The sequence below is a fragment of the Macaca mulatta genome, chromosome 1 (assembly GCF_049350105.2).
Source record: "Macaca mulatta isolate MMU2019108-1 chromosome 1, T2T-MMU8v2.0, whole genome shotgun sequence".
NCBI classification, from domain to species: Eukaryota; Metazoa; Chordata; class Mammalia; order Primates; family Cercopithecidae; genus Macaca; species Macaca mulatta.
In genome coordinates, this window is record NC_133406.1 from 61,913,404 (window position 1) to 62,149,980 (window position 236,577).

Genomic DNA, 236,577 nt, shown 5'->3' on the forward strand with positions numbered 1-236,577 from the left:
TGATGAGAAGTCAGAGACACCTCATTATACCCTCTCCCTTTTGTGGTTTAGATACAACAACTAATCAACACGAATGTTAAAATAGAGGTTATAAGACTGACATAACTGAAATTTTGTGGCAATAAAATACCAAATTATAAACAGGACCTGAGGCCATGCCAGGCAAGAGTTAAGTCATGCATCACTACACTTAAAGAATAAATTATATTCTCAACGACACAAGGTTTCTCTTTTTCTCTAGCAGCCAAGCAAGCACTGGCCTTAAGACAAACAATATTAAAACAATTGCAACTCATCCAGTTCATACATGCTGACTAACTGAACCCCAGTTCCACCAGCCAAACTATAGCTTTGATTAAACGAAAGACTGATTTCACTAATTTTCTCCTGATAAGAAGACTGCTGGCCATGAACTGGTTCTGGCTGGTTATAGAGATTGTGCATTTTCATGCCTTTGTGTTCTGATTTGATGTACAGGGCCTAATTGTAGTACATTTAAATGTTATGTTTTCACCTCAAGGCAAATATGGGTCATATGTAACATGCATGTTTGTACAATATGCATGTGTCAGGATCACCTTCATAAATATTTGTAGCTTCTCCTGTAACATACATACATTGAATATGTATGCTTAGCCAACTGCTGTCATAGTCCCAGGAGCCCTGGGTAAAACTGACAGTGGGGAACAGACTTACTGACTTTCTTATTGATACAGGGGCCACATATGCTGTAGTTAATACCCGCCTACCTTAATTCAAAGAAGACTGTCTATGATGGCTACAGGAGGGGGTGTTGTGACTTGTCTCTTCCTGAAACCTTTAGATTATCATCTTGGAGACTACAATCCATGGGAAAAACAGAAAAGATGAACCATACTCTAAAAAGAAGCATTGCCAAAATATATCAAGAAATGTTTGACTTGGGATAAGATGTGGCTGTTTGCTGTTGTGGATTTGAGTGGCTCCCTCAAGTTGGTTCAAATTGAGCCCTTTTGAAATATTATCTGGTAGCCCATTCTAGGTTTCCGTCATGGTGGGAGAACCAACTGATGTTTTAAGAGATTTGGCAATTACCAAATGTTAAGACTCTAGGCATTATACTAACTTCTGTTCGTGAGTTTGCTTCTAGCAGGACCACTCATCCAACAGATGTGGTCCTACATCCTTTTCAACTGGGAAATTGGGTCCTCCCAAATACCTGGAAAGAACAAGGACCTGAACACCAATTTACTGCCAAGTGGACAAGGGTTTTTGAGCTGCTCGTGAACACACATTCCTCAGTTAAACTTGCTGGAGTAAAGCCATGTGCACATTATACTCAGGTCAAGGCAGCACCACCAGAAGACACCCCACTAACCCAGAAACCAGAAAACAGTGGGCTTGTGAGCACTTAAAAGACCGAAAGCTACTCTTTCACCAAAAGATAAGTAAAATGAAAATGTACCTTCTATGTGTCTTGCATGTCCTTTAGGGATTTTTGTTTCCTTGGCAAGACAACTTTTCAGTTAGGATTTCTCAGTCTATTGCCTCTTTCACTAGCATATCACACTGCCGGATGTGTCATCTTAAACCTTGCTCAGTACGTGACCACTCTGATCCTATAGTTGTTCCTGTACACATGATTTTAGTCATGTAGCCTCTTGGGCATTAGATTTATGGAATCTGGTTTTTCAAATCACACATAGGATCCAATTCATAACTCCATACCCAGAGGCCCCATGATTCTTTCTTATGCAGCCCCTCATTAGACACTACATGCAAAGCAATAAGAAGAACCCACAAGCCTGCAAGCCTACTTTCTACTTACCAAATGGCATCCCTAGCCACCTGCTGCTAGCTTAATTCCTCCTCTATAGCCCCATATTGATACAATTAGACAACAGGCTACCTGGACACCAAAGCAGGCTTAATCTGGGGGCACTTACAGAGACTGCTTTATAGACCTATTCTCCTGGATTCCTAGTGTAATTCTATTAATCTTGGGAGGCATTCTTAAATTCAGCCTTGATGTTCTTCTTTTAGTCATGGTGGCCTACATTCTAGTAAAACTTATTATCTACTGTGTAAACAAAGATTGTGCAAGTCTCACTAAAACTATCAAAGCAAAAAGGGAAATGCCCATGATCATTGTTCCTAAAAATGGCACTATGAAATATTTCCTTAGCCAGGTCAAATGGTTTCATTCCATAGTCACCCCTTGTAGACCCTGTTTGACAGGAAGTAGCCAGGTGAGATGATGTCCCATTGTCCCCAGTCCCACAAGACTGTGGGATGAACCTTTAACAATGGGGAAATTGAAATAGTGGAGGGAGGCTTAGCATGACTGACTCCATTTTGCCTCTGAACTCCAGGGGTAATATCCTTTAAGTTAAAAGCTTCTGCTTAGCTCTGTACATAGACCAGCTAATTATAGGAGATTAGCTTGCAGTTCAACTTAAAGAAATGATAACAGTTCTTTTCCCCAAACTAACCCACAAGGAGATAAGGAAGAATACAGACAAATAACAATGTTATTTTAAAGATTTATAGGAATATTGTGACCTGACCTAGGAAAAAGAACTTTTACAACCTTCTCAGACCCTTGCTGGCATCCAGATGTCTGTGGTCATCAAACACCTCTTGATCCCAACCCCTTCCTCTTCCCCTCCCCTTAATGTAAAAAGGAGCCTAAAACTCATGCCGACTTCAGATGGTTCTTTATGATGCTAGTCCACTATCTTCTTGGTTTTCTGAATAGGGTTGCTTTCTTTGCCTTTGCTGTTGTGCGGTGAGTGGTGTGAGCTTGGACTTGGTTACATAATCCTCTGGAAGCAGGGAGCTGGGGGAGGAGGGGTTGTCTATCCTCTGTTGACCTACTAATGGTGGGAGAGAAGGGCAGTCTTCCGGGTTTTGGAAAGCTTCTGCCAAATAGAGGTAGGGCAGCTGATCTTCCAGCTTATTCTCCTCTTTCTGCTTGGCTCTAACTTCCTTTTAGGTCCTGATTCTCTGCCCCATTTCTGTTTCCCCGTAGCTTTACAAGCAGTCAAGGACAGCTCCCCAAACAGACATCTGGTCCCCAAATCCCAGGATGGGTGCTATTTATTCAGGCTAAGATGCTTATCCTGGCTTTTCCCTGATTATTTTTTAGGGTCCACTTCAAACATTACCCCCTCCTCCATGAAGCAGGCCCTGACTCAGCCTGGAATTGACTGCTTTCTGCTGTAGGCTTCCACAGCATGGCTACAAGCCCTTCTATGAGAGCACCAACTTAGCTGCTTTTGCAGCAGAGTTCTTTATGTATGTATGAATATGATTTTTGCCCACAGTGGTGCTTAATATTTATTAAATGCATGAACTAGTGAACTGCAATGGGCAGTGCAAAGAGCCCTGGGTTGGTGGTCAGGGACTTGGATCCTAGTCTTCATTCTACCATGAATTTGCTGTGTGAAATTGAATCCCTCCCTTCCCCTCTTTGGACCTCAGTTTCCAAATCTGTAAAGTGAAACAGATGGCTGGATGGCCCCAAGGGTGTCTTCATGTTCTGATACTCTAATATTCTAATGTTCTGTGCCTCCAGGGTGTTGCCCTCTACACCAGCTGTGGGCAGTACAGGAAATGAGAGGAGCTCATCTCTGTGGCTAATGTTTTAGATAATTAATGTGTTTTGACCTCAGAGATAATAAGGCCCTTTCCAAACGATGGACCCTAGTGGTGATTTTTCAGGAACTGTGGTTGGGAGTGGGGGAATTACTTGGGGACAGGGGAATACTTTTAGATCCTTCATGGTAGGGGTACCTTGTCAGATTAAATGAACATTTACGAAGCACCCCTAAACTGCTCTTTCAATCTTCTTTCATTTACTAGCAAATATTCATGAAGCCTTTATTATAATGTGAGGCACTCTGCTAGATGCTGGAGTTACAAAGCTCACAAAAATAAACACAATTTCTGCTCTTGTTTATGGATCCCATAGTCTTGTGGAAGAGAGAGATTATTATCATCATACATAAATATAAAATAGCGCTGATGACTAGTGCCAGTCAGGGAACTCCAGGAAGCTCCCCCTCAACCCCAAAATTATACTTGCATTGTGATCTGAAGGCTGCATTGGCAATGAATAGCTGAAGACAAATAAATAGAGTCCCAGCAGGAACAGAACATGCAAAGGCCCTGTGGAGAGAGGAAGCATGGTGTCAATAAAAACAAAAAAGCCAGCATGTCTAGAACAGAGAGATGAGAGAGAGTGGGGTGAGAGATGTGGCCAGAGGCAGGAACTGAAAGAGCTAACACTCATCAAATACTTACTATGTGCAAGATACCACTCTAGGTGTTTAATGCACTTAATTCTCACATAACCATATGAGGTAGTAGCGTTATATCACTATTTTTCAGATGAGGACATTGAGGCACAAGAGGATTCAGAAGGTAACTTGCCCAGGGTCCCACTGGCAATAAGGGCCAGAGTCAGACTGTAAGTTTAGGCTGTGTGGCCCAGAACCCAGTACATAGATGAGCTGAGTGTCAAACCATAAATGTTCTTGCATCCCATGTTAGGAAGTTCTATGTTTACCATAAGAGCCACAGGAAGCTGTTGACCCCTTAAGAAGGGAATGATGTAATTAGATGTTTTGCAGACAGGTTAAGAAAGGAATGATGGGCCAGGCGTGGTGGCTCACGCCTGTAATCCCAGCACTTTGGGAGGCCAAGGTGGGCGGATCACCTGACATCTGGAGTTCGAGACCAGCCTGGCCAACATGGTGAAACCCTGTCTCTACTAAAAATACAAAAATTAGCCGGGCATGGTGGCAGGCACCTGTAATCCCAGCTACTCGGGAGGCTGAGGCAAGAGAATTGCTTGAACCCAGGAGGTGGAGGTTCCAGTGAGCCAAGATTGTGCCATTGCACTCCAGCCTGGGGAACAAGAGCAAGATTTTGTCTCCAAAAAAAAAAGAAGAAGAAGAAGAAGAAGAAGAAGAAGAAGAAGAAGAAGAAGAAGAAGAAGAAGAAGGGAATGATGTAATTAGATGTGTTTTGCATGTGTTTCAGCTGCAGTGTGGACTAGCAAGGAGTTGGGGTGGGTCCAGAGTAGCATGGCATATACCAGTTAGGAGGTCATGGTGCTAGAACTAGCTTGGACTAGCGTACGTGGGCATGGTGAAGATGAGAAAGATTGGATGGATTTGAGAGAAATTTAGGAAATAGAATCTGCAGGACTTGGTGACAGATTGGATATAGAGTGAGGAAGAGATTGGTTTTTGGAGGCACTCTGGGTACATAGAGTGAATGGAAGAGAACCAGGATTTCAGAAGGGGAAGAGGGTTGGAGAGACCATGAGTTTGAGGAACTGTTGAGTATGGATCTCCTTTGAGATGTCTCAGGGGTGATATCAAATGGCAGGTGCATAAATAAACCTGGGTGAAAGTTTTATATGTTATTTGCAATTGGTGATTAATGCGACAGGTAAGAATGAAATTAACCAGGAAGAAGGTGGGCAGCAAGAAAGTCCTGGACTCTAAGCTTTAATGGACAAGGAGCAGAGGAGAAATTTGCAGAGGAGACCCCAAAGGAGTGGCCACAGGGGAAGGAGAAGAGCAGCAGGTGTCTCTGAAGTTGCAGGGAGAGACTGGTTAAGGAGAGATGATGAGCACGGTAGGTGCTGCTGCAGGGTGAGGTGAGACTTGGGTTAAAATGGAGACATGCAGGCCACTGGTGCTGTCAGTGGGAGCTGTTTTGGTGATTCAGAGGTGTGGGAGTCCACACAGGGACGGGATGGGTTGATGAATGATGGGAAGTGCTATGATGTGAATATTTGTGTCCCCCAAAATTCATAGGTTGAAATTATAACCCTCAATATAATAGTATTAGGAGGATGAGCCTTTGGAGAGGTGATTAAGTCCTGATGGGATTAATGCCTTTAAAAAAGGGGCCCAGGGGAGCTCTTTTTTCTCCTTCCACCATGTAAACCACAGCAAGAAGATGCCATTCATGAACCAGGACAAGGGCCCTAACCAGACACCAAATCTGCCAATATTGATCTTGAACATCTTAGACTTCGGAACTGTGAGAGATAAGTTTCTGTGGTTTATAAGCTACCCAGTTTATGATATTTTTTCATAGCAGCCTGAACAGACTAGGATAGAAAGTAAGAAGATGAAGACAGCATAGTGTAGGCAGCTATTTTGAAATGTGGAGGAGTAAAAAAGGGGAAAGAGGGTGATAGCTGGAGGAGAATGAGGACCAGGTGAGAAGTTTTTCTCTTTTTTCCTCCTCCTTCCCTCCCTCCCTCTCCTCCTCCTCTCCCTGCCGAAATACTTAAAAGGTAGCTTGACTCTTTGTTTGGGGCTCAGTCCTTTAGATGTTAATCCAACTGGGTCAGTGCACCTAAATAATTAAGTAATTCCCCCTCAATTCCTCGGTCTCTCCGATTCGTTAATTATCCCGCTGCACTGCCACTCTTTTCTAATGATGGGAGGGAGTTGAGTATATCTAAATGCATAGAAAGCACTCAGTTGAGAGGAAGAGTTAATTAACACAGTAGGATTCCTGGGAGGGAAGGAGTACACAGGGTGGGAAAGCGCAGGATGGAGCAGCCTCTCCACTGCAGCAGGAGGAAGGAAGGCAAGGCGTGTGCAGGTGTTGGTGGTTGATTTGCTTGGCGTTGGAAGCTGAGGGACTGCCTGTCTGTTGACTGTTATCTTCTCTGACAAGTAGGAAGCAAGGACCTCTGCTGAGAGTTGGGGATGGGAGGGGGTTCGGAGGCATGAGAAAAATGGAGAAGCTCTGGAATCATTATGGAAGGTGGGAAGAAGCTAGCCAGGGAAGCCAAGGAGATTTCTGTGAGGAATAAAGACATTTAATGACTGGCGACCATGACTTTATAGGAAACCAGTTGTCCCGGTTCTCTGACTCCCCCTACCAATACCACAGTGCTAAGCTTCTTGGATACAGATGCAGAGAAAGTACATAGCTGGCTTCATCCAGGGCTAGGGTGATCAAAGATGAGGGACAAAGGAATTTAGGGTCTTAGCAAAAATGTTATTGGACCAGGAGCGGTGGCTTATGCCTATAATCCCAGCACTTTGGAAGGCTGAGACAGTAGGATTGCTTGAGCCTGGGAGGTTGAGACCAGCCTGGGCAACATAGTGAGACCTTGTCTCTACAAAAAAGTACAAAAATTAACTGGGGTATGGTGGTGCCCACCTGTAGTCCCACCTACTTGGGAGGCTGAGGTGGAGGATTGCTTGAGCCCAAGAGGTTGAAGCTGCAGTGAGCTCTGATTGTTGCCACTGTGCTCCAGCCTGGGTGATGGAGTGAGATCTTGTCTCAAACAAACAAACAAACAAACAAAACAAACAACAACAACAAAAAAACTATTATCGAATGAAAAACTGTGGAATGTAAGGTGGCTAGAGGAGAGAAGTCAAGACAGGACAGAATGGGCAATCTGGAAGAAAGCAGAGGACCATGGCAATTGAGAAGAGTGAGCAGGGCTGGTGGGAACGGTTGAATCACAAAGCTGGAGGATGAGCTGGCTGAGCGTGGGATGCTTGAGATAGTCTGGAGGGGGAGCGGTTATAAGTGATAAGTCCCAAGCAGGATGTGGCTGTGGATAACCGAAGTAGAGGAGGGGTGAGGTCGTTGGAAATGGGGCCCCAAGGATCTGAGAGGCCAGAGTATGGCCAGGTCACCATCTGCGTGGTTGGTGATGTCATCCAGGAGGTTGCAGAGGACAAGGGGTGGAGGAAGTCTGTAAACCAGGAGCCAAAGTCTTTGATAAATGACAGGGCAGGACCTGCAAGTCCAGTAATGACAGCAGGGAGTGCGTGGAGGGTCCGAGGCAAAAAAGCAGAGCCTGAAGGGAAGAGGGTCTTCTCTCAGTGTCCACATCAGCCTGGGAGGTGAGTGGATCGGTTTCGCCATAATACAGGAGGAAGCCAAGACCTAGGAGGGTAGGCAGTGTGTCATGATTTGCAGATGGTAAGTGGCAGAGTGGAGACTTGCATCTCTCCTACACCATATCCTGTGTTGCTCATGAGTACAGTTGCTGGGCTTGAACTTGGGTGGGTGCCCTGCCCCAGAATCTCACTTCTCTCCACCTCGAGCTCGAGGGCCCCTGCATTGCTGGAGGAGGGTCCATCATGAATCTCAAGAGAGTGCTTAACAGTAATGCTGTCTCCTTTCCCACCATGACTGCAACCTGTCATAGCCAGCAAGGGTGACTGACCATCCACCCTTTCTCTCCCTCTGCTCTCAGCAAACCCTAGAGGAAAGGGAGCAAGGAGCAGGGAGAGAACAAGTTGGGGGACTGTCAGAGATGGGGTCAGCCTAGGGGCTGCAGCAGAATATGAGTAACACCAGCCAACTTTCTTGAGCATCTATAATGTGCTATGAGGTGCTTTTAATACTGGATTTTGTTCTCTAGGCAGCCCTGTGAAGTGGCAGCTATCATCTGCACCGTTCAGATGAGGCCACTGAGGCTGCCGAGAGCTGAGAGAAGGACAAGCTGAGGGCTTCACTTTGTGACTTCTTCTCTGTGGCTGTAGGTGTCGGGAACAACCGGCAGAGCCAATGAGATTCAAAAGAAGAATCTGTAGAGAGTGATCCAACCCCATAGAGCTTTTTTATGGGGAAAGGGGAGCTTTCCTAAGCCCCACGTCTAGTATAGTTTAGACACACAGTACAGTGTAGCAGAACCCTCACACCTATTTTTGGTTAAGATTCAGGACTCTTCAACAGCAAAGACAGAGCCAGGAGGTCCAGAGCAGGCAATGTGAAGCCCTGAGCTGCCAGCAGATCTAGGCCCCCTGGAGACCCAGCACTCTCCAACCAAACATGTCCTCACTCCCACATCTATCCCCTGCTTCCCGCCATGTATGCAGCACCATGACCGCCATGTGGTCCTGAGCCCAGCAGTGCATACAAGTGAGAATACGAAGCATGAATAACCTCACCAGGAGAGAGAGGTGGAACAATGACTCTGCTAATTCACCGTGAGGCTGCAGGCAAGTTGCAGACAAGATTTGCAGAGACCACAGGGCAGGCAAGGAAATCAACTTCTAAGAGGGTAACAGGGTCCAAAATAACAGCCTCTGTCTTATTTCTCCTGGTTTCCACCCCAGCGCACAGCCTGGGAGGGGAACAGCTGGAGCGGAGATCCTGAGATCAGAAAATGGGCAACACAGCTAAGCACAACTGTGCATGGTCTGGAGCCTGGACAGGCAAGGGGCCTGCAACCATGTCCTGAAGGTTGGCCAAGGGCCCTGGAGAAGCTTAGTTGGAAGAGAGAAGTCACCATATGTGGCCCTTGAAGGAATCAGAACCAGCCCTATTTTCTGTGCCCACAATGCAGATCTGAGGCCTGTGAGAAGTGGTGGGATGGGGAGAATCTGAGTTCCATTCTAAGGAGGAACTATCCAGCGGTTCACACTGTCCAACAAGGCAAGTGTCCTCTGAGGCAGTGAACTCCCCTACCTGGGGATAGTCCTGCCCAGGTGCTCAACTGTCAGGGAGCTCCCTGCCATGGACAGGGCCGGGCTGACTCTGTGCCTGTCCTGCTCTGGTGTGTCCTGACTGCCAGGTGGCCTGATCTGTCACTCTCCCATTTCTGCTGCACGGGTAGGGGAAAATGCAGAAGGGAAGGTGGAGCTGCCAGGAGAGCCTCTCCTTCCCTCTGAACTTGGGCCTTCCAGTGTCCCAGGCTGGGGATAGAAAAGAGAGAGTATGAGGACACTTATCAGGTCATCTTTTGACCCCCTTCTGCTCGGGGTCCAGTTCTTCTCACAAAGACTCGCCAGGATGCTATACACAGAAGCCCTGGGCTGCGTCACCTCTCGCTCAGGGAAGTGGAGCGGGTGGGGGCAGAGGGAAGGGTCATATTGCCCCAGCCCTTTCCCAGCAGGGCAGAGCTGGGACGTGAGAACCGGGCAGGGGAAGCATAAATCCAGTCAGATCCCAGCCCTCTCATCTTTCTTCAGATCCCACAACCTCTGGAAATCTCTCAGGACATAAGTGGTGCTCAGGGTTTTTTCTTAAAAACCCCAAATCCTACTCTCCTCCATGATAATGAGCCCAGGGAGATTCAGGTGTTGAGATCAAGGCTAGAGTGGTCAGGGGAGGTCAAGGGTGGAGGGAGGGAGGACTGGGTAGCATGAAGAGTCTGGTTTGTGCTGCTGTGAAAACGCAATGGATTTATTCTTGGTATCAGCAGTTTAGTAGAAAAACTAACTTATGAGTTTTTCTACTAAAAACTAAATTATTTTTTGAGACAGCAAGACCTTGTCTCAAAAAAAAACTATAATTATGGCCCCTGCCCAGGGGGTGGTGATAAAGAGGTAGAAATTGGACTCACTGAGGCTTAGTGTTTGGGAACTAATCATCTCTTGGCCAGTCCTGCTTCTATTCATTAACAAGCAAAGGGGGCTGGGTATGGTGGCTCAGGCCTGCAATCTCAGTTACTCAGGAAGCCAAGGTGGGAGAATTGCGTGAGGCCAGTTCAAGGCCACCTTGGGTGACATAGAGAGCCCCTGTGTCTAAAAATATTTTTAAAAAATTATCCTGGCATGTGGACACACACTTGTAGTCCCAGCTACTTAGGAGGCTGAGGAGGGAAGATGGCTTGAGCCCGAGAGTTCGAGGTGGCAGTGAGTTGTGGCTGGGCCTCTGCATTCCAACTGGGTGACACAGCAAGACCTTGTCTCAAAACTAAAAAAAGCAAATGAGCAAGCAGGTGGTGAGATCAACCATGGCGATGTCTCTCTTCCACCTGTCCTCCTCCCACATCACGCTTCACTCCTCATCTCTGGAGAACCCCAGCTGGCTCTGGAGAAATTTTCCGATCAGATGGGGCACTGAACTCCACTAGTAGAGATGAGCAGCTGGGGCCTTGAGAAGAAAGAAAGACCTAGAATGGAGTTTTGTAACCATCCAGGGCTGCCTTGTGTGGGCGGACTCTCCGGAAGGGATAATTACTCAGAGAGCTCTGGGCAAGGGATGGGCAGGAACAGAAGAACCTTGGGATGGAGGTGGGGTAGGGGTACAGGTGAGGAGAACCAAGCATCCTTAGTTGTTTGTTCTGGGAACCTTAAAGGAACAGGTATTCAGCCACGGGGTTGGATGATCCCAACCTGAGGCCTGTTTAAGTGGTGACCCAGGAAAATTGAAGGCAGGTTACACAGGTCTTGGGATCTGCAGGGGCCTGGGGCAGGAGAGGATTGGTAAGGGGGCTGGGGCTTGGTGGGATAGCCTGAGCGAAGGGTGTTCCTAAAATGAGATGCACCCAGTGTGGTGGAACCAGATATCAACACCCTGAGGCATGAAAGCTAGAAACATAGAAACTGCTTTTCCTTGGTGGCACCAGGAGTCTGTTTTGTTATCAAACAAGGTTAAGCTGGAAGGTTCCTTTTCCAGAGGAGGGTTTGGCAGTACAGCAGTGGAGTGTGTGTGTGTGTGTGTAGGGGTGACGGAGGGGTAGTAATTCTGATAGGATAGCGCTAGGGGTTCTTGTGCTGGGTGTCACCAGCAGAAGCATAGCTGGGATGTAGGATGGCTGTTAGGGACAGGGGTTGTACTATTAAAGCAAAATTATCCAGTGCGACTTATTAAAGCACAGTAAGGCAGACTTTACTCAGGACTTTTGAGATAGGTACAGGTACCACTGAAACAGGGTCTTGCAGTTGGGGAGAGAAGTTGGGCTCATCTCCAAATACAGCATGGGCGAGTGAAAATGTAAAGCCAAGGAGCAGGATGGGGTCAGTGGATGAAAATTACTAAGATGAAACATCAGGGGCATGGGGGCATTCTGGCTAAACCCATCTAACAGGATTCCTGCTGCAGACAGGCCAGGGTGATCAGACATAACCTGGGCCATGGTGCAGGCTGAGGAACCTGGTCAGATATCCAGGGTGATCAGATATTGAGGATGGGGATTATTTGCTAAATTGACTTAGCAGGGCTCTTGGCTAAAACTGGATTTTACAAGGAAGTGCCCAGATAAACCTAGCAGAAGATTTGAAAGGCATAACTAAAGTTTGGGCAAGCAAAACTTCTTTGTCAGCACCTCAAGAATACATTTCCCAGAAAATAGACCTCTCTCTTACTCCCTCCCTGCCTGCCCACCTGCCTCTCCCATCCTTCCTTCCCCCCTTTCTCCTCCTTCCTTCCTCTTTTGTCTCCTCCTCCTCCTCGTCCTCCTCCTTCTCCTTCTCCTTCTCCTTCTCCTTCTCCTTCTCCTTTTCCTTCTCCTTCTTCTTCTTCATCTTCTTCAGACAGAATCTCACTCTGTCACCCAGGCTGGAGTGCAGTGGTGTGATCTCAGCTCTGCAACCTCCACCTCCTGGGTTCAAATGATTCTCCTGCCTCAGCCTCTGGAGTAGCTGTGATTACAGGCACAAGCCACCATGCCCAGCTAATTTTTATATTTTTTAGTAGAGGCAGAGTTTCACCATGTTGGCCAGGCTGAACTTAATATTTTTTAATCAGAAAAAAATATGCTGTGGTTTTAAAAATGAGTACAACTGAAAGGCTTATAATGAAAACCAGCAATCTCCAATCCCATCCCCTCCCCAAGCCCCCAGCCTGGCTCCTCCAAGGTAAGACTGTTAACTCTGTGGACTATTCTGCTATAGTTGGTCATTCATATTCCTTTTGTTTTTTTTTTTTTGGGGACGGAGTCTCACTCTGTCACCCAGGCTGCAGTGCAGTGGCCGGATCTCAGCTCACTGCAAGCTCCACCTCCCAGGTTTACGCCATTCTCCTGCCTCAGCCTCCCGAGCAGCTGGGACTACAGGCGCCCGCCACCACGCCCGGCTAGATTTTTTGTATTTTTTTTTAAGTAGAGACGGGGTTGCACCATGTTAGCCAGGACGGTCTCGATTTCCTGACCTCGTGATCCTCCCGTCTCAGCCTCCCAAAGTGCTGGGATTACAGGCTTGAGCCACCGCGCCCGGCTGGTCATTCATATTCCTAAAGGTGATGCATATACTTTTATTTTTATTATTTATTTATTTTTCTTGAGATGGAGTCTCGCTCTGTTGGAGTGCAGTGGCACGATCTTGGCTCACTGCAACCTCTGCCTTCCGGGTTCAAGTGATTCTCCTGCCTCAGCCTCTGGAGTAGCGAGGATTACAGGTACCCACTACCACACCCAGCTAATTTTTGTATTTTTAGTAGAGACAGGGTTTCACCATGTTGACCAGGCTGGTCTTGAACTCCTGACCTCAGGTGATCCGCCCACCTCGGCCTCCCAAAGTGCTGGGAACTACAGGCGTGAGCCACCATGCCTGGCCAAAATTTTACACATTTTTATTATTCTTCTTTTGTGATCGATGATAATTTCTCTCCTATTCCGCCCCTTGGTTTTTGACAAAATCAAAACTCAGGTCTTTCCTGCCTCCGGGCCTGGGTGTGCAGGAGGCATAGAGGTCACCACAGGCCCCAGGCCAGCTCAAGCTCTGTGTTGTCCACCCAGGACGGCTACAGAGGGAGTCTTGGTGCCTAAGGAGTGGCTGACAGTAGGGAACAACAGCCGAGGAGGTATATCAGACAGGTTGTTCATCGACTCCCAGCCTGATTCTAGAAAGAACTCCACTCTCCAACCAGTCCAGATACAGAGGAGTCCGTTAGTGGACCAAGGACAGACCTGTCTCCCACAGATGGCCCAGGCACATGAAAAGCTGAGAAAATAAATGACGGGTTCACCACCTGGTTGCTTCAATTTTGAAAATATTGATGGTTTGCTTAGAAAAGTCATACAAATGGATGTGGCCTTGTTTGAGATGAACCAGTCGGATTCAAAAGTGGACAGTTCAGAATCTGAGGCTGAAGATGACAGCATCCCTTGTGAAGTCACCATTGATAACATTCAGCTTCCTAATTCTGAAGGTGGAAAAGGCAAGACTCAAGTTTTGGACAGTCTGGTAAGTAAAAACAAAAACAAAAACAAAAACAACCTCAGTATTTACAATAAATAATTATTGTTCACTGTGTATTATGGCTTAATTTCCTTTCTTGTGTATTTTTTATTTTCATTGTTTAGCATTGCCTTTCCTCTCCTATTTCTTGTTTTTCTATGAACTTTTTTATTTATTTGTTTTTACGACAGGGTCTCACCCTGTTGCCCAGGCTGGACAGCAGTGGTGCAATAGTGGCTCACTGCAACCTCAGTCACCCCGGGCTCAAGCAATCCTCCCACCTCAGCCTCCTGAGTAGCTGGAACTACAGGTGTGCAGCACCATGCCCAGCTTTTTTTTTTTTTTTTTTTTTTTTTTCTCCGTAGAGACAGGGTTTCACTATGTCGCCCAGGCTGGTCTCAAACTCCTGGGTTCAAGCAGTCTGCCCGCCTTGGCCTCCCAAAGTGCTAGGATTACAGGCGTGAGCCACTGCGCCCAGCCTGACCTTATGTATTCGGCTCAGATGCTCCAAACCCCTTCCCACTTGGTCCAACACCCAATTTATGGCCCAGTGGAATTTTTTCCAGGGAGCTCTGCTTTGTTGCTTGGGGACCTCTCTCTGCTACATCGCTGTGTGCTGGTGCCTGGGAATTCCTCTTTCTCAGTTTACATGTTTGTTTAAATAGAGTTTCCAAAGCTCCCTGAGAAAGAGTGCATGAGAGTAAACACTTCTAGTCCTGACATGTCTAAAATGTTCCCCATTTGGACCTTATTCTTGATAGTTCAATGTGAAAAGAATTCCAAGTTGGAACTCTGATATTGGAAGTTGTTTTTCCACTGCAACCTCTGCCTCCCAGGTTCAAATGATTCTCCTGCCTCAGCCTCCAGAGTAGCTGGGATTACAGGCACCCACCATGCCCGGCTGATTTTTTGTATTTTTAGTAGAGATAGTTTCACCATGTTGGCCAGGCTGGTCTTGAACTCTTGACCTCAAGTGATCCGCCCGCCTTAGCCTCCCAAAGTGCTGGGATTAGAGGCGTGAGCCACTGTGCCTGACCATATCTTCTTATCTGAATGAGTCTGATGCAGTTCTGATTCTCAGCTCCTTCCATGGTTTCATCCCAAGGGGCTTCCACTGCCTTTTCCTTATGCCTGGCCTGGCTCTTTTTTTTTTTTTTTTTTCATGAGCTGGGCACTCAGTGAGCCCTTTCAATTTGGAAATTCATGTCCTTCCATTCTGGCAAATCATCCTGCATTAATTGATCATTTCTTCCCTTCCATTTTTCTCTTTTCTTGAAACTCATATAAGTAGGATGTTGCAACTTTGTTTGTTTTTCTACTTTTCTTATGTTTTATCTCTTGATTTTTTTTTCTTTTTCTTTCTTTCTTTTTTTTTTTTTTTTTTTTTTGAGAAAGAGTCTCATTCTGTCACCCAGGCTGGAGTGCAGTAGTGTGATCATGGCTCACTGCAGCCTCAAACTCCTGGGCTCACGTGATCCTCCTGCCTCAGTCTCTTGAGTAGCTGGGACTAAAAGAGCCTACCACCACGTCTGCTTGATTTCTTTTTGTTCTACTTTCTAGGAGATTTCCTTAAATTTGTGTTTCAATTCTTTTATTTCTTTTAAAAAATTTTGATCTCATATTTTTAACTTCCAAAGGCCTTTCTGATTCTCTGATAAATTCTGTTTTTATTGCATCCATTACTTGTCTTATGGATGCAAAATTTTCTTTTATACCTTCAGGGATCTTATAGTTTTGTTTTGTTTTGTTTGTTTTTCTTTTCTTTTCTTTTCTTTTTTTTTTTTTTTTTTTTTTTTTGAGACAGAGTCTTGCTCTGTTGCTCAGGCTGGAGTGCAGTGGCGTGATCTCGGCTCACTTCAACCTCCGCCTCCCAGGTTCAAGCAATTCTCCTGCGTCCTGAGTAGCTGAGACTACAGGTGTGCCCCAACACGCCGGGCTAATTTTCGTATTTTTTAGTAGAGACACGCTTTCATCGTATTGGTCAGGCTGGTCTTGAACTCCAACCTCAGATGCATCCGCCTCGGCCTCCCAAAGTGCAGGGATTAGGCGTGAGCCACCATGACCAGCCCATTTTGTTTAAGAAACGAGGTCTCCTTATGTTGCCTAGGCTGGTCTCAAACTCCTGAGCTCAAGAGATTCCCCCTGCCTCAGCCTTCCAAAGTGCTGGGATTACAGATGTGAGTCACCACACCTGGCCTTTTTTTTCCTTCGAGACAGGGTCTTCTTTGTCACCTGGGATGCAGTGCAGTGGTGTGATCATGGCTCACCACAGCCTTGACCTCCCAGGCTCAAGTGATCCTCCCACCTCAGCCTTCTGAGTAGCTGGGATTATAGGGTGCTCGCCTAACTGATTTATTTTATTTTTTGTAGAGACGGGGGTCTCTCTATGTTGCTCAGACTGGTCTTGAACTCCTAATTTCAAGGTATCCTTCCTCTTTGGCCTCCCAAATTGCTGGGATTACAGGTGTAAAGCACCACACTTGGAAATATGGGAAGATTTTTTTTTTTTTAACCACACAGAAAAAATTGTATCTGTTTTCTGCAGAAAGTCTGTTTCCTCTGTATTGTGTGTTTGGTCTACTCTTCCAACTTAAAGTTTTATTCAAACTCCTGTGACTCCTTGACTTCATTCATGGTTAAGATGGAAGCAGTTGGAGGGGCCTAGAAACTCAGGGTACATAGGCAGAACTCATGGGCAGGTGCACCCTACTCTAGATGGAGGCTCCAAGCTGGCTTTTTTCTAGAGCACCCTCCAATGTCAGCATCTGAAGGTCTTTTCTTTGGGGTCTTTGGTCTCCCACCTTGGGAATATATACCTTGCTGTCTGCATTCCCGGCACAAAGTGAGGGAGGGGGCTTACCCAGAGAGACTGTCACACAGTCCGGCTTTTCAACCACTCTCTCTTTTTTTTTTTGAGACAGAGTCTTACTCTGTTACCCAGCCTAGACTGCAGTGGTACAATCTTGGTTCACTGCAGCTTCCGCCTCCCAGGTTCAAGCAATTCTTATGCCTCAGCTTCCTGAGTAACTGGGATTACAGGAGCACACCACCATACCCAGTTAATTTTTGTATTTTTAGTAGAGACTGCGTATCACCATGTTGGCCAGGCTGGTCTCAAACTCCTGACCTCAAGCGATCCACTCACCTCGGCCTCCCAAAGTGTTGGGATTACAGGCATGAGCCACTGCGCCTAACCTTCAGCCACTCTTTATCCTCATCCTGATTGTGCTTGCTCTCCCCGTGACTGGAGCGTCTCCACTGCAGTCCTTGAGAGAGGAAGCGTCTGGCCTCTTCCTGGCGGAGTAGCCTGGTTGTGTTGGCTGCGGGAAGGGACTCGGGAAATCTAACTCCTCCATGTGCAGATTTTTAACCAATCTCCCTGTTTTCAGTCCAGGTATCATCCCTACCAAACACTTCCACATGCTGAGGCTTGGCCTTGGGCAGAAATCAGTCATGTCCTCTCGGTAACCCCCTTTGCTGGCTTCAGGTTGTAGCTTCCTTTGCTCTCTGCCAAGCCCTCCGTACAATTTCCATCTTCAAAATCTTGTTGACATTTCTCATCTGCTCTGGTTTCCTCTCCCTTCTCTTTGCCCTTGAGAGTTTATACCGTTCTTCTTCCTTTGCTGTCTTTTAAGGGGCTTAGGGAGTGAGCAAACACAGATGTGTCCAAAGTGGTACTCAAAAACATTTTATGAAGATAATATGCTGCAGGGTTAATTGTAAAGATTATTGGGTAGATATTAGAAGAATCATAAGAAAGCAAAACCTGAGAAGGTGATGAAAGTGGGGAGCTGTTTGCTGTGTCTCGGCTTCCCCAGTAACCAAAGGCAAGCCCTGTCCCCAGGCTCCCCACTCTGCACCAAGCAAGAAACCATGATGGGTTCTGATGTCTTTTAAAATGGAAGATGGAAAAATGGAAGAAGGCACAGAAGGTGAGGAAGGGCACACTCTTTGGAACTGACATCCCTCCCCTCCCTGTGACCAATTCTAGACCGGGGAAGCTGCTGGCAGAGAGAGAAGGCAGGCAGGGGCAAAAGTAGATGCCTGACCCCTGGCATGAGGTCTGAGAAGAGGAGACCTGCCGGGGGAACTGGTGACTTGTCTGTATTGTCACTAGTGTTGTAGAGAGGGCGCTGCAGATGGGTTGGCTAGAGTGACATTGCCTGCCAGACCGCTTCCCAAGACATATCATTCAGAAAAAGAGTTGGGTCTGCTACCTGGCAGTGCTTTCTTAAGTGGGGTGGGGTCTACAGAAGAAGGAAAGGCTGCACTGTGTAGGAAGCTTATGGTGTTTGCAATGAGAATGTGGGAGTCTGACTCTTGGCTCTATGACTTTACAACTACTTGAGCACAGCACTTAACCTCTTCAAGCCTCAGTTTTCTCTTCTATACAATGGGGATAGTACTCCCACCTCGTGCAGTTGTGAGGATGAAATGAGGTAGGCCTGTGCTTGGCATGCTGCAGGTACTCAAAAATGGCTTGTGAATGTGATAAGAACGATACTAGAGGCAGAAATCTCCCTGCATCCCTCTCACTCCTGCCCCCTAATTCCTAGCCCACATCTATTGTAAATGACTTACAAAAGGGGTGGAGCCTGGGAAGTGATCCTCCCACTTCCACTCACAAGGGATGCCCGGGCCCTGCTGATTTCTCCCCTTTGGGCACTGTCCAGAGACCCCAGGAAGAAGTAGGTTTGAGTGCCTGTAGGCAGCCCTACCTCCAAGTGTTTGGGCTCTGGTGCCCCACTCTCTGAGCCCACCCAGAAAGGCCGGAGGGAGGGAAGGGAATCCCTGGGGCTCTTCACAGCCTCCAATCTTCCCCTCTCCTTCCCTTCCATCTGGAGAGCAGGCTCATGGGAGCCACGGGAAATCAGAAATCCCTTTTGTTCCACAGAGACTCACCATCTTTTCCCAAGACACAAGGCCAAGAACTGCAAAGCCCAGAGTCTCAAAGGTAGCAGTTAAGGCTGCTAGAAGCATGGGACGGGCATTCAACTCCCTTCCAGCTGTCTGCTGAAACGGGGCCTCTGGTCATCTAGACGAGAGATCTTGGGGGATCCTTGGGTTACAGCAGTGCTGATGAGGACTGGAAGATGGTTAGAGGAACCCACACCATACACAAGGTCACACAGGCATGTGCATATGAACATGCGTGCAATTTCTCATATTGAACCCCCTCATACATGCCCTCTTACACACAGGCCAGCTTCTCATGCCAGAGAACACATCTCACTCGCCTGCATTTGAAGTGGCACAGGCACCCCTCCCATCTGCCCGAGCTTAAGCTTGTGAGGAAGGGTAAATGGGGTCACAGGAAGTTTTGTAAAAATTAGGCTGGCTAAGAGCAGCCTGATTTCTGGGAAACCATCAGCTTCTTCCTACCCGTCATCAGATAAAGGATTGTTTCCAGGGGTTAGGTGAACAACATGCTTAATAGAATAGGTGCTGAGTTGATGATTCCTCTCCTAGAGGTACAGAGACACACCCTGGAGTGTTTGGGTATAAAAAGCCCTTCTAAATATCAACATCATGCTGTCATGATGTGTGATGATTTAGCTCACAGCAGTGTCGATAATTTGAGAGATCCTGGAGAGCTGTTTCAAGGATAGAGATGGGGGAGCAGGTTGTCATGTTCCCATGACAGCCTATCTCATTGCCATAGCAACACAACTCTGCCTCCATCCTGTGGAGTCGCAGTTTCCGTAATGGGTGGAACACGGTGGCACTTCACTGTATGGGGATGGGTCCTATGATCTCTCTGGGAAAGAACGTTTTCATCCTAGACAGTGCAGGATAGGGGTACCCCGAGGCTGTTAAGCAGTGCTGTGTTTTCTTGTCAGCAGGAGGGTGGATTTCCTGGGGTTTTCCCACTGACGAGCTCTACTTCTTCCGACCACAATTTCTACTCCCCAGCGATTGCACCCCCAAGTAAGTCCCCATGAGGCAGGCTACCCTTTCTTGATCGGCACCTGGCTGACTCAGATGGAAACCCTGCCATGGCAGAGAGGCATGACATGTCAGTGGGGAAAACGGGCTCTGGCATCAGGAGACCTATTAGGCTTGGAGCTCATTGCTGATGTGCCTGGAGTGAGTGGTTTATCCTTCTTTACTTCAGGGTTCTACCTGTAAAGATTGGGCTAATACATGCCCATCACCCTGGGTAGTTATGAGGGTGAAGAAAAGCAATATGTGTAAAGACCCAACCTGGCTCCCTGGAGGGGAGGGGGAGAGTGAGTGGCTGGTCCACTGTGGATGCCCCTCGCATCCAAGACCCCAGCAGAGGTCTGACTGTGGGGCTTGGGTAATATTTAAGTTTTAATGGACAGGGCAGTGATTGGCATCATCTTCCAAATCAAGCTGCCCAGCTTCCATGGGAAAGGGAAAGGTACTTAATCAGTCCATCTCCTCCATGCCACCCTTATCCCCCAGTACTACTCAAAGTGTGGGCAGTGAGCCATGCCCCTCTGCAAAATGTTACCCATCCTCAGGAAGGTAAGTCTAGGCATTCTGAGGACATCTCCAGAAATTTTTATAGAAATTTGATATCGCTGACACATTCCAGCAGCATCCAATTTGGTCTTCTTTTGTTGTTTTTAAATTTTTCAGGGTGTCAGTGATCCATTTAAATTTTTTTTAAAGTACCAATCTGCAATGGATTGGAGAACTAACCGCCTGTTCCTTCATTACATCTAGTATTAGAAGCACTGACCTTAATGACACCAGAGGCCTCTTGAAACCAGCTAACCATCCAATGAGGACAGAAGGGGAACAGCCTCATCAGAGCGCTTTTGCAAAAATGAGCCACAGATCACACGTCGGTGAGTTATGCATTTCTTTTATTGCCTCGGGTTGGAAGGTCCAGTGCCCCCTCCCTTCGCCCTGCGTCCTCCCCGCCCCGCATGCTCTGACTCCTCTGGGGTCTGAAGTTCACTGCCCAGCACCTGCGCCCTCAGCCCCGCCCAGCGCCTCTGCCTTGGCTCCCGGGGGTACCGCCTCCCGCTTGCCGAAGCGCAGGCCGAAGGAGTTCCAGTTGTAGTTCGGCAGGTCCTTCTCCCGCTGCACCAGCACCGCGCCCTGGGGTGCGGGGATCTGGCGGCTGCTGGGGGCGGACAGGCCGCGCCGCTGGGGGCTCCCGGAGCTCTCAGCGGGCGAGGACAGCGAAGCCCCCCGACGGCTCAGCCTGGCAGTAGCAGCCGGCTTCCTCTCGGTGCACGGCAGGCTCTGCTCCCACGGGGCCGAGAGGTCCAGGGATTCCAGCTGCTGGCCTAGGACAGAGAGCACAGAAAGATGAGGCCAGGGTCCGGGAAAGAAGGCTTTGCAACACCTCCTCACATCCCATCCTATCCTTCTTTTCCTTCCTTGACCTTTTGACCTTTTGGAAGGCTAAATGCCATGCGGAGCCAGCACGATCATCTTAGCTGGGATAATTAGGCCCTAGGTGCCTCCCTCTTCCAACACAGCTTTGATTTAGAATGTTTGCCAGAATTATCTTAAATAACTTTCATATTACGTTACTTCCTTTTAGGAAACAAACAGGGTAGGGCATTGAAATAAAGAAAACCAAAGTATTTGCTGAACATCCAGCTCTGGGCCCCTTCCTGGCTGTGAGCAGCCTGGGCAGTGGGGCCATGTTAATTCATCTCTGTATCTCTCATAGTGCTTGAAACAGTGGCTTGCTCATAGTAGGGTCTCGATAAATGCTTGTTAAATACGTAAAAGCTAAAAATGTGTAGTAACAGAAATCAAGAAAGTGGAACTAAGTCATTGTGGTCCCACACACCTGTGTTCCAACAATGGTCTTTGATGAGAATTGTGACCCCCCCCCCACCTCCACAATAAGCTACACAAGGACTCAATGAGAGACAAAAATTATCTAGGTCACCTTAACTGGCTCTCTTCCTCCATCCTGGATATAACTTCTCTCCTTCATTCTGAGGATTAACAAGGCTAATTTGGAAGGCACTTCACATGCAAGGCTCATTAAGTTCACTGTACTTTTTGGCTGTAAAATAGGGCAACTAGCTCTGAGTAGACAATAACCCCAGCCCACTGCAGCAAGAGATTAGTGGAAACGAGGTCTGGTGTGTGAATGGGTGTGAATGGATGTGCTAGGGCGGGAGTTGGCTTTGAGTCCCGCTCCTCCATGCCCTGGCACACTCTGGAAAAGAGGAGTGTGGACCTGGTCCAGAGTTAATGGCTGTCGCCTGTGAGGTCCCTCCGCCCTTGCTCGGGGCCTGGCTGAGATAGGAGGAGGATGGCTTCCTCCCCAGTTGCACACACTAGACCAGCAGTAAATCACTGTTCAGGCTGCTGTTGGTGACCTCACCTAAAGCCTTTTGCCAAAAAGAGCCAACAACTCTATGTCCCTGGGCAGTGTGGGGTTATTGTCTGGGGAAGCCTCCTTCAACCAGAAAAATGCCTGATCCCAAGACAGGAGACACACTTGGCAAACAACACCCAGGGCCGTGTCTTCTGTGCTCTGGGAGGTCTTATGGGCATATACGATGACATCAAATGTATAGAGGGCATGCCCCAAGTTTTATAGCTGGAGGAACTGAGGTCCAGAGAAGCTAAGTCATGGGTTCTCGTTTGCACAGAAAGCTGACACCAGGAAGTGTGCCAAGCCACAGCTCCTGACTTAGGGACTAGTATTATTCTAGCTTGTGCCACTCACCAGACACACTCCTGGGGAGCTCTGACACCTGCTGGGTTTCCACGGTGTTTGAGTGACTCTGGGGAAGTCTACCTCTGTGGGTCTCAAATTTTCTAGCTCATCATTCCCCAATGAACTGAAAACAGTTCATTGTCCCCAAAAGTTAATAGGTATCAAATATCTGTCCTTTCGTTTAGTTGTTGTTTTGTTTTTTTTTTTTTTCAAATTCTTCACAAAGAATCTGAGGTCACTGATAAAGGAAGGTTGCATATGAAGTTCCTTCTTAACGTCGGCACAGAGAGGTTGCTGACGTAGAGCAGAGAACACAGTGTGAGGAAACCATGAAGGAGCTCAGGGGTTAACAAGCCCTGGAACCTAGGTGGGTGGACTGAGGCCATCACAGAGGCAAGTCATCCCTCACTTGCAGGGTTAACGGGAGCCCTCAATGAGTTGCACATGTGCCAGGCTTAGATTTCCACCAAATGCAATGTTAAACTCACACCAGTCGACTAGCTGGAAAATACGGGAAAGCTCATTTTGCAACAACCCACTTGCTCCCTCCCACTTCTTTCCCCAGAGGATACATACCTGTGGGTCTAGAATTCTCCACAGAGGCCACCTTTTCTAATGGCTCCCCAAAGTGGGTGGCACAGAGGAAAAGCAGTAGCTGCCAAGAAACCAGTGAGTTCATCTTGGTGAGAAGAGGCAGGTCCTAGAAATGTCTTGAGGCTGAGACAGAGAGAGGGAACAAAGACTAGGTCAGGCACGGGATCTGGGCTGGGTGCTGAGGGTAGAGCCCAGTGCAAAAGGGACAGTCCTCCAAGAGAGGGGAAAGTTCTTGCCTTGGGAGGCTCCCGGTAGAGGGATGAGTCTAAACAAATATATCAGTGAAATGGGATTGAGACTCTTTGCACAGTGGAGTTAAAGCTGAATTCATGCTAGGTGAGGGTCATCAGGGAGGGCTTCCTGGAGGAGATGAGGCCAGTAAAGTAAGGAAAAAAGGAAAGACCCAGTTTGGTGGAAGGGGCAGGACTGCTCAGGTCAGAGAATGGCCAGGATTCTGAATCTCAGGGTTGCTTGAGAGGAACGTTGGAGAAAGGTGGGGTGAGATGCTGTGTATAGGAGTGACTGGGGAGGGGTGAAGTAGGGCAAGGACTTCAGGGCACTGAGTGGGGGACTTTGAGGTTCCAACATTCTCTCTGGAGCCTGGCAGCAGGCACTTCTTCCTTCCGTGGTGGGTTCTGCACAAATCCACAACTTTCTGTGTTCCACTCTCCCCATCCATATGCCTGAATCTGACCTCGTTCTCTCCTGCTGTAAGAGAAACTTAATTCTTTTTCTTTTCTAAAGAAAAAGAAAGAAAGAGGCAATCATCTTGCTCTCTCTCATAGCCCTTCACAGCTTTGAAGAGGGTCATTAAATTGTCTTATTGCCCTATCATTCAGGGAAAAGAAAAACCTTTCCTTGATTTATCAGGTCAATTATCTCCAAAGTCTATTCTTCGTGAACTCCGAGAGGCTATGAATTGAATTGGCCTCATCGTTTTGGCTGCTGAGATGGGAGCCATGTGCCCTGATCCTCACACCATTTCCCATCACCCTGCCTTGCTCTGCCCCACTGACCCCCCACACGTCCTGCCCCACCTCTTCCAGCTCCCAAGTCTAATTTCTTTTTGAAAAAGTCACCAGACACTTTGAGACTGTCCAACAAACATGATTAAAGACAAAAGGCTGGGGAGGCAAGAGCACTGCCAGCTGAGCAAAAAGATTGTCCTGGCCCCACTCACAGCCTGGAGCCACTCTCCCAGGGGAAGGGGGACTGGGGGATGAGAACCATTTGTGCCCATCAGCTTCTAATGGTGGCTCAGGCCCATGCATCTCTCTGCTCTTGCACCCCCACCTCCACCCCCCATTCCTCACCATGCAGGACTCAGGCATGGAGTAAAGAGTAAGAACCCTGAAATGGAATCAGGAGTACTTGAATCTTGCCCCAGCTCTGCTTTCATTCCCTGTGAAATGTGAGCAAGTCACCCCCATCTCCAGACCTCATTGGTCCATCTATAAAATAAGAACCCTGGATCAGATTGGCCACCAGCTGCCTGCTCAGAAGTTTACTTATCCTTGCAGATTTTGATTCTGTGACAAGTTGAAACCCAGACCACAGCTTTCTGCATTTGCCTTAAGGCCCAGAGCTGGGGCATGGATTATTTAATTGGAGAGAATAGTGTAAAAGCATTTCAGACCGTGGATGCACAGGGTCTGGGTTGATTTGAAAATCACTCCTTGAGCACTGACTAGGTGCTGGTGCTGTGCTAGGTGCTAGGGGTGCACAGGTGTGCTAAGACGGAGTTCCTGCCCCCAGGATCTCAAGTCTAGTATGAGAAATTGACTCATCAGCAGACCGTTTCAAAATAACACTGTAAATGACACACTGGATGCATGTGAATCCACAAGGGGATATGGGAGTCCAGGGGAACCTGACCTAGGGGGTCCAGGCAGATTTTTGGCAGGGGGTGGCACCTGAGCTGTTTCTGAGCATGAATCGCTGAAAGGTTTATAGAAAGTGTTCCAGGCACGGTGCTAAGGTGCTGGAGCAGGGGCAGGGGCTGGGTGGAAAGGGAACTTCAGGCCCTCTAGCTAGACAAGAGGGTGGAGCTTTGCATGGAGAGAAAGCAAGTGACAAGGTTGGGGAAGGGGCCCTGCGGGGGCTTCATCCTGGAGGGATCTGAGCCAGACAGGAATGTGTGTAGATGTACATTTCAGATGGAGCATTCTGGTTATCTGTGCAGAAGCAGGATGGTGGGCGAGGAAGGAGGGCAGTGGGCTTGTGTGGTTGGAGGGTGGTGCTCTTTCTTCCTGCTCCCCTTTCCCCCCCGGAGTGCCTCCTTCCCATCGTGGATGCACTTACCATGTGCGCCATGGGAGAACTCTGCCTGACCCTGGCACACATACACATACACACACACACACACCACACACACACACACCACACACATACAGCACACACACCACACACCACACACACCACACACCACACACACCACACACACATACATGCATATACCCATACACACAAATCATACACACACACCCCACACACATATACACGCATACACCCATACTCACATCATACACACACACCACACACACCACACATGCACACACACCACATACATATACATGCATACACCCATATACACACATCATACACACACTACACACACACACGCCACACACATATACGCGCATACACCCATACTCACATCATACACACACACCACACACACCACACTTGTACACACACCACATACATATACATGCATACACCCATATACACACATACACACACTACACACACACACCACACACATATACACACATACATCCATACTCACATCATACACACACACCACATACATATACATGCATACACCCATACACACACATCATACACACACATACACCACGCACACCACACATGCACACATACACCACACACATATACACACATATACCCATACACACACATCATACACACACACCACACACACCACACACGTGCACACACATCACACACATTTACATGCATACACCCATATACACACATCATAGACACACATACACCACACACACCACACACATATACACACCTATACCCAAACACACACACACCACACACACCACACACGCACACACACCACACACATATACACATACACCTATACACACACATCACACACACACATACACACATACATCCATACACACACATTATACACACTACACACGTGCACGCACACCACACAATATACACACATACACCCATACACACATCATACACACACGTATATACACACATACATCCATACATACACATCATACACACACACCCCACACATACTGCACATGCACATACACAATACACAGATATACACCCATACACACACATCATACACACACATACACCACACACACCACACATGCGCACACACACATCACACACATATACACATACACCCATACACACACATCATACACACACACACACACACACACACATACACACAGATTCCCTCAACTCTTCGTTCACTGCCCAGCCCATCAGGGCACTTGATATATATGGTAGAAATGAATTATCTGGAAAGGGGCCATGAGTGGCCAACCTGCTGTAGACAATTTTCGTGATTCCCTCCACCCTGGGGGGCTTGTATCCAGTGAGTAACAGAGAAATTCCAGGCATGGTTGGAAAGCTTTTGGAATGAGGTGGCCCCTAGTTCTTAGTGGGTAGGTAGGTAGGTGCCCTTGGTGAGGCTTGTGTTTGCCATCCGTAATTTAGGGGAGCTGCTCAGAGGAGCCCCATTGCTCTCGGGAGACCTGAGGGGTTCCCCAGGTCCATCCGAGTGTCTGTGGTCTCTAATTCCAGCCACAGCAAGAGAGAGCCCTCGGGATCCCCAGAGTGCTAGCTTCACAAATAAAGTGCAACTCATTGTATTCACCCAGGCATCCCAGGATAATCTGGCCAGGCCGGTAAACAAGAAAGATCAGTGTCTCCCTCCCCTGCCTTTGCCTGCCCGGAAGCATCTGTCCGTCTTAGAACAGATTCCCTGCTCCCCTCTGGAGCATCCCCAGGTCAGGGCAGACCCCCTTCCCGAGGGTGGACGCCGCAGTGTGCCTACCTTACCTCAGTCCTGGCCTGGGCGGGAGTCTGGCGGAGCCTCTGAGGTGATGAGACCACCTGGCTGGGTGAACGTCCAGAGGGTGGGTAGCTGGGCTCCCAGGCTCACTCTCCCCAGCTCCCTGATCACATTCCTTTTATAAAGCCCAGGGTGACGTCTCTAAGTACAGGCCCACTCTGCCGCCCCTCCCTCCTCGTCAGACCCTCCTGGAGAGCACAGCACCTTGGCAGGCCTCTGCCTCCGGGCTCTGTGACTGGAGGCAGCCTCTCCTCCCACCCCACCCCCGAGCCCTCCGAGGCGGGACTTTCTCCTTCTCACAGGCTCTTTCCATCCTCCACACCCTCTTCCCACCCAGAGGACCCATCCTGCCCCCAAACAACATGGAAATGGGCTATTTGAGGAGGGCAGGGAGAGGTGTCAGTGTGAAATGTCTTGTTTCCTCTCTGACAAGAGCCACCGTCACACCTAGTCTGAATTAGACGTAGAAAAGGACAGGAAGAGGGGAGGAGAAGGGCACAGGCTGACCCAGGGACTCCTCAAAGCCGGGTCAGCGTGGGTCTCCAGGCGGCTCCTAGACTGGGCCCTGTGACTGGCGCAGGGTGGAGGTGGCAGAGATTCTCTCCTTTTTTCTTCCTTCCTGCTTCCCTTCTTTCCTTGGTTACTAAGCACTTCCTCGGCACAGGGTTTTGAGGTGAATACGCTATGGCATGGTCAGAGACCTTAGGTAAGCAGCCAGCTATGAGCAAGGAGGATGAAATGGGAGCTCTAGAAGGTGGATGCACCTGGGAAGTGCCAGGGCTACAGAGAGGGGACTTCCAGGTGGCAGTACATCCAGCCAGCCTGCTTGGGGGCCCCACTTCTTTGTCTCATGGCACTCACCACCATACCATTTTGTGACTGCTCAGGTACAGCACTTTGAGGACAGGGACAGGCTCCCTTCCCCCTGTACCCTCAGCACCCACTCTATTGCTGGGCACATACAGAGAGGGCCCTCAATAGATATTTGCTAACTGTATGCATCGCAAGTGACTTTTGTCTCTTTCTTGAGCCTGCAGGAACTCTCTATACCCTTGGACAAGGGGCTCTCCAGGGCAGGGACTGTTTCTTCTCTCAGGCTGGGAGTCTCTGAAGGCAGGGGTTGTGTCTCTACCCTCAGACAGAACGCTCTCCCAGCACAAGCTCGACCCGGTGCTCCCCTAATGCTGGAGAAGCATGCTGGCAGTCTGCAGGTTAGCACTCCTCACTTGTCTGGTGCTTACTGTTAACAGGGCTTGCAAACATATTATTATCACACCCATTAGGGCTGTTAAACACCAGGACAGAAATGATAGCCTATGAGGACAGCACTGACCCTCATAGACCAAAACTTCACTATGGGGATGAAGTACGTTGGCCTGCCCTGAAGCAGGAGGTGGACTTAATGGGCTGAAGACGCTAACTTTTTTTTGAGATGGAGTCTGGCTCTGTTGCCCAGGCTGGAACGCAGTGGTGCGATCTCAGCTCACTTCAACCTCCACCTCCCCAGTTCAAGCAATCCTCCTGCCTCAGCCTTTTGAGTAGCTGGAACTACAGGCACCTGCCACCACGCCCGGCTAATTTTTGTATTTTTAGTAGAGATGGGGTTTCACCATGTTGGCCAGGCTGGTCTCGAAGTCCTGACCTCAGGTGATCTGCCCACCTCAGCCTCCCAAAGGTCTGGGATTATAGGTGTGAGCCACCGTGCCCGGCCAAAGACGCCAACTTTGAGCCCTAGACACACGCACAGCTTGGGAATTTAATCTTCACTTTTCCTTCTGTAAATATATAGTGAGGGTGTGATGCCAGCCCCAGCCCAATCTCCTTGGGGCTCTGCGTCTCTGCTTCCTGGCAGCCTCTTGAGTCGACTTGGGGATTTGACGTCAGTTGCTCAGCTCCATCCTTCCTTCTGGACTTGGGGAGGTCCAGATATGACCGGGAGTGAGTCAGTGCGGGGGACTGAGGGGGTGGTTCCCATTCTCTCTCCAGCCCCCTCAACCAATGATCCAAGTTCAAGGAGCTCATCTCTGTTGTTCAGACCATTGAGCTAGTGCCTTGAAGTCTCCGGAACAGCTGTGGGAGCCAAGAATCATTACTCCAGACAAAGGGTAGAGAGCAGATGCAATATCTAGTTATTACAGAGCTGGCCTTGAGAGCCAGGAGCTGTGCCAGGCACAGATATGAGAGGGGCTGCAGGGGCTGTGTCCAGCTGGCGGTTGTAGTGGGGTGCTGGCTGTAGGGTCTCCCTGGGCTCCTCAGAGAGCTCACATTCTGCCAGGTGCTTCAGAGAAAGGGATGAGGAGGGGCAGGGGCTGGTTACCACTGGCTGTGTCTATCCCCAAGAGAGGACAAAATCTGTCACCTACAGGACAGCTTTTCCTGCTGTCATCAGCTGTCACACATTCTCTCCATGCCTGGGGCCCACACTTAGCCAGATCCCCAGAAATCTCAGGCATGTCCCCACTGAGTCACCTAGAGTCTCCGCATCTTCATTTCTTTGGCTGTAAACAGGAAGCTATTCATAGCCACCTTCCTCTACAGCCACACTCAGCTACAACTGCATCTGGATCCCCTCCCCTCTTGGGCTCTTGTCAAATGGAGAAGGTGTAGGGGGAAGAGGAGCCTAAAGCACCAAACCTGGGCTAGGGAGTCTGAGGGGAGACAGGGGAGGGGCCACTGCCCCTGGGACAGCAGTTTTACCAGCTCCCCTCCGTGTGCTCCCCCTCACTCCCCAGGGCATGCCGGCATCATCTGCTTACCGCACCCAGGAAGGGGATGTTGCAGACATTGCCCAGGAAGCCGAAGGCAACAGGGAAAAAGCCCCTAGGAGCAGAGGGGAGAAGGGAGGAGTCAGTGATGGCCCAGGAAGGGAGGATAGAGGGCAGGAGGCTGAGGTCCACCAAAAGGTTCAAGCTGTGGCTTCCGTGCACCAGGGGCAGGCTTGGTTCTGCGCTCCTGTGTTCCGAGAGGCAGTCGAGTGACATGATTAAGAATGAAGGCCCTAGGGTCACACTCTGTGGGTTCACATCTTGGCTCTACCACTTACTGGAACCATATATACTTGGGCAAATTCCTGAACTTCTCTGAATCTCAGTTTCCAACCATAAAATGTGGCTAACAATAACAGTGCCTACATCATAAGGCCATGTACAAAGAAAAGGTCAGGAAGTGCTTATTTTTATTATTGTTACTGTCATGATTATTACTCTTCTGGCCGAAAGTTTTCTTACCTTCCTGAGATCCACCTGACCCGGGTGTCCTGGGCCCTCAGCATGGGCGGCTGTTGGAAGCCGTGCTCACCGTTATACTCACTGGTGCCCTGGCTCCCCCAGGCATACAGCCACCCCTGCCTTTGACAATCCTGCTCTCATCAAAGATACCCTGCCAAGGCCTGACTGTGGACACATGCGTGACCCCTCACAGGACTTGGAGGTGCTGAGGCTGGCATGAGAAGGGATCCCAGTGTGTGGCGGATGGGAAGGGAGATTTGAAATATGGATTCTGGCTGAGCCACTTCCTTACGGTGGGCCTCAATTTCCCAAGGTTTCACTGCACTCTGAGGTCCCTGATAGCTGTAATTTGTTTGCCCCTTCTGTGTTACTGCACAGTGTCTTTGTCAAGGCTGACTTTCAGTTTCAACTATCAAATCTGCTGCTGTCCTACTCCACTTTCTAAGCCCTCCATAAATGCTAACTGTTGTCAGAATTTATTTATGGATCTTCCTACTAAACTGTAAATTCTGTAGGAACTTTCTCCTCATTCAGTGCCACATCCTCACACCTGGCCCGTATTTGGCATGCAGTAGGTGCTTATTATATATTTGACAATTTGAATAAGTGACTGTTTGAAAATGACATACATATATATACACACACACACACACACACACACACACACACACATATATATATATATATATTTTTTTTTTTTTGAGACAGAATCTCGCTCTGCCACCCAGGCTGGAGGCAATGGTGCGATCTTCTCTCACTGCAACCTCTGCCCCCTGTGTTTAAGCGATTCTTGTGTCTCAGCCTCCTGAGTAGCTGGGATTACAGGCGCTTGCCACCAAGGCCAGCTAATTTTTTTTTTGTATTTTTAGTAGAAACAGGGTTTCACCATGTTGACTAGTCTGGTCTTGAATTCCTGACCTCAAGTGATCTGCCTGCCTCGGCCTCCCAAAGTGCTGGGATCACAGGCGTGAGCCACTGCGCCCAGGCATAAAATGACATATTTGAATGTGGAATAAATAGATGGCAGGTATGCATGAGAAAATTTAAAGCCACACTTCCTGAAGTCTCTGAGGCCTAGGCCATTCAGGCTAATCGGGGGGTTTCAGGGCTACATTCAGCAAACGGGGGCTCCTATGAGAACCCAGGGATTCCTGAGCCCCACTCCTTTCCATGATTGCAGAAGCCATCATTCTTCCAGTCTCCACTGTCCCCATCCCACCCCGATTCTCTCCACACTACCCTGTAGACATATGAAGCCTTCCTTCCCAACCCCACTTTCTCTGAGACCCCTTCCTTCCTTTTCCTTCAGTACCCTCCAGTCTTCTCTTAGACTCTACCCATCCCTCAAGGCTTCTCTCAAGTCCTGCTTCCTCTACGACACTACCCTGGGCTCCCCTCTGAGTGCCTACAGGCCTGACAGTGGCCACACATCATGACTGGGTTCCACCCTGCCTTTTCCCAAGCCCAGGGCTGACACAGGTCAGGCCAGGGGATGACACAGGGGTCAGGAGCCAGAGCCCCCTGGGTCAAGGGCGACCTTTTTCACATACTAGTTTCAGACCTCGGGGTGGGGGCAACTTCTCTGAGCGTTGGTTTCCTTATCTGTGAAGTAGAGGATAATCCTAGAGTGGGTTGTTGTGATAAAATAAGATGATGATCATGAGCGTGCCTGGAACATGTTAGCTCACTGCCCTTCCTCTCCGGCTAGATTTGAGGGCAGGCCTCGTGTCTGCTCCCTGCTCACAGGCACAGTGCTGGAAACACAGTCAGCACTCTATCAATATTTGTTGATGGATGGGCTAATCCCTCCAAAGTACCCTTCAGCCTACTTTAGGGGGCCTTTCCGAAGTGTCCATGGTTCCCATCTCTTGCAGGATAAAGTCCCAGCTTCCGCACTGCCTGCTGGGGTGATCTCAGCCACTCAGATGCTTTGGTGGGTCTGTCCAGGGTTAGAGGGATTTGCACTCACTTGAACAGGCTGAAGAATCCGTAGGTTTCCAGGAACATACCCAGGAGGGGCCAGCGTAGGAGCACGACAACCACACCCCCCAGGAAGAAGCTGGTTCCCTTGAGTTTGTGCCGTTGGAAGAAGAACTGAAAGGTCTTCCTCAAGCCGATGATGAAGGAGAGGCCCGTCAGGAACAGCAGCTGGAGGGAAGGGAGGAGAGCATGAAGCAAACCCACCAGCCCCCTGAGGAGCTGGGGGCACAGGCCTGGAGCCAGGTGGCGGGCAGGGGCAGGACGTGCTAACTCTTTAAGACCATCTGAGCGAGGGCCGTCTAGCAATGTGGCAGAATCCCAGAGCCTTGATAAGTCTTGCTGGCTGGGAACAGGACTGCACAGAGGCAGGGGGATGGATGAGAAACTTTTGATGGTTTCTAGTTGCCCACCCAATTCCCTGGAGCCCAAGCACTTTTTCATATGGGACTTGGTTTCTCACCATACCATCTAGGGAAGATGGAATCAGGTGGGATTTTTATTCCAGAGAACTGAAGATTGAGGCCTAAGTAGGTTAGGCAGCCATACTGAAAGTCACACAGAACCTTCAGAGGCTCCACCGCCTACAGAATAACCCTCCAGGCCCTCCCCTGGATACCCTATCACTGTCTTCAGCTTGGCTCCTAATGATCCCTGAAGAGTGCCCAGGCTGTCGTCAAATTGAACTCTCTGGTTTTCTTCCAGCATATCCCATGCTTCCCCGCTCCTCCCCCACACCTTCTCTCCTGCTGTTCCAACCCCCCTGGAAGTGCTTTATTCACCTCCACATCCATTTCCTTTCCAAATTCCTCTCCACCCTTCTCCAATTTAGTGTGCCCTCTTTCCACTAAGCCCCTTGTTTCATATTAAATGTGTTTACTGTGGCCCCTGCCTTCCTCCCAGCCATGTATGTCATGTTATATCTCTAGCCCTAGAGTGGGATTCAGGTGGCAGGGACAGTGTCTGAGTCCCCTCAGAACCCCCAGGGTCTCCCGCAGAGCTCGGTGTGAGAATCCAGGTCCTCAGATTCTTGGTGCCGCAGGCTCTGTGTCCATTTCCTGTGCCCTCCTCCGCCCAGGCTTGATGATGTCTGACCCCTGGATAAGCATGGTCTGAATAAACTTGGGATTTATTTAAGGGATTTATTTAAAGACTTAAATAAACTTTAAGTCTTTATTGCCAGGACTATCCTGGCAATAGAGACTTCAGAAAGGTTGGGGCAGGGGAGTGGGGACACAGGGCTGGGGGACTCACGTTTCCAAAGGCCAGGAGCACGGAATCAAAGTACAGGAGTGTTCCAAAGAGGATGAAGAAGATGCCGAAACCGGTGATCCCCACACCAATCTCTGCAATGGGCAAGGAGGTGGTGGAGCAAAGGGCTTTGGGGAGCAGGTGGGGACCCTGAAACTTCCCCCATTGCCACAGGACAGGTGCCCTCTGTGGGGGTGACTCCACTTCCATCCAGGAATCTCAGCTTTCGTGCTCTCAGGGGATGGTGGGATGGGAAGGGGAAGGTAGGATGGTCTGAAGCTTTGTCTAGCACCTGGGAACTGTGCTGTCACTTCTGTACACAGTGGCATTCTGTCCTCACCGCAGCCCTGTGTGGAGGCTGGTGCTGCCGTCACCACTTTATACTCTCAGCCTCCTCTCGTCCTCAAAAGCCACATTATCCACATCAGTATCAGGGCTGAGCATAGCATCTGCCTCCTCTGCTCCTGCCTTGTGCAACTGAGAACCACTGGAGCCCAGTCCACACTGCGCAGAAGGGAGCCACTGAAAACTCAGGACCACCAGCCCCAAAGAGCCTCAGAACCACCCAGCTCTCCTGGTCTTTTCTCAAGAGGCTGGCCCGCCTGAGCAACTCTCCACACCATCTCCTTTCTCCTCAGAATTGCCCTGTCTCCACTCTCAGGTGGTGACGTTTCCCACTGGATTGGGAAAACAGAAGTCATAAGTTAGGAATGCATTCCTCTTCCCAGCTGGGGCCTACACCCAAGACCCAAGCCTGCACCTGCTCCCATTGTCCTCCCTCCCTCCTGCAGCAGGCACCTTGTGGGCCCTGCCACACACTCTTTGGCCAACTCTCATTTCAACCCAGTGGCTTCGGGCAGTTCTGCCGAGGTTGGACCCACACTGACAATGAGCCTCCATTCCCAAGGTTTGATAGTGAGCCTCCATTCCCAAGGTTTGACAGTGAGCCTCCATTCCCAAGGTTTGTAAGCATCTCAGGGCGTTTTTTGAAGCTGAGTTCGCTCAGAGCCAGCAAACATAGCCCAGAAGTTCAGGACATGAAGGCCCCCTCGTTTGGTCAAGGGCTACATTTTTTGACATTTTGATAAACATATTTCAGATCGCTCCCCTCAAGACGAGTTATACAATAACCAGATATATAGTTCCTTTTTTCCTTAACCCTATCCATCACTCAGAATTGTTAATTTTACTTATCTTTGCCACGATGATAGTCAATAAATGGAAACTCATTCTGTTGCTTCGTTTTTAAATTGTTACCTTTTAAAGTTTTAAATTGTGGCAAAATGCACATAAAACGAAACTTACCATCTAACCGTTTAAAAATATACAGTTCAATGGTATTAAGCGCATCTCCCGAATTCTTCATCTTGCAAAGTTGAAACTCTACACTCATTAAACAGTAGCTCCCCATTCCCCTCCCACCAGCCTCCAACAACCACCATTTTACTTTCTCTATGAATTTTTGACTACTCTGGGAACCTCCTATAAGTGGAATCATACAATATTTGTCTTTTTGTGATTGTCTTATTTCACGTATCATAACGTTCTTAAGGTTCCTTCATGTTGTAGCATGTGTCTGAATTTTCTTCCTTTTTAAGACAGAATAAATAGTCCATTGCTATCTGTATCCTGCATTTTGTTGATCCATTCATCTGTTGATGGACATCTGGGTGGCTTCCATCCATCTCTTACCTATTGTAAATAGTGTTACTCATAAATATGAGTGTAAGAAAATATCTCTTCAAGACCCTGCTTCCAATCCTTTCGGGTATATACCCCGCAAAGTGGGATTATGGAATTATACTGGATCACATGGTAATTCTATTTTTAATTTTTTTTTTTTTTTTTTTTGAGACGGAGTCTCGCTCTGTCGCCCAGGCTGGAGTGCAGTGGCGCGATCTCGGCTCACTGCAAGCTCCGCCTCCCAGGTTCCCGCCATTCTCCTGCCTCAGCCTCCTGAGTAGCTGGGACTACAGGCGCCCGCCACCGCGCCCGGCTAATTTTTTGTATTTTTAGTAGAGACGGGGTTTCACTGTGGTCTCCATCTCCTGACCTTGTGATCCACCCGCCTCGGCCTCCCAAAGTGCTGGGATTACAGGCTTGAGCCACCGCGCCCGGCCCTATTTTTAATTTTTTGAGGAATTGCCATTTTGTTTTCCATTGTGACTGCACCATTTAACATTCCCACCAACAGTACACAAGAGTTCTAATTTCTCCACATCTTGCCAATACTTTTTCTGTTTTGTTTTGTTTTGATAGCAGCCATGCTAATGGGTATAAGGTAGTATCACATCGTGATTTTGACTTACATTTCCCTAATGATTAATGATTAGTGATCTTTTCATGTGCTTGTTAGCTGCATGTATATCTTCTTTGGAGAACTGTCTAGTTAATTTTTAAACGGGTTGTTCCTTTTGTTGTTGAGTTGTAGGAGTTCTTTATATATTTTGGATATTAACTATCAGGTATATGATTTGCAAATATTTTCTCCCCCTCTGTAGGTCACTTTTTCACTCTGTTGACTGTGTCCTTTGACACACTGAAATTTTTAATTTTGATGTAGTCTGATTGATGTCTTCTTTTTCTTTTGTTGCCTGTGTTTTTCAAGTCATATCTTAGAAATCATTATCAAAGTGTTGTAATGTTTTCCCCTATGTTTTCTTCTAAGAGTTTTATAGTTTTAGCTCTTATTTTTAGGCCTTTGATCTGTTTTGAGTTACTTTATGCAGCTAGTATAAGGTAAGGGTCCACCTGCATCTTTTGCATGTGGATATCCAGTTTTCCCAGCACTATCTGTTGGAAAGACTGTTCTTTCCCCATTTCACGGTCTTAATACCCTGGTCAAAAATTTTGCTGGACTTGTTAGAATTGGTTCTCATAACCTCTATGAAACTGGTATTATTAATATGCTTTTGCAAATAATTGTTAAAAGTGGGGGGAAATTATTCTGTTGTTTAGAGGCAGAACTGTAAAAACAAAAACAAAATTATCGAGACTAAATTTACTGGCTGAGTTATATTTACACCTGAAAGAAAATGAAACAACACAATCATCTTCTGGGTAGTTAATCCCTCATCTGTTGCTAGGCAGATTTTAAGAGGATTAGGATCAATTCCAATACAGAAAGAAGGCCAAAGAGCTTCTTTAAAAGAATCATCAAAAATACAGCGATGAAACCAGGTGCTCAGTGGCTCACACCTGTAATCCCAGCACTTTGGGAGACTGAGGTGGATGGATCACGTGAGGTCAGGAGCTCAAGGCCAGCCTGGCCAACATGCTGAAACCTCGTCTCAACTAAAAATACAAAAATTAGCTGGGCATGGTGGCACGCATTACTAGTCCCAGCTACTTGGGAGGCTGAGGCAGGAGAACTGCTTGACCCCGGGAGGTGGAGGTTGCAGTGAGCCGAGATTATACCACTGCACTCCAGACTGGGCAACAAGAGCAAAACTCCATCTCAAAACAAACAAACAAACAAAAACCAAAACAATGATGAGATCTAACATTCCAATTATAGACTGAAACCTTGCTCAACTCATAGTCTGGTATCATGCCAGTCTTACTGGATCTCACTTTTGGCAGAAGCTGGATTTTGTTGGGACCCAGTGTAACATAATTTCTCTCAACATATCACCCAGCTGCCCAGAATCTATTTTCTACTGAAAGCTGATTCCTTGTGTTCCTGACAAGCCTTCGTGATTGATTTGGGCTTGTTTCCTACTTCTACCTCCTCCGGCTGGCCTGAGTTAAATCTCTTAGAAGCTGGGACAGCTCAGCAGAGTATCACCCCATGGGTCACGATGAAGGTTGTGTTTTGTCAACATTTCCTTCCTCAGAGACAACACATTGAGAATCTAGAGTTACATCTATCTGAATTACCATGATAATTTCGTGTAGGTCAGAATATTGTGGAGGAAGACCACAGTCATCTTTCTTTAATCCAAATGATAAAAGTGTTTTAGGTTTTTATGCTTGTTATAAAATATCTGTTGTTGGCTTATGCCTGCCATAAAAATATCTGTCATTGGTTTCAGCTCTGACTCTACACCCTTTCCTCCCCCTCAGTAGGTGTATTTGTGTGGAAACACGATGTGCACATTTTATGGGGTTTTCATTTTGTTTTGCAAAACTATCTATATGTTCATCCTGCACACACTTAAGAACAGCCTCATACTCATTTTGTAGAAACAGCATAAGTTTCTCACATTCACACGTGATGTCCATTCTATTTATTCCTTCTTCTGCAGCAGCGATTTGCTGGCTGGCATAGTCATCACTTCTCCACCTGTTCTACACTCTTCTTTAAGGGCAGGTGCAATTCCAGGACTTTCCTGTGATAGGGGCAGCCTTCTTTATGGGCCACACTTAGTGCTCTCAGCGCTCAGTGGGACACAAAACTCCACAGAAAAGGGTCAGAAACTGGGTTTCTCACACACAAGCTTCAGACCTGCCTTTGCCTCTTGCTTCTGGAGTAGCTTAGCGATTTCAGTCAAGTTACCCAGTCAGAGGTTGCTCCTAAAGTTCTTTTCAGGCAGCAACCATGGCAGAAAGAGCGGAGGAGTGGGGATGTCATACAGATGTCCCCAGGAGTGACGGGCGTGCCTGCCGGGCACGGTCCCCGAGATCCAGACAGATTGAGCAGCGCGCCCTCTGCTGGAGGCGGCCAGGGCTGTCACGCCTACAGCCAGCGGAAAAACCTGGGAGGCCAAGGTAACTTCAGGGAGGCGTGGCTCTCCAGGAGCCACCTGGGAGAAGTGGAGACCTCCCCAGACCTCAGAGATCAGCTTTAGGTCTCCCTGGCAAGGCACACTGATGGCTGCACTGGTGCTCCTTGTTTAGCCCCTCGCTCTGCAACTCCCAAGCTGCTGCCAAGAAGAGCCCACAGCCACCTGATCCAGACAAGCCAGGCTTCCCCGACTCCCCATTTCATAGCTAGCTTGAAGAAAAGCCAGATTCAATGTCTTTTTTTTTTTTTTTTTTTTGAGGCGGAGTCTTCACTCTGTCGCCCAGGCTGGAGTGCAGTGGCACCATCTCGGCTCACTGCAAGCTCCGCCTCCCAGGTTCGCGCCATTCTCCTGCCTCAGCCTCCCGAGTAGCTGGGACTACAGGCGCCCGCCACCGCGCCCGGCTAATTTTTTGTATTTTGGTAGAGACGGGGTTTCACCGTGTTAGCCAGGATGGTCTCGATCTCCTGACCTCGTGATCCGCCCGCCTCGGCCTCCCAAAGTGCAGGGATTACAGGCGTGAGCCACCGCGCCCGGCCCAATGTCTTTCTTGCTCCAGAAAGCAGCTACAGCTCCAAGGAAACAATAGCTCATGGAGCAGGCGGATGAGTCCTTCTGGCCTCAGGCTGCGCAGCGAGTCTCAGAACATCATTGGTTTTTTCCCCCCTTTTCCTTTTCCTTTTTTTAAAGCAATCACAAATGTGCAGGAAAGTTGCAGGTACAGTACAAAGAATATTTTTCTCGAACCATTTGAAAGTAATTGCCACCTCATACCTCATCACCCCTGAAGGCTTTGGTGTGATTTTTAAAACCTCTCCTGGACACTAAGGACATGAATAGACAATTCTCAAAAGAAGATATACAAACAGCCAACAAACATATGACAAAATGCCCAACATCACTAATGATCAAGGAAGTGCAAATCAAAACCACAATGTGATACCACCTTACTCCTGCAAGAATGGCCATAATCAAAAAATCAAAAAATAATAAATGTTGGCGTGGATGTGGTGAACAGGGAACACTTCTACACTGCTGGTGGGAATGTAAACTAGAATAACCACCATGGAAAACAGTGTGGAGATTCCTTAAAGAACTAAAAGTAGAACTACCATTTCATCCAGCAATCCCACTACTAGGTATCTACCCAGAGGAAAATAAATCATTATACGAAAAAGATACTTGCACATGCCTGTTTATAGCAGCACAGTTCAGAATTGCAAAAATATGAAACCATATATATACATATATATACACACATATATATATACACATATATGTGTGTGTGCATCTATCTATCTAATCTATCTATCTATCTAATGAACTACTACTCAGCCACAAAAAGGAATGAAATAATGGCATTCGCAGCAACCTGGATGGAATTGGAAATCATTATTCTAAGTGGAGTGACTCAGGAATGGAAAAGCAAACATCATATGTTTTCACTCATAAGTGGGAGCTAAGCTATGAGGATGCAAAGGCATAAGAATGATACAATAGACTTTGGGGACTCATGGGAAAGGGTAGGAGGGGGCTGAGGGATAAAAGACTACACATTGGGTACAGTGTACACTGCTTGGGTGATGGGTGCACCAAAATCTCAGAAATCACCACTAAATAACTTTTTCATGTAACCAACCACCTGTTCCCCCCAAAACCTATTGAAATAAACAAACAAAAAGTTCTCCTAGACAGCCAACATACAGCCATCAAAATTGGGAAATTAATATTGATATGTGACTATCCTCTAACCCTCGGACTCCATTCAAGTTTCATCATTCACCCAGTAGTATCATTTATAGCAAAAGATTCCAGTTCATCATTCTGTGTGGCATTTAATGATCATGTCTCTTTAAACTCTTCTGTCTGGAACAGCTCCTTGGTCTTTCCTTGGCATGAACTTGATACTTCTGAAGATTCAGGCCACTTATTCTGTAGCCATCCCTCCATTTGGGTTTGTCGGATGTTTCCTCACAACTAGACTCAGGTTATGCATCTTAGGCAGAAATAGCACAAGATGTGATGCTGTGTTTTTCTCACTGCATCCTGGTAGGTGGTGCACGATGTCAATTTGCCCCATCGCTGATAATGTTTCTTTACTCTTAGGGCAGTGTCTGCCAGGCCTTCACCACCCCATCCCTGACCCTGCAGGGGATGCCCATCACTCTACTTTGCCTATGACACTTTGCACCAGGCCACCCCTAGTGTGAATACCCTTCTCACCCTGCTGGGGTTCTAACACCCCACTCTGAGCACCCCCTTCTCTGTGTTAAACCTAATGGCTTTAAGACTGAATTGTCCAGGAAGAGGAAGGAAGGAAATAAGGAGAGAAAGAGCCTCATTCGCTTTTCAAAATTAACAATAGTGATTGATCGTATAATGAACATGCTGTGCCAGGCACAGTCTAGGCACATATATGCTTTAAGTATATTAACACATTCAATTTTCATAACTACCTGTGACATAGGTACTACTATTAGTGCCATTTCACAAACAAAACTGAAACACAGAGGTTAAGTCACTTGCCCAGGAATACACAGCAGCTGGCAGAAGCAGGATTTGAACTCAGTCTCGAGCTCCAAAAAGTGGCTTTTGGGTGGGCACGGTGGTTTACACCTATAATCCCAACACTTTGGGACGCCGAGGTGGGTGGATCACCTGAGGTCAGGAGTTCGGGACCAGCCTGGCCAACATGGTTAAACCCCGTCTCTACTAAAAATACAAAAAATTAGCCAGTGAGTTGGCGGGCACCTACAATCTCAGCTACTTGGGAGGTTGAGGCAGGAGAATCGCTTGATTAGATTCAGGAGGCAGAGGTTGCAATGAGCCAAGATCATGCCATTGCACTCTAGCCTGGGCAACAAGAGCAAAACTCCAACTCAAAAAACAAAAACAAAACAAAACAAAAATTAAAAGTGCCTTTAACCAACCCAGTCCAGTCCACTTCCACAGGTAATGTTCTTGCCTTGGCCATTAATGACCTCCATGTTATCCAATGGGCAGGTGTGAGCCGTCATCTGTTAGAGCTGACCACTCCCGTGTTGAAACAGCCTTTCTCTTGGTTTGTGCACATCACGTTCTTGATTTTCTTCTTACTGCTCTAACTGCCCTTTCTCTGTCTCCTCTGCCAGCTCCTACTTCTCTCTCTTCCTCTTGGGATTTGAATTGCACAGGGCTTGTGCCCAAGCTCACTTCTCTTCTCATTCTATTTCCACATGTATCCCCGTGTGTTTATTTTTGTTTTTAATTTTGTCTTAAAGCTGGGATCTCGCTCTGTTGCCCAGGCTGGAGTGCAATGGCACGATCATAGCTCACTGCAGCCTTGAACTCCTGGGTTCAAGGGATCCTTGTACCTCAGCCTCCTGAGTAGCTGGGACTACAGGCACTGGCCACCATGCCCAGCTAATTTTTAAAAATTGGTTTAAATTTTTTTGTTGTTGAGACAGGGGTTTTGCAGTGTGCCCAGGCTGGTCTTGAACTCCTGGCCTCAAGCGATCCTCCCACTTTAGCCTCCCAAAGTGCTGAGATTACAGGCATGAGCCACCACACCCAGCCTCTGAACGTCTTTAAACATCCCTTGTATGCTGATGGCATTGATGTCTCTCTTTCTAGTCCATGCCTCTCTTTGGGCTTTGAAACTCATATCTAGCTGCTTACTTGGCATATCTGCCTGGTTTTCTCTCAGCCATCTTGAACTGGGCTAATCTTGAATCCCAGACTGGGTTATTTATCTTCCTTCCTTCAACTTATGCCTCCCTTGGTTGTCCTCAAATGAGTAAACATGTCACCACCGCCCACTCCACCACTTAAGGCAAAAGCCCACCCTTCCCCCATGAAATTCGCAGCTAAGTTCTTTTCTTCTCCCAAGATACATGTTGAAAGCTGTCCATTTCTTTCCATTCTTACCACCTAATTCCCAGCCACGATCATCTCTTTCCTGGACTCCTGCAGCAGCCCCCATTTGGCCTCCTGCTTTATTCCTGCGCCCTCCCAGTTGTTCTCCACACAGCGCTCAAGGGTCTTGCAAAACATACAACCTGATCATGTTAGCATACTGCCTAGACTCCTGCGTGGCTGCCCACTAAGATGAAACTGCAGCAGAGCTCTCTCATCCACACCGCGGCTCACAGGCCTTGCCTGGTGGGGCCCAGGCCTGCCTGTCCACCTTATCTCCTGCCATTGTCACTCTTGCCTGCCATGCTCCAACCACACTGTTCTCCATGGCTTCCATGTGAGCTCTTTTGGCTCAGGGCCTTGGTACATGCAGTTTCCTGGTCTGCAACACTCTGCCTTTCACTTGTTACTTGACAATGCATCCTCATCGTTCAGGTCTCAACTGAAATGTCAGTTGCTCAGGGAAAGCCGGTCCACTCTGTTCCCTGACCTAAATCTGGTTCCCTCATTTCTCTCTCTCACAGGACTTGCTTATCGTATTTGGCAAGAGTACATTTACTTGCAGGCTAATTGGTTTAACAAAGTGTCAGCGTGCCACTGGGCTGAGGACCCAACCCACCTCTCTCTATATTTTTATTCACGAGGTCCATGGTTCTCTTTTTTTTTTTTTTTTTTTTTTTTTTTTTTTTGAGACGGAGTCTGGCTCTGTCGCCCAGGCTGGAGTACAGTGGCGCGATCTCGGCTCACTGCAAGCTCCGCCTCCCGGGTTCACGCCATTCTCCTGCCTCAGCCTCCCGAGTAGCTGGGACTACAGGCGCCCACAACCGCGCCCGGCTAATTTTTTGTATTTTTAGTAGAGACGGGGTTTCACCGTGGTCTCGATCTCCTGACCTTGTGATCCGCCCGCCTCGGCCTCCCAAAGTGCTGGGATTACAGGCGTGAGCCACCGCGCCCGGCCGTCCATGGTTCTCAACTGGGGTGAGGGGATTGTGGAGGGGGAGTGGGGGGCAGGATGGGGATTTGTCTCCCAGGGGACATTTTGCAATGTTTGAAGACATTTTTTATTGTCACAGCTTGGAGTGGGGGTGCTACTGGCATGTAGTGGGTAGAGGCCAGGGATGCTGCTAATATCCTATAATGTACAGGACAGGCTCCCACAACAAAGAATTATCCTGCCCCAAAATGTCAGTAGTGGGGAGGTGAGAAACTGTGCCTGCCCTTGGTGATCTCTTGGATGCTCATGGTCGTAAAGACTATGAATATGCAGATTATTCCCACATTTCTGTCTCCAGCCCAGGCCTCTACCTGGAACTCCAGACTCACATACCCAACCACCTACCTGACATCTCACCTGGATGTCTAACAGCACAAACCAACTCAACACATCTAAAGCCCAATTCCTGCTTTCCCCCCACTCAACCCTTCCCATTGCACAGGCTAAAAAATATACAAGGCATTCTTGACTTCTCTTTCTCTCACACCCTACATCCAATCCATCAGCAAATCCTCAACACTTTCCTCAAGGCAGATCCAGCATGGAACACACCCCACTAATCCCCTGCTAACACCTTGGTCTCCTCCACCTTCACACACTCAGGACTGGCTTTCCTGGCTGGGCACGGTGGCTCATGCCTGTAATCCCAGCACTTTGGGAGGCCAAGGCGGGTGGATCACTTGAGAGGTCAGGAGTTCGAGACCAGCCTGGACAAAGTGGTGAAACTCCATCTCTACTAAAAATACAAAACTTAGCTGGGTGTGATGGTGGGCGCCTGTAACCCCAGCTACTTGGGAGGCTGAGGCAGGAGAATCGTTTGAACCCAGGAGGTGGAGGTTGCGGTGAGCAGAGATCCTGCTACTGCACTCCAGCTCTGAGCGACAGAGTAAGACTCTGTCTCAAAAACAAAACAAAACAAAACAAAACAAAACAAAACAAAAAAAACAACTGGCTTCCCTGCTGCTACCTTCATACTTTCACAGCCTATTCTCAACCCAGCACCCAGAGTGATCTTTTAAACGTAAAAACAGAACGCATCACACCACAGCACGAAACCCTCCGATAGTTTCTTATGTAAATAAAACCAAGGTCATTACCATGGTCTATAAGTATCCAGTGTCCTGACCCCTCAGTGACCTCCCTGACCTAAACTGTTAGGATTCTCCCTACACCTCACTTTGCTCCAGGTACACCCGCCTCCTTGTTGTTCTTCAAACACGCCAAGTATGCTAATGCCTCAGGGCCTTTGCACTGCCTGTCCCTGCTTCCTGAACATTTCCCCTCCAGGGAGCTGCATGGCTTTGCTTCCGCGCTTCCTACAGATCTCTGTACAAAGGGCACCTTCTCAGTGAAGCCTTCCCCGACCACTCTGTATAAAATAGCGACCCCTCCTACCTCAAACTCCATAGCCTCCTCTTATTTTATTTTCGTCTGGAGGACTTAACATCTTCTGATATACTACATACTTCTTTCTGTTAATTACCTGTCTCCCCTCTCTAGAATGTAAGCAGGGAGTTGGTTTCATTTAATGTTGGACACTCTGTGTCCAACACAGTGCTGGGCACACAGCAGAGACAAATCTGTTGAGTGAACAAAAGAATGTTGTCACCAGTTCTCACATGAAAAACCAAGGCTTAGAGGCTTTAAGTAACTCACCCAAATGAAGGCCACAGAGTCACGGTTCTTCCCATGGCCCCAGACCTGTTCCAAGACCTCCTCCCTACCTCTTCCCCCAAAAGAAGGGGAAGGATGTTTAGGAGTGAGGGTATGGTGGTTTGGGCAGGGGAGTGGAGTTCAGTTTTTTATAAGAAGCCCCCAGGGCCACAGCAGACCTTGATAGTGTGGGGAAAGATGTCTGAATGGGCAGAGGCCTCCTGAGTCCACCTTTGTGGCAACCCGGGATGGGAAAGGGGTCAGTGTGACTGGGGAACCTACCAGGTCCCCTGGGCACCAAACTCTGGCTACCTGTGGGCCCTGAGCAACTCCCACCCTCTGGAGAGCAGGGAGCCACACCCCGCCCTGCCTGCTGCCCCGGGTGCCAGCACGGCAGCTCCCAGCCCCTGGCTCCAGAGGTCACGCTTGTAGGTTTCCCAGTGACAGTTGCCCGGCTGGGAGAGAGAGAACTGGCACGGAGCCTGGCCTGGGTAGCCCATTGCAGCCCCGCTCCCTCCACTCACTCTGCCATTCGGTGATGGAGATCATGCCGCACACAGCCTGGGGGGCCTTCCGGTTGGAAGTGGACAAGTGGAGCGTGGCTCGGAGGACTCAACTGGTACATGGTCACGGGAAGCTGACTCTTGGTTAAGTTGCGAAATGAGCCTATGGCAAATCATTAACTCCCCCTCCAACCCCCGCCCCACCCGCGCACACCATGCAGGTGCTTCTAGTCGCCTACTCCCTCCTCCCGTCTTCCGGTAGGGCAATGCCCCTCCACCTGCCGTGCTCGCCGGGGAAGGCACCGTCCTCCTGACCCTTTCCTCACACCACCCGGTGTTCTGCGGGCTCTCGTCTGCCCCGCGAAACTTAGATTGTATATGGAAGCATTGGGATCTAGGAGGTGCTCAGGTTTCTTGCTTGGTTTCGTGGTGTGTGAAGAGTTGGCATCCGCGCATCCCTTTGGGAATGTACTAAATTAATCTTGAAAGTCAAGCTTTTTACTCTCTGCTATTACACATGCTAGGCGCTGGGAGGCAATGAGCGACTGAGTACAAAGCCTGTTGCTGACCTAATGGCAGAGCCACATCTGGTTAAATTAATGGCAAAAGCGCCATGGGGGAAGTTAGACACGAAGGGCTTGGACCTCCTTTCCCCAAGCGTCGTCCAGCTTTGGACTCACTGTGAGGTTGAGCTATGGAAGACAAAGCCCTGAATTTGGGGTTGGGGCAGGACTAGACAATTCAGGGGGCCTGGTTCGAGTCCACCTACCAGCTGTGTAGACATGGATTTGTCCTTTCCTCCTTTGGGCCTGCAAAAGGAGGGGCAGTTATTTCCTAACATCCTTTTTTCCCCATCGCAGAGCAATGGTTCTCAATGCCAGGAGAGCCAACATCCACTTTGCAATGTCTCCTCTATCCAGAAATGAAGAAATGAATTTCATAGATGATATGACTAATCTACATACATCATTTAAAAATGCAAATAGGCCTGGCATACCAAATGCATCATGTCTGTAATCCCAGCATTTTAGGAGGCTGAGGCAGAAAGATTGCTTGAGCCCAGGAGTTTGAGACCTGCCTAGGCAACATAGTGAGTGAGACCTTGTCTCTACAAAAATAAAAATCAAAAAATTAGCCAGATGTGGTGGTGCCTGCCTGTAGTCCCAGCTACTGGGGAGGCTGAGGTAGGAGGATTGCTTGAGCCCAGGAGGTCGAGGCTGCAACGAGCTGTGATCAAGCCATGCATGGGTATGAGAGTGAGATCCTGTCTCAAAAAACCAAACCAAACAACAACAACAAAACCAAGGAAAGCTGACACAATTAAAAAACAAAAAAAAAGGATAAGTTATAATAAAACATGATGTCTTTCAATATATAAACACTCAGGCAAGACTTACCAGAAGGCATAAATGAAATAGGCAGATTGCTTGCACCTACACATAATATATATTTGAATTTAAGAGAAATAGAAGACGAGCCATTCTATGCAAAAACAAAAATCACACACATGCAAGAAAATGAAAGAGTAGCAGGAAGTGAACACTAGAAATAAAAATTGCTAGGTGAGTAATAACAGACCAGATGTACTTGCATATGATAAGAGAGGGAAAGCATCTTAATTGAGATAGGGATGACACAGCAGGGCAAATTAGAGAGCACAAGGTGGAGATAATATAGGAGTATGACGCGCATGCAAAGGAACTGGGTCTTATGTATGTGTGTATTGTCAAAATAGCTCCCATGGAATGGGGTCGCCATAGAGTACCACAACACATCGACCTCTGTCTTGAAACATATCAGTGTTGAGGTAGAATTCAGTCTCTGGGATCTTAAAAGGCCTTAGAGATCATATATTTCCAGTGGGCAATGGGGCATAGAGGATAGATTGGGAAGAGAAAAGAAGATAAAAATGGTTTGGAGCAATTGCATGTGGACACCTGGGACAGTGTTGTAAAGACAGGGCACAACATTTCCACACGTAATTGTGACAACGTAAGTGTTCATCCTTGGGCTGCAAAAAACTTTAAACATATAAAGGATGGCAATAATATGAAATAAACTCTAAAAACTTTTATTAAGGAGACACAGTGAGATCTCCTGCATCTCAAGTGTCTCTGATTTCATGTTTGGTTCTCTCACATCTCTTCTGTTAAATATTTTCAGTCAATTTCTTTGCTTATTCAGTATCACCTACTGATTGGAACTGTTTTCTGTTTTTCTTTTCTTTTCTTTTTTTTTTTTTTTTTGAGACAGAGTCTCGCTTTGTCACCCAGGCTGGAGTCGATCTCTGCTCACTGCAAGCTCTGCCTCCCGGGTTCACACCATTCTCCTGCCTCAGCCTCCCGAGTAGCTGAGACTACAGGCGCCCACCACCACTCCCTGCTAATTTTTTGTATTTTTAGTAGAGATGGGGTGTCACCGTGTTAGCTAGGATGGTCTCGATCTCCTGACCTCGTGATCGCCTGCCTCGGCCTCCCAAAGTGCTGGGATTAAAGGCGTGAGCCACCGCGCCCGGCCAGAACTGTTTTCAATCAAATACATAGTAGTAGAAATCTTATAATCCTTTGGGCAGACAAGGCATGGAGTAGATTATTCAATAATTTTGAGACAATGTCTTTTATTCCTTTTAAGCTTCTGCTCCATAATAACCATCTCCTAACTTTCTGAGTTTTCATGAAACTTATTTTTAAAAGCTTACAAAACCTTTTGGTATTACTGTCAATTGGAGCATGACCAACTTTTACTGGTAGTGGGTTTAGTTCAGCTGTACATTCGAAAGTTGTGCAGGATATGGGACAATTCTTGGTTTTGGAAATCTGTCCTGTGCATTGCAGTCACTAAATGCCAGGAAGAGTTTTGCACCCTTAGGATTGAGACAACCAAATGCCCCAAGGGGCCAGAATCATCCCCGTTGAAATCACTGGTAGGTTAAGAGCTTCATCCTAGCTTCATGAAGCCTTGGGCATTTTATTTATCCTTTCTGTGCCTCGGCTTCTTGGATAATTAGAGTACCTATGACTGACAGAGGATGAGGACTCGTGAGTAAATGCATGTGAAGTGCGTAGAACCAGGTACCTGGCACACAGTAAGCACTTAATGAACCATTGTTATTGCTATTACTGTATAGTTATAATAATTACTATTGTTATTAACATTATTAGTATACTGTTAATATGCTTTATATGAAAGACTTCTACTGTCATCTCAGATTGTGCTAAACCACTCCCACAGGCGTATAAAATAGCAGCTGGGGATGCCCCTCCCTGCCCCCACCCCCAGCCATGACACCCACCTGTGAACTCAGGAGAATTAAACACTCATGATACTGGGCCCTCCTGGCCTGATTCTCTGGGTACTGGGGCTGAGCGCAGAGGGGCTGTCCACAGTTCACCCTTCTGGAGAGGGACCTTCATAGGGACGTTCCCGGGAAGGGGTATGCAGGCCCTGGAAGGCTGGTGCTAGTCCTCGACCCATGGCAGTCTCATGACCCTGCCATGATGAGAAAGGGGTGGGGTAGTGCAGTTACTCCCTGGGCTGGAGGCGTAGAACTGGCAGGGGAGGGACACCTCAGGGATGGCACAGGCCCTGGTGATGTCTTCCAGCAAAGGCTATAGAGCTAGTAAAGAAGGGGTCCTGGAAAACCTTCTCCCTCTTCCCACATCAGGCCCCTGCAGGTGGCCAGGGAGCCTTTGCAACATCACCACTTCCACTTCCTCACATTTGGAAGTGAATTTGAGTTTTCAAAGCGATTTTCATCCATTTTCTCATTTGCCTTTCTTGAAAGTTCCATAAGATGGTGGTTAACATACCCATTTTCCAGACGAGGAAACCGAGACTCAAGAATTTAATGACTTGTCCAAATTTTCTTGCAGCTAGCAAGGAGCATGTTGCTAGGGGGAGGAGTTGAGGATGACATGCCACCTTCTCTCATTGATCTCAGTAACGAGGTGAGGCTCAGGATGAGGAGGGGGCCGTGGTGTGGCCCCAGTTCCCTGGCAGCAGCAGGATCTGAGGCTTGGCTGCCTGCCTGACCCTGTCGTGCCTCTCTTCAAGAATAAATAAATGATCACACAGTTACACAGCACTGCTCCTTAAAGGGCATTCTGCTAGTTGCATTTTCATTTACATTTATCAGCTACTGCCCCCTTTTTACAAATCCCAACCTGGCTTGATCTGGGTAGGGGGTGGAGCAGGCACCAGCTGGCATCATCTCTTGAGAGGAGGAGCCAGCCCTTGTCGGTGGATGCAGTGATGCCCTGTGGTGCTCTGTGGTCTCACATTCCACCTCCTCCCCAAGCCCTTGCCATTGGCTCTGGCTCAGATGGAGGCTGCAGCTAAAGGCTCAGCTCCCCGGAAAGTGACAAGTTCTCCAATATACACCCCCCTACCCCAGCCTCTGATGCAGGCCCTCCCCCAGAGCCTACATGTGGTCACAACTCTCCTGGGTTCACAAAGGACATCATCCTGGGGATGTGACAACATCCAAAATAGAGTCAAATTTAAAAAATGACCACCCCTGTACTAGCCCTTAGAAATGGGAACAGGTGTCCGGAATTCAGCTTCAGCCATGAAAGCCAAGTCGATGCAAGATTAGGAATTAGGAAGCTTGCTTTCTCATCTCTCTTTCTCGCTTTTTCTTGAGCCATCCCTCCCTCAAACAACGTGCAGAAGCCCAGCTGAGCCTGCCAGTCTCCCGGGTGCACCTCTTCTCTTCCACTACCCACCCCACAAAATTTCCCAGGCTTCTCGACTCTTGTTTCCCACAGTAAGATTCCAAATTGAGAAGCGCCGGTAAAGCGCTTCACACAGAGTGTCAATACCTGATAACCACTAAACACTTTGGTTTATTTCAAGAGAAATAAACCAAAGGGATGGAGGCAGGATGAGAATTGGGGTGGCGTCATACCTCCCACCAAATTATGCACCTTCTCGTAAAGCAGCAGTATAGCACATTGTGTAGTAATCAAGAAAGCCTGGGAATTCATTTTCTTCTCCTGCTGTCCTATCCTTTGTCTGAGTCAAACCAAGGGAAGGTGCCAGGGCCTGAAGCATCTGATACTCCCATTATACAGAACCTTGGGACAAACCCTGATCTGGGGTCACCTGAACTGAAATGATGATGCTGGTGTTGGCAGCATACCCTTGCTTCCCCAGCTCCTGGGGATAGAGCCCAAAAGGGCAGGCTGAGGCACAGGGGAGGAAGGGAGCATATGTTTTGCACCCAGCCTATCCCCCAGCCCCCATTCCCCTTTCCTACCAACCCCACAAGCTGCCAACCCCACAAGCCCACAAGCACCACGAGGGCAGACACAGAGTAGGAGACACACACCACATGTACAAAACATTCATTTTATTTCCTGTATTGAGTTTATACAAACTTGCAAGATACAAATGCAGAACTCACTGGAATTCTTCGGTACCTAAATCTAAAAAGAATGCTGCTGAAAGGAGGAAGCAAACTCTCACCTGTTTCAGTCAGGCCGTCCCCTCCTCCTGGGGAGGGGGCTCATTGGCTAGAAAGATGCTAAGGGGATGCTACAGCTGGTTGCCCCCGACAGAGATTCCATCTATCTAACCTTCACCCTTCTTCTAAGGTCACTTTTATACTAAATAAAGACACTGAGATCATAAATTTCCTTGTATGGTTTATTGTCTAATACTAGCAAATCAAATTGGCCCCAATATGTGCATAAATAGATATATATATGTGTGTGTGTATATATATGTGTGTGTGTATATAATATTTTTTCTTAGTTTTAAGAGCTGCCAGGTAGAGGGTGCTTAAAGGAGAAAGGAACTGGTTCCCTCTTGCCATAGCCAGCCCTGCCCAAAAACATGCCTCTCCCAAAGGTCGGAGAGCAAGTGTGCCACTTGCGATCTCAGAAAATCTTCAAAGTGACAGTAGCAGTATTTGATTGCAGCCTCTTGGTTATTGATCATGGAGGTAATGTGCTCGTTGAGAAGGCCCTGGATGAATAATCAGAGCGTCCCCAGGTGGGTCACTTAGCCCTGGACCCCCACCTGCGCTCTGTTCATTCAGAGCGGGATGTTCTAGGCTGGTGGCAGGGTGTCAGTAAACGCCCCAGCTGGGAGGCCAGGCTTCAAACGCTGGCCAGAAGCTCGGCTCTAGATTCCCAAGCCCTTGATTTCAGATCTAGACAAAGACTCCTATCCTGCCCAAATCCTTGCAAGGCCAGAGACCCTTTGGCCAATTTGATAATTGACAAAGGCTTGAGAAGTTTGGAAGGCTGAGCTGGCTTCGTTTGGTGCCCCCGTGGCAGCCTGCTGGGGTAAAGTCCTGGGGGTTTCTTGGGTGAGGTCGAGATGTCACCTTGTCTGTAGGACCCTCCTCGGCTCAGAGGCTGATTTCGCAGTCTGGATGCCAGACTGAGGTACCATGCCTTTGGTACAGCCCCCAGAGAGAAAGGTTGCAGAGGGGGGATGTCATAGATGTGACCCAGACCAAAGAGGGATCGAGTGAAAAGGAGTGTGACAAGCCCAAGGAACTTATATGTGTCTGTGCTAAAGGGCCAGGGATGGCCCAGAGGATCCCAAGCCGCCGCCTCTGGGCTTCACACCATCTCGTAGACCGACATCCTTAGCGCTGTTTGGCATAGGCTGCCATTACACTGTCTGCTCTTTCCAGCAGCCTGATGAAGAGGGGTAGTCTAGCAGCCCATCTGGGGTGCATGCCTGCATGGGTCTCCTTTGTGCATACAACTGCAAACAGTTCCTTCCAGAGGATTCACGCCTGACAACTGCACAGGGTCATCAGGAGTGGACAGTGTAATAAAATCCTTAGGCCAGGACTTCCGAGGGAATGCCCTGCCCCCGGCAAGATGCTCTCTGGGTGAGCTCTGGGGACCAGCCCTTTCCTGACTGGGGAATAGGATGGAATGAAGCCACTGTGGCAGAGGGAAGGGCACAGGGTTGGGACCTAAAGGCAGTTGCCCCATCTCCTCACCTCACTTGCCAATTCCATTCAGACATTGCACATTTTGAAAATAGATTTGCTTTTTTTAAACAAAAGCATAAAATAGATCTGTCTTAAAATAAGTCTTTCCTCTCCTCTTCTTTGGATCAAAAAGGCAAGGGGTATGGCCTTGATATGCTAGGAATGATATGGAAAATAAGGGAGAGAAAAACGGGCCTGGGCAGGAACTGTAGGAAAAGATCAGACATCCAAACAAATATATTACATATATAGAATCTATAATATGTATAATCTCCATAAAACATATATTAAGGCATGTAAAGCAACATAAAGAGCCAGCTTTATGAAATAAGAGGTGAGAGAGAGGTGGCAGAGGTGCAGATATTATTTCTTGGTATTTTACATGTATTTCTAAAAAATATTACTTTAAAAAAAAAAAGAGACAGACAAAGCGGCAGGTGTGGAAGGCCCTGAAAAATCTGTTTCCTGTGGAGGGAGAAAGGCGTGGGGGAAAGAGGGAGAGAAGATGACCTGGGAGCCAATCCACCTGCCAGTCTACAGGGGAGAAAGGGCAGGTTTGGGGTGCTTGAACTGTGAAGATGGGAAATATAGCCAAGGGTCACGTTTAAAAAACCTGCTAGAAGTGAAGATTGGTGGAATCCTCCTAGGCTGTAATCCCTCAGAAACATGAGAATATCCTAAGCACCTAGAATAGTGCCTGGTACATAAAAGGTGCTCGATAAATATTTGTTGAGTAAATTATCATCTTTACTTGCATATGAACCAGTAACTGTCCCAGCCATGAAGGAGTGGAGAGGAATTAGTAGGTGTTCTTGGGACCGCTGGAGGTCAGGCTGAAGCCTCTGGGTGGCAACTCTAGCAGAGTGAAGGCCTAGGGGCCACGGCGTCTTCAGCTTCCCTCCTTCCTCCTCTCTGGCTACATTCATCTCCAGGTGGGTGGAGCTGAGGAAGAATGCGCTTTGCTCTTCTGTCTCTCCCCCACTGCCCTCCCTGGGCAGGTGGATCGTGAGAGCGCCTAGCCTCAGCCAGTCCTCGTCTGGGATGCCTGGGATGGCGGATGGTCCTGGAATCCTGGGAGGCCTCCCAGATTAAGGCCTCATCCCTCCTCCTCAAAGCATATTCTCAGCTGGATCACTGCACATTCCAGGGGGAACAGGGCAAGAAATATCGCAGAACTGGGTAGGTAAGGCCCCAAGGCTGACCACACCCTACATAAGACAAGTCCTTCTCTCTGCCCCTTACCCCAGGACGGGGAGGCAGACACCAGGCACAGAACTACCAACAGCCATCTCCCAGGCAGTCGCTACTCAACCTCCTTCACCTAGATCCCCACACCAAGCATCTCCACTGAGGCTGCCTGTGCTCCACTGGTGGGTCGTCCTGGGGATGAGGTGGGAGGAGCAGAGGAGAGAGTCTGGCACTGCACTGGGCACTAACCTAAGGCTCCACCTGGGGAAACCAATCCAATACCCCTTTTCCATCTCCTTCCTTCCTGCTTGACTTGCCAATGTGTCCTGCTGCTTCCCCTCCTCCCACTCTGAGGATCTCTCTCTCTCTCTGTCTTTCTCTTTCTGTCTCTCTCTCTCTGCTACCCTTCCCAACCTGCCCTCAGACACTGCACAGACCTGCTGTTCTCTAGCCACAACCAGCACTGTTCCCTCTGGGAGCCAATAGCCTCTCCCCGTCTCTCATCACCTTGTCTTTGGCTCAAGCAGGGTGGTCAGTCTCCATTGGACCCCAGCGAGCACCCATAAGCAAAGCACTGGGTTTATCAAAGCCCTGGGTCCAGCTGAGGCAGCCGGGTGGGGTTGATGAGGATAGGGATGACGACAAGTGCTGTCCTCAGTGTCAGGCTGGCTCCAAGAGGCAGTGTCCATCTCCTCTTCACCTCTAGTCCTCACATAAGATAGCCACAGGTATGTTCTCCACCACGGCATGTCCCCCATCAGGGATTGTTCCACTGGAGTCACCACAATCCCAGCCAGGGCAAGGCCGAGGCTCCCTGTGACTTGGGCATTAACGAGGATGGTGCTCCCCACTGCCGTCTCAGGCCCTGGCCCAGGACCACGGTGTGAGTAGTGAGAGCTCCAGGGTTAGGCATAGTGGGTGTGTGGACACTGAGGTATCCACGCTCCTCTCGGCAGCAGCCCGTGGCCCCAGCCTGGCTCCCTGCGGCATTCCCATGGGAGTGCAGGGGCAGGGGGCCAGGGTGGGGAGCCAGGACCTCAGGTTGGCAGAGGACGGCTTCAGAATGTGACTCTGTGGAGCTTCACAGCATTGGCCTCAGCCAGGGCTTGCACTGGAGAAAAAAGAAATGGGGTGAGAAGAGGGTTGCACAGAGGAGCAAGGACTCCAGCCAACCTTCCCGGGAGAAAGAAGCCTCATCCTGCAAAAACCTGGCAGAAACCCACTCCGGTCCCTCAACCCTGACAGGGGAACAAAAGAAACGAAGTCAGTGTTCTTTTCTACTTGACTGAGAGTGAGCGGCTGTGGGCTAGGGGCAAGGAAAGGGTTCACAGCCTTTGGCTGTAATTGTCAATGTTATTTTAAATTACAGTAAGATCTGGGAGTTGAGAAACAGCTTTTGAGGGCTTCTGAAGGTTCTGCATCTGTGTATCTCAACAGATGGAAAGCTTGTCAGCAGACAGGAGGCACAGGGGTGGGGTGTCAGGGGAGAGCCTTCCCTGAGAGCAGACAGGTAAGGTCTCGGGTCCATTCCCTGCCTGCTTCTGGAGAAGCAAAGGCCATTGGCATCACAACATCCAAGAAGCGGCCCTGCCAGCCGGTTCCAGCCCAGCACTGCGTGGGGAAGCTGGATGGATGGATGGATGGATGGATGGATGGATGGATGGATGGATGGGTGGATGGATAGTGGGGAGGAGCGGTACACGGCACTGGGGTAGGGGAGAAGCAAAATGCCAAAATGAGAGGACACAGATGGCTCAATGGGGGTGAAGGAAGGGGCCCCACTCCCCAGGTGGATGAAATACAGTAGAAAAGTGCTTACGTCAGAGCTCAGACCCGCATGGTATGGCTGCTGTCGGCGCCCCGTGGGGATTCAGACGACAGGGGGTTGGCTGGAGGAGTCGGGGAAGCAGGGGAGGTGGGAGGGCTTGGGGTGGCACATTGCACTGGAAACAGAAATGAACAGGGAGGTGAATGGGGGTGGGTGGGGAAGGAGGGTGGGCACCCAGAGCAAGCGAGGCCCTCCCCAGGCGGGGAGCGAGGCAGGGAGGCAAGCAGAGAGAGAGCACTGAGCTTGGAGCTTGCTCAAGCTAGGCCAAGCTGTCCTCGTTCCCAGGGCATCGTGGAGGAGAGTGTGAGGCCCCAGAGGAGACCTGGTCGAATCTAGGCTCTGCTGAGAACCAGTGTGACTGTGGGTAAGGCCAGGCCCTCTCTGGGCCAAGGGCTCCCCTCCCATCCACACAATGGGGAGATTCCCACACCTCTCCGCGACTGTGCAGACGGAACCAGGAAGTGGTACTTTATATACCGCAGTGTCACTAACGATAATGATTAATAGTGCAGTAAAATCACACCAATCCAAACCATCTGGCCCCATTTAATGAACAGAAGTGAAGTGACCACCATGTTAATCAGTGCCATCAAAACAGAGATTTCTGATCAACTTAAAGCGAGTTCTGTTAACTTGGCACAGTCAAGGGCTCAGAAACATGTTCCCTGCTAACACTTGAGACCTCCTTTTCATCAGTCCAGTAAAGTCAAACTTCAGTCCACCCCTAAGCAAATCGAGACAAGCCTGAAATGACGTTTGAATTATTGAGATTTTACTCTATTATCATTATTATTCCATGTTAAGAATAGTAAAGTGGAAGGACAATGAGAAGGGAAGACTTATTACTGGGGACAAGCTCTATGCAGTCTCCAGACCCTCACGCATCCTCACTGTAGCTGCGAGGCAGGAGGATGGCAGAGACAACATCCTCGCTCAGGCTCAGAAAGGAACCAGACCTCAGCCAGGGTCACACTGCATTTCCACCGAGAGAAGGGTCCCAACATTGAACTTCCCAGTCCCTCGTCCCCACCCTACCCTGGAACTCATCACCTTCCCTGCCGTCTGTGCAAGAGAAAGAGCCAAGGTGGCTACTCTTGTTACATATCTAATACACCTTCATGTGCATAGAACACATGTAGCTCTCGCATGGATGTGAAGTTTTCTGCCTATACACAATACAAAGTTTGTGCATGGGATCTGGCAACACCATATCATTACACTCATTGCACACAGCTCACAATAAGTGTATTTGTATACTTCCAAGCCTGCACCCTTCCATGTGACCCAACACTTGTAACTTCATGTGCAAATACACTCACAAACACTTTCAAACACACATTCGTGTGCATAGCCACATCACTGACCCAACGCTTAGTCATCTAGCAGTCTCAACTTCTAAAACAGCCAAGAAACCAAAAACACAGCAAAAGATATCTCCAGGAAGCCAACATAGAGGTTACAGCCTACAGGACATGCAGTGAGGCTCTCAGAATTTACTCATAGGGAGCCCTTGGAGTCCAGTTACTCTTATTGATACACAATTCTAAAAGGTGTTGACTCGCTGGGTTTCTAGCCCAGGGGAGATTAGAAACAGGAAAATTCGAAGAGACAGAGGAATTGGGAGGCCCACTGACATCTATAAGAAAGCACGACTGAGGAGAGAAAATGTTTTGTAAAAAGCAGACATAACAGCTTTAGAAGAGTGACAGTTTGGGAACATTTAGCATAGCTACAAACAGATCTATGTCCATTGTGGCCCTCAGGGCATTCCTTTAACAGAGGTCGGCAAAATAAAGATATTTATAATGTAATACATGAGCAAGAAAAGGTCATATGTAAACAGAACTTTGTTAAGAAGGCAGAAAAATACTAAATATATATTAGAAATATATCCATCAAAATAGTTAAAATTTGCATGTGCTGCAGATGTGAATCACACATATGTGATATTATAAAGTGTGCAAAGTACCACATGCATGCAGAAATGGTCAGTCACACATAGTCACATTCATGACACTGTACTTTCTCCCAGCCTGTGCACACAGACATAAGTTCACAATACTGCAATATATACACTGTACACAACATATACACAAATATGCTTTATCATTTCCCATACTGTAGAAAAGCCAATCACAAATACAAGCATTCATAAACACCACCTCCACCAATGTATTGTACACTCACATACATGTACATTTATGCTCCAACAGCTTACCATATACCACCTGGATTCATAATGTGTCTCCACACAACGTCCTTAGACATTTTACACAGATACACACATTGCTACATTTGTACTCAAACCTTTCTTCCATTCTCACACTGCACACTTGAATACACACAAATAAATGCATGTATCTACAAACATGACCAGATCCAGACACTGCACATGACATCCACGCCACACGTACAAACTCAAAAATGCCGTAATTTCCCACATATTACATACCTGAGTCTGCACGCACCGGGTGGATTTGTAAGCATAACAGCATTCCTCACTGATTACTCTGTCCATGCCACACATCACACACGGGCACTGAACTCTACTCGCTGTACCCGATGCACACTATGCTCATGACCTGTGCCCAGCACTGCCACACACACAGTGTCCTGGGTGTGAACCTGTGCCCACATAGTGCATGCCCAGGACCAGCCTTGCTGTGCCTGGCAGAGCTGTAGCTCTGAAGAGCTGGGCCACAGGCCAGGGCTGGTGGGAACAGTGGGCTAAGTCTGAGGTCTGGCCCTGCCACAGCCATTTTTTAAATAGTTGGGGTTTTGGCAAAAGCAAGGTGACCGTTTGGTTTCAGCACACAGACTCTGACATGTAAGCCTGTGTGTATCAAGACGGAAATCGGATAGGCCGGGTGGGTTTTGTTTTCATGGAACCTTTGGCTAAGGAACTGTAGTAGAGAGAGCCAGGGGCTGGGGCTGGGGCAGAGCAAAGTTTTTAAACCGGCCTGTCTCTCTAACCTCTTGAAACAGGAAGTTGCCTTTTGCCCAGAGCATGTGGAATCTGATCTTTGGAAGGTTCAAGTTCATTTTGGAGCTAAACTACAGGGAGGTTCAACAGAGGCCTGCTTCCTTGTGGCCAAACTGGTTTTGCTGCCTTTTGGCTGCAGGATGGGGGCTCTCTGAAGCTATCCCTTCTCTTCCCCTCAACTCCAGCCTAAAGACAGCCTCTCCCTGAAATACCTCCAAGGGTCTCCCTGGACACCCATTCTAAAGTCCATTACACCCTAACTGGCAGAAGGTTCTTCATTAAGGCTTACTTAAATCCTCTTTGCCGTAGCTAAAATCTTCTGGTTTCTGAAAACATCCATATTTAAAATAATTAGCAAAATGACAAATGGTTCTATTTCTACTTCGTCTATTGCTATTTCAACTACTACTACCAGCATCACAGCGCTACTGCTACTGTCACCACTACTACGGCTTGCGAGCATGTATTGAGCACTTAGTGAATGCCAGGCACTGTGCTAGGTGTTTGGCACACATTGTTTCCAATCCTCATACCACCAGAACTGGAGGCAGGAATTTTGATTTGAATTTCATAGATGAGGAAATGGAACCTCAGAGCACCAGAATTTGAATCCTCCTTAATCACCAACATGAAACGCCATCCCTTCCACTATGTTCCGAGCCACAGTTCTAACCTGCTTATGGCTCTTGCCTGGGCTACTGGAATTGTAGCCTGCACACCTGCTCTCACCCCTCTGCCAATGTCATCTCCAACCATGGCTCCCCCTTTTGAGTCATTCCTCTTAACTGGCCTTCAAAGTTCTCACTCTCACTCTACCTCTCTATCCTAAACACCTTTATCTTGATGAAGGGAACAGTCTCCCAGGCTCCTTAACTTACCCACTGTCTCTCCTCTCCCTTTAACCCTCCCATTCATACAGAATCTCTTTCATTCTTAAAAGCTCAAGTACATTTTCATCTATTCTGGGATGATATCTCAGACTGAGCAGAAGCTGACCCTGTTGATCTCAACCCTATCAGCATCTAGTCAGGACCTGGTAGCCTTTGTATCAGTGTGAAGTCAGTTCCTCATAGTCATCTTTTCTTAGCAGAAAAGTGAGTTTGGATCAGTAGCCAAAGTGGTAATTGTATCGCTCTCAACTCCTTGGTTGCCTGCACCATCTTTTCTAAGATTCTTCCTATTTGCATGCAGCAAAAGCAGGAAATGAAAGGATACTCTGGAATACCTGGCCCTCTCCCTGCAACTGAGAAATATTTTTATCTTTCTCAGTCAAACTCAGTTATCATCTTTTCTCTGTGCCTTTCTCTGGCCTGCCCGGGCAGAATGGCTCCCCATGCTCTGCATGGCCTCTGGCCAATACTCCCTAAGGTGGCTGTAAGGATCATCCTGGCTCTGAGCTCCTGGATGCAGCAACTCTGGCCCCTTTGCACCTCCCTGAGCCTAGCACAGTACCTGGTGCTCAATAGATACTCGTCTCAACCTCGAGGAGCATCTCCTCAGCCTTGTATCTCTTTGCTACTGCCCCCCTGGTAGCAGTGCTGCACTTCCTCCCCTAAACCTGGTCAGCTGGTTTCCCTGGCAGGGTGGAGCGAGGCCCAGCCCCTCTCACCAGACAGCATGCGGCCCCTGCGGGAGGCCTCGGTCGCCAGGGCGCAGGAGATTTCAATCCGCTTCTCCTGCTCCTGCAGCTGGCTCTCTGAGTCCTGGGGCACGTCCACAGAGTCCCCCTCGCCGATGGGCACCACGTTCTGCATACTGAAGAGGCACAGACACACAGAAATGGAGGGAGGGACAGGATGGTCCAAGTGGCTTCGGGGGGCCTGCAGACTGAGGTTGGCAGGGAGGGCCAGGGCCCCATGAATGTGCAGTCTCTGGTTCCCAGCAAGGCTGTCCCTAGGAGTGAGTGGGACCCTGACAAAACACAGGTTGAGACCCCTACCCTCAATGTTCTCAAATGAATTAAAAGGTTCAAGTGAGCATTTAGGGCAGCCTTGAAGGGGAAAAGAAGTCACCAGAGGGCGAGCCTTCAGTTTTGTCTTGATGGTGTGATGTGCACGAGCCTGGTGGGTCTTACTAGCACCTGACAGCAGCATCCTTGCCTCTGCCGGTAGTTGGGCCCTGTCTGCTACCTGGAGCCACCACTTTGATGTGCTCTCCCCTGGGGAGGCTCTGTGCCCCCAACGACTTCTAGTGGCCCAGGTGTCCTAGGTGCCAGGGTGGGCCGAGGAAGTAGAGGCTCACCCAGGCCGGTTACCTGGATTTGGCAATGAGTGTCTTGATCCTCTCCACCTTCTTCTGCTTCTCCTTCAACTCCTCAGGGCTCAGAGGAGTGTCAGGCTCCAGGTCAATGTACCGTTCGGGGATGAGGACTTTGTCTGGAGTGGAGAGCTATGGAGGGGCTGGGGTCACCACCTCTGTCCCTTCCCAGAGTCTCCCACTACAGCCCTTCCTGGCTCCACTCACCTCCTTATTGATGTCTACATCATAATGCTGGGGCTCTAGCTCCATTTTGCGAAGCCGGGCAATTTCCTCCCGGGGTGTCTCATAGGCCTGCCCGCCAGGCTCCTCTGCCCGCAGGGCTGCCTCCAGGTTGGAGATGTCCACCTCGTGGATGCTGCGGTGGCGGCGCACCTAGGGGACAGCAGCGTCACGATCGCACCACGGCTACCCATGCCTCCAGGCAGCCCTAGCCATGCCCTGTCCTCGCTTTCCCTTCCCAGCTCACCTGATCTAGCTGCCACCCCACTGCTCCCACCACACCCCACTGCAGAACTATCCTCTTTCCTTTCTACTGACCCAAAGCCTGTCCACCTGCCAGGCCCCAGAGGCAACATCTCATCAACATCTCTTGTCAGTTCTTGCTGTTCCCCATCCTGCTGTACCCTGTATTCACATTCTTCGCTATATAATTTGGGCAGTTGAGTTAGTGTGACTTGTATTGATTTCTTCTTTTGATTTTTTAAGAAACAGGCTCTTGCTGTCACTCCAGCTGGAGTACAGCCACAGAATCATAGCTCGCTGCAATCCCAAACTCCTGGCCTTGAGTCCTCCCATCCCAGCCTCCTCCCAAGTAGCTGGGACTATACGTGCATCCACCATGCCCAGCTACTTGTTAAACATGTTTTTATAGAGACAGGGTCTTGTTTTGTTGTCAGGCTAGTCTCAGACTCCTGGCCTCAAACGATCTTTCCACCTTGGTCTCCCAAAGTGCTAGGATTACTTGCATGAGGAGCCAACCACACCCAGCTAACTTCTAATGATTTCATACTATAGAAGTCCTAATCCATCAACTAGAATGTAAGCTGTTGAGGACAGGACTTATGAGTCATAATTTTTCCATATTTCTAAAATTTAATGGAAACAAAAGTTAAGTAATGTCTTGGGCTACATCCAGCTCTGTACTTAATAGAGCTGTGTAGCCCAGGAATCATTTAATTTCTCCTCACTTTGTTTCCCCATCTGCAAAATAGGATAATAATTCCTAACCCAATGTTGCTAAAAGGATTAAATGAAATAACATGAAAGGGATTTGTGGATTATATTGTGCCATGTGACGGTGAGCTCTTATGATTATCTTCATCGCAGCCAGCCCAATGCTAGGCACAGAGGAGATGCTCTAGAAACGTGCGTAAGTGACAGCTATTTCTGTGTGGTGAATTCTGTACTATTCTCTATTAAGTGAATTTTGTATAATTCATTTCAACAAAAATAATTAAGGCATTCCTTTTTGTGAGTTATTTTCTTAAAACAAGAAAAAGTCAACACTTGAAAGACTCTTCCGCCGGTGGGAGAGAGGACTCTCTGGCTCTCCCAGGTGCCCAGCTTGGGTTCTTTCCCCTCTCCTTCCTCTCAAACCCCCCAGGCCCCAGCCGGCCATGCCCTGGGAGTAGGAAGTGTTGGCAGATGCCAGGCTCATGCCTGTGGGTAGCTGGGAAGGCATTACCACTTTGTAGGCTGGCCGGGGACTGGGGTCGGGGGCCGGGCTGGCCGGCAGCTGCAGGCTTCTCCGCTTCTCCTTCATGGAGCCACTCTGGTGCCGCCGCATTCGGTCAATCTGCTCCTCCACACTCATCTTGACCTTCCCCTCACCAGGGAACACAGCACTCTTGGGGCGTTCCTGCTGCCATGGGAAAACAGGGCTCTGACAAGTGCCTTATCCCCCACCCAGCTTTTCCATCCTGAACCCTTAACCTTCTACGGGAAGTCTGCCTGTAGTGGGCTGAAGAGTGGTCCCCAAAAGATATGTCCAAGAACTGACCCCAGGTACCTGAGAGTATAACCTTATTTAGAAATATAAGATCATCCTGAATTAGAGTGGGCCCTAAATCCAATGGTGTGTCCTCATAAGAGACAGAAAAGAAGATGACATGCAGAGTAGAGGTGACATGAAGAGGGAGGCAGAGATCAGAGTGGTTCATTTACTCAGAAAGGAATGCCAAGGATTGCCAGCAATACCCAGAAGTTAGGAGAGAGGCCTAGGACAGGTTCTCCCTCACGGCCTCCAAAAGGAGCCAACCCTGCCACCACCTGGATTTTGGGCTTGTGGCCTCCACATCCATAAGAGCATACGCTTCTACTGTTTTAGATCACCCTGTGTGTGGTCATTTTTCACAGCAGTCCAAGGAAACTAACACAGATTTTGGTACTGGGAAAGGGGTGCTGCTATAACACATAGCTAAAAATGTGGTAGAGATTTTGTAATTGGCTAACGGGTAAAGGTTGGGAGAATTTCAAGGTATATAATAGAAAAAGTCTAGTGGATTTCCTTGAAGAGATGACTGGCAGAAATATGAACTTTAAGGATGATTCTGGTGAGGGCTCAGAGGAAGTGAACAGCATAGAAAAGAAAGCTTCAATTGCCCTAGAGAATACAGTTATGCCTCGGTATCCCAGGGGACTGGTCCGAGGATCCTGATGGATAGCAAAAGTCATGAACGCTCAAATCTCTGCTATAAAATGGCATAGATGTGCATATAACCTACATATATCCTCCAGTATACTTTAAATCACCTTTAAATTACTTACAATACCTAATACAATGTAAATTGCTATGTAACTAGTTGTTATCCTGTATTGTTGGTTTTTTTACTTTTTCTTTCTTTCTTTCTTTTTTTTTTTTTTTTTTTTCTGAAATGGGGTCTTGCTCTGTCACCCAGGCTGGAGTGCAGTGGTGCAATCATAGCTCACCACAGCCTCGAACTCCTGGATTCAAGCAATCTTCCTGCATCAGCCTTCCAAGTAGCTGGGACTACAGACACATGCCACTGCACCTGACTAATTTTTAAATTATTATTTGTAGAGATGAGGTCTTGCTTTGTTGCCCAAGCTGTTTTCAAACCCTTAGCTTCAAGCAATCCTCTTGTCCCCAAGTGCTGGGATTATTGGCATGAGCCACCACGCCTGGCCTGTATTGCTTTTTATTACTTTATTTTTACTGTTTTATTGTTTTTTATTATATGTCTCCCCTGAATATTTTTGATCTGTGGTGGCTGAATCCACAGATGTGGAACCCAGAGATATGGAGGGCCCATCGTATATATATCATGAATGGAATGCTGGTAGAAATATGAATGTTAAAGATGCTTCTGGTAAGGTCTCAGAAGGAAATAAGAAACGTGTTATTAGAAACGGAAGAAAAGCCATCTTTATTATAAAGTGGCAGAAATGTGAATGTATTGTTTTCTACTGCTGAGTGGAAACAGAACTTGAAGGCTGTAATGAACTTAGATATTTAGCTGAGGAGATTTCCAAACAAAGTGTTGAAGGTGTGGCTTGGTTTCTCTTTGTACTTATAGGAAAATTATAGAGAAGATAAATTGAGAAAATAACTGTTAAGCCAAGAGAAACCAGCACTTTTTTATTTGGGAGGTTCTCAGCCTACCGAGTTCACAAAGGATGCTGAAGTTAGGAAACTCATAGTAGGAAGAGTGTGCCCTAGAGAGAGGGTCAAGGATGTGGCTGGACAACATTTTGCTAAAGAGATTAGGGATGTCTCATGAACCCAGTCGACCATCCCAGAAGAAGCCAGAAATAGAGATGGAGTTATCTAGAATGGATACCCTTGAAATACAAAGGGGGCCTACAAAGTTTTTGAGACTGTTATATATGCAGAAACACTGCTAGCTTGTACAGAAAGGGACAGAGATAAGATGAAATGAAAATAGCTGTGAGACTTCTGGGATTCTACAGGCAGGAAATAGGCTAATAGAGGTAGTTAGCTACACACACATGCTAACCTTCAAGGAAAAGCAAGAATGACTCAGAACAAAGCCGTGGATGCAGAGGCAGGGTCCAAAGAGGCAGGGTTCAAAGAAGCAGGCCTAGAGGAAGGGGCTGATGGAGCCTCTGTGGACCCAGAGGGCAGGGAAGTGAGTCACAGAGGATTATTCTCAGGCCTTGAAAACTAATAGAATTTTCCCTGCTGGATTTCAGACTTGCTTGGAATGGTGACCCCTTTGTTCCTTCCAATTTCTCCTTGTTGGGACAGCAACAAAAATAAAATTTTTATTTTTTTTAATTTATTTTTAAAATAGAGATAGGGTCTCACTTTGTTGCCCAGGCTGGTCTCAAACTTCTGGGCTCAAGTGATCCTCCTGCCTCAGCCTCCCAAAGTGCTGGGATTATAGGCATAAGCCACCACACCTGGCCAGGAATGACTTACTTATGCCTCTCCTCCAGCACTGTATTTTGAAAGCAGATTAATTTATTTTTTCTTTCTTTCTTTCTTTTCTTTCTTTCTTTCTTTCTTTCTTTCTTTCTTTCTTTCTTTCTTTCTTTCTTTCTTTGTTTTTTGTTTGTTTGTTTGTTTGTTTTGTCTTGTTCTGTTGTCCAGGCTAAAGTGCAGTGGCATGACCACAGCTCACTGCAGCCTCAACCTCCAGGGCTCAGACAATCTTCCAGCCTAAGCCTCCTGGAGCAGGCTAGGACTATAGGCATGCACCACCACACCTGGCTAATTTTTTTTTTTTTTTTTTTTTTTTGAGATAGAATCTCACTCTGTCACCCAGGCTGGAACACAGTGGCGTGATCTCAGCTCACTGCAACCTCCGCCTCCCAGGTTCAAGCGATTGTCTTGCCTCAGACTCCTGAGTAGCTGAGATTACAGACATGTGCCACCATGCCCAGCTAATTTTTGTATTTTTAGTAGAGACATGGTTTCACCATGTTGGCCAGGCTGGTCTCTAACTCTTGACCTCAGATGATCCACCTGCCTCGGCCTCCCAAAGTGTTGGGATTGCAGGTGTGAGCCACTGCACCCAACCCATCCAGCTAATTTTTAATTTTTTTTGTAGAGGCAGGGTCTCACTATGTTGTCCAGACTGGTCTCAAACTCCTGGGCTCAAGTGATCCTCCTGCCTTGACCTCCCAAAGTGCTGGGACTACAGGCGTGATCCACTGCACCTGACCAATTAATTTGTTTTCTAGTTTTACAAATGGAGAGATTTTGCCCCAAAATGGATCATACCTAGAGTTTCATGCATACCAGATGGAGATGATTTAGATGATGAGATTTGGTACGGGACTTCTGAGCTGATGATATTTCAATGACATTTTAAACTTAGGATGCAGTCATGGACTGAGGTTTTTGGGAATGTTGGTTAGGTAAATGTATTTTGCAAGTGAAATGGGCATGAAATTTGGGTATCATAGAGTGGACTGAAGTTGTTGAATAGTACCCCCCAAAAGAGATGTCCAAGTCCTAGCCCCAAATACCTGTGACTGTAACCTTATCTGGAAATAGGTCTCTGCAGATGTAATTAAGAATCTCAAGATGAGATAATCCTGGATGAGGGTGGGCCCTAAATTCAATGATGGGTGTCCTTATATGGGACGGGAAAGAAGACACACAGAAAAGGAGGTGATGTGAAGATGGAGGCAGAGATTTGGTTGATGCATCTACAACCCAAGGAATGCCAAGAGTTACCAGGAACCACCATAAGCCAGGAGAAAGGCATGAAACAGATTGTGTCTCAGTGTCTCCAAAGGAACCAACCCTGCTGGCACCTCGATTTTGGACTTCTAGCCTCCACGACTGTGACAGAATATTTCCATTGTTTTAAAGCTCCTGGTTTGTGGTAATTTGCTAACTCCTGGCAGCCCTAGGAAATTCACACTGCCTTGGGTCAGCACATTTGACTCTGAACACTGACTTTTGTTGCTTTCCCTGCTTTGTATTTCATCAATAGCATAGTATGATAATTTTGTAAAATACTCTTTTGTATTTTTTATGCATATGTGATGGTTAACACTGAGCATCAACTTGACTGGATTGAAGGATGCAAAGTATTGATTCTGGGTGTGTCTGTGAGGGTGTTGCCAAAAGAGATTTGCATTTCAGTCAGTGGACTGCGGAAGGCAGATCCACCCTCAATCTGGTGGGCACAATCTAATCAGCTGCCAGTGAATATCAAGCAGGCAGAAAAACGTGAAAGGGAGAGATTGGCCTAGCCTCCCAGCCTACATCTTTCTCCCATGCTGGATGCTTCCTGCTTTCCAATATCAAACTGAAGTTCTTCAGTTTTGGGACTCGGACTGGCTCTCCTTGCTCCTCAGCTTGCAGGCAGCCTATTGTGGGACCTTGGGATCATGTAAGTTAATACTTAATAAACTCCCCTTTATACATATAAATAAATATATATATATATATGTATATATCCTATTAGTTCTGTCCCTCTAGAGTACCCTAACTAATACAGATTTTGGTATTAAGGATAGAGTTCTTTCATTGGTTTTGGGGCTTCTGGAGTTGGCTGCTTAGTATGATTAGACCCAAAAATGCTAAGGACTCTACTTCTAATAGTATGGAGAACACTGATAGTCCTTGGCGCGAACTGTTCAGAGAGTTATGCAAAATAAATGCATTTGACACTCTTGATTCATGGTTCGTTGAGAGGCAAGGAGTTTAGTGACCATATGTGGAGAACCAAGGAACATAGTGAAGCTGGTTGGTTGCTCCTAAGTTCAGTAGACAGTGATGAAAGAAAATGATGAACTCAGGGATTGTATCTCCCAGCTTCAGAAGCAGATACTGAGCCTCAAATATGCTAAGACTGTTCTGAGTTAGAGTCTTATCTCCCATAGAGAAAGAGCTGAAATTGTGCAAAAACAGACACAAGCTCTTATCATGTGAGTGACTGACCTACAATGAAAGATGCATGCACAGCCTTGCCAGGTGTCTACTATTAAAGTGAGGGCATTGATTGGAAAAGAATGAGACTCTGAAACTTGGAATGGGGACATGTAGTAAGACCCTGATGAAGCTAGGGACACTGAGTTTGTAAACTCTTATGAATCTTTTTTGCCAGAAGGAACAGCTTCTCCATTCCCAATAGTGGCAACATCCCCTCCCCGACCCATGCTGCCATCAGCCTTTCCACCTTTGTCTGAGGAGATAAACCCTGTGCTACCAGAGGCAACAGTCATGGCCTCCCCTGAAGCAGTTGCCAGGCAAGATAATGTTGATTCTCCTCGGGAGGCACCCCCAACGCCTCTGTTTGCTTCTAGACCTACAGCTAGACTAAAACCCCAGTGGGCCCCTAGAGGCGAGGTTGAGAGTGTGACCCATGAGGAGGTATGCTACACTCTAAAAGAACTGTTTGCGTTCTCTAATTTATATCAGCAGAAATCTGGAGAACAGGCATGGGAATGGATATTAAGAGTGTGGGATAATGGTGGAAGGAACATAGTGTTGGATCAGGCTGAATTTATTGATTTGGACCCACTAAGTAGGGACTCTGCATTTAATGTTGCAGCTCAGGGAGTTAAAAAAGGTTCTAATAGTTTATTTGCTTGGTTAGCTGAAATATGGATTAAAAGATGGCCCACTGTGAGCAAGCTGGAAATGCCTGATCTCCCTTGGTTTAATGTAGAGGAAGGGATCCAAAGGCTCAGGGAGACTGGGATGGTGGAGTGGATTAGTCACTTTAGACCTACTCATTCCAGCTGGGAGAGTCCAGAAGATACACCCTTGACCAATGCATTATGAAAAAGATTTGTGAGGGCAGCACTTGCATCTTTGAAGAGCCCTATAATTGCTGTTTTCTGCATGTCAGATCTAATGGTGGGAATTGCAGTCACTCTACTACAAAATTTAAATACAATGGGAATAATTGCATCCCGAGGTGGCAGGGTTCAAGTGGTGGCACTCAACCATCAAAGGCAAGGTGGGTGTAGCTACTGTAATGGACAGCAGAGGTAAAACAGCAATCAGAATAGTCTGACTCGTGTAGACCTCTGTCATTGGCTAATTAATCCTGGTATTCCTAGAAGGGAAATTGGTAGGGAGCCTACTGCATTCCTACTTAATTTATAAAGCAGAAAACTTCCAAGTCAAATGGACAAAAGACTAATTTGAATTATAAAAACAGAGAATCACAGCCTCTCAGTCAATTTCCAGACTTAAGCCAGTTTACAGATGCAGAATCCCTTGAATGAAGGGGAGGCTGGGTCCTCTTGAGGAAGGACCCCACTACATTACTGACAATTTATGCAGTGAATCTTTCTTCCATCCTTCTCCAAGGAGACCTCTGGCCTTTTACCAGGGTGACTGTGCATTGGGGAAAGGGAAGTGATTAGACATTTCAAGGACTACTGGACACTGGCTCTGAGCTGATGTTGATTCCAGGGGACCCAAAATGTTACTGTGGTCCTCCAGTTAAAGTAGGGGCTTATAGAGGTCAGGTAATTAATGGAGTTTTAGCTCAGGTCTGACTTACAGAGGGTCCAGAGGGTTCCCAGGCTCATCCTGTGGTCATTTCCCCAGTGCCAGAATGCATAATTGGCATAGATATACTTAGCAGCTGGAAGAACCCCCACATTGGCTCCCTGACTGGTAGGGTGAGGGCTATTATGGTGGGAAGGGCCAAATGGAAGCCATTAGGGCTGCCTCTATCTACAAAAATACTAAATAAAAAACAATATCACATCCCTGGAGGGATTGTGGAGATAGTGCCACCATCAAGGACTTGAAAGATGCAGGGGTGATGATTCCCACCACATCCCCATTCAACTCTCCCATTTGGCCTGTGCAGAAGACAGATGGATCTTGGAGGATGACAATGGATTATCATTAGCTTAGCCAAGTGGTGACTCCAACTGCAGCTGCCTGTACCAGATGTGGTTTCATTGCTTGGGCAAATTCACACATCTCCTGGTATCTGGTATGCAGCCATTGACAAGGCAAATGCCCTTTTTTCCATTCCTGTCCATAAGGCCCAATAGAAGCAATTTGCCTTCAGCTGGCAAGGCCAGCAATATACCTTTACTGTCCTACCTCAGGGGTATATCAACTCTCTAGCTTTGTGTCATAATCTTATTCAGAAAGACCTTGATAGCTTTTCACTTCTGCAAGATATCACACTGGTTCATTACATTGATGACCTTACGCTGACTGGATCCAGTGAGCAAAAAGTAGCAAACACACTGGACTTATTGATAAGACATTTGCATGTCAGAGGATGGGAAATAAATCTGACTAAAATTCAGGGACCTTCTACCTCAGTAAAATTTCTAGGGGTACAGTGGTGTGGGGCCTGTTAAGATAGATATTCCTTCTAAGGTGAAGGATATGTTGCTTCACTTGGCCCCTCCTACAACCAAGAAAGAGGCACAAGTCTAGCAGGCCTATTTGGATTTTGGAAGCAACATATTCCTCATTTGGTGTGTTGCTCTGCTCACTCATTTATCAAGTGACCTGAAAGGCTGCCAGTTTTGAGTGGGGTCCAGAACAAGAGAAGGCTTTGCAACAGGTCCAGGCTGCTGAGCAAGCTGCTCTGCCACTTGGGCCATATGACCCAGCAGATCCAATGGTGCTTGAGGTGTCAGTGGCAGATAGGGATGTTTTTGGAGCCTTTGGCAGGTTGCCATAGACGAATCACAGCAGAGGCCTCTAGGATTTTGGAGCAAGGCCCTGCCATCTTCTGCAGATAACTACTCTCCTTTTGAGAGACAGCTCTTGGTCTGTTACTGGGCTTTGGTGGAAACTGAATGTTTGACTATGGGCCACCAAGTCACCATGCGACCTGAACTGCCTATCATGAACTGGGTTCTTTCTGGTCCATCTAGCCATAAAGTGGGTGGTGCACACACAGCAGCATTCCATCATCAAATGGAAGTGGTATATACGTGATCGGGCTCGAGCAGGTCCTGAAGGCGCAAGTAAGTTACATGAGGAAGTGGCTCAAATGCCCATGGCCTCCACTCCTGCCACCGTGCCTTCTCTCCCCTACCCTGCACTGATGGACTCATGGGGAGTTCCCTATGATCAGTTGACAGAGGAAGAGAAGACTAGGGCCTGGTTCACAGATGATTCTGCACGATATGCAGGCACCACCTGAAAGTGGACAGCTGCAGCACTACAGCCCCTTTCTAGGACATCCCTGAAGGAGAGCAGTGAAGGGAAATCTTCCCAGTGGGCAGAACTTCAAGCAGTGCACCTGGCTGTTCACTTTGCATGGAAGGAGAAATGGCCAGATGTGTGATTATATACTGATTTACGGGCTGTAGCCAATGGTTTGGCTGGATGGTCAGGGACTTTGAAGAAGCACGATTGGAAAATTGGTGACAAAGAAATTTGGGGAAGAGGTATGTAGATGGACCTCTGTGAGGGGTCAGAAACCATGAAGATATTTGTATACTATGTGAGTGCTCACCAACAGGTGACCTCAGCAGAGGAAGATTTTAATAATCCTGGATAGGATTATTATCCAGGATCCATCCAGCATGAATAGGATGACTCATTCTGTGGACACCACTCAGCCTCTTTTCCCAGCCACCCAATGGGTCCATGAACAAAGTGGCCATGGTGGCAGGGATGGGGGTTATGCATGGACTCAGCAACATGGACTTCCACTCACCAACGCCGCCCTGGCTATGGCCACTGCTGAGTGCCCAATTTGCCAGCAACAGAAACCAACACTGAGCCCTCGATATGCTACCAGGAGACACAACAATTCCATTAAACTGAAGGTTAAGATTGCCACCTGGACACTTTGGGCTCCTCCTACCTTTAAATCAACAGGCTAAGAAGGGAGTTATAGTGTTGGCTGGGGTGATTGACCCGGACTATCAAGATGAAATCAGTCTACTACTCCACAATGGAAGTAAGGAAGAATATGCATGGAATACAGGAGATCCATTAGGGCATCTCTTAGTATTAAGAGATCCTGTGATTAAGGTCAATGGGAAACTACAACAGCTTAATCCAGGCAGGATTACAAATGGCCCAGACCCCTCAGGAATGAAAGTTTGGTCACTCCACCAGGAAAAACACCACGACCTGCTGAGGTGCTTGCTGAAGGCAGAGGGAATACAGAATGGATAGCAGAAGGAAGTGGTCATCAATACCAGCTACGACCACGTGACCAGCTGCAGAAGCAGGGACTGTAATGGTCATGAGTATTTCCTCCCTCTTTTGCTAAAAATATGTTTGTGCATGTATGCACTTGTGCTAAGGAAAATATTTTATTTCTTTTTCCTTTATCATATGACATAGGATTTAGTGACCTCACATCAGCATTTAAGTATTGTTAACTTTATGTGATAGTGTTTGGGTTGGGGATTGGTGTGTTTCCGGTTGTATGAAGGATAGTCGTATTATGTTAGGTGTAATTATGACCTTATTATTGTCTTTATTTGAAGATTATGTATGATCTCAGGAGATGTGCATGGGTTCAAGTTGACAAGGGGTGGACTTGTGATGATTAATACTGAGTGTCAACTTGACTGGATTGAAGGATACAAAGTATTGATCCTGGGTGTGTCTGTGAAGGTACTGCCAAAACAGATTAACATTTGAGTCAGTGGGCTGGGCAAGGCAGAGCCACCCTTAATCTGGTGGACACAATCTAATCCGCTGCCAGTGAATATAAAGAAGGCAGAAAAACATGAAAAGGAGAGACTGGCCTAGCTTCCCAGCCTACATCTTTCTCCTGTGCTGGATGCTTCCTGCCCTGGAATGCTGGACTCCAAGTTCTTCAGTTTTGGGACTTGGATTGGCTCTCCTTGCTCCTCAGCTTGCAAACGGCCTATTGTGGGACCTTGTGAGCATGTAAGTTAATATTTAATAAACTCCCCTTTATATATATATATATATAAAATATATCCTATTAGTTCTGTTCCTCTAGAGAACCCTGACTAATGCAGCATAGCTTCCTCATCCCCTGACACATCTCCCTGCAGGAGAGCTCCTCCTCCAGTGGGGCTCTTGCCCCACCTCCCACATGTTCCACCTTCCTCTCCAGCCCTGAGTTTCTTGAACAGCAGAGGGAGATGGGTGGGTACACACACAGGCCCCTGGGCTCGCAGCCCAGCTCAGGCCTGCATGAGCTCTCAGAGGTACCCACCTGGGAGGAGAGTCCATTGGTGAACCCATTGGCATTCCTCCTCACCACTGCTGATGGGGTCACCTCGTCATCAGTGGGTGATTTTGTCCGAGGGGGCACAACACCAACTGCAGAAAGACAGAGTAGCCGGTGGGCCTCATGCAGAGCAGGAAGTCAGGAAGCCAACTTCTCAGAGACAGGCTCAGCCCCACTCTCCACCGAGATTAAAAAGCTCAGGGTGTGGCACCAGGCTTTGGGTGTGAATGAGCACCGAGGGCTCCTCCCTGAGCATCCTTGCCTTACTTCTAGGGGAAGATGGGTCACAAAGTACCTTTGTTGAGAGCTGCCTGCTTCTCTGCCTCTACCTCTTGTCTGGTGGGCACAAGGCTGATGTCTCTGGGGGTGTCCAGGGATGATGACTGGTGGGGGTCTTTCTTGCTTTGTTCATAGCTTGCCTTGGGCTGGAGAGAAAGGGCAAGAAGATGACTGATGTTAGTATGGCTGTCAGGAACTTGGCCCCCAGTGATGTTTCTTTGTTTTGCAATGGTTGAAGCTCAAACCCTTGCAGATACAGGGAACAAGGAAATTCTATGTGTGCCACCTGGGAGGCGGACAGGGATGCACTAGAGCCTCCCATCCATGCACTTTAAGTAGTGTCAATGATGGGCCATCTTGGGGAATGAGAGCTCATAGCCCCTAGGAGGCCCCTCAGCCTGACCATTTGTTTTGGCTGACACTAAGAACCACAGACTTGCTGTGAGCCAGAGTCAAGGAATGGCCAGTGGGGGGGTCTCTGAGGATCCTGTAGGGAATCCTACCCAAGACATGAGCAAACAGAACCAGGTGGGCCTTGGTACCAGGATTCTAGGGAAATGAAAAGGGCACTTAGTGTGTGGGCTCACAAAATCATGAGACTAGAGGAGACCTCAGCCATCATCTGAGCCACTGCTCCCATGGTACAGTTGAAGAATCTAAGCCTCAGTGAGAAGAATACAGAAAGAAGACCAGGCTAAAGGTCAGCAACTCCAGTTCTAGCCCAACTAGAGAACAGAGGTCCCCTTTCTTCGTCTGTCACATACGGGTAACATTACCTGCTCTGCCCATCTCACCAGGCAAACCCTCAAGGGTTATGCAAATTATACATAGCTAAACCTAGATGAACATATGAGTTTTCCAATTTTAGGCACAGGACTCTTTCTACTCACCACACAACCTCTTCCAAACCTAACTGCATAGCTCCTGGATCTTGGCTAAGGATGCAGGTGAGAACAGGAGAGAAAAGGGCCTGTATCCTTATACTCCAGGAACTCATGAAACCCAGCAAGGACACAATACAAGGTGGAGCCAGAGAGATAGTATGGGCGGAGTGGGGCCTGGGATGGACACACGAAGGGATCGGAATGGCACTGCTGGGAGTGTCACTCAGTTCCCATTGGCTGGTCATGTTGGTAGGGAGTGGGGCATAATACTAGCACCCACAAACACTGGCTTCCCATGAGCCTGGGTTTGGAGCAGTAACTCATGTCCCCATCACCTACAGAAAGCAAAAAGGCACAGAAAGATGGCCTGTGTGATGGCTTCAACTATGCTTTCCTTATCCCAGAGTCCAGCTGAGCAGGGGCGCCATAGAAACCGAACTCTGGGAAAATTAATGGGGAAAATGACTCCAGGGCCCTGCCTTGCCCCCTGGCCTGGCCCTTTGCCCATTGTCCCCTGCCCCACCCTCCAGGACCCAAGGGTGATGGGTACCTGCCCCCTGGCTGTCTCGCCACTGCGGTGCCAGGAAGGGGAGCTGGGGTAGGGCCAGAAGCGGCTCTCGCTAGGGAGTGGAGGGACGGCTGGAGGAGACTCCAGGGGGACGTAGGCTTTGGGGAGGGGAGGCCGAGGCGGGCCAGGTTCCTGAGGCAGACAGAAGCCAGAGCATTAGGAGGAACAAGAGCAGCCACTGTGAGAGCAGGAGAAAAGAGCATTAGCAGGAGGCAGACAACAACATTGCTGGAGACCTGGGCGGGCCCCTGGGACCACTGCACTCCCACCCGTGGCCTGAAGAGAGTGCCAGCTCCGGAGCTAACTCTCTGCCTGACCTTCAACACCTTCCTCGACCCAGCCTCTACCTGTCCACCACTCCCCACTGCTCCCCAAGTTTTCCCCAAAGCTCTCTCATTGCCTCGCCCCCATGCCAGGCAGCTCCTCTCCCACCCCTTTGCTTCCACCCACTCTCCTGCCTAGAATGCCTTTCCCTTGTTCCTCTCCCTGTCTTGCTGCTCTGTGGCCTGGTTTAGGTCCAATTATCTGTTGGAACATCAGGGCGTTTATAGTCTGAACCATGTGGCTTAATGTTGAGACATACGCCGTCACGTTCCTATGAATTTGTCTTGGTTCATAGGATGCTGGGCTCCCTGAGTGAAGCCTTTGAGCACATGTGCGCATCTTTCTTTTATTTTTCTTTTCTTTTTATTTATTATTATTATTATTATTATTTTGAGATGGAGTCTGGCTCTGTCACCCAGGCTGAAGTGCAGTGGCGCGATCTCTGCTCACTGCAAGCTCTGCCTCCCAGGTTCATGCCATTCTCCTGCCTCAGCCTCCCAAGTAGCTGGGACTACAGGTGCCCACCACCATGCCCGGCTAATTTTTGTATTTTTTAGCAGAGATGGGGCTTCACCGTGTTAGCCAGGATGGTCTTGATTTCCTGATCTCGTGATCTGCCTTCCTTGGCCTCCCAAAGTGCTGGGATTACAGGCATGAGCCACCATACCCAGCCTCTTTCTTTTATTTTTTATTATTATTTTTTGAGACAGAGTCTCACTCTGTCACCAGGCTAAAGTGCAGTGGTGCGATCTTGGCTCACTGAAACCTCCGCCTCCTGGGTTCAAGCAATTCTGCTGCCTCAGCGTCCTGAGTAGCTGGGACTACAGGCGTGCACCACCACGCTCAGCTAATTTTTGTATTTTTTTTTTTTCCAGTAGAGATAGGGTTTCACCATGTTGGCCAGGATGGTCTCTATCTGCTGACCTCGTGATCCACCACCTTGGCCTCCCAAAATGCTGGGATTACAGGCATGAGCCACCACGCCCGGCCATGTGTATATCTTTCTAAAAGGGCCTCATGGCACCCCATGCCCACGGTTGAGCCCCAGAAAACACTTGCTGATTGACTGACTAGGAAACTGCTCCCCACACTGACCCTTCACCCTGTTGCTATCCTGGCATCATTCTGGATTTAAATTCTTATGAAATGTGTGCGGTCTCCTATCCAACCTTGTGCTGTCTCCTATCCATCCTGGTGCCCAGGAACAGGCTTCACTGAAAGGGAGCTAAAGATGACAGATGGAGATGAGAACAGGTAAAGGGGAAACCTGGAGAGAAGTTCACAAAATGGGGTGTGAGAATGACCTCCTTAAACAAAGAGCTCCAGCACTAGGGCTGGAGGCCTGTGGGGAAGAGATGGGCACAGAAGTTGTATAATTTCAGACAAATGAGGATCTGGTCTTCCCTCCCCCACCTACCTTCTACTGCATTTCTCAACTTACCTCGTTGGAGCCAGGCTTGGTGGGGGACCCCTGAGAGCCCGACACCAGTGAAAAGGGGCTCAGGGGGCTGGTGAGGCTGGCGGAGCTGAGGGGGCTGGCCGGGCTGTTGGAGCTGTAGGTGGCTGAGGGGCCAAGTCCTCCTTGGGAGAAACAGAAGGGGACGGGTGAGCAATGGAGGAGGGGTGCTGCCTGGTGGGTACATAGATGGGCACTGTGAGTGGAGGTGGCAGGGAGAAGCCAGATCCAGGGATGTGGGAGGGCAGACTTAGTGTCTCAGGGCCACCTGGGCCTGCCAAAGGGACTCATTACAGGTTCTGGGGCCACAGGCTGACTGTTGAGAGGTGTGCTGGGTGGGGAAGATGGTAGATGGAAATGATACTGTTGTCCCTGAGGTGTCAAGGAAAGCCAGTCTGAGGTCCCAGGGCTCAAGGAAAACTCTAAGGTAGGGGTCACAGGTCACGAGTGGGCCCATGTGCTTGGGGGTTGGGGAGGCTTAGGTGCTTTTGACCTTTTTGGGGGAGGACTTTAGAGTGTCAGGGTCAACAGTGTCTCTGAGTTGTCTACTTAGTCTATTCTGTCAGGGGTAAGGGAGCCCTACCTACCACCCTAGAACCCAGGGGAAGATTCTGACGTCCCAAGAAGGCCCTGCCTGGCCCTGAACACAGTGTGAGCTGGCAGGAGTGGGATGGAGGCCAGAAATACCAGAGCACTCCTGGTGAGGCAGGCAGCCTAGGAGGCTGGCACAGGAGGCACCCACCTCTGTGCTTGGCAGTGTCCGTGCCCCGGGAGGGGTTGTTCTTCCTCAGCCCCTCCATCACGTCCTGGATCCTCCAGATCTCCTTTTGGATTTGCCGGTTCAGCACCTCATTCTGAAGCAGCCACACAGTGAATCAAAGGAAATGGCCACGAGGAGTTTCCCTCAGCCCAGACCCCTTGGAACCCACATCCCTTTGGGCCAGCAGGAGGCAGGCACCCTGTACACACACACACACACACACACACACACACACACACACACACGCCCCTCCAGCAGTCATCTTTCCCATGGGCTGCCTCTGTCTTCAGCCTCTGGGAGATGGCACCCCAGAATTGCCTGATTCTCTGAGCCAAGACTGAGGACGCACCCTTCTGAGTTCCCCCAGGGGAATCGTGGCTGGTTTGTGAGTGAATGCCCATCTAAGTGAACACTTTATGGTATCCTGGTTTTCGTGGGGCAAGAGCTTCCATTTTACTGCTTTTCTTCACATCCAAACAGCCCTTTTCTAACACCCACTCCCAGCGTATGCCTGAGGAGTCATGAATTCAATTACAGTTGACACTCTAAAAGGTAAGACCTCCCATTTATTTAGCATCCCTCAGCACCAGGCACTATGCCAAGCACTTTACATATACAGTGCTAACTCATTTCGGCTGCACGACTCTAGGAGATAAGGGCAGCAGCTGTCCCCTCTTCAGAGATGAAGAGACTCACACCCAAGGCCGTCTATTTAGTAAGCAGCATGACCATCATCTAAATATGGGTCTATTTGGACTCGAAGGTCAGTGCCCTTGACCACAGCACTATCCGCCTCCTAAAATGTCTGTGCTTCAAGTGAGGCTTGGCCATGGGACATCGTGGTATTTGGGTCCTCTGGACCAGGCAGGTCTTCGTCCTACCTAACCAGCTGCAAGGTAAGGGTGGTGAGTGGCATTACCAGGAGGGAAACAGAAGAAAATGGGGGAAACCAGTTGTTAACTGCATCAGAGAGACAGGGCTTGCAAACTAGCTAGAGAAGAGGCACGGTCTGGGTGAAGAAAAGGTAGAGGGAAGAAAAGAACAAGAACTCCTCAAGATCATCAGGTCAATCCTCCTGCCTCCGGGCAGACTGTTTCTAACCCATTTATTTATTCCATAAATAAATGCCTGAGTTATTTATATTTACATGTCTGTTTTTAAATCCTGCTGGGCACAGTGGCTCATGCCTGTAATCCCCAGCACTTTGGGAGGCTGAGGCGGGAGGACCACTTGAGCTCAGGAGTTAGAGACCAGCCTGGCCAACATAGGGAGACCCTGTCTCTATAAAAAATAAAAAAAACTAGCCGGGCATGGTGGTTCATGACTGTAGTCCTAGCTACTCAGGAGGCTGAGGTGGGAGGATTGCTTGAGCCCGGGGCAGTCAAGGCTACAGTGAGCTGTGATTGCACCACTGCACTCCAACCTGGGCAACAGAGCAAGACCCTATCCCAAGAGAAAAAGAAATCCTTTCAATCATAAAACACCTTGTGTCTAACTGAAGTCTCCCAAGCTTCAGCTTTAGCTCCTTGCCCTGTGAGCTGAACCTAAAGTGTCCCATTATCTTCATCCTGAAACTTAGAGTCTGTTATCAATGACCTGAACCTTTGCTTTTGTCTCAAGGCCAACTCCTCATCTTTAGTCACATCCCAATCCCTGCCAGCTCAGGGGCCCTTCTTCACCTGGGTGTCCAAATTGAGCTGCTCCCAGAGGTCATCGTGCAGGGCAGAGACCTCAGACTCGAGGTGCTCATACTCTATGGTGCTGTTCGTCAGGGCCTGTGGGGGGAAGAGGTGTTCACTGAGAAAGCCACCATCACCAAGGCATTCCTCCTTATCCTGAAACGGGCCCTGGGGCCAGGGTACTAGAGGCCCGAAGATCTGGGGAAGAGGGCATGGAGGGACCAAAGGAGAGGGGCACCAGGCTGAGACATTCTGGTGACAGCCAAACACTAGCCTTACAAGAGATGTAACAGCCCATCCCACCACCAACTGAAATAAAGAGAAAATAGAGAGGGATGATATCACTTCCATACCCTCCTATTGTCCCCAGATTAGGGGATAAAAACTAGACAGCATAGCCTGGGGAAAATGACAAGACCCCATCTCTACAAATTACAAAAGGTAGCTGGGCATGGTGGTGTGCCCCTGTAGTCCTGGAGATTTGGGGGCTGAGGCAGGAGGATCACTTGAACCCTGGAGATGGAGACTGCAGTGAGCTGTGTTTGCACCACTGCACTCCAGCCTGGGCGACAGAGCGAAACCCTGTCCTTTAAAAAAATTTTTTTTTTAAGTAGAGGGCAAAGAGAAAAGAGCCTGAAGGAGAATATTTGTTATCTGGAGGTTAGCGAGCTCCCTCCGGAGAAAAGAGCCTGAAGGAGAATATTTGTTATCTGGAGGTTAGCGAGCTCCCTCCGTTCTGAGCCACACTTTCACGGGGCTTTAGCTGCTGCTTCTTGGAGCCATTCTCCAAGCAGTCCGTGCCGGAAGGTCTGCCTGTACCTGCTGGGAAGTAGTGACCAAGGCAGCAGCCTTTTTTTTTTTTTCTTTAGCTGGAGTTTCACTCTTGTTGCCCAGGCTGGAGTGCAATGGTACCATCTTGGCTCACAGCAAGCTCCGCCTTGTGGGCTCAAGCGATTCTCCTGCCTCAGCCTCCTGAGTATCTGGGACTACAGGCATGTGCCACCATGGCCAGCTAATTTTGTATTTTCAGGAGAGATGGGGTTTCTCCATGTTAGTCAGGCTGGTCTCAAACTCCCAACCTCAGGTAATCCGCCCGCCTCAGCCTCCCAAAGTGCTGGGATTACAGGCGTGAGCCACCACGGCCAGCTGGCAGCAGCTTTTTTGTCAGTGCTTTGCTTCTCCGAGGGAGAAGACAGAAGTGGGCAGCAGAGGTGTTAGCACAGCCAAGGAAATAGGTAACTCACAACTTCATGCTGTCCCAAAGAAATCCAGGTACAGGTACAGCTTGTGGGAAATAAGCTCATCTCCTCGGTGGAGACTGGAATGAGCAGTCTGGCTGACTTGCTATTTATTTGCAGGGCAATGTTGAGGTCTTTGTTTATGTCCCTCTGCACGGGAGGACTCAGCTTTTGTCCTCTGAGGAAAACTGGACTAGGACAGCACAAGCTGGGAGGTGGTTGCCCTCCTGCCTAGTGCTGATCAGGTGGGGTGCATAAACCCTGCTCCCTGGGTTACCGTGGTCGCCTGAGACAGCTCCACGCGGATGTTGATGAGCTGGTTCTGCAGAGAATCTTTTTTGTGCCGCAGCTTTTCTGGGTAGGCAGGCTGGCTTCCAAACATCTCCAGCTCCTGGTGGGTCCCCATCAAGGCACTTTCCAGGCTCTCCTGAAGAAAGGCAGGGGAATGACGTGAGCAGCCCTGACAGCTCCTCTCTGGGATTGAACAGCAGAGGCCTGAGACCTTAGAGGTTCAACAGGGAGTTGAGTGGAGGCTGTCCTTGCTTTGTCATCTTAGTCAGATGGAGACAGCAGCCCACAACCTTCTCCAAGCCAGCCTCACCCATCTGCCCCAGCTTAAAGCCACCCCCAGCTTCTCACCTTCTCAGCTCGGAGCTGCTGCACCAGCCGGTCCTGCTCCCTCACCACCTTGTTCTGCTCACACAATTTTCCCAGCAGCTTCTAGGGTCCCAGAGAGTGAGGAAGGAGAGGGAGAAAGAAGGGGATGAAGGACACAGTTTGGTGGGGACCTGGGAGTTACAGGGCCTGGCCTCTGGATACCCTCTCCTTTCTCCTGCTGAGGAACCCTGGGCCTTCACCTTGCCCTTGGTGGCTCCTGAGAACAAGAAGATGGGTCTTCCTCTTGGGAGGGGAGGTACGCTTACTCTCTGAGGAAGTCAGTTGGGTTAAGAGGGCTGAGAGCCAAGTGTTAAGCTCTGGCACCCCCATCCGTCCAAGGGTTGCCGTTCACGAAGGACGGAGGAGATGATGTGACCTCAACTCCTAGGTGGACTGAAGAGGCGGGCCGGGTGTCAGAACAAGCAGTCTTAGAAAAGCAGTGAGCAGTAGAAACTGTCCCTCAATCCCACAGAACCTTCTCCCTTCTCTCTCAAGATCCTGTTCTTCCCTCTTGCCTCCAAAGTCTCAGGATGGCTGACCCTCCCTCTGAGGTCTAGTCCTTTCAGGAAGGAACCTCTCCCAGTCTCACTGGGCAGGGCCAGTGGTGATGCGGAGCAGACAGCTGGGGCCAGAAAGAGGGCTTGTGCTTTCCTAGTCCACACCTTTATTCATGCCATTCCTCAAATACCTGCTTTGCTCCTTTCTACTGAGCCAGATTTTACCCTCTGGGCCTTTTAACTTCAAGGTCTAACTCATGTGCTACTTGTTTTGTCCCTGACCTTCAGCCCACACAGCCTCACTTCCCTGCACCTGGCAGAACCTATTATGGCTCCCCTTCACGACATGAATACTGCGTTGCCACCTCCTGCTGCTACCTGGCATCTCCCACTACCCTGAAGCTCCCTGAGGGCAGGGGCACAGCCGCATTCTCCTTTCTAGTTACCTGTAGGGACTAATGTCATGCTGGGCACAGAATAGACTGATCTATCTCCCAACAAAGTCTGCATTCGTGTTACAAGCAGATCTCCCTGCTGTAGGCAAAAGGGCCGAGCGCTCAGTGGAGAAACGGATACAGCCAGCATGGGAGGGAAGGGTGAGTAGGTGGTAGATCAGAAAAGAAGGGGGATGAGGAGGAGGTAGGCAGAATCTTGTTGTGGTGAGAGAAGACATGAATCAAAGGTACGAAGAGCCACCAGAAGGAGAGAGATGGATGGAGAGACAGCCCCCGCAGAGGACAGCAGTGGGAGGCTGGAGTGGAGGGAGGGAGCAGGGGGCGCTGCTCTTACATCTGTGTCTTGCTCGTTTAACTTGTAGGTATGGAGGCTGTCCCGGAACACTTCTGGGTACGGAGGGACCTGCAGGAACATGAGGCCGGTTACTGCAGCAGGGGCAGGATGAGGGTATGCAGGGATAGGAAGCTGACATCACAATCCTGCTCTGCTCCTGCCAGAGACTGTGGTCCATCACCTCTGATGGTTTCTGTTTCAGGGACCTAAGTTCATTCTTCATCCCCTGGCTGGAAGCCTGGGATGGCCCAGCCTAACCCCATCCCAGTTGTCTTAGGCTGACTCCGGAGAGATCAGAACTCTGCTTGAGTCATGCTCTGTTTTTCCTTCTCCCCCAAGCACTAGGGTCTGCTGCTAAGAGAGACTGCAGGGTGTGCAGTTCCCAATGGCTTGTTGGTAACACCATGAGAACATCAGTGAACTCCGTGGCTGTCTGTGGGGATAAGACATGGGAGAATTGTCAGAATGAGCATTGGGAACAGTTGAAAACTATTGCCCTAGTAGACTGAACACCAGTCACAGGGCTTGTGTCTAAACCAAAATTGTCAAGAATTCAGAAGTGTCTCTGGGTCCAGCAAATGCTGCCTGGCCTGGACACCACATCTGGTGACCACAGCGCATTCTATACACTTTTGACATTAGATGGTTCTAATACACCCTTCATGCCTTTAACCCCAGTGACGTCTGTCAATATATTACAAATATGAAATCGAAATCAGAACATTGAAGAGCAGAGTTGCGATCCCCAGCATGGCATGAGATGTTGGTGCTGGCTCTTTTGATGGTTTGGGAAATGGGCCTTGGGTTTACCCATGAAAGTGAAGAATGGAGGTGACATAGTGGAATTAAGGAAAGAAGACCAGGCCAAGCCTGTCTCCAGGCAGATGAGCGGGTTGGGTGGCGTGAGCCTCATCCTAGATGGGCAACTCGACCATGCACAAGCAGCTGAAATGGCATTGGCAGGGACCATGCTGCCAGGCAGAGGTCTTACTTGCATGAAGAGTTGGGACCTGGGGGAGGAGTTTTCCACCATGCGGTTCACCATACTGATGAGAGTCTCACTCTCACTCATCTGCAGCGGAGGAAGGAATGGACTATTCACACTCTGACCCACATGTAGGTATCTCCCCCTCACCCACCTGTGCTTGTTTCCCAGGAAACAGGGGAGGGCAGCTCCCCCAGCATCCTGAGCTCGCTCACCCCTTATGACCTCTGTTTCAGGACCAGCACTGAAGCTGTCCTTGCAGAAAGGCCACGGAAGGGTCCGAGAGGCCACTGGGACCTTGCCGGAGGCACTGCAGAGGCCCCGGCCTGGTGATTCTTCCCCAGGGTGCCTGGTTGTTATGGGTCCCATCTGCATTGGCCACGGTTGTCATCTCCCTGCCCTGATCTCATTTCTCACACAACTTTGGACAAAGACCATAGAGGCAATTGGAAGACGGATCTCCCCAAAGTTGAACTAAGTGAAACAACCAAAAAAGAAAATCTAGGACCTGGTTTTTGGATGGGCCGCCACGGATACCGAGGCCTGGCTCCTCTCCCTGCCCCTGCCCCTGCCCCTGCCCCTGCCCACCCTCGGCTCTAGTACAGAAAGTGCTAAACACGGTTTCCAGAGCTGGGCTGGCAGCATCCTTGAGGATCTCAGATGATGCTAGGGAAACAAACAAGGAGGCCAAAACAAGCAAGCCACGTTAAAGGGACACCAGGCTCTCCAACACATTCTTTCTATTTCAAAAATCCTTAGGAACATGGGGGTGGAAAGACTATTTGCCAATTTAAAAAGAGAGAAATGGAAGAAGGGAGGGGATGAGGAGGAAGAGGAAGGGAAAGGCGGGGTGGGAGAAAGGGCGGGCCAACACATCAACCAGAAATGCCATCATTTCCCCCACTGATTCCAATGGGAAAGGACCAAAAAGTGAAGATATCAGGGAATGTCCTCGGCTGTGTCCCTTTAACTCCATGGTTCTACAGGGGAAGGCAGCAGAAGACAGAAGGGAGTGTGCAGGGAAAGCTTTCTGGAAGGGAAAGTGAATGAGGAAAGGAGGAAAGACACACATTAGGGAAGATTATCTGGGGTTCCTGTTCAGAGGGTCTCCTGTGATTTCTCCATCATCTCTCCAATCTCAGTTGCACCCACACTGTCCTTTCTTCCTCTTACCCCTTTTAGGCTGTCCAAATACAGCCTTGCTTCTACATGTTGTAGGCAGGGCAAGGGCACCGACCACCCCATTTGCAGGGTCTGCGGCATTTCAAAAGGCTTTCCTAGGAACGGATTTTTCCTGTTTAGCCCTGGAATGCAAGGGCCTTGAGGGCTGGGAGCCATCCCTGCACAGTAAACTGTGTGTATCTCATTCCTTCCCCAACAAGCGGATCTAGAGCAGCAGAGGAAGTGAGCAGGAGTGTTTTCAGCTCCCGCCTGTGCTGCCACTTTGGGGATCTTTCAGCCCAGGTGGGTCTTACCTCTAGGAGGATTCTTGTGTGCTACCTTCTGTCTCTCCAAAATGTTAGATTTTGTAAGAAACCACCTAACCCAGTGCCTCACACATGGTAAGGAGTGCTCGTTGATATTTTTGTGTTTGGGAAAAACAAAATAATCATAGCAGCAAGTGGTGATTGTCACTCCTTGCCGATGCCTGACAAAGAGCTCCCATATGCACCCCCACTTGATTCTCCCAATACATCTGTGAGGTTGAAAGGAAAGGGCAGGTTCTACAATGCCCATTTTATGATTGAGAAAACAAAGACCCAGAGAGACTAAGTGACATTTCCAAGATTAAAAAAAAAAAAATTCCTTGTAAATGGCAGAGCTAGAACTAGAGCAGCAGTGTCTGACTATGTACTGGACTCTTCTCATCTACAAGACTGCCTTTTGAGAGTATTACCCTTGGCCAGGTACAGAGGCTCACGCCTATAATCCTAGCACTTTGAGAGGCAGAGGTGAGAGGACTGCTTGAGGCCGGGAGTTTGAGACAAGCCTGGCCAACACAGTGGGGCACCCATCTCTACAAAAAAAATTTTTTTCAATTAGCCAGGTGTGGTGGCTGCACACCTGTCTGTAGTCCTAGCTGCTCACGAGGCTGAGGTGGGAGGATCGCTTGAGCCTGGGAGGTGGAGGTTGCAGTGAGCTATGATTATGCCACTATACTCTGGCCTAGGCAACAGAGTGAGATCCTATCTCAAAAAAAAAAAAAAAAAGAGAGAATAATACCATTCATCCATGAGGGAGTCCTCTGGAAGGCTATTTCTGAAGCCCCCAGCCTAATGGGCCAGCCCCTCTGTGAAAGCAAAAGCCCCCAAGAAGGGACCCTGCTGTCTGCACTGAATGCTATGACAACAGGGCATTGTGGATGGAGTAGAAAGCCAATCACATGGGCGACAGGGAGGGCAGCTTGCTCGGGAACCTGGAGGCAGATGGGCCCTGAGCCCCACTCCTCACCCCTGCAAGGCACTTTGGATCTTGCTTCCCATCAGCAGGATCCTGGGCCTCCCGTCCCTGCTCCGAGTTGGAATCCTGGGATCTGTTCCCACATGGCCCAGAATGCTCATGGTGTGACACAATAAGCTGCTTTCGGAGCTGGAATGCAATGGCCTCCAGGGCCAGGAGCCATCCCTGCTTATTGAACTGTGGACATTGCTGCTTCCTAGTGCCTGAGGCCTATTACAAAATCGAATTGCGACATCGGCATGAAGCCCCAGTGAGATGGGTCACACGGCTTGTGACTAGAAGAACCAACAGTTGCAGCTATAGCATCTGATTTCAAATTTATGGTTTTTTTTCTGTAACTTTAAGAGCATGAACTCATCCTAATGAGGTTTGACGGCAGCTTTGTCACACATTAGATGTTTCCTCAGCTGTAAACTGGGTCAAAAGCTTGGAGTCACATTCCAAGCTCAGCTGTTCACTGGCTGTGTGTTCTTGGCACATTATTCAACCTCTCTGTGCTTTAGTTTCCTCGCCTGTAAAATGGGGGTAATAACAGCATCCACTTTACAGGGTTGTAATGAAGATTAAATGAGTTAGAGATCTGAAAAATGCTTAGAATAGTATGGGGCACGGAGCAGGCATCCAATTATTGCAGCTGTTGTTAGTAGTAGTAGTAGTCTTTCCACTCCCCAGGCTGCCTCCACAGGACAGTGTGTACTTCTAGGTCTTGGTTTGTAGCACAGATCTGAACTTAAGAGTATGTGCTTATATAGATACCCAGCATATCGACCCCCAGCCTGTCTAAACTCAGCCTCACAGCTCCCTTAGCTTAAAACACAAGAAAGGGTTAGAGCCCTGGAGTAGACACCAGGCAGCCAACTGCTTGCAGCTCGTGGAACACACTGCCTCTTCAGCTTGCTCACCTGTGAGACTGGGTTGATAATACTCCCTCTGTTTGCACTGAATTCTTAGGAATGCACAAGCTGTGTATGCAAAAGAGCTTTTGGAGGAACTAACGAATACACTGAGCGAATATTACTTTAAAAATCATCCTGGGGAGGGTCTGTAGGCCTCAGTTTACCAATTATGGAGTTTAACAACAACCTGTAAAATATGATACGATGATTTCCCAGATTCAGGCGGAACTAAATCCCTAGCATTTTAGGCCCAGCCTAGAGCTCCCTGGACTCTGCGACTCTCTCCTCTCACCAGCAAAAATGCAAATTCCCACCTGCCCCCTGGGGGCCGTTCCATCCGAGCAGAGCACTGGAGAAATAAGAGGTGGCATTAATTATTCATGCGCCTACTTATTATGCTTCTTTCCCCAGGAAACTCCCAGCTGTCCTAAAGGGCTTTGAAGAGAAGGGGTGTGTAGGCGCAAACCAAAACATAAGCCACTTTGTTGTGTCCTGCTTACACCAACAAAGGTTGTCAAATGGCTGGAAGATGAGGAGGTGGGGAGGAGTGGAGAGATGCGACAGGAAGGCAGTGGGATGGTAGGGGGCACCAGCTCTGCCTACCTGCTGATCCAAATACTCTAGGTTTCTTTGCAACTGAAGATCTAAAAGTTCATCCTACCCGGAGCCCGAGGCCCAGAGGCCAAACAGCAACACAAACAAACAGGAACACACAAAAGAAAACAATAAAAAAAGAAGCAAAGCAGTTAAGAGTTAGCGACAAGGACATGGAGAGGCTTCTCCCTCTGCCCTTGGGGAGTTCTCAGGAAGGGAGGGGTTGAGGATGTGGGCAGGCAAAGTAGTTCTCTACTGGACACTCCAGGGAGAGGAGGGGCACACGCAGGCCCCACTGCCATCTCTCCTAGGTCTGCCTAGGCCTCCCTGGGAGAGGTGAGTGTCATCAGAGCAGTTTAGGCAGCACTTGTTAGCAACTGTTTCTGAGTTTTCTGGAAAAATCGGTTGTTTCTGAGTGTGTATGTTTGCTGTGGGTAAGGCTTATACGCTGTGGACACTGGCAGAGTGAGAATCAGACAGAGAGGGGAAGGAGCCGCCGCCTAGCCTCCAGCCTGCCCAGCCCTCCTCCACCCTGGCCTCCTGGTACTGTTATGGAAACGAGTCAGCAACAGGCTTTCTGGACAAGGATTCTGCCTGTTGGTCCCAGTGGTCCTCCCCAACCCTCCCAAGCGGAGCATCTCATCTAGGTCTCTAGGTGGTGGCAGAAGTTCTCAGGAGAACAAATTCCAGGGAGAGACACGAGTAGAAAGAGGCAGAGAAAAAGGAGGAGATGCAATTCAGAAAATTTTTTCTTCCTCAATCATATTGCTTGTATCTCTCCCCAAAAGTGGCATTCCAGACAAAGGACAAACGTTAAATAACTATGCTTCAGGGGAAAAAAGTTTAGAAAACCTTGCTTCTTGTTAGGAGCTCTGGCCTGATTTTTCCTGCCTAGGCCTCTTCTCCTGCATGCTGGAGAGGAGAGGGACCAGGATATTACATGCTCCCAGATCTCATCCCTCCTCCACGGCCTGTGTCACAGAGGAGAAGGGGTTACTGGCACCAAACTTGATACTGGAGCTAGAGTCCTGACTGGGAGGGAGGAAGTATCCAGAGGCTGCTAAAAACCAGCCAGTCCAGGCACTAGGCACAGAGCGTCCCTGGAGTCCGCCCCAGTTTAGCTCCACCCTGGGTGGAGCACGGTGCGGGGAGGCCCTGAGGCAGGTGGAGGGGAGAAAGGACGTACCATCTTATCGTGGACCGTGGGGGATGGTGGGTAGTTGTAGGGGAACAGTCCTGCAGGGACTGGCCGCCTGTCTCCCAGGTAATCATACTGGAAGAGAAAGGGATCACAGAGGTGAGGGGTCTGGCTGGGACACAGAGTTCCCCACCAGCTGAAGCTCAAGGTTAGAGGTGTTTGTGTTCAGTCCCAGAGCAGATCCCAAACTGAAATGGACAGCAGCCCCCCGTGCAATGATCTGTCTAGGTCCTCAAGATTTGAAAAGACAGAACTCTCTCTGCCCTCTTACATGACGGCACGGTTTCTGGCACAACCTGGGGGCATGTACAGAAAGCAATGTTCCCACTCAAGAGGCAAAGCCATCCCCAAGACAGCTCTACTACAGACAGAACCACAGGCCAGGGGCTTCCCTGGGCAACACTGCTGGTCCTATGGACACACAGCCCAATGGCCCCATGGCCCAGATGCTCCCACATCTCTGCCTTTTCCCAGTAGATTGTCTTAGGCTTCTGGGGATCTCAGGGAATGAGGAAGGAATGGCAGGCTGGTGGCTCACCTTGGGGGAGCTGATGGATCGCCTCATCACATAGGCAGCAGGGTCAGCATAGATGTCCTCGCTGCGAGGTGGCAGTCGCTCAAAACGGGCACTGGGTGAGCGGACAGGGGAGTAAATGCGGGCACGGCTGTAGGAACCCTGGCTGGGTGAGCGGGGCACAGAGTGGGAGCGGGGCTGCAGGGACAGGCGGCGCATGGAGCTAGAGGCAGCATCCAGCTCATCATAATAGACTGGCTGCCGGGAGGGGCTTGGGATCCAGACGGTGCCATCCTGCCGCCCGTAGCTGGCAGGCTCCTTCCACTCTCGCAGCTGGTAGGCAGGGCCGCCCCCGTTGCGGAAGGCATGGCGCTTGTCCTCCAGGGCCCAGGGCGGGCTGATCCGATCATAGGCCGGCATGGAGCAGATGCTCTCTGGCCGCACCCCTGGCGGGTAGTACTGGTAATCATCAGGGTACTGGGAGGAGTAGGGGCCGTAGTACTCAGGGACCCTGCGAGACACAGGGTAGAATCTAGAGGGACTGAGAGAGAGGGGATATTGTAAGGAAAGCAGACAACATGGGCACCCCTCCACCCACCCCAGCCCCACCTCCAGGTCCCCCAGCCTAGAGCAAGGTGCTTGAATAGGTACACAGGGGCTGAAGTTTATTCCAGAGGTGACGGAAAGACTCCTGTCCTCACAGCCCCCTTCCTCAACCAGCTCCCCAAGGCTGGACACTGCACCATTCAGAGCTTCAATCTTTGTCTCTTTAAAATGACATATCCCTAGGAAGAAACATGAAGCCTTATCAGCCGTCTCCATCTCAGCATGAACCAGTTTATCAGATCTTTTCTGAGAGAGGCAAATAGAAGAAAGTCTACCAGGCACCTGAAGGAGGGCAACACAGAAGGGATGAAAGGGCAGCGTCCTGATCTATTTTATATTATTTTACAGATGAGGTCCATTCTGTCACCAGCCTGGAGTGCAGTGGGGCCATCACGGCTCACTGCAGCCTTGAACTCCTGGGCTCAAGCAATCCTCCCATGTCCACCTGTAGAGTAGTAGCTGGGACCACAGGTGTGAGCCACCATGCCCTGCTTTCTGATTGTATGATCTTGTCAGGGACTGAACCAGTAGGTTCTTGGGACTCATCCCAAATGATTCTCCCCAGAGCAGGCCTGATACTCCCAGGCACAAGACCACCAGCAATGCGAGGCTGCTCAGGCCACTAGAGGGCAGGTTCCTCCCGGGCCCCATGGCCTTCCTGAAGCTGTGGCCTGCAGTCCCTGGAGCTGCCCAAATCCCCAGGGAAGGAGCCTGCAGCCCCATTTGCCCTGAGGGACACCACTGGGCCCAATAAATGTCCCCAGATATTTCAAAGCCAGTCGTTGGATAAAGGAGTAAATGGTCATAGAGGGCCGTGTTGGGACCAATGAGCTACTTGGTTTTGTTTTTTAACTTTATATAAATCATGGCTTTAAAACCATTAGAGCTGTTCAAAAATGGAGTGGGTTGGTCTGGCAGTTAGTGAGTCTCAAGTGGGTGGAGCACTGGAGGAGAGGATGTTGTAGGAGGGCCCATAGCTTGGATGGATGTCTGACTGTAACAACTTCAGGCCCCCTCCCAAAGCCTGCTGTGTTCTGGGCTTCCCAGCATGCCGTGGAGAGGCACTGGGGTACTCTGTCCCTTCTTCTAAAGGAAGCAGACAGAGAAACCAAGAATCAGGGACAGCAGCCAGACTCTAATGGTGGAGCCATGGAGCAGGAAGGATTCGGGCAAGCCAGAAGCATGGGATTTGGTTTCCCAATTCAGCCTGCTTCCAGAAGGTTTCCAACAGGGGATGCCTCATGGGCTATGACCCCACTCCCATGTTCTAGCCGTAACACCATATCAGCCCCACCCCAGCCACTGGCATGCCTCACCTCCGAAGGTCTTCAGGCGGGGGTACCCCCCGGCGCAGGTTCACCCACTGCTGAAGCTGGTTCATGGAGCTCTTGCGCTGGGCAATTTTGTCAGGGTTGGTGCGTGGCGGGAAGCTCCGCCGGTGTCCCCCAGTCTCTCCGTCCTGAGGCGGGAAAGCTGTGCTCCCTGGCCGGCTTGGGGAGTGGTACTGCCAGCCATTGGGCTGGGCAGGTTGTTCCCCACCCCCTGGCACCCTTGGGCCCTCGGGGTAAGGGCTGCCCGGCTCTGAGGCTGGCTCCGGTCCAGCTGGGAGGCCATTGGTTTTCACCAGAGGCTCTTTCTTGACTTCTGGCCTCTCCGGCCTTCTCTCTGCCTTTTCACAGCCTCGGCCATCACCCTCCCCTCGAGTCTTGGCCTCTGGCTCAGGCTTGGGGAGGCTGTTGTGGGGCGGCTGCTGGTGGTGCTTGCTGGGTGGGATGTTCTCTGAGTCTGGCTTCTCATGGCTGCTGGATGCCAAAGGAGATGCTGTCAGTGACTTTAGCCCAGCATGGAGTGGGGCAGGGGGTACCAGACTGGGAAGGAGAAGAGGAGTGGGGAAGGATGGGCAGGGAGGTGGCAATGGAACCAGGATTCTATGAATTCCTGTTCTGCTTCTTAAGTCTCACTGCTTCATCTTCTCAATCCAGCCTGGGAAATTATTATACAACCTAATCTGCCCCTACCCACATCTGCTGTGTTAACTCTGCCCCCAACATCTTCTCTGCAGGTCATTCTCCACCCCACTCCCCTCTGCCAGTCTGCTTTGAGCCCCGTCTTCAAGCTATGTCATGACTCACCTCACCTAGTCTTGGTCCTCTCTGCAATCTGTCCCTGAGCCAGCTCCCCAAACTGGGTTTGCACTCTTATCAGTAACTGTCCTTGATACTCCAGCGACAAAGGCTTGTGATGGGGCACTTGTCTTTCCTATAGAAGCTTACTTAACTGCCAAGAGTCTTGGGCTCCTCATCAGCAGAATGGGTATAATAATATCTCCCCTCCTAGGACTGCTGTGAGATAAACATGGCGGGCCTCAGGAGCAGAAGTTTCTGCTTTGAAATTCACAAGCACATAAACACACTAGTTCCCTTCTCCAAAACACGTTTCTTCCAGGTCTGACTTTCCATCAGAATACAGGCCCCACAAGGGTAGGAACGTGGCAGACTTTCTTCCCCTGTGTTCCTAGCACCCACTACAGTGCCTTACAGTATTTATATTTACAGTAAGTATTTGTGAAATGAATGAATGAATGAACTCTTGGAAGTAAGCCCCTTGGTTGAAGCAAAGATGGAAATTTGTGACAATTTTCCCCCTACAGCTTCCCAAACTCCACACATTCAAGCATCCTTGTTGAAACATTGCTTGGTAAACATTTCTAAGATATGTGAATGGACTTGGAGCCTACACTGTGAAACCCCCTTCTCCTGGATCCCCCTTAGCACCTAACTCAAGACTCCACACGCAGCTAAGGGAGAGACAGACGCTGAGACCGTGGGTGACGGCGGGCGATGGGAGCGGCCATATGCTAAGAGTTTACTGCATGTCGAGTGTTTTACATGCACTCTGTGTAAGCCTCACGACAACCCTGAGATAGAGTTATGTTTGCTGGTTTTTGAGCAGAGGAACCTCGGGTTCAGTGAGGGTGAGTCCCTTGCACTGAGGTCACGCTGCAGCCAAGTGGACAAGGTGTGATTCAAACCTGAGTTTATTTTCCTCCAAAAGCGGTGTGCTTAACACACACAGCTGAGAAAAAACAGCAAATGACACTGACCTCTGGCTCCTGGCCAGGCCCCAATGGAACCTGGCTTTTCTCTTGGCCTCCCCCAGCTCAGAGAGTAGAGGGGGAGCTGGCTAGGGGAAGAGAGACTTCAGGCTCTGAAATCACTCAGCCAGGCCTCCTGCCTGGATGCAAGGAGTCGGCTCACACATCCTCCACAGCTTCAAGGAGGCACCCTGGGATTAGCAATGACCCAGAGTTGGGTATGTCTTCCATTCCCCTCTTAATTCTTCCTGCATCCCCACACTCAATTCCCTGGCACTCACCTGTGCCGCACAGCTTGGGGCACTGACTTCTGGGCTGGAGGGATCTGTACTCGAGCAGCCTCCCCCATGGCCTGGATCCAGGCCTCTTGCTCCTCGGGGCTCTCAGCACTGAAGAAGTAGGTGCGGACCCCGGCATGCTCGGCCTGTGGGGAGAGGCAGTGCGTGGAGCTGGCCTCGGCCTCATCCACCCAGCACACAGTCACCTGTTGGGAGAAGACACCAACACCCACAGAATGGGCAGTCAGTTGGGCCATTCCCTGCACCTGGGGCTCTTCCCCATGCGGAGCTCGGGAGCAAGGTGAGGAGGGCAGCTTGCAGCTACCCCGAGGGCTCCAGCTGGTACCCAGGTATCCACCTTGGCTGGCTCTCTGGGCACCATTAGGCAGCCCAATAACCAGGTCAGCCTACTTGCCCCACCTGGGGTAATTAAAGCAGGAGGGACAATGATCACACCCACTTCCCCGGCAAATTCCATGTTTGATTTCAAAGGCAATGACCCCATGTCTGGGGAGAGGACCCCTGAGCACATGCCAATCTTAGCCCCAGCTTTTCACTGCTGAGAAGCTAGCACTGTCTCTTCACATGGAGAGACAGCCAAGCCCCTCTCTGTGGGCATGCAAAGCAGACACTGGCATACAGACGGGGCACACTACCTAGTTGGCGGCTGTGAGCAGGTACTGCGGGCGGGAACCCAGAAGAGAGCTCCTGTCCAGAGGAGGGGTCCTCACGCGGTCAGAAGGAGGAGAAGCAGAGAACAGGTCAACCAAACACCAGAGGGAGAGACAGAAGACGACGTGACAGGAAATGGTGAGGAGCACAGGGAAGGGGGGATATTCAGATTGTCCCCTTCTACTCTGTGTCTCCCCTGGGAATGGCAGCACCCAGCAATGCCCAGTTCTGCCTTCCAAGGGTTTGGGAGTGGAGAGCTTGCACCAGGGAAATTCAGGCTGGTGGTGGAGAGTGAGTCAGGGAATCGCAGCGCTAAGCCTGGCTCTGCTCCTGACCAGCTCTGTAACTGCAGACAAATTGTGGTTTTGCTCTGGCCTTCACTGATGCATCTATTTCATGGGAAAAGAGTCTGCCTGGTGAAATTCAAAGTTCTTAGGCCACAAGGAAAAGAGGCCACAGGACTAAATTCTTTCTGGGACCTCAGCATACTTCCCAGTGAGATCCTCAGTAGCTTGACTTAGCCCACTCAACAGGGGACATCTAGCAGTGATTCAGAGTCTCGGATGTGAGCCTTACTCCAGCCTCTGACCCCTTGAGCCCTAAATCCTGGGTCTCTGGGGGTCGAGATAGCCTCAGGGCTCCCCTGAGCAGTGATGTCAAAACCATACCCTCTAAATGCTCAAAAGGTTCCTCAGTTGCAGCTGGTCCCACCTCACCTCCACCTGTCCCCAGCCCTCAATTTCTTTCTGACAGGAACAATTACCCAGCAAGAGGCAAGGGTGGGCCTCCTTCCTCTGGTCCCCAACCTCCAGCAGAGGACTTAGCATGTGGGCGGAGCTTGTGGCAGGTGTGGGAGAGGGCAGGGGAGGTGTTGACAAAAAGCCAGTGAAGCCTCAAGAGGGCAGCTGAAACTTGCGACGGATCGGGGGTAGAGAGACCAGAGGCCCAAGCAAGTCCTCTGGGTGGAGAACACAGGGTTATTGTAGAGAGGAGACACACAGGCAGGGCTCGTGGGTGTGTCCTGGGGTGGGTGGGAGTGGGCAGCAAATGAATTCATCAATTCAATGAGCATCCAGGGAGCAGCCTGTGTGTGCGGAACTCGCTGGGGGCACCAGTCACAAGGAAGGCAAAGACAGGCTCTTGCACTTGAAGAGCTGACAGTCACGCTGGGGCACAAAACATGCTGCGGGAAACAAGGAGAGAGCAGAGGCACAAGGACAAGTGCTGTGACAGGGGAAGGCAGAGGGCCTGGGAAAAGGCAGGGCCATTGATGGGGAGTGGGCAGGGGCGCTGGCCTGGAACTATGAAAGGGGGCCAGAGAATTGAGGGAGCTGTCCCAGCAGGGCAAACCCCTCGAAGCCTCTGTGGGGCCGAGTTAGGAAGAAGTTAAGGCATTCAGCGGTAGCCTGGGCAGGAACAGTTCCTGGCTCATTCTTAACCATCCAAGAGCTTTGCTCGGTGGCCACAGCAGGACAAGCCTCCCATCTGTCTCAGCTCCCCTCCCTTCCCTGGGGAAGGGCCGTGGAATAGCCACAATCAGAACCCTTTGTGGACCACTGAGCACAGCCCTCGGAGTCAGGTTTGAAAGAGGCAGTGCAGTGAAGGGGAAGGAGGCGAGGAGCTGGTGGGCAGAGAGGTGATATCTGGGATCTGTGGTGGGGGGAGTGTGTCAGTCACTCGGGGATGTTTATCTCACGCCTGCTGCTGGCAGAGCTCCGAGCTGGAGCGTGTCTGTGTCTCTGCACAGGTCTGGTGGGGAGGGTGAGACAGGCTGTTTGATTGTGTGTGTGGGTGTGTGTGTGTGTCTATGTATAACAGGACTACTTGTTGTTGGTTAAACAGCCTGTTCCTATTTCCCCAGCTAGAACTGGCTCCCTGGAGTCAGAGTTTTATTAATTGTTCATTCTCTTCACACCTCTGGCATACAAGACCCCAGGAGGCTGGAAACTAATTATGTGCCAAATAAGTCCTTCCTTGATCCCTGTAGCGGGCCCTGTGCATGCTGCCCAGCCTTTTTCTGTGGCCAGGTGACTGGAGCCTGAAGGACAGGAAGGGACAGAGTCCCTTCTTCTAAGGCTCTGGAAGCTCAAGGAGTGACCTACGGGTCCCATCATCTAACATCATAGCTTTGAAGGGTCTTGGACAGCAACTGTCAATTAGGGCAGAGAGGGCTTTGTAGCCAGACAATGTGTAGTTGATATTATAATTTTATATTTGGAAAATGAAAAGGAACCTATGATTTTTGCATCACAAAATACAAAAGGGCATGAGATTTTTATAGGTTTTGATGGGTCATGAATTTTTAAATGTGGAAAAACACTGGCCTAGGACGAGCCAGCTGCAGGCACATCTTTAACGGGTGGCTCCCCAGGGGTTCAAGGCAGTGATATTGAGCAGGCAGGAAAGGCCCATTTTCCTGTGCACTTGTTCTCTCAAATGGTTTCTTCATGAGATGTGCAGCTCTTGTGGAATGAAACTCAACTCCTAATATTCACTAAAAACTGAACTTTGAGTAAGTTTTACTTGGAGGTAGGTCCAGTTTGCTGAAACCATGGTGGGGAGGAAGCCTTTCCAGAAAAGGTCTCAGAACCCACCAGCCACAGCTCCTGCCTCTGCCCAGAGGGATTTCCCAGGGGCAGGCACTGGGCAAAAGGTCCACGGACTCAGAACATAACTATTCCTGCTCCAGTAACAATTGTGGTGCTGCTGAAACACATCTCTACTGGCCCACTCTTGGGAGAATTGCCCACCCAACCCCCAAGAGAGGAGGAAGGTCCCAGCATAGCCTTGCTCTAGCCTTACAAGAGACTGTGCTGAGTCTAGGGGCCATTACTACTCCCCCTCCTCCGCCCACCACCACTGCTACCACCATCACCACCTGGGATTCCTTAGGGTGACGGCTCTTGGCCCCTCTCCATTCCCATAGGCTGTAGAAGAGCAGGCCTCCCTCCCCCAGCTGCCCTGGGAGGGGAAGACCAACTGACCTTAAACGTGTGTTTCCGGCTGATGTTGTCTGAGGGCTGCACTGCGGCTACCCGGAAGCTCAGGAGGGGGATGCTGCCCAGGATACTCTCTTCCTTCTCATCTGTCAGGGAGAGAGGCACAAGAAGGGTGGGTGTGTGTGTGTGTGTGTGTGTGTGTGTGTGTGTGTGCACGCACACCAGGGGTGGGGAGGAGTGTATTGCCCCTCCCTGATAATATCAATACATATTTATTGTTCACCTCCTATTTGTCAGGCACTCAGGGCCACCACACATGCTCCGAGAGGACACTCCCTGGAGTTCAGGAGTGTGATGGCCCTGGAGATGCTGTTCCAGACACTGGGACTGCAGAGGTGAATAAGAGAGAAATAGTGCCTACCCTAAGGGAATTCGCCTTCTACTGCACAAATAAACAAAGAAATAACAGCTGATATTTGGAAGCTCAGGCACTGTTCTAAGTGAAATGCCTTAATGGATTTAATCCTCCCAAAAAACCCATGAAGAGGTCCTATTATTAGCTTTATTATTACCCTTATTTTATAGATAAGGAAGCAGAGACACAAAGAGGTTAGATGATTTATCCAAGGTTACTTAAGGAACAAGGGATAAAATTGGTCTTCAAACACAAAAAGTGAACTCCAAAGCTAGCATTGTTGACCGTTCTATCTATCGTGCCTTGCTAAATGAGACCATCCCACCAGTGACATATGTAACAAGGTGATGGGACAGATCATTGTAGAGTGGACTGTCCCACCTTCCGCTCTCTGGTGCCTCTGGGTCACTCTTTCTAAGGTTCTCCCTGTCACTCAGAGCCTGCTTTGCCCTTTCCGGCTGCAGATCCCCGCTGAGGTTCTATGTCTCCATAGGAAAAGGCACCCCTGCCTGGAGCACTCTGGCCCTCTTCTCCCTGGGCAGAGAGCGCTAACAGTCCAGCTATTACATAATTCATCCCGGATCTCCAAACGAGCCTGATGGATTGGCCAGTTGGGCCCCCCGCTGCCAGCAGAAGGCAAGAAAGGGCGGGGAGTGCTCTGTGGGACAGTGGGGGGACAATTATGAAACCATGGCAAGGCCTTCCCCACTTCCCTGGGATCGCTATTTGTTCCCCAGGCTGAGGACTCTGAAAAGCCTTCGGCTAGGGTTCAGAAGAAACCTCTGTAGGGTTATGAACTCCTCAAGCCCTGCTTCTCCTCTTACTCATCACATCTACACAATACTTGGCCCATAGATCAGCTTCTCTATTTGGACCCCAGCATGGTACCTAGAGGAAGGGGTAAACCAGAGTAGTAGGAGGCACTCAGGGTTGGACCCCAGGGCTGCCTTCAGGAGAACTGAGGCTCTTGTCCTCCAGAGATGGAGCCCCTGCCTGGCAGAGTCCAGGCCAGCATTTGGGTAAGTCCTGAGTCCATCTCTTGGTGAACAGTGACCTCCATTTTGGTGTGTCCTGAGCCTTTGGGTTCTCAGCTCTTTGAGGTTCTACCCCCACTACTTCCCAAAGTCTCTCCTCTGTAGAGACTCCCATTTTCCTCTCAGTTTCATTCCCACTCTGGCTCCACTGTGGCCCGATATCCTGGAGGCTCAGCACCTGGGTCCTAGGCCTGGGCAGATTCCTCTCCCTGAGTCTTGGCCTTTTCTCTGGGACTGGACTCTGTATGCTCAGCCCCTTCCTGTTTTCCCTCCTTGGGGTTCAGGTGGCTGCAATACAGCAACCAGGGACAGCAGTGCTCTGCAGGGTCACTGGGTACAACCTTTGTTTGCCAAAGTTAATGATTCACTGAATTGCCCCCAGGAGGCCTGGAAATCAGGGCTGTGCCCTCCTGGGCCAAGGGAGTGAAGGAAAGAGCCTCTCCTGCTTCATAATCATTGTACCCTCTCTTCTCTCATCCCTCACACCCATTTCCTCCCCTGCATCCACATGGTGCCACCATCACTGACCTCAACCCTTGCTGGTGCCCTCAGCCTGCCTTGGCACAACTTTTAAAAATAGAGAGTAGGGAAAGGGTGTTGGGGTCAGCAGAGAAGGTGAAGCTGGAGGATATTATGTTCACTCATTCAGTATTGACTGAGCACCGACTAAATGGCAGGCAGTGTTTTGGGTGCTGTGGATACAGCAGTGACCAACACTGACAAAAGTTCCTGCCTTCACAGATGGGACTATGCATTCCAGTGGGACAGGAGGAAAGGCCACATACAAGCTCCAATTAGTAGGTGACCTGCTAGTAGTGACTAGTGACCTCTTCCTCTTTGTCCTTGTCCTCTCTCCCCATTCCTCCAGGATTTCACCAGCCATATGACCACCTTGTTCACCCAGTGTATCGCTGGAACTCTGCCTGAAACCTAGCAAGCATTGTTGAATGTGAACTGAATGGGTGAGTGAGTGAGTGTGTGAGTGAACAAGTGAGCTTTGTTTTTATCCTGCTGCCACTGGTGCCAGGACCACAGTGAGGAGATCTGCCCTGCCGGTGCCCATCCAAAGCCAAGCTTGGGGATATGGCAGAATGAGAAAGAGTGGTGGGTCCTGGCTTCCTGCCATCCCTGCCAGTCCAAGGGCCAAGCTCACCTTTATAGTAGAAGAGGCAGCGATCCACCAGGACGAACCAGCGCTTGTTCCACTGCTTAACCCCGGAGCTGGCCTGCGGGACACGGGAGAGGCAGATGTGAGGGCTGCAGGCTGGATGTGGAAGAGGAGGTGGAATGCGGGGAAAAGGGCACCATGTCAATTATAAGGACATCGTGGCCCTAGCTGCGGCTCTGCTGTTAATGCACGGCAGCAACCCCTGGAGACCTCAGATGCAAGGAACTGACATTAGATTATTGCCTATGACCTTCCAGTTCTGTCATTCAGTGCCTCCCCTGGGGAGGAGAACAGGGGCAAGAGATGGGCAGAATGAGTGAGTGGAAGGGCAGGCAGGGATAGCGGCAAGGCCAATCTGGTGCCAATCTGTGAACCCTAGACTTTCAGGAGACACCCCTACCCCCACCATAATAAACAGGACCTGCTGGGGAGCTAGTGGGTTGTTTCCATGGGGTTAGGGACTCAGCATGTTTCAAGGTCATTGCATCTGCCCATCAGGACACGGGCTGGGTTCCCAAGTTTGACACAAATTTTTCTGTGTGACTTTGGGAAGATACTCAGTTTCTCTGAGCCTTTATAAAATTAGGAGACTCATTCACAGAGACAGCAGGAGGACATACCAAAAAAATACATGGACTGTCATAAGCACAGAGGAATCCTCATTCTATGAGGAAAAGGTGGAGGCTACGGTGGCCAGAACAGCAGGGTGGCCTCACCTGTTTGAAGAGCCAGCCCGCCTTGGTGACAGGTGCATTGGGGTTCCGCTTCATGGAGTGTGAGCGCTTGCCAAAGGCGACAGCTTTGCGGGCTGTGCGAGTTGCCTAGGGGCAGAAAGAGAAGCTGACCTAGGTCCCCAGTCTCCTCCTTCCTGCTCTATCTGCAAGGGAGCCACCCCTGCTAGAGCTGCTTCTCCCTAGGGTTAACCCCGGGGTGCCCTCAAGCCAAGGGGCCTAGGTGTGAATCTTGGATCTATTACTAACTCAAGAGCAGGGCCTTCCAGTTCTTTGGCAATGTTTCTCATTTCTAAAATAGGGCTCAAAATAATAATTCCAAAAAAATAAAATAATAGTTCTACCTGTCTCACAGCTTTTTGTTTTTTTTTTTGGAGGTGAAAATAATAAGATTTCCAATTTCACTCTGGCCTATCCTACTCCCAGCCGCCTTACTCCCTCTCTCTTCCACAGTGCGTTCTGCAAGTTAACTCCCTGCATCCTCATCCTCTGAGGGTCCCGTGCATCATCTCATGCCCAACATAATATGGAGCCGCGAGGAGAGACGGATGTTCTAGCTCTGTGTTGCCACGTGAACACTGTCATTCTTCCACACTCGGGCAATAGTCCACCTTGCTGGAAGCACCACTGCCTGATCTCCCACTGTTTAATCCTTCTCATCACTGTCCGCTTCTCAATTGTTCTTTCAGAGTCTAAGGGTTTTGATGTTAGTCCTCCTCTTCATTCTGTCTTGCATCATTGTGGAAAATCTCCTTGCTCAGGAGCATGACCCAGCAATGCCCTAACTTTATACAGCCTTGATGTCCTCAGCTCCAGCACTCTCCACCTGCACTCCAGCAACACTCCCAGTTCTACACCTTTAGTCTTCTCAGCACCCCAAGCCCCTCCGCTGCTACCATCTTCACTTCCAGGATTCCTGCTTTCTGATCCCAACATTCCACCCTTTGGGCTTTCTCACTCCATTAACTCAATACCAGCTTTTCTACTCCATTGAGGTCCCCAGCTCCTCAATTCTCCTTTTTTCTGGATCCATCAGCTCCTCCCAGTTTTCGTTACTTCCCTACAAAGCCTAGGCCCCATGGTGGAGTATATCCACTGGGCTCTCACAAACCCCATCTATTGTCTTCCTACCTCACCTTCTCTAAAACTCAATATAGCACTCCAAATGAATCAAATTATCTACTCTCCCTGCACTGATAGCCAGATTATGGTGCTGTCGGAGAAAAAAAAATATCACACTGCCATACAGATGAGGTTGCCACAGAGCCACAGTCCCAATCCCAGGAGGCTCAGCACCAGATGGCAGCTCCACTCCACACCCTCACCATCCTCCCAGCCCCCCGACCTCCCCTGCCTCTGCCCTCCCCAGAGGGAGGTCCCCACAGTGGATCTGCTCCTCCACAGAGAAATTCGAGGCTATTAGACATGCACTCCCTCAATGTCACACCCTTTTACCTAGAAAATGACTGTACTTACACTATCTTTGCCTCTTCCCCTCCAGTGTCAAAAGAAGAGGTGCTGCCCTCCTTCCAAGGCTAACATTTCTAACCCGTTGTGTCCTCTGAGACTTAGCTCCACCGATCATCTCCTCTCAAATATATCTCTGATGCTTCCTCCTCCACTGATGTCTTCTCCTCAGCAAATGCACTCAAGTCTCTCCATCTGAAAGTGTCTCTGTCTCTCTCTCATGCTGCCACACACATACCCAAATTCCCCTTTCAACACTATAACCCAAGGTCCACTGTGAGGTAATACTTTCCCTTACTTACTCTTCAGTCCTAGGCTCCTGGGAAGAGTCTCAACTTTCTCTCCTTCCATCACTCCTAAACCTCCTCTACCTATTTTCTGAAATGGCTCTTGCACTGTTATGGAATTAAGCCACTCACTCTAAAGCATTGGGCAGTCATAACCTTTCTGACTTTCCTGGAACTCTTCTTTGAGTTTCTACAACACTATTGTTTCCCTTTCAATACCTCCGTCTGTGGCCACTCCTTCTCAATCTCCCCTACTTCCACTCTCCAAGTGTTGGTGGGCCTCAATCACACGTTTATTATTTGATTTTTATTTTCTCATTTTTACATCATGCCTGTGTCACCTCATCCATACCCACTGCTTCCGCTATGAGTAATATGATAAAAGCTCCCTAAGCTACAGCCAAGACCTCTCTTCCAGCTCAACCCATTTTATACCTGCTTGTCTGGCCAGGATTAAATAAGTGCAAAACCAAACTCATTCTCTTTCTAACCAAGCCTGTTCTGTATTTCTCATCTTGGTGAATAGTACTATGAGCCACCTAGCCACCCACCCTAGAACTCCGTGTTATCTTCCATGGGTCCCTCATTCCTCTGTTCCATTACGCAATCGTGTATACAGGGCTGATGAGTCTGTCTCCTTAATAGTTCTCAAATCTGCTCTTCCCTCTCAAATTCCACTATTGTTGTCTTAAAGGTCCCCATCACTTCTTGCTGTCTGCCCTCTACCACGAACTAAGGTTTTTTTCCAAAACACAAACAATCCTATTTCTCTCTTGAACTCATCACTTAGGAGAGAGGTTGGATTCCTCAGCACAGCACAGAGGACAGGTTTGTGAGATCTGGCAGGGCCTGTCACCCACCTTCTGTCCCTTCACCAGACAGGCCCTGCCTCTGGTTCTCTCATCCTCCTGTGCCTTTCGCAGCGTGCTCCCTGGCATTGGGGGAGGACCCATCTTCCCTTGGCCACTGTCAAATCCCAACTCATGCTTTAAAGTTTGCTGCAGACTCCCCCGCTCCACGAAGTCCTGATGCCCCTGAGTGGTTAGCTGCACACTACTCTCCACACATCTGTACAGTCCAAGCCATGGCCCGTGAGCCACATGCAGCCCAGGATGGCTTTGAATGCAGCCCGACACAAACCTTCTTAAAACATTATGATTTTTTTTTCTTAGTTCATCAGAGATTGTTAGTGTTAGTGTATTTTATATGTGGCCCAAGACAATTTTTCTTCTTCCAGTGTGGTCTAGGGAAGCCAAAAGATTGGACACCCTTGCCTAAAACCTGTCACAGTACAGCTTTCTATCTCCTCCATTGCACCATGAGCTCCTTGCAGGGAGGAATTTTGTCTTTTTCATCTCTTTCTCACTAGAACCGACAAGGTGTCCAGCCATAACAAGCACTCAGCAACTGTTTGTAGAAGGAAGTAAGGAAGAAATTGGCCTTTATTATAAAGTACTCCCACAACTGGGAAATAAAATTATTATCTGAACATTACTAACAAAAATACACATATAATGACTGAGATTCGCCTTTGGAAGAAGTCACCACAACCCTATGCAAATCTCTAAATCCTTCCCTTTTCTCTCAGTCCAACTCTTTCATAATTCTGCCCCCTCTCTCCATGGCCTAGAGGCTGCCACCCCATAGTTTACCACTCCGGGCAACCTCCCACTAACTCCTGAATATCCTGGCCTCCTATCTTTCTGCCATAGCTTCTCGGCAAACTAAGGCTAATCCAACTACCTGCCTTCCCTGCTCTCACAGCCAGGCTATGAGCATGCTGGAGGAAAATCACGCAAACCTGCAGATTTAGGGCTACATAGAATCACACTCGACTGCCCCAGATGATCCTTTGAAAGTATAGGGCAACATTTCATGTGTCCTTCATTGACCATCATTCCTATTCCCCAAACCTGTATCACATATTTTCAAGCTCCCAGCCCCGCACCTGATGCTTCCCCACCCACCCCGTTCCTTTCAGCAGAAAACCCTGCCTCCTACTTTCCTGCATAAGTTGAGGACATCATGTGAGAGTCTCTTTAATTTCCTAGACACCCACTCCCTAGCCTCACACGCCTTCTTTTAATGCAGTTTCAGGAAGAGGTGGCTTTTCCCCATCCAGTCTAACAGCACCTCTGCATCTGACTCTCTCCATCTCCATAGAAATGTGACTCACTGGCTGTCCTCTTTCTCCCGAACCTACTACCTACTGGCCCATTCCCCTCATCTTAAAACAAAACCAAACCAACAAATGAAACCTCCCTCCAGTCCTGCATTACCTTCTAGCTTCCATTCCCTGCCCTTCCGTTTCCCATCACAGTCAAGTGTCTTTAAAAACACTTTTTTGAAGTATTTCAAACATATCAGAAAAGTAGGGAATAATACGATGATCATCATTTCATGTTGTTTTGCCCTAATAAAACAAGACAACTGGAGCTAAAACTCCCTCAAGCCCCTCACCAGTCTCATTACCTTTGCTTCCTCCCTAGAGGCAACCACTGACCCAAAATTAGTCTTCCTGTCCATGATTATGCACTTCTACTACAGATGTTCCTATAAATATGTAGTACTGCTTTTCATGTCTGTACATTTACATAAGTGATATCATATTTCTCATATTCTGCCACTTGCTTTTTACTCAACGTTATATTTTCAAGATTTATCCTTGTTAATACATATAGCTCCAGTTCATTTTAATTTTTGGCAAGTGCTCCATTATGTGATGATATACTAACATTTGTTGTCTAGTTCCTTAGAAGAGCAGTTTCTACACTATGCTCTTCCTATGTCTCCTCTCCCATCCCCACTTTTACCTCTCCAGCCTGCCTTCTGCTCTTCTCACACTACTCAAACTGCCCTTGTCAGGGTCCCCAGTGACCACATTGCTGCTAAACCCAGAGGACACTTTCAGCCTTTGTCTTCCTGGCCCTCTTTGCAACATTCTTCTCTAGATTTCCTTCTCCTGGGGCTCTCTTCCTTCCTTCCCCCTTCTCTGAGCTCTCAATCGCCATGACCTTCGTGACTGTCCTTCAAGACCAGTGGCTCTCAATGAGGTTGGGGAGATTTTGTCCCCAAGGGACAAAAAATCCCGACAATATCTGGAGACATTGTTGATAGTCACCCCTGGAAAAGAGGCGCTATTGGCATTTAGTGGGCAGAGGCCAGGGATGCTGCTCAACATCCTACAATGCACAGGACAGTCTCATAGCACGATGAATCATCCAACCCCAACTGCCAGCAGTGCTGAGGTTGAGAACCCCTGGTCTAGATGTTGGTCTTCTATGAGGTTCTGATCTGAGCCCTCTTCCCTTCCTACTCTCCACTCTCTTTCTGGGTCACCTTGCCTACTCTTGGAGCCTGCAGAAATAGCTGGACAGGCTACGATTTCCTAGGATTCCCAGAGATTCCACTAAACATGCACTGAAGACATTTCCAGCCCAACAGCTTGCCTTGAGGGCTGGACTTACCCGGACGCTGGGCCGCTCTGGAGTGACCTCGGACACCATGTTGTGGTTGGGTATGTCACTGTTGGTGGTAGCCGGGCGTTTCCCACCTGTTTTATTGGACATGTCCAAGGCTGATCTGATTTCAAGTCAACCAGAAAAAAGAGATTGGTGAGAGCCAAGAAACAATGGAAACCACCCATCCCTTTTCCACACCCTGCCACCCACTGTTTCAGCATCAACACAAAATTAGATCTCTTGAGTGCCATTGAGCAGTCACCTCAGCCACTCCTTCAACCCTTCTGAAATTATATGCTGGTAACCTTGGACAATTATTTATTTTTTGAGACCGCATCATGCTCTGTCACCCAGTCTGTAGCCAGTGGCACAATCAGGACTCACCACAGCCTCGAACTCCTAGGCTCAAGTGATCTTCCCACCTCAGCCTCCATAGGAGATGGGACCACAGGCATGGGCCACCATGCCCAGTTAATTCTTATTTATTTATTTTTTTTAGAGAGACAGAATGTCACTATGTTGCCCAGGATGGTCTTAAACTCCTGGACTCAAATGATCCTCCCACCTTAGCTTCCCAAAACGCTGGGATTACAGGCATGAGCCACCTGTTCCCGGCCCTGGACATTTATTTTAAAAGTCTAGACCCTGGGGCTCCAGAAATCCTTTTCCTCTACTTTAAAAGACACAACTGCCTAGTGGCCTATGAGAGTAGATTATTTAATCCTCTTTTCTCTTCTTCTCCTTTCATTCGGTGAGCCAGGATCCACAGTGAGAGGAATTAGCATTTGGCTCTCATGATCATATCAGATTTTCTCAGCTCTTCCCTCAAAGGCCCCTGGGTGCTATGCCAGCCTCACACCTGTTTTCTACTCCATCAGCTCAACCTGCGGGGTACGCCAACCTGGCTTCTGCTAGACCCTAGGAAAAGTGGATGAGGGTGTCAAGCCAGATGGGTCTCAGATGCTTCCAGTCCTCAGAACCGAGGTGACTGACTGCAAAGCCTTTCTGCTTTCCTTTCCCCTCCCCGTTGCCTTCTGCTTTCCAGCTGCAAGGAGGCGGTGGGATGGTAGTGGTTAAGGACAGAAAGGCCAAACAGCAAGTAGGGGACACACTTACATTTTCAAGTCAAATGTTTTGTTTTCGTCTGGGACCTGGCCAGTCACTGGGTGTAGAAATGTGTTCCTTCTTTCATTGTGGCTATAGAGGGAAAAACAGAAGAGTCATGGTAAAGATGAAGACGGCAGAGACAAAAACCAACATGTGGACAGACCCTGGGTGGTGACAGGGACAGGTGACCATGTAAGGAGCTTGTGCCTCTGTCCTCCAGGGGGATCCATGGGAGGCCTGGGCTGACATCCAGATGAGGGTGGGGGCAGGGGGTGGGGAAAGGAAGAAATGAAACCTGGTCACCTCTCACGAGTCAGTGCTAACTACTTACTAAAGTTATCTGGGGCTGGAAACAAGCCACACTGAACTCTTTCAGTGCTTATCCTAAGTGTGGGGAAGAGGGGTTCCAACAGCCAGTTCAGCACATCAGGGCCTCATGCGTGGCAGGTTCTCTCCCAGGGACAGAGCCTGCCGGTGAGCCACATTTAAAAAAAAAAAAAAGCTCCCTCATTATTTGCTGAAAAAACTTTCTTGTGACCTTGGACTCCTTCTCCTTCTCCTGCTTTATGTTGTGTCTCTTTCTTAAAAGGAAATGGGAGCTCGAAAAACTCCATTCTTGAGCTTGGGCTTGGACCCACCCACACTCTAAGTCCAGGGTCTCCTGTCCAAGGGCTGCTTGATGTCATTGAGACCTCAGGGGCTGTCAGGTATGAAGGTCAGTGGTAGCTCAACAGTCCAATCTCATTAAGGGATGCTGTGGCCAGGAAAGGGGCAGGGTGTTGTGAGGACGGCCTGCCAGGAAGCAGAAGGGAGCAGGAACCAGGGGTTGGGGGGTCAGGGGGTAAGTGCAGAGGCAGATGGGGAGCAGCATCGTGGAGGCTCCATGGGAAGACCTGCTGTGGCTCCTCCGACTGGCTGAGTGTCAGGAGAGTTCCCAAGGAGGCTCTCAAGGGAGATGGGGAGGAAGGCAGCAGACAGAGCGCAGAGGGGCTGATGCAGCAGGTCTAAGCCGCAATGGCAACCCCTGAGATGGATCCTGTAAGCTGTGACTACTTGACAAGAATGTAGCAGTGGAGATTCAAGCATCCAGCCAGTGGAGGGACTAGACGAGTTAAGGGCCTCGTCGCCCATCGCTCTTGAGAAATACTGTGAGAACCCAGCGTAGGTGCCAAACTACCGGAAGAAGCAGGCACTAGGCCAGAGGCCATGGAGACTGGGCCACTCAAGCACATCCACAGCAAAGGGCCAGCTCTGCTTGACAAGTGGCAGGTCAGCCAGCAGCAGAGGAAGGAGATCTTAGCTTAGTCCCTTCAGTTGCATCAGAGAAGGAAAATAACCTTTTGGGGGCCCCCTTTCAATAGCCCAGGACACATCCCAACCCTTGGGCTGTCTGCTAAAGCTAAAGATAATATCAAAGACTGTTTTTTTCAGTTTCCAAAGCTGTCACGCTCAGATGTAATCCAAAGACATGCAGGAGATAAAAGCACAGCAGGCAGTGCCTACAGTCTGTGCGGAAATCTGGGCTTTGCAGCTCAGGTTTGCCAGTCAGGACCCAAAATCGGGCGCGTGTCCACCGGGCCTGGGTTCTGAGTCTAGCACGTTGATAAGCCACTCCCTACTTCCCAAACTTTATTCCCACCTCCCTCCCAGGTCCAACAAGGACATGCTCCTCAATTTAATCACAGGGGATCTTTGCAAGGAAGGGTCACTGTTTCCGGTGACCCTTGTCTGCCCCTGATTCTGTCCCATCTAGTGGTCTGGGGGGCAAGCAGTCTGCGGCAACTACAGTGTCCTTTGAGGTGTCAAGTTGTCTGCTTTTTCCCAGTGGCGCAGGGCACCCGCCCCCTGCCCTGACCCTCCAGTCTCCTTCTGCTCTGCGTGTTCCCGATGATAACTGCTGGAATCTTCCCTGCAGGCACTGGCATAGACACACACACACACACACACACACACACACACACAGAAGCGTACACACACAGTCTGCTGCCAACCATCACAAGACTTCTAGGGAATGGCACATCTCTCCTAGCCCCAGACTTTCCTACCCAGCAACCCCTACAAATGACGTCCTCATTCTATCCCGGCACTACCAATTTCAAAATAGCTTCCCCTTCACAAGCACTGCAATGCAGCAACCATTGACCTAACTATGCTTCCTTCTCCAGGTCATCTCAAGCAGACCCCTTACTCTGAAGCCCCCGGATCCAAGCAGGATGAGCTGCCAACTCAGCTTGCTCTGACTTAACTTGGCTCATGATCTGTGGAAGAAATCCCTACCTGACCCGTCGATCAGCCCGAAACTTCAACATCTTTTTGGCAGGTCCGTCCCCAGGTTGGCAGCCTCAGAGGACCTGCCGGCCACCCTGCTCCTACCATGCCTCTGAGAAGTAAGTCCTCGGGTCCAACTGGTAAGGCTGTGGCAGAGATGCAGAGCGATCGGTGGCAGAGACTCTGGCAGTTCCCCCTCCTCCTGGCTCTGGCTCTGGAGAACCAGGAGGGCACTCTCCTTGGGTGGTGGTAGGGGTCGCCTAGGTGCCCTGGTAGGCCTGTGGCTTCCTTGTATTCGGCCAGAATGCTACTGGTCAGAGGACTGGAGGCAGAATAAACAAGGAGGGGATGATATCCTCCCCATTCAGCTCCCCAAGGAGAAAATGCTGAAATAGAGAGACAGACATACACGGAGCAGGTGTAGCACTCCCAGGTAGTCCGACCTCAGTGAGCTAAGGACGCAGAGTAGCTGGGCGGGTGAAGGAGTCTGGGGCTGCGTTCCCATCTGCACGGCTGAAACTCATGCCAGCCCGACCTGTAGGGAGACAGTCCTCCTGCCTCCCCAATTCCCAACCCACAACACAGGCTCCTAAGCTGAAAATCAACTTGCTTCTCAGAGATCCTTCAGATCCTGTGGGCATAAGGGTTAAATGAAGCTCCAGATTCATCTGCTGTTATTGCTGCCGCTGCTGAGAAGCTGAGATTGATTGAGCAGGTCTCCTTTCCCTTCTGTCAGCCTGCCCAGCCTTCTTCTGTGTGGACAGGAGCATAATGAATGAAGCTCCTCTGCCCCCGTCCCTCCGACTTGCTCCCCTCGGACAGCACAGGGTTGCTTTCCTTCCCTGTGTGGCGGTCCTACAGATGAGAAGCAAGTCGACCAGATGGGCGTGGACGTTGTGGAGCCAGAGCTGGTGGCTGGGATGGGACTGCTCAGGCAATGTTAAAGGAGAGCTTCCTCCCAAGGCTTGCGAGGAATAGGGCGGCAAATGGGGCTTGAGAGGGGGTCATTGTGTGTTTATGGCTGAAAATCTTCCCAGACACGAGATGATACATTCCAGCTGGTGACTGTCAGATCTGCTCAGAAGCAAGGAGGTTTGTATCGATGCTAATTCCCCTGAATTCTTCAGCGGCTAAAGATGGTCAGCGCTCCCCCTTTCCTAATGTCCTTCATGTCTTAGGATCCTTGGACTGCGAGGGCCTTCCGAAGGACATCGCTGCCATCCCCCTGCTTCTAGGCAAGTCTGTTCTCCAATCAATCCTCATTAAGTTCCTTGGTTTTCTGTAAAGAGTTCTAGCAAAGGAGGCTCCAGACCCACTGTTATCTTATCCTGCCAAGATGTTCTTTTTGATATCACGTTTCAGTTCCTCTGGCTTTCTATATTATTCCATTTCGTCTTCACATGACAGATTCCTTTTTTGACCAACGTGGTTCTTTTTAGCAGCACCAGGCAGCCTGCTGACATCACAGTCTGTTGCTATGGCAATTCTGTGATGTCACAACAGACACTGAAAGGAAGGGGCTAATCTAATTTTTTGGATTGAGCAAGAACTTTATCGGGGAATAATGTCATCAGTGAATGGAAAAGCAAATGGACAACATTATTATTTAACCCATAATGAGACATGTTGGTACGATATAACTGGGGTCAACCGCTGCTGATATTTAAACAGCTTAATCTTAAATCCAGAAGGTCAATACATTCAGCTATTTCATGGGACTTTTGCAAATGATTTATCCTGGTGAGAGGAGGCCTCGGTTTTCAGATCGCTTCCTTTCCCTGTCCCTAATCCAGTTTCTTGGGCCCTCTCCTGATGCCCGGTTGAGGTTCCTGCCCATACAAAACAGGTGCTCGATAAATATTTGTTGAATGAATGAATAATAGAAACTCTCCAGCCCTGACTTAATTTTTAACCACCTGCATTTGGAGTTTGACATTCTATCACCAAGGGCTTCCCTATCTTAGCTCTCTCTTAAAATTAATTACTTCCTCTCCATGAGAGAAGCTCTGCTTCTGCCCCCTCGCCCCCTCACTCAGCTTCCCTGCCTAGCTCCCCCTTGAATACATAGCTTGGCTTTGATCCACCTTCAGTAGGAGGGGAAGAAAATTAAGCTCATCTGCACAGAAGGAGGAGGGGGTAGGGGTGCTTTGGGAAAATGAGCTTTCTTCCTCTAGAAGGCAAAAATATCCCCTTTCTCTTCAAGCTGAGCTCAGGGGCCTCCCACAGCCTTTGCTTAAGCTGCAAGTTAAATTACTTCTCCTATGCCCTGTAAAGATAGCACGAGGGAGTAGGAACGAAGGCAGGCTTGGGGCTTCCCCTGCTCATCGAAAGCTCCGAAATCCTCTGAATTAAGTCTGCACACAGAATGTCTAGCAGGGGTTCTTTCCCTTTGCCAACAAACTGCACAGTATGGCAGATTTTCACTTTAGTTAGACATCAAGAAGAACTTACAAGAGGCAGAACATTAAAAAGGGAAACGATAGGTAATCTGTTTTCTCCTTCCTCTCTCCTTCCTTTTGGGATGTCGAAAGGCTTCCATTTGTCAAGGACAAATGATTATGAATCTATGAATACATATCCAAATGGACCTCTCAAATTCCGCCCAAGAGAAGGGAAAATTTCAGGTGGTGAAAGAGATCGTGTGGTGGAGGTAGAAGCAGTCCTAAACTCCAGAGCAGTCCAGTTGGTGGTCACTTATGCACTATGAGGGTGGCCCTGATGGCAGTGCCGTCAGTGGGAACAAATATGGCAGGACCAAACATTCAGTCCAAGATCCAACCTGAGTTAGCAATGTGACTTTATTTCTTGGGCCCTTAGTTTTCTCATGTGTAAATGAGGTACCTTCTAACTATATGAAATAATAGTGCTCGCTTCACCAGCACACATGCTAACTCTATGAAATAATAGCTGTAAACTTTCAAAATGTGGACCATTTGATGCAGAAGAGATAATGGCTGTGAAAAACAAATTAAGAAATATGCCAGATGCAAGAGCGAAAAAATGAAAAACACATAGTCCCAGGCTTAAGAAGATTGTGTATGCAGCATGGCTGGGAGTGCCAGGGGCAGGCACTCTGGAAGTCCCAAGACCAATAAATTACAAAGAAAAGAAGCAGATCCTCTCCATTTTCCAGGCCTTTGTCTCTGCACCTACTTAAAGCTTTCCTGTAGTTCAAGAGACATCCTCAGCCCCTACAGCACCTCACATAGAGATAACACTGCATTGTTTCATCTCCAAACATCCCCCTGGAGAGTCAGCATCCACATGCAGTATACCTGGCACTACACTGTCAAGAGTGGCAAAAATTAATCCAAGTTTCATGATCTTTTGTAGGCATGCATGTTCACACATGTGCACACGTGCACACACACATCCAGGCTGGATGCCTGGAACCCCACTGTGATCAATATTGAACGACTGGAGAGATACTCCACTCCTTCCACCCACTGGGCCTCTCTTGATTATCTGCTGTACACCAAGCTGCTTCATTTCCATAGCTCCTGAGAATCTGCTGACAAAGAATTAGCCCTGGCCTGGCTTCCCCATCCTGAGGATGCCTTGGCTTCCAGCATTACAGCTCATTAGGTTGAGAGAGGTTTGCGTGCAAGGCAAGTGGAAAGGGGGTCCCATCCCTCCCACTTCCTTCTTTCTCCTAGCTAGCAAATTCCAAGCCGAGACTGTCCACACTCCAGGGAGGATTGCTGCTGCCACAGAGGAGGGGAAGGTGGGGAGAGGGTTGGTTCCTGCTCTGTGCCTCCCCATCTGGATCTCATCATTATTTTCAAGGAGGCTTATCTGCTCCAGCATCCTGTCCCAATTAAAAACCAACTCAGTTTATGTTTCCAGCCATTTTCATGCACCTGACTCCTGAAGCTCCCCCTGCCATCTCCAGGAGAAAATACACTTTCCTAGCCACTTCTCACTTGAAGCTCTCTGGTTTCCTACATATTGCTGCCACATAAAGAAGAGGTCAAAGAGGGTCAGGCCCTGGCAGCCCCTCTAGGTATTTGCAGGTAGGAAGGAGCTCCTCCAAACAACACTGCCTTAGCCAGGCATGGTGGCACATATCTGTAGTCCCAGCTACTCAGAGGCAGAGGCAGAAGGATCACTTGAGCCCAGGAGGTCGAGACTGCAGTGAACTATGATTGCATCACTGCACCCCAACCTGAGGTGCAAGACTCCCATCTCTAAAAATAACAGAGTAAGACCCCCGTCTCTAAAAACAACAGAGCAAGACCCTGTCTCTAAAAAACAGAGTAAGATCCCCATCTCTAAAAAAAAAAAAAAAAAAAAAGTAAGACCCCCATCTCTAAAAAACAACAGAGCAAGACCCCCGTCTCTAAAAACAACAATACCCACTGTCTCTCCTCCATGTGCTCCTTGAAGATCAAAATACCAGTTCTCTGGGTGCTGGAGACCAGCTGCCAGTGGTTGTCATCCAGCCTTGTACTTGCTTTTGCCTTTCTTCTTTGCCCTTGCTCATCCCCCACTTTGATGCCACAGTTATTTCCAAAGTGTCAAGAAGATGGTACGTCTCTGCCCCAAGCCAGTTTATTGAAACGTCCTAAGCTACTCAGCTGCATGTCTAGGAGACAAGACCCATGCTGCTCCCTTTCCTGCTTAACTCTGCCCATCCTCACCACACCCCCAGCCCCATCCCAAACCTGTTATGGGCGGTTATGGAAGGCTGGGCATGTTCTATGTGAGCCCAGCTCCCACCACAGACAGAAGATAGAAGAGATGGCTCCATGGACAAGGGAGAGAAATCACAAATCAGGGGGCTAGGTCCAGGTTTCTTCCCTTCCAGCCCAGGTGCTCTCCTTCCCCCATTCTCTCACTGTAGTGTCTCCCAGCCCCTGCTCTGGGCCTGGGTGGTCCCTTATCCCTATGAGAGGAGATAGGAAGGCCTAAGATGGCAGGCTGAGAGCAGGAGGGCAAGGTGTACTTCAGTCAGGGTAATGGGTTCGAGCTCGTGTGTGTGCACGCACATGTGTGTGCATGAGAGAAAACATGGAGATTATACAGGGGAACTTCATTCTGACCTCCCACCCTAGCTTGGTTCGTCTTTAAACTTGTTGTTTCACTTTATGGAATTCTATTTGTCTTCTGAAAAATGAAGACAACCAAAGTAGACAGCATAACCATGCCAGTGATCCATGTTGGTGGGTGAAAAGCTGCTCCCCCAAGTCCCTCGAGTGTCCCTGCCCCACCTCTGGGCCAGAGCCTGAGACCTCCTCACATCTCCATGACCCAGAGACAAAAGAGTTAATGCCTGGCACCACAGGGCCCTCCAAGACTCCAGTCCAACGTCCTTTCTGGTTGATGAATTATTGAATATCATTCCCGGGTACAGCCAGACCTTAGCTGTCTCAACACTGAAGTGTCTTCCAATTGCGGAGAACTGCGATTCTACCACCAGAAGCTGCCATGGGCAGACTGGGAGACACTTTCTCCTTCACCCTGACCCAACTTGGAGAACTGGGGCAATCCAGCTCCCTGGAGCTCCTCCTTGTGCTGTGTGCTCTTGTTTTGTTCCCTTCTAAAGAGAGGGGAAATTCAAAGGAGAAGCAGCTGCCTACAGCTCTGGGTTTTCCTCCTCTCAGCCTTTCCTCAGTAGCTAAGCCAGACAGAAGCAGAGAAAAAAGGCCCCAGCCCCCTCGCCTCCAAGTTGCCTTCTCCTGACAGCCAGCAATGTGGAACGGATCCCAAGGGGTAACAGGGCAGGGCAATAATTAATTATGCCCCACCCCCCTTCCAGCTCTGAGTTGAATCTCAAACCCCTGCCCTTCAGAGGCTGAGGCAGCCCAGCTGTCCACCACCGGGTCTACAGAAGGTCACTGAAACCATGTCTCTGCATCCCTAACTCAGCAGATCTGCTTCTGGTGTCCTACGGAGAGCAGCAATCCCACCCTGCCCCACCCCACAAAAGGAATTTTACAAAGTGGATGTTTGGAGAGTTATGAAGCTGGCTGATTTCTCTCCTTCCCCATCATCAAAAGCTACCAGTGCCTTCTTGGTTCCCAATCCAGCAATTTGAGAATCAAGCTGTCTGGTGTCTTAGTTTTCTCATTTTAACAGGGAAACAAAGGTATTGAGTGATGCCTTCTTCAGTAGACAACACAAATCTCCCACTGGACGAGACAGCAGAGGAAGAAAGGTTATGATGCTCTGAAGGCATATGGAACAAAGAGAAAAATAAAACTCATGCAGTCTCTGGTCCTTACCCTGGGAGGGAGGCAAGGAAGGCCCATTTCAGAATCAGGGAAGCGGAGGTGCACTGTCCCAGCTATAGTGACAGGAGAGGTCAAAGTTTGAGTTTTCTTGGGCTTCCCTCTTTCTGTCCCTGTGATGCACCCAATCTGAGCTCCTCATCTCTGGGAAAGCAGGAGAGAGCTTCATGGTTCAGGGGGAGATGCCGGCTTTTAAAGGTCTGCTCCAAGAACACAGTAATGAGGCCACAAACCTTTTCACTGATAACATCTGTGGGCTACAGGTCTAGGGACTATGTGTGATGTGGGCTGGGGGCTACCCATAAACATTAGTCTGACAACAGCTGCCTGGATGTGGGGCTTGGAAGGGCAGCCACACACACACTGTCCACAGCCTGGCCTTTATTGCTGTGCCCCTGCCCAGCACCTCACACACAGGGGAACTGAATAACTGTTTGAGTTTGATGCAGCAGCTGTAGGGCAGGCCAGCAGGCTCACCACTGCCTGGAGGAGGGGGCATGTGCTGTTCCGGTTGGGATGCTGAATAGCGGCTGAAGGAGACAGGAGCTCAGCCTCAAATCCCTCTTGCGGGGATCAGTATGCACGGTGCATTTGCTTCATGCCCCCTCCTGTCCCTCCCCTCCCTACTGGCCAGCCAGACTCTGATAAGAGTCTACAAAGCAGAAGCTTTGCCTTGGGAAGAGGAAAGCAGTAAACCAGCTAGAGTTGGAGAGCAGGAGCCTCCCAGCTGGAGGGTAGCATGACAAGGGTTGAGGGCCAACAGCAGGCTCTAAGTTAGTGCTGCTCCTCACCTACCCAAGGAGACCCATTCTGCCTCTGGCCTACAAGGAGGGCTCAGCTGATCTTTTCTCTCAGACTGGGAGTAATAGGGTAAGCTAGAGGCAGGTGGATTGTGGGAAATGTTGAACACTTCCCCTGTACATGGGGAGCTTGCCAAGGGCTCTGAGGGCAGAGCGATATCCCTGCACTGCTGCCTGCTGGTGGAGGATCCAAAGGGAGCCTAGGAACAAGGGCCACCATGGAACCAACCAGAAAACTACTGTGCCTAGGAGAGCACTTGCTGCAGACTGAGACAATCCTTTGTGAGCTCCCCTGACATCCCGGAGAGGAAGAGGGAGATCTGGAAAGGGATTTGGAGAGTTGTGAAAAAAGCTGGCATGTGATGGCAAGGAATGGACAGCGTGTGGATTGTCCTTAAGGAAAAGGATAAGGCCGGTGGTCTCAGAGTCAGGAGTCTTGATAACTAACCAGTACCGAGTCACTGTCCCTTTCTGGGTCTCAGTTTCCCCACCTGCAACATGTAACGATACTGGGGTTGCTGGGAAGACTAAATAAGATCACATATTTAAAACCTCTAGAAGAATGCCTGGCGCATCCAGTTGTTTAGTAGTAGCTAATGTTATAATCATTAATAAAATAAGGGAATAAAATAAATAGCACTATCCTAAATTTGCGCCAAGTTGATAGCCACTAGTCGTATGTGGCAGTTCAAATTTTGAATAATTAAAATTAAATAAAATTAAAATTTCAGTTCCTCAGTTACACTAGCCACATTTCACTGTGTCTAAAGAGCCACAGTAGCTAGTGGTTACCATATGGGACAGAATAGTCATAGGACATTCCATCATTGTAGAACATTCTATTGGACAGCACCAGGCTAGATGTTCTCTAAGCCACCTTCCAGTTTTGAATTCTATGAAATGCAATTCTAAGCCGGTGTATCCTTCCACCAGCTGATGTGAGCTCAGTGTCTTCAGTAAATACAAGTTCCCTCATAGTCCTAAGCTAAGCTAAAAAGAAAGGAAAATCTGCTGTCAACAACAAAAAGTTAAAAATAAAAAATGATATATTCCAAAGTTCACTCCAAATTAATCTGGACAATCCATTGTTTTCGTTTTTTGTGCTTTTTGTTGTTTTTGTTGTTTTGGTTTTTTGTTTGTTTTTATTTTTGTTTTTTTGAGACAGGTTCTTGTTCTGTATTTCAGGCTGGAGTTCAGTGGTGCAATCTTGGCTCACTGCAGCCTCTGCTCCCTGAACTCAAGCGATTCTCCCACCTCAGCCTCCCCAGTAGCTGGAATGTCAGGCGTGGGCCACCACGCTTGGCTAATTTGTTGTATTTTTAGCAGACACACGGTCTCGCCATGTTGGCCAGGCTCATTATTTTTAAATCACATGCATTAAGACTCTTCTGCATGGTTTGAAAGTATCATTACTAACAGCGCTGGCCTAGTGGGAAACACTGGAAAATGTCATCCAGCAGCTTAAGAAGAACAGGAGAGAAGAGCTGGAGAAGGAAGAAGAGTTGCGGAGGAGGCTAGAGACACAGAGGACCTGTTCCTCCCTCCTGCTTTCCCTTTCCTTCCTGGATTGTCCAACCTCCAGCTGATGCTTGTGGGAGGAGGAGGAGAGGGAAGTCTTCTGTGGGGCCATTTGGTCCAGAGCAGGAGGAACTGGCATAGAGGAGGACAGGGTAGAGGAAGTACCACCAAGGACAGCAGGCTTAGGATTCTTCATTCCCTGCACCTCCTCTTCCCCACCCTGCACTCATCCAGACCTGGATCCTATGGAAATCACAGGAAAACAACCTGTTCCTAAGCAAACATCGCAAGAAGCAGGTGCCAGAGAGCATCCACTGATAACCAGGGCTTACGGAGGGGAGGGAAGATAATCTCAGAGGAAAGGAAGAGGTGCTCCTAGGCCTAGACCTAGCCTAGAGACCATGCTGGCTACGGCCCAGATAAGGAAAAGAGAGGGCCTGAGAAGGAAGGCAGGGCAGTCAGACAAGGGACACTGCTGTTTCTGCCCTGTCCTGCCACGCAGCAGCCATGAAGAAAGACTGGGCATGGAGGCTGTAACAAGGAGGAACAGAGTGCCCTGGGAGAGGAACAGAGAGGAGGAAAGAGAAAAGGATGCAGCACAGGTGCCAGCCAGGACAGAAGCCGGCCTCTGTAAGTGACACCTGAGTAACAGGTGAGCCTGCCTACACTGGTTGGAGTATATGAGCAACTATTCTGCAGCTGCAGCTTCTGGATGGCCTGGGAATACGACCAGCTGCACAATTTGCAGGGCTCCTTGTGCAAAACTTAAGGATTTCAAGACAGCAACAGCAGAGCATTAAACCAAGCATGTGGAGCAACTGCGCAGGTTGCATCCCCCGTGAAGTCCCTCTGCCTGGGAATAATGATCCCAGTACACTTCTGGGAGTGTAGCGATGGCGGTTGGCTAGTCACATTTGTGGCTGACTCTCAAATAGGAGGCAGAACACAAGTATCCCCAATTCCTCTCCTATACTCTACTTCCCCTTCTTTCTTGGCCTCAAATGCCCAGAAACTTGGCTGCTTCTGCTCTCGCCCTGCTGGGTCTAGTGACTGGCACCTTCCCTCTATTGTGCCGGTTTCTGTTTGCCCATGGGCAGCCTAGCCAGAGGAAGCACCACAGCTGAAAGCCACCAGGGGGTTGGGTTTACCTTATCGCTCAAATCTGCCTTCAAAACTGGCACACGGAGTACCCTGTTCCTACCCAACAGGCTCTCCAGGGCCCCGAATTCCTCCCTAGGTTCAACCTAGCATCACTATGTCATCGAATCTCTTTCCTCCCAAGAAAGAGGCAAGGGAACAAAAGGGATCCTAGCTGGGGGCAGGAGGAGAGTAAAGTCAGCAGTTCCCTTTGGGTGACAGTCTCCCTCCTTTTTTTTTTTTTTTTAAACCACGTGGGCATTCATGAGTACACACACAGAGAGAGATAGCATCAGCTGAGAAAAGCCAGGGCGCCCACCTCCTCCTCCAAGCCAAGGAATTCTTGTCCACACCCCCTGCACAAAACTGTCATTAGAAGGTGCCAGGGTCAAAGAGCACAAATGTTTTGGAGGTTGAAGGGATGAGGGACCTGAAGGGGAAGTTGAGGGAATGGGGGCAGTAGAAATCTAAATGCAAAAGGTTGATTCTCTTTCTTCCTGGATTTCAGTTTTGCTCTCAACTGACAACCTTGTCTTCTTAATGAGTGAAGAGTTCTCCCCGAAACTCTCTGCACCCACCCCCGCCAGGTTCTGTCTTACCCTACATCTCACCACACCTGACTCTGCTAAGTAAAAGGCTAAAACCAGGAGCACAGCCATGCCAGTCTCCTGTGGCTCTGTCCCCTCCGCCTTCCTTCCGTGGCCCCATCCAGGAAATCGGCCCACAAGAGAGGCCGACGCTGCTTCTGCCTAGAGCTACCGAGCCCCTTTCTGGAGACAATGGCTCAGAGAGAGGGAGGAAGAGTAGCGCTCCAGCTTTGTGTTCAGGTCCACACAAAACCATTGTCTTGATATCAGGACAGACAATGGTTTGTATCTCTGGCTTCCACGCTGAGTAGTTCACTCCCTTGGACTAAGATAATTTTAAAGATTTCCTTCTAATACATAGTAATGATACTGGAATCTGGTCTCAAGCTGAGAATTTGTATCTGGTTGTAACAAAAGCCCACTCTAGCTGATGGAATGGGTATATCTAGGCTTCCTTTTTCTGTTCCAGAGCTACTCAGACAAACATAGACCAGACAGATAACCACTTACTCACCGGCTCTTCTTTGCTGTTCCCTCTGCTGCCTCTAGTCCTGACTCCTTTCACACTGAGGAATAGGGAGAAGGTTTTCCTTTAATACTCACCAGGTCCCTGGTGGGTAGCAATCATTAACAGCCACACATGCTGGCTGGCCTTAACCCCTTCAGTGCTGGGTTGCCTCAGCCGGCCGGGCTGGCTGATGGACAGCCCTGTCCCTTCTACTCTGCCCTGAGAAAGTAGCAACTCCCACCTGGATGCCATCCACCTGAGTAATGCTGCCACCTCCCATGTGGAGAAGGAGAGCCCTCTAGTCCCACCCAGGCCACCCCGCCTGATTGGAGCACACTCGCAACCTGAGGCTCTTGACTCTGGCACGATGCCCAATTGGATGAGCCCACATTATGAAATATTTGCCTGGCGGGCCAATAGAGGAGCTGGGATCTGGGGGAGGGATGATATTTTTATTTATTCCTGGAGGAAGGAGAGCAGACAAAGATAGTCACAGCATCCCTAGCCCTGGGATGGGAAGCAGTGGGAAGGTGGTCTTCAGATCCACGAAACTGCCTCTAACTGCTCTGTCCAGGTAGAGTGAACTAATTCCTTTCTAAGCAATTTGAGCCTCTGGCTGTTCAGCTAGAGGGTTTTTTGTTTTCTTTTTTTAACCTTAATATCTCTCTGTCCCACTCAGAAGTTTGGAGAGCAGAACCAGGAATTATAATAGAAATTAAGAGGAGAAACACATCATCAGGCAAAGAATTGCTTCTATCTGCATAAACTATGCAACCACAGGTATTGTTTATAGGTCAAAGTTGCAGAAATTATTTTAGCATCTTTGGAGGATACAGATGAAAGGTGAGCAAGAACAAGAAGAGATAAATTCTCTCTTTATCCCTTTAAAAATAGGCAACTGATTTGGGGGAAATCTAAAAGTATCTACAAGTAGGACACATGCAAATCTATGCAGATGCGTGCAAATGAGCAGCGCCAGGCTTGTGAGAGTAAGTCCTTGCCAGGATTTTCCTCATTTGAGGAAGAAATTAGGTAGTCTCTAAATCCCATATCAGAGCATCTCACTAGAGCATAAGGAACTCAATAAGTCTATATTTATTGAGCATTTACTCCATGTGAAACAGAGTGCCTTTAAGTACAGCCCAGTAGGATTTTTCTTTTTCACCATGATCATAAATGGGATATACAGAGAATACAAGTGCCCCCTCTCCCTACACACCCACAATTAATAGCCCTTTCTCCTTTCAGTCCCCAGAGGAGTGATTTGGCGGCTACTCCTCTTGCCAGCCCGGATTTAGTAGCTGGCACCTCCTCCTTATCACCCCTGGTTCCTGTTTGCCTATCAGTAGCCCAGCCGCTGTGGCTCAGGACCCTGCTTTAAACATGCCAGGGGGCCTTATCTTATCTCCTGGGCTGCCTTCCTAGCAGCCCGCAGTTGGCTGGCTGGCCAGGTTCCTTAAAGGGGCTGCACTGCATTCCCACTTGCTCCATTCACCCTCAAGAGTATCCCAGAGATCTGGAGGTGTTCTACTTGTGTAGTGTCAGAATTTACCATACCACCCCTCCTTCCCATCCTTTACAGGCACAGCTACTGTAGGGCTGCTACTGAAATTATCTATGACTTAGGACAGAAAGATGCTCATGTTTTTAGAGCCATTGTAAATGTTTATCATGTCATGCAAATGCCCTGCCCCTTGATATTTTCAGGTCCCTGCTCTTTTAAATTGAATTTTCAAGCAAGGGAGGAAAGGCTCAGGATACAAAGTCTATACAGAAAAATCAGTTGTATTTCTATATACTGGCAACAAACAATGAAAAAAGGAAATTTTAAAACACCATTTATAATAGTGTAAAATTAAGGGATAAATTTGACAAGGGATGCGCAAGACCTATCCACTGAAAACTATAAAACATTGATGAAAGAAGTTAAACAACATCCAAATAAAAGGAGACAGATACTGTTTTCATGGATCAGGAGACTCAATATTGTTAAACTGTCTACACTGCCCGTATTTTCTGTGGATATAACACAGTCCCAACCACAACCCTAGCAGATCTTTGTAAAGTTGACAAGCTGATTCTAACATTCACATGGAAATTCAAAGGATCCAGAATACCCAAAAGCTTTGAAAAAGAAGAATAGGTTTGGAAAATTTAAACTACCTGACTTCAAGACTTATTGTAAAGCTACAGTTATCAAGACAACATAGTGTTGGCATAAAGACACATGTATAGATAAATGGAACAGAGTAGAGAGTTTGGAAATAAATCCACACATTTTGGTCAATTGGTTTTTCTATAAAGGCAATGCAAAGGAGAATGACAGCCTTTTCAATACATGGCACTGTATTGGTATGATACCAAACAAACAAACAAACAAACAACCTTGACCCTCTCATTAAAAAATTAACTCAAAATGGACCATAGACATAAATGGAAGAGCTAAAACTACAAGGTTTCTAGAAGAAAACACAAGAGAAAATTTTAGTGACTTTGCATTTGGCAAAGATGTCTTAAAAATGACATAAAATGCATCATCAAGAAAAATCAATAAATTGAACTTCGTCAGAATTTAAAAGTTTGCTCTTCAAAAGACACTGTTACAGGCCAGGCACAGTGGCTCATGCCTATAATCCCGGCACTTTCAGAGGCCAAGGTGGGCAGGTCCCTTGAAGTCACGAGTTCGAGACCAACCCAGCCAACATGGTGAAATCCCGTCTCTACTAAAAATACAAAAATTAGCCAGGCATTGTGGCGTGCACCTGTAATCCCAGCTACTCAGGAGGCTGAGTCAGAGAATCACTTGAACCCAGGAGGGGGAGGTTGCAGTGAGCCAAGACGGCACCACTGCATACCAGCATGGGTGACAGAGTGAGACCCTGTCTCAAAAAAAAAAAAAAAAAAAAAAAGACATTGTTACAAAAATGAAAAGGTAAGCCATAAACAGAGAGAAAATATTTGCAAAATATATAATGGACATAGGACTTTTATCTAGAACCTATGAAGAACTCTCACAACTTAGTGTTAAGATAGCAAACAACACCAAAGATATACAAATGTCAAATAAGGTACATGAAAAGACAACATCATTAGTCATTAGGGAAATGCAAATTGAAACTACTATGAGCTCTCTCTACCCACACCCACTAGAATAGCTAAAATTTTAAAACTAACCATACCAAGCGCTGGCAAAAATGTAGAGGAACTGGAATGCTCATATACTGCTGGTAAGAATATAAATGGTACATCCCCCTTTAGAAAACAGTTTCCCAGTTTCTTGAAGAGTTTAAACATCCATGCACCATACAACCCACTGACTTCCTGAAAAAAATGAAAGCTTATGTCCGCACAATGACTTGTACACAGATGTTCACAGCAGCTTTATCTGTGACAGCCCCAAACTACAAACAACTCAAATGTCCATGAACACATGGGTACAACGTTATGTGTTACATGCATTCAACACAGTACTACTCAGCAATAAAAAGAAATGAATTATTGAAACATGCAACATAATGGATGAATCTTAAAATATTCATACGGAATAAAAGGAGCCAGGCTTCCCTGAAATAAAAGTATATACTCTATGATTCCATTATATAAAATTCTTAAAAATGCAAACTAATCTATAGTGACAGAAAGCAGACCAGTGGTTGCCTGGGGCCAGGGTGGAGGGAGGGATTACAAAGAGGCAGGAAGAAACTTGGGAGTGATGGATATATGTTAATTATCTCAATTGTGGTTATGGTTTCACAAAATGCACCTAATTTTACCCTTTAAATATATACAATTTATCATATACCTCAATAAATCTATGAAAAAGAAAAGCCTTCAATTGAGACATTAAAATGACGACTCCTATTATTGGGCACACCCATTATGTTTTACATGGTGATGGAATGAGGGTGGGAATGGGCAGGGTTTCCTAGTGACCTGCTTTAGTCTGACAGAAATGCTGGTTACAGGCAGAGATGAACATGGGTCCTGAATCTGCCTGTACTTTTCTCATGGATTTAGATCAAATAATGCAGCAGACCTGAACACGGTCTTAATCAAAATAAAGGATTATTTGTTATATGACAGAAGGGAAAATATCAAATAAAATCCTTTACGGTTCACAAAGCACTGTCATCATTATCCCATTTGGTTCTTTTACGGTCTTATGAGGTAGGCAGAAAAGTGTTAGTACCACCCTCACTTTACAAAACAAAAGCCCTGAAGCTGGAAGTGTTGGCTGAGATAACCCACCTTATATACCTGAGGCAAGGCTAACCTCAGGGTCTGTTAACCTCAGTCCGAAGCTCTTTTCTCAGGGCCACAAGGAGCTGCCCCGACCTGGCTGATGCCCACCTGTGTCCCTCACCCTGGCTGACACACACCTGTGTCTCTCACCCTGGCTTGGTCTTTGTGGTGCTCACCCAGCACTGGGTGGATGCTCCTGGAGCGCAGCAGTGGCAGCACCTGAGGGGCTCCCGGGATGGATGGAAACAGGGTCGGGACAGGTCAACTAAGGGGAACACTGCAAGACAGGGAAGACTGACAGAAATGAGGGATGCAAAGTCTAATTAGATCACACATTTGAGGTGAAGAGCAGGAAAAAAAAAAAACAACCAAATGCCACTCCCAAGGCGGAAGTCTGGAGGTTGTGGAAGCAGCTGGAAGCTGTTAGAGAGCTCCTGGCCAGACACACGGCTGCGTTCCAGGCCTCTTTACCCCTCCCCTCCCGCCTCTTCTCTCTGTCCCCTAACCTTCTTCCTCCTGGCATGGAGCCCCACCTCTCTCTCCCAGCTTGTTCTGAGGGTGGGATGACTGGCAGAGGGAGAAAGCCCACTCTGTGGGGGTGGGGGAGGGAACACAAAGTTTAAGGGGCATCCAGAAACTCAGTAATCAGAATTTTTTTTTTTTCCTTGACATGGAGTCTCGCTCTCTTGCCCAGGTTGCAGTGCAGTGGTGTGATCTTGGCTCATTGAAACCTCTGCCTCTCAGGTTCAAGCGATTATCCTGCCTCAGCCTCCCAAGTAGCTGAGACTACAGGCATGTGCCACCACACCCAGCTAATTTTTGTATTTTCAGTAGAGACAGGGTTTCACCATGTTAGCCAGGCTGGTCTCAAACTCCTCTCCTGGCCTCAGGTGATCCACCCGCCTCGGCCTCCCAAAGTGCTGGGATTACAAGCATGAGCCACCACACCCAGCCAACCAAGACTTATTTTAATACGATATTTTTGAAATAAAAATTAACTTAAAAATCCACGATGAATGAAATATTAACATTTCAAATAAAGACAGGGCCAGCATTACTGGAATTTCCCTTCTGCCTCAGCCTCCAATATGGCTTAAAGTGGCACTGTTTTGGATCCTGTCTTTATTTCGAATGTTACTATTTTGTTCTTCATAAAATGTTTGCATTGATTTTGATTTTTAAATTATTGCACTGAAATGTTATTTATCTTGACTACTGAGTTTTTTGGCACCCTCTTACGCTTTGCACCTAAGGGGAGTATCTTAATCGCCTTACTCTAGTCAGCCCTGCTCAGGGATGAGGAAGGACAGGACAGGGCTCAGGAAGTCCCAGAGAGGATCCTGTGCTGTTTAAGAAAACTTCAGTGCATGAACATGGAGGAAGGCTGAGGGACTTTCCAGACTGAGAGAAAAGAGACATGATCCTAAATTGGATTCTAATGACATTATTAGGACAACTGGTGAAATTTCAATATGGACTGCATATTAGATAATAGAATTGTATGGATGTTATTAAGTTCCTGAGTCTGTTAATTATACTGTGGTTATGCAAGAGAATGTCCTTGTTTTTAAAAGGATAGAAAGAAGATGAAGAAAGAGTGGCCAGAGGGTGACGGCTGCTTGACAGCTGCATTAAGCCAAACACCCTTCTCTCTCTCCAGCCTGTCTCTCCTACAATTCCAGGCAGTCCCGAGAGGATAAGAGGAAGTGGTGATGGCAGAAAATCTTGTCCAGAAGATAGGGTATTGGAGGGTTGGTTGAACATTTCTTCTTGAAATAAGAACTAACCTTGAATTCCCAAATTACCCCTCACCCTCCCAGGAAAACTTGACAACTGGCACAGAAAGAAGGGAATTAACACCTACCCAAGCCTAGCGAATTCTCTGCTTAACCCCCAGAGATAGGTATTGCTGTCCTGCTGTTGCGGAGGAAGAACCTGAGAGGTCAGGTTATTAGCCCAAGGCTACACAGTTAGGAAGTGAGAGAACTGGGATTAGAGCCCAGGACACAGCCCAAAGCCAGCTTTCTTCCCACTTTATGTTAGTTGTGCAACTTGAAATTCCCTTCTCATGCATCATCCTACCAGCTAATCCTTTCATTTATTTTTATTGAGTTGAATCCGCATTAGCCTTGAGATTTTTGGCTCTGGAGTCAGACTGCCCCAGTTCCAATCCTGGCTCCACCAGTTACTACCTAAGGGACTCTGGGTGAGGAACTTAACCTCTCTGTGCTTTCATTCTCCCATTTGTGAAAAGGGGATAATATATGGGCCTTTTATCTGTTCACCATAGGAGTAAATAAGATTATACCCGTAAAAAATTTATGAAAGTTCCTGGCACTTGGTAAATGTTCAATAAATGCCAATAATCATTATCTGTCTGCATCTGCCTTGGACTGTTTATCCTTAGGAGACAATGGCTCAATTTTGACTGTAAAACCCCTCAACACTTTGACACATACAGATGGATGCTTAATAATTTGTTCCTAAAGAAGTTATCCATCAAGATAGTACCCTCTCCCCTGTACTTAGGAGCCAGAATAATTAACACCTGAGAATCTCAAATGTGAGGGAGGTCTGTTCCTAGTATAATTTGAACTGGGAGGCGGGCTTTTGTATGTGTGTCATAGTTGAAAGTAAGTCCATTCTAAGGGTCAACATTACTGGACAGAAATAACTAAGAAGATCCAGTTCTACGCTGGATGCGGTGGCTTACGCCTATAATCCCAGCACTTTGGGAGGCCAAGGTGGGCGGATTACCTGAGGTCTGGAGTTCAAGTACAGCCTGGCCAACATGATGAAACCCCGTTTCTACTAAAAATACAAAAAGTAACCAGGTGTGGTGGCACACGCCTGTAGTCCCAGCTACTTGGGAGGCTGAGGCAGAAGGATTGCTTGAATCTGGGAGGCGGAGGTTGCAGTGAGCTGAGATCATGCCACTGCACTCTAGCCTGGGTGACAGAGGAAGACTCCATCTCAAAAAAAAAAAAAAAAACCAATTCTAGTGCTTATGCTGCTATCCAGCTGTATAAGGTGTGTAGCAAGTCCTTGTTCCCTTGGGGCGCACTGGACCTGAGAAAGGCAATCTCATTGCCCCTAGAGCAAATGATAGGACAAAAGAGCTGCTCATCCTGAGCACCTTTGGTTCTTCAGGGAAGCGCTCCTTCCGAAGGCTAACTGCCCATCTGAAACCCTCACCCCATTTTAGAGGCTTCGATTCGGCTGGGGAGGACCCACAGCCTGAGAAGGAAAACAAACCAACAGATTATGCTTCTAGGTGGCCAGAGCAGGCCAGGCCAAGGGCAGGTTGGCCAAAGGTCAAGCAGCAGTCAGACCGAGCCAAGACCGAGCCTCCTGTGACAAAGCCAGAGCCAGAGCAGGGCAATTTTCTAACTATAAACGGAAACTCAAGAAGCCCCAAACCACACACATGCATGCGGGAGGATGAGGGTAAGGCACAGAAGCTACGGGGTGCGCATGTGCAGAGGAAGGGGCTTCATGACATTCAGGCAGGGGACCAAGGAAGGGGGTGTGTGTCAGTGTCATGGATGCAGTGACAGATCTGGGTTTCCGGGGGCCTGGAGCTTATACAATTTGTGGTGGGCGGGGCATGGTCCTCATTAAGAAAAAGACTACAGATAAAAATATGTGTGTTAGATATGGCCTTGGAAGGGAACAGTGTAAGTGTACCCCCCCCCGCGTGGACTTCTGAACACTGGTGCACACTCACATGCGTGTGTTTCTGTGGCCTCCTTGTTCCTGTGTCAGCATTATTTCTCTTTCCTCTCACACAGTGCTTTGCCTGATTTTTTTTTTTTTTTTTTTTTAATGACAGAGAGCATGAATTAGAGCCCCCACACCTTGGAATTAAATTCCTCTCCACCACATGTGATGGGCATTTGGATTTTGCATGCCTTCCCCTACCCTCCTCCAATGCCCTCCACCATCATCATTATCTACCAGGGCGGAGTCCCTCCCTGCTCCACCCGCTTCGCTGTGAGTAGCCCCACCTTCCTCAAAGGGCATCACAGCGGCCCTCTAAGCTGCCAGAAAGGATGAAACCACAGCTCCCCCCAGCTGCCTGGCCCCTTGCATTCCAGCCGTGCGCCCAGAGTTTGACCTTCTCTGTGGCTGGCTGCAGATGTGCTCTGTGTTACAGAAATAGCCCAGCTCCTGAGCCCCTCCAGGCTCTCCCTCTGCTTCACTCAGAGACACCCCCACTTCTCTGGCTCCAAGAGAGTCAGGCAGGATCAGAGAGAAGTGCTCCATTCTCCAGCCTCCTCCCACACACTACTCAGAGCAGAGAGTGGGGTCTGCCTGTCCCGCTCCTTCTCCTTCCAGCCTCAGTACTCTGTGTCTGCAGAGAGCGTGGACGGAAATGAGGTTGGAGGCATCACAGAGTGAAGGGGAGCAGAAAGAAAAAGCCTGCAGCACCATGGAGAGTTTATCCAATTTGACCCGAAGAAAGGAGGTCAGATTTAGGAACATGGCTATTACCACTGTAACCAGAGAGCCACCGTACCCATTCCTCCAGATTTCTTTTTTTTAACTACCAGCTTCATGGAGAGAGAAAGGAAAAGAATTTAGTGACAAGGGTAGAGATAAAGTCTGAATCAGATGGAGAAAGTCACTAACATATCCTTCTTCCTAAAAAGAAAAATCTCCTGCTCAAACATTTGTCTGTGATGTGACGTTTAACTCCTAAACACTACCTTCTGGTAGGAAAATACATGGATACAAGGAATGTCTAAATGTAAATTTCTCTTGTTGGAAAGTCTCAAGATAAAGACTAATCCTCGTCCCCCTTTAATTTTCCTCTTTCCAACAAGAACTTCTGCTGGGCGTAAGGCACTGGGCCTTAGCACATGGCTGGAAAGGACAAGGTCACCGTCCTGGAGGAGCTGACATCAGGTGGTGTTTTCTTCTGTTCACCTGGGGTAGAACTGTTTGGTTCCCCAATCGGTCAGAGAGAAAAGGAAGGATGGCTGGGAAGCCACACTGCCTGGATTTGAATCCTGACTCTACTCCATACTAGCAATGGGACTTTGGACAAGTTATTCAATCTCTCTATGCCTCAGTTTCCTCATCGGCAACATGGTGGGTGAGTAATAGTTTCTACTTCATAGGATTTATTGTGAGGATTAAGTGACTTAATATTCATAAAAAGCTTAAAACGATGCCTGTTATGCAGTCTTGGTTATCATCGTCTCAACCCCCCAGCTTGTGGAACTGTCAGAAATGTAGGAACTAAAATTCGGTCCCCCTCTCCATTGCTAACTATGAGCTGTTTCTTATCAAAGATGCAAAAGGGTTTAGGGTTCTTTGCAGGTTTTGATTGCCCAACCTCCCCAAGGTCCATCAATGCGAGTGATAGAGGGAATCTTGGTCTAGAACCCCTTTGCTGTCCTCCCCCTACACCTCATATCTCTCCCCCTTGACTTGCCTGACCCTCCACACCTTTCTCATGGTTCACAGTTGGCTCTGGTCCCATGGAGCTTGTAGTTGGGAAACAGGAATCTAGAGGAGTGCTCTTGGGCATTTCTACAAGTAGTCAGATACGTGTCTCTTCTCCTCAGGGGTTCATTTCGATGAAGGGCAGCAGCCAGTCAAAAATGCTTCCAAATCCCATAGAGCCTGGGCCAAGCCCCTGTCTCCTCATGCAAAAATAGTTTCATATTCACTAATTCAGTCCCAAAATGGTGGGCCTGAGTCTTCCTTGTGAGCCCCAGATGGAATGAGAGACGATGGATGGATTCAGTTACATCATGAAAGAGTGATTTTAGAAACAATGAGCTTTCCAACAGCGAGACTTTTCAATGTTGACTCCCTAGTGTCAAATGGAACAATCAAATCATCTATGAAAGACTTTACTAAAAGGATAGAGTGGTACCTGAGGGGAGGGTCGGGGACTGAATGGCCTTCAAGGTCCAGGTTCCAGGTCTTTTCTGCACATGGGGAATAGCAATGACACACAGCCATGCCCCAGGTTCCTTCAGTCAGACTACCCTGCTCTTTGGTAGGCCTTGCCAGTCCTCATGCCAGGCAGGAGAAGAGCCAAGCGAAAGGAGTTGGGGTGTGTAAACTCTCCAGGCCAGACTCCCCTAGGCTTAGAGGTCCAAGAAGGGCTAATGTGCAATAGAAAGTACTAACCCCTTTCTAGAAACTGGCCCCATCCCTAGATCCACGGTTACAGCAGAAATAACCATATGCCTAAACCCGCCCCACTCTTGTGGTTACATGAGGTAGCCACCTGATCTCAACTCAGCCAAAATCCCTCCCCAGGGATGGGACCTGAGATGGAGAGAAAAAAGAGATCAGCCCTTCTCCAGGCAACGCTATTGGTGGTGTGCACAGGAAGGAGCTGCTTCTCCATCTTTTCTTTCCTATAGACTAACCAGGAAGCTGAAAGCCCTCTCTGTCATGAGAGAAACGAACAAGCCAGCACACAGAGAGGCGCAAAGACCATACCTGTGGCATTCAGCTTCTTGCTTTTAGTCCATTCCTCTGATCCAGCCATTTCTTTGACCTCGAGCTCTAACAGACACCCCAGCACCCTTATAATTAAATTCCCTCTGGGGCTTAAGCTGCTTTGAGTAGACAGTAACTTGTACCCAGAAGTCACAAATTAATCCTAGAGGAAGGGACAAGATGACTTCTGGAGGACCCAAAATCGCCATCTAGACTTTGCACACATGGTTGGTCTGAGGAAGAAAAGGAAAGCAAACAGGAGGAAGAAGGGAAAGCACTGAGAATTTTGTCTGAAGACAGCAGAAAAGGGTGCTGGGAGACGGGGACTATCCTAGAGACCAGGCCATCTGAGAGGACAGGAAGAAAAAGGAGGGTCAGTGAAAGCAGGTGAGCTTCCTACTGCCCAGTGCAGAAGAGCTCCTGGGATGTTTAAGAGGGAGTTGGCTACAGAAGTGGGGTATGTCATATAGGTGAGCTAAGGTCTATAGGGAAGTTGGCAGGGGAGGACTGCTGACCGAAGGACTCAGGGAGCTCTGAGCTGGCAGCCAGCAAGCTGACACAGCTTTGAGACATATTCCCAGAGGACAGCCATTATTGAGGGGAGAAAACATCTTGCATTCTTTCTCCTGCACTTTCCAAAGCAAATGTGGGTCTTCTACTGTCTTAGGGCCTCACAGTTCTCTCAGGCCAAGAGGTTTAACCTGCCCCCTCATGTCTTCTTTAGAAAGGCCTACTTGCCTGGCACCAATTCCAAGAGCTAATGGCCCCTTTAAGAATATTTTCCCCCATCTGTTCTCTAGTTGGCTGGAGCAGATGTTCCTTGTTCCTGTGAAAACTAACCTACCACGCTTCCTAATGGGTGTCTTCCTAGTAAAGCACAAGCCACTCCCCTGCCAGAGTGGCTGGCCCTTCTACTGCTTGGAGTTCACTGACTGCAGGCTCCTCACCATAGAGGATCACCATGGACACATGTGCCTGGATATTAAGAGTCCAGATCTTGCCTGACCTAGAGATGACCCAGATATGGCAGCCGCCATCTGACAGTACTTAGTAGAAGAGGGAGGTTATCTATGCCATTGCCCAGACCACAGACCAGGGTCCATCTTTCCAATGATGTGTTAAAAGTAGGCTGCATCTTCAGCAGATTGAATTAGTGCTTCCTTTGACTGTTTTTTCACATTACTAATGAAGACCAGAGAGACTCCCTAATTGAATTCTCCCTGTTTCAAGCTGCTCATCACTCTCAAGCTTACCCAGGGCTCGTGATCATTGAGGACAATCCTTCTCTCAAGACAGGTCCCCACTCAAGGGAACACTTTTCCAGTCAGGCAATGGGTGGGGAAGCAGGAAGCACTGTGCATTTCACTGGCTCTGTATGGGGGTTGTTTCCACTGCAGATGATGCATCTCTCACTAAATCCAACTTGACCCCATTTGTTCTTGGCTCTCACAGCCCCCACAAAGTCAGCTGGATTCTTCTTGTAAGCCACAAAATTGACTGAACTTTAGCTTCCTCTCTTCTGAGCCATTAGCCTACTGGGATCACAGAAGTCAAAGTATAAATAAGAACAAGCCAATAAATGATCCTTATCAGATATCCAGAAAGTACTCCCCTAATCAGAGAAGATGTCAAAGTCAGAGCTCCCCGTGCCCACCCTTGAGTCGTCTTCATTCATTCTAAAGATGTATTACCTTGGAGGAAAAGCCTAGCTCTGCAGGCAGACAGATCTGGATTGGAATGACAGCTCAGCTCACTCATCAGCTGAATGTCAATGGACAAGTTATTGATCCTCTCTAAACTCTAGCTTTCTCATACGTAAAATGGGAAGACCAATTCCCACCTTATAAGAATATATGAGGCAATCCAGAGCCACAATGCTTTCATAGCATTCCAAAATCTACAAACATCTGAACTGAAAGTTTTGTCCTAACTGGCAGCAAAACTCAACCTGACTTAAGCACATACAGCAGCAAACCGCGACCTGAACTGGCATGAGACTCTTTACAGCCTTTATTTACCCCACTCATGTGACACTCTCAGTCTGGCTGCAGGATATTAATGTGTTTGATTACAGAGCTGCTCCAGACCCTACTGAAGGTTTTATGTAATAAACAATGTGTACCACTTTACCATTCTAACCCATAGGCCCCAAATATTTCAGATAATGAAGTATAGAGCTATACAAGTCACCTCTCTAGCTCCCAAAGACAGGAGTTTCAGCAGAGTCACCAGAGTTAAGCTAAAGATGCTGACAGCCAGTCAAAGCACTTGCCTCATCACCAGTCTGGAGAGTCTGTGGGTTCCTGCAGTCTGGAGCTGGCTCCTGGGAATGCATGTTGGCATGGGACAGGGGAGAGGATTCAAAGAACAGCTCATCAGCCTACAGCAATCTGCTGCATTTCTACGCTGAATAGAGCTGGCGGAGGCAAAGTGTTATTTGGTTGGACTTCAGGTATAGACATGCCCACAGAATCCAAACACGCCTCCCAAGTCCCCACCTCATTGGGCTTCCAGCCCTCTCTCACCCTACCACCACCCCATGGCTTCATCCATACCACCTATTCCCTAGGGGCATTCCCAGGGGATAAATGACAGAGCTGTGGAGGAAACAGAGAGAAGAGGGGCTGTTCTCTGTGAGAGAAGGGGGGCTTCTCTCTGAGTTTATGAGGAATTGAAGGAAGGAATTCCAATTGTGAGGGGGATGATGATGATGGGACACTAGGGTGAGAAACAAACATATCAACACACATCTGAACAGGTTTGGCATGTTTCTCCTGATGCTGTTTCATGGCCTCAGGAGGCTTTTAAAATGGGAAACCAGCCCTGGTCAGTAACAGTGAAAAATGCTGGGCAATTCTCAGATCTCTTGGCTCTAGTCATACATTTTAGGGACTTACTGATGATTATTATGGACTCAGCTCACTCTAAGGCACAGTCATCCAAGTGGACTTCTCAGTTCTGACCCTGGATCTGCTATCATGAGAATACCTAGTCCATCCTGCCACCTTCAGTCACTTTTCCAACAGGTGTACAACTGTTGGGCAATAAACCTGCAGTTCAGAAAGAGGTCGTGGATGCTTCTTTTCTTGGAGTGATAAAGTTTACATGAAATTCTTGGAAAGGCCCTACTGTGTATCACATGGAGACCTGAGGCATACGGAATTAAACAAAGAGGATGGTGGCAATCAAGTTCAATTCCCTCATGTTACAAATGAAGACTCCGAAGCCCACAGAGAAGGATTGAGTTGCCCAAGACCATGAAGCAAGTTAGAGACAAAGCTGGCCCTGAAGTTCGGGTATTGCTTTCCATAATCTCACCATGATAAGGAGGGGGACATCTTCAAAGGTCCAGGAATATCCTTGTTGACCTTGCATTTGCCATGTTGCCCAGGCTGGTCTTTGCATTCAGGAAAAGCCATGCTGAATGATTAACAACTTCTTCCTTCTGGCTTGAACATCTCAGAAGAGATTCTAATCTCTAAGAATTTAGCTGTACTCGCTAATGCTGTGTCCCAAACCTATCCAAAGTTAAGACAAGATCCTCCTTGGAGAAAGCTTCCTTGGGGAAAGCCACCACTGGAGGGGACCAGAGGTGGGCTAAGAAAACCACTGCCAGTCGGACACGGTGGCTCACGCCAGCACTTTGGGAGGCCAAGGTGGGCAGATTGCCTGAAGTCCAGAATTTAAGGCCAACCTGACCAACATGGAGAAATCCCATCTCTACTAAAAATACAAAATTAGCTGAGTGTGGTGATGCTCGCCTGTAATCCCAGCTACTCGGGAGGCTGAGGCAGGAGAATCGCTTGAACCCGGGAGGTGGAGGTTGTGCTGAGCCAATATCATGTCATGGCACTCCAGTTGAGGGGCAAGAGTGAAACTCCATCTCAAAAAAAAAAAAGGAAAGAAAAGACAACCACTACCTGTCACCATCACTCATCTGCCCAACCCTAGGTGGAGCCATCAGATGAAGCACAGAGGGGTCTACCCTGCAGAAGGTACCACTCCTCAAGTGGCAGGTATCTTTAATTTACACTTCTTGGATCCTTTCCTTTCTTTCTCTCCTCTGCTAGTTTGAACAGCCCCATGGTATCCATCATCAGTCACAGGTCCAGGCTTTCCTGCATCACCATTCTTAAGGGCTATGCTGCTGGATTGACCCATCACTATCTAGAAACTGTCTGGAAAAGAAAATCTCATACACCTTGGCCTGGTCTTCCAGATCAGAGCCTAATCTTCCCTTTAGTCATTTTCCTTATGCCTCTTTGCCCTGAGAAAGCTCGGGAATCTGCCGCCCTCTCACCCTCTCCCCGCAATTGAACAACCTTCCTAATTTAGGAACCTCAACCACTTTCTTAGGCTAGGAGGGCTCTTATTTCAGGCCATGAAAATGGGATGAAGAAAATCAGAAAGTTTTCTTAGATGAAAAAGCTCCTGGGTATCTGCTTTTAGGAAAAGGGTCCTAGAATGAACCTCAAAAAGAGCACCTAGTCCAATTCCTAGGGTGGTTTCAAACTGAGTTTTTCCTAAAAGCTTTTGCTCATACAAGTCTGCACACATGTGCACACCAACCATGTGTCTCAGATTCTGGCAGCTGGGGACCTGTCTGGGGTTTCCCACATATTTGTTGTAATTCCAGGTCTGAATCCTCAAAAGGTAGGAGACTCAGACACTCTAATACCCCCAGGAGTCTCCACATTTACAAAAGCTCCAGTCTGGATTATTTTGGGGATGCAGGGCTGGTGGTGAGACAGTCACACTCTATTGCCCAGGCTGGAGTACAGTGGTGCAATCATGGCTCACTGCAACCTCTGCCTCCTGGGCTCAAGCGATCCTCCTGCCTTAGCCTCCTGAGTAGCTGGGACTATAGGCGTGTGCTACCATGCCTGGCTAATTTTTGTATTTTTTGTAGAGATGGGATTTTGCCATGTTGCCCAGGCTGGTCTTGAACTCCTGAGCTCAAGCAATCCACCTGCCTCAGCCTCCCAAAGTGCTGGGATTACAGGTGTGAGCCACCATGCCAGGCTTAGCCTATATTCTTGAGAGTTCAAGAAGACCCACCATTTCAAAAACTGATATCAAGATTTTTAAATGTTCTTGACTTCACCCACCCAGTTAAAAACATGTTTTCTCACGCTGTTCCCAAAATCCAATCCACAGATCTTCTTGGTCTTTTCCAAGGATAGAAGATGACCTCCCTCATTTCCAAAAGATGACTCTGGGAATAAGAATGGGCAAGGCCTAATCCCAAAGCCCTGCAGATGATGGAAAGTCTGCTATCCCTGCTATTCAGGACAAACGGGAAGAGGAAGTGAGAGCACATTCCTTCACCAGGGGCCTGACCCCGGAGGTAGAAACCTCTCACAAAGTAAGAATGGAGAAAGACTCAATGTGTTTATCGGTTTATCACATTCTAAAGATCCACAGAGAAAGATGGTAGTGACAAGATCAGAATTCAAGTTTTCAGGAATCTGCCCCAAAATTGGCCTTATCAGGGAGAGTCTCCTCTGTTTGGAAATGGTCCTGCCTGGAGGCAAAATTTTTGAATTTCATGGACCAATAAAAATTTCAAAAAATGAAATTTGAGGAACCAATATAAGGTTGCCAACTTTTAATTTTGCTAAATAAGGACATTTTAAAAGCCTGACTACCATCTACTCTCACCATCAGCTCTGAAAAAGGATGTTAGTAAATATTTCAGCACATCTCCTGCCCCCAAAAGATGTCTTCTAATATATTTTGCTTTCTGAAAAAAAGTGGTACATTTTCCCTATTGTTCTTATTTTACCTCAGACTGGTGAAAACTCTGTCACAGACCAAAACTTTGGAATCACTCAGCCAGAAGACGGCTCCATGTCCCTTTTAGCTTGAGCCTAAAAATTAAGACAAAGATCCTATGCTTTTGGTATTCAGACCTTTCTAGAAAACCTGAGTAGGGCAGGTATGGAAGGGAGGGGGAAATTAATACGCATACTATTCTTTACTTATATTAAAGGCACTCTGCCAATTACAAGGCATTGAACAAACGTTGGTTGTTATTTTATAAAGCAGGTGTCCAATGAGCATCTACCACCCTACTGAAACCTCTTAAATTTCTGTGAGCCGCTGAATTTTACCATATCCTTGCCTGTTCAAATAATTCAGGGAGAATAGAGAGGAAGGCAATCTACTCCAAGTCAAGAATTATCTGAGAGAAAAAGTATGCCTCTGGTTCACGGTAGAAATCATCAAATTGGTAACACAACAAAGACATAGACCCAGTGATGCCATTTCAATTGCACGATGAGGGGCCCAGAGAGGACTGGTTCCATACCAGGGAGCAGTTTTCCACTCTGCCTTCCCTATCACTGCTTCTTTCTCATTACTCTGATGCAGAAAGTATGGGGGACGAACAGGTAAAGGAAAGTGCATGCATTGCTGGGCAGTGGGGTAGAGGGAGGAGCATGCAGTACTGTGGCATGTTGGATTAGGAGTTGGATTCTAATCCACCCCTCCTGCTGACTAACCATAGCAGCATCTTTTGGCTCCAGTTTCCTCATCTATATTGTAGGAATATTTTTCCCGTCGTCCCTACAGGATTGCGGTAGACTGAGAGATCCTTGAAGGCAGATCCAGTTCTTTGTATACTCAAAATCTAGCACACTGCTTAGGGAAGAAGAGGGATCCGTAAACACCTGCTAAATTGAGCTAGAATGGGAGTGTGGATATGAAAGTGCACTTGGTTTGAGCTGCAAAGCACTGCACAATTGAACAAAAGGAAGAAATTATGAGTCTGTTGGCCAAAATTATGCTCAGCAGCATCTACTAAATACATAAAGATGCTATGAATTCTATTTGGAAGTAGGTGGTGATATAAATAAAAAAAGTTTAATCCTCATAGTTTCAAAAATAACCAGGCTGTACAACCTATTAATTATATTGCCTAATAAATGGTTGTGTGATTGCCTTCTAAACTCAACTGCACTATATGATTTCTTAGGCTTAAAATGTATTTTTGTTGCACTTTGCCCAGCCCACATCACCTCTCATACATCTCTCTCATTATATTCAGAAGTCAGTAGGTGCCGGGTGCAGAGGCTCATGCCTGTAATCCCAGCACTTTGGGAGGCAGAGGCGGGCGGATCACTTGAGGTCAGGAGATCGAGACCATCCTGGCCAACATGGTGAAACCCTGTCTCTACTAAAAATACAAAAATTAACTGGGTGTGGAGGCAGGCACCTATAATCCCAGCTACTTGGGAGGCCGAGGCAGGAGAATCACTTGAACCCAGAAAGTGGAGGTTGCAGTGAGCCGAGATCGTACCACTGCACTCTAGCCTGGGCGACAGAGCAAGACTCTGTCTCAAAAAAAAAAAAAAAAAAAAGAAGTCAGTAGGCAAATGGTGGTTTTCTCACCTATTCTGGATTATATGTACATTGAGAGTTGAGATCCCTTGCCTGGCTGCAGCTTTGGAATGTGTCACAGTTTAGGACTCCCCAATCCCTCTTTTTGTTCCTTTCCATCCACCCCATATTCTTTCTCTAACTTTCTCCACCACATTCCTCCTCCAAAGTATATCTCACCACCCCAAATCTGCTTTTCAAAAACCACCTCCAGCCTCTGGCTGTGTCCCATTGAGCCTGGGCCACCCACCATTCCTGCAAGATCCTGCCTCACAGCATGTGCTGCCCACAGGACCAGTGACTGCTCCATGGCAGCCAGGCCAGGCTGCCCACCCACCAGCCCCTGTATGAGGCAGTTCTCTGATCTCTGCTCCTTGCCACTAAGAAACACCACACAAACCCTGGGAAGACAGGGCCACATTCAGCCAAACTTACCCCCCACCCACCAATCACCTGCCCTGCCCAAATTTCTGCTTTCAGGCAAAATGCCAGTTCCTCCTCCCCCTCTTCCAAGGCTTTGGCTTCCATCCTGCCCAATTCTGAGGCACTGGGAAGAAAGTGCTCCTGTCACTTGCCCCTCATAGCTTTGATCCCTTGGGTTGGTTCAAGCTAATTTCACATGGAGACCATGCTGGAATCCATACGGATTTCACCTTCCCAACAGACAGCTACAGGACTTTCAGGTAGCTTTATCAGAAATGTTCCAGGATATAAAGATAACAACAGTAAATAGACACTGGGGACTCCAAAATGGGGGAGAAAGGGATGGGGGCAGGGGTTGAAAACCAACCTATTGGGTACTATGTTCACTATTTGGGTGACGGGTTCAACAGAAGCCCAAATCTCAGCATTATGCAATATCCATGTAATGAACCTGTATGTGTACCCCACCCCCCACCATCTAAAATTTTAAAAAAACAAGTGTTCTAAGCACCTACAATATCCAGGACTTACTTTAGGGGCATCAGTACTCTGGATACACATGGCTCTGTACTCATGTCTCTAAATTCCCTCTGCAGCCCCTGCCCCCAAGGGAGGAAATAGTCACCTTCTAGAAATTAGACACTTTCTTTAACTTTTTAATGAGAGACCCTGAGAAAGATGAACATTTATGCAATATTCTTATTTGCTAGGAGAGAAAGAAGGGGTAAATGGAAGGAGGAAGAGGAAGAAGAGGTAAAAGATTTGCTTCCCAACTATTAACAGAAGTACCTGCACCACACACACACACACATTCACTCTCACACACTCACACTCATTCATATCTGCCTTACTGTGAAATACGCCTCTTTGCCCAACATGTGAGTTTTTCTCCCGGGTCCTCTCCACTGAAAGTTTGGCTGGCCCCGGTTCTTCCTAGCGGAGATCCCCAGGACCCTAGATTTTTACCTTCCATGCTGGACGTTAGGACCCAGTTGGGAGACGCAGACTGCCGACTGAGAAGGAGTGAAGCAATACTTCTGATCGGAGAAAACTGCCAAGGGTGGCGGATGCAGCGCCCATGAGAAGGAAGGAGACAGGGAGAGAGCCGCGGATTCCAGAATTCCCCCAGCCTTCCAGGAAGACTCTGGTGTCAGCTCTCTCCTTGCTCCAGCACTAACTGAAAACCTAAGGAACGTCTCCCAATAAAGCTGGCTCTGAAATCTGAAACTGCAGGTTGGCCGAGTCCTATATAAACACACTCACACCCCCAGTTCCTCGGGTCTGATGGCTTACCCGCAGCCCTCGCATTCCCCTCACTCCCCACCCAGCCTGCTCCTTGGAAACATCAGACAGCCCTCTAGCTGCAGCTCCTCCTGAAACCCTAAGCCAAGCTAGCCCAGCCGAGCTGAGCCCAGAGGTGCAGGCACTGGGAGAGAGCCCTGCCAGGTGCTCTCCACTGTCTCTCCCAGCCCCAGCCCTTCCAGCAGTTCAAGTCCAGGTGCTTGAGTGGCACTCAGGATCAAGACAATAAGGGCAACAGGCGAGTCTGCAGCTTAAGAGCAGAGACTTTGAGACTTTCCCTCCATATTAGGGAATATTCTCCTAAGGATCCGATTCTAGATAACTGGGTCTGACATATATAAATTGCTAAATTCATCTTCCTCACCTCTCCCAATTTTCTACATATCCTTTTTATGGAGCTCCCCTTTCCTTTGTGTTTCCACCCATAATAGAATTTGGCCAGGTGAGACTAAGAAGGGACTATAGCAATTGTGGTAACAAACGCCTCATTCTGCAGATGAGAGAGCTGAGGCCAGAATGATGACACGGCTTGGCAAAGCCAGGGAGTGACTCCCAGCCCGATTCAGCATCTTGGAAGGTAGAAGGGAAATAAGAGGCTTAAAAGTCAGATGGGCCGGGTGGTGGCTCATGCCTGTAATCTCAACACTTTGGGAGGATTGCTTGAGGTTAGGGGTTTGAGGCTGCAGTGAGCTATGATCCTATGATCATACCATTGCACTCCAGCCTGGGTGACAGAGCGAGACCCTGTCAATCAATCATCAATCAGCCAATGTCAGTTGGAACCGTGTTTTAATACAACTAGATACTCACTTGGATCACTGACTGCAAGAAAAAAAAAATCACTTAATCTCTCTGAGCTTCGATTTCCTCATCCGTAAAATGAGGCTAAGGATCCAAACTGAGTCACAGTAAATAAGGTAACATGTATACTTAGGCACGTGGTAGGCACTCAGTAAATGCCCATTGCTCTTTCCCCTCTGCTCACCACTCCACATTACCTCCAGTCACCAGCTGACTCAAGAAGGTAATTCTAAATTGCCTGTAGTATTTACTGTTCCTCCAGGGACTGGTTTCATGTCTCTCATTCACTATCTTTCTGTCACTCTGTTAACATCCATAGTTTACTTTGCGCAGTGCTCAGCACGTAATGCATCATTTCTGTTATGGGAAATCTTTGACCTGCAGGCTGATGTCATAGACCGATTCACACTGAAGGCTCCCTGCAGTTCTCCCTCACATCTCAACCTCCAGGCTCTGAACTTCAGTCCCATGAGCCCAACCACCTACTGAGCATTTTCCTGAGGGTAACCAGCCTGAACCTTAAACTTGGCATGCTACGATCAAATTAAGATTGACCACCCACTGACTAACGATACCATTGCGCAATCACACGACACATAAGGTCGTTTTGGTCAATGATGGACCACATATACAAAAGTGTTCCCATAGGATTATAGCATTTTTCCTGTACATTTTCTATATTTAGGTGCACACATACCACTGTGTTACAGTTGCCTACAGTATTCAGTACAGTAGCATGCTGTACAGGTTTAAGCAATAGGCTACACCATAAAGCCTACATGTGTAGTAGGCTATACCACCTAGGTTTGTGTATGTACACTTTAAATAATGTTCGCATGACAACAAACTCGCCTAAAAATGAACTTCTCAGAATGTAGCCCCAACATTAAGTAATGCACAACTGTATTGAGAAGGAACTGTCCAAGATACACTAAATGAAGATAGTATCAATTTAGTATGATACTTCTTGGACTAAGAAATAATTTATGTTAACAACTACCAATATTATTATATTTGCCTAAAGCAGGAGTCAGCAAACTTCTTATGTAAAGGGTTAGATATATATTTCTAGCTTTGTACGCCATACAGTCCATGTTGTACTCAATGCTACCATCATAGTGCAAAAGCAGCCACCACAAGTAAACAAATGAGCAGAAACGAAAAGGCACAGATGAATGAGTGTGGCTGTGTTTCAATAAAACTCTACTTGTGGACAGTAAAATTTGAATTTCATGTGTCACAAAACATCATTATCCTTTTGATTTTTTTTCCAGCACCAAATATAAACACGATTCTTAGCTTAAGGGTCATGCCAAATTAGCTAGTGGGCTGGATTTGGCCCATGGGTCACAGTTGGCTGACCCCTGGCTTACAGCCTCTCAGGAAGGATGTAGCAGACACTGGTAACAGTGATCATCTCCAAGGAGGGAACTGGGCGTAGATTGGAGATGGATCAAGAGAGAGACTTTCACTGAATACTTTTCTGTATTGTTTGACTACTGTGCATGCATGGTTAAAAAAAATCAATTATGAATGGGCTCCCCATCTAAGTTCACTCTTACTTCTATCAATGTCAACGTTAACTCTCCTGGTTAAGCGGGCTTATAACTGCCAGGTCAACTTTGACTCTCCTATTTCAGTCTCTCATCCCAACAGCAGTCAGATCTGAAATCCACTAGCCCAGTTCACCAAAGTGCCTCAGCCTACTACTGGCCATCTCTTACTCCCTCCCCTTCCCCCATTCCTACTACTGTCTTTACCACTCAACTGTCATTTACATACAACCTTGATCTTCAACTGACTTTTTACTCCAAAAAAATCTTTCCAAAAGAGAGACTGAAGTTCTTTAAGGATTGGACTATTTATTGCAATTCCTTGCCTTCCCTCTCGGCTCCTATACCAGTGCCTTGTACATAGTAGGAATGTAATAAATAGTTGCTTGATTGCCAATCTCTCATCCTGCTAGAAATGATTAGGAACAGAGAACAAAGATTCACCTACAATAAAAGCTGGTTCTGAGACATGCAGCAGGGAAAGAGTACACAAAAGCTCAAAGGCTTTGGGGGAAAAAAAATCGTAGTAAAGGACATTTAGGGAGAGAAAAGAGGCTCTGCTTTGGAGAAGGAAGTCAGGAAGAATGCCTCCGGTGATGGTGCGGGTGCGGGGAGGAACTTGCCCTAATTCCAATCTCTAGTGCATTAGCATAGAGTTAGGGAAACCCCTTATCCTCAGCTGGGAGATTTTGGTGATCCCAGAATGAGAGCCTCCCACATTTTGGAGGGATCTGAGCATTAAGCAATCTGCCCTCCCACCTGGTGCAGGAAAAGGCCTCTGCAACCACTATGAAAGATGATTATCCACAGGCCGCTTGAACTCCTGCAGAGACAGCACACTCACTACTTTGGAAGGTAGCCTACTCCATTGTTGAAGAGTGCTACTAGAAAGTTCTTCTGTTTCGGCCAGGCGCGGTGGCTCACACCTGTAATACTAGTACTTTGGGAGGCTGAGGCAGGCAGATCACCTGAGGTTGGGAGTTTGAGACCAGCCTGACCAACATGGAGAAACCCCGTCTCTACTAAAAATACAAAATTAGCCAGAGGCGGTGGCACATGCCTGTAATCCCAGCTACTTGGGAGGCTGAGGCAGGAGAATCGCTTGAACGTGGGAGGCAGAGGTTGTGGTGAGCCAAGATCATGCCATTGCACTCCAGCCTGGGCAAGAAGAGCGAAACTCTGTCTCAAAAAAAAAAAAAAAAAAGAGTTCTTCTGCTTCTACTCATTGTTTCTAGTTCCAGAACTAAGCAGATTAGGGCTTCTTGAGTGTGTAACAAAAAAACTAATGATAACTGCCAAATACAATACAGTTTTCAAATATTTCTTCCTTCCAAGATGTTCAAAGGGTTTTTAAACACACAAAATCATCAACTTTTTGGAACTGAAAGTACCTTTGCTCAAAAATGTTTATTGAATGAAATTGAATATAATTCCTTTTCCTACTTTCCAACATGAAAGCCATAAGGTTATGCTCTAAAGGGAATCATTTTATTTCTTTAGAGGAGGAAACTTCACAATTATCCATGGCCATGCAGGACCTAAAATCCTTAAACTCAGAAAATGCATCCTAAGATCTAAACTGAATCCCTCATGCAAAAGTGTTTCCTCTGGTCTCAGCCCATTTCTTACCCTTCCTACTGTAGGCATTAAGTTGGTGCTACATGACAAAATGCTAATGCCTAATGCTTGAGCCAGTGCCAGATAGATGCTTTATACATATCGTCTCATTGAATTCCCACAGAAACTCTGGAGGTGGAAGGTGGTATTCCCATTTTACAGCACAGGAAAACTCACGGTTAGAAGAGTTAGCTAACTTGCCCAGCATCAAACAGCTAGTCAGTGACACAGCCAAAATTCAGTTAGGTCTGCTCAGCTTCAAAACTCAGTCTTTTCCCTACAGTCCAAGACTTCCATGACAGTCGACCATCTCTGCCAACCTCACTCTGTCCCTGAAATGTGCAGACATGCTTATTTCCATCATTTCCATCAGAAGCATGGGAGAGATGAACAGGACACAGCAATCCTACTGTCCCTGTCCAGATTCCACCCTCTGGAGGTGGTCAGGCCTTCCTGGGATGGAAGAACCAAGAGCAAAACCATTCAAAGCATCCCAGAAACACTCAACGGCTGAGTGGCACCTTTCTGGCCCACAAGTGGCACACAGTCCTGTGCTTTCCCACAACCTGCCCTTGCTTGGGTCTGGCTCCAGGCCTTACTACGGGGCTGGGGTGCTCAGGACCCCATGAAGCGTGGCATTGTTTGGGCAGCACAAACACAACGTTTACCTGGGTCCTGGCACCTTTTCTCGGCAGCTCTGCTTTTGGTAAATATTTGGCTGGCTCACCCAGGAGAGGACCACAGGACCTCTTTACCCATATCCCAACAATCCCAGTTCTACAAAGATGGGCTAGAGTGTACTAGGGACGGGCACAGAAGAATCACAAACGCCAAAATGCAGCCACTTCCCGAGTCATCAGTAGAAATCAGTTTGCCTCTAGTGCACTTTCTGAGAAGCTCTGAAGCGTTTGCATCAAGACCCTTAGCCCTCTTTCTTTCTTTCTTTCTTTCTTTCTTTCTTTCTTTCTTTCTTTCTTTCTTTCTTTCTTTCTGTCTCTCTCTCTCTCTCTCTCTCTCTCTCTCTCTCCCCCTTCTTTCCTTTTTTTCTTTTCCCTCCCTCCCTCCCTCCCTTCCTTCTTTCCTTCCTTATGTTGCCCAGGCCAGTCTTGAACTCCTGGCCTCAAGTGTTCCTCCCACCTCAGCTTCTCAAAGCACTGGAATTACAAGTGGGAGCCACTGTGCCCAGCCCTTAGCCCATTTCCAAAGCTCAGCTCCAAATCCCAGGATGGTTCCTGACTAATCTGTCCAGTTGGAGTTCACCATCTTAGTGACGCACTCCACAGAATAGTCAGGCCTCCCCACATGGCTCATCTTTTCAACCTAACTTACAGGGTTCTGGAAAAACACCCGGTTGTCCTGCACTCCAGGATGCCTGCCTCCAGAAACATGCACATTCCTGGGTTCATCTGGCCTCGGTGGCTCCCTAAAAATAGGGATGACTTCTCCATTTCTCAAGAGCACAAACCACAGCCAGGAGTTCAGAGCTCACATAAGATGTTACTATTGAAGAAAGAATCCGACCTTGAGGCTACTGCTTCTCTTCTCAGTCCCTGATGAGAAAATACTCTTTTTGACAGTCTATATCCCATTTTATCCCAAGGAAATCATATGATGCTCCACCTCCGTGCCCCCATCCTTAGGTGGCTGTCCTTGAGATTTTCACCTGACATTCTGCAGCTACCCACCTTTCTATCTGTCATCTCCCTGGGAGACATGGTCATTAGCAGAGAGCACCATGTAGGTGTCTAATTAAGCAAGCAGCAGTAAATGCAGAAACCCGTTCAAGCCACCCCACAGAGCATCCACCCGGGGATCCTCTTACAGGCAGCTCCCTCCCCCGAGCTTCCTGGAAAGGTCTCTATTGTTTGCCTAGAACACAGAAAAGTGTCTGATTCTGTCCTCCTACTTATCTGCTGGCACAGACTTCCTGGCCTCTGCACAACCCCAGGGGGTACTATTCCCATATAGCACAATGTGAGTGGTGCCCTCAGAATTGTGGGACACAGCAGCACTGGTGGGTGGGAAAGTGAGGGTCCCCAGATGGGGAGGGACAGGGTCTGAGGGATGTCCTCTTACCTGTCTTCTTTAGGGGTCCCAGAGCCATATCCTGCTATCCTAGTATTTTGAGATCAGGGCACAGGAAGCAAGGTGCCCTCAGATTGATGAGAAGATGCCAGAGGCAGAGGTGGGCAGTGTGAGTGGTTCAGCCACTCCTCTCACCTGTGTCTCGGAGTCCTGTTGTCCGCACTATAGCTCACCTGTTCCTGTTTCACCCTTCAAATGGAATGTTCCACTTCCCCTGTGAGCCTGGGGAGATAAATAAATTCCCTGTTCTAGAAACGGTTTCTTCTTTGAGACTGAAGTCTCTGGAATTTCATCCAATATTTCTGCAGATGATAATTGAGTGACTGGGCCAACAGCGAATGCAGAGAAGGATCCTGGAAGGACAAGACTGATCCTAACTGGCCACCCCTCCCCCTGGCCCGGGGATGATCTAACCAAGGAGACTGGAGGGGAATAGACAGACACCTGCTGCCTCTGTAGCTGCTGGCCAACCTCACTCTCAGATGTCAGATGGGTACCCCAACCAAGCTGGGGCAAGAAATAGCAGAACCCTCCTTAACTTCTTCTCCTGTGCCTTTCCTTGAGTCAAGCTTGTCTTTCTTCTAGGCTCTTATCTCCCTGCCTCAGAGACTTTTATCCACTTCATCTCTTACCCCCACAATGGCGCAGGGGCGGTAGAAATGCTGGTATGGATGCTCCCAAGCTTTGCACGGGGACAGCATGTATGCTGGTATTGGGGAGGAGGGAATACCTCAGGGACAGATCCAGGTCTTCTAATTCCACAGGGGCTTCAATGACCCCCAAACCCAACCCCTAGAGGTATCAATGCAGGCCTCAGTGCTCTCACGTGCCCCAGAGCTCTGCCAGCTTGGCTCGGAACCCTGGCACACACTCTTGCACCACACCAAGATATGTGGGTTCTCTCTGGAAGAAATGGGAGAATGACAGCCCTGTCCAGCTGTTTTCCAATTCCTGTGAGACAAACTGGACTTTGATTACGGCAGGAATGATTTAGGTTAGATACTAAGAATCATTTGAAATGGGTGATAAGAGGACATTTAGGACTCTGCCCTGGGCCTTTAAAATTAAAGCCAATTTCCCCTCCACTGGCTATGGCTCAATGCCTGTTTCATCATGTGACTCTCCTGCTCAGAAATCCTCAGTGGTCATCCCTCCCCTGCCTGCTACATAAGGGTCCACCTCCACGGCTTTGCATCCAAGGCCCACTGCAGCACGTCCCCACTCATCTTTCAAATGTCATATTCTATGGCTCCATGTGTAAGTTTTCTAGTTCAACCTGACTGAACTTTGCAATATTTCCCCGAAAGGCCTTAGGCATTCCTGCTCTGGCGGTGTCATTCCCCTTCCCTCTCCCCCAGATGCCTGTTAAATCCAAATCTCCCAGGGGAAGGCAGGTGGGCACCATGTTAAGGCTGAGCTCAAATGCCACCTCTTCCAGAAGGCCCCAGTTAAACACCCTCAGCCCACAGAAAACCCCCTCTGCCGTGAAGTTGTAGGCATATGTTAGCCAGTCATTCCCTAGAAATGTCCTGAGCATGACAGTGCTAGAGACTGAGCCGAGATATGGTCCCCACCTTCAAGGAAACCCTAATCTAGAGAGTGGATACAGATAAAAGCAAACCAACAAAACCATCCTCGATCAGAGGCAGCCTGGGATGAGGGCAGTGTGAGTGAGGAGCCGGGGAGGTGCCCAGGGGAGGCTGCAGCATGGAGATGACAGCATGAGAGGACAAGGCCAGGTGTTTTAGAGGAAGTCACAGGAAGGAGACGGGAGATTACTGGGGTCCCTGGACTAGGTCAAGGTTCGTGTTGGGAAGTAACAACAATTCTATAAACGTTTACTGTGTGTTTACTATGGACACTGTGGGAATGCTTCCTATTTATGAGCTTGCTTATTCCTCATAACTAAATGAAGCTGGACAGGTATTCGGGGCCAGACTGTGGAGTCCCGCGATGCATGTAATGCAATGCATGAAGTGGCTCCAGCTCAATAAATATTTTCTCATTGATCAATGGATAAATGATGTTTGAAGGCTCACTCCCAGTGGGAGGAAGCTAGAATTCTTCAGGAGCAACTAAAGCTCTGAAAAATATTTTTCTAACTTTTTAAACTATTAAAAGAAACACCGGCACTGACAAGGGGAGGAGAGGCCCTGGTTGGGTAAGAACCTGACTTTCTTGATACAGGATGTGGAGAGTGGGTGTGAGAGCACTCTCTGTGCCCACAAGAAACCCAAGTAGGCTCAGGGAGACAGCTGCCGGGGAAGACAGCTGCAGGCTGCTCAGAATAGGGACATGGGAGAAATGCTTTCAATGGGTGAGTCCAGGGGTACCCAACCCCTTGTTCCCAGTGCCTTTGCAGGGTATGTGGGGGTAGGGTTCACTCAGCACCACCCAGAGCTGGCAGAGCCTCCGAAGCTGAGCGTGCCCTGCCTCCCCACTCATTGGCACAGTGACTTGGCTAACTCATTCCAGAGAGATGGAGGTCCTTCTAAAAGGTCACAGTTTCCCTCAGTTTCCATCTTTTCTGGTCTCCCAGTCTTTGATTTAACTTTTATCTGGCCAACTGGAATTTAAGCCCATTCCCTACTGGAGAGCTCAATACAGGTGTCAAATTTACCCATTTGAACCCATTCCCCACTAGGGAAATCAATAAAGATGTCAGCTCATTCCTCTTTCCTTTGGCATCTGTGTTAGGATATCCCAGGGTGGGACTCAATCACCCTACTGGTGTTTTACCAGCGGGAACTAGGGCTGAAGAACAGAGGAGCCAGAAGATGAACCCCAGACAGATAAAGCGGCCTCTTCGTATCCACTCCTTAAACGTCTCCAAGGCTAATCACATAATCTACCGCGCCATCTGTAGCTGAAATGACCAGAACTGGACGTCTGGAGGTGCCTTCCAGTCTCCTCCAGCCTGGACCAAATCACTGAGCATCTCTCGGCCTCTTTTCCCCACCTGTAGAATGGAATGGAACCTATGCTCACCAAATTCAGCTCTTTTGAGCATAAAATAACTTGGTAAATATAAAAATGCTCAAAAAGTTAAACGAAAAAGTTAAGCATAGGGTACTGCTGATAGAATACCAATCCAGGCCTACAGAGGCCCTCAGGGACAGCAAGCAGCCCTGGGTCCTAGCTCCAGGCAGGGGCTCCAGCTTGGAAGGTCTTTCCTGATTTGAGTCTGGGAAGAGATAAGATAACAATCAGTGATGTTGTTCCAGCAGCTAGGCCTCTTCTGAGAGTTTATCAGTAGAATCTGCCCAACCAGGAACGCAAGCCCGGCCCCACCTGTAGCCTTCACCTCCTCAGCCAGCGCTGAGGGTCTAGGCCTATTTTCTTTAGAACCTCACATCTGGGAACAGGAGGCACCTTCTCATCCATGTCAGAGCTCCACCAACATTCCCGGCTAGATCCCCACCCACCTTTGAACACAGGCCACATGGAGGAAGTCTGCCATTTCTTTCTCCTCAGAAGTTTTCCTCTAACTACCCCGTCTTACAGACAGTGTCTTTCAAACTGTGGCTTTGGAATCATCAGTGAGTTGCGAATTCAGATTAGTAAACATAATCCAAATTGGCACATGGGAGAAATGCATTTTTAATAATTGAATGGAACAGAACAGAACATAGCGTATACTGCACTTGGTAAGAATAAGTATTATTTTGGGACACTTTTGTTAAAACACACACACAATATAAGAATCCTGGCTCAGCCACTTAATCTTTCTATGCTTCCATTTCTTCATTTTAAAATGAGGACGATAACAGTATCCACCTCATATCGTTGTTGTGAGGACTGTAATAATTGATATTCATGGAGCATTTGGAAAAGTACTTTACACAAGTGCTATATAAAAGTGTTATTTCATACACTTATACACACAGGAGTGCAAGTGTGTGTACATGTGCGTGCATGAGTATCTTTGCTTACAAGGTAAATATTCTTCTGTAGGGTAGAGAAAAAACTGAAAGTCACTATGTGGGAGAAGCTAAGAAGTGTCTCTCCAAAGACAATCTGTTCTTGGAGCCCAATTCCCAGGGCTCGGGAGATTCCACAGGTGTCTGCCCTGGCTTTAGAGAAGGAGACAGAGGTGACTGGAGGAGCAGTGGCTGGACAGAGCGTGTAGAGGATCTGAGAGCACAGGACCAAGTGCTTCAAATTGACTCATTTACTCCGCATGAAATTCAGTGGGGTAGGTACTATTATTACCCCTGCTGTACAAGTGAGGAAACTGAACCACAGAGAGGTTAAGTTGCCACACAGCTAGGAAGTAGCAGGGCCTGGATTTGAACTCTGCCTCCCAAGTCTGGACTTGGAACCACTGAACTACAGCGTCTGTTTCACTTTGCAGCCAACTTCTTGCACAGCAGGGGAAGGCTGGCCCTCAGAGGTTTTGGCCACTGAGGAGCTGACCTTGTCTGAGAGAGGGGTGGCTTCATAAGGGTGTCCTCATAGGCACTCGCCTCAAATCCAAGCAAGTTAATGTTCAAGTGCTTTGAACTCAGGAAGCAATAACTCCAGGGTCCCACTATAAAGTCCAGAGCTTTCTACTACAATAGCTGGTGATAATAAACTCGGTTAACAGGGCTCATAACCATATAATGCATTAAGTACTTGTTTAATTTGAGCAGTATAAAGCTGACCAGATGACATTACATCTCTCCCACACCTTTTATTCTGGAAGACTCGGGTTCTTTCTGAGCATGTCTCATTTCATTTTCTCCATGGTCCAGAGGTGTTAGGAGGGGAAGATTCTCTGACTTGCCAGAGGCCACTCTATGAGTGAGCCTGCAGTGCAGAGACGGAAGGTTTCTGGTCCGGTAAATGCGAGAACAGAAAATCAGGTAATCTCCATCTCCAAGTTCCTGTGGTCCCTAGCTTTCTCAATCTGCCCTTGCTTCCTTCCCATCTTGATAACCATGCAAAGTCACCCGAAAACAAGGTACTCGGTTCATCTCTAGAACTGACCCTGTGCCACATCAACCCAGTAGATACTTCCGGTGGGAAGGAAAGAGGAGAAAGAAGACAAGAGTGGGCTGTAACTGTGGAATCACTCTCCTTTCCCCCGTGAGGCGCCCACAGTCCTTTCCTGTGCTATGCAACATTTCATAACACCGGGAGCAGGAGGAGGAGCAGGCTGTCAGTCTTACAGACTGTTTCCTCCAAAATTCCGTGTCCCAATCGCTGTCCTTACAAATGAGAGCTGGCTAACTATCTCCTCATACTGGGCACAACTCAAGATGTTTCATATCTTTCCATTCTGTGGTAAGCCCCAAACATACATTATTTTTTTAATAACTGAGGAAATTGAGATCAAGAGACATTAAGAGACTTACCCATTGTCACACTGTGTGAACGTAAGCGAGGGAGGGTCCCAGTAAGGTGGGCTTCTTTTAGAGCTAGTAGGCACTTCTAGTCCCCTGTCCCCACCCAACAGGAGTGGTCCCTCCCTCCTGTGCACTTTGTCTGTAAGTCAGACGCAGGTATTTCTCAGTCACGCCTGTTGTCCTGCATTGCAGTCATTTGTTTACATGTCTGTCTCCCCCACAGCACTCTGAGTTCCTTGAGGGCAGTGGCCGTGTCTTACTCATCTTTGCATTCCTGGTATCTGACATATAAACATTTCTCAATAAATATTTGGGGAAGAAAGGGAGGAAAGGGAGGACAGAAGGGAGACATACAGAGGGAGGAAAGAGACAAGGGAGAAAGAGGTAGGGTGGGTGGGGATGAGGAGGGAGGGAGGAAGAGTGGGTGCGTGGATACCAGGAGCTCATGGTCATCTCAAGCCAGTGCAACTGAATCCTGGTACACCACCCTCTGCGGGTCTAATTCTAACAGGGATGAGTGGAACAGGCTGCCTTCCTAGAGTCCCCCCGGGATGTAACTAGAGAGCACTAGTAGCAGAGTGGCCTTTCAGCCACCAAGGGGCCAGGAAGCCACAGGACTTCAGACACTGCTGCCCCATCCTCCTTATTCTCTCCTTTACCACCACAAAGAAGGGAACAAAGAACCAGCTGCCTCTTCCCTGGGGGAGTGCTGTGCTCCACCACCCCTTCATGCCTCCATGCCCACCCATTTAATGGAGGCTCGGTGCTGTCTTGGGTGATGGAAGCGGATTTAGGAGGATGGCGGCATGCAATGTACACTGGGTAGACCCCTCCACTTGACTCCCAACCCCTGAGGGAGGGGTGAGCATGGGGGGTGCTTCTCAGGTGGGGAGCTGGTGCCAGCAGTGCCCTGAGGAAGGAGCCATGCCCTCCATCTGGATTCACCATACCCACGGCTCAGTTCCCCAGGAGACTGAGGGTGGGAGGGAGCAGTGGCTTCTATAGGAAGGGGCTCTGAGCAGGCTTGGTGCCTGCATGACGCAGGGAAACAACTAGAAACCATAACTTAGCAACTTGGCTTCTCTCTGGAATTTCCCTGGGGCAAAGAAATAGGGAAACTTTCTGGTCAGTCCTGTTTATACGGAGCCCCTCTAGGGCCCCACAGCTCCTCCTTCTTTTCTGGAAAGTGCTGGGACCCCTATCTCTCCCCACATGGCTATTGCTCATACGTCAACTGCTCCCTCCACGTGCTCTGTGGAGACCTCTTGTATGCACGGCACACTGAGCTGGCCTGCGGCACTCTTGGAGCTCATCTCTAGAGTATGTGTGTGTACAATGGGGAGTGGGCAGAGGGGTTCTTAGCCTTCCCCCAAAAAACTCAGAATAATTCCATTACATTCGGCAAAGCCTGCCTGATCTCTTTTGAAAAACATGTTCTCAAGCCAAGTCTGGTGCGTGCCAGGCAGCCCAGCACCTGGAAATGAAGCAGGAGGCTATTTCCAAGGGATCTTGTAGCTTCTCCTTTGTGCCAAAGAAGGGGGAGGATGGTGAAGGGGGAGGTCCGGGCTCAATCACAGTAGACCCTTTAAATGGACAAAGCTGTTGTTTCGGGTCAGAATATGGAGTAGGGTTACCCAGAGGCCATGGCTGCCCACAAGGATGGTAGAGGGAGTCAAGCAACATCATCAGGACAGTCCACTACATAAAGCACCGCTCAGGGGAAGCCAGAGGGGCTGAACTCTCATTCTGACCTCACAGCTAATATGCTGTGCACCCTCAGGCAGGTCACAAGCCTCTCTGATCCTCAGAATCCTGAGGATCTGCACATGACCATAAGGATGGGAGCAAGGAGAGGAAAGGAAGCAAATTGATTGTGCCCCATGTTTGCTTATAACTTGTAAAGGATTAAGTTCAGCCTCCTGCATAGGGCTGTCAAGGCTTTTCACAAGCTGGCCCACCTTCCAGCCTCCCATACTGCCCCGCTGCAGTGCGCTCTGTGCTCCAGCCTCTGACTCTGCTAATCTAGTTCCGGTGCCCGTGCTTCCTCCTGCATCTCAGCCTCTGTGCATGCTGTTTCTTCTGCTGGAACCTCAAACCTTCCAGCCTACCCTTCCCATACTTTAAGTTTCAACCTAACCTGACCCTACAACCACTTCTTACTTCCACCCAGGCAGTCTTCCTCCCTCTGTGTTTGCAAACCACTCTATGCATCTAATCTTACTTTTCTTCATCCTTTGTTTACATGTGTGTCTCCGCTGCTAGACTGTGAAACTGAAAGGACAAGGACCATGTCAAATGCATCTTTCATTCAATAAGCATTTAATAAATGTCTGCTGTGTGTCTGCCAGAATACAAAGGAGAAAAGGGCAGGCTCACAGTCTGCTGGCCCAGTGCTTAAGGCAGTGCAGGCCCGAGTGGGCCCAGCCTGCTGCTGAATCAGGAAAGGCAGGCCCAGGAGCTGCCCCTGGGGCTCTGGCAGGGCATGCTCTGCCTTCTCTCCCTTAGCAGGAGACTAAAAAATATTGAGAATAAACTAAAAACATAAACCACCACCACTTGTGGAGCAGTTTATCATGTGCTATGTAGCCACTGTTCTCTATACTTTAGCTAGTCCTCAAATTAACTCTCTGGCAAAAGGCTTTGTTACTCTGACTTCACATATGAGAAAAGTGGCGCCCAGAGAGGTTAGGAAGCTTTCTTAATGTCACACAGCAGTCAGCAGAGCTTGCACAGGCCCTCAGGTCCGTCTGAACCCGCACCCTACACACACCCCTTTAGTCTCATGCTGTCCAATTTAACACACTAACAATGAGTGCCTATTTGTGCCCAGACTTCTTGTTTAAAGGAAGGAAATGATGATCGATTCACCTCAAGGCTGTAAACTGGATGACTTTAGTCCTAGCTGCCCTGGCATCCTTCTGGAAGTTCTCTGTGCCTTTGCTTTCCACCACAACAGAAGTTCCCAGGACTCGTAATGAGCCACACCAGCTCCCTGGCATGACTTGGGAAGCCAGTGGGGTCACACAGCAAACTGGTGCCATCCAGCTTTCGCCACCTTCAAAGTGCAGTTAGTGGACGATAGAAGCTGGCTGCTTAGCAGGTGGTCTCAGGCAGTCCCAGGCCTCCACAGCTTCAACCACTGTCACTATTATCCAGAGCTATCAGCCAGTGGGATTCTTTCCCTAATGGGCAGGCAGCAGATAATGGGCCTCCTGTGGTCTACTCCCTACCAACCAGAATCACACTCCTCACACATGCTCCTCCACATTCCCCCAACCAAGCATTTACTCTCTCAAATCCCAGTTGTGGCTACTGAGCATGTAAACTCCTATCCTACTCCTTTTATTCTGGGGACTGCTCTTCCCACCCCAATCAAGCTAACTGGCCCTATGTATTTTGCAAATTCCCTTCCTGTCCCATGGAGTGTCATTCTATGGATGCAAGGTCTTCCCATCCTAAATCTAAATCATCTCTCCCAGGAAACCCTCCCTGAAAGACCATGCCCAAACCTGAGGAAAATTCCCTTTGCTTTGAATTTCCTTGGAACTTAATGCCTTCCCCGCTTTTACATTGGTTGGAGCCCTTTATGTCACATTTATTCACTTGACAAACATTTGCTAAGGGTCTACAGCTATGTGGCAGGCATTAACTGTGTATCTACTATGTGCCACAGCGCACCATGCTGGGCCCTGACACTCAGTGCCCTCCGGGAGCTTGCACTCATGTTAATTATCTTCAGAGCCTTGCCTGGGGGAGGCCCGCCTCTGCACTTAGATGGGCCAGTCTCCCAAGGACTGTCTTCTCTTTGCTCCATCCTAGCACCTGACATTTAATAGGTCTTTTGCATCGTTATCTCATCTTATCTCCACAGCACCCCTCAAGGTAGGATGGAGACACTGAGGTTCAGAAAAGAGGAAGCGACCTGTCCAATAGCTTCCAGCTGGTTACCAGCTGAATCATCAATAGAAATTCAGGTCCTCTGACTCCCAAGGCAAGTAGCCTTTGCCCCACAACATGCAGACCAGGATCACTGAGAGCTAGATGTGACCAAAGTGATGACTTCTCAACTGCTGTCACAGCCAAATGGACATTTCGGAAGAAAGAAAGCTAATGTGAAATTAGAGGGCATTATAAACTGCTTGTGTAACTGGAAAGTTTCAACAAGGTTGTGCTTGTATTCCTGGTGCATAATAGGTGCTCAGTATGTATTTGTCAAATGAATAAACAGCTTACTAGAGAGGTAAATGGCAGAGGGTGTAAGCTACCTAGTATTAAAATAATAGCTATTTATTGAGTGCATACTTGTGTGAGGAATAATTCTAAATGCAACTCATCTGATCTTCACAACAGCCTTTTGAGATGGTTATTGTTCTGACCTCTCTTTTAGGATGAGGAACCTGAGACAAAATCAGGTTAAATATCCTGCCTGAGGATGGAGTGGCAGGACTTGGAAAGAACCTGGGCAGACTGATTCCAGAGCTGTGCTCTTCAAGTTAGCCCAGTACAGTTCATCCATGAGATCACTCAATTCTAATTACAAGCATGCTGAATCAGTGCTGAGTGAGACCTGAAGTAACACTTCTGTCCTGGGCCCCAGGGTTCTGCCTGAGTCTGCATGAGTCACTCCTAGAGACAATGAGGTACAATAAAAGTGCAATCGGTAGGGATGTGTTTCAGCCACAGGAGGACTTCAGGAGCCCTCTTTGGGGCCCACATCCCAGAATCCTGCTGCGACCCGTGGGCCAGTCCTGCAAAGGGCAGTTCTTTGCTCTGACTTTGATTGCCAGGCATCCCTGGTAAGAGTCAGGGCTATGGATTGTGAAGGGATTTTGAAGATGGAAGGAAATTTTTAGTATCTCAAAGGCTGAAGTAGAAGATAGAATAGGGTTTGTCACTGGGGACAAAGACATGCTGAAAAGATTTATAAATAGGATAAAGAAAGGGGCCTCAATGAATAAGCCCTTTATGGGATAGGATACGAAGGGCAGGACTGGGCAATAGGAAACTCCAGCTCTGGCTACTTTGCGGTCCCCATTAGAGAGGCAGCTCATGCTGAGACAGAAATGTCTCACCATCAATAAGACAAGGAAAGGAACCAAATGAAGAGAACTTAGAAACAGTTTTCTCTGAGGTTGAGTTTCTCTGACAAAGTCTTATCTGGGAGGGTTACAATTCAGAAGAAATGAGTGAAAGTGGAGAGACTATTCCAGAAGTCACAAAAGCTGAAGGCTTTAAGTCTAAAGGTGCTGAATTGGAAGTCGATTTGGATCCTGGTGTTTTTATCTGACCTGAGGCCAACAGCTTACTAAACCTTCCATAGACATCAGTTTCTCCATTCATTAAAAGGGTATTGTGTCACCTGTTTGTGTCTTTGTCCTTTGGCTTAGGGACTGTGTTGGGTAAAGGAGACTGGAGATCACACGATGCCTGAGTTACTTAGAAGAGAGGAGATGCAGGAATACAGAATTTGATCAGAGCTTTCAGCAAGGGAGAGGCAGAAGTCACCTCCACGCTGTACTTCAGTTACACCAGTCGCATTTAGAGAGATGCAACTATTTTGATTGTCTTAGCGCTCCTGAGAGATAGGAAAGTCTAGTGCCAGGCACCTTGGGTGGGCAACGTTTCTTCCCAGTTATCTACAAGTTCAGCTTTCTGGGGTCAGCCCATTGAAAATGAATACCAGTAAGAAATGTTTCCTGCAATTAAAGCAATAAAGAGAAATGCAAACTGGGTTTAGAGGGCTGGCAGGGGGAGAATCCCTAGGGACATGGTGGTCAACTATCCCAGTTTGCCCAGGACTTTCAGTGCTCAAATTGGGAGAATCTCAGGCACACTGGGACAAATTGGTTGCCCTGCCAAAGAACTCACATAAATAAATCTCTGGTTTGACAAAGAACCAATGGGCACCACACGAGATCTTCATGCTCAGAAATATTGAGAGCTCAGGTCCCAGGCCTAGGAGCCCGAATGCCCAGCTGCCTGCTTGGTGAGCCCTCAGCATGCATGTCACTGTGGGCAAGTCCCTGCCTCACTGGGCTTTGGTTCCTCTATAAGATCTGGATGGGTTTTCCTTCCTATCTGGAAGACAAAATCCGATTAGAAACTTCTGAAGGTGCTCAGGACCCTGAGCCCTGAGAAACTTCCTTACTGGTAGCTTCTTAGAGTAGCCTGTGAACAAACGCAGGAGGCCTTGGTGCAAGACTCTAGTCTGCCTGTCCCTAAGGTCACTTAGTTCTGCAAAGATCTCAGGGCCCAGGTGAACAAGGGGTGGAAGGTCAGCATGGGGAGAAGTAGTAGCTACCGGTTCCAGGCTGCCAATGCCAAGCACCGCTGGGCTGCCATTAACTATAGACTGGGCTGAACACAAAAGGGGCAGCGTCCCTCTGCCCGCAGCGAGCCCCATTCCTCACCCTGCCCAGCCCCCTCATCCAGCACAGTGAGCCATGCGTCCCCTGGCTTGAGTCCACTTAATTTTCTCCTAAGCTGCTTTGTGAGGCAGGCTCTGAGCACTCCACGTGTCCAGTCCTGCTGTGGCCAACTTTCTCCACGGCCGAGGGCAGCTCCAGTTCCATGCCCCCTTCTGCCAGCTGAAACAGAGCCCGGCTCCAACTGTGCCCTTCAGTTTGTGCAGACCAGAGGGCACAAGTAGATACTCAGCTCCTCTGTTCCTTAGACCCAATCCAGCCAGGAGAATAAAGCTTCTCCCTCCTGCCTGTGCCAACACACAGTCACGTCTTAGCTCATCAAATGTTCTATCAGTGCCCACTATGTGCAAAGCACTGGCAAAGAAGCAGAGACAATCAAGACCCATATTCAGAACCCAAAAAGGGCCATGAGAGCACAGACAGAAGAGGCTTCCCAGCTCTCATTCTAACAAGCCTTTGCATGGCTGCCCCAGTCCGTACCACCTCCCAAACCCAAGTGAGCACCACAGAGGCATGGAGACAAATGAGAAAGAAGAGAACCAAAAGTTTGGTTAATTCACAAAGCAGGGCTCCAGGTGATAGATTATCGAGCCTTACACCCACACACAACACATTTCTAGCAAATAATTTTTGCTGTCCAAGCCCTAAATCTGACTGCTAAGGATCAAACTAGAGAATTAAGAGTCAGAGGATAAATATAATCAAACCCCTTTCCTTCTCTAAGCTTGGTTGGCTGGTTCATTCATTCATTCCATATATATTTTACGAGTGCCTTCTGTGTGCCAGCATGGAGCTCAGCACTAGGACTTGACCTCACTCAGCATACGCTGTCTTTCATCATCCTTAGTCTAGCTCCCTCCTTCCTATATGATCCAAATAGAGCGAGGATCTGCTCACTGCCCAAACCCTGGGGCCTCTGCACTTAGGCAGGGAGTGGTCCAGGCAGAAGTGTGCTGAATACGGCAGCCTCTGTAGCAGGGAATTGTGGACAAAGCAGCTACTTGGGTTTCAGCCTCTCCCCAGTCTCTCTCCACCCCCTCTTCCTCCTCCTGGGAGAGAAACCCTGCCACTCTCTGCTCACATGCTTGAGTCACAAGGCTGAACTCCCAGCAAAAGAAGTAGCTCAAGGATGTAACAGGCGCGAGCCCAGTGAAACAGAAATACAGCATTTCATTTTGTTCACTGTGCACCATTCTTCCTCATTTAATGCCCAAGAAAGCAGGACCAGGGCTTCCTGCTTGTTTGTCCTTCCTACCTCTCCCACCCACCTGGCACTGAGGCCTTGCTGCCGATTTATCCTCAGCTCCATTCCTTTCTGTCTCCCTCTCAAGGCCCACAGAGGGTATCTTGTGTCTCTAGTGCCCCGCATGTGGAGAGGTACAGGAAGTAGACAGTGATAAGGAGCTAGCACAGGGCAAATGAGCCCTGATGCCGACAGGTCCCTTCTGGGAGCCCCTCTTGGCCTGGAATCTCTGGCCCACTGAGGCCCAGGAGAGCGCTGGGAGCCCCGTGGTTGATCGGCACCTTGCAAGTAGGCTTCCTCATCTGTCCAGGCACGTTGTGGTGTCCAATTGTCTAACTGCAGATTTCCACCTCTGATCTGCACAGGCAGATGGGTGAGCAGCTGTGCCAGGCCGCAGGGGACCACAAGCTCCTGGGGAGGAGGCACAGCCGCCTGGCTCTCTAGACCAAGGCCTCAGAGGGCCTGTCTCAAGGGCAAGAGACAGCCCAGGCCTCCAAAAGGGAAAAATACAAGAGCAGGTCTAAGCCAAACCCCAATCCTCTCTCCTCTCTCCTCACTTGCTCCCATTCCTAAGGAAAGGACAGGGCAGGTAGCAGAGAGCTGGGATGGCGGGCTTTCCTTTCCCATTTGAGGCATATCCTCTGACTCACTGTGTTTCTGAAAGCCAGTTCCCTGACTTCTCTGGATAAAACCTCATTATTCTCAAAATTAGAGCTGGAGCCCTGTCTGCTTTCTGATGACACTGACTGGGATAAAAAGGAAAGAAGCTGCTTTTATTTTATTTATTTATTTATTTATTTATTTTTGAGATGCAGTTTTGCTCTTGTTGCCCAGGCTGGAGTGCAATGGTACAATCTTGGCTCACTGCAACTCCTGCCTCCTAGGTTCAAGGGATTCTCTTATCTCAGCCTCCTGAGTTGCTGGGATTACAGGCATGTGCCACCACGCCCAGCTAATTTTGTATTTTTAGCAGAGACAGGGTTTCTCCATGTTGGCCAGGCTGGTCTTGAACTCCCGACCTCAGGTGATCCGCCTGCCTCGGCCACCCAAAGTGCTGGGATTACAGGTGTGAGCCATTGCACCCAACCCACAGCCAATTTTCTTTCTTTTTCTTTTTTTAGACAGAGTTTCGCTCTTATTGCGCAGGCTGGAGTGCAATGGCGCCATCTTGGCTCACTGCAACCTCTGCCTCCCGGGTTCCCCTGTAATCCCAAAGTGCTGGGATTACAGGCATGAGCCACTGTCAACTTTCAATTGTCTGCTGCTACTCTGTCCCTGTGCAGTGTCTGCACACTCTTGCAGCTAGATACTAGATTGCTATGAGTAGATGGTTTCAAAATAACAATAGCTGACATTTATTGCACATCTACTATATCCCAGGCACTGTGCTGAGCTCTTTGTTTATATCGTCTCACTTAATATTCATAACAACCTTATAAGGTTGGATAGACACTAATGCGGAGAGAAGTTACTAGAAAGTGATGGAGCCACAATCTGCAGCCAAGCCAGCTGACCTCAAAGCTCCACTCTTACCCTCTGTGTTGCACCACTTCTTGTGTGTGTATGTTTTGTAGACTGTAAGCTATTATTATTATTATAGAGTTATTATTAAGTCACTGATAGTAGAAAGAGCCCAGGGTGATTATAGGGGATAGTCAAGAAAGATTTATGTCTGAGCATTAATCTGATTAAACATGGCTGAACTGTATTTCAGAGCTAATTGGAAAAGTTATTTAGGATGTTTCAGGCTCTGACTCTCTCCATCAGTACGAAGACTTAAACATGACTGGAAAGCAATGCAAAGGACTCTTTCCAGAACCTTCAACCTGGCCTTTATGGGGCCACTGTCTTACCAATCCACAGAGAAGCCAGAACAGGTGGGAGTGGGCCACCCTGTTGCCATTCCAGAGCCTCTACCACAACAACACCTCCCAGAGAAGGGCCTCTTTCCAAAGCAGAAGATCACTTACTGTGAGATCAAAGAAGCAACGTCTGATTAGAGAGTCATTAATAGGCAATTAGCCTGTAATGGATTAATGGAGCTAGGCAAAGATCATCTAGGCTGCCAATATCACACACAAAAAGAGACAACCAGACATCGTGTGCCTCCTGAGAGATGTGCATACCACGAATGGATTCTTGCCTCGGTCCCACAAATAAGTAAATTAAAGGAACCTGAATTTGATTAAGCCCTAAATCTAACTACATTTACAGGAACTACAGGGACAGCATAACATGTTAAATGACACGATGAGGATGCAATCAGCCAAATCCAGAATGTGAAAAACTCTACAGGACAATCACCCAAGCTGCATGCAGTGACTCATGTCTGTAATCCCAGCTACTGGAGAGGCCAAGGCGGGCAGATCATTGAGGCCAGGAGTTTGAGACCAGCCTGGGCAACAAAGTGAGACCCTGTCTCAAAAAAAAAAAAAAAAAAAAAAAAAAAAAAAAAAAAAAGCCATATAATCCAGTTTCTTCAGAAGAGAGAGAACAACTACAGATTAGGAGTGATTTAAATGCTATAATGACCAATCACAATGAATAGACCTTATTTGGATCCAAATTTAAAAGAACACTAGAAACACATATATATATATATAATCAGGGAGATGTAAACATTAACAGGATAGTTGATTACATTAAGGAATTGTTCATTTTGCTTAGGTGTGCTCATGTTTTGGTATTTTTCTTAGAGTCCCTATCTTTACATTTGATCTTAGCCAAAAAGCTGCGAGGCGGGGTTTTACCATGTTGGGCAGGTGATCCACCCGCCTTGACCTCCCAAAGTGCCAGGATTACAGGCGTGAGAAACTGCACCCGGCCGGAAGTCCCTTTCTTTAGAGATGAAATATTCAGCTGTCTAGGATTTGCTTCAAAATTGTCAGAGGGCAGAAAGGACCAGGAATATACTTGAAACAAGACTGACTAAGAGATGTCTTCAAAACCGCTGAAACTTGGGCACACTGGTGTTATTGTATCAGTCTCTCTACTTTTGTGTATGCTTGATTCTCTAATAAAAAGCTTTAAAAATATAAATCAGACCCTACAGATTAGGAGTAACTGTGCTAGGCGATAGTGCAATAAACTCCTTTAAGCTGGCCAGGCCTCTGGAGGTCTTGCTCTGGAGAACTCGTAGAGAGAACCCTCAGGCTGTTCTTCCCTTCCCAGCAGAACCACTGTGACAAGTTAGAGCTCACTTTCTATGGCCAGATCCCCTCGGAGCCTTTGACACAGGTACAGCCAGTGCTACCAAAGAGGAAGCAGCCCTCCCAAGGCCCCACCATGAGGTTGTGAAGGAGCCTCATTCTGTCTTCCAATGTGAAGCACCCTTCCTTCCCTAGATCACCCTGGCTCAGAGCCGAAAACAAAGAGCATCTCCAGCCTCATACTGAGTTCGGCCTTTTGGTACCCTGGGTTCTGGAAAGAAGCATCTCGGCCAGGCACGGTGGCTTACACCTGTAATACTAGCACTTTGGGAGGCCGAGGCAGGCAGATCAGCTGAGGTCAGGGGTTCGAGACCAGTATGGCCAACATGGCAAAACCCCATCTCCACTAAAAATACAAAAAAATTAGCTATGCATGGTGGTAGCACATGCCTCTAATCCCAGCGACTCTGGAGGCTGAGGCAGGAGAATTTCTTGAACCAAGGAGGCGAAGGTTGCAGTGAGCTGAGATCACACCACTGCACTCCAGCCTGGGCATCAAAGTGAGACTCTGTCTCAAAAAAAGCATGAGCATCTCAGCCAGGCAGCACCTGCAGCAACTGATCAAATGCCTTGTTGCCTTTCTGCCTGCATTAGGTAGGTACCAGCAGTGGGACATGGGAAGAAGAAAGGAGGCAGAAGGTGTGGAAAGAAAAAGAACACAGAAGAGCTGAGCACCCAAGTCCATGCTCCAGCCCAGCCCAGCCCAATAACCAACGCTACAGCCAACCCCACCTTGGGCAAACAGCTGGCACCTCCCAGGCTGCTTCCTCCCTTAGCACTTCCTGGTGCTACTGATCCCAGGGAGAGGAGAGAAGAACATTCTGCAGGAAAGAGAATTGGTGGAAAAAGAGACAGAGAGTTCAGAAGGGAGATGATGAATATTCAGTTTTTAGAGAAGTCCTTTGGAAGGGAGAAAAAAGAAGGTGAGAGAATCATGCTTGGCCTATTTCAGAGCTCAAATTTGCCAAGTAAATAATGAGTAAAAGGAAGAAAAGAGAAAAAGAGAAAGGAAAAAGAAAGCAACTGTAAGGAGTGAAGGAAGAAAGATGGAGAGGGGAGTGTTAGAGAGGCCCCTGGGAACATGGAAACTGAGTCAACCATCAGCCGGCTGTCCCCTCCCTGCTCCCAAAGCCCCATGCCCCTACAGTCACCTGGCTATCACCCCGTCCCCAAAGCCCGATACCCCCAGAGGTCCCAGTGTCCATCCCCAGCCCAGTTTCCTCAGAGGGAGCCTCCCCTTACCAGCCTAGAAAGGTGTGCAGGAGCCGGGGTGCAAACACACCTCGTGTCCAAATGCTTCCTTTCCTGGCTCCTGGCAGCCTGCTCCAGGAAGACAGACAAGTGGACTAATCCACCTGCCTCCTGAGGGGTGGAGTGCTGGGAGGAAACACCACCTCAGACCAATCAAGGAGCCAAAAGGAGCCTACCCTAGCTCACCCTTTGTGGGCACGTTGCTGCAGGGGACAGAGGGTTAACCCAGAATTCAGCCAAGGTGCTTGTTCCATATTCATGCCCACGCCGGGAAGTCACAAGATGGCCAAGGCACAGCTGCCTGCAGGCCACACCACCTCCCACCTCCCCACACTCACTGATCTTCAGGGACCACAGAGCCTGAGGTTACCTCTGAATCAACCTATGCCAAAGCCAGGCAAGCAGGCATCAGTCCTCACTTTTTTTTTAAGACAGAGTCTTGCTGTGTCGCCCAGGCTGGAGTGCAGTGGCGCAATCCATCTCAGTTCACTGCAACCTCCGCTTCCCAGGTCCTGGTTCAAGCAATTGTCCTGCCTCAGCCTCCCGAGTATTTGGGGTTACAGGAACGTGCCACCAAGTCCAGCTAATTTTTGTATTTTTAGTAAAGATGGGGTTTCACCATGTTGGCCAGGCTGGTCTTGAACTCTTGACCTCATGATCCACCCACGTTGGCCTCCTTAAGTGCTGGGATTACAGGCATGAGCCACCGCGCCTGACCCAGTCCTCACTCTTTAGGCCCTAAGCAAACAGGCCAACAAGTCCCTCACTGAAAGTCAAGGGACCTCAAGACTAATCCTGGCAGCAGTCCCAACTCTGAAACTCAAATCCTGGCTCTGCCACTTGCTGGCTGCGTGACCTATGGCAAGCTACTCAGTGCCTCCAAGCCTCAGTTATAAAGTCACTGTGATTCTTTCCCTCCGCCTGCACTTCCAGAAAGATGAGAGTGTGCATAGAAGGAAAAGTGCTCTGAGCTCTCAGCAGAAAAGACGCTCTATAAATGCAGAGTATCATTACCATAAACGAAAGTTCCTGCCCCACCTAGGGAGGAGGAGGCAGGTTTCTGTTAGGCTCTGCAATGCCTCCGCCAAGTGAGGATAAGGCAAACGACAAACCAAGCCAGAGAAGACCCAGGCCCCCAGGCCTCAGGCGCCCTGCCCAGGAGAGCCAGAGGCCCCCCAGCTCCACCAGGCGGGGAATGAAAACTGGCTGAGTGAACAGAGTGAGGAAGAAGGGGAAGGAAGGGACAGGGGCAGGGAGGAATGATCTGGCCCTGGGATTTGTGTTTGTAGGATGACTAGGGTTTCTCTAACCCTCCATGGCTTCGCCCAAAGCAAAGTGGCTTGGAGGAGCAGGCAATTCCTACCCCAAAGGCCCCTTCTTTACTCTCCTGGGGAGGAAGCTGTGGGCTGCAGAAACTTCCAAGTGAAAGCAGAGCTCAAACCCAGGACTCCAGGTCTCTGCCTCTCCTAAGAACAATAACAATATTAATAATAATCTCTGACATTCGCTTAGCATTTTACACACATTGACTTTTTTCATTGCAGCTTCACATAACCCAAAAGAGAAGCACTGTATTATTATCCCTCCTTCTCAGCTAATTTAAACAGTTAGGGCTCAAAGGGGATAGTGAATGGTCTGAAGTTACACATCCTTAGGGAAGTGCCAAAGCCAGCTGGGAACCCAAGTCTTTAACTCTCCAGCTCAGAGCTCTCACCCACTTCGGAAGGCCAGGGCTCAGCCTGCAGGGAAGGGGGAATCCTGCACCCCAGGTCCTGCTCTCTGGGAGGAACCTCCTGGCCCCTGCTCTCCAGCTGCCCTGGAGGAGAGCTCCTTCTCAGGCTATGCAGTTAGCAACCCACTTCCAGACCGGGCAAGTTCAGTGGCTTCAGTTCAAGGTTTCATTAGCAAAAAAACTCCCTTAAAAACAAAAAACATCCATTCTTTGTGATCCTGGCCGTTGACAAGCTTTCCTAATCAGCCTATTTAAAATGGTAAGGTCCCTCTGAGGCTGGGAGCTCTGAGGAGACCTAGCCTTGCACTATTTATCCCCAGGTCTTGAACACAATGGCCAAGGGTAATATGAAAGCAGGGGTGGCAAGGAAGATAATCCCATTTCTAGAACCTGCTCTGGGGGAAGTCCTGGGATGGGATGAAATAGACATGCAGTAAGGACAGACATGCTTTCGTTCAGGTGCCTGGAAAAGCTCCCCTGTGGTGAACATGCTTCTGGGCAAGGGACGAAGGCAGACAGCATAGCTAACCCTCCATCACAGCGGGAGAGCTGAGGGTGGCGGGGAGAGGCAACAAGATGAGTGGGACGCAAAGCCTTTGTATCCTCTTAGTCAAATCTCAAATCTTTGTGCTAAGAGAGGGAGTCAAAGATTCCGACCTGCCAAACAACTTTCCTAATTACCTATGACATACATTTGCACTCCCCATAAAATCACCATGGAGGATGGTTCTGGGGCTATCATTCCAAACTTGATCTTCTTTTTTAATTGATAAATAATAATTGCATCTATTTATGGGGAACAATGTGATGGTTTGATACATGTATACATTGTGAAATGATCAAACTAGGCTAATTAATATATCTACACTTTACATATTTATCATTTTTGTGGTGAGAACATTTAAAACCTACTCTTGATGGGGTGCAGTGGGTGGTTCACGCCTGTCATCCCAGCACTTTGGGAGGTCAGGGTGGGTGGCTCACTTGAGGCCAGGAATTCGAGATCAGTCTGGCCAACATGGTGAGACCGCATGTCTACTGAAAATATAAAAATTAGCCGGGTGCGGGAGTGCACACCTATAATTCCAACTATTCGAGAGGATAAGGCACAAGAATAGCTTGAACTCAGGAGGTGGAGGTTACATGAGCCAAGATTGCACTACTGCACTCCAGCCTGGGTGACAGAATGAGGCTCTGTCTAAAAAAAATAAACAAAATAAAATAAAACCTACTCTTTTAGCAATTTAAAAATATACTTTATTATTATATTATTAACTATAGTCACCATGCTGTGTAATAGATCACCAGAATTTATTCCCCTTGTCTAACTGAAACTTTGTACGCTTTGACCAATGCCTCTTCCTTCCCCATCCACATCCCATCCCCTAGCTTCCACAAAAGGGCTTGGCCTTGATGAGATCACCTGTCCAAAAAACAGACAGCGTCACTTTCCCACTGGATGCTTGCCTTCCTCTTGGCCTCCCAAGGGTTAACCTGCAGATAACAAACCCTTGCCCCCTCCACTTCCCCCGCCACACACACACAATCTCTCCCATTCCACACCAATCCAGAAAAGCAGAATGGCTCAGGCAGCTGGGCAGAGGGGTGTTTAGCTTGGCCTCAGCCCAGCACTGCAGACAACTCCTCTCAACATATAGACAGCCAGGCTGGCCCCCTTGGACCAAGTCCCTCCCTTCCTTCCCCAGCAGAGAAAGGCCCTGGAGAAGGCCCCTCTTGGAACAGGGGGCAGGGAGGGAGGCTGCACTTCAGGGCTAGAGAAGAGTGTGAGGGGGATCCCATCTCTCAAAGGCATCTTTACGCCACAGTGGCCGCTGCACCTCTCCCTGCTCTTTGCCAGAGCAACTGCGTTAAGGCAAGAAGACATTGAGGGAACACCATGCAGCCCCCAGCTCCAGGGCTGGCAGTGCCAGGGAGATGATGCCAGTTTTGACAAGCAGAGACAAAGGTGACCTTGGGAGAAAGCAGACAGACAAGGAGTCATGTCATCCCTCCCCTTTTCTGTCTGGGCAGTAAATGCCGAGCCCCGGGGGAGTGAAAGGGCCAGCTGCTCTGAGCTGGGCCATGGGGGATGACAGTGTCCATGTGGCATGGGCAGGGCACATCTGTACCTGTCCTTGGACCTGGACCCCATAGCTTCTGCTCTGCCACAGCCCCTGTCACCTCATCTCAATAACTTTGATAGCCAGCAAATAATTCTGCCATGTCACCTTTAAGAGAAGCCTCTAAAGCATTCCAGGGCAAATGCCCCTGCATAAGGGGGTGGCCCAATGTGAACTTCGCTAGTGTCAAGAAGGGCTTTGTAAGGGCCCTGTACCTAATTCCATCTGGTCTTCTTCTGTCTCCAGTCACCAACTCTACCCTAAGACACAGGTCCCCAACCACACCCACTGAGCTCCCAAAACAGCTCTCAGTGTGGCATCCTAGACCCTCATCACCAACCAGTCTTCCCTATCCATGACACTGCCTTCAGACTGCAGATTAAACTGGTCCAGTAACCCACCTGCACCAAGTCATCCCCAGTCCTGTTGCCCTTGAGATGACAGGGTGCCTCCACCTCTGGTCTCCCTGCTCCCCACAAGTGACAATTCAATCATGCCCTGGCTCACAAACCTGCAGTGCTTCTCTACTGCCTGCAGGATGGAGGCTTGAAATGCAAGGCCTTTTATAATCCAGCCCCAACTTATTCATCCAATCTGATCTTCTGCTACCACCGTACAACTGAAAGCATAGATTTGCTGTGAGTGATACAAGTCACTGGTGCCACAGGAATTCAGTGGAAGGAGAGGTTAGTTCTAGCTGAGGCCATCAGGGCAGACCTCCTGAAAGAGGGGTGTGTGTGTGTGTGTGCATGCACATACATACACTGGGGAAAATAAAATACTTAGATCATGCACTAGGCCAACTTGCATACTGCCCAGCTTGCATTCTGCCCTCCTCTTCCCTGCCTCACCTTCCCATGGGCTTGTAAGCACAAAAAACATACATTTGCAAATTCACATGGACGTAGGAAACGCTTTTCTGTACTTGAAGATTTGTCAAACTCCAGGCATCCAGGTCAATGACTGGAACAGAATCACAAAAGCTAGCAACTGCCTGTGACAAGTCCCCTGCTAGGGCTGTACCAGAACGATAAAGAAAGCCAGGTCTAGGCCGGGCGTGGTGGCTCAAGCCTGTAATCCCAGCACTTTGGGAGGCCGAGACGGGTGGATCACGAGGTCAGGAGATCGAGACCATCCTGGCTAACCCGGTGAAACCCCGTCTCTACTAAAAAATACAAAAAACTAGCCGGGCGAGGTGGCAGGCGCCTGTAGTCCCAGCTACTCGGGAGGCTGAGGCAGGAGAATGGCATGAACCCGGGAGGCGGAGCTTGCAGTGAGCTGAGATCTGGCCACTGCACTCCAGCCTGGGCGACAGAGCGAGACTTCGTCTCAAAAAAAAAAAAAAAAGAAAGCCAGGTCTAAAGAGGTCTCCTCCAAGGCTCTGGCAAGGCAGTTTGCTGGGAAGACTTCCATTTTGCCTGCCCCTGAGCCCTGCTGCTCCTCCAAAGGACTAGCACTGGGAAGAAAGAAGAGCCTGAAGGCAGGGAGGAAAGAGCTTTTAAAATCTCATCCCTTTCTGGACTCCCAGACTTTCAGTTTGAACCCTTGGAGGGAAGGGTATGAGAAGAGTTAAGAGAAAGAATCCAATCTCCTCTGCCTTCTGTGATTCTGGCAACTCTATGCCATATATCAATGGCCAGGCAGGGGAGTGGGAGATGAAACTGAGTTGGGGAATAAAGGGACAGATCAGACCAGACTAGTGGACGCCTAAACCAGCCAGCTCCTCCCTTCCCAGGCAGTGCCTCGGGCCAGAGAATGAGGAGACCAGAGCCAGAGGAATAAGAAGGAAGGGAATCAGGAAGCAAAAGACATAAATTATAGCTCTCCCCAGCTCTACCAAGCAAGCCCCTTCCCCGTAGCTGCTACCTCCTTACTAGCCTTCATTCTAACTCACCCAGCAAGATGTCACCATGGCAGAATCGTTCTGAATGGGGCCCCTATAGGCTCTGAGACAGAGTGAGACCAAAAAATGGAAAACAGAACTGAGTAGTGAAGCCAGCAAGTGAGCATGAGATGAGGAAAAAGAAAGAATGAATTTTAAAGAAGTTGGAACTAATTTTAAAGAAGCAAACAAAAGCAATTAATGTGGAAGGGTGGAATCCCTCACCTCAGTTGCTCTAGGAGAAGCCTCTGGGGTGACTGGAGACCTGGCTGTCTGCACTGTGTTACAAGGAAGATGGTGGTCTCTCACTTGGGGAAGGGGGGGCGGGGTGCAGAATCCAGGCAAAATGACTCACTCGTGCTCCAGTGGGACAGGAGGAGTAATTGGGAGGCATGTACCACAGTAGTCATATGTGTGCTGGTGAACAACGCACACACCCAAAGATGAGGAGGGCAAACCCATCAACTGCATTGCCAGCCATAAAGCCATGCCAGGTGTGTAAAGTGCTTGTCCAGGCCTTGAGAACAAGAAGCCATGGTGTGACAGGCAATAGGGAATGAATGCCTACTTGATGCCAAGTGCGGCCTTGGATGGCTTGTAGTCTTATTTCTTTTCATCTAAACAACCTTATGAAGTATTCTCTCCATTTTACAGATGAGGAAACTGAGGTTCCAAGAGGTTAAGCGTACAGGAGGGAATATGTGCCCTAAATTCCCAAAGACCTAGGTTTGAATTATGGCTCCATGACTTTCTAACTAGGTGACCCCAACTATGTCACTGTGCACATGTTACTTAACATCTCCAAACCTCAACTCCATCCTCTATAAAACAGGAATGCTGCTACTTACTTTCCAGGTTGTTTTAAAAATTATGTAAAATAATACATGTAATGCTCCTGGCCTGCTCTGTTAAGTGCACACACAAAGTGTGTGGCAAGTGCTTGTTCTCTTCCCACCACCCCCGCTCCATTAAGGTCATTAGTTCATAAGAACTCATTAGTTCAACAGGCAGTGCAGTCTCAAATGTGTGAAAACGGGGAGAGCAGATGGAATTTATGGAAGCCCTTTTCTATGCCAGGAGCTTTACTAGGTCTTCAGGGTGCGGTGTCGAGATTAACAAGAAGAACATGAGAGAGTCTTCGCCTTCCAAGAGTTTACAACCTAGCAAGCCAAGCCCATAAATAACTGTGCGAAGAGCCATGTGAGACAAAGGCAGATAAAGACAGGGAGGCTTGTGGCTCCTGTGGGCAACCAGGGAAGGCTGAGAGATCAGATGACTTCTGAAAACGGGCAGGTTTTTGGTAAACAGAAGTAAGACAGGAGTAGACTGCTTCCATGGAAATGAAGGGGACGAGGAGAGGGACTCTCACATGGCCTCTCCTAAGGCAGGCCCTGGTAGGATGCATAGGCTACTAACCAATACATGCTTTCAGTCTTCAAGAGTGGAAGACCAAAGAGGTCTGCAGATTCTTTGCTGTGCCCTCCTATTGGGAAGCGGAGTCTATTCCCCACTCCGTGTGTCTGCGTGGGCTCAGTTGGACCAGCAGAATGTGACGGACATGACTGTGTGTGACTCCTGAGGCTGGGGCATAAGAAGCCTTGCAATTTCCACTTGGGTCTCCTGGAGCGCTCTCTTGAGACATTCTCTCTCAGAACCAACCGCCTCGCTGAGGGAAATCCAAGCCACGTGGAGAGGCCACGTGTGGTGCTCAGGTTGACAGGCCCCACTGAGCTCCCCGATGACAGCTGGCATCCTTTGCCAGACATGTGAGGAGCCTCCCTGGTGGCCCTGCCAGTCGAGCCTTCAGAGGACAACCACAGCTGGAGATGACCCAAGCAAGGGCCACCCCTCCCCGAGCCCAGTCAACCCAGAGAACCCTGAACAACAACCATCAGCCCTTGTTCTCAGCCACGACGTTTTAGGTGGCCTGCAATGCAGCAGTACATAATCAGAATGCCAAGTCTCCACCTCACCAACCTGGGCTGTTACCAGGGAAGTCAGGGCAAGAATCATCCTCAAAATGGATGTGAAAAGAGGTGAGAAGAAGAGGAATTGTATGCTGGGAGCGGGAGAGGAGGGAATTAGTTAAACTCTCCCAGTAGCCTCCAGCTCCCCAAGCCCCTCCATTCTTCCCAACAGGATCCCAGATCAATATAACTTCATAATTCACTGAACCCCCAGGGAAATAACTGGGGGGGAAATCAGTACATATAAAGACATTTATAGCAGAGCTATTCATAATAGCAACAAATTGGAAACAACCCAAATTCTCAGTAATAAGAGAAAAGCAATCCAGTAATGGAGCAACATGACAGAATTACTTATAGCTATTTAAAATGACAAATTTATAGATCATTATCATACCTGGGAGTGTTTGTATAAAATAATATTAAACAAAAAAGAAATTCATGACACAAGACACTAGCTACACATCAGTTACAACTATACAAACACACAACAAAGATCAGGAGGCACATGGAACAGGCATATAGTTTAACATTTGCTTACCCATTTTTAGGCAAAGTTAATTAAGCACTACTTTTTTAACACTATGAGTTCGACCTCACAAATCCTAAAAATGGGGTCATGACCACATGAGACTTGGAAGGAGACAATATTTTGGAAGACTGGAACATGTTCTGTCACCCAGGACGGGAAGGAAAGGGAAGGTTGGACTGGATGACAGGGATGGAGTGAGTGGGGGAGGGGTTGTGTTATTCCCCAGCAGGGTAGCTGAATGTTAGAAAACAAACCCTCCGTGTTTGCTGACACAGTGCAAAGAGAAGGACTCACACAAAAGCCACCCATTATCCCGTAATTATTGTCTCTCTCGTGCCTGCAATTAACGGCTGTCTGAGAGGCGGCTGCTGGGGTAAATAAATGTTCACCCGCATTAGAGTCAATCAGCCAGCTGAAGCGCCAATTAACAAGCCCAATGCAGAGACACTCCCCGTACCAGCACAACTGCGGAGAGGCAGAGAGAAGATGAGACCACACATCCTGGACACACTCATATCCCAGAAGCAGGCAAGTGATGCTCAAAGCAACAACCTGAGCCCGAAGTTAGAAGCTGGTCTTGCCTCAAATGAGCCAAGCTGGGCATGTAGGTACCCTGACCCCCAGGACCATGTCAGAGGGGTCTTTTTGTGTTCATTCATTGGCCAGCAACATTTCCGGGAGATGCTACGGTTCTGGAGTGGTGCAGTCCTCAGCCTGTGGGAGTCTATAGAGGGAAAGAGATGCAAAAGAAAGCCTCAGAGGTGCTGTTGCCTCCAGAGTTATGGGAGGAAAGAAACAGAAGACAAAGAGAGGAATCAGACAGGGTGCTGACTCCCCGAAACAGACTTACACTGTCCTTTGGCTATTTTTGTTAAGCAGCAAGTTCAGCAGCACAGAGAAGGAGTTAACTTCAGAGAAGTCAGGGATGATTCTTTTGTCCAGCGAAGATGGGCAGGAGAGCAAGCAGCTGATAGGAGGCATCCCAACTCCTCTCCCAGGGATGTGGGGAAGACACGGGTGCTTTACAGTCCTGTACGGCACACCCAGTGCCTGGCCACGGTGCTCTACCAGCCAGCTAAGCCCCCTCTCCTATCGTGGTCTGAGCCAGCAGGGCTCAGGCCAGAGGACAAGAGGCCCCAGAAGATGTGTACCAGGCCCCCAGGAGGCCTCTTGGATCAGAAAGGCAAATCATGGTTGTTAGAGATTATCTGGTCCGGTGGTTCTCAATCCTGGCTTCACACTAGAATTACCCAGAGAATTTTTTGCTCTCTGCTTTGAGGGCTTTTTCAAAGTACTGGTGTCTGGGTACCCACCACAGACCAACTGAACCAGGATCTGTGGGGGAAAAGGTAGGGGCCCAGGAACATGCATTTCTTTAAAGCACCCCCAGAGGATGCTGGTGACTACTCCAACTTCCTGGGCTACAGATAAAGAACTGGGAGTCTGATGCAGTAATACCTTGCCAAGGGTGACAAAGTCATCAGGGAACAGAGTTGGAGCTCTAACCAGTTCGTCTGATTGCAGGGATGGAGCTCTGGAAGTCAACATTGCTGGCTGAATAAATGAGTGAGCTTCTAAGGGTGCACCACAGGGATCTGTCCTTGATCCTGCTGTGGTCTACATTTTCATCCATGATTTGCATAAAGACTTAGAAGGCATGGTTATCAGATTTGCTACTGACAAAGCTGGGAGGGATGACTAACATAGTGATGGCAGAATCAGGATTCCATATACTGAAATCATAGCCTAATATTAACCAAAAAAGTAGATCAGAAACACAAAACCAAACATTTAAACTTTAAGATTCCAACTGTACATATCCAGAGGTTTGAAATACATGAGCTCAAGAGTATGTTACTAATAAAATGAGGAAAACACAAGTACAATCTATATTTTTTTAAATGCATGAGTGGCCGGGTACAGTGGCTCATGCTTATAATCCCAGCACTTCGAAAGGCTGAGACGGGCAGATCATTTGATGTCAGGAGTTCAAGAGCAGGCTGGTCAACATGGTGAAACCCCGTCTCTATTAAAAATACAAAAATTAACCATGTGTGGTGGCACACGCCTGTCATCCCAGCTACTCGGGAGGCTGGCTGAGGCAGGAGGATCACTTGAGCCTGGGAGGCAGAGGTTGCAGTGAGCTGAGATTGTGCCACTGCACTCCAGCCTGGATGACAGAATGAGACTCTGTCTCAAAAAAAAAAAAAAAAAGAAAAGAAAAAGAAAAAGAAAAAAGAAAAGAAAAGAAAACAAAATGAGTATTTTATAAAAACATTATGAGCTGAGCACAGTGGTGCACGCTCGTAGTCCCAGCTACTCGGGAGGCTGAGGCGGGAGAATTGCTCTAGGCATTCAAGACCAGCCTGGGCAACATAGAAAGGCATTCCAAGAAAAAGCTTGTGATCAAATATTCCAGAAATAGCTTTATGTCCCCAGGAACCTGGTCAGTAGGACTAATTTCAAGGCCTGGAAAGACAGGCTTCTTGCTTTCTGCATACTCTCATTCCTACTCCACACTGAATAACTTAGAGCAAGGTTTCTCCACTTTTAATGTGCATATGAATCACCTGGAGGGTCTTGTTAAAACATAGATTCTGATTCAGTACGTTGGGGTGAGGCCTGAGATTCTGCATTTCCAGCAAGCTCCCCAGTAATACAGATGCTAGTGGACCATGAAGAGCAAGGATTTAGACAGCCCCAGAGGTTCGTCTGTGAAAACAGGCACTCTGATTATGCTGTAGGCACCTGTGACTTTTCTGCGATAGCCTGGGAACTTGGAGAAATAGAGGAGCCGGAGTTGGAGGTAAGGAAGTTCCCAACAGTAAGTGCTTAGCTCACCTGATAAGCAAATGCAACGAACAAGCAAAGAAGAATGAAAAAGGCCCGCTGAAAGAAAGAAAAGACCCATGGGGAGGGAATTTTATCTCAGCCCAGTGTGGGTCAAGAGATTTTCCAAATAGAACGTCAGATCGCAGAACAGCATTATCAAAAGGACTCGACTGCATCAATGAGAGTTCATGTGTGTTTGGAACCAATGTGAGGGGAGGCTTTGGGCTCCCCTTGACCCTGACCTTCCCTCTAACTCAGATCACATCTTTTATGCAGCAAAGGGGAGATCTAAGCCTGACAGCTGTCCGTGGGAAAATAACCTGAGGGCTTCAGTACAATGAGCTCGATTTAAACACCAGTGATTTGCAAATTTAGTCTGACATAATAGAAATATATCGTCAAGTTAGAGGGCATCAGGGTCCCATGGAACAGACCACGTCTAGAGTATTGTGTTCAATTCCAGACAATTTATTTCCAGAGAGATTAAAAGCTACCATGTACTGAATTGCCTTTGGTTGCCAGGCAATGTTCCAGGCTTTTTACATGTATTAATGTATTTAACCCTCTCGACAACTCTATGAGGTAAGTACCACCATCACTCACATTTTACAGATGAGTAAACCAAGGCTCAGAGAGGTTAAGGATTATAAGCAGGGTCACACAGCTGGTGAGTGGGAAACCAGGTGCAAACCCAGGCAGGCAGATGATAGGCCCGGTATCTTCCCCAATGGGTTATACGATCCCCCCATACTTGTCTGACTCTTGAAACAACGACAAACAAGTGAGCCCAGAAAAGGATGGCCAGGATGTTGAACTGGTTCCACCGTGTGGAAGTTAGAAGGAAACTTAAGCTCAACATGAAGGAATGATATAAGTTGAAACTGTCCATAACAATAGAAAAAGCTACTTCACAGGGCAATGCTCCTAGTCGCTGGTGGCTTTCAAGCAGTGGCTGGCTGACCATGTGCCTGAGACGCGAGAAAGGCGCCTGCTATGTGGGAGAAAAGCAGAACCAAGTGAAAGATTACTTTCAAGGCTGAGACTCTCCGTCCCTCCCCCATCCTGGTTATTCCATCTGGAAAAACAGACTCTGACACCAGGAGCACAGTGTCTGTAATGAGCCCAGACCTGCCCACTGATTTTGGTGTGTATGATGGAGAGAAAGTGACAGTAATGCCCAGATTAAAACTTGGCCAGAGCCAGGCTCAGTGGCGCGCGCCTATAATCCCAGCTACTCAGGAGGCTGAGGCGGGAGGATAGCTTAAGCCCAGGAGTTTGAGACCAGCCTGGGCAATGCAGCAAGACCCTTCTCGAAAATATAAAGAAACTTGGCCAGGATGCCTGCAATTTGAGCCAAGGAAAGAGTTGTGGAAAATATGTAAATAAGCTGCTGCTGCTGACACCTCGCTCTTCCCTGACCTGTTATCTCCTGAGGTTCTTGTGGGAGTGATAAACTCCTCTAAGCCGGCTGAAAATAGCCTGCTCCTTCTCAAAGAAATATTTAAGTAACGCTGGGCGCGGTGGCTCACGCCTGTAATCCTAGCACTTTGGGAGGCCCAGGCAGGTGGATCATTTGGGCTCAGGAGTTGAAGACTAGCCTGGCCAACATGGTGAAACCCCGTCTCTACTAAAAATACAAAAATTAGCTGGACATGGTGGAGCACACCTGTAATCCCAGCTGCTCCAGAGGCTGAGGCAGGAGAATTGCTTGAACCCGGGAGGTGGAGGTTGCAGCGAGCTGAGATCACGCCACTGAACTCCAGCCTGGGTGACAGAGTGAGACTCCTTTTCAAAAAAAAAGAAAGAAAAGAGAGAGGAGAGAGAGAGAGAGAAAGAGAGAGAGAGAGAAAGAGAGAGAGAGAAAGAAAGAAAGAAAGAAAGAAAGAAAGAAAGAAAGAAGAGAGAAAGAAAGAAAGAAAGAAAGAAAGAAAGAAAGAAAGAAAGAAGACAAAGAAAGAAAGAAAGAAAGAAAGAAAGAAAGAAAGAAAGAAAGAAAGAAAGAAAGAAAGAAAGAAAGAAAGAAAGAAAGTCGATTATAAAAAGTATAAAGAGGTTCAGTGCTTCCTAACCCAAATTGTACTTCAGACAAGTTCCTCATCCATATTATCAGGGTGCCCCAGAAGTGAGTGACAAAGCAACATCTCCAAGGAAGAAAGTAGAGGACAGACAAGATGTGATCCAACCCCATCCTGCCAGTCCTTCAGCCAGTGACTGGGAAGCAGGGATCCTGGCTCTGAGCCAGAAGGTGGAGAAACAAGCTGAAATCTAGCCCAGGAAAAGATGTGGGCGTGAGAGTTCCATCATAACCGGGGTTCCCGCACCTCATCCCTTGTATGTCACCCCCGCCCCAAGCACAATGCCTGGAGAAGGTGGGGAAGGCGACTTACCGAGCACCAACTCTTTCAAGACATTATGTTCATTGCTGTGGGGAGATACACATTTATCGGCGAGAAAGACATATGTGGATGGAATATTTCAGAACAACTTCTATTTCCAACCGGCTGATTCAGCCAATTAAAGGACACTTTAAAAAATATAACTTAATAAGTGTAAGTGTTGATAACTTTGGCCTTGATTCTGACAACACCAAATCTGGAAGACACTGGGCCCGATTGGGATGCTTTCTATTTTGATACAAGAAAGTCCTTCCTGAGGTCTAGACACTCTCCGTCTCCATGCTTACCACTCTATCCACTCCCTGCCAGACTTTCCTAACAAGGAGGCCGGGACAGCTTGACCACACACAGCCCATCAGAGGGTGCCTGAGCTTCCCCCATGCCTGCCAGCCCAGGCGTCCTTGCTCAGCCCCTTGGCCCCACTCCCTTTGAGGTTTCTTTCCACTGAGAACCCTCCCCACACTCCCCATCTCTGCTGTGCCTCTTTCCAGAGGTCTCAGGTTCTCTTCTTCCCGCTCCCCTCAGGTCTGGATGCCACCACGAGGCAGATGTCACAGGATCTCCCCGTTACACTCCCTCAGCGCCCACGTGCACTGTGACCTGGGTTCAGCCTCACCCACAGCACAAGTACTAGAGAGCTGGTGGAGGAGGGGGCACTCTAGCATTTCCCTGAAAAGAACAGCAGGGGCACCAACGACTCCTCCTGTCCCGTCTTCCCCCACACTATGTTCTGCTTCCCCCGATCCCGGAGCGGGTTCCCCCCAACAAAGTTACTGGAGCAAACCCTCCTTTCTCTGCTGAGTCACTTGACCTTAATGGTAAGAGACCAGAGGCCCTGGAGAAAATCAGCTCACCTAACTTCCCAGTTGCTGTCCACGCTCACATCTGAACACACTAAGAAAAGTGACCCTGTTACAGGGATAGCAAGGAAGAGCAGAAAGGTGTGCAGAGGAGTACAGGGAAAAGAAGAGAATGAGGGAAGTTCACCCTGCTAGCCACCACCAGATGGTTAAGCTGGCTTTAAGTGAGGACACTTGGTTTCTGGATTGAGAGAAGGCCTGTTCTGTAAAGGGAAGCTAAGGCTCCTAGAGGAGCTGCTGCCCCATTGGATAGCCCCCTCCTCAATCGCAAGTGGGCAGCAGGAAGCAAGGAAGACTACTGGCACTGGGTGTGGTCTCTGATTCTCCCTCCACCCTAGCTCTGCCTCTAAGCCCTGCCTCAGCTGCTTTGTGACTAGATTTCTGCACTGTCTGATGGCCCCCTTGATTATACCTAGAGCAGCGGACCCGCCCTCTCTGTATGCATGGGAACACGAGAGCAGCAAACACTCTCACTCTCACTGCCCCTAGAGGAGGCAGCATCTACCACCTGCCTCTTCCAGAACACGGGGTCTGGGCACCTGGGGAGGGGTGGCCAGCTGGGCAGCTCTGAGCCACCACAAATGAGCCATGACCACAGGGGGAGCCATGACAAACTGGAGTCAAATAAATAACCACATCCCCCTCACCTCCATTGCTCTTACTGGCTAATACACACCCGCACTCACAGTTGGGTCACATGAGGGGCAAGAAAATGGCTCAGCAGGAAACACAGAAACATCCATAAATTCTAATTCTGATTCCTCCCTCACTTCCCAAGGTGGCCATGGGTAAGTGGCCCATCATCTCAGAAATAGACTCTTCCAAGGCAATCAAAGGTCACCCTGGACAAGCTGGGGGAATAGAGCATATTGAGTAGGTAGATGGCAGAGTATATGGATGCAGAGATTAGGGGTTCCTACAAGAAAGATATTCATCCAACTTCAGAGTGTAAATCAGTTCTCCTTGAAGCACCAGGCATGCTCTTCTTGCCGGCTGGTACCATCCTGAAGTACCGATTCTCCTTATCAGAAACCCGCCATCTCCCCAGCCTCTACTCACCCAGCTGGAGCTAGAAACGTACATCCCACTTGAATTTCAGCAGAATTCCTAGTCGCACACACCCACTACCCTGGCCTGTAACACAACATGTTACAGAGGCACCAAGAGCCGGAAATACCAAATCAAAAGCCTGGACAAGATACCTTCTGGCTGCTCTCATTTTTACAATTGGAAATGCTGCTTAAAGCAGTGGGTGCTGAGTAAATTAATAAGAAGCCTAGAGAGATAAGGACACAGCTAGAGCTGAAGCTTCTTGACCCTCTGCAACCTCCTCCCCAAGCCACGGGCCCTAATTCAGCCATCAGCCACCCCTCAGCCCTCCCTTCAACACAGGGCAGGTCGGGCAGCTTGAAGCTGAAAAGAGAGTACGCCCAAACAGCAAGGAAACGTCTCCCAGCCATAAATGCCTTGCCCATTCTCCTGTTTGCAAAAGGCAAAGTTCATGTGGGAAGGGCAGGAACAGTATCAGCTACTGAACCCCACAAAAACCAACCCGGTCCTGAGAGATGGACACACAGGCTAAATTCACACAGCACAGCTGAGAACGGAACCGAGCAGTGTGGATTCCTTCATTTGCTCCTGCTTCTCATTCCAAGCCTTATCTTTATTTTATCACAATAAATATTTATAGGGTCAGCATTCGACCTGGGTATTCCACAGCCACTCATGCCCCTCTCGCTCCAGCCACTCCCAACCTCAGCCACCTGGTGCCAAACCCCCCTGCTGCCTCCCCCACCGCGCTGACCTTAGCCTGTGCTCAAGGCCACACTTGGCAGGCATCCTGCTGACTGTCATCTCCATTGTCAGATGGGAGATAGACAATGAGAAATGGGCTTCTCTGGGGACTGGTTTAAGGCTTTCCTGTCGAAAAACCTCCCAGAAGCCTGAGGCCCCTAGCCATGGCCTGGGCCCCTGACACCAAGTCTGCCCTCACAGTGAGGTCCAGTCGCTTGGCAGCCAGAACAGCTTGTCGGGAGGGGTTAGCTTCAGCCTCACAGCTAGCCTCACCCATGCTCCCCGGCTGACTCCCCTCAGACACAGAGGGAACACCCAGACTGCTTCAAGCTTGGCCTTCTCTTTTCGCAGCTCTCCTCAGTCCCCGCCTCTGCAGTCCCTAAGACAGCAGACAAGAGGAGCCTGAGTTCTAGGCCTGGCTCCAGGCCCTCAGTTTTAAGGGGGCCAGGACAGACACCTGGGAACCGTTTGGATCTTGAGATCTCTGTTTCTCTCCCTATAAGAATCCTTGAGTTCTTGGCCGGATGCGGTGGCTCATGCCTATAATCCCGGCACTTTGAGAGGCCGAGGCAGGCGGATCATCTGAGGTCAGGAGTTCGAGCCCAGCCTGGCCAATATGGCGAAACCCCGACTCTACTAAAAGTACAAAAAAATTAGCCAGGCATGGTGGTGTGTCCCTGTAATCCCAGCTACTTGGGAGGCTGAGGCAGGAGAATCACTTGAACCCAGGAGCCAGAGGTTGCAGTGAGCCGAGATCGTGCCACTGCACTCCAGCCTGGGCAACAGAGCAGGATTCCATCTCAAAAAAAAAAAAAAAAAAAAAAAAAAAAAAGATTCCTTGAGTTCTCCTCACAGCAGGAATAAAACTGGGCAGCAGATTCAGCAGGTGTAGGCGTGGGCTGTGGACCTGAGCAACAGAGACCCAGCTCGAGCCTTGGCTCCGGGACTTGCTGCCTCTGGCCCTGGGCAAGTCATGAGACTTCTGAGTCTTGGTGACCTCATAGATCAGAGTAGCGAGGATCCCCCAGATGACAGTACCTGGAAGGTGAGAGCGGTGGGAGGGCCTGTACATAGCTGAAGAGCCTTAGTGTGCATGCTCTCTCAGTGTTTCTCAAACTGAAAGAAGTGACTCATCTGTCAGTGTGAAAGCAAGTTGAAGGGTGAAGACAATCTTTAAAAATAAATATGTATAGGCCAGACAAGACTGCAATATGACGTGTGCCACTTACAGTAAGGGTAACACACATGTGCTCCTGGAATGTATTTCTACTGGTTGCAGTCAAAAATTTTGATGTCTTCCTTTTAAAACATTCTGACCAGGCACAGTGCTTCACGTCTGTAACCCCAGCACTTTGGGAAACTGAGGCAGATGGATCACTTGAGCCCAGAAGTTCAAGACCAGCCTGGACAACATGGCAAAATGGTCTCTACCAAAATATACAAAAATCATCTGGGTACAGTGGTGAGCACCTGTAGTCCCAGCTCCTTGGGAGTCTGAGGTGGGAGGATGGCTTGAGCCAGGGAGGTCGAGGCTGCAATGAGCTATGATCTCACCAGGACACTCCAGCATGGGTGACAGAGTGAGACCTTGTCTAAAAAAATTAAAAAAATAAAAAAAAAAACCTTTCTTGTTCTTGCAGACGTTTCCACCTGTGTAACTTGCTATCTGCCCTCAGCAGAGTGAGCTAGTAAACTCCTTGAGGTAAGAGCCATGTGTCTAATTTCTCAAGAATTCTAGCCATCCCACCACCATCCCCTCTGCAAGGCTGGGCTCAGAGCAGGGTTGGCCTCTGGTGCAAGCTGTTCACAGGCTGGAAAGCAGCCACCGAATCAAAAATCACTATGGAAGGAGACGAAGGAAACCCACTGCTGACAGTGCCAGGCACAGCCCCCAAACATGGGCCCTGGAGGTCCAAGTCCCCTCCATTTTACAGATGAGGAAACCAAAGCTCAAAGAGGTAAAGTTGTCTGGCATATGGGGGGCGGGGGAAGGACCAGGACTGACGTCTTGGTTTGGATGGCCCCTGGTTTTATCACTGCCAGGGTTAGCTCCTGAGCCGCCTTGTCAAATCCCCTAAACGTCCCATGAGGGCCAAGATGACTCACACTGCAAAACATACACACAAAGGATCGGAAACAGCACAACATTCTTTCCTACCTGCCTTTTTCTGGCTTTCCCAGTCCCATGAGGGAGAGAGGAGAGGGTTGTGCTGGGGGCATCTGGGATCTGTCTTCCTCCTTGTCCAGCCCTTGTCCTTCTCTGCCTCTTTTGAGGCTGACTTCCCCCAGCTCACCACCCTCCTCTCCGAACGCCAGCTAACCGGTTACCCGGGCAACCCAGCTGGGAGGCCGCCAGTTACCACGGCAACCCAGCATGGCCGCCAGGCTGCCTTGCTTAGGAAGGTCAGGGGACCAGCCGGGCTACCGAGCAGCTGGGATGCTGCTGGCAGGACTGGCCCAGGCAGGGGGAGTGGGGTGTGGGGGGAAGGTGGCCTACGTGCCTGAGATAACTAAGTTCCTGCTGTCAGGGGCCACCTTTCCTTTTGACATGTTTCCCATGAAGCAGGCTCCCCCAACTTGGGCATGAACCACAAGCCGTCCTCCCCAGTTGCATCACCCAAGCCGAACCTGACCCCTCCCACCTTCTCTACAGAGTTCCAGTCGCCTCACCTCCAGGAAGGCTTCTCAGACTGAGCAGCAGCCAGCTGTCACAGCCTAACCCCAGGCCCTCTCACCCTCCGCCCTTCCTGAGCATATCTGGGAGTCCACACACATGCAACACGCGTGTGTCAGCATGCAGATGTGGTCTCTCTGTGAAATATGCTGGTAAAAATCATAAGGAAGGGCTAATATTTTCTTGTACTTACTATGTGCCTAGCATGTTGTAGGTGACTTGTGTGAAGTTTCTCAATTGAGCCATACAACAAGCGTATTATCCTCACTTCGCAGATAGAGCCTGAGACTTACAGAAGGTGAGGGACTTACTCAAGTCTGAATGGATACTAACCGGCAAAGAGAGGGTGAGGCTGTGTAGGGACCAGAATTCCTTCAGCTCCTGCCCTCCCCAAGCTCCCCCCACCAACCAATCCCCGTCCTGGTTTCAAGGTGACATTTTGAACTTTTATTAAGTTTCACCATGCCTGACATGGTGAAAACTCATCTCTGCTAAAAATACAAAAATTAGCAGGCGTGGTGGTGCACATCTGTAATTCCAGCTACTCAGGAGGCTGAGGCAGGAGAATCGCTTGAACCTGGGAGGCGGAGTTTGCAGTGAGCCGAGATCTCGCTACTGCACTCCAGCCTGGGTGACAGAGCGAGACTCCATCTCAAAAAAAAAAAAAAAAAAAAAAAAATTATTTAGGCCAGGTGTGGTGGCTCACACCTGTAATCCCAGCACTTCCAAGGCCAAGGCAGGCAGATCACTTGAGGCCGGGAGTTCGAGACCAGCCTGGCCAACATGGTGAAACCCCATCTCTACTAAAAATACAAAAATTTGCCTGGCATGGTGGCACATGCCTTGTAATCCCAGCTACTCAGGAGGCTGAGGCAGGAGAATTGCTTGAACCCAGGAGACAGAGCTTGCAGTGAGCCAAGATTGTACCACTGCACTCTAGCCTGGGCCATAGAGCAAGAAAGAAAGAAAGGGAAAAAAGGACTATCCAATGCCAGACATTTTCTTCATATTATTTTATTTCATTTCATCCTCACCTCTGAGAAGACTTCAGTCTCCTAACAGGATAGCTTAGGAAACAGAGACCCAGAGAACTAAAGTAATTTTCCCAAGCTGAGACCCGGCTTAAGGTTCCTGCCTTGGGGAACCCCCTAAGAGAGTCTATCCTTTTCTTTTTTGGCCTCCAACATGTGTAGCATATGTCTCTATCATATACAGCATGGTCGTTTGTTCACTCATCTGCTCCCTTACAAGACTGTGAGTTTAAAAATTTATTTCTGACCGGGCACAGTGGCTCACGCCTGTAGTCCCAATACTTTGGGAGGCCGAGGCAGGAGGATCACTTGAGCCCAGGAGTTTAAGACCAGCCTGGGCAACAAAGTGAGACTCAGTCTGTATGAAAAATAAAATAATTAGCCAGGTGTGGTGGTGCACGCCTGTGGTCCCAGCTACTCAGGAGGCTGAGGTGGGAGGACTGCATGAGCCTAGGAGGTCGAGACTACAGTGAACTATGATTGTGCCACTGCATTCCAGCCTGGGGAACAGAGTGAGACCCCATCTCAAAAATAAATAAATCAAAATAAAAATTCATTTTTGCAACCTAGTACCTGCCTGGTACATAAAGAGCATGCAGTAAGTATGTACCCAAAGAAAATGGTAGGGCCAGGCTCCCAAGTTCTACTCACCACTTAATTCCATGCTGTCTCTACCACATCACCCTGTCTCATTCACTCAGCCAGTCAAAAAGCAGTTACCAACCATTTTGTGCCTGGCTTTGTGTGAAACATCACAGATACAAATAAGACAAATCAGGCCATCTCTTGCCTTGAAGAAGTACAGAGGAGTGAGACGCAAGACTGAGGAGAACAGGGAATAAATTCCCCACCACTGCCCCATCCAAGGCTTTCTCATGAGCATTTCTCTGTGCCCGCTCCTTGGGCCTAACCCTCCCATCCAAAGCTTCATATATCCAACCAACATTTGTTGAGCACCTACTATGTGCTAAATACTGCCCTCTAATCACTCATAGTTGGGGGGAGAGTTGGCAGGATTAGATGACAATGGAGTCAGGAATTACTGGACAGTAGAGAAGTGATTGAGAAGGTCAGAGTCCAAGAAGCAGTGGCCAGGACCACCGGGAGCATATGGAGAACTTTAAAGAGGTTTCACATTTGATGTGATCGTGGACTTTCAGGTCACATTGCTTCATATTCACACCTACTTCCTACACTAACTCATTTGATTCTTGGTGATGAGGGCAGGGCGGGAATTATTATTCCCATTTTAGAGATGAGGATACTGAGGCTCAGAAGGGGAAGAGCATTGGGTTAGGAGGAGGAAACCTGGGTTCTAGACTTCACTTGTCATTCGAACAGTTCTCAGCACTACACCTCTATCACCACACTCCCACCCGCACTACCCCACCAAAGCAGGTTTTTCTTCCCTGCTCCCATCCCCTTCAATTCCCCAGTGAGACAGCCCCGGTTTCAAGTGACGTTAGCAGGATTACTGGATAGCCTGGATCCAGTCCCTGGATAGCCCATTGCTGCTCATGTGATCCCAGGAACCAAGCAAAACCAGAACAATGACTGTACCACCTGAGGCTAGGTAGAATTTAAGAGGCTAATTGCAAGCATTTGGCTAATTAAAAGCAAATTGGAACCTGCAATTATAGATGCCTGTTCTTCTCAAGTCATGATGAGCCAGACTGGGTGGACACGATGATGTCAGAGCTAAGGAGGGACCTCACCTCCTCCTTAAGGAGGGCCCTAGGCCGTCTCGCTGCAGAAGTGGAGCTCCAACTAACCGGAGGAAGTCATAGCTGAAACCAGTGTGGACCAGCTACCCTGAAGCCTGAGCACTGATGCATGTTTATCACATCAGCACTGGCACCTCCAGCTCTATTTCCTGAATTCACGCATTAAGGATCAATCCTCCACAGAGACTAAGTGGGTGACCTAGGAGGACTTGACAGTATCCCTGAATACCAGCTAAACACATTTCCCACCAATCCACCTCAGCACCTGTCTGGTCTTTGAGTTAAAGCCTTGCCTTCTGAAACATGATGTTCAGTAACCGACATTTGTGTGATTATTCTCAGTTTACAAAGCACTTCCATGTATATTACTCACCTAGGTATCAGCTAGGTAGGTGGTAGTGATACAAACTCCAGTTCTCAGGCTAAGAAATGAAAGCTCAGAAGGATTAAGTAACTTCTGCAAATCATATGGCTACTACTTGGGCCAGGATTTGAACCCATGTCTTCAAATTCCAGATGAGCCTTCTCTCCACGACCACAGCAGGAGCTAACACATGGATCATAATTAGTTTATCAGATCAGCTTGTGCTACTTTTGAAAGTGCAAAGAGGTCTCATGGGAATGAGAAATGCTGGGTAGATTTGACAAGGAAGAAATCCAAGACAGGATGTGCACATGGCCATGCAGGGGCGTGGATGGGGCTGCAGGAGTACCAGCTCCAGTGGAGTATCCTATAAGCCAGGAGACACTAGAGGGCCAACTCCCTTCATCCATGCACCTACCAGAGGAAGCCCCCAGCAAGTGTGCCATTCCAGGAGATTCTCCTGGAGGAAGTGGCTACCCTGGGCATGTGTGTGGCCACCTCACCACATTCTGTGCCAGTGAGGCCACAGTTCATGTGGGGGCCCCAGGAAAGCTCAAGAAAGAACTTGAGGGTCTTTGGAGGAACAGGGGCACTTAGCCTTGAACAAGGAGACCTGGGAGGGCTTGGAGGGAGACAGATGATGATATCTATCTTCAGATATCTGTTTCTCATGCAAATCAACAAGGTAATAATAACAAACACATTTGTCACTTATTCTGCTCAGCAGGATTCTATGTGCTTTGCATATGTAACCTCATTTATCTTCACAAGAAGCATTATCTTCATTTTACAAATGGAGAAACTGAGACACAAAGCGGTAAAGTCACTGTTAGTATCATATTACTGGTAAATGGTAGATTCCAGATTCAACCTGAGTTTGATCCCATAACTATGTTTAGTTTGTTTGTTTGTTTGTTTTGAGACAGAGTCTTGCTCTGCCACCCAGGCTGAAGTACAGTGGCACGATCTCAGCTCACTGCAACCTCTGCTCCCAGGTTCAATTGATTCTCTTGCCTCAGCCTCCCAAGTAGGTGGGATTACAGGAACCCACCACCACACCTAGCTAATTTTTGTATTTTTAGTAGAGACAGCGTTTCACCATGTTGACCAAGCTGGTCTCAAACTCCTGGCTTCAAGTGATCCACCCCCTTCAGCCTCCCAAAGTGCTGGGATTACAGGCGTGAGCCACTGTGCCCGGCCAACTGTGATCTTAATGACTCTGTACACACTGCCTTTTAAGAAAAGCCAAAGACTCAAACACATAAATATGTTTATTATATGAACATATTATATATTGCATTGCTATTAATACGGACAATGTCACATTTGATAAGTCTCTTTTTAAAAATTGTATGTCTCGCTCCCAATCAAACAAATGGATTGAAACAATACATGAAAACCATGAAAAAGACTGTAATACTCAATGCTGATGCTCATGGCACAAATATCCATTCTCAGACACAGCTGCTGGGAATGTAAATTAGTGCTTTTGAACAAGGAATTTGGCAAAATATTTTAATAATGTAGCAATTTCACTTCTAGAAATGCAACCTAAGGGAAAAAATTATTGATAAGTGTGAAGATTCAGATATTTATATGTTCATTGTAGCCTTGTTTATAAAAGTAGAAAATTGGAAATACCTAATTTAACATAGGGGTTAAATCAGCAAATAAATTGAAAAGGCATATGATGAATATGAGGCAGCCACTTTAAAATGATGTTGTAAAGGCCAGAGGTGGTGTGGTTCACGCCTGTAATCCCAGCACTTTGGGAGGCAGATGTGGGTGGATCACTTGAGCCCAGGAGTTCCAGACCAGCCTGGCCAACATGGAGAAACCCTGTCTCTACCAAAAATACATAAAATTAGCCAGGTATGGTGACATGCACCTGTAGACCCAGCCACTTGGGAGGCTGAGGTAGGAGGATTGCTTGAGCCCAGGAGGTTGAGACTGCAGTGAGCAGAGACTGCACCACAGCACTCTAGCCTGGACAACAGAACAAGGCCCTGTCTCTAATAATAATAATAATAACAATAATAACGCTGTAAAATAATATTTAATAATATGAAAAAATGCTTTCCATTTAACTGACAATAATACACATCTGGGCCAAGATTTTAATGATATGTCTATACGTATTGTGATGATAAATCTAGACATATATTCATGCATGAATTCATAAAAGTACAAATATACCAAAATTAAAATTATATATCAAATCTATGGGTAATTCTTAACTTTTCTTTAGGTTTTCCTACATTTCTAAATGACAATGTATTACTTTTATACTCACAGAATAATAATTCTTTTAATGTATACCCTTCATCATATTAATTCTTTTTTTTTTTTTTTTTTTTTTTTGAGACGGAGTCTCACTCTGTCGCCCAGGCTGGAGTGCAGTGGCGCAATCTCGGCTCACTGCAAGCTCCGCCTCCCGGGTTCACGCCATTCTCCTGCCTCAGCCTCCCGAGTAGCTGGGACTACAGGCGCCCGCCCCTGCGCCCGGCTAATTTTTTCTATTTTTAGTAGAGACGGGGTTTCACCATGGTCTCCATCTCCTGACCTTGTGATCCGCCCACCTCGGCCTCCCAAAGTGCTGGGATTACAGGCGTGAGCCACCACGCCCGGCCTCATCATATTAATTCTATGCCTTGGAATTTATCCTAAGTCACCCAAAGCACAGAAAGAGCCTTACGAACAAAAATGTTCCTCCTGTGCTATCTGTAAAAGGAAAATAAGGTAACAACTTAAATGTCCAGTACAGAAATGATCATGTAAAACATAGGACATCCACACACTGACTATTATATACTATTTTAATCAAAAGAAAACTATTTTTATCACCATGTAAAAGAGAGAGGTGACTTGTTCTGCACAGCTTCAAAGAATCAGAACCAGAGGGTGGAACTTAGAAGTCAGCAGATTTTGATTCAACATAGAAGAATGTTCCAACCACAGAGGAAGCTGCCTTGTGAGGTAATGAGCTCCCTGTCGCTGAAATGATCCAAGTGAGGTTGCTGCTTCTGTCAGGGAGGCTGAGGAAGGCTCATCTGGATGTGGAGGGAGTCTGGACTAGAGAGTCTCTGAGGGGCGTCTGAAGGCTGAGGGTGCTGAGCAGGAGCCCCCTGAACGGAGAGATGGCCGAGAGAAGGCTTCTCGGCCCACCCTCAACTTCTGTTCCTGCTGCTCCCACTTACTCTAAATGTCTCCCAAAATACAGTCGTTTCTTCCTCTCTGAATGTGCTTTCAGCGGTTGGAGACTGACCTGCTAAAGTCCCCTCATTAAGCCCCGGCTTCCAGAGCCCCTTCGCCTCACCCCAGAGCTCAGGGGAGTGCAAATCCTGCAGCTCTCTTGTGAGGCCCAGCTCCAACCTTCCTCTGGGGGGGCCCATGCGTGCGCCAAGACCAGTGCCAATGACCTCAGCAAATTCACAACAGGCTGTGAGGAAGACGATGAGGCAATTGGCTCGGAGAACAGAACCGCAGCCTGTTCAGCCCCATTTGACACCATGCTCCCATCTGCTGTTGCGGCTTCTTCACTCTGGCCTAGGCCAGTCCCCTGGACCAAGAGAGCTCACTCTGTGAGCCCAAGCCTGCAGGCTGGGCCTGGGCAAAGTGGGGGCTTTGATGTCAGCCCAGGAGCCAAGGTGGCTGCCTCCCTCACTGACTGGGGGATCAGTAATTATTTCATTTACAAGCAGGAATAATCCAACTCAATAATCCAGGCAGACACATTCAAAGTAATTATCTGTGTAATGCGTCCTGCACCATCACCTTCCTAGGAAGGAGGAAAAGAAGCCTAGCCCAGCAAAAAAAAAAAAGGGGGGGACCCCCATTGTCTGCAGCCTGTGTGCAGCAGCCCGCCAGGATTAATTACACACCAGTGCTAACACATTTATCACCTTGCCACTGATTGGAAAACCAAGGACTTTTAATAATTCATATCTGTGGCTCAGCACTCTGCGCCCTTGTGTGGAGACACAGAAACCCGCTTGTTTCCATAAGGAAAGCCCAGTGGCAGTGCCAGGCGGGGAGCCCTCCGCCCCTGCTGCCACCCCAACCTGGAGACAGGCCCGAGCCTAGCCGCTCCCACCTCCCCTCCACCCACCAGCAGGGTCTGCTCCTGTCCTGCTGAAGCTAAAATGCAGCTGCTCGGGGGTGAAAGCTGGCGACTGAACTGTCCTAGCCACAGGAGCCCTCCCCAGTTTCATACTCTTCCAGGGTGGCCTGGAAGACAGGATTTGGGAGATTTGTAGGGCAGGTGCCCACAGTGCCCCCGCACCTGCCCAGACAGTGGGCTCAGGCAGATACCTGCCAGCGCGGACCCTGCCCCACCATGCAGGAGACCCTCAGCAGAGTGCACCACTCAAGTGATCAGATTGGGGGTAAAGAGTCTACAGGGCTTTGGGAAGAGCCTCCAATCCCTGAAGTCTGCAACCTCCTCTGACACCAGCTCTGAGCTCCAGCCTCCTCCCTACCAACTTCCACCCTCCTGCAGCTCTCCCTCCCCACTCCTGTGCCCCGGGGATGGCTCTCCCTCTATCCCGGTTCTCCATCTCTGCTCTCCCAGGCTCCACAGCCCCTTTCCCTGCCCTGGCTGGCATGTTGTCTCAAAGAGCATTTCCCAGGAGCCTCTTCTCCCTTCTTCTCCCTTCTTCTCCTCCGCCCCCACCACTTTCCTGTCTCGCCCCACTTCCCTCCCCTTCCACTGTAGCCCTCCTTACCCTTCTCTGGCCAGTTCCCCAACTGTCCTCCTTTCCCCAGACTCCTCACACAATACCTCGAGGATCTTAGCTGGCTGCAGCCCGGTACCATCATTATAAACGTCATCCCCTCATTCCCTGCCCCCCTCCACCACATACCAGGCTCCAGCTCCTTCAGGAGCTCCTCACTAAATCTGAGACCCCCAGAGCTCAGATGCCTCCTAGAAATTGGAATCCAAGAGCCTCTGTCATCCTTTGACCCAACCTCTGACCCATAAGAATGATACACACCCTGACCCCTCCCCACCCTGAGGAAGGTGAGCCCCTGGGGCTGACCTGAGCCTGACCCTGGACCCCCTCCATCTCTCCTTCCTGTTGGCAGGATTAAAGGGAGGGTGGGCTGGCGTCTCTGTGCTAGCCTGCTTGGGGAACCCTGCTGGACCCTAGGAAGCTGCCAGCCCCAACGCTGCCCTCATCCAGGAGATGCAATTCAAATGTAATCAATTTAAACAGCATCAGCCCTGACAGGGACTCTGGAGGTGGGGGTGGGGGCACAGGGAGGGTTATAATTAGCATTCTCAGCATCCATGATCCCCAAGTAAGGCTGCCAAGGATGAGGGATGGGGAAGCCAGTGCACCGCAGTGCAAGCAGCCCAGGCTCACGCGGCAGACAGGCAGCTGCCAGCCCTGACCAGAGCCCAGCCTTCCTCCTCCCACCTCATCTATGTGATGCATGAAAACAGACTCACCGGCTTCTGAGGTGTGATCCCCGCGCTGGAAAGCTCTACCTCTGCGAGCCCCAAGGCACCCCTCCCCCCAGCTCAGGCCAGCTGGGGTCCTCCTCCCCCACCCCTGGGGCCCCCTTCTGCAGCGCGGGGCTCCGGATCTAATCTGATCTAATCAGTCATCTCTCCGGCTGGCAGGTCCCTGGCGCAGGGAGAGGATGCTGTTGTGGTGACTGCAGGATCCAGCATCTTTCCCAGGCACAGGCAGCTGTGGGCATGCTCCATCGGCTCCCCCGGGGATTTCAGGGCCACGTGACTCTCCCTCCCCAAGCTGTCACTTAGGATCAGGAGTAAATAGTCCCCGAAAAGGTTTAACTCCATCCACACCAGTGACAAGCTGCTAACCAGCCACGCAGCCTGCCTGCCAGGGAGAGGATGGGGTGGCTCAGCGCAGCCTCCTGGGCCTTCCACCACCAGGACAAGGCTGCCCCCCAAAGGGGAGCAGGGCCACCGTCTGGGTGAGCTGCATTTTTAGAGTCCCCCACAAGAGACTGCAGGGAACTAGAAACTGCCCAGGGGCTTGGAATCATGTGTGGGACCTCACCCAGCCAGCCTGGTGATCACCTTTCAGCTCTGGGGTATGTCTCCAGGTGTCAGGAGGGCTTGGCTGGGGCCCTGGGGCCTCCCCATCTCCCGCCCCCACCTCAATACAGAGAATTTAGAGAAATAACATTTGGAGAGGGTTGGGGGCCACTATGAGATGCCAGGATCTTCTCCTAGCCCTCAGCCCAAATTGGTCTCTGATAACCCTGAACAAGGATGCTAGCCAAGCTATGGGGTTCCCGGGTTCTGTATTATTCAGAGTCAGAGGCAGAAGGACTTTAGACGATAGGGTTATAGCCCTGTTTCTGCTTAGACAAAGATTGCTTTCTGCCTCAGTTTCCCTCGATCCACATCTCTCTCGGTTTCCCTCTATCCACAGATTCTCTGTGACAATGGGCAAGTGTAATAAAAAACACTGATTTCATAAACAGGATCAGAAAGATGGAAAAAAAAACAAAAGATTCCCACCTAAACCCCAGGCAGGCTCACTGGTCTCAGTCCCACCTGCCCCTTAAACCTGGAAACTGGGGACTGAACCAGATGAGCTTCTGGGGTCACTTCTGAATAGAGAAATCTGTCAAGAAGCAGCAGCTAGAGAAAGTGCATCTGCAAGGCCCCACTCACGTGATAATTGCATTTTTTATTTATTATTAGAACAACTTGATTAAAAACTTAAGCCTCTCCACTCCAATACAAGTGGGTCTCTCTTAGTGTGATCTAAGCACATATATCATTTTTACCAACTGAAGCCCTTATCCGTAAAGGAATGTGCAAAGGATGGAACAGGAGCACAGACTTCCCTCCCAGGGCCTGGGAGGAAGAAGCCTGGCTGGTTGGTGTGGGGACAGTGGCTCCACACCCCACTCACGCACACCACAGTGTTTGAGGAAGGCAGGGACCTAGAGAGCTACTGAAGGGACTGTCTTTCCCACCCCAGGGCAGGCCAGGCTGGAGCCGGGAATCTGGGGTTAGGGCAGCAGACACAGCTTGGCAGCACTCTTGGGGAGGGGGACCCTTGGTCACCTCCCATTGTTCCCCTGCCCAGCTGAGATGCCAGGCCAGCCCTGCGTTGGCTATAGGAAAGCTGCTCTGCTGAAGGGGCAGACAAGTTGTGGATGAGGACCCGGTGCCAGGCAGGACCGATCAAGCCCAACTCACCTGCCCTGGCTCTTCAGGACTTGGCAAGGCTGCCAGGTGCAGGCAGGGGGAGAGTCTGCTTTCATTTAGCCAAGATGAGAGGTTCTTGGGGGTCTCTGACCCTGCAGAGCCAATGGAGGAAAGGGGAGTTGGGCCAAGAGATTACAGCATCCCAGAGGGAGGCCAGGGAGGGGGATAGAGACCCCAGCCCCAGACCCCACAATCCTCAGGCAGCTGGAAAAGGCAGGCGACCAACAGATGGGCCTGCTGGGCAGGTTTCCTCTCTGGCAGGCAGAGGGCAAGGGCCACAGACGAGTCCCACGGATCCTTCGAGAAGCCTGAGCCAGACGTGTGAATGTTTCTGGGGGATCTGAGTAGCTTCGGGGGCATGAGAAGCCAAAGGGAGGGTCAGTGTTGGGTGCATGCCTTTATCTGGGGAATTAAGGTGGAAGAGATGTGGTAGCATGAAGATCTTAAAGCTGCAGCAAGAACAGGTGAGGCAGATGGACCAGAGATAATAAATTCCCTTTGCTAAATCTAAGTTCTTGCTCTGCGAGCCCAGAAGAGGAGAAGCAAGCCTCACCTAAACAACTCCGGTGGCGAAGGCATGAGGCGGCGTGAGGCAAGGAGGATTCCACAGAAAGTACCTCTGTGATCCCGTCTCTCCTCTGCTCTACAATCTTTGGCCCCATTGCTCAGAGGATCAAGTCCAAGCTTCCCAGGCACCTTCTATGGTCTCCAAACACACGCGTCCTCCCCACCTTTGTGGTGCCATCCCCACTCCCTACCGTACAGTCTTGGCGACCACTAACTTGACTGGCTCACTGCCCATTCAGTGGAACCGCATCTGCACGGGTCTGTCTTCCTCGCAGAACATGCCAACTGGGTAGGAAAGGGAGCTCCATGGGATGAACTAGCTCACTGCAGCCTCCGCCTCTACCTGGGCTTTAGCAATCCTTCCTCCTCAGCCTCCCAAGTAGCTGGTACTACAGGTGCACACCGCCACATGCAGCTAATTTTTTAATTTGTTTTAGAGACAGAGTCTTGCTAGGTTACCCAGACTGCTCTCCATCTCCCAGGCTCAAGCAGTCCTCCTGCCTCAGCCTACTGAATAGCTGGGACTACAGGTGTGAGCCACCACGCCTGGCTAACTATGACCTGTGTGACTTGGAAGCCCAGCTCCATCCCTGAGTAACTCAGTGACTTTTAACAAATGACTTGACTATGGAGCCTGTTTTCCTCACCTGCAGATGGGCTTCTTTGAAGCCCAGCACATTCACTACCTCTTCTCCTCGGCCGCTTCCTTCTTTACTGTCCTGGGGTGTTATCTGCCTTTCTAAGCCTAGAGCTCGTGGGTCACTATACCAGACTGCTGCCCCAGGACTCCTGTGTTCTGTCCTGTCTGCCTTCTGGAGACAACAGAACCGCTCTTGGTGGCTCCACCGCCCCTCCTCTTCCAGGGCCCCTCCTCTTCCGGGGTCTCGCAGTTCGGGTTGGGGTCTGTACTGACGAATCCCAAAGACCCAGCACAGCCTTGGAGGCTCACTGGGGTCTCACCACCCAGCCTGGGGCACACGGGGCAGAGATCTGGGCTTCTGATTTCTGCCTCCCCGCAGCCCCTCAAGGAGCGCCAAGCAGCCCGTAGGCGCGCCAGGGCCGTGGGTGGACTGCCTGCCTGCACATTCTCGCACCTTCCTGGAGGAAGCGTCCGGAACAGAACAAGGAAGACCAACGGCTGGGTGGGGTTCCCTCGGTGGAGGAGCCGCAGGGGCCCAGCTTGGGAACTGGGTTATCAGGGGTGTAGCTCTGCAGAAAGCGTCCTGCCACGTCTTCCTCCCTGTCAACCTTGGGGAAAAAGAGAGGCACCCTTGGGGACGGAACTGGCAAGTGTCACGGCTTCAGCTGGAAGGGGGGTGGGGGGGTGAGGGGGAAGGAGACAAGGGGGCGGGGGAAGACTTCCTGTTGGGCAGGAATGGGTGTTACATAGCTAGACCTTTAAGCATCAGAAAGACAGCTACCTGACCCACTATGGCTGGGATGTGGCAGGGGATGGGAAAGGTGGCCCTGTCACCTCCGAGAAGACGCCATCAGCCTGGGGAGACACTCTGTGAGCAAACCCCTGAAAGCCTTGTGGGGCCATCATGTGTGCTCTGGAGCCCTCTTGTGGATCCTTGCGGTAAGTGCATGCAGGCTTGCAGTGCGTTTCTCCCACGTTTTAACCATCCTCCCACCGCTCTTCCCAGTAAATGACACCTTTAAAACCATAGGCACACTCAAGAGATGCGTCTGTTGTGGCTACTATGAGAGTCACTTCCTAAATACCCTGAAAGAAAGAGCTTGTTGACACACAATTAACATACTTCTCTGCTCCAGGGCAGATGTCAATATTTGCTCATTGAAATTTCCCTCCCTCATCCACACTAAAAGAAACAAAATAGCTCCTCCAGTTGTCTGGCTTTTATTATTACTTGGAATCCATGTCTGAAATCGTTCGAGTTTCTAACTCATCCACCAACCAAATGTCATAAACCTTTGTGGGAACTGTGAAAATAGGAAAGAACAGCGAGTCAGTCGTTCATTCATTCACTCACTCATTCAGCAGGAACTTACTGAGCACTTCCTTTATCCAAGCAAGGTGCCAAGGATGCTGGGAAGCAGCCGTGCCATCATGCTAAGATGTGAAATCAAGCACACATGAGGCTGCCTCCCCGCTTGCTTTCTATTAATACAAGCTTTGTAACATTGAGTAACACATACGAAGAGACAGTTTTTCCATTATTTGCTAAAACCGGGATGATAGGACCTCCTCATAAAGGTGCGGTGAGGAGTAAATGAGATAATGTCATAAAGCACTTAGCTCCTAGAGTGGCGGCTGCTGGTATGATGTACAGAATGACCACCGGGTCTAGAAATGTATGTGAACACAGAATTCATGGCTGGTTGATGATTAAACAATATTGCCTGTGTCTCCGGACTTTACGGCCCCCCTGTGTTGCCCCTGCCCTTGATGAGTTTTCAGTCTAGGCTACTGGTTCTCAAAGTGTGGACCCCAGAGCAGCCGCAGCAGCATAACCTGAGAATGTGTTGGAAATGCAAATTCTAGACCCTCTGAATCCAAAACTCTAGGGGTAGGGCCCAGCTCTCTGTGCTCCAACAAACCCTCCAGTGATTGTGATACATGCTCCAGTTGGAGAGTTACTAATCTAGTGGAAAATGACACAAGTATAAGCAAATAACTACAATACATGGACACATCGCTGAAGAAGTGATGTCATGGGCAGGGCTTGAAGGAAGAACAAGTGTTCCCAGGTGGACACAGGCCATGTGAGGAGAGATTGGCACCTACAAAGGCCCAGATGCATGGAAGGGAAGTGGATGTTGAGGGAACCACAAGTGATTTGGTAGGGCTAGAGGAGAGGGCTAAAGAGCCAGCTGGGGAGTGTGGGAGGTGAGGCTGGGAAGGGGGGCGGGAGCGAGACTATGACGGCCCTTATGTGCCCAGATAAGGAATTTAGATTTTATCCTGTAAGTGATAGGAAACATGCAAAGTTTTTAATGGAGAATGATATGACCAAATTTGAATTCTAGAGGAAAGCACTCTTGCAGCATTATGGCCTGGAGGCAGGAAGATCAGTTGGGAAGCTTCTACAATAATAGAAGTGAGAGTCCATGTGGGCCTGAACTCAGGCTATGGCTATAGGGATGATGAGAAGTGGGTGGGTTGAGAGATAATTGGGAGGAGAATTGACAGGACCTGTGGGGGAGGTGTGAGAGAGGGAAAGGTTGAGGATATCTCTGAGGGCTCTGCTTTGGTGGTATTTCTAGAAAAGGTGGAACCGGCGCAGAGAAGCAATGACTTCAAGTCTGGGTACATTAAATTGGGGGCGCTCAGAAGAAAGCTCTGGGCTGGTAGCTGAAGCAGAAATCAGTTATGCCTCTGTTGTTTATCTCCCAATGTTTTTCATGCATGAATTCATTTCAGGAAATACTGGATTCCTATCATGCACCAGAAAGGTTCTAGGAGGGAGTGAAAAACACAATAGCCAGAATCTGCTCCCAGGACTATGCAGCAGAGGGGGCCAGCAATACATAACCAAATATATACATACACAAACATGTTTCAGGTAGTGCCTGGTGCTGTGAAGAAAAGTAAATGTGGAGGGGTGGGGGAATTCAGGCAGAGCAGTCAGGCATGGCCTCTCTGAGGAGGTGACATTGGGGCTAATCCAGAAGTCGGAACCGTGTGTGTAAATGGGAGGAGAGTGCTCCCAGGCAGGGGGAGCAGCAAGTGCCAAGGCTCTGAGGTAGGAATGGTTTTGACATGATGGAGGGAAGGGAAGATGGGAGCACAGCTGGCCAGTCATGGGACGCAAGGTCAGAGAGGTGGACGGGTACGTTTCTAGGGACTGGTGAGATGCCGCAATACATGTGAAAGTGTTTAATAAATAGTCTCTAGAGCCATGTACAGAAAGGAATATGAAGATGGTATCTGCAAGAGGGAGAAAAGAAGAAACAATTCACAATTCTTACTTGAAGCAAGAAGCATGTGGGTCCAAACTTAGGAAAAGCTCAGCCTATAACTGTCATGTGATATTAGAATAATTTCCAGAACAGATACTTTGAAGGGAAGAAGGAGGAGGAGGAGGAGGAAGAAAAGGAGGAGGAGGAGGAGGAGGAGGAGGAGGAGGAGGAGGAGGAGGAGGAGGAGGAAAAAGAAAAAGAAAAGAAAGAAAAGAAAAATTTGCTTTTGCTTTAAGAATATGGTTAACAGGCCCAGGCATGGTGGCTCACACCTGTAATCCCAGCACTTTGGGAGGCCAAGGTGAATGGATCCCTGGAGACCAGGAGTTCGAGACCAGCCTGGCCAACATGGCAAAACCCCATCTCAATCAAAAATACAAAAATTAGCTAGGTGTGGTGGCGGGCATCTGTAGTCTCAGCTACTCAGGAAGCAGAAGCACGAGAATCACTTGAACCTGGGAGGTGGAAATTGCAGTGAACTGAGATCACACCACTGCACTCCAGCCTGGGTGACAGAGTGAGACTCTGTCTTTTAAAAAAAAAAAAAAAAAAGAATAGGTTAGCAGCTAAGCTGATGTAGGTGGTAGATGATGGCAGATCTAAGTGCTGGCAGATCTTGGCGGTGGGGGATGGAAAGGTAACCCCTCCTAGTACACACAGATGAGGATTTCAAAGCAGAGAGGGAGGGAAAGGGGATGAGGCAAAGGTCCTTCCTCCCCTGGCTGGACTGGGGCTCCCTCTGGTGGTGCCATTGCCCCAGGCAGCTGGGCAGAGGCGCTTCACCATCCCTGCAGAATCTGAGGCCAGACCAGAGGGTGAGGCCCACAGGCCTGGGCACGCTGAGCCTCACCCTTGCGAATGAAACCAGCTCCCAGCCTGTCTGGGAGATGGAGAGACCCAGGCCAAGGCAGAGAGAAGTGAGTTCAACTGCGTAGCTCATGCACCACCCCAGCCCAAAGAGCTGTGTCTTCTGCTTCCAAGGTTAAGTCCAGGGCAACTTCCCAAGGCACACCTTTAGCCACGGCAGGAAATAAGGGCTCCCCAGCTCACAGAGGGGCCTACCCAACTCCTAGGAGGAAAATAGAGCATCTCCACCCACACAAACCTCCCCCAGAATCGCAGGTGCCCCCGTCCACAAGAGCAAGAGTGACCAGAGCTGGCCTTGCCACCACTAGTCTGGTGTCCTCCTTCGTACACCCCATGGACACCTCCCCTTCCCACTGGCTCCACATCCTGCCCCGCGGCTCCATCTCCTGCCTCTGAACCTCTGCCTGTGTGTCTAGAACAGCCTCATTCCTCTACTTTGTTGAGCCATCTCCTCCCACCAGTACAGCCCAGACCAAAACTCCACCCACCCCACCTCAGGAAACTTACCAGGACTGACACTGGTTACTACCCAGGCCAACATAAACAGGCACACTGATACATACGTTCCCATCTCTATCTCAGCTCTCAGGAGCCTCGGCACCTCCTAGCCAGTCACAGACCCAGCAGTGCCTTCAGTGAAAAACCAGACACTTTAACCATCTCTCCTCCTGACAAGGACGAAAGCAGAACCAACAGCGACATCAGAAAGCAAACTGCGTCTTACTCACTTGATGAAATACACAGCTCCTTCCTGGGTGGAATCCACTTCCCAGCCCTTGGGCAAACCTGTGAGGAAGCAAAATCACCAGAATGAGATACCCTGGGATCAACCTCTCTTCTCTTCCTGTCTTCCCACAAACCCCACCTGCACTTAGGAGGGATGGGTGCCTGAACAGTCAGGAAAATCCAAAGATAAGCCAGTCGAGTTGAAACCAACAATTCCATCCTTTTTTGTCCGTGATTTCTAGCAGTGAGATTCCCAGCAAATAGAGACATGGGAGTGGACGGGATGTTCTCCGTCAGTGAGCGGTGAAGTGACCGAATGGATCATTGCCTGGTAGGATGCACTCATTCATTCAACAAATCTTTGCAGAGCATCTACTGTGCACCAGGCTCTGTGCCAGCCCCTGGATACAACAGTGAACACACAGACGGTGTTCCCCAGAAGTGTCCTCAGGATCATCTAACCAGAAGGGCAGGTCACTTGCCCCAGGAACTCTTCACAGATCATTAACACCCAAGATCCGAGTAAGACTCAAGTTTCCAAATCCCAGGCCAGTGTTATGGCCATCAGGCTCTGCTGCTTCTGGACAGGACACCAAGGACCTAGGAAATCAGCCCCAGGAAAATGAAGAGACTTGCAGTTTTTACAATCTTTAATAGTGTCTCTGAAAAAAAAAATTATTCACGGAAATGCTCAGAGGAGAATCACAGAATCTCAGTGTGAGCAAGGAAGTTGACAGTGGCCAGGAAGCACCCAGGCAGCCCCCACAGGTGGGCATAGCACCTCCATCTCCCAAGATCACTCGTAGGCTCTATATAATCCCACTCGCTCTCCCAAAACAGCCACCCTGGGCAGCATCCCGCCTCCCCAGCAAACAGGATTCCTTCACCCCATGGCTGAGGAGGAGGAGCCTTCTGAGAGACCCAAGAGAGTCCACTGTCAGAGGTGGGGACCGTCAGGGAGCTGGCTGAGAACATTCCTTTTGGGAGTGCGAGCCCCTGGCTGACATATTGGAAAACAGGTGGGGATTCTCTTGATGGACAGTGACTGCCACCTTTCTGGTCAGTCCACACGCCTGCCTTGTGTATGAAGTCTTACAAAGCATAGCGATTCTCTGCTGGTCTGACTGTCTCCTGCCATGTTAGCAGCTGCCTTGAGGCACCAGCTGCTGGGGAGCAGTGCCTGAGTTCTGCAGAGTAGCGGGTCCAGTTTCTAATCATTCATTTTATTCACCTGTATTTATCAAGGGTCTGTATTTCCACAGTTGCTGCTGACGGTGATGGTGCTGTTTCAGCAAAACAGGGCAGCCAGCGAGCCCAGCTCCGGCCAGGACATGGCCCACCTATCACACCAGCTACCACTTAGCGAGTGCTTCCTTCCTCTAAGCTATGCACTTGACCTCTGCTAGTGCATTTAATCTGCATAGCAACATTATACAACAGGTGTCCTCCAAAACATTTTCACCAATGACAGATGAGGAAACGGAGGCCCAGACAGGTTCATCAACTGGCTCAAGGTCACACAGGAAGTGTCTGGGCCGGGATGTGAGTGCTGCTGTGCTGCCTCCAAAGCCCACACTCTTTCCTCTGTGCTGCTCCATAAATGCTACTTGTTCCCCTCTGTCTCTGTGGGAGGATGCTGCCATTCAGGAGGGTGTGGGTTGGCATCCTCCCCAAGTAGAGGGATCCCCATTGGGTCAGAATCATAAATAATTCTGGCACTGTGATGTGCCTGGGAAAGAGGCCAGTGTGGATTATGTCCCCTGCCTTTTTCTAGCAACTTCCCTCCACACTGCCCTCTCTGCCTGGGCAACACCAAGAGTGCTTATATTCCCATCCAGGCGGAGTGCCCGCTGAGGCAGCTGCCCTCCCGGCAAGCTCCGGGGGCATCTTAACCCCTTCCCAGCCTTAGACAACCAGTTGGCTGCAGCCAAAAATGAAAGCATTGGCTCACAGACTGGTATTCATCTTCCACTCCAGCTAGGATGATAATGAAGTGAATGGACTCAACCTGTAAACAGCTGAGACACTGAAGGTGACACCACCATCAACCTGGTGGAAGAAAACAGCCCTGGCCTTAGAGTCAGGAGGCCTTGCTGCAAGTTGGAAATAATGATGGTGACAATAACAGCAGCAGCTACCTCCATTTTCGGAACCACCTCTCTGATGTAATGCCTGCTACTACTTTTTTGAGGTTCATAATCCTCTCCCCATTATAAAGATGAAGAAGCTAAGTCCAAGAAGAATTAAACCCCTAGTACAAGACCACACTGAAAGAAATAGAGCCACAATTGAGTTCAGATTTCTCTGCCTCCAAAATGTATGACTTTAACCATGACACCACTTTGCTTATTAGTCAAGTGGCCTTGAGCCAGGTACTTCCTCTCTGCTCTTCAACTTTTCTACCATAAAATGAAGAGTCGAATTCCATGACCCCTGAAGTCTCTCTCTTCCAGCAATGATCCCAGCTCAGAAGCTAAAAAGAAAAGGACTCTGAACAAGTCAAAGGCTTCATCCTGTGTGTCCAGCAGTGCCAGCCATGCCCATGAGTGACGGAGGCCCTGGAACCAGGCGCCTGGGGTTCAGTCCAGTGAAGGGCTGGAAGGCAAGAGGGGGTGAGAGATCTCCCCACATTGTAACTCACACCCCCTCTTACTGGCCTGTGGTGGCGTCATGAGGAGGATGAATGGCTGTTCACTTAAAGTACCCAGGCCTTGTGAGTCTTGATGTCTCTACCTCAACAACTTAGACTGAAATCTTTTTCTTTGGTTGTTTCTTCATTGCTGACCTGTTTGTGTCCCACCTTTCCCACTAGCCCTGAGGGCTACCAGTGATATTTTCTCCATAATCAGCAGCAATGTCAGCCTTGTCCCCTTTCACGTTTCTCCTCAGTGGGAGAAACAGGCGCTCCCACTAGCCACGTGGAGCCATTTACATTTGAATTAATTAGGATTAAAAATCCATCTGGGCACAGTGGCTCACACCTGTAGTCCCAGCACTTTGGGAAGTCGAGGTGGGTGGATCACCTGAGGTCAGGACCAGCCTGGCCAACATGGCAAAACCCCATCTCTACTAAAAATAAAAAATATTAGCTGGGTGTAGTGGCACACGCCTGTAATCCCAGCTATTTGAGGGACTGAGGCACAAGAATCTCTTGAACCCGGGAGGCAGAGGTTGCAGTGAGCCGAGATCGTACCACTGCACTCCAGCCTGTGCGACAGAGTGAGACTCTGTCTCAAAAAAAAAAAAAAAAGAAAAATCAAGCCCTCGGTGATGCTTGTATTTCATTTGTTCATTGCCACATGTGGCTCATGGCAATTGTATTGGGCAGAGCAGAAAGAGAACACTTCCATCATGACATAAAGTTCTAGAGCGCAGCACTGGGGGCTGGCTTCTGTCAGTGCAAGAGCCCTTGAGACAGGGGATTTTCTGACTGGGCAGAGGGATGAAAGAAGAGTAAAAACCTCTGTCCTCAAAGGTCTGTCTCAGATACCAATTTTGGAGGTGGAAGCCTGGAGAGACACTGAGGTGAGCTCCAACCAGCCTGCAGTCTCCCCCAGATGGCAGTCCAAATGCTAAGCTGAGTCCATCCATGGAGAAAGGAAAAAGTCAGAAGCAAAGTTGGGGCACAGAATTCCTGCTGCCACCTCAAGCTATTGCATCCTCCTCGATTGTAAAGGCAGGGACAGAGGATCCTTACCTGGGCAGGAGGTGTGTCCACTCTGGATGGGTGACTTTGTTCCAGGGTGCACCCAGCTGGTTGACTTTTCCTCATCACTACAGAAAGACCAATAAGAAAGTGTCAGCTACAAGAGAGGCTTTTCTGAGTGGGACACTCATCTCCAGATTCACATTAACACCGACTGTTCAATCCCAGACACATGAGAGGGGAGCGTCCACAAGGCTGTTCATTCGTTCACATTCACAGAGTATTATTTACGGAGTACACTCTGAGGGTTTCAAGATGAATAATACCGAATCCCTAACCTCAAAGAATCTACAACCCACTGGGAAATAGATGCATAAAAAGATAGCTGCAATACAATGTGATAGGCACTATAATCCCTATTGTAACTATGCGTAAAAAGTGTGATACCATCACAAAGAAACGAGTGTTACCTGGCATGAAGTTAAGGAAGGGGAAGCATGAAGGCTTCATGACAGAGGCAATGTTAGAGATGATTGCTAAAGGCAGGTGGGAAGAACAAGGAAGGTCCTTAACTGGCAGCTTCTCTAATGGATAAGAAAAGGAGGAGACTGAGTAAACCCATAGTCCTTGTGTGTCAACAATGCTACGTATTTTTCATTCACGACATTCCCTCACACTAGGAATTTTACACATTATGAATCTGAGGTTCAGAGAAGTTAAGAAATTTGGCCAAAGTCACAACCAGTAAGTGATGAAGACAGGATTCAGACCTAGATCTGTCCCTGACAAAACTCTTTCTGATACCTCACACCCAGCAAGGCAGGCTCCCCAGCAACACAGACCCTCTGGGTTGTAGATTCAATGGCAGATGAAGTCATCATCATTTCTCAATCCCCACCGACCAAGTGACACAGACTTTTCCAGAGCCAGATGTGACCCAGCAAGAAGCACCTGACTGTCTGGGCTACTTCAGGCATGTGGAGGAAGGGACTCTCAGATCACCTGGATCACCCAGGCTTTAGGATAGTGTCTTGGAGCCCAGGCCAAGATTCTACTCAATGTCTTTAAGGTATAATGGATGTAGAATAAACTCCACTAAGAAAGACTCCATTAAACTTTTATTGAAGTGAGATATCGACTAAACTCCCTATAAAATTTACAATTTAATAGTTTTGACTTATCTATACACCTGTGAAACTGCCACCAAAATCAAGATAATGAATTCCCAAACTTTCTCTGTGACCCTTTGTAATTCCTTGTTCCCACCTACCACCCCCAGCTCTTTCTATCCTCACCGCTCTCCCCAACAACAACTGATTTGTTTGCTGTTACTGTAGATTAGTTGCATTTTCTAGAGTTTTATATAAATAGAATCATACAGTCATACAATAGAATCATGCAATCATACAATCATACATCTTTGCCTGATTTTTTTTTTTTGAGACAGTCTCACTCTGCCATCCAGGCTGGAGTGCAGTGGCACAATCATAGAGTCATTTGTAGCCTCAAACTTCGGGGCTCAAGCAATCCTCCCTCCTCAGCCCCCTGAGTAGGTAGGACTACAGGCATGCACCACCATGTCTGGCTTTTTTTTTTTTTTTTTTTTTTTGAGATGGAGTATCGCTCAGTCACCCAGGCTGGAGTGTGCAGTGGCACAATCTTGGCCCACTGAAACCTCTGCCTCCTGGGTTCAAACAATCCTCCCACCTCAGCCACCCAAGTAGCTAGAGTTACAGGCATGCACCACCATGCCTGGCAAATTTTTCTTGTATTTTTAGTAGAGACAGGGTTTCATCATGTTGGCCAGGCTGATCTCAAACTCCTGACCTCAAGTGCCTCGGCCTCCCAAAGTACTGGGATTATAGGTATGAGCCACCACACCTGGCCTCTGGCTATTTTTTTTTCAGAGACAAAGTTTTACTATGTTGCCCAGGTTGGTTGCAAACTCCTGACCTCAAGTGATCCTCTTGCCTTGGCCTCCCAAAGCACTGGGATTACAGTGTGAACCACAGCACCCAGTTGTCTGACGTTCATGCTTTTGTCCATGTTGTGGCATGTGGTCGTTTGATTCCATTTGATTGCTGAATAGTGTTCCATTGTAGGAAACATCACAGTGTGTTCATTCATTCACCTGTTGCTGAACTTACAGGTTGTTTTCAGTTCTGGGCCACTACAAATAAAGCTACTATGAACATTTGTGTACTAGTGTTGGTGTAAACCTATGCTTTTTTTTCTATTGACTCCACTAATTTTCTCTAAAGTTGGACACATGTTACAGGAAGAGATCTCCCAGCTAACCTACCCCTCTGATAAGCAGAGAAAAAAACAAAGTCACTGTTCTAGTGACCTCTGAGCTCGGGCACCATTGAAGAAGACTCTAACATACTGGATCTCTGGTCTTGGCTTTGGTTCTCGGAGGCAGTGGAAGAGGAAGCCAATAAAAAGGAAGGGCTTGGAGAGGAAGTCAGCCAGTGCCCTCACCTCCATCACATCTCTCCTGAGATTTTCCAGCCCCTGACTCTCCCCTCCTTGCACACTGTCAGCCCCCTCAGACTTCCCATCTATCTCTGCCCCACTGGATATCACAGACAACCCTATCACACCCTTGACATTCCACCACAACCCTCAACTTCCTCTTCCCCTAGTCCTTGCACCATCTTGCACCCCTTGCACCCCTTGTCAGCATACCCGTCTGGGACAGTCACAGGCCGTCTCCACTCCAGCACCGGGCTGATGGGGGAACTGGGCCTGGGAGGACTGGGGTCACTGCAAATCCAGTCTCCCAGCTTAGCTGAGCCCTGAGTGCCACCTAGAATCTTCTTCAAGGTCCCCAGTCAGTTGTCATCCACAGAGAGCTCCAAGGCTTTCCCGCTAATCTCAGGTCCCAGGCCTGCCTCTGCTACCCAGCCCCTCTCCTGCACAGAGGATCTTATCTCTTAATTGAAAAAAAAAATAGAAAAGATTAGGTGGGAGCTTTCCCAGTATGCCCAATCACCTCACCACCAAAACTTACCCAGATTCTCACCCATCCTTTAATACTTGTCTTCCTCTGGAGAATAGGTTGCCTTCTCTCCCCTTTAAGGCTAATCTCTCTGCCTGGGTTATCGTCCCCCTTCTCTCCCATATTTTCTCTGTTGAGCATCCCAGCCTTGCATCTTCACCTCCTCTCTCTTTCTGGGGTCCATCCCTTTATTCTCCTCCTCTGTCTGTGTCTTCTATAGTCTCAGTACTCTGCCTCCCTCTCAATGCCATGTCCCCTGGCAGCTTCCTGTCTCACACTCCTCATTCCTGACCAAACCTTTGACAGTAGTCTCTCCTAGCTTTCCCCACTTCCTGGCCTTTCATTCACCAATCCCCTGCAACCTGGTTTCTGTTCCCAGCCCTCTCCTGAAACCACTTTCCTAGATGTCATTAAAGGCCTCCCCTTCTCCTAAATCCACTAGGTGTTTTTTAGCCTTTGGCCCATTTGGCTTTTCTGCTGCATCCAATACTGTGGAATTCCTTTTTTCTTCTTAACATCCCTCTTCCTTGCCTTCTGGGGTGGCATTCTACCCTGGTCCTGGTGCCGCCCACCTCTGCAACCTCTCGGTCTTACTCTCCAACCTGGCCTCTGTTCCTCTATCCCTTCCTTAACACTGGTGCTGCCTGGGTATACTCCTGTCTTTTCCCTCGCACTCTTCTGGGTGGTTCTACCCCCACATGATGACCCTTTTCCAGTCCAGGCCTCTCTCTTCAAACTCTATCCTGTATGTCCAGTTGTCCGTTAGACAGCATCTCCTGGATGTCCCCCAGGGACATCAACTGCAGTGTTTCCCCACTAAACCGGTACTCCCCCTAAAATGCACTCCTCTTGCCATACTCCTGACCTCTTTCAAATTCAAGCTGGAAATTCTAAGCTTTACCGTTGATTCCTCCCATTGTCTCCCCTTCCCAGAATTCAAGCTTTAGAAGAATATTCCTGATTTGGTTCCTGAAGATTTCTCCCATCTCTCCCTCCCCTTCTCTTCTGTTCTCACCATTTTAATTCAGGCCCCATCAGCTGTCTCCTGGACTTTTGCAACTGTTTCCTAACTGCTTTCCATACCTTAAGTTTCTCCTCCTGCCTCTCGCTCAGCCTCAAATCACTGCCCATGAAGCTGCCAGAGAGAAGGCTCTAAATGCAGATCTGATGATGTCAAGTCCCAGTTTGAAATCTCCTTTGGCTTCCCATCACCTACAGGATGGAGTCCAGACCCCTTAGCTAAGCACGTAAGGGCTCTCTCAAGCTGCCTCTTCCTACTTTTCCTCCTGGGCCTCTACAGTAATTCAGCAGCTCCACTCCATCTCCACTGAACCTCTCCGAGTGCTCTAGGTTACCTGTTCCCCAGCCCCCATTGGTGCCTTTATTTCCCCAAGCCTCTACTTCCAAGGCTTCTTTCACTCTTGTCTCTCCTCCAGAATCAGCTCAAATGCTTCCTCCTCTGGGAAGCCCTCACTGAACTCCCTGGAGAGCATTAGTTCTTTCCTTCCCATAGCATCTTGCAAATGCCTCAAGAATGTACCATAGTATTTCCTAAGTATTGATTTACGTTTTCTCCCTGTTACCTTAAAGTAAAAACCTACATCTTATTGTTTTTTATCTCCAGTGCCTAGCACTGAAGCAAAGAGTGGATGCCCAGTAAATGTTTGTAAAATGAAAGAGGAAAATAATCTGGATGGCAAGTAAGAGATCAGGAAGAAAGAAGAGAATGAACCACTTCATCAGTATACCTGAGGGACTCATGGTAATTCACATTCTAAGACCCTCCCCCAGATCGTCTGAATAGGAATCTCCTGAGGTAGGGCTCAGGAATCCACCTGCTTAATAAGTTCCTTGGGTGATTCTTATAAACTCTAATGTCTCAAGTCACTGCAGTTTTAATATTGCAGAAGTTCTGTTATTTAAGAATCTGACTTAGGGTCAAGACCTTTAATGGAGTTAATTTCTAAGATAACATAATTACAACATCAATTATGATCATGGTGGTGACAATTACAGAAGAAAGGCCTAAAGCAAATGTGGAAACTTAGAAACACCAAAGAGAAACCGCTGCCTGCCTGAGCCCCTGCAAAGGCAGTTTGGTACCTGGGGAAGCAGTGCACTCAGTCAGCAGATGCTAGGCTGAGTCCCAGCTCTGATTAACAAGTGGTTTTCTCTTCGACCGGTACTTTCAATACCTCTGGACCTCAGTTCCCCGTTTGACAAATGAAGGGATTGCTTCTAAGATTCCTTGCAGCTCTGATGTTTTGTAAGTGGCTATCTTGAGGAAGGAAAAGCTCGTCAAGTGTGGGTAACAGTCCAAGACGCTGTGCTTCTAGACTTGCTATATTTCTGGGAGATGTCTATCCTGGCAAAAGATGACTGTAGTAGAAGCGAGCCAAAAGAGAGCCAGCACGGCCACTTTGTTATAATGAGATTATGCCAGAGCCATTTTGGTTTATGAAATTAATATAACAGTGCTAATATATTACTGAGAGTAGCAAAGGCGCTCTCTCTCTCTCAAGAATGCTAAACATACAGTGGGCATCGTGCCCTTCTCTCTTGACCACAGCCCCATAAAGAAGCAGGACAGGAGAGGAGAACTGCGGTCCTGGGCACGCTGAGTCTGGGGTGAGGGTTGCCAGGAACTGGGTGGCAGAGGCAGGATCTCCTGGTATGTTGTCACTTAGCCCAAGTCTTCCCATAGGAAAGTTGGGTGGGGGGGAATGAAAGACCTACCTCTGGCCCTTTCAGGGAAGGAGCTGAAAAAACTCCAGGTTGGGCATTAGTCTAGTCATCCTCCTGGAGGCCTCGCATGTGACCAAGGAGAGGGAGAAAGGGCAGCACTCCCCTGCCCTGCCCTGCCTCTCCGAGCTGAGAGAATGCCAAGCCTTTGCTGGACTTTGACCCATTGAGGAAAAGGCGGGAGACACATTCAAACAGGCATGGTGATAAACTTATTAGTCATGCCCGCCCTTGCAGCCACCGCTTCACCCACCGCTTCACCCACCTTCTCCAGCCTGCCCCCAACCCCGCCACTTTTCAAGTTGGACAACTTAAAGGAAAAAAATTGAAATAAAAAGAAGAGGGAGACCAACATACTTGATGAAGAAGATTCTCCCACCACCGTCAACTCCGTAGGCCCACCGGCCGGGCAGGTCCAGCCAGTCAATCTCATCGGCCATCTCGGTGTCCCTGCAGCCCCTCTGGCTCTCTGCGCCTCCAGGCGCCGGCTGGGCAGGGGGCTTGGTACCCGGGACCCCCCACTTGCTGCCCCCTTCTAGAGGCCGTGGTGGGGGAGGGGGTCCGGCCGGGCTGGCGGCGTCGCTCCCGGGTCCCTGGCAGTGGCTGGCCTCCCACTGAAGACGCGCTGGCCTCAAGCCGGGAGACAGGGAGCAGGCAAGCGCTTAACCCTGGCCGGCCGGGAGCCCCAGACACCACCTGCCCCCTCCTCGACTCGGAGCTCCTCTTCGGACCGTTTCCTGAACTTTAATGACGGGCAATTAGCGCGGTGAGTAATTATGATGGCTTTCCTGCCGGGACTATTAACGGGCAGCGCTGGGTCTCCGTTCCTCCTGGCTCTGCTGCCCTCCAGCCTGGCGGAGCCCGGCGAGCAGAAGCTGGAGCGGAGAGGATCCCTCCCCGAAGGGAGCAGGTTGCAGTGCGAGCAGGGGTGTTGCCTCTCCGCTCCCAGCTCGGATCTTGCACTTGAACCACCGGCGGGGCTGGGGGCGGAGCCGCGCCGCCGCCTCGGAAGGTAATTCACAGCGCGGAGAACTAGCCGGCAGCCCCAAGTCCCCCAGTCCAGGCGCACCGCGCAGGGAACCCAGTTTGACTGAAAGTGCTTTGAATCAGGAACCTGATGGACATGTCCAGCCACTGAAGGGAAAAGGGGAAGTGATTAAACCTGGTTCTATTTGGTGGGAGGTTAGGAGAGAAACAAAGGTCACAGGCACGGAAGTGTGGCGGGGCTATGAGCAGCCGGGGACCCGGGGAGCTTCTCCTAGCTCAGATGCCAGCCTGATTAGTCAAGCTAGTCCTTACCTTTCTTTACCAGCACCTCCTCCAAGAAGCCTGCCATGACTAAGTAGAATCACAGGGAGACCTTAGAAATACTCAGAAACCAACAGCGTTTATGTCCCTCCATTCCATTCCCCCTAACTTGCACCAGCAATCGAAAAGGAAAAAGAAAGAAAAATAGAAAGAGAGAAGGGAATGTTATGTGTACGGAATGTAGACTGCAAGCTTTCATACTGGCATACCAAAAACAGTATTGCTGGAGCCCACAGTTCTGCTATCTCAGGGTCTATATCAAAGTTAGCCGGCTTAGGCAACATAGCAAGACCCTGTCACTACAAAATAATAATAATTAATTAGCTGGACCTAGTAGCATAAGCCTGTAGTCCCAGCAACTCAGAACACTGTCAGGAGGATCACTTTGAACCTGGGAAGTCGAGGCTGCAGTGAGCTGTGATCCTGCCAGTGCACTCCAGCCTGGGCAACAGAGCGAGACCCTGTCTCAAAAAAGAAAAAATGCTGGAGTCCATTTGGCTTTCCCGGCTTACTCCGGATCTGCCCCTGGGGCTCCATTTAGGTACATACAGTTCCAATCCATGTGCCAGGCCCAAGAGAATAATTAGACAATGAGAGAGACACCTGTGTTTAAAGGGAGCAATGTGTTCCATGACAGTTGGCAATTATCTGTTGGGCAAACATACATTTTGTGAGTATTCTAGGAGACTTGATCCCCATTTCACATAGGTAATTCCTGTTCATCCTTTCAGTGTCTACTCATGTGCCACCTCCTCCAGGAAGCCATTCCTGACACTACCGCAGAGAGATTTATAGGTCCATCCTCCATGTGTCAAGGCACCTGATGAATAACCTTATAGTAGCACTTATCACACTGTAATGCAATCCTTGATTTAGTCATCTGTCTCCTCCATTGGACTGTGTGCTCCTTGGGGCAGGAACTCCATCTTACCCATCTTTATAGCCCTGGCAGCTGTCTGTGGCACCCAATTAACAATTATTTTTATTTTTTTTTTTTTTGAGACAGAGTCTCGCTCTATCGCCCAGGCTGGAGTGCAGTGGTGCAATCTCGGCTCACTGCAACCTCCACCTCCTGGGTTCAAGTGATCCTCTCACCTCAGCCTCCAGAGTAGCTGGGGCTACAGACACTCACTACCATGCTTGGCTAATTTTTTTGCATTTTTACTAGACAAGGGGTTTCACCATGTTGGCCAGACTGGTCTCAAACTCCTGACCTAAAGTGATCTGATCCACCTGCCTCAGTTTCCCAAAGTGCTGGGATTTACAGGCATGAGCCACCGCGCCCGGCCCAATTAACATTTGATGAATGCTTGATATGGTCATAACTGGGAACTACTCTTAACTCTAACCACAGTCCTATACTTTTGGACTTTATTTAGAGGCACTCTGAATATAACCATCAGCATCATCAGGGTGTGCGTGGGGAGCTCTTTCTGGGAAAAGAAACAGCTTGTGATCCTTCTCATAGATCCCAAATGCTCAACCTGGAGGGTTTAAAATGTATACATCTGATAGATGGTAAAGCTAGGAAATGCCTCAGAGAACATTTAGTCCAATCCTCTTGTTTTGAATATGGCAATTGAGGAACAGAGAAGGGAAACGGGCTGGTCAAGGTCACTGAGAAAGGTGGTGGCTGAAAAGGATCTGCCCACCAATGTCTCAGGCCAGAGCTGTTTTCATTACATCATTCTCACTCCAACACTGGAAATTGACTCTGCCAACATCCTGGCTGCCAGATCTAAGTTAAGTCCATTCTCCAGAAGCAGAAGACATGCAGAAATCCATAATGTCCAAATTATTTCTCTCTTCTCAGATCCCACAAATTTCTAGCAGAGAAAGCTTCACTTGACAGTAAAGCAGAGCTGCACTTGGGAAGCACAGATGAAGGTCTAGGTGCCCCTTCGTTTCTGAATTGGGGAAGCTTGGCAGATCAAGGGAGCAGACTCTGCCAGGCTGCACTCCCCTGTCACCAGCCATATGAAACACCTGTAGAACTCACGCCACTGACAAAGCACAGAGCCACCTGCCTAGCCCCTGTTATGGCCAAGAATATAAACTGCCAGAGTTGCTGCCAAGATGCCTCAAGGGAAAATACCAGCAATCAGTGCACTTCCAGTCCAACCTGAGCAACCAGTAAGGGCAGCTGCTTGTGCTGAACGTGGGCGGAAACAGGGACAAGATGACATATATTTGAAAACATGTATTACACCACTGTCTTCTTTGAGTGCCTGTTGATCTCTTTTTCCACAAGATTTTTGTCTTGTTTAATGTCTAATCTAGCCTGGGGTCCCTAGGGACATTTACCTAGATGAGAAAAGGCCAGTGGCTCAGATTTTTAAGTGTTTATTACTCATTTGAAATAAGAAATCAGGTTTGAAAATATTTTCCTAACTGTGGTGTAGTCTCGCTAGTGACTTTTTCCATGCTAGCTCTTGTTGATCAATTATGATTAGTATGGATACTGCTAGTAATGACATTTTAGCAAAAGAGCTAAAGACATGTAGAAAAAGAGTAGAAAGCCCAAATAGAAGAAGCTATTGGTTCAACAATGACCTGGAAGAGAGAAGGAGGGTTGATATATTAAAATGAAAATCATACATGACTGGCAACGAAGTCAGAAATTTACCTGTCTGATTGCTTTTCCCCCCACAGCAAAGTTTTTTTAATCCCTTTAAAAACTTTTTATTTATTTATTTATTTGCTTAGAAACAGGATCTCATTTTGTCACACAGGCTAAGGTGGTGCAGTGGCACAATCAGAGCTCACGGCAACCTTGAACTCCTGGACTCAAGCAATCATCCCACCTCAGCCTCCCAAAATGCTGGGATTACAGGAGTGAGCAAGTGTGTCTGGCCTCTTTTATCTCTTTAAAAGGCAACCAAGCATTTGGAAAAAATATATCAATCATATTTATAAATTATTCTGATTCTCCATTACATTCTGATGTCTTAATCACTTCAACGTTACTATTTCTGGTTTGATATCTGTGGTAGGCTGAAAAACAGCTCCTCAAAAGCTATCTGCATCAAATCCCTGGAACCTATTAATGTTCCCTTATTTGGAAAAAGGTCTTTGCAGATACAATTAAGAATCTTAAGATGAGAAAATCATCCTGGATTACTGGGGTGAGAACTAAATCTAATGACAAGTGTCCTCATAATAGACACATAAGAAATTTAATAGAAGAGGTGAAAGTTATGTGACTATGAAAACAGAGATTGGAGTGATGTGGCCACAAGTCAGGGAATGTTGGCAGCCACCAAAAGTTAGAAGAGGCAAAGAGTACATTTTCCCCTAGAGCTTCCAGAGAGAGTGCAGCCCTGCCAATACCTTGATTTCATTCTGAACTGTGAGAGTATAAATTTCTGTTGTTTTAAACCAACCGATTTGCAGTAATTTGTTACAGCAGCCATGAGAAATTAATACAGAACCTACAAGAAAATCATAACTCAGTGAGGGCCAGGTGTGGTGGCTCATACCTGTAATCCCAGCACTTTGGGAGGCCGAGGCGGGTGGATAACTTGAGGTCGGGAGTTCAAGACCAGTCTGACCAACATGGTGAAATCCCGTCTCTACTAAAAATACAAAACTTATTTGGTGACGCACGCCTGTAATCCCAGCTACTCGGGAGGCTGAGGCATGAGAATAGCTTGAGTCCAGGAAGTGGAGATTGCAGTGAGCTGAGATAGTGCCACTGCACTCCAGTCTGGGTGACAGAGTAAGACTCTGTTTCAAAAAAAAAAAAAAACCCTCAATGAGGACTGAAATAAATGTCCATTATTTTTACCTCTCCAGCATCTACTCTCCCTTCTTCTGTTAATAGCCCCAGGTTTCCTTTTGACATCTATCTACTCTCTGCCGCTCTCAGCCTGTGTGGGTTGGGTGGGCTCCCCACCTTTACTCTCAAGCTCCACTGAGGGTTGGGCTGTGACACAGATCTGGCCAGAGATCTGACAACTCTCCATTTCCCTGGTTCAGGAAAGGACACAGGACTCAGACAAGACCAATGAGACTCCATTTTTTAAAGATCCCCAAATTCCTGGGAAGAAGCCCTTTTCTTCTTGCATTTGAAGGTGGCACATGTTGTGTGGCTGTTGCTGGTGTCGTCACATGGGGCCTGCCTGAAAGTGAAACCAACACAGGAGGAAGTGAAGCCAGAAGACGGAGAGAGACTGGGTCCTCCTTATATCCTGGGAGCCCTTGGATCCAGCTTGCCAGAGAGGCTCTACCCCTAAATTTCCAGCTATAGGTGCCAACAGACCTCTTACTTCCTTTCTAGTTGGTTTGAGCTGGGTTTCTGCCCCTAACAAATGAAAAAGTCCTCACCAATATAAAAGTCACAGAAAAAAAGGCTTTTTGTGTGTAATGGGAAAGCCAAAGAGATAATCATGTGTGTTTCTAGTGACTCACAAATAGGAGCTCTTCTGTTCTGAGAAAACCACAACTTTAGATCAAGAAAGGGTCTTAGTGATCATCTACCCCCAAAATTACATTTTTCCCAACGAAGATACTAGAGAATTCAGGAAAGTACCCAGAGTTGTGGCAATTCCACAGTAGAGTTAAGACCAAAACTCAAATCTCCTGAAAACCTGATCAGTAGAAAGTTCATATTGAGACATTTGCTACATCATTTAAACATATTTGGCCAAGAGACGCACATAGTTACAAGAAGATTGTAACAGATTCCTTTGCTCTATTAAAGAATAACCACAACAGCAATCTGCATTGAGGGCTGGTGTTTAATAGTTATGCTCACCTGCAGGCAAGGTCACTAGCCACTGTTGATTTTCTTCCAAGAACTAGGAAGCAAAGGAAAGGAAGGCAACAGCCATCTCTGCTGGCATTCGAGATATGGCTCTGTAAATATGCAAGGGCTCAGACACACTAGCTGCTTAATTAAAGTCATACCTCTATAAGGACTTGAAAGAGAAGGGTTTCATTATAAAAACTGCCATTCTAGTGCTAGCATCCAGAGGATGGCAGAATTCTGAGGTTTCCCCACAACCATGTATATTGAATTGCACTGGTTCCACAGATATTTATTGATACCCTCTGTGGGCAAGGACAGAATGTCCCTCCTCTCATGGAGTTCACATTTAATAAGTATGTGGTCTCAGAAGATAAGTCTATAGAGAGAAATGGACAGAGTAAAGGGAACAAAAGGAACACAGCGGGTGCTGCTGTCCTCTATTGTGTATATTTTACATAGGGTAGTGAGGAAGGGCCTCAGTGAGAAGAATGGCATTTGCATAAAGGCTTGAAGGACAGGAGACAGCAAATCGTGTGGATAGCAGGGAAGCACGTTCTAGGCAGAGGAAATAGTAAGTGCAAAGATCTGGAGGCGGAAGCAGCCTTGAAGTGTCTGAGAAACAACAAGGAGGCCAGTAAGGCTGGAGCAGGGTGAATGAGGGAGAGAACAGGATGAGATGAGGATGGAGGGTGGAGGGAGGCCAGGTCATTCCAAGCCAGTGTAAGGAGTTTTGCTTTTATTCTAAATGAGACAGAAAATGGTTGGTTGGTTTTGAGTGCAGAAGTGACATGATCTTCAGGACTTCACGTATTTAGAGGATCACTCTGACTGCTGTTTGAAACAGGGTCGAAGCAGATTCTAGTTAGGAGGCTATTGTAATAATCCAAGCAAGACATGATGATGGCTTGGTTCAGGATGTCAGGGGAAGAAGCAGTGAGAAAGAGTAAGATTCTGGGTATCTTTTGAAGGTAGAACTGACAGGATTTCCTGATAGACTGTATTTAGAGGAAGAGGAGTCAGGACGACTCCAAGGGATTTGGCCTGGGCGGCTGGAAGGATAGAGTTGCTATTGACTGAGATGGGGGTAGACTGCAGGTAGAGCAGGTGTGGCAGGGAGTTGGGGGAATCAGAAGTTCAATTTTGAGCATGTTAAGTTGGAGATGCCTATGAGATAGTTAAGCAGAGATGCCAACAAGGTGAGTGGATATATAAGACTATTAGGTTGGTGCAAATGTCATCTCAGTTTTTGCCATTAAAAACAATAGCAAAGGCCGGGCGCAGTGGCTCAAGCCTGTAATCCCAGCACTTTGGGAGGCCGAGATGGGTGGATCACGAGGTCAGGAGATCGAGACCATCCTGGCTAACACGGTGAAACCCCGTCTCTACTAAAAACTACAAAAAAAAAAAAATTAGCCGGGCGAGGTGGCGGGCGCCTGTAGTCCCAGCTACTCAGGAGGCTGAGGCAGGAGAATGGCGTGAACCCGGGTGGCGGAGCTTGCAGTGAGCTGAGATCCGGCCACTGCACTCCAGCCCGGGTGACAGAGCGAGACTCTGTCTCAAAAAAAAAAAAAAAAAAATAGCAAAAACCACAATGACATTTGCACCAACCTAATAGAAGACTAAGGAGTAGAGATATGCATTAGTATTTTTCAGTGACTAGAAGGTATTATAGCCCTGAGGCTGGTTGAGATCACAAAGGAAATGAGTGTAGGGAGAGAGGAAACAGAGATAAACGGCTGAGAACTGGGGCATTCCAAATGTCAGAGGTCAAGTTAATAAGAAAGAACCTGCAAAGGAGACTGGAGAACAAGTGCCCATGAAACAGGAGAACAACAGGACGGCAGCGTCCTGGAAGTGTGCCTTGTGTGTATTCACATCACTCACAAGCAGAAGCAATGTACGAGTGGTGCCTGTGCTCCAGAAGGGCTGAGGTTAGGGTGGGTTCTGTCTGAGCAGGAAGCAACTTGTACTCCTGGGCGAAAGGGTGGAGACACAGCCCAGGTGATTTTTAAGTTGGTCTGAGAACAGGCCTGGGAAAATGATCATTTTGGCTAATGAGCCCTTGCTCTTCCGTAGAAAAGTGCGCTGAAATGTGCTTCCTTCAGCTCCATCTCTCAAAGCCTCTGCTCTGGCTTCTCCTGGGATTGACGCCAGCCCAAGATGGCTGGCTGACTTTTCCTGCCAGGATGTGTCATGGAGCAGAGAGCTGGCACTGACAGTTCCCCAGAGGGGGAGGGGAGGACTGAAATTGTCGGGGCAAGATATGGGCCCGTGGAGCCCAGAAGAATGGCCCCGTCTGTAGTCTACCTGTTGACATTTCTTCTCTGGGTCTCTTCTTGACTTGACAGCTCTTTCTAGGTAGGCAATGCTCTTTCAGGGCTGACTTTAATGTGTGTTCTGGGGTTTTTCTAGAAAATAGCAGCTGGTGCTGACTTTGGCATTTCCTGGGACTAATGTAGCACTTTGGTTCAATTTAGTTCAATAAAATCATAAGGCACAATTATGCCTCCATCTCTGTAAAAACTGTTTCTGCCTTCAGCCAATCAGCTTCTTCCTCTCTTGTCTCTGTCACCCACCAACCTGCTGGTCAGTCCTCTCCGCTCATCAAGGACCTTGGCTCCCAGTTCAGCAGCTTCTTCTCCCTCCCATATCTCCCTCTCATTCTGGGTGATTTCAGCACTAATGTGAATGAACTATCTATCCAGTGTCCTAACCTTACAATACGTTAATACCCTCAACTCTGGGGCTACTCACCTAGCCTCTAATAACCTACTCATACCCAAGGCCTCACCTTGGACTTTCTCACCACTCAGATTTGCTCCAACCTGGAAAACTTAAACTCTAATGTCCTACTTCCTGAGAACAGTTTGGGTCCTTCTCATACCCTGATTCCTTTCTTCTCTTTATACCTGCTCCTTGCCTTCTTCCTTCAGTACATTTCCTCCTAATCTATCAACCAAAGCCTCATTCCACTTCCTGCGTTATTCAGTCCAGACTCATAGCCTGTCACTTTATCCTTGCTAATATCCTTGTCCATTTGTCCTCAGCTGTATCAACACTGCAAGATGCCACTCTGGATTAATCCATCCACTTTTCTGCTCCTGCCCAGAAAAATATCACATCCAGCCACCGGAGGAATTAAGTTTGTACCCCTGTAAATTCACTCTCTAGCCTTCCATATACCTCTTGCTGGGTCTACAGCTGCTCTCAGCAGCAGACTTCATCATTATTCTAAGAGAAAATAAAGGCAATCAGAAAAGAACAACTTCCCCTCAGTCCTCCTAAGCCTACTATTAACAATTTTATCTATATTTCTACCCATCTGTCTCTCTTTGCTCCTATCCAAAGCTAAACTTTACATGTCCCCAACCCTACACGTGCCCATCCCTCACCAGCTTCTCAGAATTCTTACTCCATCAATTATCTCCTCACCTCTATATTTTCAAGCTCTCCCTCACTTCTAGTTCTTTCCCTCAAGCCTATAACTAAGCTCAAGATTTCTACTATAGAGGAAAAAAAAAAAAACCACAAACCCACCCCCACTCCCAGATGCCACATTACCACTCTCCTTCCTTCTACTTCAAGTTTCTTAAATGAGTGATCTCTGCACTCGGGGTGTCTTATTCCTTGCTTCCCAGTTACTCATAATCTGGCTTATGTCCCCACAACTCCTTGAAATGGCTGAAACTGTTCTGGCAAAGATAGACCCTTATGTCCAGGTTGCTAAATCCAACACTTTTCAGTTCCCATCCTAGGTGACCTCTCTGTCGCATGTGATAGCCCTGGCTATCCCCGCTCCCTGCACTTCCTGCCTCCTTTTGTTTCACCACTCTGTGCCCCAGCCATCCTGAAACCCTACAGTTCCTTGAGTGTGCCTTTGTGCCTGTGGCTTCCTCGACCTGAAGAACTCTTCTCCACCCATGTCCTGTTTTCCAATTCTCCTTCCAAATGCAGCCCAGGAAGGAGCCCTATGTGCTTGCCTGGCAGCCTGTGCTTCTCACTGCTAGAGCACTCATGGCTGTTTAGGAATTGACTTTCCCATCTCCCCACTACACTGAAACTCCTTGGGAGCAGGGACTGTGTTTTAATCTACTTTTCTTTCTCCATTTTATTCAGCAGGATTAGACATAGTTGACCACTCTCTCCTTCATGGAGCTCGTTTTTCTCCAAGCTTCCATGACACCACGTTCTCCCGGGTTACCTCCTACTTCACTGACTGTTCCTTCTTAATGCCTTGGATGACTGCTCCTCCTCTGCTTACCCTCAAAATTTCCATATCCAAACTCCACCCTAGGCCCTTTTCTGTACTTTATTTACATACTCTCCCTAAGTAATCTCCCCCATTGTTTTCGATACCATCTATATATTGCTGGCTCCCGGAGTTCTATCTGAATCTGATCTCCTCCTTGGGCTTCAGATGTGTATATACATTTGCCTACTCCATCTCCGTGTGAATGTTTAATTAGCATCTCAAACTTCACATGGGCAAAATAGAACTCTGTTCTAGAAATCTGTTCTCCCTGAGTCGTCTCTATCTCTGTATATGGCACCAGCTACTCACTCCATTGTTTGGCTCAAAAACCTAAAAGTAATGTGACCAACTATCCTGGTTTGTCTGGGACTTGTCCTGGTTTTAGCCCTGAAAATTCCATGTCCCGGGAAAGCCCTCAGTCTCAGGCAATCCGGCTTGGCTTGTCATTCTACTTAGGAGCCACCGTAGATTTCTTTCCTCATGTTCCACATCCAGTCAATTTGACCTCCTTCCAGATATACCCCAAATCTTCCCCCTTTCCACTTCCACTGGTCCAAGCCTCCATCGTGTCCTACGTAGACCATCCAAACAGCCTCTTCATCTGGCCTCCCTTCCTCCTTACTTGGCCTGCTATTTTTTTTATTTTTTTACACAATAGCCAGAGGATCAATAGCAAAGAGAAAATATGATTGTAGCACCCCACACTCTCACCATCTAAAGCCCTCCAGTTACACAGAGAATAAATCCAAATTTTTTCCTGAAGTCTCCCCATGATCTGGCCCATTGGCCCAGCCACCATTGTCTCATAGTTCTCTCCCCCGTATTTATTACTGCTTACTGAAGCCATCTTTCATCACAGCCTCCCCTGTGATTACCTCGTGACCCACTCCTCCCTACCACTCAGGCCTGAGGTCAAGGTTACCTCCTCAGTGATACCTTCCCCAACTATTGTTTCCAAAGATACCCTGCAAGTTTCTCCCTATCACATCACTCTCTTCTGTTGTCTTTACAGCACATATCACTATCTGAAGTCTTCTTGTGATCTTATTTTTGTTTCCTGACTCCACCACTTGAGGTGTAAGCTCCTTGAGAGCAGAGACCTTGCCAGTCTTATTCAAATCTGTGTTCCCAGCACTTGGCCCAGACCCTGGCACACAGTAAGTGCTCAATAAATATTTGGTGAGTAAATGGATATTCAGCACATAGCACAGGACCTCTCACAGTACTCATAAATGATGCTGAATGAACAAATTCGTGAGAAAACCAAGCTGCATGCTAGGCACTGGGCCTACCTTTATAACCTAAGATACGGTTCTTTTGGACTTTATGGTCTATTGGGAAACAAATGCATAAATCAACCTTTCAAACAAAATATGCATAACAGTTTGAATATGATGAGGAATAAGAAGTGGCATATTCATTTATTTTCTTAAATAAAATGTTGCTGGCTATGGAGGCTCACACCTGTAATCCCAGCATTTTGGGAGGCCAAGGGGCTAGATCACTAGAAGCCAGGAGTTTGAGACCAGCCTGGGCAAAAAAGCAGAACCTTATTTTTACAAAAGAATTTTTAAAATTAGCTGGGCACGGTGGTGCACAACTGTAGTCCCAGCTACTTGGAAGGTTGAGGCTGGAAGATCACTTGAGCCCAGGATTTGGAGGCTACAGTGAGCTATGATCATGCCACTGCACTCCAACTGGGGTGAGAGAGTAAGACCTTGTCTCTAAAAAAAAATTTAATTAAATTACAACTAAAGAAAATGTGATCTGCTCTGGGTCCTCATTCCACTGGGGTGGCAGCAAATTCAATCTCAGTCATTATTGGGCCTCTCCCCACAACCTCTACAGTCATAAGGAGGTCCCAGGAGTCCAAAAGATCCAGGAAGGGCTCTTTATTCTTCAGCTCCATATGCACCTGGCTCTAGCCTCCATCATTCCTTGAAGGATTGATTGCTGCTGCTTCTTTTGTTTTTTGTTTTTTTTTTTTTTGTGAGACAGAGTCTGACTGTTGCCCAGGCTGGAGTGCAGTAGCGCAATCTCGGCTCACTGCAACCACTGTCTCCCGGGTTCAAGCAATTCTCTTACCTCGGCCTCCTGAGTAGCTGGGATTACAGGCACACACCACCACACCCAGCTAATTTGTGTGTTTTTAGTAGAGACGGGGTTTCACCATCTTGGTCAGGCTGGTCTTGAACTCCTGACCTCGTGATTCGCATGCCTCGGCCTCCCAAAGTGCTGGGATTACAGGCATGAGTCACCGCACCCGGCCAGGATTGGCTGCTTTTTGGCCATGCTAGGACTTGGGGAAAAATGATAGATAACAACGGTTGAGGGGTTTTGTGGGAGCAAACTTTTGATCCAATCTACTCATAGGACTTCCCAAAAACTTTCACCTCTGAAATTGCTTTGAACCTGCCTCTGGTCTGTGAATCTCACCTCTCTTTACCTAAGCCCTTCTCTTCTTTCCCTCCTCCCTTAGGACTGTCCTACAAAATTTCCCTTAGGTGATCTACCTCACTGCTTCCCACAAATGAGAAAGGGGAATAAGGTGTTACAAATGGCCAGTTATTCATGTGAAACAGAACTCTTACATCTCCCTCCACCAACCTGCTCCCCTTTCAGAATTTCCTATCTCAATGAAAACATCACCTTCCTCCTTGTCACCAAGCCTAGTAAAGCTGACTCCTTTGTGATTTCTTCTTCTCCTTGGTCTAATAAGCCCCTGAATCCTACCAACTATTACACCTCCACAGCTCCCCCTTTCTACTCTAACCATCCCTTTGGTTGAGCTCATTACCTCAGGGGCTATATTTGAACAAGAGCATTCTACTTGATCTCCCTATTATACTTGCTCCTCAGTTCAATCCATCCACCAAATGATCCAAGAGCTATTCCAAAAGAACCCATCTGACCATGTCACTCCCACAATAGTTTGTCACTTTATGTAGAATAAAACAGACCAACTTTGTTAGCATGGCATTCAAAGTACTCTATCATTTAGACCCTACACAACAAACTTTATCCCCCACTATCCTTCTCTATCCCCCAGGACCTCCACCCAACTTTACCAGCCTATTAGCCACTTCCCCAGCATGTTTCCCATATCCATATCCTTACATTTCTACCTTTTCTCCAAAGCTATTTTTCCTACTTGAAATATCCTTTGCCTTGCTACCCTTTAACTGCCCCATTCCCCCAACACCCACCCAGTCAAGAGTACTCATTTGTTAAAGTCCAACTCTATCTAATCCAAAAAGAAGGAATTAACATTTACCTAGAAAAAGAGTGAAGCATTGTAGTTAGAGGCATGGGATCTGGAGCCAGACTAGGCTTCACTCCTAGTTCTCTGCCATTCCCTAGTTATGTAACTTGGGCAAGTTACTATGCTTCAGGTCCCTCATCTGTAAATCGGGATTTATATCATAATATATACTGTGTGAGTATTTGTTGTTTTTTTTTTTTTTTTTTTTTGAGACGGAGTCTCGCTCTGTCGCCCAGGCTGGAGTGCAGTGGCCGCATCTCAGCTCACTGCAAGCTCCGCCTCCCGGGTTCGGGCCATTCTCCTGTCTCAGCCTCCTGTAGCTGGGACTACAGGCGCCTGCCACCTCGCCCGGCTAGTTTTTTGTATTTTTTAGTAGAGACGGGGTTTCACCGTGTTAGCCAGGATGGTCTCGATCTCCTGACCTAGTGATCCGCCCGTCTCAGCCTCCCAAAGTGCTGGGATTACAGGCTTGAGCCACCGCGCCCGGCCGAGTATTTGATATTATGAGACAAATATGGTGTAAGAATTTGTCATATATTACCTACTTTAATCCTCCCAACTACTCTAAGAGATATTATTATTATTCAGATTTTACAGATGGCCTCTTAAGACTCAAATAATTTACTTATGGGCACACAACTGGTGGAAATGGAAAGTTGGAATTCAACCTCAAATCTCTCTGGACGAATGCCCAGGTTCTCTTTACAGCACTGGAAAGAGCACTAGGAAAGAAGCAGAGAGGTCTAATCTCTCCAACTTACTCTTAGAAGGAGTCAGTAAAAGAGAATGTGTGTGCTGGTAAGGAGCATAGAGAAACACAGGAGCATGAGGAATATTAGGCTCAGAGTCAAAGGCTCTTGATAGGCCAATGTGTAACCCCACAAGGGAAGAAAAAAAAAATGACAGGAAACATGGGCATAAGCCCAAGAGCAATATCAGACTTTGTTACTGAGAAAAGGTAACAAAACAGTTAACTTGAGAAGACAGGTGTTTCGTCTAACATTTTAACTTTAAGGAGCCTAGCACAAAATCAGGGACTTGAAGAGTTTAAAGAAGTTACTTGGCCAGGTGCACTGGCTCACACCTGTAATCCTAGCACTTTGGGAGGGACGCTGAGGCAGGAGGACTGCTTGAGCCCAGGAGCTCAAGGTTGTAGTAAGCCATGATGGTGCTAATGCACTCCAGCCTGGGTGACAGAGGGAGACCCTGTCTCAAAAAAAAGTCACGCCATTATCTCATCCAGTTCTTAAAATACTGAAAGAAAAACCATCAACCTAGAATTCTAAAGCTAATAAAAATATTTTTCGAAAGTGAAGGAAGAAGTAAAGACTTTTTCAGACAAAATCTGAGAGAAATCATCAGCAGCAAGTTTACATGACAAGAAATGTTCAAGAAGCTCTTCAGGCAGAAGGAAAATAATACCTAATAGAAAATTTGATCTACACAAAGCAGCAGAAATCGTAAACAAGTGGTAAATAAAGATGTTTTCTAATTCTCAATCTCTTTAAAAGATGATGAACTCTTTAAAGCAAAAATAATAGCAACATATTATAGGCTTATAACTTTTGTGTAAGAAAAAAGGCACCACAACAGTAGCATAAGGGACAGGAGGGAGGAAATGGAAGCATACTCTTGTTAGGTGCTCACACACACACACACAGACACACACAAGTGAGGTAATATACATGAAGTGGTATAATATTATTTAAAGGTATACTGTGACTATGATGAGTTAAAGTCATATATTTAAACAACAGTTGCTAAAATCAAATAAACAGGTGTAGCTAATAAGCCAATATGAAGATAAAACAGAGTCACAAAAAAAGGGTAAGAAAAGAAAAATACAGAAAACAAAAACAAGATAGATTTAATCTTAACTCTATCAATAATTACATTAAATGTAAATGGTCTAAATATTCCCAATTAGAAGGCAGACATTGTCAGATTGCTTTTTTTTTTTTTTTTTTTTTTTTTTTTGAGACGGAGTTTTGCTCTGTTGCCCAGGCTAGAGTGCAGTGGCATGATCTCGGCTCACTGCAAGCTCCACCTCCTGGGTTCATGCCATTCTCTTGCCTCAGCCTCCCGAGTAGCTGGGACTACGGTTGCCCGCCGGCTAATTTTTTGTATTTTTTTAGTAGAGACCAGGTTTCACCATGTTAGCCAGGATGATCTCGATCTCCTGACCTCATGATCTGCCTGCCTCAGCCTCCCAAAGTGCTAGGATTACAGGCGTGAGCCACCATGCCCGGCCTCAGATTGCATTTTTTAAAAAAAGATCCAACTGAATGCTATCTACAAAAAAACTTACTTTAAATATAAAGACACCAACAGGTTAAATGTTAAATGATGGACAGACTTCCATTTCGTGGTGTTATGAAGAGATCTGCAAATTCTCCTCTTCAAAAGCAAATATAAAACCGGAAAAAACTGATAAAAATAAACATTTCAGGCATCTGAAAATGAACCAAAGGCATACCAAAAACTGAGAAGCATTTATTATTTAAAAATTGCTACAGCTTTAGGTATTAAGTATTAAAAGAAACTTGGTTTCTCGACCTCAGTCTCTACATTGTAAGCTGATTAAGTCTTTGTTTCAGAGCCTGTCCAGGCATTGCAGAATGTTAAGCAGTATCTCTGGCTTCTAGCTACTAGGTGCCAGCAGCATTTCCCCAGTTACAACAACCAAAAATGTCTCCAGACTTTTCAAAATGTCCCCATGGGGGCAAAATCAGGAAGATAAACAATAATAAATCTAAATGCACCTAGCAAAGAGCCCTAAAACACAGAAAGTAAAAACTGACAGTAGAGAATGCAAAATAAACAATTCAGTTGAACAATTATAGTTGGTGTTTTGATACTCCTCTCTTGGAATATCAATTTATAAAACAATTAGAAAATCAGTAAGTATATAGAGGCCTTGAACAACATTATCAATCAACTTGACCTAAACAACATATAGAGAACATATCAGTAGCAAAGGCAGAATACACATTTTTTTGGTCAAACATATATGGAACCCTCTACAAGATAGACATAAAACAAATCTCAATACATTTAAAAGGATTTGAATAAAAGAAAGTAATTTTATCTAGGCACCATAAAATCAGGTTAGAAGTCAACAAGATATTTGGGATATTTCAAATGTTTAAATTTTAAAATTAAGTGACACACTTTTAATTTTTCTTTTTTTGGAGACAGGGTCTCACTCTGTCACCTAGGCTGGAGTACAGTGGCACAATCACAGCTCCCTACACCCTCAACCTCCCAGGCTCAAGAAATCCTTCTACCTCAGTCTCCTGAATAGCCAGGACCACAAATGTGTGCCCCCATGTCCAGGTTTTTGTTGTTGTTGTTGTTGTTGTTGTTTTGTTTGTTTGTTTTTCTGTAGAGACATGGTCTCCCTGTTTTGCCCAGGCTGGTCTCAAGCTCCTGGGCTCAATAATGCTCCTGCCTCGACCTCCCAAAGTGCTGTGATTACAGGTGTGAGCAACTGTGCCTGGCCTAAATGACACACTTCCAATAGCCACAGATCGAAGAAATCACACAGGAAATTAGAAAATAGCTTGAACTGAATGAAAACAAAAACACAACATGTAAACACACGTGAGAAGCAGCTAATGGTGCCTATAGGGAACTTTTTAGCATTAGATATTTATATTAGAAGAAAAGAAAGGTCTTGAATCAGTGGTCTTAGTGCCACGTTAAGAATTAGAAAAAGAACAAATTGAACCCCAAAAAAGTAGAAGAAAGAAAATGCACTAAAGATCAGAAATCAATGAATAAAACAAAGCAAAATAAAAAACAATTGGAAAACAATCAATGAAATCAAAAGCTGGTTCTTTGAAAAGATAAAATTAATAAACCTCTAGCCAGACTGATAAGCAAAAAAAGAGAGAGAGAGACAGAGAAGACGACATAAACTGCCAAGATCAGGAATGAAAAAGAAGATATCACTGATCCTAAACACAAGGTAAGGATGCTTCCTCTGACCACTTCTATTTCACTTTGTACTTGGTATACTAGCCGGTACAATAAAGCAAGATAAACATAAATAAAAGGCATACAGATGAGAAAGAAGGAAGCAAAACTATTTTTATTCTAAGACGTGATCATCTGTGTAAAATATTCTAAGGTCACAAGATAGTTAATATAGAAAAATAAATTGTATTTCTATATTACTAGCAAAGAAGTGGAAATTGAAATGAGAAAAGTACAATTTACAATAGTATCTCAAAAAGGAAATATTTAGGGATAATGTAACAAAATATGTACAAGATCAATATATTGAATACTACAGAACACTTGAGAGAAATTTTAAAAGACTCAAATAAATGGAGAGATATAGTGTGTTTATGGGTCAAAGGACTCAATATTGTTAAGATGTCAACTCTTCCTAAATCAATCCATAGAGTCAGTGTAATCCCATTCAATGCCCCACCAGCACCCCCCACCTGCCCCGCGTTTTTTTGGTAAGAATTAATAAGCTAGTCCTGAAATTCAAATAGAAATGCAAAGGGTGACACTCCTATTTGGCAGCCATTTCTCTTGAAGCTCAATGGTTCGGGACCTGCAATACCTGCTGAGTTAGGAGGGACAGGAGAGTAGCAGCTAGGTCGGTGGCAAAGAGGCCACAACATTCCCTTTAGTTACGATGAGTTTACCCCGCAATCTCAAATCTTTCCTCAGTGGATTAACAGGAGAGCCAGTGATGGTGAAGCTTAAGTGGGAATGGAGTATAAGGGCTACCTGGTATCTGCAGATGGCTATATGAACAGGCAGCTTGCAGATACAGAATTCATAAATGATGCATTGCCTGGACTTCTAGGTGAAGTTTTAATAAGGTGTAATAATGGCCTTTATATCAGAGGTGTGGAAGAAGAGGAAATGGGGAAATGAGTGAATAGCATCTTTTGAAGGGGATTTTTTAAATATGTATTTCTACACAATAAAGATTTGTTTTTAAAAAAAAAAAATGCAAAGGGCCTGGAGTAAAAAAAAACATTTTGAAAAAGAACAAAGTAATTTCAAGACTCACTATAAAGTTACAGTAATCAAGGCAGTGTGGTATTTATGTAAGCACAGAGATACAGATCAATGAAACAATACAGGGTCCAGAAATATATCCATCTACACAGTCAATTGAAATTGGATAAATATGCCAAAATTACTCAATGGAGAAAGGATAGTCTTTTCAACAATTGAATATCCATGTGCAAAAATATGAAGCTTAACCTTTGCCCTCATAACACATACAAAGGTTAACTCAGAGTGAATGACAGACTTAAATGTCAGAGCTAAAACTACAAAACTTGCTCTTTCCCTGCCGCCGCGGAGTCGCGCGGAGGCGGAGGCTTGGGTGCGTTCGACATTCCGCTTCACCCGTAACCCACCGCCATGGCCGAGGAAGGCATTGCTGCTAGAGGTGTAATGGACGTTAATACTGCTTTACAAGAAGTGCTGAAGACCGCCCTCATCCACGATGGCCTAGCACATGGAATTCGCGAAGCTGCCAAAGCCTTAGACAAGCGCCAAGCCCATCTTTGTGTGCTTGCATCCAACTGTGATGAGCCTATGTATGTCAAGTTGGTGGAGGCCCTTTGTGCTGAACACAGATCAACCTAATTAAGGTTGATGACAACAGAAACTAGAAGAATGGGTAGGCCTCTGTAAAAATTGACAGAGAGGGGAAACCCCGTAAAGTGGTTGGTTGCAGTTGTGTAGTAGTTAAGGAATATGGAAAGGAGTCTCAGGCCAAGGATGTTGTCAAAGAGTACTTCAAATGCAAGAAATGAATAAATAAATCTTTGGCTCACAAAAAAAAAAAAAAAAAACTACAAAACTTCTAGAAGTAAACATAAACAAAAATATTCATGACCTTGTTAGGGAAAAACTTCTAAAACCTTTGGAAAAGCATAAACCATAGAAGAAAAAATTGATAAACTGAACTTCTGCAAAATTAAAAAATTCCGCTCTCCAAATTACATAATTAAAAAAATGAAAAGGCAAGCCACAGACTGGGAGGAAATATTTGCAAAACATATATAAAGGACTTACATCTAGAATATGTTTTTATTTATTTTTTTTTGAGACGAAGTCTCGCTCTGTTGCTCTGTTGTTGGCGCGATCTCGCTCACTGCAACCTCCGCCTCCCGGGTTCATGCCATTCTCCTGCCTCAGCCTCCCAAAGAGCTGGGACTACAGGCGCCTGCCATCATGCCTAGCTAATTTTTTTGTATTTTTAATAGAGACGGGGTTTCACCCTTTTAGCCAGGATGGTCTCAATCTCCTGACCTCGTGATCCACCCACCTTGGCCTCCCAAAGTGCTGGGATTACAGGCGTAAGCCACCGTGCCTGGCCTAGAATATGTTTTTAAAGACACACACACATACACAAATCCATACAAATACTAACAATTTGGCTCAAAAAAAAAGGACAAAAGATTTGAAGAGACACTTGACTGAAGAAGGTATTTATCAATGCAAATAAACATATGGAAAGATGCTCCATATCATTAAACATCAAGGAAATGCAAATTTACACCAAAATAAGATGCCACTAGAATAGCTAAACTTAAAAAGACTTACAATATCAAGTGTTGGCAAGGATGTGGAGCAACTGGAGTTCATACGCTGCTGCCAAGTAGTATAGCCACTTTGGAAAACTGTTTGGGAGTTTCTTATATAATTAGATATATACTTACCATATGATCCAGCAATCTCACTCCTGGATTTATCAAAAAGCAATAAAAACATATGTCCACTGAAACACTTGTACTCAATGGTTCATAGAAGCTTTATTCATAATAGGTACAAATTTATATGTGTTTATATATGAATATGTTTATTATCTAGTAAATGAACAAATAGTGGTATAATTATACAACAAAATACTTCTCAGCCATGAAAAGGAATGGACTACTGATATACTCAACAGAAGGAATGGACTACTGAGACACTCAACAGCACAGATGAATCTCAAAAGCATTACACTAAAGAAGCCCAACCCAGAAGGGTCCATGCTGTATATATGATATCATTTTTGTGAAATTCTAGAAGAGCTAAAATAGTGTTGAAAACAGATCAAAGGCCAGATGTGGTGGCTCACACCTATAATCCCAGCACACTGGGAGGCCAAAACAGGCAGATCTCTTGAGCCTAGAAGTTCAAGACTAGCCTGGGCAACATGCCAAAACCTTGTCGCTACTAAAAATACAACAACAACAAAAAAAGCAAAAACAAAACAAAAAACAAAAAACCAGGTGGGTGTGGTCGCACATATCTGTAGTCCCAGCTACTCAGGAGGCTGAGTTGGGAGGATCACCTGAGCCCAGGGAGATAAGGCTGCAGTGAGCCGTGATGACACCACTGCACTCCCGCCTGGGTGACAGTGAGACCCTGTCTCTCAAACAGAAAAAGAAAGAAAGAAAAGAAAAGCAGATCAATGGCTGCCAAAAGCTGGCGGTTGGGAAGGGGACTGAATACAAAAGAACATGAGGGAACTTTCTGGGTGATGGAAATGATCCATATTTTGATTCTGGTGGTGTTTGTATGACTCCACGTGTTTATTAAAACTCATTGAATTCATACTTAAAATGAGTGAAACTTATTGTATGTAAATTGTACTTCAATAAGTTAATAAAAAACAAGAAGTGGGTTGGGGAGACCTTGCTCAAAGGATACAAAATTTCAGTTAGGAGGAATAAGTTCAAGAGATCCACTGTACAACATGGTGACCATAGTCAATAACAATGTATTATATTCTTGCAAATTTGCCAGGTGAGGTGGCTCACACCTCTAATCCCAACACTTTGGGAGGCTGAGGCAGGAGGAACACTTGAGCCTAGGACTTCAAGACCAGCCTGGGCAATATAGGGAGATCTCACCTCTACAGATAACTTAAAAATTAGCCTGTTGTGGTGTTGCGAGCCTGTAGTCCCAGCTACTCTGGAAACTGAGGCAAGAGGATTGCCTGAGCCCAGGAGGTTAAGGCTGAAAAGCCATGATCATGCCACTGCACTCCAGCCTGGCAACCGAGCAAGATTCTGTCTCAAAAAAAAAAAAAAAAAAAAAAAAAAAAAAAAAAAAAAAAGCCCGGGTGTGATGGCTCACGCCTGCAATGCCAGCACTTTGGGAGGCTGAGATGGGCAGATCACCTGAGCTCAGGAGTACGAGACCACCCTGGGCAACCTGATGTAACCCATCTCTACTAAAATACAAAAAATTAGCCAGGTGCGGTGGCACACGCCTGTAGTCCCAGCTACTTGGGAGGCAGAGACACGAGAATCGCTTGAGCCCAGGAGGCAGCGATTACAGTAAGCTGAGATTGCGCTACTGCGCTCCAGCTTGTCTCGAATAAATAAATAAATAGAAAAAGAAAATTGCTAAGAGTAGATTTTAAGGGTTCTCACCACAAAAAAATGCTAAGTATGTAAGGTAATACATATGTTAATTAGCTTGACTTACCATTCCACAATGTACACATATTTCAAAACATCATGTTGTAGACAGTAAATATATACAATTTTTGTCAATTTAAAAAACAGAAAAGTTTAAAAAACAATGTCCTCAGCCATCTTACAAAACTGGATATGAATGATATCCTGCATAATGAAGTGCCTTTCATAGCAATGACAATGTTTCAGTGAACCTCAGGCTACCACTGGAAAGATTAGTCAAGGAGACCTTACATTAACTGATTTAAAACCTTAGGTTTCAAGTCATCACTAATAATGATAGCTTTTCAAAAAAAAAAAAAACTCAAATACTACAAATAAAAAATAATGTAAACATTGAAGATAGACTTTTTCACACATAAAATTGTTCTTTGAAATGAATTCATAAATTACTTGTTATGTCGGGAGGGAGCCTGTGTGTTGGAAAAGAGAGGCTATAGAAATTGTCACTTGAGTTAAAGAAAAGTATATTGTGTGTCTAAAATACTGTGGTCACTGCGCAGACCCTTCCACCACAGAGGAAGAAAGAAAAGGGCAAATCACAATTAAAAGTCAATGTGACATGAACAGTGATAAAAAAGCATACAGGGGCCAAGTGAGGTGGCTCATGCCTGTAATTGCGACACTTTGAAAGGCCCAGGCAGTAGGATCTCTTGAAGCCAGGAGTTTGAGACCAGCCTGGGCAATATAATGAGACCCTATCTCTACACACAAAAATAATAAAATGAGCCAGGCATTGTGGTGTATGCCCATGGTCCTAGCTACTTGGGAGGCTGAGGTGGGAGGACTGTTTAAGCCCAAGAGTTTGAGGCTGCAGTGAGCTATGACCGTGCCACTGCCTGTACTCCAGCCTAGGCAAAACAGCAAGACCCTGTCTCTAAGAAAAAATAGTTTCTGAAAAAGCTGTAGAGGGTATTGTAATACTGAAAACAAGATGAAGAGTTCTGCAGATAATAGAGATGGAGTCATCATCAGGGAAGCCTTTAGAGGGGAGATGAAACCTGATCAAGGGAGGCAAATATTCCCGAAGAACCCAGAGGGGTCTGTGCTGAGTGGGAGGGATAAGAAGGGACATTGGCTTAGCATAACTTGTCATTCCGTTTGAAATAACCTGGGAAATTAATTTCAAGAACATACACTTGCTTCCATCTTTGGACTTCTCAGCAAGACCCTTCTTCTGTAATTCAATATTCCTCTAAAAAAGTACCTTCCCAGATGGGTGCGGTGGCTCACGCCTGTAATCCCAGCACTTTGGGAGGCCAAAGCAGGTGGGTCACTTGACATCAGGAGTTTGAGACCAACCTGGCCAACATGGTGAAATCGCGCCTCTACTAAAAAATACAAAAATTAGCCAGGCATGGTGGTGGGCACCTGTAATCCCAGCTACTTGGAAGGCTGAGGCTGGAGGATCACTTGAACCCAGGAGGCGGAGGTTGCAGTGAGCCGAGACCACACCACTGCACTCCAGCCTGAGCAACAACAGCAAAATTCCATCTAAAAATTAATAATAAGAAGTAACTTCCCTCAGGCAGTACTGGGTTACACCCCAGGCCAATTGAGCTATGACTTTCAGCAGCAAATTGTCCTGGGGAAGGGAATGCATTCAGAGGTGGATGTCTAGAAAATGTGGCAAAACATTTTAGACGTTTCTAGACATGTGGTAAAAATAAAAACAAAAAACCTCCCATGTAAATTCTTAGAGATGCAAAAAAGAAACCCCTGCCCTCCCTACTCAGTCAAATCAAGCAAAAACAAGAAAAGAAAAAGCACCACAACCATAAGGTTGAAAGTTGCCTCAGTCACTGCAGGCATGGGGAAGTTACATACAGACACTATATGCCTTCCATTCTGTACACTTGGAAGTAGCTTAAGGACAGCCCCTCACCTAGGTTTGTTGATTTCAGCTCATATGGAGCTAATATCAACCTCAACTCAAACTCTTGGGCTTAAACAGTCCTCCCACCTCAGCCTCCCAAGTAGCTAATATCAACCTACCAAACAGGAGTGTGTTATCTACCTGGCCTTGGCTATTAGCTCAAAGAAGGAAACCGGCAACACTAGCATTAACCCCCAACCCAAAAGTTCTTGGCTTTTTTGCCTTCTTTCAGGACAGTCACATGTACCACTCTGTCATCAAACACAGTGATCCGCCATTCCAGAAGCAATATGGTATCCTCCTCCCATTGAGAATGCCTGCCCTGATGCACAGGAATGCAACAGAAAACTGAATGCTGAGCAACTAAAGAGAGGGACAAAGTGGAAAAACTCTAACACACAAAACGCAGCAAATACCAGACACCAGCCTCTTCGATCTCACCTCCAATCTCCTAAATCACCACGCTCTTTTTTTTTTCTTTTCTTTTTCTTTTTTCTTTTCTTTTTTTTTTTTTTTTTTTTGAGACGGAGTCTCGCTCTGTAGCCCAGTCTGGAGTGCAGTGGCGCATTTCGGCTCACTGCAAACTCTGCCTCCTGGGTCCCTGTTCAAGCAATTTTCCTGCCTCAGCCTTCCAAGTAGCTGGGATTACAGGCATGCGCCACCATGCCCAACTAATTTTTGTATTTTTAATAGACACGGGGTTTCACCATATTGGCCAGACTGGTCCTGAATTCCTGACCTCGTGATCTGCCCGCCTCAGCCTCCCAAAATGCTGGGATTATAGGCATGAGCAACCGCGCCCGGCACAATGCTCATTTTACTCTCCCTTTGCGCAGATTAAAAAAAAAAAAAAAAAAAAAAAAAAAAAAAAAAAATCAGTTCCTGGCCAGGCGCGGTGGCTCACGTCTGTAATCCCAGCACTTTAGGAGGCCGAGGTGGGTGGATCGTGAGGTCAGGAGATCGAGACCATCCTGGCTAACAAAGTGAAACCCCGTCTCTACTAAAAATACAAAAATTAGCCGGGCGTGGTGGCGGGGGCCTGTGGTCCCAGCTACTCGGGAGGCTGAGGCAGGAGAATGGCGTCAACCCGGGAGGCGGAGCTTGCAGTGAGCCGAGATCGCACCACTGCACTCCAGCCTGGGTGACAGAGCATAACTCCGTCTCAAAAAAAAAAAAAAAAAAAAAAAATCAGTTCCTTTGTTTGTGTTCAAATACAAACCTTGGTTCTCCCATAAGAAACAACCCCTACTTCTGGGTAATTACCACAAAAAGGTGGAGTCACACTGGGCCAGGTAGGCCTGGAATGGGCAGCGCAGGGCAGTTTTCCAGCTTGTTTACACACTGAGGGACCGACCTCCAGGGGAGCAATAGCAACCAGATCCCTAGTAACAGGCGTCCATCAGGCACTATCAGACGGAAGATAACGCCATCTGGTGGACACAACAGAGCATCACTAGAAACCCAAAGCCAATCTTCTGTTAAAGAGCTAAAACCCCTGGTGTGGTGGCAAGAATACTCTGGTAGTCCAATGCAGCCTATTAATTCTGGGAAAGAAGGGTCTCAGCTGATTTGCTCGCATATTAAATTCATAAATTAACAATGTATCTTATATTAATAATGACACTAGAATTAATGGATGTGGTATCCCTAGCCAAATTGAAATTTGTAATTACTTTCTACAAATTTAGTTAAAAGCTTACTGTAGCTTTTCTCTGAGGACATTTAAATTCCGTGATTCTACATCATCTGATGATTGTGGCACACTTGTTTCTGGTCAGACAAGGCTGTGTGGATGAAACTTCAATAAAGCTGATAAGAGAGGTGACTTTGGGAAAGCTATTAACTTGGCCAGGCCCAGTGGCTCACACATGTAATCCCAGCACTTTGGGAGGCCAAGGCAGGAGGACTGCTTGAGGCCAGGAGTTGCTATATGGGCAACATAGCCAGACCCCATCTCTATTTATATATATTTAAAAAAAAAAAAAAAAGAGGCCAAGCTTTGTGGCTCATGCCTGTAATCCCAGCATTTTGGGAGGCCAAGGCAGGCAGCTCATGAGCCCAGGAGTTCGAGACCAGCCTGGGCAACACAGTGAGAGACCCTGTCTCTACAAAAAATAGGTGAGCCAAGTGGTGCACACCTATGGTCTCAGCTACTCAAGAGGTTAAGGTGGGAGGATTGCCTGAGCCTGGGAAGTTGAGACTGCAGAGAGCTGTGATCATGCCACTGTACTTCAGAGCCTGGGTGACAGTGAGACACTGTCTCAAAAAAAAAAAAAAAAAAGAAAAGAAAAAGAAAGAAAAGAAGGCTTAACCCAAAGTAGCATTATTCAGCTTTACTATCACCTCTTTCTTTGACCCTGAACATCCTTGGAATGTTTCTGAAAGTTAATCCTTTTTTTCCCCCCCAACATTTTTGAGACAGGGTCTCACTTTGTCGCCCAGGCTGCAGTGCAGTGATTCAATCGATTCAATCACAGCTCCCAACTCAGCCTCCTGCATAGCTGGGACTACAGGCATGCACCACTATGCCCAGCTAATTTCTTTTTTTTTGTAGAGACGGTTTTGCCATGTTGCCCACACTGGTCTTGAACTCCTGGGCTCAAGAGATCCTCCTACCTTGGCCTCCCAAAGTGCTGGGATTACAGGTGTGAGCCACCACCCCTGGCCAATCCAATCTTAAGTGTAAATATTTACCCAACATTTTAGTGGGAAAATGTGCAATGAGCTTTGTAGAAAAGTCAAGAACTGCGTGAGGTCCTTTCTTCTTGCATCTCTGGCAATTGTGCTCTTCTTTTGCTATTAAGTTCTTCATCCTTCTTCTTGGTAAGGATCTATAAGAACAGCAGTGAAAATAAAATATTCAGCAAATAAAGGCAGGAGGAAACGGAAAGGATATTACTGAGATAAAGGGGGAAGTGTAAAACATTAAAAGAACAAAACCTGAAAAATTGTTCCAAAGCTGCTTCCCTTGTAGTACAGCTTTCCAGGCCTTGTGGCTCTCAGACTCATTCAATCTCTAGGGTATCCTCCCTGTGGATCAAGCAACCTACTTTCCACAAACCTAGTTTTCCCTGTCTCTCCCTGATGAGATTAAGGAGTCTGCCAGTGGTGGAACACTGATGTAACTCAAATTGCTTACATGGTAATACATAACCCCTACTCTCAACCGCCTTCTCCATTCCATGTGTAGAATGAGTTAGTTCTCTTTAAATTCCCTGATGTCAAATCTGCCACTGAAACATATTGGTTAAAAGCATCATAGGTCCTACTTGATGAATCCTCAAAGTCAGCAGGGTTAGAAGAGATTTGTGTATCCTCTTTATGATACCGATTATTATAGATCTCAGCATCACACTGCCTTTGTATTTTAAAGTTATAACTGACCAACACAGACTTGTCTCGCTGGAGCACACCCAGGAAGAAGACTGGTGTTTTGTGTTGATCACAAAACATTCAACTAAGTTCATAAGGAAAGATTCCAAATAGCTAACATGTGTATCATTAAATAACTCTCAAAACCTCTTTTTACAGATAAAAGGAAATTAAGTCTCTCAGCTCAGAAGGGTACCCTGGGAAGCATTATCTTTTAATGTACCAAAAATGTCTTTGTATATCTCTGTATTAGATGCTTTTATAAACAACATGCATTATTATGAGAAAAAAATGAAAATTTCCCATTTTTATTTTAAAAAGGTACAGAGAAGAGTCCAAATGAAGTCTCCAAATGAGAATATGCCAGAGAACATCAAATTCCCAAATCTGAGTAACTATCTAAATTTCTGAGGTCGTAGCCGGGCCAACATGGCAAAACCCCATCTGTACAAAAAACAGAAAAATTAGCTGAGTGTGGTGGTGTGAACCTGGAGACCCAGCTACTCAGAAGGCTGAGGTGGGAGAATCGCTTGAGCCGGGAGGTTGAGGCTGTTGAGGCTGCAGTGAGCCAAGATCGCACCAATGCACTGCAGCCTGGAGGACAGAGCAAGACCCTGTCTCAAAAAAACAAGAAATTCTGAGGTCAGCAATTAAATATTTGCTTTTAACTTTCTACTAAAGTACAAAAGAAAAATAACACCATTTCTACAAAATATCAGGATAAGCATAGCAATAAATCTGGCTTAAAGTAAATGTAGCCATTTATTACTGGGGAATGGCAGACATGCTTCAATTAACCCCAAGATAGAAATAAAATTATATCCCGGGGATGTCAACTCAGTTTGTACTAAATATTGTTTAACTGCAACTAAATGTTAGTTTCTTTCCTTCCAGTTCAGAAATGTATCTTAATAACTTTTCTTCATTATCCTTTCATCTTGAAAGTACCTTGAAGGTACTTGAAAGTACCTGAATTAAGAGTGCTATCCATTAATCCATTAATAGGGTTGCCATAAACCAAATAGGGCTTAATCCATTAATAGGGTTGCCATAACCCAAATGCTTTCTTTTCAGAGTAAAATTTTTTTCTGATGTTATTTTTCTCTTTTGAGGCAGTCTCAATGATCCATGTATCCAGTATTAAAGCATGATTCCATCTGACTTTATTTTTTGAGATGAGTCTGTCACCCAGGCTGGAGTACAATGGTGTAATCACAGCTCACTGCAGGCCTTAACTTTTGTGCTCAAGCAACCCTCCTGCCCCAGCCTCCCAAGTAACTAGGTCTATAGGCTGGGACCACAGGTGTGCGACACCATGGGCCAGTTTGTTTTTGTTTTGTAGAGCGTCTCACTGTATTGCTCAGGCTGGTCTTGAACTCCAGGCCTCAAGCAATCCTCCCACCTCAGTCTCCCAAAGTGTTGGAATTACAGGCATGAGCCACCATACCTGGCCCACTTTTGTAAATGAGAGAGCATCATGATTTTACAATACCATGATTATCATGATTAATAACACACAAAACAGCCGGGCACGGTGGCTCACACCTGTAATCCTAGCACTTTGGTAGGCCGAGGCGGGCAGGTCACGAGGTCAGGAGATCGAGACTAACCTGGCCAACATGGTGATATCCCATCTCTACTAAAAATACAAAATTTAGCCAGGCATGGTGGCAGGTGCCTGTAATCCCAGCTACTCGGGAGGCTGAGGCAGGAGAATGGCTTGAAACCACAAGGCGGAGGTTGCAGTGATCTGAGATCGTGCCACTTCAATGGAGCCTAGGTAACAGAGCAAGGCTCTCTCAAAAAAAATAAATAAATAATGCACAAAACGGAGATCTCCCTGCCACATAAGCACTAGGCTAAGCCAAGTATCTGAATGTTATTGCTTCTGTGAATATCCAGTTTAATTTTCTTTGCAGCAGAACTGAAAAGCTAGGGCCAATTTCAGAATCAAATCTTCAGTTTCTTAGAAGGGCCTCTCATAATACTTCAAGAACCAAATTCTTCTACTACTATAATGTTGTTTGCAATTATACTAATCCTGCTTAGTAATTCCAAAACCACTGTAAAATACTATGATACATAAAGTTGAACCAAAATATAATTTAACGTTTAATAATTGCAAATATATTTATTACAATTTACAGATTAGTTATGTTATATACACAAATATAATTTTAACTATAAAATCCCAACACACTAGTTACATTTAAATCATTGATCTGTAGAAGCCGATTTAGAGTCTTCTAGTCCCCTAACTTTACCTTCCTTAAATTATACAAAAATAAAATCTGATAGTTTTCAAGTCAAACATGAAGAGGTGTTACATTTTATTACTCAGAAATGGAACTTTTACCTGTCTGTACAAAGCCTTTTACATGCTACATTGACACTTAAAGCACCATTAATAAGACTTCAAATGTGTAAAATGTTTAATTAAAACCTCTAAAGATTTTCTCTTTAAGATTATGGGGGTTTAGGGCCGGGCGCGGTGGCTCAAGCCTGTAATCCCAGCACTTTGGGAGGCCGAGACGGGCGGATCACGAGG

The 236,577-nt window shown here is 48.0% G+C and overlaps 3 protein-coding genes, 2 long non-coding RNA genes and 2 pseudogenes across 57 annotated transcripts; 3 read left to right on the forward strand and 4 right to left on the reverse strand.

The window, feature by feature from the left end:
• The first annotated feature begins 19,570 nt into the window (after window positions 1-19,570).
• Window positions 19,571-48,785, forward strand: LOC144341214 (uncharacterized). The gene is made up of 4 exons (XR_013418040.1): window positions 19,571-19,814; window positions 20,580-20,704; window positions 28,263-28,443; window positions 47,709-48,785. It is a non-coding gene; the product is annotated as an uncharacterized LOC144341214 (long non-coding RNA).
• KISS1 (KiSS-1 metastasis suppressor) lies at window positions 20,706-27,470 on the reverse strand. The gene is given in 4 exon segments (XM_028852143.2): window positions 20,706-20,874; window positions 20,877-21,151; window positions 23,128-23,268; window positions 27,220-27,470. Coding segments are annotated over 3 exon segments (417 nt in total). The 5' UTR covers window positions 23,231-23,268; window positions 27,220-27,470; the 3' UTR covers window positions 20,706-20,835.
• GOLT1A (golgi transport 1A) lies at window positions 28,969-45,612 on the reverse strand. Of its 4 annotated transcripts, none has more exons than XM_001098173.5 (5): window positions 45,477-45,612; window positions 33,691-33,782; window positions 32,429-32,607; window positions 29,989-30,052; window positions 28,969-29,302 (listed from the first exon to the last, which is right to left on the reverse strand). In XM_001098173.5, the coding sequence occupies exons 1-5, from the start codon at window positions 45,499-45,501 to the stop codon at window positions 29,264-29,266; spliced, it is 399 nt and encodes a 132-aa protein (XP_001098173.1). In that variant the 5' UTR covers window positions 45,502-45,612; the 3' UTR covers window positions 28,969-29,263. The 4 variants fall into 4 exon arrangements, with proteins under 4 accessions (XP_001098173.1, XP_077859982.1, XP_028707982.1 ...); XM_028852149.2 differs by lacking the exon at window positions 28,969-29,302 and adding an exon at window positions 29,309-29,510; XM_028852146.2 differs by lacking the exon at window positions 28,969-29,302 and adding an exon at window positions 29,309-29,561.
• A 4,350-nt stretch (window positions 48,786-53,135) lies between the features above and the next one.
• Window positions 53,136-207,744, reverse strand: PLEKHA6 (pleckstrin homology domain containing A6). 50 transcript variants are annotated; one of them, XM_078004056.1, is made up of 27 exons: window positions 207,114-207,744; window positions 201,065-201,141; window positions 197,370-197,427; window positions 105,813-105,893; window positions 104,703-104,817; window positions 99,467-99,571; window positions 98,736-98,808; window positions 96,179-96,279; window positions 92,526-92,668; window positions 90,467-90,949; window positions 88,569-89,085; window positions 88,019-88,105; window positions 82,889-82,969; window positions 81,898-81,966; window positions 80,594-80,674; window positions 80,232-80,381; window positions 78,717-78,812; window positions 77,020-77,131; window positions 76,263-76,402; window positions 73,062-73,191; window positions 72,752-72,858; window positions 62,353-62,529; window positions 60,873-61,040; window positions 60,664-60,797; window positions 60,019-60,164; window positions 55,418-55,541; window positions 53,136-54,709 (listed from the first exon to the last, which is right to left on the reverse strand). In XM_078004056.1, the coding sequence occupies exons 1-26, from the start codon at window positions 207,194-207,196 to the stop codon at window positions 55,426-55,428; spliced, it is 3,630 nt and encodes a 1,209-aa protein (XP_077860182.1). In that variant the 5' UTR covers window positions 207,197-207,744; the 3' UTR covers window positions 53,136-54,709; window positions 55,418-55,425. The 50 variants fall into 50 exon arrangements, 45 of the variants coding, with proteins under 45 accessions (XP_077860182.1, XP_077860176.1, XP_077860172.1 ...); XM_078004050.1 differs by having other exon boundaries at window positions 62,353-62,526; window positions 90,467-90,952; XM_078004046.1 differs by having other exon boundaries at window positions 90,467-90,952.
• Window positions 181,979-189,766, reverse strand: LOC144341279 (uncharacterized). Its single transcript, XR_013418148.1, has 2 exons — window positions 186,715-189,766; window positions 181,979-182,257 (listed from the first exon to the last, which is right to left on the reverse strand). It is a non-coding gene; the product is annotated as an uncharacterized LOC144341279 (long non-coding RNA).
• Window positions 207,745-224,838: 17,094 nt separating the features above from the next.
• Window positions 224,839-225,343, forward strand: LOC144341259 (small nuclear ribonucleoprotein F pseudogene; annotated as a pseudogene).
• A 297-nt stretch (window positions 225,344-225,640) lies between these two features.
• LOC695920 (small ribosomal subunit protein eS12 pseudogene) lies at window positions 225,641-226,159 on the forward strand (annotated as a pseudogene).
• The last annotated feature ends 10,418 nt before the right edge of the window (window positions 226,160-236,577 follow it).

What these genes read in the sequence shown, in the direction of transcription:
- GOLT1A (XM_028852146.2), bottom strand. Translation starts at nt 45,501, where the DNA reads ATGATCTCCATCACCGAATGGCAGA. An exon ending in TGCTCCTGGCCTTTGGAAAC is followed by an intron (nt 32,608 to 33,690) that starts GTGAGTCCCCCA and finishes CCTTCCCTCCAG; the next exon opens with CTGCTGTTCCTGACGGGCCT. An exon ending in GGATTCTTCAGCCTGTTCAA is followed by an intron (nt 30,053 to 32,428) that starts GTGAGTGCAAAT and finishes CTCTGCTCCTAG; the next exon opens with GGGCTTTTTCCCTGTTGCCT.
- PLEKHA6 (XM_078004034.1), bottom strand. Translation starts at nt 207,196, where the DNA reads ATGGCCGATGAGATTGACTGGCTGGACCTGCCCGGCCGGTGGGCCTAC. An exon ending in CCACGGTCCACGATAAGATG is followed by an intron (nt 82,970 to 88,018) that starts GTACGTCCTTTC and finishes CCTCCGCTGCAG; the next exon opens with ATGAGTGAGAGTGAGACTCT. An exon ending in CCAAGCCTGGCTCCAACGAG is followed by an intron (nt 73,192 to 76,262) that starts GTAAGTTGAGAA and finishes CTTTCTCTCCAG; the next exon opens with CCCAAGGCAAGCTATGAACA.